Source organism: Cyprinodon tularosa, unplaced genomic scaffold (genome assembly GCF_016077235.1).
Source record: "Cyprinodon tularosa strain WSP-4 unplaced genomic scaffold, ASM1607723v1 ctg309, whole genome shotgun sequence".
Lineage (NCBI taxonomy): Eukaryota > Metazoa > Chordata > Actinopteri > Cyprinodontiformes > Cyprinodontidae > Cyprinodon > Cyprinodon tularosa.
In genome coordinates this window covers 37,955-324,298 of record NW_024039018.1, presented here as the reverse complement: position 1 = coordinate 324,298, position 286,344 = coordinate 37,955, and the positions used below count along the sequence as shown (strand labels likewise).

Genomic DNA, 286,344 nt, shown 5'->3' with positions numbered 1-286,344 from the left:
TTTGATTACATCATGAAGTCCTTGCGAAGGTCCAAAAACGTGTTTCAGTCGACCAGGCATCGACCTGTTTGCCATACAGCCAGTCTAGCCCTGAGGCCTGAACTACTGGGTTAATGAGGTAACTTCAGGTTTAATCCTGACTTTCTGGTACCACAAAGCTGGATTCATTCTTAGAGAAGCTACTTATCATTGTCACTTTATCTGAACAGTTAACCTGCGTTCAGGACAGATCTAAATGCTTAAAAACTCTCCACCCAGCAGCCAATCAGCTGTTGGGAAACCAAGATGCGCCATTCGATTGAATTCAGAGACGAGTGTGGAAACAGTGAGAATGACCAGATCCTGGAACCATGTGTTGGCCCTGTGATCCACAGGAGTGCAGCCCTCAGTCTGTATCTCAGACTGGATGGCCATGAGATAAATTACACAACCAGCAGCTTCATCTCCACCGTCACAGACGATGAGCTGCTCCAGGAAAATGCAGTCTGTGGAGCTGTCAGTGATGTGTCCAGAGCTCTGATGCAGATGATTCATCATCTCTCCTGGTAACTAAATCAAACCAAATAAAAGGAGGATTTCATGGCAATGCAGGTGAGTCAATAACAAGCTGGATGAGTTAGAGAGTAAATAATCAGCTTGGAGGAACCTCTGATCGTGCCTCTGGTTAAAGAGGACCATATGGATCAGTAATGACCTAGAGTAGATCAAAGCAAACATTATGAATTTCGAGATGAAATGACAGTAAATTGAAAAATAAAGCGGAGCTTTATGAGGTTGGCAGCTCCCTGCAGCCAAACGCTGTCAGTCAAAGGCAGTGACCCATTTCCTCGTAACAATGGCTGAGAGCTCTCTGGAGGAAACAGTGCAACTCCAAGCAGCTTCAGCATCTTAGATATTCCTTTGAACACTGTGTTTCAGTTTTAAGGGCTCACAATGGCCCTCCCAGAGGTTCAGTCTGTTTGTCGCTGTCTGCGGATGTGAGAGCACCTGTATGTACAGGTACGTCGAAAACAGAACAGTATCTCGCAGAGTGGGGTACTCGTACTCGTAGGACTACACAAAGGAACATAGAGGGTACAAAAAACCTCAAACAAAAAAATGTATTTTAACCAGCTTTACTGATTACACATAATAGGCTGAGGCACCTTCACACATTATGAGTGTTAGTAATATGGTGAAACCCTGACGGTTGCGGCTGTCTACAGTTCCCGACAACATACTACAATATGCCGCAGCAGAGCTTTAGGCAGAGTGTCCAGGGCATTGAGCGTCCATACGGCTGAGCAGCCAGAACTACAAGTGTAAGCATACGAGCATCCAGAGCATAAGGAGCCAGAACCCAGAGCATCCAGAATGCCGAGCGTCCAGGAGACCAAGGGTCCAGAGAGCCGAGTGTTTAGTTCATATTTAATGCAGTTTGATGACATTTATGAAAAATCTTTCAGAATCAAATGTTGCCTTTATAAAAAAAACAGTTCCTGAATTGGTTCTGTGTTTTTTTTTCAGTGCTAAACGTGAAACGGTCGTCCTTTTTTAGGGTTGAGTGGTTTTAGGTCCAGCCTGATGCTTCAGGCTTTAATTTCACATGAAAATATTCTGGTTTAAAAAAAAAAAAAAAAACGGGTGGAAGCAGATTTTAAAATTCTAATAAAACACTTAGCTGAATTAAATAATGCCAACAAAATGTTTGAAGCTTATTCTCATCCTCATGAATCCTTATTCTAATTTTCTTGTGTTATTTTTCCTCTCTATGCTGCTAATCTGTTAATGTGAAGGAAGACTGACCTGTCAGCATTTCTCTGTTTTAGCTGCACTGCAAAAACAATCCAGAAATAAGTAAAAAATGGCTTAAATTAAGTATATTTAGCCTTAATTTGAGCAGGTAAATAAGATGATTTGCCAATGGAATGAGTATTTTCACTCTTAAAATAAGATAGTTAGATAATATTTACTTGAAATAAGACGATAAAATAGTTTTTTCTTATTTTAAAAGGAAATTGTCTTGTTCCATTGGCAAAGTGTCTTACTTACCTCCTCAAAATAAGGAAAAACGCACTTATTTTAAGAAAAAATAACTTATTGAGATTTCTATTTTTTGCAGTGTGCTTGTTTCTTAACCCTTCATCCTTTCCTCCAATCAGATGTCCCCCTATAACATTTGGACTTTCATATATTGTTTCTGAAAACGCCCCCAACTGGCTGTGTGTTAAAACTACAGATGAAAGTGTAAATCGAGCTCAAATCAGATCATTCTGCAAAGATATGGAATAAATTCACCACAACTTCCAGTAAAATAAAGAGTTTATTAACTAAACAGATTCAGCTACAAGTCAAACAGATTTCAGTTCAAAACTCTTGATTAAAAACTAGTTTAACTAAACTACTATGAACAAAGAGTGAAAACAAGGTTGGAAACCATAATGAGACGATGATGCAATTATTTCACAGATTATTATGATTTTATGTTTAAGAACCAAAGTTTATCCTGAAGTATTTGATTTGATGTGATCAAATTCACTCATTTAGAGCAATTTAATGTTTTCAAACCGATTCAATGAAAATGAAGTAAATTATTTGGATGTTTTATTCAGTGATTTATTTGATCAGGAATCAATAACCTTTAGTTGATGGATTTTAAATAAAATCTTTATTTTTGTTATTAATTCAGATTAAATGGAGATTTCAAAGGGAGGTTTGTCCTCCTTCTCCTAGCAGATCTTTAAGTCTGACATACGGTTCGATGTTTCCTCCTTTAACAGTTTCTGTTGAAATCTGGAACTAATTTCTAATATGGTTTCATCTATTTCCTACAGATCTGTACCCAGAAACCCTTTAAAAAAAAAGACTCCAGCTTAAAGTTCGTCTTTCTTCTTCTTGTCCTTCTTGAGGACCCGTCCATCTGGTTGTTTCCTCCAGCTCAGCTTCAGGTCTCCTCTCACGCCATCGTCCTGCAGCTTCTGCTTCAGCTGAAACACAGATATTTCCTGAGCATTAATCTCTCTTCACACAAACGGGGTTCTGATCCAATAAATGAAGATGTTCTACCTTCCTGAGCAGCTCGTCCAGAACAGCAGGCTGATTCTGAGCCGCAGATGAGGAGAAGAGGAGCTTCAGTTTCACTATCTGCTTAGAGGACGGAACTGGGAGAAGGAAAGATCTCCGTTAGTCTGGAATCATGCTTCATTCCAGCAGCAGAAAGCTCCTTTATAGCAAACATCTAACGGCACGGCTCCACCAGCGGTCAGACCGTCATGCTATAAATGTTCTCTTTGTCAGACCATATTGTCCCAAAAGTTAGAACATTTCTTTAAAAAAAAATCCTGTCTTAAAATCTGTGTTTTTTCCATTATCTTCTGCAGGCCAGTTAGTTATCTGTTAGCCTGAACACCTAAATTCGGCCAATCATATATCAACGGTCATCTGTCAATCAAATTTTTCCGGTCATAGCATCTTGATTCATATGTCACAGTTAATATACGCAACGGTTGAAATAAGAAACCAGAATCCTTTCCTTTCCCATTGAGTTGCGTCCCAGTGTTCACGGGGATGGACGTCTGTGTCTTCAGCAGGCGTAGAGCTAACAGAACTGGCAGCGTTGCGAGGCAAGGGCTCAAACATGTACGGCTGGAAGCCTTCTACACCGCGTCCTCTTCCACAACATCTTCATCCCTGCTTTCCTCCTCTAAATAAAAATGGATGACGGAGGAGACTCATCCACGACCTCCGACACTAAACTCTCCTCCTCTTGCATGTTTCCTCTGTCCATAGCGTTCCTTGACAGTGTCGTTTCTAAGTCACCAGTTTAGTGCTACTTGGTCCCAATGGAATTTCCCATTGGGAACCTGCTAGCACTAAGTTGCTAACTGGTTAGCATGATGCTTCCAACAAGCGGCCACAAACAAAAAGCTTGTGAACCTTCCGCCATAATAATCCCACCCCCTTGATAATCGACCAATCACATTCAATTTATTCACTCGTGTAAAGTTGGGGACCACTCGGGAGAATTCGGAAATGTAACGCTTCCCTACGACTTTAATGATGGCAAAAGAAGAAAAATGTTTTCTGCAGCTAAACCACCAATAAAGATAAAGAACAAAACTAAAACCGCCTTTAGAGGATGGATATTAAAGTTCCTGCAGTAAACACCTCTGCAGACTCTGAGCTTTTCTACCAGATAATCTGCAGGATGAATGAAGGAAGGTTGATCACTGCCTAAGCCTCCCTCAGCTTTGCACCAACAACCTCACTGATCATTGTTTTAATACAGACTACAGCTTTGCTTTGTCGTCTTTATAACATGACATTTCTCTCAGTGGGAGTTAAGCTTGAAACTGTTGAACTTTTTCTCCAGTTGGTCAAACAAGCGTTTTTTTGTTTCATGTTGGAGTGATTGATCAGTGTTTATGTCTTATTTCAAAGTATGACTGAAACATGAACTGATCTGCAGCTGCTAACGCTGCAGGATTCCTCACCAGCAGAACAGATGAAGGCTTTCTTCTCAGCACAGCTCCATTTCTCCCACTTCCCACCATTTCCAAAGTTGGCAGCAGCACATTCATTCTTCCTGCTATCAGGGTTAAAGATGTTCCAGAACCTGAAGGAGGACTTCCTTCCCTCCACCCACTTCCAGGGGTCTCGGTACAGACCCATCCAGACTGGCCGTGTGATCAAGTTCTTGATCCTCTGGTTTTCAGAGGTGTCTCTTATGTTGGCCAGGTCTGTGTAGCGCTCCCTGCAGTAGCTCTGGGCTTCGCTCCAGGTCCTTTCTTGGTTGTTGTACTGAAACTTGCGAGTCTCTGAAAAAAATAATCACCATTAAGATGATTTTCAGACGATAAGATATTAAATGGTCTCACTTTAAATGAGAATCAGAGAAGTTGAAGTGAAAAGCAGAAGGAAAACAATCCTCACCCTTTTCTTCAACGCAGAGCGTCCCTAAGGTCAGAGAGCAGGGGACGTCATAATAGGACCCATCAATGTCAATGGCAGCACAGCTCTCTCTTCCAAACTCATTGTTCGGTTCTGCAGTGTACCAGTTCCAGAACTGCTTCTCCTCCTGCTGATCCCCATCCGAGATGGACCACGTCCAGTTCATATCTGCATACAATCCGATCCAGACCTCCTGGAAGCAGAACTTGGTCAGAGGCTGCAGGAAACCCGACATTTTGATACCTCCTCTGAATTTTCTGCTGTTTTTTTATTGACAGTGTCGCCAATCTACCTCCACAGAACTTCTGTATAGCTTCCTGTGATCACCCAGTGCCACATTCAAAGCCCAGTCAGATCACAGTAAGGTGGACTTACAGAGCTGTTAGCCAGAGAGGCTCCCAGGTCAGCCAGCATCCTCACATCCTCCATGTTCTCCAAGGTTGCCAGGTCAGTGTGATGGTCTCTGCAGTAGCTCTGAGCTCCAGCCCAGTTCTTCAGCTCATCAACAATGATATATTGACGGGTAGGAGGGGTTTGAGTTGCCACAAGCCACTGCAGTGAAGAACATGCATTGGAGTTACTTTGGTTAAAACTGCTCAGCATGTTTAATACTGTCGTGGCTGACTTTCAGGCTAAGCAGAGCTCTTCTGGATCAGGTGTGTTAAACCACAAAAATATCTAAAACCAGGTCCAGACGGGTTCCCTACTGAGTTCTATAAAAAGTTCTGGAACATTCTGGCCCCAACGTTCCACAGAATGCTGCAGGAAACTTAAGATAATGGCAAATTTCCAGTTAATATGAATTCTGCCACCATTAGTCTCCTGCTTAAGCTAGGCAAAGATCCTATTTTTCGGACCAGCTATCGTCCCATATCCTTAATTAATGTGGATATTAAAATAATCTGTAAAGCTTTAGCAAAACGATTAGATAAAGTCACTCCTCTCACAATCCACCCAGATCAAACTGGTTTTATTAAAGGAAGGCAGTCAGCTGCTAACACACGCAGACTGCTGAATTTAATAGATTATTCCTACAGTAAAAATATAAAATCCTATATATCGTCTTTAGATGCAGAAAAAGCATTCGATAGAGTAAACTGGAAATTTTTATTTGCTATTCTACATAAATTTGGTTTTGGCAATTCCTTTATAAATTGGTTAAAAGTATTATACAGCTTCCCAACAGCCTGTGTCAGGACAAATAATCAAACATCTTCCAGCTTTTGTCTCCAGAGGGGCACCAGGCAGGGATGCCCGCTCTCCCCCTCACTTTTTGCTATTTTCATTGAGCCTGTAGCTGCTACAATCAGACAAACTAATGTGGTTCAAGGTATAAAAGGCATGAAAATAGAGCATAAGATTAGTCTTTACGCAGATGATGTATTACTTTATCTCCAGCACTCAAACACTTGCCTCTCTCAAGTAGATTACTAGAATCTTTCTAAAAAGTCTCAGAATACTCTATAAATTGGTCTAAATCTGTAATACTGTTACCTACTGTTACCCACTCTTTACTCTACTGTTACCCACTCTTTACTCCATCCAGACAGTGTCTTGCCCACGACCAAAATCTAATAAATTAGCAAAGATTCCCAAAGGAGTAAATCATGATAATCTAATTAAAATCAAAATAACTCCAATTGGGGAAAAAGTTAAAACAATCAAATGCGGTCTGTTTAACATAAGATCGCTTTCCTCTAAAAGTCTACTAGTTAATGACTTGATTTGTGATAATCACATTGACTTGTTTTGCCTTACAGAAACCTGGCTGCAGCAAGAGGATTATGTGAGCATAAATGAGGCAACTCCTTCAAGCTATTTAAATTTTCACATCCCCAGAAGTTCTGGGCGAGGAGGAGGAGTAGCAACAATCTTCCAGTCTGACTTACTGATTACTCCCAAAACAATTAATACCTACAACTCTTTTGAACATTTAACCCTTAATTTCCCTGATCCAAATTTCAAGGCAAGAAAACCTCTTCTTTTTGTAACTTTGTATCGTCCACCAGGTCCTTACTCTGAATTTTTAGATGAGTTTTCAGAGTTCCTTTCTGATTTGGTATTAAATACTGACAGGGTCATCATAGTGGGAGATTTTAACATCCATGCTGACATTGAAGGCGATAGCTTAAGAGCAGCCTTTAATGCTATCTTAGACACTATTGGCTTTGTTCAAAATGTGAATAGTCCCACGCATTCTCATCTTCATACTTTGGATCTTGTGCTGACATACGGCATAGAATGTGAAGAAATAACAGTATTTCCTCACAACCCTGTCCTCTCTGACCACTTTCTAATAACCTTCAGGATTACTTTAACAGAGTTCTCCTCCCCCAAAAGAAGGTTCAATTTTAGTAGATCTTTATCAGATAGTGCAGTTATAAATTTTAAAGAATCTGCTTCACTTTCTCTCTGCTCTGTGTCACTGAGCAGTGCTGCAGAGTGCAAAAGCTTAGCTTATTCCCCTTCACAGGTTGATGATTTTGTTGATGGGGTTGCTAGTTCTCTGCGTATTGCCTTAGACAACGCAGCTCCTTTGAAAATGAAAACCGTTAAAAATAGAAAGCTTGCTCCTTGGTTTAATGCAGAGCTGCGTACTTTGAAGCAAAATGCTAGGAAACTGGAGAGAAAATATCGCTCCACAGGCCTGCGAGAGTCCTTCCTAGTCTGGAAAAATGGTTTACTGCTGTATAAGAGGACTCTTTGTAAAGCAAGAGCAGCATACTTCTCCTCATTAATAGAGGAGAATAAGAATAATCCTAGATTTCTTTTTAATACAGTTGCCAAACTCACCCAGAGCCATAGCTCTGTTGAACCGTCCATTCCACCTGCTCTTAGCAGCAATGATTTTATGGGATTCTTTATAAATAAGATTGATCTTATTAAAAATAAGATCATAAGCACTCCTCTATCCGCGATTGTACCTGAGGTAGTCATGGAATCTGAACCGGGTTTAGACTGCTTTGATCCAGTTGAACTCTCTGAATTAGCAAAATTATTGTCTTCATCTAAGCCTTCAACTTGTATGTTAGATCCAGTTCCAACCAGGTTATTTAAGGAGGTATTCCCTTTGATCTCCTCCTCCATTTTAGATGTGATTAATCTATCTCTGTTACAGGGATATGTACCTAAAGCTTTTAAGATTGCTGTAATTAAACCTCTGCTTAAGAAACCGTCTCTTGACCCAGATGACTTGGTCAATTATAGACCTATATCCAATCTTCCTTTCTTATCCAAAATTCTTGAGAAAGTAGTTGCCAAACAAGTTTGCGATCACTTCCACCATAATGAACTTTTTGAAGAGTTTCAGTCTGGCTTTAGAGCTCATCATAGCACTGAAACAGCTCTGGTGAAAGTCACTAATGATATTCTCATGGTCTCAGATAATGGACTTGTATCTGTGCTCGTCCTGTTGGATCTCAGTGACGCATTTGATACAGTTGACCATAATATTCTTTTAGAATGACTTGAATATTTTGTTGGAATTAAAGGAACAGCACTAGACTGGTTTAAATCTTATCTATCTGATCGAATTCAGTTTGTTCATGTTAATGATAGATCTTCAACACGCTCAAAGGTTACCTGTGGAGTACCACAGGGATCAGTGCTAGGACCAATTCTCTTTACTTTATACATGCTCCCAATTGGTAGAATTATTAGACAGCATGGGATTAATTTCCACTGTTATGCTGATGATACCCAGCTATATCTGTCTATAAATCCAGATGAAGCTAACCCATTACATAGATTACAGGCATGTCTTGAAGACATAAAAACCTGGATGACTCTTAACTTTCTGCTTCTGAATGCAGACAAAACAGAAGTTATAGTCTTTGGACCAGAGTCTCTGAAAAAGAAGCTGATTAGCCAGTCACTTCATTTGGATGGGATTAAACTGATTTCAGATAATAAAGTAAAAAATCTTGGTGTTATTTTTGATCAGGACCTGTCATTTAAATCCCATATCAAAGAGGTTTCTAGAATTTCCTTCTTTCATCTGAGGAACATTGCAAAAATTAAAAATATCCTGTCCAGGGGTGATGCTGAGAAACTAGTCCATGCATTTGTTACTTCAAGGCTGGACTATTGTAATTCTTTACTATCAGGAAGTCCACAAACTGTAGTTAAAAGCCTTCAGCTGATCCAAAATGCTGCAGCCAGAGTTCTAATGAAAATGAAAAAGAGAGATCATATCTCTCCTATCCTGGCTTCTCTTCATTGGCTTCCTGTTAAATCAAGAATAGAATTTAAAATCCTCCTTCTCACATATAAAGCCTTAAATGGCCAAGCTCCATCTTATATCAGAGATCTGATTGTTCCTTATGTTCCTAACAGAGCACTTCGCTCTCAATCTGCAGGTTTACTAGTGGTTCCTAGAATTTCTAAAAGTAGAATGGGAGGCAGATCTTTTAGTTATCAGGCTCCTCTCCTGTGGAACCAACTACCAGTTTTAGTCCGTGAGGCAGACACCCTGTCTACTTTTAAGGCTAGGCTTAAAACTTTCATTTTTGATAAAGCTTATAGTTAGGGTGGCTCAGGTTATCCTGAGCTATCTCTATAGTTATGCTGCTATAGGCTTAGACTTTTGGAGGACATAGGGACCCCCATTTCATCATTCTGCTTCATTCTCTCTCTGTTCTCCTATTCTGCAGAATCTGTTAGTTCAATCTCTAACCTTCTGCTCTCTCTGCTTTTCCTCAGAGTAGCTTTGCCTCGTCTGTTCCTGTTTGGCTGTGACGTCATCCTGGAAAAAAAAACATCAGCTGTGCTGCTTCTATCAACACCCTTGTTAATAGATGTTGGAGATCGGCCTGTTTTCCAGTGTGGTCCTGTTTCTCTGACCGTGACTGAGTGGATGTGCTCTCTTCGTCCTCTGGCATGGGAGCTGCCTTGGAGCTCGTCTGCCTGGCTGTGTGTTTCCTGGACGGGGCCGCCTTTTACAGCTGCTTTTTGTATCTCTGCTTCTGTCTCCTTGAACCCCAGTCGGCCTCGGCAGATGGCCGCTCACACTGAGCCTGGTTCTGCTGGAGGTTTCTTCCTGTTAAAAGGGAGTTTTTCCTCTCCACTGTCGCTACAAGCATGCTTAGTGTGGGGGATTGTATTTGAGTCAATGAGTCAATGCAATCAACTGGTTTTCCTTAGATAGAAAACTTTGTATCAATTTGACTGTATGATCTGGTTGAACTGTAAAGTGCCTTGAGACGACATGTGTTGTGAATTTGGCGCTATATAAATAAACTGAATTGAATTGAATTAATACTATTAATTGCTCTCTACAGAATCCCTCAGGTCTACAATTGAGGGAGTTCAGGTTCAGAGATTCTCGGTACAGGTATGTAAGGATCTATCGCTGTGCCTGGGTTGTTAAATCCCACTTTCCCCTCCAGTTTGCTTGCTGGGTGACTTTGAGGGAAGCTCTATGGAAAAAAAATCAGTTTGCATGGCCTTCACTGCATTATGTATCGCAAAGAAAACTATCCTCATGAATTGGAAAAGTAAGGAAAAACTCAGCATCAATCAGTACAGAGATCTGTTGTTGGATCATATTAATCTTGAGACAACATCTGCATCCCCATCAGACCGATCTCTCTGGGCTCCCTTGATCGGCTCCATCACTTAGTGTAGTGGGGGGCTGTGGGGCGTGTCCTATGGGGCGTGGGGGCTGGTTCGGGGGTCCTTGAGTCCTGGGGGGCTTGGGGGGGCGCTCGGAGCGGGGTGCCTGGCAGGTCTAGCCCTGGGGTCTGTTGCCCCCATCGGGGCGGGGCCTGGGGCGCCTCGGGGGGGTCCTGCGGCGGCCACGTGTGGTGCTCTTGGGGGGTTTCGTGGTGGCGGACGTGGGCTACTGGCCTGGTAGCTGTGCTGCTGCTGGGTGGGGCTGGGTGCAAGGCATCAGTTCTTTTGTGGTGCTGGCCAGGGTGCTTCGGTTCTGCAGGGTGTCGGGGCATGCCTCGTCTTTTGGTGCCGGGTTTCGGTGGTTGGCCATGGCGCTTGGTGTGGTTGCGTCGTCCAGGGGGGGTGCATGGGTGGTCGTGCCTGCGGCCGGGGTTCATGTGTGTCTGTTGTGGGCTGGTTGCGGGCGTCGTGGGACCCCTCTGGGATGCCCACCGGGTCGGGGGGTGTGGCTTCGCTTTGTTGGTAAGGATGTCGGTGGTGCGCGGTGCGGTGCATCGTGCGCGGGGCCGTTTGGGAGTGGAGGGTTGCTCGGTGTTTGGCGGCGGGGGGGGCAGGCGGCCGTCCTCCTCTCGGCGGCCCATGGGCGGTGCGGGGCCGGAGCGGGGTGGGTCGTGCTGCTTTCGCGCCGGGCGTGGCGGAAGCGGCGGGGTCACGTCTGCTGCTTTCTTTTTGCTGCTTCTGCTGGCTTGGGGTCCCCCACCCCAATTTTATTTTGCATTTTAGACACTTCCATCTACATCATTTTCACAACACACATCTATGTAGGGTATTTTCTGGGGGGTGGGGGTCAAGGCCACCGGGGGGGGGGCTTATTTTATGGGCCTCACCACGGTCTGCCTCCTCGAACCCCTCTCGTATCTAGACATTGAGGGTTCAGGGTTGTCGAATGGGGTGGTGCGCTGGCACCGCCTATCTCCTGGAGGGGGGGTGGATTTTGCCGGACACCCCCTCTTGGTACTCCCAGTTTTAATTACATCTGAGAGCAACATGCAACAACACCACATTTGAGCAGGCGCAGGGAGGATCGGGGTCTTCTCATACCCCTGTTCTCCGGCTGCCACCCGGAGTCTGGGGCCTGGAGGAAGAGTGAGCCACCTGGTTGGTGGTTTTGGCTGGGGCCGGCTGCGGGGCCTAGGTGGCCTGCCGGTGGCGGGGCTGTCGCCTCTTCTCTCCCCAAAGAAGGTTGGAAGGAGGGGCATGAAGTGCCTGGTTGAAGTATTTTTTCTTTTTTTTATTTGTTTGGGGGGGGGCGGTTCTGGTTGGATGGGCTGCGCGGGATGGGTGGGCCCCGGTCCCAGGGGGGGCTCTTGCTGGGGGTGGTCCGGTCCATTTGCGGGGTGGGGGGCCGGGCTTGAAGCAGGAAGGAGATGGGTTGGTGTGGCGGTGTTGCCGCTCCCCTCCCCCCATGTGGATTTTAGGTTCACTTATTGGGTCATCCGATAATCCCAGGACCAACCACTGGTCTCTCGCCTCTGGTGTGTGGGGGTCGGGGTGGCTCCGGCGGGGGTTGTGTGGATGGGCTGGCTGCACTGATTAGGTTTTCGGGTGGGTTTTTCTACTCGGAGGCATGGTGGAGCTGCTTTGTTCCCCCTGAGCGCGGCGGGTGTGGCTGCGGGGCGGGTGGGGGTTGTAGTGGCTCCAACCGGCGCACGTCAGGGGGCTGGGGCGGCGGAGCTGCTTCGGCCACGCGTTGGAGGCTGGTGCGGGCGGCAGGCGCACTCGATTGTGCTGCTCTAGCTTCGTCCGGTGGGGGAGCGGCGTGGTTCGCTTCGCTCTGGCTTTGCGCTGCCCGCGGGCTGCTGGGGGGGGTGGTTGCACCGGGGCTGCAGTCTGCTCTTCTTGCGGTCAGGCGCCGGGCGGCTTTTCTGCTCTTGGGTCGTCCCTGCGGCTCCCTGTGCGCCGGCACAGGGAGCCGCACTCCTTGGCCACTCCTTGGTGCCTTCGCTCTAGGGGTCCCTATGGGCGCCTGGGGCTTTGGGTCTCCTGGCGCTGGACTCAGTGCTCTGGGGGGTGTGCCCTTTCAGCTCTCCACAACCACTATTGAGCATTTTTTCTATGGATAAACTTTACATGCACAAGTTCACTCTCACAAACAATTACAGGTGCTAGGCTTCAGGTACTTAGAGATTCACTTCCAAACAGAAACCCCACATTCATATCTTCAGGTAACACAGAGTACATGTCAGACTTAATAATATTACTTTAGCAATAGCTTCAAGATGTTGCTTTATTGTATCTCTCGTACCATGTCTTTCGGTTGTGCTGTTCTTTTTTCATCTCGTTACAGGTGATGAAGTAGACTGAAAATGTTTTGTCATTATCTCCTTTCTATCTCTACTTTCTTTCTATCTCTTCTTTCTTTCTTTCTTTATTTCATCTTTTCTCTCTTTTTTTTCTTTTTTCCTTTTCTTCTTCTGTTTTTCTGTTCTATTTACATTGCAGTGTCCATATAAACTGTAAAACTCCCTGCATAATTATAATAAAGCAATTTAAATGCATGAAACAAGTTTGGCAGTATGGCAATTGCCATACTGCTACACTTGTGAAACCAAAATCTGTTGGGGTCTTTTTGGCATCAAGACAGTTATTCTTATTGCCACATTGCCAGACAAGACACTGTAAAAAAAAAAAAAATAAAAAATTTAAACCTGATTGACACTCTAGAATGGATTTAAGAAACCAAGTTAATAATATAAATGTATGTAACCTGAACAACTATGGTAAAACAGAGCGTTTTCTTTACTTTCCACCAAAGGAAATCTTTCCCTTAAAAACTAAACGTGTGTGTCTGCTTCTTGTGAATGGGGGTCAGACTGCCTTGCTGTTAGGGACTTTTAGGGACAACCACCCTTCCAAAGAGGGTTCTGCTCATGAACTTTTGACCTCAGATCTAAACCTCTCACAGCAGGAACAGCCTGTGCTGTCATAGCACTCAGTTTTTAGCTCTAAAACAGGCATCTGAGAGGAAAGGAGAAGATTCAGAATTGTGAGTGAGTGGGAGGGCCACTGTGGAGGGTTGAATTATGATTAATAGTTTATTTTCGTAGCGAGAGTGTAGTGATCTGTTTTATTGATGCTGAGGTTACAGGGACTGAGGAAGAGGAGTGATCCAGAAGAAGAAGAGTACCAGCTATAGTTGGCATGACACCTTCAGGTTACCAGACTGGTAATGCCAACAGTCTGAGGCCTTCCTCGTGAGTTCAGCTCCTTCAGCAGCTCTGCTGATAATTCGCAGATGAGGAAAACCTAAATAAACTTGACCAGTTTAGTGGATACGGAATAAAGAAGTTGAAGAAGCCTCAAAGATTGAAATAACTGTATGGTCCAAAATGAAGATGCAGGACACCGAAGTATGTTCCTTAGGACCACATTTTCTCTTTTTTTTCTTTTTACAGTGTCCTGTCTGGCAATGTGGCAATAAGAATAATTGTCTTGATGCCAAAAAGAGCCCAACAGATTTTACTTTCACGCCATAGTGTTCCGCTTGATTTATGCATATAAATAGCTTTATTATAATTATGCAGGGAGTTTTACAGATTATATGGACACTGCAATGTAGGTAGAACAGGAAAGGAAAAACATATGGACCACATAGGACCACATTCTCAATCAACCAAGAGTTGCATCCCACGACTGAAGCACCTGGAGTCATCAGTCTAAGCACAGTAATGGAAGGTGCATGCTGATGAGTAGAGAGCTTTAAGGGAACTAAAGCAGGGCTGATGACAAACTCAATCTTAAAGGTCCAGAGAGACCTGGGAACTACCTTTATGAGCAAACCTCTAGGAACTATGCTCTTGGTTAAACTTCTAGAAACTATCCTCCTGGGCACACATCAAGGAATTACCTTCCTGGGCAAAATTCTAAGAACTACATTGATGGGCAAACTCATATGAACAGTCCTCCTGGGCAAACTTCTAGGAACTATCCTCTTGCGTAAACTTCTGGGAACTACCTTTCTGGGAAAATTTCTGGGAACTACCTTCATGGGCAACATTCTAGGAACTACCCTCCTGGGCCAACCTCTAGGAACTACCCTCCTAGGCAAACCTATGGTAACTACCTTCCTGAGCAAACTTTTAGGAACCACCCTCCTGGGTAAACCTCTAGAAACTACCTTCCTGCAAACTTCTATGAACTATCCTCCTGGGCACACTTCTTAGAGTCAGCCTTCAAGGAAATGTTTTTGGGAAGAAAGCCAAAACATTGACGAGCAGAGTGAAGGAGAGAAGGAGTTGTTTTGGGTTCCTTTTCTTCAGAGTGGAGGTGCATGAAAAGCAGAAATGCATTAACATTTGCAGAAAAAGACAAAATTTGACCAAAATGACACTTTTCCAATATGTTCAATGTCCCAAATGTTTCATCAGCTTTTGAAGGTCAGCATCTATGTGCAGCTAAAATCTTATCAATCAGATAAATAAAGCAGGCGATAGGATGTTATGCTGCTGATGGTCTGGCTTTATTTGTTGCTTTACTTGCTGTATTTTATGTGTAAATGTGTTCTTTGTTGTTATGGATCAGCTTTTATCGAGTAAAAGTGTTTATTTGGTCTTCAGGTGGTTTTTATTCTTTGTACTTAGTGTATAATGCCAAAGACATAAAGAGTCTGTCTGGTAGAGGGTCTACAGGTGAATTCAAATCAAGTCCAGAGTGCAGCATGGCACCCCCATGCTGGTAACATCTTGGGGCTCATAGAGAGCAAATGCCTTTATTAGTATTAAGGATATACAAACATCTACAAGCCAGTATTGGGTTGAAGTATCCTAAATGAATCTATAAACCCTTTTTATTTCCAGGACTTTACTAAGATAATCTGAACTGGGAAGGTGAATCTGATCAGCTGTTCCTTTCTGCAGCTATATCTATATAGATAGAGTCGCAGCTTGGATGTTGTTATTTAACCGTGATCCTGCAGGATGAGTTATTGAAAGTAGTGATAAACTGCAGAGTAAAGTTCTAAACATGTTGCATGACCAGAGAAACGTTTTTATCTCCCAGAGCTGCATTAACAAAACAACATCTTTCCTTTATTTCTCAGTCTTTGTTCACTATTTGGGCAGATTAGGAGGTACTAATAACTACCCAATCAGGCACTGAGGGACCTCTGGGGAATCCGTGAAGTTTGAAATGTCCAGATCTGGTCTTTGTTTTACCCACTGGAAGTAAATGTGGTTAGACCTAAATGCCTGACTTTGACTGACCTTTGTAGCAGACGAATGGCCGTAGTTCATCACAGCCCAACTCCTCCCACTGGCCAGAATTTCCCAGGTTTGCTATCGCACACAGCTTATCAGCTGCGCTGGGTTCCCCGGAGCCCCAGTGACGAAATGAGGACTGGCTTCCATCGACCCAGATCCAGAGGAATTTGTGGAGACCAATCCATGTTTTCTGTCCTGCTGGTATCAACTTCTTAACCTTCTGGTTCTCCTCTATGTTCCTCACATAGGCCAGGCCAGTGTAATGTTCACTACAGTAGCTCTGAGCCTCGGTCCAGTTCATCTCAAGACTGATGTAGACAAACTTCACATCCGTACCTGAAACAAGGACTTTGTTCATTAAATATAGTCTTACAATTTAGATTAAAGCAATGATCTATAAAACTGATTAATTTGGCTTGTTGGGACAAAAGAGAGTAAAAGCAGAATTTATCTTTAAAACTCTCACCTTCGATATCTGAGCAGACCGAGCTTAGCTCTTGAAAACAAGGTTCATCATTCCAGGATCCATCGCTATATATTTGCACACAGTTTTCTTTTCCTCCTAGATTATTGGGCTCATTATTTGCCCAATTTGTGAACTCATTTTGATCCCTCTGCTGCGTGTCAGATGCAGAATCAGACCACTTCCAGCTGTTGACATCATTGTACAGCCCAATCCAGGCTATCTGCAAAGAGTGTTTAAAGCTCTGGATAATCCTGGCTCATCTGTCATACGCTCCCCTGTTTTAATTAAATAGTTTTAATAACCTGTGGTTTAATGTGAACATACCGAATTTTTACCCAGAGATGCCACCAAGTTGTTCAGTGTTTTCACGTCCTCCATGCTCTCCAACACTGCCAGGTTCGAGTAATTCCCTTTGCAGTAACTCTGAGCTTCAGTCCAGTTCTTCAGCTCTTCAACAAAGAAGTATTTACGCACAGGATTTGAGGCGCTGCTGCAGAGCACTGCAGAGACAAACACCAGAGAACAGCAGACGTCTGGTTTTTCTGGGCACCATTAGCTTTTTATTTAAAAGTGCTGCAACAAGAAGCATGGGCTAATCCTCTCTGCCAACTGTCCAGCCTGATGCTGTCATCTACTCTGCTTCAGGTCTGCCCCTGCATGAACTGTTGGACTCATCTCCAGGACCTGCCTGCCCCTTGTCTGCAACATCCTCACCTTAACTGTGTCAGGTTGGATTACTGAGTTCTGCATGCTACAACATATAAATGGATTTAACAGTAAGCCAATAATGAGAGGCTGATACAGGAGAAATGTGATCTCTGTTTTTTATTTTCACCAGAAGCTGAAGCCTTTTGTCTGAACATGTTGGATAACGACTGGCATGGTTTAGCTTTTCTCATGGGCTTAGATTTGCATAGGGACCCTAGGGACATGTCCCTACCAAAATTTTGGACCGAACTATTTGTCCCTACCAATAATTGGATGTGAACAACATGATTATAATTTACAGCGTTGTTGCAGCAGTGGCTTCTTTTCCAGCTCCTCTGCCTGGTAGCTGCAGTTTCCTGCTCTTTTCTGTATCTCTCCCATAGCAGCACATGGAACTGTACTGTGCTGTTTAACTCTCTGATTGTTCTGCCTTAAGTTCCTACTTCTCACTTTCTGATTGTTTTCTAGCCTGTATGTGTGTGCGTGCTTGGAGCAAGAAAAAAAAATGACGCTAGAATAGGCAGTTATCAAACTTAACATTAGGCTAGGAAACTAGTCTCAATTGAAAAACTAAATATAATCTATGGCGAAAGCTTCTGATAACAGTTCTGTATAGAAGCAGGACAGAGCTTGGATTTTTGGAACTTGAGAAATGAAAGTAACCAAAGTTAGGATTTCTTTTCTCAGACTAAATATTCTGAGTCGGACAGGAGTTCAGAAAACTGCCGTTAAAATTAACAAAGACTGTAAACTATCATCTGATTCCCTTTCACCAATATTTCTTTGCTATTACTGTATTCATTTTTGACAGCAGTTCAGGCATAAATTACAGGTTTTATTTATTTTGTACATCATAACAACAAGAAGAGCAAGGGAGAAGGATGCTAAAGATCTGCTCATTTTTGTTTTCCACATTAAAATAGTTTTATTTAATTGATTCTACTTCTAGAAATAGGATAAAGACAAACAGAGGAACTCTATTTACAGTGATTCTATTGTTCTAGATTTCCACTCGGTCCATAAGTAAATTAATACAAACATTAATGTCTGGTAAATAATGCTTGAATCTGGCTGTTTATTTTGGATATCATTACATTACAGATAAGATAGTGTTAAATTGTCTTTTATTATTGTTAAAAGTGATTTTATATTTGAATAAACTTAGGCTCATTCTTAGTGTTGTGTTTGTAGATGATGCCACTAAAAAAGAAAATAGACATAAGGAGCTATTTAAAGACAGTAGCAATATAGGATGATGATAAAAGGTTGTTACATTTAATCCTTTACTACTTAAACCTCACTAGAAACACTATATGATTGTAGGAAACAGATATAATGCTGCAGGGCAGCCTCAGGGTGAAGCAGCTGCCCTTCACTGCTGCATGATGGAAGAAATGTGTTTGGAAAGTTACTATAAAATTAGGGCTGCAACTAATGATTATTCTGCTAATTGATTAATGTGTCGATTCTTTTTTCAATGAATCGATTAGTAATCAGATCAGCCAAAGGTTCCTTAAAGATTGTTTTTTTACCAAATGAAACCAGGTGAAAGAGAAACGTTTCCTCTTCAGGAGATCTGGATGGAGAATATTAAAAGACAAAAACTTTCTTTTTTTTAACTTAAATGCAAAATGTTTACATATTTTTTACAATCTTGGTATAATTCCTGCTCTAAGTGGGTCGCTCTGTCGGCTAAAGGCACATTTTAGTGGCTCTATACTCCAGTTAATGATTAATCAATTACTAAATTAGTTGATGATAATTTAAATTATTGATTAATATGATTAATTGTTTCAGCCATAGATAAAATACTTGAAATGGGCGACACAGAGTAACTACAGCCCAGATGTACAACTTGTATAGTGAAGTTAATATTTTAAATGCTCAGTGTCAGTTCCTCTTATAGTTCCAGTGCTCATGTAAATACAATACATTTATTTGCCGTCCCTTTAATGTATTATTTTGCATGATACAGAGAGAGCATATTAGATAAAGAATAAGAGTTATACTTCTGGTTACCTCTGCACAATTCTATATCTTCAAAAGAAAACACAAGATAAATCCACATATAACAGACATATTTAGACTAAATTTGGTTAAATATTTACCTTCTGTCTTAGTCACTGCTAAGTTAAAATGCAAACCTTTGGAAAAAAGTCCTAATTCCACATTGATCAGAGCCAGTGATGCTTTAAATATTGATAAACAGCATCTAGTGAGTGCAGAGCTGATAACATTTATATTAATGTAGCAGAAATGTTGCTGTTTTCTTTAAACTAAATGTTTCCTGATGCTCACATTAAGCATAAAATAGAGCATGCATGTTTTTGCAAATGACCAATGAAACTGAAGACCAATAGTGTCCCTACCAAAGCTGGAATCAAACCTACACCCTTGGCTTTTCTTCATCTCTTTTTGAGGATGAAGATATAACAGAATTAAGAACTTACTCTGCAAATCAAATAAGATTAAATAAATGTAAATAAAACCACAGGAGAAAGGTTCCTGTTTCACCAACAGGGTCTTTGTGGATTCTAATGGATGGAGAATCTAACCTCACTGGGAACAAAAAAGGTTTTACCTCCTGCTGTTCCTCTGGAGAATGACTGTTCTAATAGCACATTTAGCTCATGTTAGTTAGAAGCAGCTAAATGCTACTGATCCATCTTAATATGGTGATTAAATAATTAACAGTTCGATAACCTCCATCCACACCTTCGTCTTTAGCATACGGTAGCAGCAGCATCAATGCTAACAGGTTTGCATCATGCATCATGTCAGTCACAGACTTGCTAAAGGACTTTATTGGTTATCGTATCATAATCGCCAGCATCTTACCGCCATCCTAACCAATCAGTATATCATCATGTTGTCCCCCCAGGTTATCCTGACCGTCTCTCTGAGGCCCTTTCAGCTTCCTGGTCTGAACCTAAAACCAAACTTCATTTGTTTCCCAGACTGAACTGAGCGGCAGAAAATCAACACAGTACAGAAGAGATGGAGTAAAACATGAATGCCTTCTATTCTTTGGAGTAATTGCAGTGTCCTCCGTTAATGGGCTAAATAAGACTAATGATCAGCACCGTGACTCATTACTAACTATGAACCAAGGACAGACAGCACTAAATGGAGATGGAACAGCCTGATTTATCAGATTCAGTTCAGTCACGTTCTGAGGCAGCTTTACAAGCAGATCACCACAAAACATCAAACTGGTTCCTACCGCTGTAACAAATGAAGGCCTTCCTTTCCCCACAGTTCCAGTCCTCCCATTGGCCAGATCTCCCAAAGTTAGCCGCTGCACATTCCTTCTCCCCGTAGCTATTTGGTTTATTGTTTTCTTTGTTCCAATTCCTAAACGTTGAGTTGTTGGCATCCGCCCACTTCCAGGTGTCTCTGTACAGGCCGATCCAGACTCTGTCTTTTGGAATGGTGTTGTTAACCTTCTGGTTCTCATCCAGGTTCCTGATGCTGGCCAGGTCTGTGTGATGCTCTCTGCAGTAGCTCAGAGCCTCCGTCCAGTTCATGTAGGTTTTGATGTGAACAAAGGAAACATTTGATCCTGAAAAACATTTGATTGGATTCAAGTAAAAACAAGAAGTTATTATCACGGTTGCTGACATGCAAACATCTAGCTCTGCTGTCCCTGATCGATGGGATGGGAGGCACACATTTTGAGCTGGTTAAGGTAGCCTGAACATTTTTACGACTTTTGATTTAAACATGTCAATCTAGCAGGAGCATTAAACAGGAACAATTGGAACCAGAGCATGTATGGATACCCAAGCTGCCTATTATTAATAATGGGCTACCAACAGTTACAGTCAGTAGGTCTGACCTTCCATGGCAGGAAAGTGTTGAGAGAAGGAAGTAGGAGCCAGATAGAGGTGGAGTAAAGAACAGCCTACATTCTAAATAAAAGTCCATGACATGTTTGACTCTTTCTCGCCCGGTGATCGGCAGAGTGAGTCTGTTGTTTTCATCAACGATAACAAAATAATTTCATTGATACTCTTTTTTTCATGACGATAATGAAAACATGGATCTTTGATGACTAAAACATGATGAGTCGTGGGTGTGAGTTTTCGTTGACAGGAAGAGACTGAATAAAAATGTTAGTGGGTTGTCTGTTAGACAATTAAAATGCATCCTCATGCTGTAATCTGCTAAGCAGTATCAGCTGTGCTGCTGCACCCTGTTTGGTCACACTGTCCACCTGCCACCCAGCAGCAGGAGGGTGAAAGCAATCCAAATGATCCGATACTGCACGCTGAACTCTGACTAACTCATCTTCCAGCTGTGCTTGGGCCGAAATTCGTCTTTGCGTGGCTTAACTCAGAGTTTGCGCTTCACGCTCCACTCTGATGGTTTGCTCTCAGTAGTATGTCTCTTCCTGCTCTCACTACTTCATAATTTATATGTGGCTGATCTTCCTCTGCCAAGTCTTAAAAAAGTCCTTTTATATAACCATAGGGATAAATGATAGTTAGATAAAAGGATGAACATGTTTAATATGCTGGAAAAAAGACAAGGTTTCATGATGGAGTTGTATTCCAGAGGTAAGTAGAGCTGTTTTTTTCTGCATTCGGGGTGCATTGCTCTTTGAGCGCTATTGCGGCAGTTTGTGACAGTAAGCTTGTTTTTCCACCCCCGTGGAATCGCGGGTTTTGAGCAGTGTGCAGGACTTCAGAGCAGCACGTTGCGTCTGCGTTTCTTCAGTTCACTTCTGTGACGTTTCATTGTTAGATGCCACGGTTGATTTGGACGAGAGAGACTGCAAAGGTGCCTGATGATCAATGAGGACATCCTGAAATTTCCTTCACATTCTGCAGGCAAACACACGCACAACATAAATATAAGAGCTCCAAGTTAATATTTTATTTTGATGGCCAGCTACCATTTATTTTTTCTTTTGAAGGGACAACTGAGAAAAAATTTTTTTGTTATACTTGTTGTTGTTTTTTTATGGGACACATGGACAGTGATTAAATTTAAAAAAAAAATTTCTTTTTTTTTCCCCTCCTGTCAGGATTTTATCAAGAGCTCGGACCCACGTGCAGAGAAACCAATACAGAGAGACCAGGGGAAAAAGTTTAACAGGTTTATTGAGAAGTTTTTAGAGATTCCAATGTTCCTCTGAACACTGCTCAACCGGAACTGAAAGGTGAGGGGAAGACACTGCGGTTAGTTCAGGTTCAGTGGGAAAATTGATTCTCGAACTTGAAGAGGAGGAAAGGTAAGCAGACCCACGTTTCCAGAGAAATGGTTGACTCTTTGACTCCAGTAGGTGTGGGATGTGTTCCAATGTTTGTCTCATTCGGTGGAGGGCGGACAGGGTTTACCCACAATGCGGTTGTTTGTAGGTGAATGGAGAAACTGACTGCCACTCAGACTTCCTGCTGTACTTGAACGGACTGAGGTGCAGATGAATCCCTTGCTCAGTGTGTAACTCAAATGATCCCTTGGAGGAAAGTGGATCCAAACCTCCAGTTTGTATCCCCAGCTCAGTTTGAGGCTCAGTTGATCCTTCCAGGGAGAGAAGGTCCGAATCGTACAGTTTGCAGGAAGATTCCTGCCGAGAGGCAAATACAAAAAGCAAGATTAAAACTTGACAAAAACTCAGTTGACTCAGCAAACTCAGCTTGGCTATAGTACCCAAAACTGGCAAACACACTGGCGTAGAGGTAGTGGCAGTCAGCAGCTTAAGAGCACTCTGTTAATGAGGTAACCCCTTGCAGGTGTGTGAGGAGTTGAATCAGGACCAGGTGCTGCCTGGTGGAGGAAGGAAGACAAACACACAAAAACACAAACCACACAGACTGGAGTCCTAACACCTTCATTGTTATTGTGAACCAAGCATACAGGTGATTTTCTCCTGCATTATTTCATGAAAAATTTGAAGTCTGTTTAGGTCGTTTGTTTTAAAATATCATATATTTGTATAAGGATCCTTTAATATATATATATATTGTTTTTTTGTTTTTTGTTTTTTTTTTCATCTGTTCCAAGTTTTCTGCTCTGGTGATGGCTAACCAACCAGACATCGTGTTGATCGACAAAAAGCAGAAGAAGGCAGTAGTAATAGATGTGGCAATCCCAAGCGTAAGCAACATCAAGAAGAAAGAACACGAGAAGCTTGAGAAATACCAAGGGCTGAAAGAGAAGCTAGAAAAGGTATGGAAAGTAAGAGCAGCAGTGGTGCCAGTGGTTATTGGAGCACTGGGGGCTGTGACCCCCAAACTGGGAGAGTGGCTACAGCAGATTCCAGGTAAAACATCTGAGGTCTCTGTCCAGAAGAGCGCAGTCCTAGGAACAGAACCCTCAAACTCCCAGGCCTCTGGTAGAGGACCCGAGCTTGAGGATGACACATACCACCCCACGAGGGGTGAGAAAACAGTTTTATTTATATATATATATATATATATATATATATATATATATATATATATATATATATATATATATATATATATATATATATATATATATATTCTTTTTTTTTTAGAATGGTAAGAGATACTCAGGTGTGGTTCATTTATGTCCCAGAAGTGTATTGATAAATTCTGGTTGGTAGTAAACTCAGGTTATGTGGTTACAACAATAACAGTAAAAAAAAAAATGGTGCCCGAAAAGGGACCAGAAGTGCATCCACCTCACCCTAATTTTTTTTCTTTCTTTTTTTTTTCTCTCTTTGTATATTCATTTGAGAATTTACCATTTCAGGGTTAACAATGGAGTTTAGTGACATGTGTGGATTTGACCCAAAGTTCTCTATGATAATAAGGGATGCCCCAGATAAATTGGGATTAGAGGAAGTAAAAGGGGCTTTTGCAACATTAGATGACGTTGTTAGAGTGCAACCTATTGATGGTCTTCCCCATACCATCCTGTGCCAGTTTAATGAGTATATAACTCCAAATTAATTGGACAATGAACATGTAGTTCCTGATTCACGTTTGGAGATTATCCAGATTGATGAGTTTTCTCCATCTGAGCCACTTAGAGATAGCCTAGTGCCCCTTGCCCAAGCTATTGGTGACATGACAGTCAATTTCAAAGAGTAGATGGATGAGCTAGTCATCCATGTGCCAGTAAACAGACTCCTACTGACTCTCTCCCTATCAACCCTCTGCCAGCAGATGTCCAGAAAGTCATAGTAGAGCATATGGTTAAGCATGACTTGCCCGTACATCTTCCTCCTACACGAGAGCTACGTCTTTTCTCTGGAAACGTCCCCAAGCCTCCCTTTGAGGTGGACTATGGTGTTTGGTGGCTCGGGATTAAGCAGGTACTAAATGACTCCAGTATTCCAGAGTTACAGCAGGGGCGCACATTGCTTTAAAGTTTATTGGCTCCAGCTTTAACATTGGCTCTCTTTATTGGAGCCAGTAGCCACCCAGTGCCTACTTACGAGAATTAGACAAGGTTTATGGCAATGTAACAGGAGGGGAAGAGTTGTATATTAAATTCTTAGAAACCCATCAGAACAGTGGACAGAGAGCATCCGATTATCTGCACCGGCTACATATGCTGCTACAGGAAGTTGTTGAAAGCAATGGAGTTACCAAACACGATGCTGATGCCCAGCTATTAAAACAGTTTCTAAGAGGCTGCTGGGATGACCTATTAACATTACAACTAAAAGAATCCCTGACTGGCACTCTCAAAAGAACACTGACATTCTTAGAACTGCTTTTCAAAATAAGAACTTATGAGAAAGAAAGCCAGCTAAAGGAAATACAGAGAAAACAACACATGGGGGGATAGCTCCACCAAAGTCCTTACTAAGGCACATCTAACTGCTGCTGAGCCCGAACCTCTTTGCACCAATGTGTCACACAATATTCGGGAGCAACTTGAGGAGAGGATCGGGCAACTTGAAGCTGTACTACATATGAATACTTCAGCCTAAAATGACCCAAGACTCAGAAGTGAAAGAGCAAGGCAGAGGTTTCCCAAAAGAGCTAAAATAAACAGCCCAGCTCCCTCAGTCTCAACTTCTCCTGATAATCTCAAAAAAGCTGGACAATTTTGGTATAGCTGTAGTGAAAACTCACATATGTTACCTCAACGCACTAATCCAACTAATGCTGTGCTAGTACAAAAGAAACTTTGTGAAAGGCATCAGAATAGACAGAATCAGCATCTAGTAGGCTCAGCACAAATAAATCCCCAACCACACCTGCCTTTAAACATGAAGGGAACAAGCACGAGCTTGCTGTCAAACAAGTTTCTCTGTTTTGAGTCATTCTATGCATCCCCTAAATGTGACAGTCACTATTGACATTCCAAAAGGACTAGTGGGAGAGCTTTGTAACAGTGGAACCTGGCTAGATGGCATCCATTGCAACTGCATTATTGACACGGGTTCACAAGTGACAATCATATCTCAGTCATTTTACTCTCAGTACCTTACTCACAGGGAGTTATTTTCCATTAAAGGGGCACTGGATATTGAAGGTGCAGCTGGACAAAGGGTCCCTTATGTGGGATACGTGGAAGTTGATGCTCAGCTTCCTAAGGATGTGTGTGGCACAGATAGACATTTTCATATTCTGGCTTTAGTGACCCCAGGTCAGTCATACAATACCATGAATTACCTTTTAGTTGGCACCAACATCTTACTCCCAATGAGACAAGATTGCATAAAACAGGGTGTTCCAAATTCCTTGAAGTTTTGCCCATTCAGGCAAAATGGCAAATAGCACATGCAGAGTGTCCTAAACGGTTTGATTCTGAAACAAAAGAAGCTAGGGTTATGTGTGTAACTCAGCAGCAAAGTACCAGTATGCCTGAAAAGAGGCAGGTTTTACACACTGAAAGTCATATGTCACTCTAAACCTGGTTGTGGTGATATCCAAGCTCTTGTGAGTGGTGCAGAGGAGATTCCCACACCAGGAAGCCTGATTATTTATGATCAGATTGTTGATGTATATCCTGGATCCCACAGCAGACTTAAGCTTGCCATCAAAAATGATTCCAGACATGACATCATCCTGTATCCAAAGGCAGTCATTCCTGAGTGTTCTGCCATTGACTGGCATCCATCTTGATTTTAATGAAAGCCCCATATCAGCACATTTAAAGGAGCACATAGAGGCTAGAATAAATAAAGAGGTCCACAGTGCATTTTCAAGACATGATTTGGACGTGGGAGGTGTGACAGGGGTTACTCATTATAAAGAACTAGAGCCACATGTACCATTCAAAGAGCGGACATGTTTCACCTGCAGATTTCAATGATTTGAAAAGGCATCTTCAAGATCTCTTGGCTGCAGGCATCATAGAGGAATCACACAGTCCCTTTGCCTCTCCAATTGTTCTTGTCCGAAAGAAAAATGGAGAGTTGCGGATGGTGGTAGATTACCCCAGACTGAACAATTTGACAAAAAAAGATGCCTACCCACTGCCAAGTATAGAGGAAACATTCACCCTGCTGTCTGGCTCAAAATGGTTTACTGTGCTGGACCTCAAAAGTGGTTATTACCAGCTGGAGGTTGAACCAACTGATCGGCCAAAGACAGCATTTACAAGACCCTTTTGGCATGTGGCAACTCAGGAGGATGCCACAGGGTCTAACCAACTCTCCAGTAACCTTTCAGTGAACCATAGAGAGGGTAAAGGAGGGCATTAATCTCTAGGAAGTCATTGCTTTCCTGGATGACCTCATAATATTCTCCAGCTCACTGGAGAAACATGAGGAAAGACTTATGACAGTCCTTAACACTGGAAATCCCAGAGATACAAGAATTTTTGCCAGCCTCCAGTCCCCCCAACAGTACTTCACAACTCATAAATCCCATTTCAGATGTAAATGCCCCATTGGCACTGTTAGAGTTATTGAATGACAATTATAAAATAAATATGTGTGCATATGAAACATTGAAGAAATAAGATGCTACATTCTGTCCTGTGATTCAATCAGGAGGTTTATTTTAGACTTGCCTTCAGCCAGAAGGCATTTACAGGGTCATAAACTTTTATGACCTGCCTCTCAGCCAGTTGGTCATTCTAGGATCATAAAACCCACCCATCTGTTTCTGCTCTGTTAATAAAAGACTCTGCTGTTTTGTTGGAGGTCAGAATGGTGCTGGGATGTGAGCAGCAGCCTTTCTCATTCCTGCAGGAAAAGCTCTGTTTAAAAAATCCTTTTGTGCTTCAGATTCATTTTTGTCCTATATGAAATATGAACTCACAATATTTGAATCTAACATTGTTGGTGCCGAAACCCGGGAGTCAAGATCCAATTGTCCAGGACCATGCAGGACCAAGGCCAAGAAACTGTCGACAGCCATCCGACCTTCGCCGGACGGGGCCAATAGGTTGGTCCAGCCCTGCCCTGGACATCCTGGTGACGACTCTTGCTGAGGACTGAATCTGCGCAGCCAAAGGGTAGGCCTAAAGCTTTTGATCAAAAGTTGGTCTGGGACCATGTGAAAGCTATAACTGGTTGTAGTCGCAAGAATATTTGACAAACAGGGTTTTGTTGTGATAGATCTGGGATCGGTATTCTGTGCGTATGGGTCTGGGACCCTCTGTGTTCTTTTAAGATAAGAACACAGCTAAGTAAGGTTTGCAGCTGCCGCAGCAGCGTATCCGGTGCGTGCGAGGGCCTGGAGTTGGAGACTCCAAAGTGTACACGTAACGATAGGTGTTTTTTGCCTATGTTGGTTAAAATAAAAAATATATATATTAGGCCTTAGAATAGGTGTGTTTGACTGTGTGAGAGTGTGTGAGGAAACAATCGAACAGTTGGGTTCTGTTGTTTCATACCAAAATAGCAGGAATTATTACAGTATAACTCTTGTGGATGCAGAGGCAAGAATTTCTCACCTGAAAAGGTAGAAGCAGAAATTACCACAACAGTGTTTGGGTGCTGTCCTGCTGAATAAACATCCAGTGCGTAGAATACCCTAAGTGTGTGTACTGGACTAACCTCTTTAAAATGGGTAAAGGTCAAAGTAAAATTAGAGATAATTTAGAATCTACGATTTGAAGTTTGTAGAAGTGCAGGATCCAACCAAAAATAAACACTTGAATATATGGTTAAAATAAAAAAAATAATATGGGTTTGAGGGACGCCTCTATTCCAAAATAATAAATAATAGACCTTAAGAATAAAATAACTAAAGAGTGCAAGGGAGATTAAATAATTAAAAGGGATGAAAAGTTTGTGTCAGATTGATCCAAGTAATTTAAAATACTTGTAGGAGTGGAAGTAAAAGTATGAAATAGATGGTGTGTGGAAGTAGCAAAAATAGATAAATAAATAAATAAATAGATAGATAAATAAATAGATAAGCTCCAAATGGCGAGGTGTAGGTATGATACATGCACAAAGTAGATACGATGAAAACATAAATAAATAGATCTAATGTTGTGTTCGTCCTTCTTTAAATGTTATGTGTTTCCTTCTTTAAGGTTATGTTTGTGGGTTTTTTTAAGTTGTTTGTGCGTCCAAAAGCTAATGAAACACAGTTTAGAGGGAGACAGCTTGAATTTTTAGCAGCGTGGAAGCATGTCTATGGATCGATGACTGCAGCGTTGATCTAGCAGACACCCTTCCTAATGCGCCTGCATGGTCTCCAAAACTATTAGATTCGGAACCGGAAAATTAAAAGAAAAAAAATAATAATAATAACCCACCGGAAAATTATTTTAGTCATGCAAGCTACCAACAGGGAATAAAAAAAATTAGAGGGATTAAATAAGTGGACTGTGCAAGCTAAAACATAGAAACAGCTATGAAGCATAGTTTGGACCATAATTGGGCTCAAGGGAGGGGCCGGTGTTCACAGGGGAAAAACAAGGGGTCATGTAGAAAGCACAATAGGTGCTACAATTGTGATAAGGAAGGCCACTTTGCTCGAGAATGTCCAGACCCCCGCAGAGTGACCCTCCCCGTCACCAATGTTATGACCAGCACTGACGCCAGGAGTCATGTGCACCAGCAAAAATTGCAGTTAATTGTGGACCAAGTGGAAGTCCTGGACCTACAGCAAATTTTCCTTTCTTTTTTTAAACACATCAGAAAAACCATACTGGCATTTAAACATTTAAGGGGTAAAAGTAAAATTCCTGTGTGACACCGGGCCCAATATATCTATTCTGAGGGATACAATACCTCAGGTTAAACCGGGACTAAAATGGATCACAGTAGTCTCTGCTGATGGAAGAATGGAAGCTCAGCGCATTTCTGAAAAACAATTGGTCACTGATGAAGAGGGATTCAGGGTGGAAGCTGATTTTGTGTTAAGCCCAGACTGTCCAGTTAATCTATTAGGCAGAGATTTGTTAAGGAAATTGCAATTAGTGCTAGAGCCTACAGACAGAGAAGTATTAGTAAAAAGATGTACATGCTGCAGGGGGAAGTTACTCTAGAGATGCAGCTGACACACATGTGATACATTCAGGCTCATCTCCGAAAACATTTTACCACCTGGATCTAACCACCCGATGCAGCTGACACACATGTGATACATTCAGGTTCATCCCCGAAAACATTTTACTTCCTGGATCTAACCACCCAAGGGAAAAGATGAACCATAGGAGGGGTTATAAAATTTTTATGTGGATGTGTCAGTTTCCAGACAGAAATTAGTTGTTTTTACAATTGTAGATGAGTTAAAAAAAAAAAAAACCTTTACAGTGCTGCCTTAAAATCATCATATTCTGTGTAAACTGCAGAGACTGTTGCACTAACAAAACATGGGAAATTTCAAAAGGCATCAAGGATGCAGGGGCGGTTCTAGAACTTCAAAGGGGGCTTTCAGCCCAGACCAGTAAAAGCAGACCAGGAAGGAAGAGTCCACAGGGGAAGTTCCTCATCTTAGTGTGAATAGGTGTTTGAGCAAATGGGGGAGCCATTAAAATAGTAGATGTGTATGAAGCATGGGGGATATTAAATGCATTAAAGGAAAAACATGAATAGTTCTAACAATTATTAGACAAGCAGTTAGACTTATATGCAATTCAGGAGCCTGTAAGATTTGCATTAAAGATAATGTAGGACTAAAACCGTCTAAAATGCTAATTTTTGTAAAATCAGCAAATGGTCAAACATCCCAGGAGTGGATGTCAAAAGATTAGGAAAAAGATTGCAAGGTTGCATGTTTCTGTAGTAATATCACCAACTCACCACATTAATTTGTTAGGATGGGAATTGATGGGAAAATTTAAGCAAACACAGAACTATGGAAACAGCCTTATAAAATTCTGTTCAATGCAGAAGCTTGGGTCCAAGATTTAGTCCAAGACATATGGATCATACTACAACTGTTTCTTTCAGAAAATATGCTAAACTCAATTTTTTCAGAGTTTTTCATTGTTATTATAAGCAGGCCAGGTGTGCAATCTCTGCAACAGGAACCACAGCACTGAGCGTTGTGTGCACTGCACAAAGTATACCTGTCACAAATGCAGGAACTGCTAAATGGCACATGTGTAGCTTCATATGTAGTGCTTTTCCTTGGGTGAAACAAATGTTGAACTGAAATTCTCTGGGACTTCTGGTGTTAAACGCATTGCATATTTTGGTCTCAAACTGTCATCCTGCAAATGCTAGTTTTTTTAGACCTCAGTGAAATACCTTGGCCATGTGATATCAGCCCAGGGTATTCAAACAGACCCCAACAAAGTTGCAGCTGTCAGAGAAGGGCCTTGGCCTTAAACAGCCAAAGAACTAAGGTTATTTCTAGGTTTCACTGGTTATTACCGGCGCTTTGTCAGGGATTATGTTAAAATTGTCAAACCTTTAAATGATTTGTTAAAAGTTGACTTAGCCCCCAGGCACAAAGGCCATAAACACTGGCTATGGACACTGTCACACCCACTTGGAACAGAATGGACACCCACTTGCCAAGCAGCATTTGAGCTCATCATTGAAAAGTTGACCTCACCTCCAACTGGCAGCTACCATACTTGCTCCACATGGATGCCAGCACAACAGGTATAGGTGAAGCTCTATCAGGTTCAAAATGGGCAAACCTGAGTTGTAGCTTATGCCAGTCGTGGCTTTTCTAAAAGTGAGAAAAACTACCCTGTGGATTAGTTAGAATCTCTGGCCCTAAAACAGGCGGTTACTGAAAAACTTATTGACTTCTTGTATGGGGCTTGTTTCACTGTGTTGACAGATAATAACCCGTTGACATATATGTTGACAAGTGCAAAGCTGGATGCCACAAGCCACAGGTGGCTTGCTGCTATGTCATTGTACAATTTTGACATTCATTACAAATGTGGTCAGCAGAATGTTGATGCTGATGGGCTCTCCAGGAGATCAGGAGCAATTTTAAGATGATGAAGAGTTTCAAGAGATAGACAGAGGAATCGCTAGTATGATGGATCGTGCCAGTCTGTCAACTGAGAATATCCAGTTTATGGATCGGGAGACAGTTCAAACTCTTTGCATGCATCACAACATCTACCGACAATGTGATACCAGCAGTTGAGATGCTTCTATGTGTTGAAAGTTTTTTTTTCTGATGATTTAGAAGACCAAGTTCCAGGGCTAGGTCACTCAGCTTTGCCAGAAATGTCTATGGAGGATTGGCATAGGCTTCAGAGGGAAGACGCCACATTTTGAGTTATTCCAATATTAGAAGCTGAGCTAGATGCAGAAACAGTGGATAAAAGATCTAAGGAACCAGAGATAGTTCTCCTTTTAAGGTAGAGGACAAAATTACTTTTGGTGGATGATTTACTGTTTTGTAAAGTTCTCAACCAGAGGGGTGAGGCTTTTAATTAGCTGGTCATTCCAAGTAGACACGGACAAAGGGCTTTCAAAGGTGTTCAAAATCATGTAGGTCATAATGGCATAGAAAAAACACTGGAGCTAACCAGAGCGAGCTTTTACTGGCCAGAGATGTCAAAATATATTGAAAGTAAATGCAAAAGTTGTGAAAGATGTGTGAGGCCTAAGTCTAGTGTCCAAAAAGCATCCAAGCTGGTTAACATCAAGGTTGCGGGTCCCTTAGAATTAGTTTGCATTGACTGTTTGACATTAGAACCTGACTCAAGAGACACTGTTGAGTCAACACAAAGTATGCACAGGCCTACACAACCAGAGATGAGGCAGAGAAGATTGCTGCCACAGTGTTTTGGGAGAATGTCATTAGCCATTATGGGTTCGCTTGCAGATTGCATAGTGATCAGGGAGCCTGTTTTGAGTTGTTCTGAACAACTTAAAATATAACACCAACACATTTAACATTGCTTCAACATGTTAGTTGATTACTACAATCATGCTAAATATGTTTAACAGCGACAACATACTTGAAAATGGGGAGGAATAAAGACAATGAAAAGAGATGTTTCCTCAGCAAGAACTTTTACTCTAATGAGGAAAAGACTGCAGCATCTCCAGGCATGTTGGCGGAGAAAGACGGTGTCATGTCTAGTTCAAGATCACCTCGTAATGTCATGGTTTTGGTTATATTGTGCTTTACTTTACTCTATGTTTCCTAGTTTATTGGTTTAATTCCTTTTGTTGTATTTTCTAGATTTGTTAGTTATCATGTTTTTCTGTTGTCCTCTGTAGCCCTGTGTGTGTGTTTGTTCCTTTCCCCTTGGCACCTTCGTTGTCTCCTCTCACACCTGTTCCTTGTCCGCTCGTTAGCCCTCCCTTTGTCTCTGTCAGCTATATATGCTCTCCCTCTGCTCTCACTCTTTGTTGGTTCCTCTGTTGTTGCTGGTCCTGTCGTCGCCGTTGTCCTCTCACCTCGTCTCTCCCTGGCTCCTTGTGCGTGTTTCCCTTGATGTCTCCATGGTTCTGGTCTGTTACATTTTAGTTGGATTTTTGGACTGCCTTTGTTAACCAATTTATTCATTAAATCTACAAGTATTCACCTCAGCCTCTCTGCCTCTGCATTTGGGTCCTCCAAACCTCCAGCAAGACGTGACAGAAGGAACCAACCAAAACATGGACCCAGCAGAGGCAAACCCAATAAGAAACTTCGTTTCTCTTCTAATATCCACATTGGACAGCCTACCTCTCATCAGCCCACCTTGGAAGCGGCTGAGTGCAGCAAGGCAGGTGAAGGAGAAATTGGAGACGTTTCCTGAATTCCATACCTTTTTCCTTCAAACTGGTTATATTGCTGTAGCTGAGTGGAACATACAAGATGCTTTCGCTCAGCTACTCAATAGACCCCCCACCACCCAAACCGTCACTCCGTGACAGTCCCATGCAGTCAATCATCTCTGACCCTGTTCCCCCACCTTCACCAGCTGCTACCCCCCCCCCCATCTGCTTCCTCCAGGAACCGCCGGGGGGAAAAAGGCCACTCCCTCTCTGGCGGGTCAGCCTGACGCCTCCTCTCCCTCTCCGGCGGGTCAGCCTGACGCCTCCTCTCCCTCTCCAGCGGGTCAGCCTGACGCCTGCTCTCCCTCTCCGGCGGGTCAGCCTGACACCTCCACTCCCATGGGTCAGCCAGCTGCCAGACTTAGCTGCCCTCATAACCAGGTCAGTTTCTCCCTGAATCTCAGTCATCACCTCCATGACCAACAGCTAGCCCGATCTTTTAAGAGACTCAGACCGGCTTCCATAATTACTCCCCCCACAGTCAGAGCTCCCCATATTGAGGAGTCTCAATTATGGACCTTCTTTTATGGGGAGAGGGAGGATCTTTCCCTTTCCTGCCACCTCCATCAGCTCCTGAACCCATTAATGGTCCAGTTTCCCTAGCTCCAGAACCCATTAGCATTCCAGTTTCCCTAGCTCCAGAACCCATTTGCGGTCCAGTTTCCCTAGCTTCTGAGCCCATTAGCGGTCTAGTTTCCCTAGCTCCTGAGCCCATTAGCATTCCAGTTTCCCTAGCTCCAGAACCCATTTGCGGTCCAGTTTCCCTAGCTTCTGAGCCCATTAGCGGTCTAGTTTCCCTAGCTCCAGAACCCATTAGCATTCCAGTTTCCCTAGCTCCAGAACCCATTTGCGGTCCAGTTTCCCTAGCTTCTGAGCCCATTAGCGGTCTAGTTTCACTAGCTCCTGAGCCCATTAGCGGTCCAGTTTCCACTGTGCCTGAGCCCATTAGCGGGGCAGTTTCCCCTGTGCCTGAGCCCATTAGTGGGGCAGTTTCCCCTGTGCCTGAGCCCATTAGTGGGGCAGTTTCCCCTGTGCCTGAGCCAGCTCTGTGCCGTCCAGAGACCCCTGAGCCCGCTCTGTGCCGTCCAGTGACCCCTAAGCACTCCCATGAAGAGGCCTCACAGTTAAAGCCTATCAGGAGTCAGCCTCCAAGAGCCCTCTGCGGGCACTCCAAGAGCCCTCTGCGGGCGCTCCAGGCACCCTCGGAGGCTGTACCTGAGTCGCAGTCGGCGGCCCCCTCGGAGGCTGTACCTGAGCCGCATTCGGCTGCCCCCTCGGAGGCTGTCATTGAGCCACAGTCAGCTGCGTCGGAGACGGCGTCCCCCAAGGCGACGGCTGCAGCTTCATCAGAGACGGCAACGCTGCCGGCCTCCGCCGGCCTCCGCCAGAGGTCCACATTCAGCAGCATAGGTGGCGCCCTCATCCGCCGCTATGTCAGAGACGCCGTCCTCCAAGGGTCCTCCTTCATCACTGCCGTCCTCCAAGCCTCCCCCTTAGTCACCGGCCTCCTCCTGAGGCCCTCCTTCGTCAAAGACGGCGGCGCAGCCGGCCTCCTCCTGAGGCCCTCCTTCGTCCCTGGCTCCGCGGCTGGTCCCCAGAGATTCTTCTTCGTTGCCAGCTCCGCGGCCGGTCCCCAGAGACTCTCCTGCCTCGCCTCCGGCCCCGCGGCCGCCCTCCAGAGACTCTCCTGCCTCGCCTCCGGCCCCGCGACCGCCCTCCAGAGACTCTGCCTCGCCTCCGCCCACCCTGGGTGGGTTGTTTTTTGTTTCTGGACATTTTAGGGCATCTGGGATTCGCCCTTAAGTGGGGGTTACTTTCATGGTTTTGGTTATATTGTGCTTTACTTTACTCTATGTTTCCTAGTTTATTGGTTTAATTCCTTTGGTTGTATATTCTAGATTTGTTAGTTCTCATGTTTTTCTGTTGTCCTCTGTAGCCCTGTGTGTGTGTTTGTTCCTTTCCCCTTGGCTCCCTCATTGTCTCCTCTCACATCTGTTCCTTGTCCGCTCGTTAGCCCTCCCTTTGTCTCTGTCAGCTATATATGCTCTCCCTCTGCTCTCACTCTTTGTTGGTTCCTCTATTGTTGCTGGTCCTGTCGTCGCCGTTGTCCTCTCACCTCGTCTCTCCCTGGCTCCTTGTGCGTGTTTCCCCTGATGTTTCCGTGGTTCTGGTCTGTTACATTTTAGTTGGATTTTTGGACTGCCTTTGTTAACCAATTTATTCATTAAATCTACAAGTATTCACCTCAGCCTCTTTGCCTCTGCATTTGGGTCCTCCGAACCTCCTCCAACACATGACACGTAAATTCTAAATTCACACATCTTAACCACAAATTACACAATCAGAAAGAAAATAAGTCAGTTTTATGAATTTCTCCACTTAATATATTACCTTTTTTTTATAACAATGAATTTACCAGCATCAATTCTCTTATGGTGTAATTGTTAATATCTACCATTTTAACTTATCACATGTGCAGGTAAGTCAGACTCAGGTGTTGGAGACAACTGATGAAGTGAGTGATGCTGATGATTTATCTTTTGTCGAGGACAATGCAAATGCGAAGTCTATTTCTGAAAAAAAAAAATGGTAGCTAGCCAGCAAAAAAAACAAACAAACTTATAGCTCTTATATTTATGATGTGCGTGTGTTTGCCTGCAGAATGGTCATGAAATTTCATTGATCATCAGGCACCTATGCAGTCTCTCTCACCCGAATGCAAAAAAAAAAAAAACAGCACTACTTATCTCACGGTTACAGAGTCAGTTAAAAGGATTAGATCTTATATGTCCTGGTTATCCTGCTTTGCGGCTTTCCCAGATATTTCTGCAGATTGATGTTAAAAAAAACGATACGATTAATTGACTTTTTGCCTGAAGCTGCTTTTATCAGAGGCAGCCATCAGTGGCTGCTCAGGTTTGTCCACCTATAGTAGGGTTTCAACATAATATTTTCTGAGACCGCAAAGGATGATCAGACCTTCATGTGACCAAAGATGAAGGAAAACCAGGAATTATTCTGCAGATAATGAAGGAAAATCCACCAAAGCAAACAGCAAACATTATTTCTAGCTCTGGAATCATCCAGCACTCACCGCTGACTTGAATGCAGATGGTACTTTGGTTATTGGAGCAGGATTTATCAGCCCAGGATCCATCAAAGTACATCGCTCCACAGTACTCTTGACCTCCATAGTTGTCAGGTTCTCCAGCTGCCCAGCTCCTGAACTCGCTCTCCTGATGCTGGTAGAAGTCTGAGTCAGACACGGACCACCGCCAGGTGCTCACATCATGGTGCAACCCAATCCAGGCTTCCTGAAACCTCTATCAATGTTATGGCAACATGATGGAGATTTGATTAAAGTATTTATTACAGAGAGTTTATATTTGCTCTTTATCTCCACAGCCAAAGCAGGACTCTCGCCTTGGAGATAAAGAAACAAAGTTCTGGACATCTCTGCAAACTAAAAACTAACAATAAACAGCGGAACATTCAATAAGAAAAGGTTTGGGGACTTTTTGTTCCATCATGGCTCCACAGAGACATGGTCGACCTTCAGGAGTTTATCTTCTCTCTCATTATTACCATCAGGGAGAAATGCAGATACCTACAATGTTTTTCCCATAGATGCTGCCATGTCATTCAGAGTCCTCATGTCCTCCATGTCCTCTATGGTTGCCAGGTCTCTGTACTTCTGTCTGCAGTAACTCCGAGCTTCAGTCCAGTTCTTCAGCTCATCGATGATCATGTATTTATGGTCAGAGGGCTGGCAGTTTGCACTCAGGCCTGCAGTGAATAACGTACATACTGAAAATAAATAAACCAATGATTAAAAGCTGATAACTAGAAGCATAACTTACTGAAGGCAACAATGATGAGCAGAAGAACCTTCTCCATCTTTGCTGCTGCCTCAGTGTGCAGATCTGCTGCTGTTTCATACATTGATTAAGGCTGATGCCATGGAAATGACATGGAAATCATTTGTTGGGTTTATAACTTGTGTTTGGTTTTATAACTTGAGAGTAGAGAGTTGCCGTTGTTGATATAGGGTTTACAGTTCCAGTGTACATTTTCAGGAACTATTTCATAGATAATAAATGTCTGGTCCATGGAAAGTTTTCTTGGTAATGTACACGCTATACCAGTTTAATAACCAATACTGGGTTAGTACCAGGAATTACCACATGTGATCAGCCACAGCTTCTCCAGCATGATGGGGACACATCTGTAGAGTTTAGGGCTGTGCCATATGCCATGATCATGCTTTTAGGACATTAGAAACCATTGTCCATATTTCATCTTGACATGAAGACCAGAGAAGGAAATACAGTTTTGGACATCTGTAAGATCTCTGCAAACCCACCTTTTTCAACCAAGGCCTCCACAGGCAAGTTACATGGCAACCCACAGAGGTGTGACTTCCAAACCCCCTCTATGTAAGGACAGTAAAAACCACAGAACACTCTTGCCATGCTCTTTTCCCATGGGGCTGCCTGGGGTGCAGGTCCACTGGTTTTCCACCACAGTGGAGACCCAGGCCAAAGGGGACTCAGATATCCAGAATCATCTAGGATAAGTCATCCTGGTGACCTTTCAGAACCAAACTGATGCAAAACAGACTTTTTGCAACACATAGTTTCAGAACGTATAGAGCCAGACTGGATGAGAAGGACCCATGCTGTGAGCCTGAGACAAAGACAAAACCCTGGTTGTTGTTGGCCTGAGTGCTGAGCTGCTGCTGGATGAAAACTCAAGCCTTCCAAATGGACATGGACAAAAATGTTTGCAGGTCTGGCACAATTAGGGACAGAACAAAAAATATGTCTTTTGATGATGTTGATAATTTCGTGTGTTTACTGATGAGTAAAGACAAGCTAACAGGATGGATTGCATGCTAGACGAATCTACACTAATATGTCTTGAGCTGTTGTTGAAGTTTGGACAAGCTTTATTTCACCAAGGGTCCTTAACATCCCTGTGTAGAGCTTCTAATTGGTGCTGACTGGAAGTGGAGGTAGCTGGCCAGACTGACGTCAGATCCATCTAAGAAGCACCAATCTTCCTCAACTGGAGGCCTAAGATCGATGATCAACCCCAGCTGGTAGTAGCTCAGCTCAGACTGGACCAGCTCGGAGGAGCTCAGCTCGTTCTTTCTCCCTCTCCTCTCCAACCATTTCTGTTTTTTGTTAAATAAATCCCACTTTAAATTATCCCGATGCGTAGCTTCCCTTTAATTTGTTATGTTCCAAGAGCCAGGTCATAACAACACTGATATAACATTAGTGTTTACGCGTTCCTCAGATGCTCATTACATTTCCATTACCAAGTATGACCAAGAGTCATTTAGTGGAATCCTGATGTCTATTAGCTGCTAGCTAATTCGAAGATGGTAAAGAATCATTTGACTAAAGGTTATTGGTTCTTTATTAAGCAAATCATTCAATAAAACATTATGTGGCCAAATAATGTTTTATTCACCTCATGGATTTGCGTTGTGTGTCATGATGGGTTTAAGGTTCCTAACCCACATGCAGAAACACTCAACAGGCAGAGAAAAAGTTCAAAGGTTTATTTAAAAGAAGCACAAAATTATATCATGAACTGGTCCTTGGTAGGTAGACTGGTCACGCAGGGGTTCACCACTGAGGGGGGACAGAGAGGTTAGTAAAGATCCAAGTATTGCTGGTCTTTCTGGGGTACAAGGGAGTACCTGTTCTGAAGTTGAGCGGAGCAGTGGGGGGGGAACCTTGAGGGTCCAGAGGCTAGTCAGCTGGCTGAGGGCTGAGGCTTACTGAGTGCAGGCAGATGGATTCCAGACAGAAATCCTTCTCAGTTTCTCTGAGAGCGGGCAGGCAGATTTCAGGCAGAGGTAACCTTCCAGGGTTTCACTGAGAACAGACAGGCGGGCTCAGAAAGAGTCTTCTCTCCAGGCTTTCGGATTATCAGGCAGGAGAATCTGTGAGACAGAAAAAGACTGGATCAGGCAGGTTCACAAATTCAGGGGTTCAGAAAAGCAGGCTGGCTCAGGCTTTGCTAAACATTACTGGCAAACACTCTGGCACTGGAGTGTCCGTCTCCGCCTCCTTAAGAAGGAGCCTCCGGATGAGCAGATTGAAGACAGGTGTTGCAGTCAGCTGCGTGTCCCGAGCCCGTGACATCATCAATTACCCCTCACCCCCCCACCATGGACTGTTCTCCCTGCTGCCCTCTGGGAAGAGGCTTCACAGCATTCAATGCAGGTCCAGCAGGTTCCATAACCATTTCTTCCCCACTGCCATTAGAGTGCTGATTGTTGTATAAAATTGGTTATTTTATTAATAATAAAATAAAATGTTAGAACTGTAAATATACAGTAATATATTTATTACTATTTTTATGTATTTATTAATGTTTTTAAGGCTTTACTTTAGAAAATTAAATTGTCTAGAGCTGTTTTAAATGAAATTTCTGTAATTTTGTCACAAGTGTATACAAAATGACAAAAATAAGTCTGTCTAAGAACACCTTAAAGACTCTGGCAACACAAACACCTCAGCAGCACTGGAATATCCTCCTCGTCCACCTTAAACACCCTAGACAGAGCATCAGGTTTAACATTCTTGGTCCCGGGCCTTTAAGACAGAGAACAGTTAAAGCCACCAAAAAAAGGGCTCACTTCGCCTGTCTGAGTTTTTTCACAGATTTCTGGTAATCCTAGTTCTTGTGGTCTGCCTAAACCGGAATAAAGGAGTAATGGAACCCTTCGACCAGTGTCTTCATTTCTGTAGAGCCAGAGTAACTGCCAGCAACTCTTTATCCCTGACATAATATTTCCGTTTAGCAGATGAAAGCCTCTCTGAGATAAAGGCACAGGGATGAATCTTCCTATCCCCCGCCTCCTGACTGAACCGCTCCAACCCCTGTACTGGAAGCATCCACCTCCACAATAAACTGTCACTTGGGATTGGGAGGTTCAGAGGTGAACAAGGACTTCAGCTTTTGAAAAGCCCGATTAGCTTGATCAGTCCAACAGAACCTAAGTTTGAAGGAAGTGACCTGACTGTAGTTCCTGATGAATCTTCATTAAAAGTTAGCGAACCCCAGGAACCTCTGTAGTTGCTTCCTGTCTCCCACAAAACCCAGAAACATGGTGTCGGCATGAAATCCTATTTCTCTGGCTTCACAAACAGCTGCTTCTGCAGCAGACGTAGCAGAACAGCTTTGATGGGGCTCCAAGTCCTGAGATTAGATAATAATTTTCTCAAGGTAAAGAAAAACAAAATGTCCAACCATGTCCCAGAGCACCTCATTAACAGGATTTTGAAAAACAGCAGGTTCATTGGTTTGCCCAAAAGGCATCTCCAGATACTTGTAATGACCGGTGGGGGGTGTTGAAAAGGGTCTTCCAATTGTCAACCTCACCGATGTGCATCAAGTGGTATGCATTATTGAGATCCAGCTTAGAAAAAGTTGTAGCCCCTGAATCTGATAAAAAGCTGAGTTAATCAAAAGGATGGAGTAGCGATTCTTTATTGTAATATCATTCAAACCCCTGAAATCAATACAAGGCCTGAGGAGTCCGTCCAGGAGAAGAAGATTGGAGAGATTTAGTTTTCCATTGTAAGAGACTCTGGGGCAGATATAGAATATAATCTACCCCTAGGGGGCGTGGTACCTGGCAGTAAATCAACCCTGCAATCATAAGGCCTATGTGGAGATAGAGCTGTGGCTTTACTCTTATTTAAAACCTCTCAGAGAACATGATACTCCTCAGGAAGCTTAAAAAGATCAGGATAATGGTCACCATCCTCACTCTTAGCTGACGCCTCTGACATGGCTAAGCCTAGGCAGGAACCAAGACAGGAAGCCCAACCTAAAACCTCCACCTTCCGCCAATCAATATGTGGGTTGTGTTTGGTTAGCCAGGTTAAACCCTAAATGACAGGAGCCTGAGGTGGTTCAATGAATAAGAAGGATATAACTTCAACATGGTTACCACCCAGTGGCGCAAAAACCGGGTATGCAACACATGCAACGCATAGGGGCGCTGCACTCGAGGGGGCGTCAAAAAAACCCTCTAGAAAATACATTTTTCTAGTTGTAATTTTCTGTATTTAACAGCATAAACCGATCAATAACAGAAAGACAGCACTGATTATGCACCCCTCTGATGCGCCCCCACTGATTATGCGCCCCTTTCGCCTCTCCTCCTGTCGCTCTCCCTTCCCACACAGGTGGCCTGCGCACGCGCCCCTAAGAGGCGCACTCAGGCGTGTTTTTCTTTTTTTTTTTTTATCTTCAATAGAATAGAATAGAATAGAATAGAATAGAATAGAATAGATTTACTTTATTTATCCCAAGCTGGGAAATTGTAGTGTAGCAGCAGCTTTACACATAGTGACAGTCACAACACAATAAGATAAAGAAAAAGTAAAAAATCACATAACATCCACACGTATTTACATTATAAAAGTACAGTGAACAGTCCTAAGGTGCAGTGAACAAATTATAAATAATGTATTAAAAACATGAAGTGCAGTACAGTACAGTGCTGGTTACTATATGCTGAAACAAGAGGTTATTTTTTATTGTACACTGTGATGGCATATGGCAGGAAAGATTTCCTGTATCTGTCCCTTCGACAGCGGAGCTGGAGCAGCCTGTGAGAAAAGGTGCTCCGCTGTCTGACCACTGTGTGGTGGAGAGGGTGCTGATCATTGTCAATGATGGATAAGAGTTTATTCAGCGTTCTCCTCTCCACCACAGTCTCAAAAGACTCCAGCCTGAGTCCAAGTACAGAACCAGCCATTCTGATGATTTGATCAAGTCTTTTGGTATCGCTGGCTCTAATACTGCTGCCCCAACACACAGCAGCAAAGAAAATGGTGCTGGCAACAACAGACCGGTAAAAGATCTCCAACATCCTGCTGCACACATTGAAGGATCTCAGCTTCCTCAAGAAATAGAGTCTGCTCATCCCCTTCTTGTACACAGCCTCAGAGTTAGACCTCCAGTCCAGTCTATTGTCAATTATCACTCCAAAGTATCTATAGTCCTCCACCTCCTCCACCACCTCCCTCCCAATCCGTAGTGGCTGTGAAGACCTCTTCTCTCTCCTGAAGTCAATCACCATCTCTCTGGTCTTGTTGACATTCAGCCTCAGGTGGTTCTGTTCGGACCACTCCACAAAGCTGTCCACCAGTGTCCTGTACTCCCCCTCCTCTCCCTCTCTTATACACCCTACAAGAGCTGAGTCATCAGAAAACTTCTGCAGATGACATGACTCAGAGTTGTACTGAAAGTCAATGGTGTACACGGTGAAGAGGAAGGGAGAGAGCACAGTTCCCTGTGGAGCTCCAGTATCACTGACCACCACATCAGACAGGACACTGCCCAGACGGACAAACTGTGGCCTGCCTGTCAAGTAGTCAGTAATCCAGGAGATCCTTGTGTCGTCGACACCCATCACCCGCAGCTTCTCACCCAGCAGCAGAGGCTGAATGGTGTTGAAAGCACTGGAGAAATCAAAGAAAGTGATCCTCACAGTGCCTCCTCCACCATCCAGATGCAACTGGGCTCGTTGCAGCAAGTAAATGACAGCATCGTCGACTCCTAAGTGGGACCGGTAGGCAAACTGCAAAGGGTCCAGAAACGTCCTCACCTGTGGCCTCAGCTGGGCTAAAACCAGTCTCTCCAGGACCTTCATCACATGCGATATGAGAGCGACCAGTCTGTAGTCTGCTGGGTCGGATGGCCTCGGCTTCTTGGGGACAGGAACCAAGCATGACGTCTTCCACAGCAACGGGACTTTCTCCTGACTCAGGCTGAGGTTGTAGAGATATCCTAATACAGGAGACAGCTGGCTGGCGCAGGTCTTCAGTATCCTGGGTGTGATGCAATCAGGGCCTGCAGCCTTGCGCTGATGTAGTCTTTCCAGCTGCCTCTTAACCTGGCCTGTAGTCACAAGGGGGTTGGTGCAGATGTCCTCAGTGGAGGAGGAGGAGGAGGAGAGGGGGGTGGTGGAGAGGTGCTGTACAGGAGAAGGCTGGGGGGAGGGTTGAGCCATTTGAGACAGTGTGAGTGTGTGGGGGGCTGGAGGTGTCTGAGGGGTGGCAGGAGGTGAGCTAAACCTGTTAAAAAACTGGTTGACCTGGTTCGCTCTGTCCAGGCTCCCATATGTCTGCCTGTCCTTCCCCTTCATCCCCGTGATGTGCTTCATTCCAGCCCACACGTCCCTCACACTGTTTTGCTGGAGTTTGGCCTCCAGCTTCCTCCTATAATTGTCCTTGCACATCCTCAGCATATCCCTGAGTTCGTGCTGCACTCTCCTCAGCTCCTCTCTGTCTCCAGACCTGAAAGCCTTCTTCTTCTTGTTCAGAAGTTCCTTCAGGTCACTGGTAATCCAGGGCTTGTTGTTAGGGAAGCACTGGACGGTCCTGGCTGGCATGGTGGTGTCCTCGCAGAATCTGATGTAATCCGTAACGCAGTTGGTCATCCCATCGATGTCCTCCCCATATGGCTCACATAACACGTCCCAGTCTGTGTACTCAAAGCAGTCCTGCAGTGCCTCAGCAGCCTCTGGTGTCCACTTCCTCACCACCCTGGTGTGCACCGGCTGCCTTTTCACAAGTGGGACATACTTCGGGGTCATCAAGACCAGGTTGTGGTCTGACCTGCCAAGGGGAGGGAGGGCTGCGGCGTCATATGCGTCCATGGCATTGGTGTATAATAAATCCAGTGTTTTATTGTCTCTGGTGGGGTAGTCAACATACTGGTGAAAGTTATTGAGAGTATTGTTCAGTGAGGCATGATTGAAATCCCCAGTAATACCCATAAACGCATCTGGATGATCAGTCTGCAGTTAAGCAGCGGCGGAGCTGATGACGACACAGGCCACCGCTGCATCAGCTGATGGGGGGATGTAGACAGCAATAACGATGGTAGACGTAAACTCCCTCGGCAAATGATACGGGCGCATTCCCACAGCCAGCGGTTCAATGTCCGGGGTACAGATACGTTCCTTCACTATGACATGTCCAGGGTTGCACCACCTCTCACTCACATAAAGTACAAGCCTGCCGCCCTTCTTCTTCCCACTTTTAGAACAGTCTCTGTCTCCACGTACCAAACTGTAACCGGCGACCTCCACACTGCTGTCCGGGATGTTGGAGTGTAGCCAAGTCTCACTAAAGCAAAATAAGCTACACTCGCGGTATTCCCGTTGAGTCCTCACCAGTGCTGAGAGGTCGTCTGCCTTGTTCGCCAAAGACCTCACATTTCCCACTATCATCGCTGGGACCGCTGGCCTATGTCTCCTCCTCCTCTCCCTCCGCTTGGTTCCAGCTCTGCAACCCCGGCGTCTCCTCCGTAACTCCTCCGGGACCACAGGTCTGTCTCCGGGCAGCAGCGTGGGCCTACACAGAGCAATCAGCTGATTACGCGTGTAAACAATGCCCCCGCTACTGCCGGCAACGCTCTCAGTTACAAAAAGTAAAAAAAGTAACAAAAGAACGCGGAGAAAAATCGCAAAACGTAATCCAGCCATTGTCCCAACGTTTATGTACGGACTTGCAATAAATAAGAAAAACAAGAAAAACAAGAAAAGTTAAAAACGCACGTTCTGCGGGAGCTGCGGCTACAGGCTGCCACCCGAGGCGACGCCAGTGCACAACTGTGCACAACTATCGTAGTGCACACTTAACAGCAAGATGAAGCGCCAGAAAAAAAAAAAAAAAATCTATCCGGGGTGCAAAACAGAAAAAGAAAAAGGGAGAAGGATAAAGTTGTTGGCGGGATGAAAAAAAGCCTTTCAATGTGGTTGAAAGACGTAGGTAAGTTATGTCAGTGTATCGACAACAGGACAGGAGGGCTGTAAATATTCAGTTTAGATAAAGCTAGTCTGATACGGAGTCGCCCCATATTTGGCTGTTAAATGTTGCGTCCCCTATTGAAGCGATAAGGAACGCGATTTGTTCCATATTTCTAGGAATATCTGATATATACGCCTGTAACACACACATATCCACACACTAAGTGTAAGAATGACTGAAATAAAACTAGTGAAATATTAACACAGGAAAGCTAAAATGTCGTGGCCAGTGCCCAGCTATGGTCCAACACTTAGCCCTCTAGGCTGCAATTTATTCACTCATATGTATATTTTATTATTTATTTTTTTAATTAAAGATGAGTTGTACAAGTTTATGTGTGTATCAGACACATTAATCCAGTGTCATTATAGCCCTTAGACTCGGTGACCCATGTTACCAACCTTTTTGGCAGGGGGACACTGGAGTTTAAATGTTTTATTCAGTATCACTAAAGTGGTGTTGTGATGTATCTGATAAGTCAGATCAGATGCAGTGTCCAGCCAGTAGCTGTTATCCAACAAGAAGATCATTCAAATTTAAATATAAATTTTTATTGTAGTTTGACTGCTTTATTTTTTAACCCTACTTAACATAAAATTTATTTAATTCAGCTGTGAGGATGGAGAGAAAGAAGAGAAGATGACAGAGGAAGAATCAGGACAGACGGGAAAGCAACATGTTGGTCTAAAATTAGGTGGAAGTGAGGGAACAGCTACTTAATCAATTCAATTCAATTCAGTTTATTTATATAGCGCCAAATTCACAACACATGTCATCTCAAGGCACTTTACAGTTCAACCAGATCATACAGTCAAACTGATACAAAGTTCTCTATCTAAGGAAAACCAGTTGATTGCATCGACTCATTGACTCAAATACAATCCCTCACACTAAGCATGCTTGTAGCGACAGTGGAGAGGAAAAACTCCCTTTTAACAGGAAGAAACCTCCAGCAGAACCAGGCTCAGTGTGAGCGGCCATCTGCCGAGGCCGACTGTAGTTCAAGGAGACGGAAGCAGAGATACAAAAAGCAGCTGTAAAAGGCGGCCCCGTCCAGGAAACACACAGCCAGGCAGACGAGCTCCGAGCCAACTCCCATGTCACAGGACAAAGAGAGCACATCCACCCAGTCACAGGACCACACTGGAAAACAGGCCGATCTCCAACATCTATAAACAAGGGTGTTGATGGAAGCAGCACAGCTGATGTTTCTTTCCAGGATGACGTCACATCCAAACAGGAACAGACGAGGCAAAGCTACTCTGAGGAAAAGCAGAGAGAGCAGAAGGTTAGAGATTGAACTAACAGATTCTGCAGAGTGGGAGAATAGAGATAGAATGAAGCAGAATGATGAAAAAGGGTCCCCTATGTCCTCCAGCAGTCTAAGCCTATAGCAGCATAACTATAGAGATAGCTCAGGATAACCTGAGCCACTCTAACTATAAGCTTTATCAAAAAGGAAAGTTTTAAGCCTAGCCTTAAAAGTAGACAGGGTGTCTGCCTCACGGACTAAAACTGGTAGTTGGTTCCACAGGAGAGGAGCCTGTGAACTAAAAGATCTGCCTCCCATTCTACTTTTAGAAATTCTAGGAACCACTAGTAAACCTGCAGATTGAGAGCGAAGTGCTCTGTTAGGAACATAAGGAACAATCAGATCTCTGATATTAGATGGAGCTTGGCCATTTAAGGCTTTATATGTGAGAAGGAGGATTTTAAATTCTATTCTTGATTTAACAGGAAGCCAATGAAGAGAAGCCAGGATAGGAGAGATATGATCTCTCTTTTTCATTTTCATCAGAACTCTGGCTGCAGCATTTTGGATCAGCTGAAGGCTTTTAACTACAGTTTGTGGACTTCCTGATAATAAAGAATTACAATAGTCCAGACTTGAAGTAACAAATGCATGGACTAGTTTCTCAGCATCACCCCTGGACAGGAGATTTCAAATTTTTGCAATGTTCCTCAGATGAAAGAAGGAAACTCTAGAAACCTCTTTGATATGGGATTTAAATGACAGGTCCTGATAAAATAACACCAAGGTTTTTTACTTTATTATCTGAAATCAGTTTAATCCCATCCAAATGAAGTGACTGGCTAATCAGCTTCTTTTTCAGAGACTCTGGTCCAAAGACTATAACTTCTGTTTTGTCTGCATTCAGAAGGAGAAAGTTAAGAGTCATCCAGGTTTTTATGTCTTCAGACATGCCTGTAATCTATGTAATGGGTTAGCTTCATCTGGATTATAGACAGATAAGGCTGGGTATCATCAGCATGACAGTGAAAATTAATCCCATGCTGTCTAATAACTCTACCAATTGGGAGCATGTATAAAGTAAAGAGAATTGGTCCTAGCACTGATCCCTGTGGTACTCCACAGGTAACCTTTGAGCATGTTGAAGATCTATCATTAACATGAACAAACTGAATTCAATCAGATAGATAAGATTTAAACCAGTCTAGTGCTGTTCCTTTAATTCCAACAAAATATTCAAGTCTTTCTAAAAGAATATTATGGTCAACTGTATCAAATGCAGCACTGAGATCCAACAGGACGAGCACAGATACAAGTCCATTATCTGAGGCCATGAGAATATCATTAGTGACTTTCACCAGAGCTGTTTCAGTGCTATGATGAGCTCTGAAGCCAGAGTGAAACTCTTCAAAAAGTTCATTATGGTGTAAGTGATCGCAAACTTGTTTGGCAACTACTTTCTCAAGAATTTTGGATAAGAAAGGAAGATTGGATATAGGTCTATAATTAACCAAGTCATCTAGGTCAAGAGACGGTTTCTTAAGCAGAGATTTAATTACAGCAATCTTAAAAGCTTTAGGTACATATCCCTGTAACAGAGATAGATTAATCACATCTAAAATGGAGGAGGAGATCAAAGGGAATACCTCCTTAAATAACCTGGTTGGAACTGGATCTAACATCCAAATTGAAGGCTTAGATGAAGACAATAGTTTTGCTAATTCAGAAAGTTCAACTGGATCAAAGCAGTCTAAACCCGGTTCAGATTCCATGACTACCTCAGATACAATCGCGGATAGAGGAGTGCTTATGATCTTATTTTTAATAAGATCAATCTTATTTATAAAGAATCCCATAAAATCATTGCTGCTATGAGCTGGTGGAATGGACGGTTCAACAGAGCTATGGCTCTGGGTGAGTTTGGCAACTGTATTAAAAATAAATCTAGGATTATTCTTTTTCTCCTCTATTAATGAGGAGAAGTATGCTGCTCTTGCTTTACAAAGGGTCCTCTTATACAGCAGTGAACCATTTTTCCAGACTAAGAAGGATTCCCACAGGCCTGTGGAACGATATTTTCTCTCCAGTTTCCTAGCATTTTGCTTCAAAGTGCGCAGCTCTGCATTAAACCAAGGAGCAAGCTTTCTATTTTTAACGGTTTTCATTTTCAAAGGAGCTGCGTTGTCTAAGGCAGTACGCAGAGAACTAGCAACCCCATCAACAAAATCATCAACCTGTGAAGGGGAATAAGCTAAGCTTTTGCACTCTGCAGCACTGCTCAGCGACACATAGGAGAGAGAAAGTGAAACAGATTCTTTAAAATTTATAACTGCACTATCTGATAAAGATCTACTAAAATGTAACCTTCTTTTGGGGGAGGAGAACTCTGTTAAAGTAATCCTGAAGTTTATTAGAAAGTGGTCAGAGAGGACAGGGCTGTGGAAACAGGAAATACTGTTATTTCTTCACATTCTATGCCGTATGTCAGCACAAGATCCAAAGTATGAAGATGAGAATGTGTGGGACTATTCACATTTTAAACAAAGCCAATAGTGTCTAAGATAGCCTTAAAGGCTGCTCTTAAGCTATCGCCTTCAATGTCAACATGGATGTTAAAATCTCCCACTATGATGACCCTGTCAGTATTTAATACCAAATCAGAAAGGAACTCTGAAAACTCATCTAAAAATTCAGAGTAAGGACCTGGTGGACGATACAAAGTTACAAAAAGAAGAGGTTTTCTTGCCTTGAATTTTGGATCAGGGAAATTAAGGGTTAAATGTTCAAAAGAGTTGTAGGTATTAACTGTTTTGGGAGTAATCAGTAAGTCAGCCTGGAAGACTGTTGCTACTCCTCCTCCTCGCCCAGAACTTCTGGGTATGTGAAAATTTAAATAGCTTGAAGGAGTTGCCTCATTTATGCTCACATAAATCCCAATCAATAATGTTTAAACATTATTTTTACAAACTGTATTAAGATCTGTAATTTTTACAACTAATTTATAATGTTTTTGACCATATGACTTAGTGGATAACGCCACAGACAAGGGGTGAAGGAGACAGACATGAGGTCGGTGATAGAAGAGACAAGTGAGGACATCAGGTGGGAATAAATACATTAGGGAGGCAGCAAAAACATATATACCATAATGGTTTGAATTCCTGATGACCATCTCTCATTGTGTTCTTTTGGTTACTGTACGGGGGGAGATCATGTGTTTTCGCATCCACCTCAAAAATATGTAGTTGCGCCCCTGTTACCACCCACCACAAGCTCAACCGGTTCTGTAATGAGACATGAATGGTTAAGTCAATGGCCATCCAAGGCTAGTACCTTGTGAGAGTCCAGTGAGGGAAGACATCTTATGCCGAGTCATCTGGCCAGATCCCCAATCATAAACTATCAGCTCCAGAGTCCACAAAACCTTTTTACTCCTTTTATCCTCTCAGAGTCCAGCAATGAACACATCTATGAGAGCTTCCTTATTCCAGGAGCTTTTGGCAGCAAGCAGGTTGAAGTTGATAATGTAATCCAACACAGATCGATCTCCCTGTCTTAAACCCAGGAGTCTCAAAGCTTCTCTGCTGGGGAGAACTGGGCTGAAAACTCGGATTAATTCTTTAGAGAAACTTTCATACGAACTACACAGAACAGAATTACTCTGCCACTCCGACTTTCCTCACAACTTAGCTTTGCCTGCTAGTAGCGAGATTACGTAGGCCACTTAGCATGGTGAGAAGAAAACAGGGAGGGCTGTAACTCAAAGTAGAACTCACAATGGCTCGATGGCAGGAAAACAGGCAGCATATAAATAGCAGCTGGAAACAGGTGGATCAGATGAACGGTGATGAGCAACTGGGCAGAGCAGACAGGTGAATGGCATGAGCAATTAAGCCAGCAATCAGCGCCAAGATCATGACACCCAGAGCCATCCTCAGCATTATGGCCTCTGTTGTCGGGCCCAACAGCGACCGGGCCTCTTTGGGGTTTGACCTCTAGGGGGTTGGGCTCCTGGTGCTCTCGTCTGCCCTTCTCCGGTGGGTGCAGCCATCTCTATGTCTGCCTATTTGGGCATCACCCTGTAGGGGTGTAGGGATTTTTAAGAAGATGGCGGCGCCCCTGGCGGCAGCGGCTGGCATACAGCTCCGACCAACTTGCGGACATTTTCATAAAAATATACCGCCAAACCCGCTGCAAACTGCTTATCAATCCAGCAGATCATCACTTGACCGCCAGCGCCTGCTGGAGTTACGGTCATGCAGTGTATTTGGACTTGTAACCACCACTACGCTCGATTGTTTACATGACTCCGGAGTGCTCCGGGATCAAGCCCCGGAGGCCTGCGATGCAGCGGACTCGTCGAGCAGCTCACGCTGGAGGAGAGCCAGGCAGAAGCGGTGCAGCCGGCCGAGGAAACACGGCTGTCGCGGAGGTTTAGCAGCCAAGCTAAAGACTAACCCCTACAGACCATCGCTTCCATCCATCCTGCTCTCCAACGTACGTTCGTATGACGTATGAGTACGCCATGACTGTTTCAGCCTACATCAACCACTGCATCGAGGACGTCAGCACAACAAAGACCATCACCACCCGAGCCAACCAACGGCCCTGGATGACTGAGGAGGTCCGCCACGTGCTAAAAGCACGGAACTCAGCCTTCAAGTCTGATGACAAGGAGGCACTGAGGACAGTTCAGGGTGGCTAGAGCCACCCTGAACCGTGCCATCAGGTTACCAAAGCGGAACCATAACCAGAAAATCCAGCATCTGTTCCACGACGCCAACAACACCAGGAGCATGTGGCAAGGCATACGGGCGATCACGGACTACAACACGCCCCCTGCCCCGGTGGATGAAGTTGATGCTGACTTCCTAAATGGACTAAATAACTTCTTTGGGAGGTTTGAGGCACCAAATCGCACTCCAGCAGTGAAGGCTGTCCCACATCAGGAAGAGGAGGTGCTCTGCCTTGACACAGCCGACGTGTGGAAGACTCTGAGGAGGGTCAACCCGCGGAAGGCCCCAGGTCCCGACAACATACCTGGGCGGGTGCTCAAGGAGTGTGCAGGTCAGCTGGCTGGTGTCCTCACGGACATTTTTAACACCTCGCTGGAGCAAGCCACAGTGCCAGCATGCTTCAAGTCTGCCTCCATCATTCCAGTGCCAAAGAAACCTCAAGTCACCTGCTACAACGACTACCGGCCCGTCGCACTGACTCCCATCATGATGAAGTGCTTTGAAAGGCTGGTAAAGGAACACATCGTCTCCAGTCTCCCCCCAACACTCGACCCGTTCCAGTTTGCCTACCGGCGAAACCGCTCCACTGAGGACGCCATCTCCTCTGCTCTTCACCTGAGCCTGGCACACCTGGAGGAGAACACCCACGTGTGGATGCTGTTCCTGGACTTCAGTTCAGCGTTTAACACCATCGTCCCACAGCACCTGGTGGAAAAGCTGGATCATCTGGGCTTCAACACACCCCTTCGAAACTGGCTGCTGGACTTCCTCACCAACAGACCTCAGTTGGTCCGGGTCGGTCAGAACACCTCTGACGTCATCACCCTCAGCACGGGCTCCCCTCAGGGCTGCGTCCTGAGCCCCCTGCTGTTCACCCTGATGACATACGACTGCGTCCCCAGGTTCACCACCAATCACATCGTGAAGTTTGCGGACGACACAACGGTGGTAGGCCTCATCAGGGACGACAACGACCGGGACTACAGAGAGGAGGTGGAGCAGCTGGTGGGCTGGTGCAGTGAAAACAGTCTGATCCTGAACGTGGAAAAGACGAAGGAGATCATCGTCGACTTCAGGAAGAACCGCCCCCACCATGCTCCACTGCTCATCAACAGCTCAGCTGTAGAGGTGGTCAGCAGCACAAAGTTCCTGGGGGTGCACATCACGGACAACCTCACCTGGACTGTAAACACTTCATCTCTAGTGAAGAGGGCACAGAAGCGTTTGTACTTCCTGCGGAGGATGAGGAGGGCCCGCCTGCCCCCGCCCATCCTCACAACCTTCTACAGAAGCACCATAGAGAGCATTCTGACCAGCTGTCTCTCACTGTGGTGTGGAGGCTGCAGAGCTTCCGACTGAAAGAACGTGAGGAGGGTGGTGAGGACTGCAGAAGGAATCATTGGGGCTCCTCTTCCCTCCATTAAGGACATTTCATCACAGAGCTGTGTGTCCCGAGCCCGTAATATCTTCAAAGACCCCTCACACCCCCACCATGGACTGCTGTCCCTGCTGCCCTCTGGGAAGAGGTTCCGCAGCATCCGCTGCAGATCCACCAGGTTCTGCAACAGCTTCTTCCCCACTGCCATCAGACTGTTGAACTTTTGATCCACAAACTGAACTCTGCACCTATTGCACATCTTTATCCTCTGCACTGTTTACACTTTGACCACTGCTGCACTTTTTGTATAACTCGTGCTATTTGAAATATCAATGCAATGTTCATAAGCTGTATGTAACGCAATTTCGTTCTTTATGCACTCTGTGCATACAAAATGACAAATAAAAAAGTCTAAGTCTAAGGGTGAGTCTGAGGCTGTCCACACCTGCTATTGGGCATACTTTCCTTCTGAAGAAGCTTTGTGAATCCATTATACACCTGTTTGGTTCCAGGTGTTCACAGATTCGTACTAAGCTGCAGCTACAGATATATTATTACTGCTATATTATTTGCTGTTCTGTTTCTATCGTCTCATCCTGGTGTGGAAGCACACTTCTAGTAGTTACTGTGTCTATTTTTGCTGTTTTGTTTTATTCTCTTCCTATTTATGAACTCTTTCCAGTCTCTCTCCCATTAATTCTTTGTTTGTTTGTTTGTTTGTTTGTTTGTTTCTTTCTTTCTTTCTTTCTTTCTAAGTGGAACCTTATGGCAATAGTCCTACTGGTGTGCTTGTGAAAGTGAAATTGTTTGGCTAGTAAAAAAAGTAAAAAAAAATCTAACTTTGCATATTATTCAGGCCTTTAATGCTAATGATTTACCACATGCAAATATTAAGAGAGGAACAAACCTTATGTTGCTTGACTTAGCAACATCACATCTACAGCAATGCTTCCTACATCTAAAGATTTATTTAGCGATGACTGCAACTCTCACCAGTAAAACTGGTTTCTGTTAAATAATGATATGAAAGGTTACTTAGCAAGAGCTGCTTCAGTAGGGCTGTTCAGACTGGCCTTAAGGTCAGAGCATTGTCATGGAGAGTTAGCTCACCTAAAAACAGGAAGCCACCTGTAGAGAAGTGGAAGCTGCTGTTCTCTGGAACAGGGCAATAATTAAACCAAAACATCATATATTTCATTAACCAATGCTGAAACACATCAAACTCCTCCCTACAGAGGGAAATAGCTGCTGTGGAATAATTAACTCCAGTAACCATGGCAACACTTCAGAACCAGACTGCTGTTCTGACTGAATGATGACTTTTATTGGCCAATTAGCATCCAGCAGCATGACCTGCCCTGTTCCATAGACCCCCTCCTGCTGTATTCAGACCAGGCGTGTTCTAAACATCAAAGCAACCGGTTTACATGCAAATTCTATGGGCAATGGCATTGAGAGGCTCAGCAGTGCGTCTGAGCGTTCTGGCATCAGAGTGTTGGAGCCTCTGACCATGCGAGGGTTTGACGCTGGAGTTCAGTAAACTGAGCTTCAACCAATCAGCATCGAGCGTCAAGCAGATGCCGGAGCATCAACCAATTAGAAAAGCTGATCTAGGAGGTTTTTGGGGGAGAAAGACACTACCTACAAACTGCCATTACTTCTGCAGACATTCTGCAGATGGAAAATAAAGAAATATCAAGATGCTAAAACCTGCAAATGAAAAATATTGGATTGTATATTGTGGTTCTTATAGTTTTTACCATAAACCTTAAAAACTCTTTCTATTCACTTCCAGCCGCTACGAACGCCTGGAAGTGGAAATGTCTGGAGCTCCCAACAAGAACTGCAGATTTTAGTGGGATTATAATCCGTATGAACTCCAGAACATCAAGCGTCTAGAGCCCCGAGCATCCAGAACACTCAGCGTCCAGGGAGCTGTGCATCCAGAGGACTGAGCATCCAGAACGCTGAGCGTCCAGAGCGCCGAGCATTCAGAATGCTGAGCATCCAGAGCGCCAAGCATTCAGAACGCTGAGCATCCAGAGCACCGAGCATTCAGAACGCTGAGCTTTCAGAGCGCAGAGCATCCAGAACACTGAGCGTGCAGAGCGCCGAGCATTTAGTACGCTGAGCGTCCAGAGCGCTGAGCATTCAGAATGCTGAGCATCCAGAGCGCCAAGCATTCAGAACGCTGAGCATCCAGAGCACCGAGCATTCAGAACGCTGAGCGTCCAGAGTGCAGAGCATCCAGAACACTGAGCGTGCAGAGCGCCGAGCATTTAGTACGCTGAGCGTCCAGAGCGCTGAGCATCCAGAGCGCTGTGCATCCAGAGCACCGAGGATCCAGAACGCTGAGCGTCCAGAGCACCGAGCATTCAGAACGCTGAGCATCCAGAGCACCGAGCATTCAGAACGCTGAGCGTCCAGAGTGCAGAGCATCCAGAACACTGAGCGTGCAGAGCGCCGAGCATTTAGTACGCTGAGCGTCCAGAACGCTGAGCATCCAGAGCGCTGTGCATCCAGAGCACCGAGGATCCAGAACGCTGAGCGTCCAGAGCACCGAGCATTCAGAACGCTGAGCATCCAGAGCACCGAGCATTCAGAACGCTGAGCATCCAGAGCGCAGAGCATCCAGAACGCTGAGCATCCAGAGCACTGTGCATCCAGAGCACCGAGGATCCAGAACGCTGAGCATCCAGAGCACCGAGCATTCAGAACGCTGAGCATCCAGAGCACCGAGCATCCAGAACGCTGAGCATCCAGAGCGCAGAGCATCCAGAACACTGAGCGTCCAGAGCACTGAGCATTTAGTACGCTGAGCATCCTTAAAGCTGAGCGTCCAGAGCGCCGAGCATTCATAACGCTGAGCGTCCAGAGTGCCGAGCATTCATAATGCTGAGCGTCCAGAGCACCGAGCATCCATAACGCTGAGCATCCAGAGTGCAGAGCATCCAGAACACTGAGCGTGCAGAGCGCCGAGCATTTAGTACGCTGAGCATCCAGAACGCTGAGCATCCAGAGCGCTGTGCATCCAGAGCACCGAGGATCCAGAACGCTGAGCGTCCAGAGCACCGAGCATTCAGAACGCTGAGCATCCAGAGCACCGAGCATTCAGAACGCTGAGCATCCAGAGCGCAGAGCATCCAGAACGCTGAGCATCCAGAGCACTGTGCATCCAGAGCACCGAGGATCCAGAACGCTGAGCATCCAGAGCACCGAGCATTCAGAACGCTGAGCATCCAGAGCACCGAGCATCCAGAACGCTGAGCATCCAGAGCGCAGAGCATCCAGAACACTGAGCGTCCAGAGCACTGAGCATTTAGTACGCTGAGCATCCTTAAAGCTGAGCGTCCAGAGCGCCGAGCATTCATAACGCTGAGCGTCCAGAGTGCCGAGCATTCATAATGCTGAGCGTCCAGAGCACCGAGCATCCATAACGCTGAGCATCCAGAGTGCCGAGCATCCACAACGCTGAGCATCCAGAGCGCCGAGCATTCGTAACACTGAGCGTCCAGAGCGCTGAGCATCCAGAACGCTAAGCATCCGGAATGCTGAGCATCCTTAACGCTGAGCGTCCAGAGCGCCGAGAATCCACAACGCTGAGTGTCCAGAGCGCCGAGCATTCGTAACACTGAGCGTCCAGAGCGCTGAGCATCCAGAACGCTAAGCATCCGGAATGCTGAGCATCCTTAACGCTGAGCGTCCAGAGCGCCGAGAATCCACAACGCTGAGTGTCCAGAGCGCCGAGCATTCGTAACACTGAGCGTCCAGAGCGCTGAGCATCCAGAACGCTAAGCATCCGGAATGCTGAGCATCCTTAACGCTGAGCGTCCAGAGCGCCGAGCATCCACAACGCTGAGTGTCCAGAGCGCCGAGCATTCGTAACACTGAGCGTCCAGAGCGCTGAGCATCCAGAACGCTAAGCATCCGGAATGCTGAGCATCCTTAAACGCTGAGCGTCCAGAGCGCCGAGTATTCATAACGCTGAGTGTCCAGGGCACCGAGCATCCACAACATTGAGCTCCAAGAGCACCGAGCATCCAGAACACTAAGTGTCCAGAGCACCGAGCATCCAGAACACTAAGTGTCCAGAGCACCGAGCATCCAGAACACTGAGCATCCAGAGCACTGAGCGTCCAGAGCGCTGAGCGTCCAGAACGCTGAGCGTCCAGAGTGCCGAGCATCCAGAACACTGAGCATCCAGAACACTGAGCGTCCAGAGCACTGAGCGTCCAGAGCGCTGAGCGTCCAGAACGCTGAGCGTCCAGAGTGCCGAGCATCCAGAACACTGAGCATCCAGAACACTGAGCATCCGGAGCACTGAGCATCCAGAACACTGAGCATCAAGAGCACTGAGCATCCAGAGCGCCAAGAATCCACAACGCCGAGCATCTAGAGCGCCAAGCATCCAGAACGCTGAGCGTCCAGAGTGCCGAGCATCCAGAACACTGAGCATCCAGAACACTGAGCATCCGGAGCACTGAGCATCCAGAACACTGAGCATCCGGAGCACTGAGCATCCAGAACACTGAGCATCAAGAGCACTGAGCATCCAGAGCGCCAAGAATCCACAACGCCGAGCATCTAGAGCGCCAAGCATCCAGAACGCTGAGCGTCCAGAGCACCGAGCATCCAGAACGCTGAGCTTCAAGGAACCTAGAGCGTCCAGAACGCTGAGCGTGCAGAGCACCGAGCATCCAGAACGCTGAGCATCCAGAGCACCGAGCATCAAGAACGCTGAGCGTGCAGAGCACCGAGCATCCAGAACGCTGAGCATCCAGAGCACCGAGCATCCAGAACGCTGAGCGTCCAGAGTACAGAGCATCCAGGAAGTATGTATTTTGTTCTGGGGCTCTTCTTTCTCTCTCCAACCTTTGCAGGGATTTAGAGGCTGGCAGACAGCCTCCTGTTGCTGCAGAGCGGAGGGGGAATAAACAGTTGATTAATGCTCAGCATACTCATGAAATCAGACACATTTTAGTGCATATTTAATGCAGTTTAATGACGACATTTATGAAGTTTGACGATAAATATGTGACGATTAATTCACAGCGGTGGTTTAGCCCAGAGTTTTTCAATCCTGGTCCTCAAGGCCCCCTGCCCTGCATGTTTTAGATGTTTCCCAGCTTTCACACACCTGTTATCAATTGATAGCAGATTATCAGGCTTTGCTGAACTGCAATCATCTGAATCAGGTGTGCTGAACCTCAGAAACATCCAAAACATGCAGAGCAGGGTGCCTTGAGGACCTGGGTTGAAAAACACTGGTTTAGCCTACCTGGTGTTCAATGAGAACCACTGCTATAACAGAGGACCTGATGATAACTTAAACAGTTAAAAACTGTGGAGGATAACAAGTGCCAAAATTAAATAAATGAATACAGCATTAAATAAGTAATTAAATGTGTCAATAATTAATTAAATGTGGAATTAAATAAATAAATGTATCATTCATTCATTAAAACAACGTCACTAATATAAAGTAACACAATTAAATAAATAAATACAGCGAAATATCCTCCATAAAAAACAACTACTTCAGTGAATTCTAAAACTACAGCCCAATGATTGCTGTGGCTGCCTGCCTTTTGATTGTCATTGATCAATTAAAGGGACAATGTGTTTGCTCTGCCTCCATCTAGTGGTGAACTAACTGAATTACAATCAGACTGGTGCATGTGAGACACCGCTCTTTCTGAATTGTGGCTGGTATAAAAATGTTGTTTTTTTTCAACGGTCAAAAATAATCTTGGAAATAATTAAATGTTGGAGTTTTGTCTGCTTTTATTGGTTACATGGAACTGTTACTAGTGTCACCAGTGGGTGGAATCCAGAATGTTCTCCATCATGGAGAACCAGGAACTGATCCATGAAGTTCTCCCAGTTCTGCTCTCATCCATAGATATCCATAATAAAGGCCATAAGCGTCGTTAGACCTATTTAAGGGTGGCTTCAGTCATCCTTTCTTTGGCATTAGCCACCCTATAATTATTTTGCGATTTTAAAAAAAATATTTTTTTTTTTCTGAATTTATTTTTTCCTCATATTTTCCCAAAACAAATGCAGTAAAGCACCGAATAAAAGCCATAAAGAAGACAAGTTAATCTGAACAATCATAGGCGTAACTTCCTTAAGGACTGGTGTGGACATGTCCCCACCAATCTTGACCGGTAGGGGGACATGTCCCCACCAATATTTTGTACACGTATTTTTCTTTCGGTGCTGTGTATATCTGATTAAAACCCCATTCATGCCGCTCCTCAGAAAGAAAATAAAAAAAGTTCTCCCCGCTGCTCACCGTCCACAAACCCCGACAAAAAACTCAGAAAAAAGAATCTGTTGCCTCTCGCTTTCTCCCCATAACACCTGTCGCTTCAGGGACAGAAGTGGACTCAATCAGACTTGCAGGTGAGAGGGACTTGTGGGAATATTAAGACCTAATTTTAGTCAGGAGAGACTTAAAGTAGTAAAAGAATAGAGAATAGTGTAAAAATAAGTTAATACCGTATTTAAAATATAACTGAACCGTTGGAAAAAAACTCAAACCACTCTTTTCCGGCCCTGTTATGTCAGCTACACTAGAGTCCTGCAACGGGTCGGGTACCCGCGAAAAATACATTAAAAAAAAAATAAACGGGTCGGGCGGATATTTTTTTAGTCCGGGCGGGTAGGTGGTGATTTTTTTTTATGCGTGTGTGTTGTTATGGACATCAGAAATGTTATATTAATCAGGCACTGGGTGCAGCGCAGCGTACAATAGCCTATGATGGGTTAACGGGTCGGGTTGCGGGTTAAATATCAACGGGTCGGATCGGGTTCGGATTTGAATTGAAGATATCCGCGGGTGACGGGTCGGGTTTGGTAGTCATCCTAACGGGTTCGGGCAGGTGCGGGTTGGTAAAACTCGACCCATGCAGGTCTCTAAGCTACACTACATTCAGTATCGTTGCCATAGAAACAGACAACAGCGCCAATATATCAGAATTATACTAAAACACACGCAAATAATTTCCCACATAAAAAACAGGACTTTCAGTCCATTACAGTTTTCCGTTTTTAGAGGGTTGTTTATTATGCGTTTATTAAGTGATGGCTGTGGTATATTAGCTTTCACTGCTATAAGCTTTCGCAGCAGTGATTGATTAATTTAAACACCTGCTCTACTGATGGTCTATCGGAGTTGGTGTTTAGGTTGAACACAAAGAACACCTTTTATTTGAAGCTTCTTGTAGCTACTGTTTTAATCCCGGCTTTACTTAAAACTTTTTCCTGACCTTGATAGTGTTGCCATTCAGTAGCAAGGGATAAGGTTAAAGAAAATGGATGGTTGAACATAGTCCGCTCTCCCAGATTCTATCAAATCAGTATTGATACCCTCAGGGGCGGATTTAGGAAATTTGGGGCCCTAGGCAAAGACAGGCAGGGGGCCCCCTGAGAAGAAAACCCATAAAACAGACCCATTCTACAGATAGAGAAATGTTAATAGAATAGACATCCATTATTTGTTCTAGGTTTTGTCCCTCTCTTCTTGTCCCTTTTTCCTCTCTATTTATCAGTGTTCTGATGGCATTTTAGCCAAAGGATTTTTATCAAAAACATAATTAATGTGCACAAATAAGGATTAGTTGTATTAACCATACATGGAAACAGAGTTTTATGGGGCCCCCAGGAACTTGGGGCCCTAGGCAACTGCCTAGTATTGCCTAATGGTAAATCCCCCCCTGGATACCCTGCTGGTGGATGTTCTTGACAGAAAGACGGAGTTGCTTAATCATATTCTGCTTAAGGCCCCATAAGATCTTGTCCGAGTCCTGGTTTAAAAGTAAATAAGTTTTAAAAAGTGACCCAAAATTGACTGTCTGTTTAGATTTATGTGATATTTTTTGCACAAAATATATAAGTGAATATTGTAACAGTTATGTTTTCAACTGTAAGCATTAAATTGATAAATGTTATTCGCATTTTTTTGGCTTTATCCTTTCCAAAAAAAAAAAAGGCGTCGCGCAGGTAGCTCCCTTTCCTTATGAGCCGTCCCCACCAACTTTCAACACAAAGTTACATCCTGCGCGAGCTGTGCATGCAATATCTTCTAGGGGCTGAGCCACCCTTGTCTCTTAAACCTAGAGACGCCCCTGATAAAGGCCTTTATTATGGATATCTATGCTCTCATCCACCACTGCCCTTCAGCTGCTGCGGCTCCTTTAAGCCGCGGCAGCATGCCACGGCGCATGCGCGGGCGAACGGGATTCTACTGCTGCATTCAAATATCCTGACTTAGCTCGTAAATTATAATACTCTCATTATTTATTGCGTTGATGGTTAGTTATTGAAGAAAAAAAAACCGACAATTAAAATAACTTTTCTGTTTGTTTGTTTTTTAGTTTTGATTTCTGTAACGTGTCGCTCTTCAGCCAAGCATCGCTGACATCAAACATTTTAAAAGTGTTTCTCATTTTGATTACGTAGTTCTACCTACACAGTAGGTACGTTTGGATGAAACACGTCACTGTGAGTCTATGGAGCTGAAGCAGCTCAACCATCCAATCAGCTCCGAGGAGCCCGCTCCACATGTAGTGAAGAACCGGATCCTGCTGGGTCAACGATAAACCCCGAACCTCCGACTGACCCAGAACGCAGCGCGGCTCCTCCACCCTGCTGGCTGGCTGACCCGGCCCACTCAGCCGCTGCCTGCCTGCGGAATGCTCCGTTTCTCCGGTGTGTTCGCCTCCAGCCCGAGCCCCGCGGTGCCGCGGTGGGAACCAGGGCCGATATGAGCGGCACCGATCGGGCCGCGGTCCGCTACGCCGCGGTGCTGGTTCTGTGCGTCCTGAGCTTCAGCAACTCTCTGCGGGGGGAGCTGGTGCACGACGACGTGTGGGCGATAGTGAACAACCCGGACGTCCGAGCGGGATCCAGCCTGCGGAGCATCTTCAGCAACGACTTCTGGGGGAAAAGGATGGCGGACAACAGCAGCCACAAGTCCTACCGGCCCTTGACCATCCTCACCTTCAAGTAAGAACTCCCCATCCTCACCCCCTGACCATCCTCACCTTCAAGTAAGAACTCCCCATCCTCACCCCCTGACCATCCTCACCTTCAAGTAAGAACTCCCCATCCTCACCCCCTGACCATCCTCACCTTCAAGTAAGAACTCCCCATCCTCACCCCCTGACCATCCTCACCTTCAAGTAAGAACTCTCCATCCTCACCCCCTTGACCATCCTCACCTTCAAGTAAGAACTCCCCATCCTCACCCCCTGACCATCCTCACCTTCAAGTAAGAACTCCCCATCCTCACCCCCTGACCATCCTCACCTTCAAGTAAGAACTCCCCATCCTCACCCCCTGACCATCCTCACCTTCAAGTAAGAACTCCCCATCCTCACCCCCTGACCATCCTCACCTTCAAGTAAGAACTCCCCATCCTCACCCCCTGACCATCCTCACCTTCAAGTAAGAACTCCCCATCCTCACCCCCTGACCATCCTCACCTTCAAGTAAGAACTCCCCATCCTCACCCCCTGACCATCCTCACCTTCAAGTAAGAACTCCCCCATCCTCACCCCCTGACCATCCTCACCTTCAAGTAAGACCTCCCCCATCCTCACCCCCTGACCATCCTCACCTTCAAGTAAGACCTCCCCCATCCTCACCCCCTGACCATCCTCACCTTCAAGTAAGACCTCCCCATCCTCACCCCTGACCATCCTCACCTTCAAGTAAGACCTCACCCATCCTCACCCCCTGACCATCCTCACCTTCAAGTTAGAACTCCCCATCCTCACCCCTGACCATCCTCACCTTCAAGTAAGACCTCACCCATCCTCACCCCTGACCATCCTCACCTTCAAGTAAGACCTCCCCCATCCTCACCCCCTGACCATCCTCACCTTCAAGTAAGACCTCCCTCATCCTCACCCCTGACCATCCTCACCTTCAAGTGAGACCTCACCCATCCTCACCCCTGACCATCCTCACCTTCAAGTAAGACCTCACCCATCCTCACCCCTGACCATCCTCACCTTCAAGTAAGACCTCCCTCATCCTCACCCCCTGACCATCCTCACCTTCAAGTGAGACCTCCCTCATCCTCACCCCCTGACCATCCTCACCTTCAAGTGAGACCTCCCTCATCCTCACCCCCTGACCATCCTCACCTTCAAGTAAGAACTCCCCCATCCTCACCCCCTGACCATCCTCACCTTCAAGTAAGACCTCCCCCATCCTCACCCCCTGACCATCCTCACCTTCAAGTAAGACCTCCCCCATCCTCACCCCCCTGACCATCCTCACCTTCAAGTAAGACCTCCCCATCCTCACCCCTGACCATCCTCACCTTCAAGTGAGAACTCCCCATCCTCACCCCCTGACCATCCTCACCTTCAAGTAAGAACTCCCCCATCCTCACCCCCTGACCATCCTCACCTTCAAGTAAGACCTCCCCCATCCTCACCCCCTGACCATCCTCACCTTCAAGTAAGAACTCCCCATCCTCACCCCCTGACCATCCTCACCTTCAAGTAAGAACTCCCCATCCTCACCCCTGACCATCCTCACCTTCAAGTAAGACCTCACCCATCCTCACCCCTGACCATCCTCACCTTCAAGTAAGACCTCCCTCATCCTCACCCCCTGACCATCCTCACCTTCAAGTGAGACCTCCCTCATCCTCACCCCCTGACCATCCTCACCTTCAAGTAAGACCTCCCCCATCCTCACCCCTAACCATCCTCACCTTCAAGTAAGACCTCCCCCATCCTCACCCCCTGACCATCCTCACCTTCAAGTAAGACCTCCCCCATCCTCACCCCCTGACCATCCTCACCTTCAAGTAAGACCTCCCCCATCCTCACCCCCTGACCATCCTCACCTTCAAGTTAGAACTCCCCCATCCTCACCCCCTGACCATCCTCACCTTCAAGTAAGACCTCCCTCATCCTCACCCCCTGACTATCCTCACCTTCAAGTAAGACCTCCCCCATCCTCACCCCCTGACCATCCTCACCTTCAAGTTAGAACTCCCCATCCTCACCCCTGACCATCCTCACCTTCAAGTAAGACCTCACCCATCCTCACCCCTGACAATCCTCACCTTCAAGTAAGACCTCACCCATCCTCACCCCTGACCATCCTCACCTTCAAGTAAGACCTCCCTCATCCTCACCCCCTAAACCTTACTCACCTTCAAGTAAGACCTCCCCGATCCTCACCCCCCTGACCATCCTCACCTTCAAGTAAGACCTCCCCTATCCTCACCCCTGACCATCCTCACCTTCAAGTAAGACCTCCCCCATCCTCAACCCTGACCATCCTCACCTTCAAGTAAGACCTCCCCTATCCTCACCCCTGACCATCCTCACCTTCAAGTAAGACCTCACCCATCCTCAGCCCTGACCATCCTCACCTTCAAGTAAGACCTCCCCCATCCTCACCCCCCTGACCATCCTCACCTTTAAGTAAGAACTCCCCCATCCTCACCCCCACCTTCAAGTAAGACCTCCCCCATCCTCACCCCCTGACCACCCTCACCTTTAAGTAAGAACTCCCCCATCCTCACCCCCACCTTCAAGTAAGACCTCCCCCATCCTCACCCCCTGACCATCCTCACCTTTAAGTAAGAACTCCCCCATCCTCATCCCCACCTTCAAGTAAGACCTCCCCCATCCTCACCCCCTGACCATCCTCACCTTCAAGTAAGACCTCCCTCATCCTCACCCCTGACCATCCTCACCTTCAAGTGAGACCTCACCCATCCTCACCCCTGACCATCCTCACCTTCAAGTAAGACCTCACCCATCCTCACCCCTGACCATCCTCACCTTCAAGTAAGACCTCCCTCATCCTCACCCCCTGACCATCCTCACCTTCAAGTGAGACCTCCCTCATCCTCACCCCCTGACCATCCTCACCTTCAAGTGAGACCTCCCTCATCCTCACCCCCTGACCATCCTCACCTTCAAGTAAGAACTCCCCCATCCTCACCCCCTGACCATCCTCACCTTCAAGTAAGACCTCCCCCATCCTCACCCCCTGACCATCCTCACCTTCAAGTAAGACCTCCCCCATCCTCACCCCCTGACCATCCTCACCTTCAAGTAAGACCTCCCCATCCTCACCCCTGACCATCCTCACCTTCAAGTGAGAACTCCCCATCCTCACCCCCTGACCATCCTCACCTTCAAGTAAGAACTCCCCCATCTTCACCCCCTGACCATCCTCACCTTCAAGTAAGACCTCCCCCATCCTCACCCCCTGACCATCCTCACCTTCAAGTAAGAACTCCCCATCCTCACCCCCTGACCATCCTCACCTTCAAGTAAGAACTCCCCATCCTCACCCCTGACCATCCTCACCTTCAAGTAAGACCTCACCCATCCTCACCCCTGACCATCCTCACCTTCAAGTAAGACCTCCCTCATCCTCACCCCCTGACCATCCTCACCTTCAAGTAAGACCTCCCCCATCCTCACCCCTAACCATCCTCACCTTCAAGTAAGACCTCCCCCATCCTCACCCCCTGACCATCCTCACCTTCAAGTAAGACCTCCCCCATCCTCACCCCCTGACCATCCTCACCTTCAAGTAAGACCTCCCCCATCCTCACCCCCTGACCATCCTCACCTTCAAGTTAGAACTCCCCCATCCTCACCCCCTGACCATCCTCACCTTCAAGTAAGACCTCCCTCATCCTCACCCCCTGACTATCCTCACCTTCAAGTAAGACCTCCCCCATCCTCACCCCCTGACCATCCTCACCTTCAAGTTAGAACTCCCCATCCTCACCCCTGACCATCCTCACCTTCAAGTAAGACCTCACCCATCCTCACCCCTGACAATCCTCACCTTCAAGTAAGACCTCACCCATCCTCACCCCTGACCATCCTCACCTTCAAGTAAGACCTCCCTCATCCTCACCCCCTAAACCTTACTCACCTTCAAGTAAGACCTCCCCGATCCTCACCCCCTGACCATCCTCACCTTCAAGTAAGACCTCCCCTATCCTCACCCCTGACCATCCTCACCTTCAAGTAAGACCTCCCCCATCCTCAACCCTGACCATCCTCACCTTCAAGTAAGACCTCCCCTATCCTCACCCCTGACCATCCTCACCTTCAAGTAAGACCTCACCCATCCTCAGCCCTGACCATCCTCACCTTCAAGTAAGACCTCCCCCATCCTCACCCCCCTGACCATCCTCACCTTTAAGTAAGAACTCCCCCATCCTCACCCCCACCTTCAAGTAAGACCTCCCCCATCCTCACCCCCTGACCACCCTCACCTTTAAGTAAGAACTCCCCCATCCTCACCCCCACCTTCAAGTAAGACCTCCCCCATCCTCACCCCCTGACCATCCTCACCTTTAAGTAAGAACTCCCCCATCCTCATCCCCACCTTCAAGTAAGACCTCCCCCATCCTCACCCCCACCTTCAAGTAAGACCTCCCCCATCCTCATCCCCACCTTCAAGTAAGACCTCCCCCATCCTCATCCCCACCTTCAAGTAAGACCTCCCCCATCCTCATCCCCACCTTCAAGTAAGACCTCCCCCATCCTCACCCCCTGACCATCCTCACCTTTAAGTAAGAACTCCCCCATCCTCACCCCCACCTTCAAGTAAGACCTCCCCCATCCTCACCCCCTGACCACCCTCACCTTTAAGTAAGAACTCCCCCCTCCTCACCCCCACCTTCAAGTAAGACCTCCCCCATCCTCACCCCCTGACCATCCTCACCTTTAAGTAAGAACTCCCCCATCCTCACCCCCACCTTCAAGTAAGACCTCCCCCATCCTCACCCCCTGACCACCCTCACCTTTAAGTAAGAACTCCCCCCTCCTCACCCCCACCTTCAAGTAAGACCTCCCCCATCCTCACCCCCTGACCATCCTCACCTTTAAGTAAGAACTCCCCCATCCTCACCCCCTGACCATCCTCACCTTTAAGTAAGAACTCCCCCATCCTCACCCCCTGACCATCCTCACCTTTAAGTAAGAACTCCCCCATCCTCACCCCCACCTTCAAGTAAGACCTCCCCCATCCTCACCCCCTGACCATCCTCACCTTCAAGTAAGACCTCCCCCATCCTCACCCCCTGACCATCCTCACCTTTAAGTAAGAACTCCCCCATCCTCACCCCCACCTTCAAGTAAGACCTCCCCCATCCTCACCCCCTGACCACCCTCACCTTTAAGTAAGAACTCCCCCCTCCTCACCCCCACCTTCAAGTAAGACCTCCCCCATCCTCACCCCCTGACCATCCTCACCTTTAAGTAAGAACTCCCCCATCCTCACCCCCTGACCATCCTCACCTTTAAGTAAGAACTCCCCCATCCTCACCCCCTGACCATCCTCACCTTTAAGTAAGAACTCCCCCATCCTCACCCCCTGACCATCCTCACCTTTAAGTAAGAACTCCCCCATCCTCACCCCCACCTTCAAGTAAGACCTCCCCCATCCTCACCCCCTGACCATCCTCACCTTCAAGTAAGACCTCCCCCATCCTCACCCCCTGACCATCCTCACCTTCAAGTAAGACCTCACCCATCCTCACCCCCTGACCATCCTCACCTTCAAATAAGTTCTCACCCCCATCCTGGGATGAAATGTCTTTAATGGAGGGAAGAGGAGCCCCCATGATCCTCTCTGCTGTTTTTACTACTCTCTTCACCTTCTTCCAGTCTGAGGCGCTGCAGCCTCCACACCACACAGTGAGACAGCTGGTCAGAACGCTCTCTATGGTGCTTCATAGAAGGTGGGGAGGATGGGGGGGGGCAGGTGGGCTCTCCTCATCCTCCGCAGGAAGTCTAAGCGCTTCTGGGCCCACCTCTACAGCTGAGCTGTAGATGAGCAGTGGAGCGTGGTTAGGCCGGTTCTTCCTGAGGTCCAAGATGATCTCCTTCATCTTCCCTTCTGATGGAGGTGGAGCTCTGCGGTTCCGATGATGGCAGAGGTTTATGGTTCTGGCATCAACTTTAATGACCAATATTTTTCCAGCTATTGTTTTGGTCTGAGTTCTTGGACCTTGTTTAGCGTTTAGCAGGGCATTGTCACGGTGATTTCATTAAATAAGGCCACCAGATGAGAGAGGCAGCTGGTTTTTTTCAGCTTGGAGGAAAAACATTTAAAACGCATTTAGAGAGAACCAGTCCTACCATGATGGTGATGATGATGATACTTAGTGACTGAATAAACTGGAATTAGTCAGAATTGATCATTTTGGGAAATGTTTGATCATCTAAAGAAATCAGTCTGATTTTAGCTGACCCGCTGCCCCCTATTACTGCCCCCACCGCGGCCCCCACTGCTCGATGACCACAGGCTCTACAGCTGCCTTCACCTTCCAGTCCCTCTCTGGTTCCTCCCTGAGGCCTTGGTTTTCTGTTTCCATCATCTGACTCATTGATCCTCTGCTGCTGATCAGTGATCTTTATCCGCTTTAGTCTGTTTGTTTCAGGAAGTCCTACAGGATCTCAGGTCTGTCATTCTCCACCACCTTGGGAGGGGGCTCCCATCCTGACCTGGGAGTCTCCAGTTTATGTTCTGTATCCCTTCGACAATGATGTCCATGTATTCCCTTCCTGCCAGTATCTTCCCCCTGCGGGGAGATGCTGGATTGCCTCTGTGTAGCCTGACCTGGGATCTCCTATGGTAGATCTGGGCTGCAGTGCTGTCAGGAGGGGGGTATCCAGGCCCACAGTGGAGCCCCGGGAATCAAAGCTATGCAGTCACAGAGTCGCTGTGTTCTTTCCACCGCTTAATATTAACAGTATTAACATCTGGATCCTTAGAACAATGAGGCAGGTGATGATAATCTACAGCTGTGTGAGCAGCAGAGAAAGGGACCCCCTGCTGTTGAACAGCTGATGGTCCAGAAAGGAGGTGAGCAGGACCTCATCCAGCAGCTGCTTCTTTCATCATTTCTGCTTTTCTCTCCATCAGGTTGAACATCCTGCTGGGCGGCATGACGCCGCTGTATTTCCACATCATCAACGTTTGTCTGCACTGCGCCGCTACCTGCCTGCTCATGCACACATGTGAACGTTATGTGTTTGAAAAGCCTCGTCTGGCCTTCATCACGGCGCTCCTCTTCGCGGTGCATCCTGTCCACACCGAGGCGGTGAGTGACCCTGACCCAGAACCTTAACCTGACCCACATCCTGATCCTGACCCAGATCAGGGACGGACCCTGGGTCTGCCCCCAGGCATAGGCGGATCTACTGGGGTGGCATAGGGTGGCAAATGCCACCCTAAATGACAGCCTTGCCACCCCAGCTGCCACCCCAGTTGGCGGTAGGGGTGGCGAGGCTTATAAATTATGGATCATTTGAGAATTACGGCCGCTAATTTCCAATGTCGGACTGCAGTGAATGCAGCACGAGATGACGCGAGAGCGACTGAGACTGATTGTTTTGAAAACCGAGCGGGGCAAAGCGAGGGAGCCAGGGGTGTTGGGGAGAGGAGACACAGGATGAAACAGGTAAAAACTGATTAACTATCTATCGAGAAATGAAATCATAATGAAAGCACAATGTTGCTAGCATAGCTGCAATGTTGATTTTGAGATGATAAAAATCAGGTTGCAGAACGTTATTTCTCTATCTATGATGTTAGTTAGGCCTGATGTCTCAGCCTCATAAAGACATATTTGCGGTCAACTATGACAGAAAAGAGACGATCAAGTTTGGTTTTACTCAAATCAAAACACACAAAGACATTGGATCTAAATAAATTAGTGAAGCATTTTGCTGAGCAACATGGAAATCACTGCATTCAGCTGTTATAGTCATGTTAACTTAATGTTATGCTCTCTGGTGAGCCTTTACAGAGCCGTTACATTTTGTTTTGGCACCTGAGAAAATCTGATATTTCCTTTAATAAAACCAAAAGTGTTAAAAGTTAAAAATGTGATACTGGTGTAAATCCTGCTTAATATGAAGCAGTGTTGTTGTTTCTTTTTTTGTAAATATAATATGAAACTATCCAGAAATGACCCGTATGAACCTACTCACAAGCAAAATGTATTTTTATGTTGCTTCTTTTCAGATTTGTGGAGATTTTGATGTAACAAACAGAACCCGCCTTTTTGTTGATTTGTTGATACAGCAGTATGGAGGACCAACTCTGCCATATTTAAAAATAAATACAGAAATAAATAAATGCTCAATAAATAAATAAGCATAGAATTAATTGCCACCAAAAATACAAACAACAAATAAATGTAAGTAGAAATTAAATTATACAGCTAGTCATAAAGGTATATAACTCTTTAATTGGCTTCTTTATTTCTTTGCCTTTTTAATATTTACCTTATTTATTTTTTGTCATTTATTATCTTCAACTTCATTTTTTAATTACTTATATTTTTAAGTATTTATTTATGTGCATGTTATCATATTTTTGTCTGTTTTATTCTTCCTTTGTATTTTTTTTACCCTAGTTATTTCTTCGCCGCTATTTCTTTCTGCCCCCCCTTTTAACATTTCTGCCTGCCATTATAATATAATTTCTAATTACATTTATTTGTGGATTGTATTTTTGGTGGCAATTAATTGTATGCTTATTTATTTATTGAGCATTTATTTATTTCTGTTTTTATTTTTAAATATGGCAGAGTTGGTCCTCCATATACAGCTCTATCTACAGCATATTTACATGCATGAAATGTCCCTTTCATGTTGCCTTAACTGCTGTATGTCCAGTTACTGAGGAACAAATGGGGTAAATCTGTGTTCAGAGTAAACATTACATAGATGTCCAGTACCTTGTTCGGGTGCCTTGACCCATTTATTTAGTTCTGCTGACTTTAGTCCAGCTCAGTCCATAGATCTCTGATGGGAAACTTTTTCTTTCTATAGTTTCTTCTTGTGCAAATGCTGCAAAGCTGCCTCTCTGACAGTCAATCTCACACATCTGCGACTCAGAACCTGTGTCTTACCTTAATACCTTTCCTGTCATAAGGCCCCTCTAGAAGTAGTGTTATCATTCTTCTATCTCCTATTAAGTGAGATCTCATTGTACGATGTATTATTAATATGAACTGTTTCACATGAAACACTAGTACTGTACATACTATTCTCACCAAACCGTGATAACTGTGATTAAATTCAGTGTAAACAAATGCCATATGTTGCCACCCCTAAAAAATTCCTGCCCCCCTCTTGCCACCCCATAAATATTTTTCTAGATCCGCCCCTGCCCCCAGGGACAGTTATTATCTGAATACATTTAATAATCCTTCCACCCTCAGTGCTCAAACATTGCAGGTTTAATTAAGATGTATGAATAATCTGGTGATTGATGAAGCATCTATACTTTCTATTACCTGTTCTTTCAGTAAATGGCCTCTTTTACAGCGTTTATTCACTTTAATGATTAGATTATTAATCAGACAGGATTTTACTGCTTATTTCCTGTTATGAAGCATTTTGAAGTGTTTAAGGGAAGTTTAAAGGTGAAATTAAAGCCTTATTTAACAGTTTAAACATTCACCTCTAAACATGATTCCATGTCAGCATCCATCAACCGAAGCAGGCCAGAGGCTCCTTAGCCTTCATTTCAGAGACGGACAGACGGACGGACGGACTAAACTTTTAATATCAAAGAAAGCCATTCCCACTAGGCAGCGCTAAGGTCAACCTAGTAATGGAAGAGGAGGCCAGAAGGCTTCAATGTGATTCCTGGGTGTTGAACTGATGGCGATGATGATGATGATGATCAGCTGATGAAAAGCAGAAAAAAAGTTTCCTTTTTCATAATTTACTGAAAAAATAAATAAAATCGCAGGATTGTTGAGTTTCAGACGTTCTGCAGCCCAGCAGTCACTCATTGACTCAGTGAAGGAGGCTCCTGTCTGAGAGCTACAGAGGCTGCATTCATCAATACCCGCCTCGTTCTTCCTGCGGAGCCTGGCGGCCATCTGTGCGACATGTTGCTGATAGTAGAACAGGAGAGAGAGCAGAGCATCTGGACCTGACTCTGGGCGGGCCTGGGTGGATGTCTGTCCTCTAAAAGGGTGTACCTTTACACTTCCTCCCTAGGAACAATGGCTGGATCCAGTTGCAGAGAAGCTGGATGGCAGATTACTTCTAAATGATCTCACTGGGCTAAAAATAAAGAGCAAACCAAGGAGGAGAGCTGTTCTCCTCCTCTAACACCAAAGGGAGCCAGAACCTGCAGAGTTGGACCACTTCTCAAACCTACCAGCAGTACGTCTGATCCGCTCTAATCCAGCAAAAACCGGTGAAGATCCGCTGGAGGGGGCAATGGAGATATTAGAATGAGTGGGTCTGTTCGCTAATGCTGATTTATAGCTTATAATCCAGTAATCTGTGCCAATCCCAGCTAAAGTCATATCTGTCCAATTCAATACAGACAAGCTAACAACAAACCGAGCCCTGCCATAAAATGAATCATTTTAAATGCTCAACGGCTTGTACTCATAGAACTAGACCCAGCAACCTTACCTTCAGTCAGTCATTCACCCACTGATGGTGGTGAGCTGCATCTTAGCCACACCTGGGGCTCGCTGCCAGAAGCCAGGCTGCCGTACACAGGCGCCACTCTCTGGCCACCATCGGGAGCCACTGACACAGCGACAATGAGGGCAAGCTCTTGCATCCACCGTCATCCCAGTGAGACTCCCCTTTGATCTCAAAGAAACGGGTTTTAGTAAACATAGCAGATTCAGAAACAGAAGAGATCGAGGAAAACCTTCTTTGTTGAGGAGAAAGTAGAGTTAATGGCAGCAATGCCGATTATTAGCTCCACCCAGGAGAGAAACACAGCAAAGCAAATCAATTACAAGACAACTAGTCCTCATAAAAGCTTAGCCAATAGCTATGTCTAGGAGAGAGGCAGAGTTAAGCACTGAAAGGCAGGACCAGGATGATCATCCATGAGGTCAATCCCCTCTGGCAGGAATCATCACAGCTTAGAGGAAATAGGAGCAAATAATATAAAACTGGAGAAAAGAAGTAGAATGTAGCAGAGTCGGAAAAAGTGGTCCCTATATCCTCCAGCAGCCTAAGCCTATAGCAGCATTAACATAGAAAAAAAACAGAGTATAACTGAGCTTTATCATGAATAGAAGTGTCAAAAGTAGAGAGAGCAGAGATTAGAACAGGGATAGTTCTCAAAGGCCTTAATCCTCATTTTGGCCTTCCTCGGATCAAGTACAATCTATTAACCCTATTTCCTGTCTGCATACTTTAAAATAAAAGCCACCTACGGCTATAAAAAGTAGACAGGGTGTCTGCCTCACGGACTAAAACTGGTAGTTGGGAGGGAAGAGAGGAGAGGAGAGATATGATCTCTCTTTTTCATTTTCATCAGAACTCTGGCTGCAGCATTTTGGATCAGCTGAAGGCTTTTAACTACAGTTTGTGGACTTCCTGATAGTAAATTATTACAATAGTCCAGCCTTGAAGTAACAAATGCATGGACTAGTTTCTCAGCATTTTTCTGTTCTTTTTTATTTAATCTGAAGTTCATTAGATGTAAATTAACCCAGATTCACAAAAGAAACATTCAGCTTGTTCGTTTTATTGTAGATCTAGTCACCCTAGATTCTCTGCAACTCAGTTTGGAGAGTGCAAGTATTCATATCATTAATGCGGTTATTTTATAATGTCTTCAGTGTGTTCCTGTGTCTTCTCAGCTGCTCTCCTCCATGTTGGTTGGGTTTTCTGTCAGAGAGGCTTAGTGAACTTGTTTGATGGCGAGCTGGCTGGTGGTCAGTTGGTTAAAGGTGATCCTCTCTGATCGTTCCTCTCTGCTGGGATTAGACGTGGATTTAGCTTCAGGAAGTGGTTTCTGTTGTTTTATCATGGCTGGACCAGCACTCTGGGAACTGGTACGTACTGGTTTGATGGCTGGGCCTGTTGGCCCGGTTCCTGCTGCAGTGAGCCGACCTCTCTGGGATGAAATGTTCAACATCTGGAGGTTGACTGGATTCTGGGTCTCTGGTTTTCCTGTGAGTGATTGGAAGAGCTGTTTGACCTCCCGATCTGTGTGATTTGGTTCTGCAGCAGGCGGACGGTCGTTCACCTAGGGATCCATTAAGGGGATGAGTGGCCTAGTCCAATCCATGCTCAGTTTCAGCTTTCCTTCACTCAGACCGTGGTGGTAATGGAGCAGAGGGTCTGTAGCAGGGTCGTCGGTGCTTCAGTGAAGCTGAAACCTTTCCTGTGTGTTGCAGGTGTCTGGCATTGTGGGTCGGGCGGACGTCTTGGCCTGCCTGCTGTTCCTGCTGACCTTCCACTTCTATATAAGGTAAGGCGTCCAGCCGGAAGCTGCAGAGACGTTCCCTCTCACGGTCCGTGTTGTTCTCAGTCCTGCTTTCCACACGTCTGAGCCAACCTTTCCTTCCTGCTGCGTTTCCGAGAAAAGCCGTCATTGGTCAGGAAGAGCGGAGGTTTTTGGTCAGAAACTCCTCCTTATTCCAGGTGTGGACATCTTCCTGTTGATCTGTTGGCCATCTGTTGTTTTATTGATTATTTTTAAACTGGTTGTGAAGCAAACAATTGTCAACGGATCAAATAAAACGAACAGATTAACACCTTCCCCATGACACAGGGCAAGTCCCTATCAGGTGTGTTGGGGTTTGATAACAAACATCTGTTTTCACTTCTGCGTCTTCTTTGTGTTTTAATGGCAGCTGAGATCCATGAGGGTCATTACAGTCCAGAAAGTGATGCACTTTTTAAATCTTTATGTTAACAGCAGCATGAAATGCGTCCGCTCGTTGGAAAACAAATTGGATCATCTCTGACTGGAAATCTCTTCAAAAAAGGAGATATGTAACAACTGCGCCATCATTCTGACAGGGTCTTGGCTGCGTCCAGCAGTACAGGGCAGTGTTGTTGGCCTGGGGGGGCTGATGCTGTACCACGCCGATAGAAACAAAGATCTCTGTGTGAATAGAGGCTCCTCTGAGACTATTTCCAGACAATCTTTAGCATCTGGAGGGGAAGCACTGCCCTCTGCAGGTGAAAATGAGGAGATCTCTAGATGCTTCCCTGCCAAATGCTGAAACATCCCCAGCCGGCTCCTCCCGGCCCCCTACGGCTTTCACACCTTCTCCAGCTCCAGGCTACACGCAACATTTCCCCCCACATTCATAAAACTGTAAAATTGTGGACATTTTTGGGGACAGCTTTAGCCAGGGACAGGTGGTCCAAAATGGGGACTGTCCCCTGAACTCAGGGACGTCTGTTCACCCTAGGTTAGGGTCAGGACAAAGAAAGGGTTGAAACTGGCTAAAACTGTGTTTAAGTTATTGTGAATCGGCACAAACAGAGAGAATAGATGGGTCAAGTAGAACAAGAGGCCATGTTAAGATGTTTAACCTGTTTTTTCATTGTTTTCTCTGGTGTCCAGGAGTGTTGACCAGTGCGTCTCCGAGGACTCGTTCCCCTCCACTGTGTCTCCAGGGTCTCTTCTCCTCAGCCTGTTCCTGGGAACCTGTGCAATGCTGGTGAAGGAAACGGGGATCACAGTGTTTGGAGTGTGTCTGCTCTACGATGCACTGGTGCTCTGCCACAAGCCTCTCACACGGTGAGCGTCTCAACCTTCCTTTGGCTGTTGGTTTTGATAATGTATGTTTTGGTCATAATGAGTCACTGGGAGTGACACAGTGCTGTTTCCAGATGTTTAACATTCTAACTCAGCTTGGCTTTTCCAAACTTAACTAAGTCTCAGAAATACCTAGAGGAAATTGAGAGTTTGGGGATCCCAGTCCAGTCCAGGAGGTGGCCCTCCTCTGTTGATTCCTGCGCCTGTGTAGCTGTTGTTTGATCTCGCCAAAGTACAGGTCTATAGACTCTTTACCAAACGGTGTAAACTACGTTGTCTGTCTTGTTTCTGGGTGTCTTGCCCGACACGTGGCAGGGGCCGCCTTTTACAGTTTCTTTTTCTATGTCTGCTTCTGTCTCCTTGAACCCTAGTTGGCCTCAGCAGATGGCCGCTCACACTGAGCCTGGTTCTGCTGGAGGTTTCTTCCTGTTCAAAGGGAGTTTTTCCTCTCCACTGTCGCTACAAGCATGCTTAGTGTGAGGGATTGCTGAAGAGTCAATGAGTCGATGCAATCAGCTGGTTTTCTTTAGATAGAAAACTTTAAATCAATCTGACTGGATAATCTGGTTGAACTGGAAAGTGACCTCAGATGACATAAGTTGTGAATTGGCACTATAGAAATAAACTGAATAGAATTGAAATTGCCTTTGGGGTGAAGCCGTTTTTGTCTCAGGATGTTGCCCCATTTGATCTGTTTGCCTGACCTGTCTTATGACTTCTACCTGATGTCTGCCTGCTTGTGAACCGATCGAAACAGTTTCCCGACCACTGAGTCTGCCTGCCCTCGAAACCTGGAACGGTGCCCTGACCTAATCTTGGATTCTCCCTCTGCGCCTTACTGGATCTTTAACCTTCTGGCTCTGACAGCTGACCTTGTCACTGGCATTGGCTATGGCTTCGCTCTCTGGATTATCCTGTCTACATCCTAGGGCTGTGCGGTAATTCAATAACGATATATATCGATCGATAGACGTGTGGCACAATAGAAAAAAAGAGAGTCGATAAAAGTTCGATAAAGAAACGCAGTTTTCCTTCCTTCTCATTGTAGCCTAGCATGTAGGTTTATGCTAGTCACTACTTCCTCCCAACCAATCACAATCGCGGACCCAGGCACGCCGTCACCAAGCGCCGCCCTCTCAAACCACAACACAGAGCACATGAAGGTGCAGCAAGGAGAGGCGGAGGAAATTGTTCTAAAGAAGGGTTTTTGTAGTTCGCCAGTTTGGCAGGATTTCGGTCATGGCAAGTCGGACAAAAAACAAACCACAGTCATCTGGAAAATTTGTAGGGAACCAGTGAAAAAAACCAAGTCTGATAACACAACCAACTTTTCTTTTTAATCATCTCAGCCGCTCACAGCCGCAGGAGAAGAGTTTTTTAGGCCCCGGCGCGACTCTGCATCGTCCTCCGAGGAATCTTCGTTAATTTCGGAAAAATATTTAGATTTATATATATATATATATATTTATATATATATATATATATATATATATATATATATATATATTAGGGATGCACGATATTGGGATTTTGGCCGATATCCGATATGCCGATATTTTAAAACTCATGTAGCCGATAACCGATATCGATACTGATGTTAAAGCTGGACAAAAATAAGTAGTCATTGAAAATTTCTGACACAAAATAATATACTCAAATATATTGATTTTTAAAAACGCGGTATCGATCTATTTTACCTTCAAAATCTCATGAAATTTCATCGTTCTGTTACAAACTCTTGATATTTTGCAAATTCTTGTGAGATTTTGTTAATAAAATAGATCGATACCGCGTCAATATATCAACATATAAAAATATGGCAACATTTCGTGAATTTTCGGGGGATTTTGTAGCATAACGTTGACATATAGCAATATTTCATTAGTAAAAGAGATTGATATGGTGTTTTTAAATGGCAATATATCAGCATATGAAGATATTGGGATATTTTAATGTATCAATATTTTTTCCCTCGTCTTTAGAAGTTTTTAAGTCTGTAAAAAAGAAGTTTTTGAGGAAGAAGAAGAAGTAGTATTTTTTTATTTATTTTTTTTAGACTTTAGAAACTCAGAAGCTGATCAAATATTGGGTTAAATATCGGTGGGGTGGCCGATATCCGATATTCAGTTTTAAGGCCGATACCGATAGGGGGCCGATTATATCGTGCATCCCTAATATATATATATATATATATATATATATATATATATATACATACAGTTCTGGGCAGTTTCCCACGTAGTTCTAACAGTTGAGAGAAAAATGCTGAGGGTCCAGCAACTTCAAAGTAATAACTCAGGTTAAAGCAGGAACCTAAACTGAACCATAACGAGGTGCCAGCAGCTCCTCTAGAAGAATAGGGGTTAGAAAAAATACCCCATAGAAATGCTAGGCTAAAGGGTGAGTTGATTTGGGTTTTTGTTCTTGTTGAGTGGAGTTTCCATGGTAGCCTAGTCCTACAATCTTTTAATTACCACAAGCTGGTGGTGTACTATTCCCACCCAAATAGGGTATTCTATTTATTTATTTGTTATATTTATTTTGGTCACTTTTCTGGTCACTTTAGTTTATTCTTTGTCAGTATTTAATAACATAACTCAGGTCTCTTAAGTTATTTTTCTTTAAAACAATTCTGTTATGGTTAAAAAAGTTGGTTAAATAAAGATTTAATTGGAAGTCTGTGTTTGTGTTCTTTACTAAAATTAAATCATTTAGCAATATCATAAAAAGTCCAGGCAGAGCTGCACATAAAATATGGTTTCAAATCTTTTCCATTATTATCAATATCGATCAATATGCATTTTTTTTTATCGATAAGCTTTTTTTCTATATCGCCCAACCCTACTACATCCGTGTACTTGGTTCTGCTTCCCTGCCTATCATCCTTCCACTGCGCCGCGTTGGCAGCCAGCCAGCCAGAACCTTCATCTACCTCTGGGCTTGGACTGAACTATAAGACCAGAGGTTCCTGCCTTAGATGTCGATGTCGATCCTGATGTCAATAAATGTTCTGATAAATCTGTTAGTCCACCTTTAATACTGGATCACTGAAATGTTCTTTCTGGGCTGAAGGCTATGCAAGTTATCAGAGAAGTCGTGTTTATGAGGAGAATCTGCTCACTGCCGTATTTCAGCGCAGGATCCAGAATCTGTTTAAAGTGAACCAATCCCTTAGTTAGCATTGAAGCTATCAGCTTTATCAGCATGGGTGTTAAAATCCCCCCTGAAGCCAGAATAAGGCTGAAGTTTCCCTTCCACAGAGCCACACAGAAAAACATGATTTGATTGAGCTGTGGGTTTTAACAGCATCATGTTCTGTGTCAGATGAAGGACAACCACAAATTAACAAGATCCTCATTTACTTTACAGATCCTCATTTACTGATTTTTAGCGGACACTTGTTTTACGTTAATTCTTTATATGTTTTGAACTGTGTAAATAAAGTGTTGTTGAAAGTCAAAATCCCCCACTATGATATCAGTATTCAACACCAAATCAGAGAGGAACTCATCTAAAAGGACCTGGTGGACGATACGGAGTTACAAAAAGAAGAGGTTTGTTGCTTTGCAGTTAGGAACAGAGAAACTAAGGGTTAAAGGTTGAGAGGGAGTTTTCCCACGAGGGATCCTGGATCCCAGCTCAGATAGAAACAGGACCTCCGGAAGCAGTCTGGGTCCCATGGCGGGCCCCGAGGCTGGGAAGTTCAGTCTCACTGTTAGCTTGAATTTGAACCAAAGCGTAGCGTCCAGACGTCCAGCTGACTGTCTCTGTTTGCTCCTCAGGGGCCTCAGGGGCTTCAGACTCAGGGACCTCCCTCTCCTCTGCAAAGCCTTGATAAAACGAGTGGGCCTCATCTCTGCCTATGTGAGTATGTTTTCTACACGCCTGGATGACAGCATGTTGTTTCTTCTGATCTCTGATCATCTGAATTCCTTCACATGCAGGGCTTGATGTTAACCATCACCCGAGGCAAGTAGTTTTTTGTGTCGGGAGAGTACAAATGTCATTGCATTTGCCCGCCGGGAAAGTGCAATGATCGCAAAAACAAATTATCACTCAAAATTACTTTAAAATGACTCAGAAGCGTTGCCGGCGCCATTTTTGTTGTTTTGTACACATTCTCGCGTGATTTGAAAAAGCCGGGTGATTTTCCGCCAGATGGCGTGATTTTTGTCCACCTAGCCATAATTTTGATGTACTTAGCAAAACGACAAACAAGCTAGAAAGCGCTATCATATGGCAGTCTTCTGTACAGTGATGCAGGTCATACATTAAAAAATGTTCATTAAATTTTTTTCTCTTAGACATTGGAGAGGTTAATTTTAATGTTATAGAGCTAAACATGTTAAACTGGTGACCTGTTATGTTATTATTATTGTCTTGTTGCTGCATTTATTTTGTCAGGGAAAACTAATCCTGAGTCAGTTAAAAGTCAGGGAATTCTGAAATGATGTCAGACTGTGGAAACCCTGTATAAAATAACTATGTATAATGATTCTCTAGAAAAGTCACATTATATTAATAGTATTATCTTGTATAAACATACCGTGACTCTAAAATAAAAGTTATTCATTTGTGACATTGACTTCTGTCTTGTGATTTATCTTAAGTTTTTAACCTGTCAAGTTTTTTTTAGATTTTTAACATTACAATTTATATTTTTCCAAGCACACAACAGTTTAAAGCAAAGTTTAGTTAGAAAAGAATGTGCAGGAAGGATTGAAAAGCATGTTAACAAGGTAATGTAGGCTTGAGTTCATTATCTGACGCATGCAGATACACACCAGGAACCTGGAAACAAACATGTTTCATTGATATATATACAAAAATGAATATTAGGAACTATATTTATCAAACATTATACTGGGCAAGTAAAAATTGTTTCTGGGCAAATTAAACATCTTAGTACATAAAACCTGGAAACATCTACAGTAACGGCTGAGCTCACAGAGCTATCAGACTTGGTACAGCCATGCTAACCGTTGGAACATGACCTGGAGGCGAAGCTACAGCCAAAGTTAGAATGACTTCAGTCTGAAGGAGGAAGAAGGAAATGGAATGAAAAGAGGAAGATCTGGTCTTTCCAGAAATATTTCAGGGTGAAAATGAGCGAAGCTAAAGTGGAATAGAAACAGCTTTCCAAAGCATGATCCAACTTGCTAATCCACACCGACCTCACAGAAATAGAAAAGTCTGGAAATAAACGCCTGCATGTCATCAAACTGTTCGCTGTGGAACATTTCTGAGCTTCATGCATCTTTAGTTTCCTCTCCTGAACTTCTGATCAGGATGCTTATCTTCAGCCTTGATCCCGTCTAACTCCAGGTTCTCCTCTAGGTGGTGATCATCATGTCCGTCAGGCTCTGGCTCATGGGGGGGTCCATGCCTCTATTCTCAGAACAGGACAACCCCGCCTCCTTTTCTCCTCACCTGCTCACCAGGTTAGCCACACTCTTTCCAGCTGATTCACAGTGAATCCATTAATACTTGTTGGCATCTGGTGTTGTATTACATATGTTGAAATATAGTGATTCATTGTCTGTAGGGGCATCAGGTGAAAAAACAGCAACCGTTCATAAACTTATGTCCACTGGGGGGGTATTAGGCTAATTCTCTCTATCAAAGCTTTACCATCATGGGTTAGAAAAATGCTTTATAACGTTTTCCCTGCCATGGCAATAAGGAATTATAAACAATTAGTCATGAAAACCTTTTTTCATTCAGACATAGAAACATTTTTCTCTACAGAATCACAGAAATGAGCAAATAAAAACAAAATAGAGACAGTTTTTAGGAAAAATATGGATGGATGGATGGATGGATGGATGGATGGATGGATGGATGGATGGATGGATGGATGGATGGATGGATGGATGGATGGATGGATGGATGGATGGTGGGATGGATGGATGGATAAGGGATGGATGGAGAATGGATGGATGGATGGATGGATGGATGGATCGTGGGATGGATGGATGGATAAGGGATGGATGGATGGATGGATGGATGGATGGATGGATGGATGGATGGATGGATGGATGGATGGTGGGATGGATTATGGATAATGGATGGATGGTGGGATGGATGATGGATGGATGGATGGATGGATGTATGGTGGGATGGATGATGGATAATGGATGGATGGTGGGATGGATGGATGATGGATGGACGGATGGATGGATGGATGGATGGATGGTGGGATGGATTATGGATAATGGATGGATGGTGGGATGGATGATGGATGGATAGATGGATGGATGGATGGATGGATGGATAATGGATGGATGGTGGGATGGATGGATGATGGATGGACGGATGGTGGGATGGATGGATGATGGATAATGGATGGATGATGGGATGGATGATGGATGGATGGTGGGATGGATGATGGATGGATGGTGGGATGGATGATGGATGGATGGTGGGATGGATATTGGATGAATGGATGGATGGATGGATGGATGGATGGATGGATGGATGGATGGATGATGGATAATGGATGGATGGTGGGATGGATGGATGGATGATGGATGGATGGTGGGATGGATGGATGATGGATAATGGATGGATGGTGGGATGGATGATGGATGGATGGTGGGATGGATATTGAATGAATGGATGGATGGATGGTGGGATGGATGGATGGATGATGGATGGATGGTGGGATGGATGGATGATGGATAATGGATGGATGGTGGGATGGATGGATGATGGATGGATGGATGGATGGATGGATGCATGGTGAGATGGATGATGGATGGACGGATGGTGGGATGGATTATGGATGATGGTGGGATGGATGATGGATGGATGGATGGATGGATGGATGGATGGATGGATGGATGGATGATGGATGATGGATGGATGGTGGGATGGATGGATGGATGGTGGGATGGATGATGGATGGATGGATGATGGATGGATGATGGATGGATGGATGATGGATGGATGGATGGATGGATGGATGGATGGTGGGATGGATGATGGATGGATGGATGATGGATGATGGATGGATGGATGGATGGATGATGGATGGATGGATGGATGGATGGATGGATGGTGGGATGGATGGATGGATGGATGGATGATGGATGGATGATGGATGGATGGATGGATGGATGATGGATGGATGGATGGATGGATGATGGATGGATGATGGATGATGGATGGATGGATGGTGGGATGGATGGATGGATGGTGGGATGGATGATGGATGATGGATGGATGATGGATGGATGGATGGATGGATGATGGATGGATGATGGATGGATGGATGGATGGATGGATGGTGGGATGGATGATGGATGGATGGTGGGATGGATGGTGGGATGGATGATGGATGATGGATGGATGATGGATGGATGGATGGATGGATGGATGGTGGGATGGATGGTGGGATGGATGATGGATAATGGATGGATGGTGGGATGGATGGATGGTGGGATGGATGATGTATGATGGATGGATGGTGGGATGGATGGTGGGATGGATGATGGATAATGGATGGATGGATGGATGGTGGGATGGATGATGTATGATGGATGGATGGTGGGATGGATGGTGGGATGGATGATGGATAATGGATGGATGGTGGGATGGATGGATGGATGGATGTTTTGCCATCTAATAGTGAAACAGAAAATAAAGTCCTCCAGTGTTTCTGTTTTCCCTCCCAATCGTTGCTCTTTCTCTTCTTCAGGTTTCTCACATACTCCTTCCTGCTGTCCTTCAATGCCTGGCTGCTGCTGGCCCCCATTGTGTTGTGCTACGACTGGCAGGTGGGCAGCATCCCCCTCGTGGAATCTGTAATGGATGTGCGAAACATGGCCACCATGCTGCTGGCTGTGGTGATGGTTGCTCTCTGCTGGCGCTGCCTCCAGTCACTGCAGGTAAGAGGCAGAGGGTAGGCAGATGGAGCTATAGCTAACCTTCCTCCAGAGGGTAGGCCGATGGAGCTATAGCTAACGTTCCTCCAGAGGGTAGGCCATCGGCGTCGCCAGACCCCATTTACTGGGGCACGTGCCCCAGTATAAATGAGCTGTGCCCCAGTATAAATCTCATGAATATTTGCAACATTATTACATTTTTTTAATGCATCAATTTAGATAATTCCAACGGAAGGAGACGTATATTTCTACTCAAATGCGCAGCAAGTGTGCTGTTAACTCCAAATTGAGGATGTATTAGCGCCCCCACGACAGTGCATGTCACTGCATGAACTGCAGGTAAACTAACACGCTGCTCTCAACTGAGTTGGATGGGACACCGTGCGGCCGCGACGCATTTTTAGTTCTGGTAACGTTTCTTACCTGTCAATTTTATTATTTTCCCAGTGAAACCACATGATTTATAGGCTACTAACTGAAAATTACTGCATTGGTTTGTAGATGGATATCAGGAAATTCCTCACATGAAGCAGAGACAGGGAAGCAGTAAAACAAGATGAGAGAGAGGGAGGTAAGGTCCCGTAATGAATTAGTGATTTAAGCTAAGCAGTTACATTAGGGACGTTATAAGCAATATGATAGATATTTACATAATTATAAATTTACGTTTTTTTAATGTTTGCTGTAGAGAATGAGAATGAAGGTGCTGGAGTAGGAAAGGGAGGAGGAGGCGAGACTGAAAGGCAAGAGACAGGAGAGAGACAGGAGAGACAGGACCATGAAGGTGAGGAGGGAGCAACAACCAGCTTCCACAAACAAGAAGGGGACATTAGTGACTTAGGGGGAAAGCATGATGGTCCTAAACAAGTGACGTTGTCCCACCATCCCCAGCACAAATTTGGAGTAAAAAAACGTTCATTTAATTCAAAATGGTTTGAGCTTTTCGTGGTTAAAAATAAAGCCTTGTCATCAAGGATATGCAGTGTGTTTTCAACTTGCTTGATAACATCATGTTCCCCACACTAACGCAGGTCATCCAGATCTCCCTCACAATCCCAGTCTACAGCTGGAGTTGTGAAAGGTCATTCAGTGTGTTGAGAAGGATCCACTTGGCCGAGGTGCACAATGGGACAAGACAGGCTCCATCATCTTGCTATTTTATCAGTTGAAAAGGAAGAACTTTCTAAGCTGAGTCACAAGTGATTGACCACTTTGCAAAAATGATAAATAGGAGGTACACTTTAATGCTCAAAAAATAAAAGGAAAACTTAGCTCAGGATGAGTTAAAATTTCCCCCGAACTAAAACTCTGTAACCTAGGAATTAATGATTACTTCAGAATGTGTATAAGAAAACTTTTTATTTGTCAAAGTTGTTGATGTCTTATTTTTTATAGCTGCAATGTTGAAAATGTTCATGTTTGTTAAAACAAATATGCTCTTATACTCATTAATATCTCAACTGGTAATTTTGGTAGGAATGTATCAGGGTTGGGCAGTGTGCTTGTCTGTATTGATGTATGGAAGGAGGGGCATATGCACTAGGGGGCCAGTGCCCCAGTAAAGCTTTGTGCCTAGCAACGCCCCTGGGGTAGGCCGATGGAGCTATGGCTAACCTTCCTCCGGAGGGTAGGCCGATGGAGCTATGGCTAACCTTCCTCCGGAGGGTAGGCCGATGGAGCTATAGCTAACCTTCCTCCGGAGGGTAGGCAGATGGAGCTATAGCTAACCTTCCTCCAGTGGGTAGGCCGATGGAGCTATAGCTAACCTTCCTCCAGTGGGTAGGCCGATGGAGCTATAGCTAACCTTCCTCCAGAGGGTAGGCCGATGGAGCTATAGCTAACCTTCCTCCGGAGGGTAGGCCGATGGAGCTATAGCTAACCTTCCTCCGGAGGGTAGGCCGATGGAGCTATAGCTAACCTTCCTCCAGTGGGTAGGCCGATGGAGCTATAGCTAACCTTCCTCCAGAGGGTAGGCCGATGGAGCTATAGCTAACCTTCCTCCGGAGGGTAGGCCGATGGAGCTATAGCTAACCTTCCTCCGGAGGGTAGGCAGATGGAGCTATAGCTAACCTTCCTCCAGAGGGTAGGCAGATGGAGCTATAGCTAACCTTCCTCCAGAGGGTAGGCAGATGGAGCTATAGCTAACCTTCCTCCGGAGGGTAGGCCGATGGAGCTATGGCTAACCTTCCTCCGGAGGGTAGGCCGATGGAGCTATGGCTAACCTTCCTCCGGAGGGTAGGCCGATGGAGCTATGGCTAACCTTCCTCCAGAGGGTAGGCCGATGGAGCTATGGCTAACCTTCCTCCGGAGGGTAGGCCGATGGAGCTATAGCTAACCTTCCTCCGGAGGGTAGGCCGATGGAGCTATAGCTAACCTTCCTCCAGTGGGTAGGCCGATGGAGCTATAGCTAACCTTCCTCCAGAGGGTAGGCCGATGGAGCTATAGCTAACCTTCCTCCGGAGGGTAGGCCGATGGAGCTATAGCTAACCTTCCTCCGGAGGGTAGGCCGATGGAGCTATAGCTAACCTTCCTCCGGAGGGTAGGCCGATGGAGCTATAGCTAACCTTCCTCCGGAGGGTAGGCCGATGGAGCTATAGCTAACCTTCCTCCGGAGGGTAGGCCGATGGAGCTATAGCTAACCTTCCTCCAGAGGGTAGGCCGATGGAGCTATAGCTAACCTTCCTCCAGAGGGTAGGCCGATGGAGCTATAGCTAACCTTCCTCCAGAGGGTAGGCAGATGGAGCTATAGCTAACCTTCCTCCAGAGGGTAGGCAGATGGAGCTATGGCTAACCTTCCTCCGGAGGGTAGGCCGATGGAGCTATGGCTAACCTTCCTCCGGAGGGTAGGCCGATGGAGCTATGGCTAACCTTCCTCCGGAGGGTAGGCCGATGGAGCTATGGCTAACCTTCCTCCGGAGGGTAGGCCGATGGAGCTATAGCTAACCTTCCTCCGGAGGGTAGGCCGATGGAGCTATAGCTAACCTTCCTCCGGAGGGTAGGCCGATGGAGCTATAGCTAACCTTCCTCCGGAGGGTAGGCCGATGGAGCTATAGCTAACCTTCCTCCGGAGGGTAGGCCGATGGAGCTATAGCTAACCTTCCTCCGGAGGGTAGGCCGATGGAGCTATAGCTAACCTTCCTCCGGAGGGTAGGCCGATGGAGCTATAGCTAACCTTCCTCCGGAGGGTAGGCCGATGGAGCTATAGCTAACCTTCCTCCGGAGGGTAGGCCGATGGAGCTATAGCTAACCTTCCTCCGGAGGGTAGGCCGATGGAGCTATAGCTAACCTTCCTCCGGAGGGTAGGCCGATGGAGCTATAGCTAACCTTCCTCCGGAGGGTAGGCCGATGGAGCTATAGCTAACCTTCCTCCGGAGGGTAGGCCGATGGAGCTATAGCTAACCTTCCTCCAGTGGGTAGGCCGATGGAGCTATAGCTAACCTTCCTCCGGAGGGTAGGCCGATGGAGCTATAGCTAACCTTCCTCCGGAGGGTAGGCCGATGGAGCTATAGCTAACCTTCCTCCGGAGGGTAGGCCGATGGAGCTATAGCTAACCTTCCTCCAGAGGGTAGGCCGATGGAGCTATAGCTAACCTTCCTCCAGAGGGTAGGCCGATGGAGCTATAGCTAACCTTCTTCCAGAGGGTAGGCCGATGGAGCTATAGCTAACCTTCTTCCAGAGGGTAGGCCGATGGAGCTATAGCTAACCTTCCTCCAAAGGGTAGGCCGATGGAGCTATAGCTAACCTTCCTCCAGAGGGTAGGCCGATGGAGCTATAGCTAACCTTCCTCCAAAGGGTAGGCCGATGGAGCTATAGCTAACCTTCCTCCAGAGGGTAGGCCGATGGAGCTATAGCTAACCTTCCTCCAAAGGGTAGGCCGATGGAGCTATAGCTAACCTTCCTCCAGAGGGTAGGCCGATGGAGCTATAGCTAACCTTCCTCCAAAGAGTAGGCAGATGGAGCTATAGCTAATCTTCTTCTAGAGGGTAGGCCGATGGAGCTATAGCTAACCTTCCTCCGGAGGGTAGGCCGATGGAGCTATAGCTAACCTTCCTCCAGAGGGTAGGCCGATGGAGCTATAGCTAACCTTCTTCCAGAGGGTAGGCCGATGGAGCTATAGCTAACCTTCCTCCAAAGGGTAGGCCAATGGAGCTATAGCTAACCTTCTTCCAGAGGGTAGGCCGATGGAGCTATAGCTAACCTTCCTCCAGAGGCTAGGCCGATGGAGCTATAGCTAACCTTCCTCCAAAGGGTAAGCTGATGGAGCTAAACCACCATATCTTCTCCCTGAAGAAATCCTCATTAGAACAGCTGCATTCACATTGACTTTAAGACCAATCCGTGATGGAACCAAACATGGTCATTTATTGGAGCCCAGGAACAATCGTAATTAAACATAACAAAAATCATTTTTTTTCTGACAGGTTGTGTTTTCCTTTTAGTTGTTCAAAAAACGCTAAGGTTCCTGTCTCAAAGCAGGCCTCCAAGGTATTTCCAGCCTTCCAGTATCTTGGTTCAGTTAGTGGAACAAGTGATTGAAAAAGTTATTGCCAGAGAATAGAAGTAACATTTGTGAGGGAAAGTTGTTTCATTGTCCTCCAGCAGCCTAAGCCTATAGCAGCATCAGTATAGAGGAAACACCACCTGGGTTCAGATCTGAGAGGGCACCCCTAAAGGGTTAGTCCCCCAGCAGGATTATGGGCTTCTCAAGGTACAGTCCAGCACTGCTAAGAAGGGATGCAAAGGAGCCTAGATGAATGGATGGTTGGTCGTCTGTTCCTCACCCTCAGCAAAAACAGAAATGTGTTAAACCTGTGAAACTGTGGTTTGCTGTGAGAAAAATACTTTGATTACAGTGGCCTGTTACTGCAGTAGTCTCTCATTCAGCGCACCAACCAGATTAGATTAGAAATATCAGATTCCTTCACTAAAACTATCCTTTGGCTTTGTTGTTGATCTCCTACAGGGGCAGGAGAACAGGGAGGTGTTGGTGGGAATGTTGTTCCTGGTCTTCCCCTTCATTCCAGCCAGTAATCTTTTCTTTAGAGTGGGATTTGTTGTGGCTGAGAGAGTTCTCTACATGCCCAGGTGAGTCTGTGAAATCTACAGCCTGGCCTGAGGCCACTGCTTATTGACCAGAGACAAAGGAACGTTAGGCCCATGGTCCAAAGGGAACATTGCAGCTGTATATATTATTTTTAACTATTTTCTGGTTGTAGATTTGCACCTTTTATAAAACTTTTACAATGCGAGATCCCAGTTTTTGTCTCAGACTGTGCCGGAATCTGTTTAACTCTGAAATAATCCTCTTTAATTAACCTCCCTAATTGAATGTGTCTCATCTCTTCTCTCCTTCCAAGTATGGGTTACTGTATTCTGGTGGCTCATGGTCTGGGCCGGCTCTGGTCCACCATAGGACGTTGGGGGACCACGCTTCTCAGTGTCTGCATGCTGCTGCTGATCCTGCTCTTCTCCTTGAAAACTGTCCAACAGAATAACGTCTGGCTCTCCAGGGAGGCCCTCTTTCGGTGAGAGTCTGCGTCTCCATCTTAGCTGCAATCACACCAAAGTGCTTTAGTTGTGCTAGCAATGCATACAGCCATACATCGTAGACCCTTTACTAAACATATGACAAACTGTATGCCCGATTTTCCCCTGCAAACTTTGATCAAATGTCAAAATTTAACAACCAGCAGCTGCTGGAGTGTCTGAATCGACTCGCCACATCGACCAATCAGAGAGAAGCTGACCTGGGAGCTGTCAGTGAGACAGACACAGCGCTGCTGATGCGAAGCGCTATTATCTAATCCGTTTCAATTATTGAATCTGTTTCGTTGTTTCCTCTGTCTGGTTTGTTAGCTGTCTCAGTATGTTCCTGTTAGCATCACCGCTTCTTCTACAGATGATAGATTTAAGGATGTAAAGTGCAACAGTAGAGGAGGAGAAGGCTGTCTGCAGCTAGACTAAGGACCTTTGGAAGTGGGACCAGGTGAGAGAAGGAAGACATAGGACAGGTTTAAGAGGCCCACAGCTCTGCAGTGAGCAGAGATCAGGGTTTCTGGGTCATGAAACTGGCCGGCTGGACACTGAAGTGGAAGCAGGCGACAGAGGCTCTGTGAGAGACACCAGTAGTAGGCCAAATGAGCCACCAGGCTGCAGGATCACATCTCAGACTCCATGTTACTTTCTAAGGATTTCTAACGCAACCAAAAAGTCAGGCGAAAGCAAAGGAGATGGATTATCAGTGCTGAGTGAAAACGGGTGGTGTCATCCAGGTCATGCGTCTTTGAATGTTTTGCTCTGCAACACGGACACTGTTAGCAGCCACCCATGCGCCATGTTTTCATCAGTAGGGTTGGCCGATGTTCCATATGATGTCAAACATGTCGTGTCTGTAGTGTTTATTCTCCTGGCAAATAAATGAGCTTTTTGAAGGCATTTAAAAGTGATGAGAACACAGCAAAGTTTGCATTTGTCAGGCCTGGTAAAAATGGCAAAAGATGTTTTTGCTCTGAGGAAGCCTGGTATCTGCGGCAAAGTATTTTGTTTCCCATATGATGAACTATTCTCTCTATATGTGAGAAATGTTCATGGCCACCCAGCAACGACCGGGGCTTTGATTAATTGATGGTGTCTAAAGTCATGGAAATAGGTAGTTTTGGTTGGTGCTCAAAGGGTGGAGTTTTACCTCAAAGATCGGCGTCTGTCAGAAAATGAAACCGATATAGTTTCTATGTAGAACATTCCCTCAGGCAGGATACCTTCTCTGATTGGTCCATGTCTTGCCCAAAACAAAATGGAATGGTCAGACTTTCATAGCCCCGCCTTCTGAGAACAGGAAGTCCATCAACATTGAACTAAGTTGTGTTTTGGCCTTAAGATGTGATGGTTTAGCACATGTTTTGCACTAATTTTCTAATTTCTAATCTGATCTGTACCAAAATCAATAGATCAATCCTAATCCAAGCGCAGACACCAGGAAAGATCTCAGTGTTCAGATGAGGTCCCAGATGCACCATCATCTCACTCCCATTGCCTTAAAACAGGAAGTGTCATGTCTTACTGCTCCAGGTCTGACCCTTACTCTCTCACTGCGGCCGGTTCAGTCCAATGGCGTAACGACACAACAATAAACCCGTAAGCAACATTATCCGGCTGGGCCCCATATGAAGTACAACATGTGATAAAGGTTTGGATACGGCGACAGTTCCATAAATCGGCCAAGAAGAGACAATTATGCAATTCTCAGTAGTATATGATCACACATCATACCTGGAAAAATAGTGACTATGCACCTTGAATGGAACCATTGGTGACAGCACACCACCCCATGTTACAGACATCCCAGGTTCCAAAAACTAATTTCAGGGAGATGATTATCGAACCACTGTCTGCTTTGCTATTGGTGTTCTGTTCAAACGGCTCACCATCATGTTGAAATCTGCCATGTGTTGCGGTATAAATGCCGTCCGGTGTGGTCAATCAGTTCAGTATCAGGTGGGCGTAAAAATGTTTTTTCACACCATTACTTCTGTAAAGAGACGTCCTAGTCTACAATTGCGTAGGGGACACACCAGGTGTCAGTGGTCGTGGACAGTCATGTTTAGCTTCTGGACCTAAGAGGTCGTGGGCCCGTAAGCAACTGCTGTCTGTGCTTACCGATATTTACGCCATTGGTTCATTCCTTCAAATCCTTTTGTTTTGTCTTTTCAGCTCTGGTATCAAAACGCTGCCCCACAATGCCAAAGTCCATTACAACTATGCCAACTTCCTGAAGGACAGTGCTCGGTACCAAGAGGCCATTCATCACTACAACAATGCTCTCAGGTGGGACTTCTTCTGTCAAGTTAGAAACCGAATGATTTTAAATATGAATTGTTTTTCCTAATGTAAAAAATACGGTTGTAGGGTTTGCAGCGCCCGTAGCTGTGGTCGTGCAGTTTGTAGTGGTTATATGGTTTGCGGGCACCTGTAACTGTGGTTGTGCGGTTAACTGGTCAAACTTCATGAGTTGTTTTCCGCAATTTCGGTCATAAAAACAAAACAAGCCGGCCTCCTGTCTGCGGCACTGTCTGCGGTCAGTTACAATTTGGGAGAGGTGCAGCGGGGCGTGTGTGGAGGGGGCGGGGACGTCTGGAGCCGAGGTATTGCATTGCACACATTGCACTGATTTTGCGCAGTATTTTTTGATGCAAGGCCTTTCAGAATCTATAACGCAGGGGTATTATTATTTTTCAGTGAATGAGGTTTTAATAGGAATAGGTGGAGGACAACTTTTCTACTTCTGTTATTTGCTGTTGTTTCTCAAATAAAAATGCATAATGATATTACAGCTTTCATTGATTCATTTCAAATTTGAAACTTTGTTTAGCCTGTAAGGTAAAACATTTTTTTAAATGAACCACATAATCGAATTGTATTATGGTGTATTCTTGAGTATAGAAAATAATCGAATCGTTGGGTCAGGAAATCGATACTGAATCAAATCGCCATGATGGGTGTGATTTACACCCCTAGTATGTAATGAAAAGCATGGACATGATGAATAAAACAGGCCATACTCAGAGCCTAGGGTACCCTAGCTAACTTCAAAGCATATGCCGACAAAGGTAGGATAACCTTAACCTTTGACTCTGTGCTCATACCTCTTAATAAAAGTTGCAGCATGTCAGCCTTTAAAAGTGTGATGCATTATTTATTATTATCTGGTTTATTTACGTTTTAGTTATTTAGAGCAAACAGAGAAAGATCATCACAGCTTCTGGGTCCTAATTATTGAAATGGTTGATGCTTTTATGACCAGAGGCAGATTTCCTCTCATTAGGTCAGTCTGTTAGTCGTGTAGAAGATTCAGCAGTATTGAACTATATTACATACAGCAGTGTTCTCCTTGTTGACAGATTTACTGGTGTATTTTCCTATAACATTAAGCTATCATCTCCTGGGATCACAGGTTATACCCCCGTCACGCCAGTGCCTTGAACAATCTGGGAACACTGACCTCCAGCGCAGATGAGGCGGAGCGTTTCTACAGGAAAGCGCTGGACATCAACCCTCAGCATAACCGCGCTCTCTTCAACCTGGGGAACCTTCTCAAGTAAGATCCAACTTCAGTGTCCAGTAGGCACAGTTTACTGAGGCAGCGTGTTTGCAGCATGTCTGTAGCATGTCTGCAGTGTTTCTGCAGCGTGTCCCCAGCATTTCTGCAGCGTGTCTCCGGTGTGTCTCCGGCATGTCTGCAGCATTTCTGCAGTGTGTCCCCAGCATTTCTGCAGCGTGTTTGCAGCATGTCTGCAGAATAACAGCGGTGTGTCCCCGGCGTGTCTGCAGCATTTCTGCAGCTTGTCTGCAGTGTTTCTGCAGTGTGTCCCCAGCATTTCTGCAGTGTGTCCCCAGCATTTCTGCATTGTGTCCCCAGCATTTCTGCAGCGTGTCTACAGCATTTCTGCAGCGTGTTTGCAGCATGTCTGCAGCATTACAGCGGTGTGTCCCCGGCATTTCTGCAGTGTGTCTCCAGCATTTCTGCAGGGTGTCCCCAGCATTTCTGCAGCGCGTCCCCAGCATTTCTGCAGTGTGTCTCCAGCATTTCTGCACTGTGTCTCCAGCATTTCTGCACTGTGTCTCGAGCATTTCTGCACTGTGTCTCGAGCATTTCTGCAGGGTGTCTCGAGCATTTCTGCAGCGCGTCCCCAGCATTTCTGCAGTGTGTCTCCAGCATTTCTGCAGGGTGTCCCCAGCATTTCTGCAGCGTGTTTGCAGCATGTCTGCAGCATTACAGCGCTGTGTCCCCAGCGTGTCTGCAGCATTTCTGTAGCTTGTCTGCAGTGTTTCTGCAGCGCGTCCCCAGCATTTCTACAACATGTCTGCAGCATTTCTGCAGCGTGTTTGCAGCATGTCTGCAGCATTTCAGCAGTGTGTCTCCGGTGTGTCTCCGACATTTCTGCAGCATTTCAACAGTTTGTCACCAGTGTGTCTGCAGCGTTTAAGCAGTGTGTCACCGGCGTGTCTGCAGCGTGTCTGCAGCATTTCTGCAGCATTTCTGCAGCGTGTCTGCAGCATTTCAGCAGTGTGTCTGCGACATGTCTGCAGCATGTCTGCAGCATTTCTGCAGCGTGTTTGCAGCATGTCTGCAGCATTTCAGCAGTGTGTCTGCGACATGTCTGCAGCATTTCTGCAGCGTGTTTGCAGCATGTCTGCAGCATTTCAGCAGTGTGTCTGCGGCGTGTCTGCAGCATGTCTGCAGCATTTCTGCAGCATGTTTGCAGCATGTCAGCAGCATTTCAGCAGTGTGTCTCCGGTGTGTCTCCGACATTTCTGCAGCATTTCAACAGTTTGTCACCAGTGTGTCTGCAGCGTTTAAGCAGTGTGTCACCGGCGTGTCTGCAGCGTGTCTGCAGCATTTCAGCAGTGTCTCTGCGACATGTCTGCAGTATGTGTGCAGCATTTCAGCAGTGTGTCTGCGGCGTGTCTGCAGCATGTCTGCAGCATTTCTGCAGCGTGTCTGCAGCATTTCAGCAGTGTGTCTGCGACATGTCTGCAGTATGTCTGCAGCATTTCAGCAGTGTGTCTGCGACATGTCTGCAGCATGTCTGCAGCATTTCTGCAGCGTGTTTGCAGCATGTCTGCAGCATTTCAGCAGTGTGTCTGCGGCGTGTCTGCAGCATGTCTGCAGCATTTCTGCAGCATGTTTGCAGCATGTCAGCAGCATTTCAGCAGTGTGTCTCCGGTGTGTCTCCGACATTTCTGAAGCATTTCAACAGTTTGTCACCAGTGTGTCTGCAGCGTTTAAGCAGTGTGTCACCGGCGTGTCTGCAGCGTGTCTGCAGCATTTCTGCAGCGTGTCTGCAGCATTTCAGCAGTGTGTCTGCGACATGTCTGCAGTATGTGTGCAGCATTTCAGCAGTGTGTCTGCGGCGTGTCTACAGCATGTCTGCAGCATTTCTGCAGCGTGTCTGCAGCATTTCAGCAGTGTGTCTGCGACATGTCTGCAGTATGTCTGCAGCATTTCAGCAGTGTGTCTGCGACATGTCTGCAGCATGTCTGCAGCATTTCTGCAGCGTGTTTGCAGCATGTCTGCAGCATTTCAGCAGTGTATCTGCGGCGTGTCTGCAGCATGTCTGCAGCATTTCAGCAGTGTGTCTGCGACATGTCTGCAGCGTGTCTGCAGCATTTCAGCAGTGTGTCACTGGCGTGTCTGCAGCGTGTCTGTTGCATGTCTGCAGCATTTCAGCAGCGTGTCTGCAGCATTTCAGCAGTGTGTCTGTGGCGTGTCTGCAGTGCCTCATTGATAACCAGTCAAAACAGAAATGCTTGTTTTGATTTGGAGCTGTCTAAGTGCTGAAACCATGAACCAGAGGAAGGTGAAAGCAGTGGAGCAGATCAGAACCATGACGACCCTCAGCCAGCCTGGATCAGTCTGTTTGGCGTCCAGCGATGCGGCCCCTCTGACCTCCCATTTGTACAGGAAGCTGATGTCGTCCAATGATTGAGGATCAGCAAAGATCTGCATGAATGTCTGACTGTTAGAAAAAAACTCTGAACCTGGAGCTTTCTGAAAGGACTCCCATCCCCTAAACTTTGCCTTCCGTGTCATTGCAGTAGCTTCTAATGATGATGTTTTCTTAAAGGTCCCAAGGAAATGAGGAAGAGGCAGAAGCTCTGCTGAAAGACTCTATCCGCTACGGTCCACATTTCGCTGATGCTTACTCCAGTTTGGCGTCTCTCTATGCTGAACAGGTAAAGGAAGCTGCGGCTGGCTCCTCCCTCCTTGTTTCCCAGTTTTCCTAGAAGCTGTCAGGTTGCTGATCTGCTGCTGGGAACCTGCTCACTGTTCCTCCACTTTTCCCTCCAGAGACGGTTTGCTGAGGCCAACCAGATGTATTTGGAGGGAATAGAGAGCTGCCCCGAAAGCTCCGACCTCCATAACAACTATGGCGTCTTCCTGGTGGACACGGGTGAGTTCAACTGTTGGTCTGTCTGCACTGATGGAGCGCTGCTCCTCCAGTGATAATAGGTCAGAGACTCCTGAGTTTTATTGGAAGCACTGAGGTAGGAAAGCATCAAATCGTCTACTTTTAGATAACTAGCCTGTCACATCAACCAATAAGAGCAAATCCGTCTCTGTCGGCTCCTCTGCAGCGCAGCATGGAGGAGTAAAGCCTCCTTAGTGTGTCCAAATGCAGGCTGTGGGCCAAAGTTGGCCTTTAACTGGTTTATCAGAGCCGCTAACATTTAAGTCAGAGTGAAGGGCAGAAGATTATCATGGTTTAAGGAAACACTTTCACAGACAAAGAATATAAAGTTCTGCATTCATCTTTCTCTTATAGTAACCTCAAACATCCAGGAAGCTTTAGTCAAAGTTAAGCTTTAGATCAAGCTAATCAGTTCATAACTCAGAGGCTTAATTGGATCATAACATTCCAAACCTAATTTAGTCTGGAGAATTCAAAGTATTTGGTTGTTCTAGAAGTTATTTTAGACGTAATTAGTCTCATGAAGTCATTCCTGCTGAGAGCAGGTGGGATGGACGGTTCAACAGAGCTATGGCTCTGAGCCAACACTCTTCTAGCTTAACAACTCTTCTAAGCTTAGCTTAGCTATTTATACAGCAGTAGACCGCTGTTCCAGATCAGGTCGGGTTCTCCTAGATATGCAGAGTGGAATAATCTAGGGCTTGAACAATTAATCTGATTAATCATTTATTAAAATAATCATCAACTTATTTAGTGATCAATTAATCGTTAACTGGAGTATAGTGACTGTAAAACCTGACAGAGCGACCCACTTAGAGCAGGAATTATACCAAGATTGTAAAAAATATATAAAATTTTTTCATTTAAGATAAAAAGAATGTTTTCGTCTCTCAGTCTGCTCTATAATCCAGAATTCTTTAAGAGGAAAAGTTTGAGTTTCACCTGGTTTCTTTTCATAAAAAATCTTCTTTAAGGAACCTTTTATAATCTTTAACCTTTAATAATAATCAGATTATTAATCAATTAATTGAAAAAATCAACAGTTTAATCAATTTTCTAATTGATAGTTGCAGTTCTAGTATGATCCATCCAACGGACTCAGGACAGATTGAGCCTGGGACCTACCTGCCCCCCCCCACCAGTGAGCCCTGGGATCCTCTTCCTTTCTGTCATCAGACTATGTAAATTCACTACTCTGTTGCTGCTACCACTAGCTTGCTTGACGTTGCCATGACAACGTAACTTCCATAAACTTGTGTTGATTAGGGCTTAAAATAATTAAATGAAAATCCAAATACATGCAATAGTAAAATAAAAAAAGTCCAAATCATTTTGCAAAATATTGATAAGAAATGTATAAATTGCATTTTAAATAATTTTTTATCTCCCTCTTGCCACAAGGGGGTTGTGCAGCACCCCCCACTTCCCGTGGCTGTGGTTAGGTTGGGTTAGCGCCCTCTGCTGGAAGCCAGCGTCTGCTAAAGAGGCTCTCTGAGGCAGAGTATGGCTGTTTCTCACCATGTTTACTTGTCATTCTCGTGTGCTCATGAAACGTCATCCGCCTCAGCCCTAGTACTGTTCCAATTCCAAGTTCCAGTTCCTCTCCCTCTCTTACCCAGCATGCATCAGAACAGACTTGTCCGTTCTCCAGACTGACAGCTGTCCCAGCATGCACTGCAGCAGCAGCAGCTTCCAGGTTAGCGCTCACAGAGCTCAGAGTATTAAGTTAGAAGTTCTCTTCTTTGTTGGCGTTGTTCAATAAAAGTACGTTTTAAGATCATTTGAGGCGAGAACATTATACTTTAGGCTTCACTATATGGAACATTTACTGATTTAGTGCAGAATTTAAAAAAGTTCTGATGCTGAGAGGGCCGTGGCAATCAGAGGAATTCTAAAGCTAACCGCTGCGACGGCTGTTGCGGACGGGCTAACGTCAGCCTATCTGCAGCAGCCACCTCTAATGGTAGTTCGTCTGCAGTCTCTCTGTGTGTGTGAAGTATCGCTGGCTCTGATGGAGGTTTGATCATTATTAATTAATTTATCTGACTGTGTTCATTAATATTCACACACTAAATGAAAATAGTCCATCCATCCATCTTCTTCCTTTTATCTGGGGTCGGGTCGCGGGGGTAGCAAGTTCAGTAGGGAACCCCAGACGTCCCTCTCCTCAGCCACTTGGACCAGGTCCTCTGGGGGAATCCCAAGGCGCTCCCAGGCCAGCCGAGAAACACAGTACCTGCAGCGTGTCCTGGGTCTCCCCCTGGACCCCCTCCAGGTGGGACGTGCCTGGAACACCTCACCAGGGAGACGTCCAGGAGGCATCCTAATCACATGCCCAATCTACCTCTACTGGTTCCTCTCGATGTGGAGGAGCAGCGGCTCTACTCTGAGTCCTCCCCGGTTGACTGAGCTCCTCCCCTTATCTCTAAGGGAGAGCCCAGACAAACTACGGAGAAAACTCATTTCAGCCGCTTGTATCCGGGATCTTGTTCTTTCGGTCTTGACCCAAAGCTCATGACCATAGGTGAGGGTACGAACGTACGACCGGTAAATCAAGAGCTATGGTTTTTGGCTCAGCTCTGTCTTCACCACAACAGACCGGTACAGCGCATGTTTCCTTCCGCCTGTCGATCTCCCGCTCCATCTTCCCCTTATTCATTAACAAGACCCCAAGATACTCAAACTCCTCCACTAGGGGCAGTACATCCTCCCCAACCTGGAGAAGGCACTCTACCCTTTTCCGGCTCAAGACCATGGCCTCGGATTTGGGGGCACTGAACCTCATGCCGGCCGCTTCACACTTGGCTGCGAACCGCTCCAGTGAGAGCTGTAGATCACGCCCTGATTAAGCCAACAGAACCACATCATCTTAAAATAACAGAGATGCAATCCTAAGGCCACCAATACAGATCCCCTCAACACCTTGGCTGCGCCTACAAATTCTGTCCATAAAAGTTATGAACAGAATCGGTGAAAAAGGGCAACCTTGGCGGAGTCCAACCCTCACCAGAAATGAGCCTGACTTACTGCCGGCAATGCGGACCAGGCTCTGACACCGGTCATACAGAGACCTAACAGCCTCTATTACAGGGCCCGGTACTCCATACTCCCGGAGTTCCCCCCACAGGACTCCCCGGTTGAATGCCTTCTCCGGATCCACAAAACACATGTAGACTGGTTGGGCAAACTCTCAAGCACCCTCCAGAATCCTGCTGAGGGTGTCGAGCTGATCCAGTGTTCCACGGCCAGGACGAAAACCACACTGCTCCTCCTGAAACCCAGATTCGATTATCCGATAGACCCTCCTTTCCAGAACCCCGGAATAGACCTTACAAAGGTGGCTTAAGAGTGTGATTCCTCTGTAGTTGGAACACATCCTCAGTTCCCCTTTTTTAAATAGAGGGAACACCACCCCAGTCTGCCAATCCAAGGGAACTGCCCCTGATGTCCACGCAATGTTGCAGACCACGTTAACCAACACAGCCCCACAACATCCAGAGGCTTAAGGAACTCAGGGTGAAACACATCCACCCCTGGAGCCTTGCTACCGAGGAGCTTTTTAACCCCTTCAGTGACATCAGCAACAGACATGGGAGGACCCAAGCCAGAGCCCCCAGGCTCTGCCTCCTCAATGGAAGACGTGTTGGTGGGATTAAGAAGGTCTTCGAAGTACTCCGCCCACTGACATACGACGTCCCCAGTCAAGGTCAGCAGCACACCACCCCTACTATAAATAGTGTTGGTACTGCTCTGCTTCCCCCTCCTGAGATGCTGGATTGTGGACCAGAATTGCTCTGAAGCCGTACAGAAGTCTTTCTCCATGGGCTCTCCAAACTCTTCCCACGCCCGAGTTTTTGCCTCAGCGACTAGCAAAGCCACCTGCCGCTTTGACTGCCGGTACATATCAGCTGCTTCTAGAGTCCCACAGGTCAATAAAGCCTGACTAGCCGCCTCAACAATAGAGGCACGGAACATAGTCCACTCAGATTAGATTAGATTAGATTACCTTTATTGATCTCACAGCGGAGAAATTCACTCGTCACATATTGGCAAAAAGAAGGTGCAAACAGGGAGGAAAAAGGTGCATTAAGAATAAACAATATATATATACAGTATATCCAGGTATATAAGGATTGAGGTGCATGTGTACCTGTATCGCACACAATGAAAAACAAAATAAAAATAAGAAATAAAAAAATAAGAAATAAAAATATGTACAATCCGGATGGCTTATAGACAGGTGGATTTACTTTTACGTTAAAGTGTAGAATGTTGCACAGTCAATAAATAAAAAACTATAATATAGCTGCACAGTGGTTTTTACAGGAGTTATTGTGGTTATAGTGCATTATTATAGAGCCTGGTGGCAGCAGGAATGAATGAGCTGTTGTAGCGCTCCTTCTTACAGACAGGGTGTCTAAGTCTTTGACTAAAGGAGCTGCTCAGCTCCTCTACAGTCTGGTGCATGGGGTGAGAGGTGTTGTCCATGATGGATGTGAGTTTGGACAGCATCCTCCTTTCAGCCACTTCCTCCACCGATTCCAGAGGGCAGCCCAGGACAGACTCAATGTCCCCCACCTCCCTCGGAACTTGTTCAAAGCTCTGCCGGAGATGGGAGTTAAAGCTCCTTCTCATGGTGGACTCTGCCAGACGTTCCCAGCAAACCCTCACAATACGTTTGGGCCTACCAGGTCTGACCGGCATCCTCCCCCACCATCAGAGCCAACTCACCACCAGGTAGTGGTCGGTGGAGAGCTCCGCCCCTCTCTTCACCCGAGTGTCCAAGACATGTAGCTGCAGATCAGATGAAACAACAACAAAGTCGATGATTGAACTACAGCCTAGGGTGTCCTGGTGCCAAGAGCACATATGGACACCCTTATGCTTGAACATGGTGTTCGTTATGGACAACCCACGACAAGTACAGAAGTCCAACAACAGAACACCACTCGAGTTTAGGTCAGGTGGGCCATTCCTTCCAACCACGCCTCGCCAGGTCTCACTGTCATTGACCACGTGAGCATTGAAGTCCCCCAGAAGAACAAGGGAGTCCCCAGGAGGGGCACTCTCCAGTACCCTCTCTAAAGGATGGGTAATCTGAACTGCGTATTGGCGCATAAGTGCAAACAACAGTCAGAACCCGTCCCCAAAAAAGTCATAATTTATTATTATCTTGAGACTATTAATACCAGGAGGTGAAATGCAGCTCCAGACTAGCTTTGAATGCGATGATGTCATCAGTACTTTTCTGTTCCAGTTGACCCAGGTTTATTCTGCGTGCTCCCGTTCTCCCCGAGTCCAGACTTTGCTGGGTTCTACTCAAAATGGACTTGGAGAGACCACAAGTCCGTACTCACGTTCTAGTGAATTGAGAAACAGCCTATAGATGAACTCCAGGTGAGGAGAGGGCCCACTAACTTCACACCTCATTTCAATTCAATTCTATTCAGTTTATTTCTATAGCTCCAATTCACATCACGGCCACTCAAGGATTGATTCAAAGTTTTCTATCTAAGGAAAACCAGCTGATTGCATCGACTCATTGACTCTTCAGCAATCCCTCACACTAAGCATGCTTGTAGCGACAGTGGAGAGGAAAAACTCATCTGATTCGAGGATAATGATGCAGGTTCCTGCTGGCTCTCTGCGAGCTGAGGCTGAACATCAGAGTTCTCCAACTGATTATAAAGCAGAATTAATGGTCGGAACTCTGTCTCTCCTCCATCTTTCCCCTTGGATCCACCCCCTCCCCTCTCTGAACTCTTTTCCTCCAGGTGAAGGCCAGCTAGCTGCCGCTCACTATCGGGAAGCCATACGGCTGAAGCCCACGCATTACGTTGCTATGGTGAACCTGGGCCGCCTGCTACGATCAACCAATGAGAATGCAGAAGCTGAGGTTTGGTACAAGAGGTGATGAAATTATGATTCAATTTGGGCTCATCTGCTCTGAAGGGGGCTGGGCTATCACACCGCTAGCATTAGCTCTCAGTGACACGTGGGATTTTCTGACTCATTCTGAAATTGTCCTGTTATCCAATCAAATCGCAGCAAAGCGTGCAGAGAAAGGATTTAGAAAGCAGAGGCTCCACCTCTAAAGGAAAACCGGACCGCACCTAAAAACCCTGAGGCAGAGCTGGACCGCACCTGGTGCTGATCCGGTTTGCTTTGGATTACAGGAAATGTCTCTCTATTTGGCTCCTGTTGGTTCTGTTTATCTCCCGGTGGTTCTGTTTGGCTCCTGTTGGTTCCGGTTATCTCTCGGGGGTTCCATTTGGTTCCTGGTGGCTCCATTTTGCTCCTGTCAGTTCAGTTTGGCTCCTGTCGGTTCTGTATGGCTCCAGGTGGTTCCGTTTGGTTCCTGGTGGTTCTGTTTGGTTCCTGTGGTTCTGTTTGGCATCTTGTGGTTCCGTTTGGCTCCTGGTGGTTCCGTATGGTTCTGTTTGGTTCCTGGTGGTTCTGTTTGGCTCCAGGTGGCTCAGTTTGGTTTCTATGGTTCCGTTTGTCTCCAGGTGGTTCTGTTTTTTTTTTTCCAGGTGGCTCAGTTTGGTTTCTATGGTTCCGTTTGGTTCTTGGTGGTTCCGTTTGGCTCCTGCTGGCTCAGTTTGGCTCAAGATGGCTCCGTTTAGCTCCTGTCGGATCCGATTGGCTATTGTCGGTTCAGTTTGGCTTCAGGTGGCTCTGTTTGGCTCCAGGTGGCTCGGTTTAGCTCCAGGTGGTTCCGTTTGGCTCCTGTCGGTTCTTTTTGGCTCCAGGCGGCTCTAGGTTGTTTCGTTTGGCTTGAGGTGGTTCCATTTGGTTCCTGTGGTTCCGTTTGGCTCCTGTCGGTTCCGTATGGCTCCAGGTGGTTCCGGGTGGCTCCGTTTGGTTCCTGTGGATCTTGGTGGTTCTTTTGGCATCTCGTGGTTCCGTCGGGTTCTTGATGGTTCCGTTTGGTTCCTGGTGGTTCCGTTTGGCTCCTGGTGGTTCATTTTGGCTCCTGGTGGTTCCGTTTGGTTTCTGGTAGCTCCGTTTGGTTCCTGGTGGTTCCGGTCTGCTCCAGGTGGTTCTGTTCTGCCCCAGGCGGTTCCGTTTTGCTTCAGCTGGCTCCAGGTGGCTTCGTTTAGCTTCAGGTGGCTCCGTTTGGCTCCAGGTGGTTCTGTTTGGCTCCTGGTGGCTCTGTTTGGTTCCTGTGGTTCCGTGTGGCTCCAGGTGGTTCCGTTTGGCTCCTGTCGGTTCCGATTGGCTCTAGGTGGTTCCGTTTGGCTCCTGGTGGCTCCGTTTGGTTCCTGTGTTTCCTGGTGGTTCTTTTGGCATCTCGTGGTTCCGTTTGGTTCTTGATGGTTCCGTTTGGTTCCTGGTGGTTCCGTTTGGCTCCTGGTGGTTCCGTTTAGCTCCAGGTGGTTTCGTTTGGCTCCTGTCGGTTCCGTTTGGCTCCAGGTGGTTCTAGGTTGTTTCGTTTGGCTTGAGGTGGCTCCGTTTGACTTGAGGTGGCTCCATTTGGTTCCTGTGGCTCTGTTTGGCTCCAGGTGGTTTTGTTTGGCTCCTGTCGGTTCCGTTTGGCTCCAGGTGGTTCTAGGTTGTTTCGTTTGGCTTGAGGTGGCTCCGTTTGGCTTGAGGTGGCTCCATTTGGTTCCTGTGGCTCAGTTTGGCTCCAGGTGGTTCCGTTTGACTCCGGGTGGCTCCGTTTGGTTCCTGTGGATCCTGGTGGTTCTTTTGGCATCTTGTGGTTCCGTTTGGTTCTTGATGGTTCCGTTTGGTTCCTGGTGGTTCCGTTTGGCTCCTGATGGTTCCTTTTGGCTCCTGGTGGTTCCGTTTGGTTCCAGGTGGCTCCGTTTAGCTCCAGGTGGTTTCGTTTGGCTCCTGTCGGTTCCGTTTGGCTCCAGGTGGTTCTAGGTTGTTTCGTTTGGCTTGAGGTGGCTCCGTTTGGCTTGAGGTGGCTACATTGGTTCCTGTGGCTCAGTTTGGCTCCAGGTGGTTCCGTTTGGCTCCTGTGGTTCTGTTTGGCTCCTGTCGGTTCCAATTGGCTCCAGGTGGTTCCGTTTGACTCCGGGTGGCTCCGTTTGGTTCCTGTGGATCCTGGTGGTTCTTTTGGCATCTTGTGGTTCCGTTTGGTTCTTGATGGTTCCATTTGGTTCCTGGTGGTTCCGTTTGGCTTGTGGTGGTTCCTGGTAGACCTCTGACACTGCAATGTTGGCGCTGGACATGTTCTGCCTACAGGGCCTGTTTCCAGGTAGAAGGAGTTAAAGCTCCAACTGTGACCTCTGACCTTTGCAGAGCTCTGCAGGTGAGCAGGAAGGTGGATATCCTGACTCCTCTAGGAGCGCTCTACTACAACACGGGTCGTTATGAGGAGGCGCTGCAGGTGTACAGAGAGGCTGCTGCCCTGCAGCCGGACAGCGCCGACATCTGGCTGGCCTTGGTACTGACACACACTCACACACACCTCATCTGCTCTGCTCACCTCCCAGTGGCTCACAGCTCCTGTTTCTGCCCCAGGCTCAGGTCCTGGTCATGGCTGGGCAGAGTGAGGAGGCGGAGAAGATGACCCTGGACATCATCTCCAGAGACGCCGCCTGCATGGAATGTTACCGCCTGCTGTCCGCCGTCTACAGCAAGCAAGGAAACTTCTCCCAGGTGGGTCCATTACCATGGCAACAGATCAGCTTATGTTAGATGCTGCCGCTGGGTCCTCCTTCCAGCCGCTGGGTCCTTCTTCCAGATTTTGGTTCCTCCTTCCAGATGCTGGTTCCTCCTTCCAGATGCTGGTTCCTCCTTCTAGATGCTGGTTCCTCCTTCCAGCCGCTGATTCCTCCTTCCAGTTGCTGGTTCCTCCTTCTAGATGCTGGTTCCTCCTTCCAGCCGCTGATTCCTCCTTCCAGATGCTGGTTCCTCCTTCCAGATGCTGGGTCCTCCTTCCAGCCGCTGGGTCCTTCTTCCAGATTTTGGTTCCTCCTTCCAGATGCTGGTTCCTCCTTCTAGATGCTGGTTCCTCCTTCTAGATGCTGGGTCCTCCTTCCAGCTGCTGGTTCCTCCTTCCAGCCGCTGATTCCTCCTTCCAGATGCTGGTTCCTCCTTCCAGATGCTGGTTCCTCCTTCCAGATGCTGGTTCCTCCTTCCAGATGCTGGTTCCTCCTTCCAGATGCTGGTTCCTCCTTCCAGATGCTGATTCTCCTTCCAGCCCCTGGGTCCTCCTTCCAGCCGCTGGGTCCTCCTTCCAGATGCTGATTCTCCTTCCAGATGCTGATTCTCCTTCCAGCCCCTGGGTCCTCCTTCCAGATGCTGGTTCCTCCTTCCAGATGTAAATCCAGGCTCGCTGGATTTCCAGGGAGATTACCAGTAAATCCAGGAGGTGCTAACTGGACCTCTGCAGGTCTTCATGGTGCCAGGTGTCTATGTGACTCCTTCTCTGTGTTCTTCAGGCTCTGGAGGCTCTGGACCGGGCCCTGCAGCAGAACCCCAGTGATCCCACAGTGAAGGCAGAGCTGCATTTTTCTAAAGGAAACCAGCTGAGGGAGATGAACCAGCTGGATGAAGCCTTTGAGGTAAATTTCCTTCAGGGTTTATAGCTTCTTATGGTGGGTATCCATCCAGGGTTAGCTTAGCTTCAACCACTGATGAGTATGAAACGCAGCTGTCCCAGTGACCCTGCAGCAATCCAGGGGTCAGAATGCTTCTCTGGTTCTGGTCAACAACGCTGCAGCTGATCCTCCTTACTGAGCTCCCAGCTCCACCAGCTTCTCCTGCAGGAGAACTGAAGCTGATCTTCAGTGGAGCTTCCTGCTCCTGGAGCTCAGGCTCCGTCTGATCTAGGAGGCCATGCTGACTGAGGGCTGCTGAAGCTCATCTCTATCAGATTAGTGACGTTGGTGGACAGCATGATGATGATGATGATGATGATGTGATGATGGGGAGGATGATGGTGACAGTGAAGATGATGATGGTGATGATGATGATGGTGATGTGATGATGGTGATGTGATGATGGTGAAGATGATGATGGTGACAGTGAAGATGATGGTGATGATGATGGTGACGGTGAAGATGATGATGATGATGATGGTGACGGTGAAGATGATGATGGTGATGATGGTGATGTGATGATGGTGATGTGATGATGGTGATGGTGACGGTGAAGATGATGATGATGGTGATGATGATGGTGACGGTGAAGATCATGATGGTGATGATGATGATGCTGATGTGATGATGGTGATGTGCTGATGGGGAGGATGATGGTGATGGTGAAGATGATGATGATGATGGTGATGTGATGATGGTGAAGATGATGATGGGGAGGATGATGGTGATGGTGAAGATGATGGTGATGATGATGATGGTGATGTGATGATGGGGAGGATGATGGTGATGGTGAAGATGATGATGATGATGGTGATGTGATGATGGTGAAGATGTGATGGTGAAGATGATGATGATGATGATGGTGGTGATGTGATGATGGTGAAGATGATGATGGTGACAGTGAAGATGATGATGATGATGATGGTGACGGTGAAGATGATGATGGTGATGTGATGATGGTGAAGATGATGATGGGGAGGATGATGGTGATGGTGAAGATGATGATGATGGTGATGATGATGGTGACGGTGAAGATGATGATGATGGTGATGATGATGGTGACGGTGAAGATGATGATGGTGATGTGATGATGGTGATGATGATGGTGACGGTGAAGATGATGATGGTGATGATGGTGATGTGATGATGGTGATGTGATGATGATGATGGTGACGGTGAAGATGATGATGATGGTGATGATGATGGTGACGGTGAAGATGATGATGGTGATGATGATGATGCTGATGTGATGATGGTGATGTGCTGATGGGGAGGATGATGGTGATGGTGAAGATGATGATGATGATGATGGTGATGTGATGATGGGGAGGATGATGGTGATGGTGAAGATGATGATGATGATGGTGATGTGATGATGGTGAAGATGTGATGGTGAAGATGATGATGATGATGATGGTGGTGATGTGATGATGGTGAAGATGATGATGGTGACAGTGAAGATGATGATGATGATGATGGTGACGGTGAAGATGATGATGGTGATGTGATGATGGTGAAGATGATGATGGGGAGGATGATGGTGATGGTGAAGATGATGATGATGGTGATGATGATGGTGACGGTGAAGATGATGATGATGGTGATGATGATGGTGACGGTGAAGATGATGATGGTGATGTGATGATGGTGATGATGATGGTGACGGTGAAGATGATGATGGTGATGATGGTGATGTGATGATGGTGATGTGATGATGATGATGGTGACGGTGAAGATGATGATGATGGTGATGATGATGGTGACGGTGAAGATGATGATGGTGATGATGATGATGCTGATGTGATGATGGTGATGTGCTGATGGGGAGGATGATGGTGATGGTGAAGATGATGATGATGATGATGGTGATGTGATGATGGTGATGTGATGATGGTGAAGATGATGATGGGGAGGATGATGGTGATGGTGAAGATGATGGTGATGATGATGATGGTAATGTGATGATGGGGAGGATGATGGTGATGGTGAAGATGATGATGATGATGATGATGGTGGTGATGTGATGATGGTGAAGATGATGATGGTGACAGTGAAGATGATGATGATGGTGATGATGGTGACGGTGAAGATGATGATGGTGATGTGATGATGGTGAAGATGATGATGGGGAGGATGATGGTGATGGTGAAGATGATGATGATGGTGGTGATGTGATGATGGTGAAGATGATGATGGTGACAGTGAAGATGATGGTGATGATGATGGTGACAGTGAAGATGATGATGATGGTGATGATGGTGACGGTGAAGATGATGATGGTGATGTGATGATGGTGAAGATGATGATGGGGAGGATGATGGTGATGGTGAAGATGATGATGATGGTGGTGATGTGATGATGGTGAAGATGATGATGGTGACAGTGAAGATGATGGTGATGGTGATGGTGAAGATGATGATGGTGATGTGATGATGGTGAAGATGATGATGGGGAGGATGATGGTGATGGTGAAGATGATGATGATGGTGGTGATGTGATGATGGTGAAGATGATGATGGTGACAGTGAAGATGATGGGGATGATGATGGTGACGGTGAAGATGATGATGATGATGGTGACGGTGAAGATGATGATGATGGTGATGATGATGGTGACGGTGAAGATGATGATGGTGATGTGATGATGGTGATGTGATGATGGTGATGTGATGATGGGGAGGGTGATGGTGAAGATGATGATGATGGTGATGTGATGATGGTGAAGATGTGATGGTGAAGATGATGATGATGGTGGTGATGTGATGATGGTGAAGATGATGATGGTGACAGTGAAGATGATGATGATGGTGACGGTGAAGATGATGATGGTGATGTGATGATGGTGAAGATGATGATGGGGAGGATGATGGTGACAGTGAAGATGATGATGATGGTGATGATGATGGTGATGATGATGGTGACGGTGAAGATGGTGATGATGGTGAAGATGATGATGATGATGGTGACGGTAAAGATGATGATGGTGATGATGAAGATGAGGAAGATGATGATGGTGATGATGATGATGGTGAAGATGGTGATGATGATGATGTCACTGTTTGTGTGTTTGCTGCCAGAGTTACAGGTTGGTTGTGGAGCTGAAAGCAGACCAGTCTCAGGCCTGGATGAACATGGGGGGGATTCAGCACATCAAGGTAACTTCAGCTCCAACTCATCTTATTCTTTATTATTGTTGCTATAGAAACGCTGAGATCAGCTGCATGTTTTCAGGGACAGATGCTGCTCTGTCCTTAGCTAAGGCTTATAACTCTGCAGAACGCTGCTGTTTAGTCTATGGTGTTAATAATGTGGAATCCTGAGTGGATTTTTCCTTTAAAGTTCTCATCCTTCATGTTTTCATGCAGGGAAACTATGCAGCTGCCAGGATGTATTATCAACGAGCTCTGCGTCTGAATCCCGGCTCCGGACTTCTGAAGGAAAACCTGGCAAAGCTGGACCGGCTGGAGAAGAGGCTGACAGGGGGAGCGTAGCCTGCAGCCATCTGCCCAGAGGTCAGAGGACGTTTGAAGCAGGAAAGATGGCGAGCAGAGGAGCTCTGGAAGCTCTGGAGCTGCATCAGCTATGGCCTCTGCTTTCAAAAAGACGCTGAAGCTCCTGTGGAGTCAGAAGGACCTACTGAAACGGTTGATGCAGTCAGTGAAGCTCGGAGCAGGAAGGCAGCAGCTGTGCGGCTGCGGTTTCTCCTCTTCCTCACCGCTGATGACGCTAAGGAGCGTCTCCTCTTCAGTGCAGTGATGGTAGAGTTGGAAGATGACGGTTCGTCCAGCTGCTGTTCACGCTGAAGGCTCTCCTGCATGGAAGCCAGGATCTGCTGTGGAGCCCTGGGACCTTCAGGTGGATGATGTGGAGAAATGGATCCTTTGGAAACAAACAAGCTTCCAGCCTCAGGTCCCAGATCATCTGCAGCTTTCATGATCAAAGGGATCAGATGAGTTTCCTGTTTCGAACCTCTGGATGCTTCCTGCTGTCGCCGATTTGAGCTGTGATTGAAAATGTTGTGATTATGAAGGAAATGACCGAAGCAGCGACTTTGCTGCTCCACCAAAATAAAGTCTATCTTTTATTAAATGATGTGTCTTCCTCTGCAGCGACTCCTTCCAAAGCACAGCGGACAGTTTTCCTCCTGATTGGAGACTTTTTTCATCCCACATATTAGCAGGTTCCTCACTACTGATGCAGCTAACGGCTACAGCTAATGCAGTCAGAACACAGAGGTTACTCTCAACACAAAGAGCAAGTGAACAGATTTCTGAACTCTAACCTGGAGACATTTCCAGCTCAGAAATAAAAGTAAACAAATTTCATCAAAATTAAAATAGGAAACGGGGACGGCGATGCTTTCATCTATTTTTAAATATTTAATAATAAACAACAAATATCAGGCGTTAAATCCAGGAATGTTTCTCTCCTTTTTCCTCAGATTAATAAAATGAATCATTCAATGGTGTTTATTAGTGCCATCTGGTCATTCTGTCTTCTTCCCTCCATCTGCTTTTCTTTCTAGCTGACTCCTGCCTGCTCTCCGTTTTACTCTAAGTAGATTTTTCTTCCTTCTCTTTAACTGATCTTTCCATCAGTGTTTCTGTTTTCCTCCGCTCTCATTCTATCTGCTTTCTATCAGTCTTCTAACCTTCTTCCTCTCCTCTTCTATCAATCTAACACTGATCTTAAACAGACATAAAACAATCAGAATCCCTTCCAAACACACACAGAATCTCATCATACATATTTTGATTATTATGATGATGGTTTATTCATTATTCATATTATCAGTCAGAATCAATCGATCTGATTAAGGGTTCAGGTATTCAGCTCTTTTGGCTTCTTTTCACTGATGCTTCTGTGAAACGTGGAAGTAGTGCCACCTTTACTGGAGTTGACCTTTTCATGAATGCTCTGACCTCTGCTCAGAGCGCTGATTGAGAAGAACAGGAAGTAAAGACATGAAGTTCGCTCAGACGAGGGGCTCAGGGAGGAAAGAGCAGGGCTGAGTGAGTGAGGATGAAATAAAAATCAACCAATCTGCTGCTTCTCCTGATTAAATATATTTTATCGACTAAGTGACCAGTGATGACATGTTTAGCCGCATGTTGCCATTCAACCGCTGGTTCAATTTAATTCAGTTTATTTCTATTGCACCAATTCACAGCATAAGTCATCTCAAGGCACTTTACAGTTAAACCAGATCATACAGTCAAATTGATTTAAAGTTTTCTATCTAAGAGAAACCAGTTGATTGCATCGACTCATTGACTCTTCAGCAATCCCTCACACTAAGCATGCTTGTAGCGACAGTGGAGAGGAAAAACTCCCTTTTAACAGGAAGAAACCTCCAGCAGAACCAGGCTCAGTGTGAGCGGCCATCTGCTGAGACCGACTGGGGTTCAAGGAGATAGAAAAAGACATAGAAAAAGGAGCATAGATACAAAAGGCAACTGTCAACCAGCTCCACAGGCGGCCCCGTCCAGGAAACACACAGCCAGGCAGACGAGCTCCGAGCCAGCTCCCATGTCAGAGGATGAAGAGAGCACATCCAGCCAGTCACGGTCAGAGAAACAGGACTACACTGGAAAACAGGCCTATCTCCAACATCTAGAAACAAAGGTGTTGATGGCAGCAGCACAGCTGATATTTCTCTCCAGGATGGAGTCACAGCCAAACAGGAACAGACCAGATGAAACTACTATGAGAAAAAGCAGAGAGAGCAGAACGTTAGCGATTGAACTAACAGATTCTGTAGAGTGGGAGAATAAAGACAGAATGAAGCAGAAGGATGAAATAGGGGTCCCTATGTCCTCCAGCAGTCTAAGCCTATAGCAGCATAACTATAGAGATAGCTCAGGATAACCTGAGCCACTCTAACTATAAGCTTTATCAAAAAGGAAAGTTTTAAGCCTAGCCTTAAAAGTAGACAGGGTGTCTGCCTCACAGACTAAAACTGGTAGCTGGTTCCACAGGAGAGGAGCCTGATAACTAAAAGATCTGCCTCCCATTCTACTTTTAGAAAATCTAGGAACCACTAGTAAACCTGCAGATTGAGAGCGAAGTGCTCTGTTAGGAACATAAGGAACAATCAGTTCTATTTCATCCCTACTGACCGCCAGAGGCGGTGCTTCAAGCACTGAATGATCATTCTTGCGCATACGGAGGTCGAGTATTAATGACAACAAAGTCAGCTGTGACCTGCCGGGGACCCACGTGACTCTATATAGTCACGTGGCACCCGGCAATCAATCCCTTTTGTTCTTCTCGCGCGCAGCTGTGTTGAGTACCGGAGTGTGGTCGTGTGAAGCTGGTTGCTTCTGTGTATACCACTAGTTTCCTGGCTGCTTGTTGCTGGTAGCCCCGTGACCGGGTTTGGTCGGAGCTGCGGGTAAGTCTCGCCCTCCAGGGGCTGCACAAGCTGCTTTCACCTTACCAGATCTGCGGTGACTGGTAAGTTTTCGTTCTTTTCTCAGCAGTAGTTTACTGTTCGCTTTGATTTGCCACGTTAATTTTGTGGCTCTTTTGACTCACGGTAGCGTTTCTGCTCGCGCTGAGTTGTTTTCAGTTTGTTTGCCTAAGCCCACCAGTAGCGTTTCTGCTCGCGTTGGGTTCTTCTATAGTTTGTTTATCTACACTCACCAGTGGCGTTTCTGCTCGCGCTGAGTTGTTTTCAGTTTGTTTGCCTAAGCCCACCAGTAGCGTTTCTGCCCGCGTTGGGTTCTTCTATAGTTTGTTTATCTACACTCACCAGTGGCGTTTCTGCTCGCGCTGAGTTGTTTTCAGTTTGTTTGCCTAAGCCCACCAGTAGCGTTTCTGCTCGCGTTGGGTTCTTCTATAGTTTGTTTGCCTAAACTCACCAGTGGCGTCTCTGCTCGTGCTGAGTTCATCTTTAGTTAATAATCGATTTGCTAGTGGCGTTTCTGCTCACGCTGAGTTTGGAATCTCTGCGGGGGTTTTCCTACAACGAGTCGCCAGTAGCGTTTCCTGCTCGTGTTGACTTGTCCTTGGTAGCAGGCTGATCACGCCTTTCAGCAGTATGATGCTGGATAATTTATGTTGCTCGACCTGTCTGGCTCCACTTCAGCCGGATGACGGGCATGACTTGTGTCCCTCCTGCCTCGGTGTGGAACATCTCCGGGAGGCGCTGTCAGATGACGCTTGCCCCAACTGTCGCGTCATGCCCCGGTCGGTCAGACTGGATCGGTTGGCTGCACTGGAGCAGCCTACCGACTGGGCGAGCGCTTCGCCGCGTGCTCGTTTGCCGATGGAGAAAGCGGTGTGCAAACGATCTACTGTGGCTGCACCTTCGGTACCGACGAAGCGTGCTAGACGGACCGATGCAGGGAGGTTGTCCACCAGAGTGGATCATCTCACTACTGAGCTGGCCCAAATGAAAGCCCTCCTCCAGTCCTTTCAGACTGCTGGTGATCGCGGCACGGCTCTCCCTACCGAGCAGGATGAAACGTCAGTCAATGACGACGATGCTGTTTCTGTGGCGGCCTCTGGCACCCATTTCTGTGAGGACCTTCCGGAGCTGGGCTCCGGGGCCTCTGGGTCGGACTCCATTGCCTCCCAGGAGGATACGGGGGAGTCTGTGACATCCGCTATTCGAACGGCTCTTGCCCGTTTACAGATTAGTGTTCCTCAGGCCCAGCCTGCGGCTTCCAGCGCCTTCTTTAGGCACAGTAGGTCAGAGACTGCCTTTGTGGTTCCTCCCTCGGCGGAGTATGTGCGGGAACTGCATGCTTGCTGGTCAGACACCAAGGCGTTTTCACGTCTGACGACGGATGGCAGGGTCCTGGCAGCTATGCAGGAGGCACCCAAGGTTGGCTTGGGGCAGATGCCAGCGGTGGAACCGGGCATTGCCTCTCTTATAATCCCGCCTGATGAGGCCTTGCGGCCCAATGCCCGTTGTCCGCGTCCTCAGTGCCGTATTACCGACGACCTTCTCTGTAAGGCCTATGACTCTGGGGCCCGCATGGGCCGGATTGGGAACTCTCTCTCCCATCTTATGCTGGCCCTGTCTTCCTCCTTGGAATCTGTTCCGCTGGATCATGCCACGCAAGGCCTGGTTGATGCATCTCTGCAGGCCTTTGCTCTTATGACGAGGGAACTTGGACGCACACTCTCCACACTGGTTCATGCTCGCCGCCAGGTCTGGTTGGCGCAGTCACCACTAACTGAGCCTTGTAGGAGGACCCTCCGGGCCCTGCCTGTGGTCCCGGGGGAGCTTTTTGGTTCAGCGGCACTGGACGCCTTGGACCGTACGGCTCAGGCCTCTAGAACGAGGCAACAGCTGGCAGGGCTTCACAGACGTGATCGCCAGCCAGTAAGCACCTGGGCAGCTGCGGGTCCTTCACGGAGGTCCTTAGTGCCTTCTCCTTCTCCCACTGAGCCCCAGGGTCTGTTACCAGGTCAGAGATCGGTCCGGGGACCTGCTCTAGATCGGAGGAACAGAGCTCGAGACCAGGCTGGGACGAGGTCCTTTCATCCCTTTCGAGCCGCGCAGTCTGGCCGGCGTCCTCCCGGGCCTTCGAAGGGCCGGGGGACCCGCAGATGATGCCTTAGGGCCGGCGGTCGGTTATTTTTCCCCGGGACAGCTCAGCTTCTGGGCTGCCCACACCCCGGACTTGTGGGTGTTGTCCACCCTGTCCCGGGGGGTACCGTCTTCAATTCCGCCGCCGGCCACCTATCCCTGGCCGGGTCAGGATGACTGTGATCCACGACCCGGTGAAGGCACAGGCACTGAACCAAGAAATCTGCACCTTGGTGGCCAAGGGTGCTATAGTGCCTGTGGTCCCCCTGCTGGATCCAGGGGGCTTTTATTCCACGTATTTTCTGGTTCCGAAGAAGACCGGGGGCCTGCGTCCAGTCTTGGACCTCAGAGGCCTGAATGTGTACTTGAAGGCCATGCCCTTTCATATGCTGACCACCAAGGAAGTGTTGCAGGCGATTTCCCCGGGCGATTGGTTCACTTCCATAGATCTCAGGGATGCTTATTTTCACGTTCCGATCGCTCCGCCCCATTGGCGGTTTCTTCGTTTTGCTTTTCAAGGGAGGCATTTCCAGTTCAGGGTCCTCCCGTTCGGACTTTCACTGTCCCCCAGGGTGTTCACCCGATGTGTTGCAGCGGCCCTCTCTCCTCTGCAGGCACAGGGATTGAGGATCCTCCCATATCTGGACGACTGGCTCATTTGTGCCGCGACGTGGGACCAGGCGGTTCGAGATACTCGGTTAGTGCTCCATCATGTGGGATGCTTGGGCTTGCAGGTGAACATGGAGAAAAGCAGTCTGACCCCCTCACAGGAGACTGTCTTCCTGGGCATTGCCATGGATTCCATCTCAATGACTGCTTGCCCGTCACCCCAGCGGGTGGACAGTATATTGAGCGTGCTCCCGGAATTCAGGCGCGGCATGGCGCTGCCTCTTGTGCGGTATCTTCGACTCTTGGGCATGCTTACAGCTGCGTCCGCCGTAGTGCCCTTGGGGCTGCTGTCATTGCGGCCCCTCCAGATGTGGTTGAACAGCTTGAATCTGGATCCCACACGGAACACTCATCGTCTCCGAAGACTTCGGGTGGGGCCTCAGTGTCTTCAGTCTCTGTCCCAATGGAGGGTGAGGTTGTTTATGACCACAGGGGTCCCGCTCGGTTCCCTCCCGTGTCGTCGGGAAGTTGTGTTTACAGATGCATCCTCCACGGGCTGGGGTGCAACCTGGCGGGGTCAAATGGCACAGGGGACATGGTCCCAGCGGCAGGGCAGGGAACACATCAATGTCCTGGAGTTACAGGCTGTGCTTCTGGCTCTTCAGAGCTTTCTTCCAGGCTTGCGGGGGAAGCACGTGCTGGTGAGGTCAGACAACACCACAGTGGTCTTTCACATCAACCACCAGGGGGGCACGAGGTCAAGGAAACTGTTGTGCTTGACTCAACGGCTTCTGACCTGGGCAGCTCCACGCATAGCCAGCCTCAGAGCAGCCTACATCCCAGGGCCGGAGAACGTGCCAGCAGATTTTCTATCCCGTCAGAAGCCGCTTCCAGGGGAGTGGAAGCTTCACCAAGAGGTGGTGGAGTGCATCTGGAAGGTCTTTGGCAGGGCGGACGTGGACCTCTTTGCCTCAAGGGACGCATTTCACTGTCCCCTTTGGTTCTCGTTGGACAACAGCAGCCCTCTGGGCCACGATGCTCTGGCACACGACTGGCCCAGGACCCTCCTTTATGCCTTTCCGCCATTCAGCCTACTTTTTCAGACTCTCCTCAGGGTACGTCAGGAGGGGCACAGGGTCCTGCTGGTGGCCCCCTACTGGCCAGCGAGGACTTGGTTTCCTCTACTGTGCGAGCTCAGCTCCGGCTCGCCAATGCGTCTCCCCTCCAGGAGAGACCTTCTTTCCCAGATGGGGGGTCAGATCTTGCACCCCGAACCGGACCGGCTCCAGCTCTGGATTTGGCCCCTGCAAGGCCGGGGTCCACCTTCTCAAGATACACTGGGTCCATAGGGCATACAATGGCTAATGCATGGGCGCCGTCCACGCGAGCTGTCTATGCTAACAAGTGGACGGTCTTTGCGACCTGGTGCCGTGATAGAGGGCAGGACCCGGTGCAGTGCTCAGTTTCTGACATACTGACCTTCCTGCAGGCATTGCTGGATCAAGGACGGTCCCCATCTACCTTAAAGGTGTATGTGGCTGCCATTTCCTGTTGGCATGTTGGGCTGAATGGTTGTTCTGTGGGCCGAGACAAGGATGTTGTACTGTTTTTAAGAGGTGCTCGGCGTTTGCACCCACCCAACCGCCCTGTGGCACCGGCGTGGGACCTTTCTCTTGTGCTTGAGGCTCTTCGGTCCCTCCCATTTGAGCCCCTGGCGTCGGCGGACCTCAAATGGCTCTCACTGAAGACTGCGTTCCTTTTAGCTATGGTTTCCGCAAAACGTGTAGGGGAGTTACAGGCTCTCTCGATAGCCGAACCCTGCTGCCGGTGGAATCCTGATGGCTCAGGCGTTACACTGTGGGCTGATGTAGCATTTATTCCTAAGGTATCACTGCCAGCAGGCAGCACCCAGCCTCTCCATCTTGCCCGGTTTGACTCCGGAAGTCCCTCTGAACCACTGTGTCCTGTCCGTGCCCTTGAGACATACATCAATGCCACGGCATCCTTCCGAAAGACAAATAGCCTTTTTGTTTGCTACGCTGGCTCACGGAAAGGTCAGGCACTTTCTAAGCAGCGACTTGCACACTGGGTTGTGGATTTGATCTCCAAGGCTTATGCCTTGCAGGACCGGCCACTGCCGGCGGGAGTGAAATGCCACTCTACAAGGGGCATGTCGACATCGTTTGCTGCTATGACTGGGGTGCCATTGGATGTTATATGTCGTGCGGCCTCCTGGAAGTCACCTAGTACCTTTACTCGGTTCTACAGGGTGAATGTGGCTGCGCCCCATCCGCTTCAGGGAATCCTCGAGCAGCATGCCTCTACATCACATTAAGTGGGTGGTGTAGTCGTTGTTCCTTGAATGTTGCTGATTCCTCGTGACCTTGTTGATATGAGTCATCCAGTGCTTGAAGCACCGCCTCTGGCGGTCAGTAGGGATGAAATAGAACGAAAGTTACTACCGTAACTACGGTTCTATGAATCCCGGATGACCGCCAGAGTGCTTGGTCCCTCGGAATCTCTGCTTTCGCGAGAAGATTGAGGGATTGATTGCCGGGTGCCACGTGACTATATAGAGTCACGTGGGTCCCCGGCAGGTCACAGCTGACTTTGTTGTCATTAATACTCGACCTGCGCATGCGCAAGAATGATCATTCAGTGCTTGAAGCACCGCCTCTGGCGGTCATCCGGGATTCATAGAACCGTAGTTACGGTAGTAACTTTCGATCTCTGATATCAGATGGAGCTTGGCCATTTAAGGCTTTATATGTGAGAAGGAGGATTTTAAATTCTATTCCGGATTTAACAGGAAGCCAATGAAGAGAAGCCAGGATAGGAGAGATATGATCTCTCTTTTTCATTTTCATCAGAACTCTGGCTGCAGCATTTTGGATCAGCTGAAGGCTTTTAACTACAGTTTGTGGACTTCCTGATAGTAAAGAATTACAATAGTCCAGCCTTGAAGTAACAAATGCATGGACTAGTTTCTCAGCATCACCCCTGGACAGGATATTTCTAATTTTTGCAATGTTCCTCAGATGAAAGAAGGAAATTCTAGAAACCTCTTTGATATGGGATTTAAATGACAGGTCCTGATCAAAAATAACACCAAGATTTTTTACTTTATTATCTGAAATCAGTTTAATCCCATCCAAATGAAGTGACTGACTAATCAGCTTCTTTTTCAGAGACTCTGGTCCAAAGACTATAACTTCTGTTTTGTCTGCATTCAGAAGGAGAAAGTTAAGAGTCATCCAGGTTTTTATGTCTTCAGACATGCCTGTAATCTATGTAATGGGTTAGCTTCATCTGGATTATAGACAGATATAGCTGGGTATCATCAGCATAACAGTGGAAATTAATCCCATGCTCTCTAATAATTCTACCAATTGGGAGCATGTATATAGTACAGATAATTGGTCCAAGCACTGATGCCTGTGGTACTCCACAGGTAACCTTAGAGCATGAGGAAGATTTATCATTAATGTGAACAAACTAAAATGGATCGGAAAGATATGATTTAAACCAGTCTATTGCTGTACCTTTAATTCCAACAAAATATTCAAGTCTTTCTAAAAGAATATTATGATCAACTGGATCAAATGCAGCACTGAGATCCAACAGGACGAGCACAGATACAAGTCCATTATCTGAGGCCATGAGAATATCATTAGTGACTTTCACCAGAGCTGTTTCAGTGCTATTATGAGCTCTAAAGCCAGACTGAAACTCTTAAAAAAAAAATTTATTATGGTGGGAGCGATCACACACTTGTTTGGCAACTACTTTCTCAAGAATTTTAGATCAGAAAGGAAGATTGGATATAGGTCTATAATTGACCAAGTCATCTGGGTCAAGAGACAGTTTCTTAAGCAGAGGTTTAATTCCAGCAACCTTAAAAGCTTTAGGTACATATCCCTGTAACAGAAATAGATTAATCACATCTAAAATGGAGGAGGAGATCAAAGGGAATACCTCCTTAAATAACCTGGTTGGAACTGGATCTAACATCCAAGTTGAAGGCTTAGATGAAGACAATAGTTTTGCAAACTCTGAAAGCTCAACTGGATCAAAGCAGTCTAAACCGAGTTCAGATTCCACAACTACCTCAGATACTGCCCCACCCTCCGGAGACAAACCAATCGCACATAGAGGAATGCTTATCTTATTTTTAATAAGATCAATCTTATTTATAAAGAATCCCATAAAATCATTACTTCTAACAGCAGGTGAAATGGAAGGTTCAACTAAGCTATGGCTCTGGGTGAGTTTGGCAACTGTATTAAAAAGAAATCTAGGATTATTCTTATTTTCCTGTATTAATAAGGAGAAATATGCTGCTCTTGCTTTACAAAGGGTCCTCTTATACAGCAGTAAACTATTTTTCCAGACTAGGAAGGACTCCCGCAGGCCTGTGGAGCGATATTTTCTCTCCAGTTTTCTAGCATTTTGCTTCAAAGTGCGCAGCTCTGCATTAAACCAAGGAGCAAGCTTTCTATTTTTAACAGTTTTCATTTTCAAAGGAGCTGCGTTGTCTAAGGCAGTACGCAGAGAACTAGCAACCCCATCAACAAAATCATCAACCTGTGAAGGGGAATAAACTAAGCTTTTGCACTCTGCAGCACTGCTCAGCGACACAGAGGAGAGAGAAAGTGAAGCAGATTCTTTACAATTTATAACTGCACAATCTGATAATGATCTACTAAAACTTTACCTTTTGGGGGAGGAGAACTCTGTTAAAGTAATCCTGAAGGTTATTAGAAAGTGGTCAGAGAGGACCTGCGATGGACTGGCGACCTGTCCAGGGTGTACCCCGCCTCTCGCCCATTGACTGCTGGAGATAGGCACCAGCACCCCTCGCGACCCCACTTGGGAGAGGCGTGTAAAGAAAATGGATGGATGGATGGATGGATGGTCAGAGAGGACAGGGTTGTGAGAAAATACTGTTATTTCTTCACATTCTATGCCGTATGTCAGCACAAGATCCAATGTATGAAGATGAGAATGAGTGGGACTATTCACATTTTGAACAAAGCCAATAGTGTCTAAGATAGCCTTAAAGGCTGTTCTTAAGCTATCGCCTTCAGTGTCAGCATGGTTGTTAAAATCTCCCACTATGACGACCCTGTCAGTATTTAATACCAAATCAGAAAGGAACTCTGAAAACTCATCTAAAAATTCAGAGTAAGGACCTGGTGGACGATACAAAGTTACAAAAAGAAGTTTTCTTGCTTTGAAATTTGGATCAGAGATATTAAGGATTAAATGTTCAAAAGAGTTTTAAGTATTAACTGCCTTAGGAGTAATCAGTAATTCAGACTGAAAGATTGTTGCTACTCCTCCTCCTCGCCAAGAACTTCTGGGGATGTGAAAATTTAAATAGCTTGAAGGAGTTGCCTCATTTATGCTCACATAATCCTGTCTGCTAGCTAATGACTTGATTTGTGATAATTACATTGAATTAAATTACCTTACAGACACCTGGCTGCAGCAGAGGATTATCTGAGCATAAATGAGGCAACTCCTTCAAGCTATTTAAATTTTCACATCCTCAGAAGCTCTGGTTTATAAAGAGCTTTGGTTTATAAAGGGCTCTTGTATATAAAAGGCTCTGGTATATAAAGGGCTCTGGTTTATAACTGCTCTGGTTTATAAAGGGCTCTGGTTTATCACGAGCTCTGGTTTATAAAGGGCTTTGGTTTATAAAGAGCTCTGGTTTATAAAGGGCTCTGGTTTATAACAAGCTTTGGTTTATAAAGAGCTCTGCTTTATAAAGGGCTCTGGTTTATAAAGGGCTCTGGTTTATAAAGGGCTTTGGTTTAAAAGGAGCTCTGCTTTATAAAGGGCTTTGGTTTATAACGGGCTTTTGCTTATAACGGGCTCTGGTTTATAAAGTGCTCTGTTTTATAAAGGGCTTTGCTTTATAAAGGGCTCTGGTTTATAACGAGCTCTGGTTTATAAAGGGCTCTGGTTTATAACGAGCTCTGATTTATAACGAGCTCTGGTTTATAAAGGGCTCTGGTTTATAATGAGCTCTGGTTTATAAAGAGCTCTGGTTTATTAAGGGCTTTGGTTTATAAAGAGCTCTGGTTTTTAAAGGGCTCTGATGTATAAAGGGCTCTGGTTTATAAAGGGCTCTGGTTTATAAAGGGCTTTGGTTTATATAGAGCTCTTGTTTATAAAGGGCGCTGGTTAATAACGAGCTCTGGTTTATAAAGGGCTCTGGTTTATAAAGGGCTCTGGTTAATAAAGAGCTCTGGTTTATAAAGGGCTTTTGTTTATAATAAGCTCTGGTTTATAAAAAGGCTGTGGTTTATAAAGGGCTTTGGTTTATAACGGACTTTTGTTTATAACGGGCTCTTGTTTATAAAGGGCTCTGGTTTTTAAAGGGCTTTGGTTTATAAAGGGCTCTGGTTTATAAAGGGCTTTGGTTTATAAAGAGCTTTTGTTTATGAAGGGCTCTGATTTATGAATTGCTCTGGTTTATAAAGGGCTCTGGTTTATAAAGGGCTCTGGTTTATAAAGGCTTTTGGTTTATAAAGAGCTCTGCTTTATAAAAGGCTTTGGTATATAAAGAGCTCTGGTTTATAAAGGGCTTTGGTATATAAAGAGCTCTGGTTTATAAAGAGCTCTGGTTTATAATGAGCTCTGGTTTATAAAGGGCTCTGGTTTATAACGAGCTCTGGTTTATAAAGGGCTCTGGTTTATAACGAGCTCTGGTTTATAAAGAGCTCTGGTTTATTAAGGGTTTTGGTTTATAAAGAGCTCTGGTTTTTAAAGGGCTCTAATGTATAAAGGGCTCTGGTTTATAAAGGGCTCTGGTTTATAAAGGGCTTTGGTTTATATAGAGCTCTGGTTTATAAAGGGCGCTGGTTAATAACGAGCTCTGGTTTATAAAGGGCTCTGGTTTATAAAGGGCTCTGGTTAATAAAGAGCTCTGGTTTATAAAGGGCTTTGGTTTATAATAAGCTCTGGTTTATAAAAAGGCTGTGGTTTATAAAGGGCTTTGGTTTATAACGGACTTTTGTTTATAACGGGCTCTTGTTTATAAAGGGCTCTGGTTTTTAAAGGGCTTTGGTTTATAAAGGGCTCTGGTTTATAAAGGGCTTTGGTTTATAAAGAGCTTTGGTTTATGAAGGGCTCTGGTTTATGAATTGCTCTGGTTTATAAAGGGCTTTGGTATATAAAGAGCTCTGGTTTATAAAGAGCTCTTGTTTATAACAACCCCTGGTTTATAACAAACTCTGGTTTATAAAGGGCTCTGGTTAATAATGAGTTCTGGTGTATTACGAGCTGTGGTTCATAAAGGGCTCTGGTTTTAAAAAAAATCTTTTTTATAACGAGCTCTGGTTTATAACGAGCTCTGGTTTAAACAGGGCTCTGATTTATAAAGGGCTCTGATTTATAACGGGCTTTGGTTTATAAAGGGCTCTGGTTTATTAAGGGCTTTGGTTTATAAAGGGCTCTGGTTTATAAACGGCTCTGGTTTATAATGAGCTCTGGTTTATGAAGGGCTTTGGTTTATAAAGAGCTCTGGTTTATAAAGGGCTCTGGTTTATAAAGGGCTTTGGTTTATAAAGGTCTTTGGTTTACAAAGGGCTCTGGTTTATAACAAGCTCTGGTTTATTACAAGCTCTGTTTTAAAAAGGGCTCTGGTTTATAATAAGCTCTGTTTTATAACGAGCTCTGGTTTATAAACAGCTCTGGTTTATAGCGAGCTCTGGTTTATAACGAGCCCTGGTTTATAAAGGTTTCTGGTTTATAAAGGGATCTGGCATATAACAAGCTCTGGGTTATAACGGTTATAACGGGCTTTTGTTTATAAAGAGCGCTGGTTTATAAAGGGCTTTGGTTTATAAAGAGCGGTGGTTTATAAAGGGCTGTGGTTTACTAAGGGCTCTGGTTTATAAAGGCTTTTGGTTTATAAAGGGCCCTGGTTTATAAACAGCGCTGGTTTATAAAGAGCTCTGGTTTATGAAGGGCTTTGGTTTATAAAGAGCTCTGGTTTATAAGGGGCTCTGGTTTATAAAGAGCTCTGGTTTATAAGGGGCTCTGGTTTATAAAAGGCTTTGGTTTATAAAGAGCTCTGGTTTATAAAGTCAACATCCAAACAGACCGATATACATTTTTTCTGTATTATTTGAATCAATCGTTTTAAAACCTGAAACCAAACGATGAAAATAGAAGAAACAGCTGTTGTTCCCAACGAGCTTCCTTACATAGAGGAGAAACTGAGCCCAGTCTTTACCAGCTCACATTAAATATAATAATAATAATAATAATGGAATAGATTGATCATTATTTTTATTTAGTTTGGGCGCTTAAAGCGTCTCATCCTGCAGGATGTTCCAGCTGCCTTGCTTTATTAAACAGAATTGAACTGCTCTGGCCTTTGATTTTATGCCAGTTTTATATTTCCCTATTCAATCAGTTTTACCATAAAGATGAATATATTTAAGAGCTGATTGGGATGAAAATGTTTAATAGAACTGCGGTGTCCTTTAAGAAAAGTCCATCAATGTTCTTATTCAGCGGATCAAAGAGCTCCAGGTGGATAAATCAATAATCCCACAGGAAGGAGACTGTGTGGCCCAGATTATTTAGCAGTCTAGGCTTCCAGAACAATGAAGCTCACAGGTTTCTAACAGCCCTGCTGTCCAACAAGCACCTGTAGGTGCACCTGTTCACCGCGCAGCGCCATCCTCCATGGGACTTTCATCAATTAAACCATGAAGCCAAAACATCATCAGGAGCCAATCAGCACGTTCTGCTGCCTGCAGCTCTTAGATTTCTACTTTTCAATTTTTCCAATTCAAGTTATGAAACCAAATTTGTAACAATCTCCTTTTCTTCCTATGTATGATAGGATATGGTGTCCAAAGGTTCAACAGAAAGAGTATAAATTTAAAACACCAAAGCCTGCATTTAAAAAAGAAAATCAATTATGATCCATTCTTTATTCATGAAAAATACTGATGGAGAAGATTTTAGGATTTTTCTTTCTACCTATCTGTGTTTTTATTCATGAGTTCATGCTGATAACTAAAAGGTTGTCGCATTTGTCTTATTTCACTCAAATAAATGGAAGTAGCTCCCCATCACTGCCAATGATAGCCTCAATCGTCCAATGATAGCCTCAGTTGTCCAATGATATGCTCAATCGTCCAAGGATAGCCTCAATCGTCCAATGATAGCCTCAATCGTTCAATGATAGCCTCAATCATCCAATGATAGCCTTGATCATCCATTCAGCTTTTCTGTGCTGTAGCGACTATCAACTCCACATCTTCATAACGTGCTGACATTACAAAGAAAGCACTATAATCTGTATTTATTGGATAGAAACCAAAAAAGAGGAGCAATGTGAAATTCAGGGCAGTGATCTCTGACATGTTATGGTATGGTTAGTGTGGGTAGGACCATGATCACATTTAACCTGCAGGAACCCGGTTCATCTGGGAAATCAGTAAGATGGTGCATCTTATGGGACACCTGTCATGATCTGGCCTGTTTGCTCTCCCTTAATTAGTAATTCCTCTCACCTGCCCTCTTCCTTCCCTCCCTCAATTATAATTTATTCCCCTCACCTGTTTCCTCTGGTTTATATTCAGTTCAGCCTGAGCATTCAGGGCCAGATCATTGCTTGTCTTTCTGTCAGTCTTTCTGTTCAGTTTTATTTTATGGTTCGTGTCCTGGATCCTAGCTGCCAGTGGAAAGAGGGTTTTAGTGTTTTTCTCGTCTCCTGATCGTCCACTGTTCCTCCCCCACGGAGTCCTCTGGGTTTTTGGCTCATTATGGGGGGAGGATCAGTTTTTATCCAGTAAGCCTGGCTCCAGGGAGGAGACCAGTTTAAAGTCCTGCTTCAAGTTCCGGTTCCTACGTCCTGTCTCGGCTACCCTCTTCCACTGAGCCTGCCTGTCTGCACCTGATCCTGTCTGCTCCTGTGCGTGACCACCTGGTCATCCTTCTGGTCCCAGTCAGACTCTGAACCCTCCTGGAAGTCTGGATCCTGCCACCTGTTTCTGTTCCTGTCTGTTCTGGATCCCTCACCAGGATCGGCTTCCAGCATGACCTCTGGGACTGCAGCACTTGGGGACACTCGTGGTCTGGACTGTTAAACCAGGTAAGTGACCAACCCAGCTAATCATATATCAGTTTATCGTGGTCACTTACCTGTGTTTCCTCCATAGAGTGTCTGAGATTGGGCGGTGCCCCCCCCACCCCACCCACCCACCCCCGCCTGCAGTGTCCGCGAGCCACAACTCCGCTTTTTCTTTTGTTTTATTTAATAAACATTTGAAGTTTTTTACCGACTGTCTCTCCTGAATACTGGGTCCATCTGTCCTCGTTTCTTGACAACACCATGTAATAATCACACCATTTCGGTCAATATAAATCGTTTTTAGATGCTTTTGTTAGCATTTAAATAAAAAAACGTTTCTTAGAAATAAACTAAATTAATTATAATTATCCTCTCAGATTACTTCATACCAGCGGTGGGCTTAAAGGCCAGATAAAATAGTTTACCAATATTATTGAGTTAACCCTTTAAAATGAGGCTAAAGTGGGTTTAAAGCAGGATTAGGATGTGATCTATAGCCCCTTTATGTCGGGATCAATTCAGACCACCAACATAAAGCTCACAGCAAAATAACTTCAGAGTTAGCCTTTGGTATGCGTGATCCCGCTTTAAGAAGCGCCCCATACGACCGAATAACAAGAGAGAGAAAAAAACATGCAGATACTTTGGCTTTAAAATGATATTTAATGATTAAGATATGCCATATTGTATTAAATATTATTGTGTATGACATATATAGTATATCATGAGATCATTATTAGGCTTCTCCCAACAACAAATTAAAATTAAATAAGCTTGTATAATAATCAGTCACTGTTGATAAACCACCTGTTTGTTTTTTTTTTCCTTTTTATTGATAGTTAACTGTTTATATATTTAAAGGAAAAAAAATTCTCGATTTATGAAAAAAAAATAAAAAATCTCCCTCTCTTTCTTCCCATTAACAGGGAAATCATTTAAGCCTCACCGTCTCCAACACACAAGTAGGAAAGAAAGAGGTTGAGGTTTGAAATCACCTTTATTTCACTCAACAGTCAGAACAAACAGGAAAATAAGGCATACAGGTATCCTACCTAGTCTAAAGAGGAGAATAAGAATAATCCTAGATTACTTTTTAATCCAGTTACCAAACTCACCCAGAGCCAGTTGAACCATCCATCCCACCTGCTCTTAGCAGTAATGATTTCATGGGATTCTTTATAAATTGTCATGATGGGCTTTAAGGATCTAACCCAAATGCAGAGAAACACTCAGAGAACCAAGGATAAAACTTAACTAGTTTATTTGAAGGCTTACAAAAACAGAGAGTGAGATTATACTGCTGGGAAAACTCAGTTGGACCTCAGCGGACTGGTGAACCGGAACCGGAAACTCTGAAGGGGAGACCACAATGATCAGTTCAGTGCCTGTAAGAAATATGACTGAGACTTGAGATTTGTGGGAATGGGACTCACATTTGGGGGGTTCTTGGTTATCCCTTGGATCCAGTTTGTGGGGTTTAATCCAGAGATGAAAGAACTCGTTGGAGGGCAGAACAGGCAGACTGGCGTTGGATCCAGAGGAGTAATGGAGCGGAATGTCACCGGGTTTTCCTGAAGTTGACTTGAACGGATCTGGTGGAAGTTTCCCCTTTCTCAGTGTGACTGAAATAATTCCTTCCAGAAGGGGGGGTAGAAGGTCCAGGCTTATCCAGTGGATCAGAAAGGCTTCCCACTGGAGAACAGAAGTGCAAAGACAAAAACTAGATAACACTTAGAGAAACAAAGGTTAGGTTAGACTCTGCTAATCTCAGCTTGGCTAGAGTACCCAAAACTGGCAAGCACTCTGGCGTTGAGGTAGTGACAGCCCACTGCTCAAATCCTCCTCCAGTAATGATCCAACTAGCCGCAGGTGTGCAGGGAGGCCCAACCAGGACAGGGCACCACCTGGTGCTGGAGGGAGAAGAAACACACAAACAACCCACACAAACTAGATTCCTAATAATATCCAATCTTCCGTGCGATCACTTCCACCATAATAAACTTTTTGAAGAGTTTCAGTCTGGCTTTAGAGCTCATTATAGCACTGAAACAGCTCTGGTGAAAGTCACTAATGATATTCTCATGGCCTCAGATAATGGACTTGTATCTGTGCTCGTCCTGTTGGATCTCAGTGCTGCATTTGCTCCAGTTGACCATAATATTCTTTTAGAAAGACTTAAATATTTTGTTGAAATTAAAGGAACAGTACTAGACTGGTTTAAATCTGATCTATCTGATCGATTTCAGTTTGTTCACGTTAATGACAGATCTTCCTAATGCTCAAAGGTTACCTGTGGAGTACCACAGGGATCAGTGCTAGGACCGATTCTCTTTACTTTATAAATGCTCCCAATTGGTAGAATTATTAGACAGCATGGGATTCATTTCCACTGTTATGCTGATGATACCCAGCTATATCTGTCTATAATCCAGATGAAGCTAACCCATTACATAGATTACAGGCATGTCTTGAAGACATAAAAACCTGGATGACTCTTAACTTTCTCCTTCTGAATGCAGAAAAAACAGAAGTTATAGTCTTTGGACCAGAGTCTCTGAAAAAGAAACTGATTAGTCTGTCGTTTCATTTTGGTGGGATTAAACTGATTTTAGATAATAAAGTAAAAAAATCTTGGTGTTGTTTTTGATCAGGACCTGTCATTTAAATCCCAGATCAAAGAGGTTTCTAGAATTTCCTTCTTTCATCTGAGGAACATTGCAAAAATGAGAAATCTCCTGTCCAGGGGTGATGCTGAGAAACTAGTCCATGCATTTGTTACTTCAAGGCTGGACTATTGTAATTCTTTACTATCAGGAAGTCCACAAACTGTAGTTAAAAGCCTTCAGCTGATCCAAAATGCTGCAGCCAGAGTTCTGATGAAAATGAAAAAGAGAGATCATATCTCTCCTATCCTGGCTTCTCTTCATTGGCTTCCTGTTAAATCCAGAATAGAATTTAAAATCCTCCTTCTCACATATAAAGCCTTAAATGGCCAAGCTCCTTCTGATATCAGAGATCTGATTGTTCCTTATGTTCCTAACAGAGCACTTCGCTCTCAATCTGCAGGTTTACTAGTGGTTCCTAGAATTTCTAAAAGTAGAATGGGAGACAGATCTTTTAGTTATCAGGCTCCTCTCCTGTGGAACCAACTACCAGTTTTAGTCCGTGAGGCAGACACCCTGTCTACTTTTAAGGCTAGGCTTAAAACTTTCCTTTTTGATAAAGCTTATAGTTAGAGTGGCTCAGGTTATCCTGAGCTATCCCTATAGTTATGCTGCTATAGGCTTAGACTGCTGGAGGACATAGGGACCCCTTTTTCATCATTCTGCTTCATTCTATCTATTCTCCCACTCTGCAGAATCTATTAGTTCAATCTCTAACGTTCTGCTCTCTCTGCTTTTTCTCATAGTAGCTTCATCTGGTCTGTTCCTGTTTGGCTGTGACTCCATCCTGGAGAGAAATATCAGCTGTGCTGCTGCCATCAACACCTTTGTTTCTAGATGTTGGAGATCAGTCTGTTTTCCAGTGTAGTCCTGTTTCTCTGACTGTGACTAACTGGATGTGCTCTCTTCATCCTCTGACATGGGAGCTGGCTCGGAGCTCGTCTGCCTGGCTGTGTGTTTCCTGGACGGGGCCGCCTGTGGAGCTGGTTGACAGTTGCCTTTTGTATCTATGCTTCTTTTTCTATGTCTGCTTCTGTCTCCTTGAACCCCAGTCGGTCTCAGCAGATTCTGCTGGAGGTTTCTTCCTGTTAAAATTGAGTTTTTCCTCTACACCATCGCTACAAGCATGCTTAGTGTGAGGGATTGCTGGGGAGTCAATGCAATCAGCTTGTTTTCCTTAGATAGAAAACATGGAATAAATGTGACTGGATGATCTGGTGAACTTGAAAGTGCCTTGAGATGACATGATGTGAATTGGTGCTATAGAAATAAACTGAATTGAAACTGAATTAAGTAAATTTATAAACAATTTCATTACACATCTACACACACATTAAAACTTGTACATATCAGAACAAGAGTCATTCAAGGAAATGGTTTAACCCCCACGCATATGGTACTGCATCCATTTTATTATTAAACATCTTATATATTTATGGAATAGATTAATATCATCTTATAATCAGCTTATCAGGAAACAGACATAGGTTTAATGAAAGAGCTTCTTTAACATCCTGCTGATTGTTATGATGGAGCTCTTCTTCTTCTACCTCTTCTTTCCATGATTATTTCCACCTGCAGAGAGTAGGGGATCATTGATTATTGATCAGCAGAGCCAGTTTTCCTCCCATAATGCTTTGCACTGCTTCAGGCCCTTTAGCACCAACCACTCTGAGCTTAACATCTTCAGCGAGCAGTGAGAGCTGCTGTCAATTGACTGCCCCGCCCCACCCTCCCCCCAAGCCCCACCACTGCTACAAACCAGTCTGTTCTCTACATCCAAACTGTTCTCTACATCCAGTCTGTTCTCTACATCCAAACTGTTCTCTACATCCAGTCTGTTCTCTGCATCCAAACTGTTCTCTACATCCAGTCTGTTCTCTGCATCCAAACTGTTCTCTACATCCAGTCTGTTCTCTGCATCCAAACTGTTCTCTACATCCAGTCTGTTCTCTGCATCCAAACTGTTCTCTACATCCAAACTGTTCTCTATACCCAGACTGTTCTTTACATCCAGTCTGTTCTCTGCATCCAGTCTGTTCTCTGCATCCAAACTGTTCTCTACATCCAGTCTGTTCTCTGCATCCAAACTGTTCTCTACATCCAGTCTGTTCTCTGCATCCAAACTGTTCTCTACATCCAAACTGTTCTCTACATCCAGTCTGTTCTCTACATCCAAACTGTTCTCTATACCCAGACTGTTCTTTACATCCAGTCTGTTCTCTGCATCCAGTCTGTTCTCTGCATCCAAACTGTTCTCTACATCCAGTCTGTTCTCTGCATCCAAACTGTTCTCTACATCCAGTCTGTTCTCTGCATCCAAACTGTTCTCTACATCCAGTCTGTTCTCTACATCCAAACTGTTCTCTATACCCAGACTGTTCTTTACATCCAGTCTGTTCTCTACATCCAGTCTGTTCTCTGCATCCAAACTGTTCTCTACATCCAGTCTGTTCTCTGCATCCAAACTGTTCTCTACATCCAAACTGTTCTCTATACCCAGACTGTTCTTTACATCCAGTCTGTTCTCTGCATCCAGTCTGTTCTCTGCATCCAAACTGTTCTCTACATCCAGTCTGTTCTCTGCATCCAAACTGTTCTCTACATCCAGTCTGTTCTCTGCATCCAAACTGTTCTCTACATCCAAACTGTTCTCTACATCCAGTCTGTTCTCTACATCCAAACTGTTCTCTATACCCAGACTGTTCTTTACATCCAGTCTGTTCTCTGCATCCAGTCTGTTCTCTGCATCCAAACTGTTCTCTACATCCAGTCTGTTCTCTGCATCCAAACTGTTCTCTACATCCAGTCTGTTCTCTGCATCCAAACTGTTCTCTACATCCAGTCTGTTCTCTACATCCAAACTGTTCTCTATACCCAGACTGTTCTTTACATCCAGTCTGTTCTCTGCATCCAGTCTGTTCTCTATACCCAGACTGTTCTCCACATCCAAACTGTTCCCTACATCCAGACTGTTCTCTGCTTGGTTTGGATGTGGGTCACAGATAGATTGATTGATCTAGCTACATTACATCTAAATTATTCTATGGAGTTTAATTTTAGTTTAAAACATGGCAAGAAGACCACCCTCCATCTTGGTGAAGCTAATCTTAAGCAGCAGCATCTACTCACTCCAGGAGCTCCAGGTTGGAGTCTGGACTCTGCAGCAAAGCCAGCAGCTGCTGAACATCTGCATCCTTTAGGTTGTTTCCTCTGAGGTCCAACTCCTTCAGATGGGAGGGGTTACACTTGAGAGCGGAGACCAGAGAAGCACAGCTGCTGGGAGACAAACTGCAGCCTTCCAGCCTGAATGGAGGAGCAGAGGAGGGCAACATCTAAACAAAATACAATCTGATAATCTCCTGCAGCTGATCATAGCATAAATAATAATATCCAAATGATTACACATATCAGAATAGAAATAAAAATAAAAGCAAGAAAAAGCATCTTCAACTCACAGGATTAACTCATTTTATTTAAAAAACATGGATTAGATTCACAGATGATGAGAGGAGAAAGTTTGTCTAAGAAAGTTTTCCAGCTCCACATTTTTCTGGTTGTAAAACCTTCTGATTAAACCAAAGTTCATTGTTTGGTCAGCTTGTTTCTAAAGAGATAAACCAGGTTGCTGGAATTAAACCTTTGCTTAAGAAACTGTCTCTTGACCCAGATGACTTGGTTAATTATAGACCTATATTCAATCTTCCTTTCTGATCTAAAATTCTTGAGAAAGTAGTTGTCAAAAAAGTGTGCGATCACTTAAACCATAATTAACTTTTTGAACAGTTTCAGTCTGGCTTTAGAGCTCATCATAGCACTGAAACAGCTCTGGTGAAAGTCACTAATGATATTCTCATGGCCTCAGATAATGGACTTGTATCTGTGCTCGTCCTGTTGGATCTCAGTGCTGCATTTGATCCAGTTGATCATAATATTCTTTCAGAAAGACTTGAATATTATGTTGGAATTAAAGGAACAGCACTAGACTGGTTTAAATCTGATCTATCTGATCGATTTCAGTTTGTTTACGTTAATGACTAATCTTCCTCATGCTCAAAGGTTACCTGTGGAGTACCACAGGGATCAGTGATATGACCAATTCTCTTTACTATATATATATATATATATATATATATATATACACTATATTGCCAAAAGTATTTGCTCACCTGCCTTGACTCACATATGAGCTTAAGTGACATCCCGTTCCTAATCCATAGGGTTCAATATGACGTCGGTCCACCCTTTGCAGCTAGAACAGCTTCAACTCTTCTGGGAAGGCTGTCCACAAGGTTTAGGAGTGTGTTTATGGGAATTTTTGACCATTCTTCCAGAAGCGCATTTGTGAGGTCGCACACTGATGTTGGACGAGAAGGCCTGGCTCTCAGTCTCCGCTCTAATTCATCCCAAAGGTGTTCTATCGGGTTGAGGTCAGGACTCTGTGCAGGCCAGTCAAGTTCATCCACACCAGACTCTGTCATCCATGTCTTTATGGACCTTGCTTTGTGCACTGGTGCACAGTCATGTTGGAAGAGGAAGGGGCCAGCTCCAAACTGTTCCCACAAAGTTGGGAGCATGGAATTGTCCAAAATGTCTTGGTATGCTGAAGCATTCAGAGTTCCTTTCACTGGAACTAAGGGGCCAAGCCCAGCTCCTGAAAAACAACCTCACACCATAATCCCCCCTCCACCAAACTTTACACTTGGCACAATGCAGTCAGACAAGTACCGTTCTCCTGGCAACCGCCAAACCCAGACCCGTCCATCAGATTGCCAGATGGAGAAGCGCGATTCGTCACTCCAGAGAACGCGTCTCCACTGCTCTAGAGTCCAGTGGCGGCGTGCTTTACACCACCGCATCCGACGCTTTGCATTGCACTTGGTGATGTATGGCTTGGATGCAGCTGCTCGACCATGGAAACCCATTCCATGAAGCTCTCTGCGCACTGTTCTTGAGCTAATCTGAAGGCCACATGAAGTTTGGAGGTCTGTAGTGATTGACTCTGCAGAAAGTTGGCGACCTCTTCGCACTATGCGCGTCAGCATCCGCTGACCCCGCTCCGTCAGTTTACGTGGCCTACCACTTCGTGGCTGAGTTGCTGTCGTTCCCAAACACTTCCATTTTCTTATAATACAGCTGACAGTTGACTGTGGAATATTTAGGAGCGAGGAAATTTCACGACTGGATTTGTTGCACAGGTGGCATCCTATCACAGTTCCACGCTGGAATTCACTGAGCTCCTGAGAGCGACCCATTCTTTCACAAATGTTTGTAAAAACAGTCTGCATGCCTAGGTGCTTGAATTTATACACCTGTGGCCATGGAAGTGATTGGAACACCTGATTCCAATAATTTGGATGGGTGAGCAAATACTTTTGGCAATATAGTGTATATATATATATATATATATATATATGCTTCCAATCAGTAGAGTTATTATACACCATGGGATTCATTTCCACTGTTATTCATTTGAATGTGTTTTACTGGAGGCATCCATGTTTGTCAAAGAACACTACTGCCACCTACTGGTTAGTGACGTCACGGTGCGGTATCGGCTGTTGATCAAGTCCCAGTGCTGTATCTGGTGTTTGTCACAACGCACTATTATCCAAGTCATCTTGAAAACATTCTTCTTCCAAATGTTGGCTACATATTACGGGTTTTTTCTCTGGCCAGAAGTTCGATGGCAAATCCTCCCTCTTCAAGATGGCGATCCAACGACCAACCCGTCCGTGGAGGATCAGGAATCAGAAAGGTGAAATAACTTTTTTTTTCACTTTTACCCGATGTATTCCAGCATCCAGCTGCCATGCACGTGGGCATTGTCAGTTTAACTATAGCTCTGGTGAATTTCAATGGTGAAGTCCTCTGGAAATCTTCAATAATTGTTGTTGATTGCAGATGTGTCTAGTAGTTCCCATTGATTTTGCTTGTAAAGCGGGGAGAATGGCGCTAGGCTTACCGCACCGTGACGCCACTGCCGGGAGATGGCAGGAGGGAGGGGTTACTATATTTGGGCAAAAGTGGCAGCTCCCAGACCCACAATGAAAATTAAAATTATTGTTTTTATATTTTGGCTGACTAATACTAAATTTGTTAAATCACCACAAACTTATTAGTTTTAGGTATAGATAATGATCCATTGATTATTCCTCGCTGACCGGACTTTTCCTTACAGTTAAATCAAATGATGTCTCTAGATGTTTGTATACAGCAGACTGCACATATTCCTGCATTTGGCTTCAAACAAGCTGCCAGATCCTAAAAAGGCTTCAAAAAAAAATTTTCTGTCTAATTTCCTGGGATTCTGGTTGGACGTGAATATAGAGTCAGCTGAACAGGACCATCACCTCAGTGTGTTTATTCTGCAGAGTGGACTCTTCAGGAAGCCACAGATCTCCTTCACTCCAGCATCCTTCAGATGGTTGCTGCTGAGGTCCAGCTGGCTCAGATGGGAGGGGTTGGACTTTAGCGCTGAGACCAGAGTGGAGCAGCTGATCTCTGACAAACTGCAGTTCTCCAATCTACAGAGGGAGACATTCTGGTGAGGAGCAAAGGAAATGAAGTGCAGTTGAATCTGAAAAAGTTTTAAAAAAGACAGTAATAATAATTTAACTTTATTGATCTCATATTTAACCCATCCCCTTGGGGAGCAGTGGGCTGCCAATGTGCAGCGCCCGGGGAGCAGTGTTGGGTTAAGGGTCTTGCTCACAGACCCAGAGTGGCAGTCTGTGGGAGTGGGGCTTGAACTCAGAACCTCTGGGATCACTGCGCAATGCGCTAACCACTAGGCCACCACTCCCCGATGCTAACTAATCTATCTAAATAAAAAAAAAACGTTGTAATTATAAATATTTATAATTGTTTTTTTCCATTTAGAGCAGTGGTTTTGATGGCAGGATGTAAATGTAGATCACAACATATTTCAGTAAATGATCGGTATAAAGACCAATGCTAGTATACCTTAGGATTTGTAATTTACTGTTTGAATTCTCCAGTCCGAGACATAGATGTTTCAGTCCAGAGCCGCTCAGGTTGTTCCAGCTCAGATCCAGGTCAATCAAATGGGAGGGTTTGGATCTCAGAGCTGAGGCTACAACCTGGAGGTGGTTCCCTGAAAGTCCACATCGGTGGAATCTGGGATTAAAGACAAAAAACAACAAAAAGCAATACACCTGTGTACGGTACGACACAAATTCAACTAATGATGAGCACAGTCTGAGATCTGGATTTAATTCATGACATTTGAACCAAACGGTGACCCTCCTCAGCCTGTGCGGCAGTCCGCCTACATGTGGGCAGAGGAAGCTGGTCTGGAGCTGTGTAAATGTTAATGTCCACGAGTTCTCTGTCCAGCAGAACCAGAACTAGGCTTAGTGTTCTGCCGGGGCCGACCGGTGTTCAACACTGAGCCTAGTTCTAGTTCTGCTGGAGGGCTCTTCCTGGTAAAGCGAGTTTTTGTCGACTGTCACTGCATGCATGCTCAGGGGGAGGGATTGCAGCATGTCAAAGACTCAAAGCTATAAAGTTGTAGATCAGTTATTTCCAATCCTAGGGCCCGGCCCGGTACCGTTCCATGTCAAAATGTTGTTTTATTGTAAAAAAAAATCACCGTATTCCCTCTGTTTCATCCGTCTGTGAATCTCCCTTGACGTATGTCTGCCATGACGCTGTCAGTCACATGATTGGTCGCTGATTGGTCGCTGTAAACTCCACCGTTTCAGATAAACTAAGGGCTCAGTGCTCCACTGATTATCATGAGCAGTTATTTTCATGCAAATAGTTTTCTTGTGTTAAAGACCTGTTTAGTGTTACTATGGTAACCAGAGAGTAGTACAGTGAGAAAGGTTGGGGGCCATTGACAGATTTGTAAGTGAGTCATGGATGGGGGATATAATGGGAATGTCTGAAATAAATTAATTCTTGCATCATTTAATTATCCATCCATTCATTCATTACTCCATCCATTCATCAGTCCACTCATTTATACAATAATTCTTCCATTAATCTTACCAGTCTTTCTGTTAAAAAAACTCCAATTCAGACTCTGCACCACACTGATAAAACCAAACCAAAATACTGCATATCTGCCCCATATATATTAATGCTGTGAACTTCCAGATCAATGCATTTTTTTGCAGCATGTTTTTTCTCCCACACTGTTTACATTTGATCATTGCTGCACTTTATGGTTGGAAATGTTAATTTACTGTCTGATAGCTGTACTAATTGAAATTTTGTTTTGTACAAACTGTACATATACAAAATGACAATTAAAGTTTTTTAAGTCATTTATACAATAATTTATCCATCCTTTGGTTCGTCTGTTCCTTCATTCATCCACTCATTAATAAATTAATCCATTCATTCATCCATTCCTTCATCCATCCATCCATTCATCCATCCATCCATTCATGAATTCATTTATCAATTCATTCATTCATGCATTAATTAATTCATTCAATATTTAATCCATTCATCCTTTAATCTATCTATACATTCATTCATCCATGCATTTATACATTTATTAATCCATTGATTAATTAATTAATTAATTCATTCATCCACCAGCCATTCATCCATCCATCCATCAATCAATTCATTTATTCATCCATTCATCCATCTATTTGTTGACTCATTCATCCATTCTTTCATCTATTTGTTGATTCATGCATTCATCAATCCATTCCTTCATTTGTCCACCAATTTATTCATCCATTCACTCATTAATTTATTCCTTCATCCATTCATTCAGTCATCCATTCATGAAACCATCAATTCATTCACCCATTCCTCAATTAATTAATCCATTCATTTCTTTGTTAATTCATTCATCCATCTATCAATTCATTAATTCAACCATCCATTCATTTATAAATTAATTCAATCATTGATTGTTCCATTTGGTGAGTCATTCGTCTATCTATTAATTTATTCTCTCATCAATTCACTCATTTATCCACCATTTATTCTTCTATTCATCTAGTCAACCCTTCATCAATCCATACATTCATCAATTCAACATCCATTCATTCATCCACTAATTCATTAATTAATCCACCCATCCACCCAGTCATCCATCCATCAATTCATGCATTCATTCATCCTTTCAATCCATCAATTAATTCTTTCATCCATTAATTCATTATCCATTCATTCATCCATGCAATCATTTATTAATCCAGTCATTCATCCATCCATTTATCTGTCATTTATCCATCCATGTATTCATTTATTCAAAATGCATGAATTCATCCATCATTCAGTCAATCATTCATCAATCTAGGCATTCATCCATTTAACCCCCCATTCATTTATCCATTCATTTACTCATTTATCCAACTAACCATTGATTCATTTATTCATCCATCCATTATTCATTCAACCATCCATTCATTGATGCATTCATACATTAATTGATTTATCAAATAATTTCTTTTTTCATTAATTCATCCACTCATTAATCATTTCATCCATTTATTTATTCATCAATACATTCATTCTTTCATCCATTAACTAATTCATATATTCATTGATTCATTTCTTCATCCATTCATCTACCCATTCATCCATCCATTCATTTACTCATTCATTCATTCATCCATCCATACATTAATTTATCTATCAATGCATCCATCCATTCATTCATCCATTTATTCATCCATTCCTTCATTCATCCATCCATCCATCCATCCATTTATTATTTTGTCCATCCATCCAATCATCAATCCATCCATTAATTCATTCATCCATATTTCTTTATTCACTCATTCATTAATTTTCATCCCTCAGTTCATCCATTCATTCACACATACAATTAGTCATTCATCCATCCTCCATCCATTATTCATCCATTTAATAATTCATCTATCCATTTATTTATTCATCCATCAATTCTTTCAACCATCCATCCATCCATTTATTTCTTTATTTATTCATCAATACATTACTTTATTTGTGTTTTCATTCATTATTTAGTCCATTCATCCATTCATTTATCCAAATATTCATCCATTCATTCATTCATTCATCTACCAATTCATCCATCCATTAGTTCATTTATCCATTAATTTCTTCATTCAATCATTGATCTACCATTCATTTATTTATCCATTAATTTCTTTTTCATTCATCCATTCACCCACTCATTCATCTATTCATTTTTTATTTATTAATTTATTCTTTCATTCACCTATTGATCCATCATTCATTCTTTCATCTATCAACTCTTCCATTCATTTACCCATTTATCCAGCAATCCATTCATTCATCATCCATCTATCCCTCATCCATCCACCTATTCATCCATCCACCCATCCATCCTCCATCCATCCATCCATTCATTCATCCATCAATCAATCCATCCATCATCCACTTATCCATCCATCCATGCATTCTTTCATCATTTTTCCTCCATCCATTAATTTATTCATCCATTAATTTCTTTATTCATTAATTTATCCACCCATTCATTTATTCATCCATCAATTTCTTTTTTTCATTCATCCATTCACCCATTCATTCATCAATCCATTCATTCATCCATCATCAATCCATTCATTCATTTATTCAACCATCCATCCTTCCTTTCATGCATGCATTAATAAATCCATCATTCTTTCCTCCATCCATCCATTCATTCATACATTCATTTCTTTCTTTTTATACAGTGTCCTCTCTGGCAATGGGGCAATAAGAATAATTGTCTTGATGCCAAAAAAGAGCCCAACAAATTTTGCTTTCACAAGTGGAGCAGTACGGCTATCGCCATAGTGTTCCGCTTGATTTATGCATATAGATAGAAATATATTTATTTCTTTATTAATTCATTCATCCACCCATCAATCTATCCATGCATATATTAATTTATCCATCCATCCATTCATCCATCCATTAATTTGTTCATCTGTCAATTCCTCAGTTCACTCATCCATTCATTCATTCATCCATCCATCCATAATCATTCCATCTTACCGGGCCTTCCTGCAGTTCCTTACAGCTGGAATCAGTCGGTGTCGTCCCTCCATCGGTGTTCTGTATTTCATCAGATCCAGTTCATCCAGAACCTCCTCTGACATCTGCAGCATGTAGGCCAGAGCTGAGCACTGGATCTCAGACAGATTCTTTCTCGGTCTGCTTCCTGACTTGAGGAACTCCTGGATCTCCTCATAGACGGAGAGCTCCTTCATCTCCATCAGACAGTGGAAGATGTTGATGCTTCTGTCCGGAGAGGTTTGCTCCGTGTTCATTTCTTTCAGGTTTTTGATGACCTTGTTGGTCATCTCTGTCTGGTTATCCATCTCCTCCAGCAGACCTGCTAGGAGTCTCTGGTTGGAATCCACAGAGAGGCCATGAAGGAAGCGGACAAACAGGTCCAGGTGGCCGGTTTCACTTCTTAGGGATTTTTCCATGACACTATGCAGAAACTGATCAAAAGAAGAGAAGCTATGATTTGTTTTTCTGGAGTCGTTTTTTCGCAGAAAGTTCCCCACCACCTCTGTATTCCTACTGGTGAAGCAGTGGAGCATGTAGACTGCAGCCAGAAACTCCTGGACGCTCAGGTGAACAAAGCAGTAGACTGGTTTCTGGAAGATCATGCTCTCTTTCTTGAAGATCTCTGTACAAACTCCTGAGAACACTGAGGCCTCTATGACATCCAGACCACACTGCTCCAGCTCTTCTTGGTAGAACATGATGTTTCCTTTCTCCAGATGTTCCAAGGCCAGCCTCCCCAGCTTCAGGAGAACTTCCCTGTTAGCCTCCATCAGCTCATTTGGACTCATCTCATGTCCTTCATGGTACTTGTTCTTCTTCCTGCTGGTCTGGACCAGCAGGAAGTGTGAGTACATGTCAGTCATGGTCTTGGGCAGCTCTCCTCTCTGCTCTGTGGTCAACAGGTTCTCCAGAACCATAGCAGTGATCCAGCAGAACACTGGGATCCCACACATGATGTGGAGGCTCCTGGAGGTCTGGATGTGGGAGATGATCCTCCTGGCCTTCTCCTCTTCATCACTGAACCTCCTCCTGAAGTACTGCTCCTTCTGGGTGTCAGTGAAGCCTCGTACTTCTGTTACCCTTGAAACACAGGAAGGAGGGATCTGATTGGCTGCTGCAGGTCGGGAAGTTATCCAGACGAGAGCCGAGGGAAGCAGGTTCCCCTTGATGAGGTTCACCAGCAAAACGTTGACTGATGACTTCTGTCTGACGTCAGAAACAATCAGACTGTTGTTGAAGTCCAGAGAAAGTCTGCTTTCATCCAGGCCGTCAAAGATGAAGAGAAGCTTCCAGACAGCCAGCTTCTCTGCTGGGAGCTTCTGGAGGGTTGGATGGAAAACATGAAGCAGCGTGAGAAGACTGTGCTGCTGATCTCTGATCAGGTTCAGCTCCCTGAAGGAAAGCAGAACCACCACACTGACATCCTGGTTCTCTAGGCCCTCTGCCCAGTCCAGAGTGAACTTCTGCACTGAGAAGGTTTTCCCACCACCAGCGACGCCATAGGTCAGAACCACTCTGATTGGTCCATGTTGCTCAGGTGACACTTTAAAGATATCCTGGCATCTGATTGGATCATCGTGGAGGTTGTAGATCTTGTTGGTTTCTTCTAGCTGCCTCACCTCATCTCTGGTGTTTACTGATTCTTTCTGTCCTTCTGTGATGTAAAGATCAGTGTAGATCTTGTTGAGGAGGGTTCTACTTCCTGTTTCATCACTTCCTTCAGTCACCCTCTCACATATCCTCCTCAGGCTCCTCCTGTGTTCAACTAAAACCTTTTCCACCTCAACATCTGCTAAGAAACAGAGAAGAAACCAAAACAACAGGCTAAATTATTCAGTTGAAAGTTTAGCAGAGATGTTATCTTTAGCTGTTGGGAGTTTCCGGTATGCAGGTAAAGATTCCCAGTCATCCAGGTCATAGTCATTCAAAAAAGGTTAAAAAAAAGTAAAAAAAATAAATAAATAAACAATCTACTGGACTATGTTTTCCAAGTTTAATGATGTTTTGTTTCTCATCCAGGAAGCTTTTTCAATTTAAAATGTCTAGACTTGTGTGAATGAAACTCATAAACCTACCACAGTGATAGAGTTGATTTCCTTCCACTGTCATCTCAACCCCCATCGTCATGCAGGGGACCAAGAAATGTTGCCTGATCCGCCAGGCCAACAATGACCCTAACGACTCAATTTTCAGAGGCATAGACCAGTACTGGGTATTGCAGAATAACAAAGACGTCAATGACTCCCCATTCCTAAGGGATGGAGCTGTTCTTCTGGTTAAATTTGCATATAACAAGGTTTTGTTATGCTACTCTATTCAATTCCATTTATTTCTATAGCGCCGATTCACATCATGTCATCTCAGGTCACTTTCCAGTTCACCTGATCATCCGGTCAGATTGATTCGAAGTTTTCTATGCTCACAACCATTACAATCAGTTAAGAAATGTTTAAACATAGACACTTAAATATGGGGAGGATTTTCCTGACCCGCCCTCTCCACTTTAAAAAAAAATGCACATGCACAACCCTGTACCTACTCCCAAGATGCTTATTAAATGGATGCGAGAGCATGCACAAGCCCATTTCTCCTCATTTTACTAATTGTGAAACAGATTTCTCCAAATAGCATGCCAAACTTCACCTGTCGAGTTTAAACTTTGCAACCGAGGATCCAGTGGGAAGCCTGACCTGTACTTTCATGGTACGCCATCGCGTGAAAGAAACTCCTAAAAACACTCTGGTCTGGTTTTGTCATGGTCCTGGCCCTGGTGGCTTGATTGCTTATTCCACCCACCTGTTTAACTCTGCCTGTTTTCTCATCATTGCTTATCTGATCCACCTGGTTGCAGCTCCTACAGGTGCTGGTCATAAAATTAGAATATCATGAAAAAGTAGATTGATTTCAGTAATTCCATTTAAAAAGTGAAACTTGTATATTATATTCATACATTACATACAAACTCATATATTTCAGATGTTTATTTTGTTTAATTTTGATGATTACAAATGACAACAAATGAAAATCTCAAATTCATCATATCAGAAAATTAGAATATTACTGAAGACCAATAAAAACAAAGGATTTATAGAAATGTTGGCCAACTGAAAAGTATGAACATGAAAAGTATGAGCATGTACAGCACTCAGTATTTAGTTGGGCCTCCTTTGGCCTGTATTACTGCAGCAATGCGGCGTGGCATGGAGTCGATCAGTCTGTGGCACTGCTCAGGTGTTATGATAGCCCAGGTTGCTCTAATAGTGGCTTTTAGCTCTTCTGAATTGTTGGGTCTGGTGTATTGCATCTTCTTCTTCACAATACCCCATAGATTTTCTATGGGGTTAAGGTCAGGAGAGTTTGCTGGCCAATTAAGAACAGGGATACCATGGTCCTTCAACCAGGTACTGGTAGCTTTGGCACTGTGTGCAGGTGCCAAGTCCTGTTGGAAAATGAAATCTGCATCTCCAAAAAGTTGGTCAGCTGCAGGAAGCATGAAGTGCTCTAAAACTTCCTGGTATGTGGCTGCGTTGACCCTGGACCTCAGAAAACACAATGGACCAACACCAGCAGATGACATGGCACCCCAAACCATCACTGACTGTGGAAACTTTACACTGGACTTCAAGCAACGTGGATGAAGTGCCTCTCTTCTTTTCCTCCAGACTCTGGGACCTTGATTTCCAAAGGAAATGCAAAATTTACTTTCATCAGAGAACATGACTTTGGACCACTCACCAGCAGTCCAGTCCTGTTTCTCTTTAGCCCAGGCAAGACGCTTCTGACGCTGTCTGTGGTTCAAGAGTGGCTTGACACAAGGAATGCGACAGCAGAAACCCATGTCTTTCATACGTCTGTGTGTGGTGGTTCTTGAAGCACTCACTCCAGCTGCAGTCCACTCTTTGTGAATCTCCCCCACATTTTTGAATGGGTTTTGTTTCACAATCCTCTCCAGGGTGCGGTTATCTCTCTTGCTTGTACACTTTTTTCGACCACATCTTTTCCTTCCCTTCGCCTCTCTATTAATGTGCTTGGACACTGAGCTCTGTGAACAGCCAGCCTCTTTAGCGATGACCTTTTGTGTCTTGCCCTCCTTGTGCAAGGTGTCGATGGTCGTCTTTTGGACAACTTTCAAGTCAGCAGTCTTCCCCATGATTGTGTAGCCTATAGAACTAGACTGAAAGACCATTTAAAGGCTTTTGCAGGTGGTTTGAGTTAATTAGCTGATTAGAGTGTGGCACCAGGGGCCATCAATTTTGAACCTTTTCACAATATTCTAATTTTCTGATATGATGAATTTGAGATTTTCATTTGTTGTCATTTGTAATCATCAAAATTAAACAAAATAAACATCTGAAATATATGAGTTTGTATGTAATGTATGAATATAATATACAAGTTTCACTTTTTAAATGGAATTACTGAAATCAATCTACTTTTTCATGATATTCTAATTTTATGACCAGCACCTGTATATATACTGTTTGTTTTCAAGCTAGCAGTGCCAGATTATTCTAGCTGTTTGGTGAGAGTAACTCTAGCGTTTGACTATTATTCTTATTATTCTGTTTGTGACCTGTTTCAGTCTTGTGGATTCCGAGATTTGCCCCTGTCTGCTCTATCAGTCTGACCAGTTCTGGACTGTTTTTTGGATGCAACTGGCTTACCGAACCTGGACTGTTTTCCTGACCCCGGCTTGGATTCCCTCATCGGTACCTCATCGGCTCTCTGATCATCTGGTAAAAGAACTTTGTTCTGGTATGACTTTGGCTTTGATCTCCCTGTCGTCGCTTGGCATCAGCTCCGCTCACCTCATGGAACTCCGGGGGCCGCGCCCGCCGCAAGCGGAGGATAATCACCTTCACGGATTCCTCTCAACCCTCTGAGATCGGACTGAACTCTAAAACAGGTCAGTGACTATAGCTCTTAGCTGTCACCAGCCATTCATTCTTCACCAACCTGAGTGTCTGTTTCCACAGAGGATCCGTGTTATCCGCTCCAGCTGACGCGCCGTCGCACGCTGTCATTTAATAAAAGAATGTTGGAAATCTTCCAGCTCTGTCTGTTGAATTTCAAGATTTCGAGCCCCTGACAGGTTTCTCTATTCTGAGGCCTTTCTCATCTTCTCATCCACTTCGTAGACACTTTTTCTCTTCCGACCCTCGGCCATTCAAAGAACCGCGGTGAAAAAGATGAGCTACAATGACTGAAACCGTAGCTCACCACAGATATAAGCCTGAAAGTGTGCATGCGCAGAAACATACCAACCAGTGTAACAAAAATAATTTCCTCTGGGATTATTAAAGTATTTCGGATTCTGAACCACAATGATTGACAATTAAGAGAACCACTTCTTTTGATGATCCACCCAGAAGAAGAGCATCCTCCACTATACCTTTAATAGGAATAACTTTTTAGGAAACATATTTTCTATTGATATCCAATGAAAGTTATGGTTACATTCAGATACATGCAGACCATTTTTGGTGAATGTATTATTTAATTTTGTAAAGAAAGGTTTATACTTATATGCATTATTTGTATTGTATTATGCAGTAGTGTCAAAAGTACACATCTGTTACTGAAGTAGAAGTATAGATACTGCAGCTTAAAAACACTCTGGTAAAAGTTGAAGTATCAACTTGACCTCTTTACTCAAGTAAAAGTGAAAAAGTATGTGCGACAAAAACTACTTAAAGTATAAAGTAACCTTTAAAAAACTATATGAATTGAAAGCTCAATTTTTCAACTATTTCTATAATTTCTTTGAGATAGGGCCAAGGATGAGGGAGGTCTTGTTGGTCTCCGTCTCCCGATACGCTCTCGCATGTGTCCGACCTTTCAGACATTTCAATATCTTTTCCTGAATCCCACATTGTAGCATGGCATAGACAATTCATGTTTGCAGTTTGAAGAACACCTGCTTGCTTCTGATGATTTCCTTTAGCTAACCAATGAGTGTTTGCGTTATATGACTCATCCAATCACACTAGTTTTCACTAGATGTGGATGGAGCCAATGATCTGCATTGGATGGCGCACATGACGTTAAATAAATATTTATAAACATTAAACCAAAGCCAAGAGTAACGAGTAACGTTTGTTTTAAACATGTAAGGAATAGAAAGTACAGATACACTGCAAAAACCATCTAGAAATAAGTACAAAATTTCTTAAAATAAGTGCATTTACCCTTAATTTTAGTAGGTAAATAAGGCGATTTGCCAATGGAATGAGTATTTCTACTCCTAAAATAAGACAATTAGATAATATTCACTTGAAATAAGACAAAGCAATTGTTTTTTTCTTATTTTAAGTGTAAATTGTCTTGTTCCATTGGCAAGGTGTCTCACTTATCTCCTCAATTCAAGACAAAATTCACTCAATTTAAGCAAAAATAACTCATACAGATTTCCATTTTTTGCAGTGTACTTGTGTGAAAATGTAATGATTAGAAGTCAGAAGTAGGAAGGAAAATAAGTAATGGAGTGAAGTATAGATACCTAAAAAGTGTACTTAAGTACAGTAATGCTACAATATGTGGGATATTCTTATATTAAACTACTGAAACTATCTTAGAAAGTTTCTCATAATTTTCTTTTAATTTTCAGATTACTGACATTAAGTTTTGATCTTTTTTTCCAACAATTTAATTTGAAAACTTAAAAAAAAACTTTTATTAAATTGCATGCAGTTCAAAATATACTAGTGTTTTATTTGCTGCTCATTAAGCCTGTAAGTTGACTTATAATGATTGCTGCGGTACTTATTGAGCCCTGTGGAAGTAAAATAAATAAATAAAAAAACCACACTGCCATTTTGTTAAAATGCTAAGAAGTGTATTTGGTTAGAAATAAAAGATTGAACCTTGTGAAGTTACTTTCTTTTGTTTGACTTACTTTATTCATTTGATGCAATCAGTTTCCTAGATTCTGTAAAGTAAACTCTACTGTTCATCTCAGTTGGACCAACATGATGCAGCTAAGTTAAGAACAGGTTAATTTACTTGCTATTGAAACTACTTCATTGAATTAAGTTAAATTCATTTCATAAAATGAAGTTTATACAACCAGGCTTTAAGTACACTGCACTAGTACATGTTAATTAAACAAAATGAAAGACTAATAATTATAAATACTTTACTTTTTTAAGGCAATTGGTTTTCTAGATTTTTTTTAAAGTAAACTCAACTTGTCAGATTAGTGTAGAAAGGTACTCAAGAGGAGTAAGGCTAAAATTACACAAAATGTATTTCTAATCAAAGTAAGTACGGGTTTAAATGCTTATATGAATGCAAGTTTGTTTGTTACTCAGGACTAAATTGCTTCTACATTAAATTACATATGACAAAACAAAATCTTATTTGTTTTTTTATTTTTTTTATTACATAACTTGAAGGTTTTTTTTTTTTTTTCAGGAATGTCTTACCTTGCACTAAGCAGCCCTGACTGGCAGACTGCAGCTCAGATGTTCTGGAGCCTTCACCACAGTGGAGACAGGAAGGTGGTCCAGCTGAAGCAGGAACATCAATCCTCTTCGATCTGTGAAAACATTTCCTCATCAGCACTGGTCTGGAACTGAACACCAGGGAATGTTAATCACGTCAAATCAAACTTCTGCCTGCTGCTGTGTGCCTGCTCCAGCTACCATGATATAATGATGATGATATTTATTATTTATCTATAAAGGCCCAGAACCAATAGAAGATAATCAGTTATTTCCATGCAGTATGTTTCCTCTGGGAAACTCGTGGCATTATCTTCTTGACTGGCCTTCATTGACTACTGCTTCCTTCTTATAACAGAGAAACCACATTTCTGCACACTTTTACTTTTAATGTTACAACTAAATGCTTGAATTTTCTACTGAGAAGCAAACAAGTCTGAGACAAAATTTATAAATTAATAGAAAATGTGTGATAGCCTAGTTGCATTAAATCACACCAATAGAATGGAACGTCTTAAAAAATTTATTTCGTGGTGATTGTAGACAGAAAACAAGTAGTGTACTTATAGAAAATAAACGGTGGTTGTTGTTTACAGAAAGTTAAAAGCAGCTCAATTTGGCTAACTTTATATAGACAACTAAACCAGATCATTCAGTCAGATTGATTCAAAGTTTTCTATATAAGGAAAACCAGCTGATTGCATTGACTCATTGACTCATTGACTCTTCAGCAATCCCTCACACCAAGCATACGGTAATTAGACACCCTAACACTGCAGATGCTCCCACCGCACTACATAGACGCTGCGTTATATTATTAATCGTTGTCCTGTCTTACTTCACTTCATTGCAAATGTGTATGGTGTTGCCCACGATGCCGTTGCACAGATATTCCCCAGTGGCGTGCCCATCATAGCCGCCCAGGATGTACACACTCTTATTAGAATGTCACATAACCATGGAGGGTGCTGCCCCCTCAGATTCATAAGCCAGCACAATGGCATCTGCACCAGCCTGTGCCAGGAAAGGGCTTTCTTCCTGTTCTGCCCACTGTGGCACATGAACAGCTGCTCTGACCAATGAATTTACAGCTGCACTGCCCAGACCTGGCACAGAGTGGTCACCAACGTCTGTGTCCTAGGTAGGACCGGGGCGGGCAGTACCTTCGCACGGAGGCAGGTGGTTGTAACGGCCCGTACTCCAAGCTCACTGAACCTCTTGATTGTGATTACTGCCAGTAAAATGGCAGTTATCATAAAAACTTAATTCAGTGGAACAGCACACATCGGCTCAAAAGGCGGCCTACTCAGGACCCTCAACAAATGTGGTAAGACCTTGCTGTTGTTGGCCTCTGAAAATATTTTTGGACATTGAGAACCAATGTCCATGTTTCATCTTAATGTTTTCACTGGAGTAGAGGATGCAGTTTTGCTCATAAAACAGCCGTGAGACCCAGTTCTCTGCTCTGCAACCCCCTCTCAGCCCAGCTAACTCCACAGGACCCCTCCCACAGAGGTGTGCCTTGGCCCCCATGGAGCTGAGAAAACCCCTGCAGAAAAGATTTCAGTCTCTTTCTGTGAAGCTGCCCAGAGGTTCACATTGGAAGAGGAAACCACCATGGAGACCCAGGCCCAAAGGCCCAGATCTCCAGAATGACCGAAGACATAATGGATGACATTTCAGAACCAAACTGCTGCAAAACAGACTTTTTGCAACACATTTCTCTGAGTTTCAGTTTCAGACTGGAGGGGAAATTCTCCTGAAGAAGCCGTTCCCTCTGGTATGACCCCCCCACCCCCTTGCTGTGAGGCTGCAGTGAAAAGCTCCTAAGTGCTGGAGGGAACTCAAACCTTCTAAAACAGATAGATTCCAGTTAATATGTCTTTGGATGATTTTGATAATTTCATGTGTTTACTGATGAGTAAAGACAAAGCTAACAGGACGGATTGCATGCTACGCTATGCTACAGTAATATGTTTTGAGCTTTTGTTGAAACTTGGACAAGCTTTATTTCACTAATGGTTTAAACACTGATATAACATTAGTGTTTGTGTGTTTTCTCATATCCTCATTAAATTTCCATTAAAAAATTATAACCCAAACTCATTAAATTAACTGTATATTTGCTTCTAGCTATTAATTATTAATTAATTAAGCAAATCCATGAGGTGAATAAAACATTATTCGGCCAAATAATGTTTTATTCACCTCATAGATTTGCATTACAAATTGGTTTGAAAACATTCCAATCACTCTAAATTTGTGAAAAGATCATTTGATCTCATCCCAAATTCTTCCAAATAAACTTTGGTTTTAAAACACAAAATCCATCCTAAACTGTGCTAATATTAGATCATCTCATTGATTATGGTTTCCAACCTTGTTTTCCTTCCTCTTTGTACATATTACTTTAGTTTAGTTGAGTTTCATTAGTTTTAGTTAAGAGTTTTTAACTGAAATATGAAATATAATTTGGAGCTGAATGATTTTTGTTAGTAAACTCTTTTTGAATGTAAATTTATTCAATTTCTGTGCAGAATTATCTGTTTGACCATGATTTCAGCTCGAGTCACTCTTTCATTTGTTGTTCTAACAAGCCGCAGCTAGTAGGGCGTGTGTTCATAAACATATATGATAGTCCCAATAATATCTGATTATATAAGATATTTACCACCCCTACCGGGGGGCAATAAACATCTAAAAGTATTGCAACAATGGATGATGAATGAATAGATGATAAATGAATGGATGATGGATGAATGGATGATAAATTAATGTATGACGGATGAATGGATGATAAATTAATGGATGATGGATGAATGGATGACAGTTGTGTCTCAGTAGATCTGCATTAGGTCACTATAGAAAGTGGACCTAGAATTAGAGTAGACATTGTTGCTACCTACTCTGTGTCTGAGGGTCCAGGTTCCCGGTTGAAGGATAGAGGATCATCTTTAGACTGGCTGCTCTTCATAGAGGGACAGCTGGGTCCTGGCAACTTTGCTCTCTGACCCCTGAAAGATAAACATGTTGTTGGTTAGATCATAACCGGGAAATTATAAAACAATCCAAGAGGCCCTGAAATCACTGTTAGAACCAGAAAAGAACAAGGTTTAAGGCTGATGCATTGGGGGACTGCAGCTAAGCTACCTGAGTTCAGCTAAGCATTCCTTCGCTGGAAGCGGAAAACATTCAGGTTCTTGCTTGGCCAGCATACATGGCAGACATCTACTACTGATTCAGAGGACTGCAGTTCAGTAAAAGTCTGTTAATCGACACTGATGGAGACCAGGTATGTTTAAAGAAGCAAAGAATGAGCAGGGGGGCCTCCAGGACTGACTTTGGACCCCAAGGTGAGCTTATAGCCTGAGCTTTTGCAAGGCAGCTTTATTTTTCATTTCAGTATCAAAACTTTTCATGGTCAATAAAAGTGTAAAGTAGATGAGTGGCAAGAAGGTAATTGCACCCACATAAAACAATTACAATGGTATGATCCATTAGAGCCCTGAGTTGCTGCCTGTGCGCCTGATATTATAGTAAAAGGTTCTTCAGCTAAACATCTGAGATCTCATTCACCTCCACTGTCTGCTCAAAAGTTAAAGCTACGTTCAGACTTCACGCTGCTGACGCAGCTGGTTTACATGCAAAGTCCATGGTTAACATCACGTTTGTATCAAGGCGCAGCAAAAGGTCACGTCATGAGCTTCTGAGCATCTGAGGCGGGATCCACTTCACAAGCAGCAGCTGCTGGAGTTGGAAAAATCGACGCACCTCATCAACCAATCAGAGAAGCTGATCTGGGAGCTGGCAGGGAGTCAGACACAGCACTGCTGATGCAGAGCGCTATGATCACTCCTCTGAAACAGTTTATTAACGCCTAAATTAACTGAAAATGTAGAAACCTGCCAGCTAAATATGTTTGCTTTTATTAACCTGGGAAACCCCCCAAGAGGCGAGCGGGCCTGAGGCAGCTGCTGCTGGGGATTCCCAGTGACAGCGCACCGCCAGTATGTGGGGGTCTGAGCGGCTCCCACAGAGAAATAATCTTTGAAGGCGGGATGGTAATCTGGATGAACTGACTGCACAGACCATGTTTTCAGGAGGACTTTCTCACTTCAACATAGATTAAAACTCCTTTTTACCCACTGATCACAGCAAATATAGCAAATCTGCTCTCTGGCAGTGCACTCTCACAACAACTACAGGTGCTTGGCTCCAGGTACTTAGAGATTCACTTCCATACAGAAAGTCCATATTCTGATTTTTAGGTAACACAGAGTACATGTCAGATTAAATAATACTACTTATACTTCAGTGATAGTATCTAGGTGTTACTTTTTTGTATGTCTCATACCATGTCTGTTGGTTGTTCTGTTCTTTTTACATCTCTTTGTAGGTGATGAAGCAGACTGAAAATGTATTATCATTATCTCCCTTTTATCTCGTCATTCTTTTATCTTTTCTCCTTTTTTTATGTTTTTTCCTTTCCTGTTCTACTTACATTGCAGTGTCCATATAATCTGTAAAACTCCCTGCATAATTATAATAAAGCTATTTCTATGCATGAAACAAGCGGAATACTATGGTGATGGCCGTACTGCTCCACTTGTGAAAGTAAAATCTGTTGGGTTCCTTTTGGCATCAAGACAATTATTCTTATGGCCACATGGCCAGACAGGACACTGTAAAAAAAAAAAAAAAAAAAAAAAAAGGAGCCTCTTTGATGGCGTTCAGTGTGAATGCAGCATGTCTGTCAGATAGGCTGTCTGCAATGATTGTAAATGTCCAGCAGTTGTCAGTATTCAGTCACACAGTATCGATACAGTTTGCCCATATGTGGAAACACCTCATGAACATGTTATTGCCCTGTATCTTGCAGCAAGTGAAAAGTGCTCCTGGGGAGAGTCAGGTAGCGAGCCAAAATGGCAGCTAGCGTTTGCAGCTTTCCTACAACCTAATACATCTCCTATCTTTACAGATATATTTGTAATGTCTTCAACCTCGACAACAAGATGCAAAACTGAAGGGCATCTGGTACTTACTCCTAAAAAAGTCATCATCTACCAAGTAAGGTAAAATGAAGCTAGCTATCGAATAGCAAGGAGCATCTATTGGGAAATCCATCAATGACTTGAAGTCTACTATTGATTTTCTTTCCGCTGACATACAAGATATTAAAAACACACTGGACACCACGGTCAGCCGAGTCAGCAAAGCTGAGGAAAAGATTCAAGCATTGGAAAACAAAGTGATGGAGCTAGCACGTGAGAAGAAGCGGTGGAATCTGCGGCTCCGCGGCATGCCTGAAGAGGGAGTGGAGGATGTTAGGCTCAAGGTGGTGGAGGTATGTCAGAATATAATCCCAAACTACAAGAAGAAGCTTCTGGAGGTGATTGATTCAGTATATTGGCTAGGAAGAATACATCCAAACAAACCACACAATCAAGATATCATCATCCAATTCTCTATGAAGCATTTCCGCAACATGATCTGGAAAACGGCAAAGAACTCTGGCTACTTGAAGCAAAGAAATCTCCTGTTCAAAGAAGATCTTTCTGTGGAAGACCGCGAGAAACAGACAATAATCCAACAAGCCCGAAAGGATAAGCAGATCACTTTGTAGGAGGACGAGGTTTTGTCGGAAATTGAATGACAGTTTGGTCAGATCCCGCTCAACTTGTTATAGAGGAAAAGTTCTATGTTCCCAGTTAAGTTTGATTAAAACTCAAACACTTGTCTAGTTTGTTTTTTTCTTACAATGTTAAAGTTATTCTCAGTTAATGCATGATGACTGAGGAATATCACTAAAAGAAAAGCTTTATTTCTGTTTGCACAAAATTATGGTGCTGATTTTTTGCTTCAAGAGACTCATTCCATGGTCAGTGACTATAAACTTTGGAAAGCTCAGGGGGGAGAGAATTTGTGGATGGCCCATGGAACTCATTAACTTTGAAACACAAAGTTAACGGCAGCATAATCTCCACCGAAGCTGAGCCAAATGGACACTATATTCTCACTCTTATCAAATGTGATAAATTTATCTTTCTCATTGGCAACATTTATGGGTATAATGGCACCAAGGAAAATGTCTAGGCTATTCGAAACTTTGAACTCCAATATGGATGCTTATATTAAAAAATGATAAACGATATGAAAATAATTTTAGGAGGAGATTTCAACATCACTGTTAATGATGATGTTGACCGATGGCCTAGCAAGCATAGAATAAATCCTCAGATTGTTGACTTTATGAGTGAGCAAGGTTTAATAGATATTTGGAGGGTAAATAATCCAACTTAAAAAACTTTACATGGAAAAATAAAGCTGGCTCGCAACACTCCAGAATCAATTTTTGGCTAATTTCTGACTACTTACAACATTCCAAATGCAAAACTGAGATTATTCAAGCTCCTCTTACTGATCATAAAGGCATTTTGTTAGAGATTTTGTATTTCCCCTGATAGAACTACTAAAAGGAACCCTGCACATTGGAAGATGAATAACTCCCTTCTTAACAACAAATTTGTTTGTTTAAAAATCAAAAATAAAATTACAGAACTCTTAAAACAAGCACAATTTGAAAAAAAAACTATGGATGTTACTGGGAGCTTTTAAAATATGAATTAAAAAAGATCTTAAGTAAAGCTGGGGCAAAAAATGGCATAAAGGAGGAAACCCATTTCATGTCTTCTACTCTTCCTGAAAATGTATCCGAACAACAGACAGTCAAGTTACAAAGCCTTCAGATTAAACTTGATCAAATTTACATTAATAAAGCAAAAGGAGCATTTGTACGTTCACGGGCCAAATGTTTAGAAGAGGGAGAACACAACTCTAGCTATTTCTTCAAACTTGAAAAGCAAAGACGAATAAAAAATGGTATCACCTAGCGGCACAGTTACTGATGACCCCAAAATGATTGCCAATTTATGTGAAACCTTTTATAAATCTTTATATGAGTCTAGACATTCTCCTGAGGAACATGACGTTTTCTTTAACTCCTTAAGTGGCACAGAAACAATTGGTGATTAAAACCAAATTCTATGTGATTCTCCGATAACACCTGGTGAAATTAAAGAAGCTCTTAATAGTCTTAAACCTAATAAAACCCCTGGAACAGATGGGCTTACATCAGAATTTTACAACATGTTCTCAGAAGAACTCACTCCATTTTTGCATTCTGTATTTATTCAAAGTATTACTAATGAACGCTCCCCCCATCACTATCTCAAAGTTTAATTACTCTAATCCCAAAACCTCAAAAGGATCCTTTGATTTTGGATAATTGGTGTCCTATTTCTTTACTTAACAGTTATTAGAAAAATATTAGCCAGCTGCTTGGCAAAAAACATTAAAACAGTCCTTAGTGATATTATAGAGGAATCTCAGAATGGCTTTATTGCTGGAAGGCATATTATTGATAATATGAGATTGGTCCTTGATGTCTTAGACTATCCAGGAATGGTTTCAGCTAACAAGTTTATTTTATTCTTAGATTTTCAAAAGGCATTTGACTTCATAGAACATGAGTTCAACTTCAGATTATTTGGCTTTGGAGAAAATTTTCAACAATCAATCCGCACTCTTTATGCTCATGGAAATAGCTCAATAAAATGACCCCATGGAACTACCAGAAGATTCAATATAGAACGTGGGATTCGTCAGGAATGCCCTGTATCACACTTTTTGTTCCTTCTCCCTATGTAAATTCTAGCTACTTTTATTAAAAATAGTGATCTCAAAGGCATCCAAGTTGCAGGGAAAGTTTCAAACTGATGTTGCACTTAAACTTTTAAACACATTTACTGTAGCCTCTGGTCTCAAACTTAACTAAATGTGAACTTCTCCCAATCAATATTTGTAGTGAATTATCTCTGTCCTGTGAAATCTGAAGTTAAATATCTTGGGGTAAATATAGTTAAAGAGCAAACAACAAGAATTAACAAAAACTTTGATCCAATTAAACCCTCCTGCCTTCAAAGGTTTAACATGTGGCTACAGAGAGACCCGACTATCTCTGGTCGAGTCCAAAACTGAAGGTCTTTCTGGCCAAAACTGAAGGTCTTTCTGGCCAAAACTGAAGGTCTTTCTCGACTTGTCTATGCCAGTTCAGCACTTAATGTCCCAAACAGCCTTTGCACTAAAATTGATCGAATAATCTTTGATTTTATTTGAAAAAATAATGCCTTTTCTAATTGAGAAAATTGTTATGATCAATAAACTAAGTTTAGGTGGTTTCAACGTTCTGGACTTTAATACCCTACATTCTACATTCAAAGTTAGGTGGATTCAAAGATATTTGAAAACTCACGTTGGATTCCTACACAAGACTTTAAATCCTTGAGTGGCCAGGACTTTTTATTAAGATGTAATTACAAAATAGAAAAGCTCCCTGTTAAATTATCCAGCTTCCATAAACAACTACTGTTATCCTGGATATGAGTTTATAAACATAACTTTTCCCCTCATAACTGTTGTATTTGGAACAACCAAAATATATGTTTCAAGCATAAATTTTTGTTTCTTAAGAACTGGGTGGATAAAAATATTATATTTTTAAAACAATTGTTTAATGAGAATAGTCAACTGTTTAAATAATAGTCAACTGTTAAATTGTGGTGAATTTCTTTATAAATATAATTTCCCTGTGACACCTAAAGAATAACCGGTTGTTTTCGGCGCTATTCCAGCAGGTTTGACATTTCTCATATCAGCCTCAGGTAGCGCCTACGTCCAATATCCACCATTTCCAGAGTTATTTATTGGTAGTTCAGATCCGTTCCTAAACATTTAAACTGGAAATAAACAAATTAGAGAAATCATCCAGAGGAATACTATCAGCAATCCTGCAGCAATCTTCTTCTGGAATCATCTTTATTCAGATATTGATTGGGAACATACATGGTTGTTGCCAAGAAATGTTTTTCTTTCAAATAAACAGATTTCACCCTGTTAGTTCAAAAATGAATAAATATTTTCCAAATATTGATCCTCGCTGCTCCTTTTATCACGTCGAACAAGAAACATGAACCCGCCTTTTTTTGGAATGTTCTTTCAGTAAAATGTTTTGATTTAATATTTTCTTTAGTCGGGGATTAAATATACTTATTTGTTTAAATGTTAAACATGTTTCCTTTGGTATTTCCAATAACATTATGTCCGGGAAAGAATATCTTTTAAACTTTTTTATTCTGTTGGCGAAGTTCCACATACATGCCTGCAAATTTGCTAAAAACAAACCCAACCTCACTGTTTTTAAGATGTTTTTTGGACTCTTTAAAAATGTGCACCAACTCTAAAGCTGTGAAACTTACAACCCTAAGTGAAGCAATTCATCTGTAAACTATTTTTTCTCTTGAAATCCTTTGGATTTGTCATCCCGCACCTCGAGTATATGATTGTTTGCAATTTTATCCTCTATACTTGTAAATAAAGTTTATAAAATGAAAAAAGCTCCTGGATCTTCTCCCTGAAGAGGAATGCATGATCTGTGATTGGTTGCTGAAGGATAGGTGCACCCCATGTGGGGTTATGCACTGGCTGTGTTGGGATCTGGAGATTCTCCACCTTCTCCAGCAGAGTGCGCTGTGGATCTCCTGGGCTGGAGCCCTTCAGCACAGCTGATATTCATCAGCCCATCAGGAGACCTGCCTATATAATCAGCAGCCAGACCTTCCTTCAACGCCGCAGTGTTGACCAAGTTTGGTTAGCGAACCTGAGCCTTTGAACTACTAGAATCTTTGTCTCTAAGGAGAAACCCTATTCTAACCTGCCTCTGTCTTCTTGCTCATAGGAAACCTGTCTCTCGTCTGAAGCTCTGGATGAGCTTAACCTGTTACCTGCCTGCCTGCCCTAGAGAGCCAAACCTGAAAATCTCACTCTGGAATCCACCTGCTGCTCTTAAGGAAAGAGCTAATTCCCCAAACCAAGGTCTGTCACTAGAAAGTTAGAAGCTAGACGCTGCTGCTGCTGAGCACTCTGCTGAACCAACAATCTCTGGACCCAACCGGTTCCCTCTCTCAGAAAAGAAAGCCTGGACCTCTTCAAGGTATTTTCAGAAACATCTGAAAACTCAACAACTCATCTGTTAACCTGGCTAATCAAACTATCCGTCTCTGCAGACGCCTGAGAATCCTGCCCTGACCAGTTTCCAGAATCCAGTTCATGTTATCTCTGTGTAAAGCTTTAATAAACTCTGTTGAACTTTTTATCAATCTCCAAGTGGTGTTCTGCATGTGGGTTTGATTTCTAAACCAACCATGACAGAACACTGCGGCCAAACACAAAGCCCAGCAGATCACCTCCGGACAGTGGCATGGGAAGGGGGGTGCTGCGGGGGCTGCAGCCTCCCTCGTCATAGCATCAGCCCCCCATGGTGGGGGGCTGTGGAGTAACATAATATTGTACTTAAAAACATGAAATTATTTATCTATTTATTTTTTAAAAGACTGTGTTTGATATGGGATTAAAATGATGGGCTGTGTATAAGATATAAACTAATGATTCATTATTTTAATATTTAATAAAAAAAAACTAGGCTCCTCCCCCCGGAAGCTTCCGCCACCTCACATTCGTTTAGGCATGGCTAGCAATAGGCAGCATAAGCGTTATTTATGTTCCTATTCATCTTAGTCCTGTGGCTGAAGAAGTCTACGCTAGAATAAGGCTACATATCACTAAATATTATGTCTGTATTAAGCTATTTAGTGATAAAATATGAAATTAGTTAATTTTTTTTTTTTTGTGAGTGTTTTTTGTTTCAGATATGAAATCATTCCCCATATCCATAGTTGAATGGACTTTCAAGACGTTCAATGCTCAGTTTAGGCTATATTTAGGCCATGTTTTATTCCAGTATTCCTGATCCTGTTGATTGGGAGATGTTTTTTATTTTGAATGATTAAAAGAGAAGAAATAAAGTTTAAAACTTCATGCTTTGTTCCGATGCATTTTAAATGCCAGTTTTTGGCGACAAATGTAGGCTAAAAATATTATGTTAAAAACGTCAGCCACAGCCCTCAACATAATGACGTCACATGTTTTCCAACCCAGCCATCAGCCCCCCTCGCTTGAAACAGCTTCCAGCGCGCCTGCCTCCGGAGGAGGCTTGAGGAGCAAGACACTCAAATCCTTGGACAAGCGCACACCCTCCGTGAGTTACACAACAAACTTGAATATCAGAACCAAGTCTTGCAGAATTACGCTGGCTACATGGGAAATGCTAATGCTACGCCTGCAGTCCGTTCTGTTCCGGAACCACTTCCGCCTCTAAGGTCACTGTCCGTGACGTCATTTCCTGAGTTCCGTCCAAGTCTTCCTGAAAGATTTTCAGGTAACCAAAAGGAGTGTAAAGGATTTTTGTTTCAATGTCGTTTGCTTTTTGAACACTCTCCTGGCAGTTTTCCAAATGATAGGAAAAAGATTTCCTTCATTCTCTCTCAGCTTACTGGTCGAGCCCTTGAATGGGCGGAGGCAAGGTTCTCTTCTGAGTCCAGTTTTTCATGTACTTTTTCTGAATTCATATCTGAGTTTTCTCAAGTTTTCAACCATGACTCAGATAAAACTATTGATTCCCGAGCCCTGCTGAATTTAAAACAGGGAGATTCGACAGTAGCTGAGTTCTCCATTGACTTCCGGGTTAAAGCCGCAGCCTCAGGTTAGAACGAGTGCGCACTTAAGAGTGCTTACTTTAAGGCTCTCAATGACAACATTAAAGATGAACTCGCCACAATAGACGAACCTGCTAGTTTGGAGGATTTAATCCGTTTGACCATCAGGTTGGATAACAGACTTCGGACTAGAAATCACTCAAGGCAGAGAAACCTGAATTTTCCTGTTTCAACTCCTGCATTTAATTATGCTTCTGTTTTTTCTGGTTCCCCAGAACCCAGTACCAAGCCAAGGTCTAAGAATCAGACTCTTCCAGCGCCTGTCCAAGTCTCTCATTTCTCTTCTTCAGAAGGAGCGGAGGCCGAACCCATGCAAATTGGACACACCAGGCTATCCCCTGAAGAGAGGCAACGGAGATTTAAAGCTAAACTGTCTGTATTGTGGTGAGACTGGCCATTTTATTGCTTCATGCCCGGCTAAATCAAAAGCCAGGGCCCGTCAGAGGATGTGAGGAGTCTGACGGGCCACCTAAGATCTGAGAAATCTCCTCATTTGTTGTTGCCTGCTACTCTGTTCTTTTCTAACCAGAATCTCAGCTTATCAGCATTCATTGACTCTGGCTGTGAAAGAAACCTTATTGATTCAGACCTGGTCCAGCAGTTAAAAATTTAGACTGTTCCTTTAACTAAACCTCTCAGAGTTTGTGCTATCGATGGAAAGAAGCTTCATCAAGTCACTCATCAGACACAACCCTTAGAACTGCTTATCTCTGGAAACCACCGGGAGATGATAACGTTTTTTGTTTTTCCTTCAGCTTGCTCTCCCCTGGTGCTTGGATTCGAGTGGTTGGAACGTCATAACCCCCATATCAACTCGGCTGAACGCCACATTGAATCCTGGTCCACCTCCTGTCACGAATCCTGTCTTTGTTCTGCAGCTCCTACTATTCAGTCCCCTAGAGGTAGGGGAGAGATGGACTCTGCTGACCTTACTTCTGTTCCTCCCGAGTATCATGATCTGGCACCAGTCTTCAGTAAGGTCAGTGCAACGTCTCTTCCACCTCACAGACCATATGACTGCGCCATAGACTTACTACCAGGAGCCCCTCTTCCCAGCAGTAGATTGTATAACATTTCCAAACCAGAGCGTGAAACCATGGAAAAAATACATCAATGAATCTCTAGCTGCTGGAATAATTCGCCCATCTTCATCTCCTCTCGGTGCTGGTTTTTTCTTTGTGGGTAAAAAGGATTGTTCCCTGCGCCCCTGTATAGACTACAGAGGTTTGAATCAGATTACAGTCAAAAATAAATACCCCCTACCATTACTGGCATCAGCTTTTGAACCTGTACAGGGTGCTACAGTGTTCACCAAGCTCGATCTAAGAAACGCCTACCACCTCCTTAAAATAAGAGAAGGGGATGAATGGAAAACAGCCTTTAAGACCCCCTTAGGGCAATTTGAGTACCTGGTCATGCCTTTTGGCCTCACGAACGCTCCTGCCTGTTTCCAAGCTCTTGTCAATGACGTCCTCAGAGATTTTTTGAATGTTTTTGTTTTTGTCTACATCAATGATATTTTGATCTACTCCAAGAACCTCTCAGACCACAAGAAACATGTTCGTTTAGTCCTTCAGAGACTTCTGGAAAATAAACTTTTTGTGAAAGCTGAAAAATGTGAATTTCATCAACATTCTGTCACTTTCCTAGGGTTTGTGCTCGAGGGCGGGTGGGTAAAGCCATCAGAAGACAAGATAAAGGCATTTCTGGATTGGCCTACACCTGAAAACCGCAAGCAACTTCAGAGATTTCTTGGTTTTGCAAACTTCTATAGGAGGTTCATAAGAAACTATAGCCAGACAGCTCTACCCCTCACAGCTCTTACCTCTGTCAAAAGAACATTCCAATGGACCCCTGAGGCCGAAAATGCCTTCAATAAATTAAAGAAACTCTTTTCCAGTGCCCCCATCTTGGTTCAGCCTGATCCTACGAAACAGTTCATCTTTGAGGTGGATGCATCTGATTCCGGTGTAGGAGCTGTTCTATCTCAGCAGTCAGATTTTGACCAGAAAACTCACCCATGTGCTTTCTATTCATGCAGACTCTCTCCAGCCGAACAAAATTATGACGTTGGAGACCGAGAACTTCTTGCCATTAAGCTCGCCCTGGAGGAATAGAGACACTGGCTCGAGGGGGCTGAGCATCCAGTTCTGGTTGGGACAGACCACAAGAACCTGGCTTATATCAAATCGGCAAAAAGATTTAACCCACGGCATTCACGGTGGTCTTTGTTCTTCTCACGCTTCAATCTCATCATTTCCTATAGACCTGGTTCCAAGAACGTCAAGCCCGACTCTCTCTCTCGTCTGTATTCCACCGATCAACCTGAGACACCCGAACCTGTTCTCCCTGCCTCATGTACCGTTGGAGCCGTTTCCTGGGAGATCACTGATCTGATCAACTCTGCCCTGGCTTCTGAACCTGACCCAGGTAATGGTCCTCCAAATAAAATGTATGTCCCATCTTCCGTCAGATCCCGCCTCATCCAGTGGATGCACGCAGCTAAATTCTCGGCCCATCCTGGAGTGAGCAGAACCATCGCCCTCATAAACAGGCGATTTTGGTGGCCGTCTCTGCATAAAGACGTCAAAGAGTACGTTCTGGCTTGTCCCATCTACGCTAGAAACAAGACCTCCCACCAACCACCTTCTGGTCTGCTGCATCCTCTACCTGTTCCAACCCGTCCTTAGTCTCATATTGCTGTCGATTTTGTCACTGGTCTCCCGATTTCCAGAGGTATGACTACAATACTAACCATTGTCGATCGATTTTCCAAGGCCTGTCATCTTATTCCTCTCAGAAAGCTCCCCACAGCATTCCAGACGGCTCAGCTCCTCGTGAAGCATGTTTTTGGCCTCCATGGTATTCCTCAAGAAATCCTCTCAGATCGTGGTCCCCAGTTCATCTCACAGGTCTGGAAAGCTTTCTGTTCTGCATTAAATTGCATATCCTCTCTCACCTCTGGTTATCATCCTCAATCTAATGTGCAGACGGAGAGGATGAACCAGCTACTCGAGTCCACTCTCCGCTGCCTGACTTCGAACAATCCCACTGACTGGAGTCAGTTCCTGACGTGGATTGAGTATGCTCATAACTCCCTTAAATCTGCTTCTACTGGTTTATCCCCCTTTCAAGTTTCCATAGGGTATCAGCCTCCACTCTTCCCCACAGACGAGAGAGAGATAACGGTCAGATCAGTCCATCATCACATCCGCCGCTGCCAACGTATTTGGAGGGATACCATCACCACCCTCACCCGCTCGTCAGCCTCAACCAAAAAGTTTACTGACTCCAAGAGACGTCCTGCCCCTGACTACACTCCAGGCCAAGAGGTTTGGTTGTCGACCCGAGACATTCCCCTGAAGGCTATGTCCAGGAAACTTTCACCCAGGTTCATCGGTCCATACAAAATCGATCGCATAATTAACCCCTCTGCTGTCCGCTTGCACCTGCCACCTTCTCTGCGCATCCACCCGACATTCCATGTTTCCCAGATAAAGCCTGTAGTCACTAGTTCTTTGTGTCCGCCTTCCGACACCCCTCCACCCGCCCTGAACATCGATGGTCATCCGGCTTACACGGTTCGCCGGATCATGGACTCCCGTCGGCGAGGTCGCGGTTGGCAGTACCTCTTCGACTGGGAGGGCTACGGTCCGGAGGACCGCACCTGGGTTCCTGGCTCGTTTATCCTCGATCCGTCCTTGATCGAGGATTACAAGAAGTCCCTTCCGTCCACATCCTCGGGACCGCCAAGAGGCGGTAGTTGAGAGGGGGGTACTGTTGGGATCTGAAGATTCTCCACCTTCTCCAGCAGAGTGCGCTGTGGATCTCCTGGGCTGGAGCCCTTCAGCACAGCTGATATTCATCAGCCCATCAGGAGACCTGCCTATATAATCAGCAGCCAGACCTTCCTTCAACGCCGCAGTGTTGACCAAGTTTGGTTAGCGAACCTGAGCCTTTGAACTACTAGAATCTTTGTCTCTAAGAGAAAACCAATTCTAACCTGCCTCTGTCTTCTCGCTCATAGGAAACCTGTCTCTCGTCTGAAGCTCTGGATGAGCTTAACCTGTTACCTGCCTGCCTGCCCTAAAGAGCCAAACCTGAAGATCTCACTCTGGAATCCACCTGCTGCTCTCTGGGAAAGAGCTAATCCCCCAAACCAAGGTCTGTCACTAGAAAGTTAGAAGCTAGACGCTGCTGCTGCTGAGCACTCTGCTGAACCAACAGTCTCTGGACCCAACCGGTTCCCTCTCTCAGAAAAGAAAGCCTGGACCTCTTCAAGGTATTTTCAGAAACATCTGAAAACTCAACAACTAATCTGTTAACCTGGCTAATCAAACTATCCGTCTCTGCAGACGCCTGAGAATCCTGCCCGGACCAGTTTCCAGAATCCAGTTCATGTTATCTCTGTGCAAACCTTTAATAAACTCTGTTGAACTTTTTATCAATCTCCAAGTGGTGTTCTGCATGTGGGTTTGATTTCTAAACCAACCATGACAGGCTGATGCCTTTAAGTGCTTTAGGACACCAGAGTTTATTTGATGTAATAAAATAGAAGTTTTTATCCGTTATTTTAATTGTTTTCCATTTGGACAACCTGAAGGTTTTGGCACTTTTACGGGTTTCATGCGTAATTTGAGCTTTAAATATAATCATTTCTTAAAATTTCACATACATTCTTTTGTTTTGTATTCAGATTTCAAAGTTTTTTTTTAAATAGTTTAGAAATTGATTTCTCTATTTCAGAACCAAAAATAGTGCCTATCAGTAGATATGGAATATTTTCCATTGATCAACTTGAAGCTCGAGGATGTAATAATTACTGAGAGTATTATTCATAATTATGTTAATTATTAATTTAAAATTCTGTAAATTAATCATTTATAGTTATGTAAATTATTCCTAATTCTGTAAATTACTATTCAGAATTCTGTCAATGATTCATACTTATGTAAATTATTAATTCCTAATTTTGTAAATGATTAATTCCTAATTCTGTGCACAGGTGGGATCTTGCTGCCACTTCCTGGTTGAAGCTTCTCCTCTCATGGATCCACCTCAGACTCTGTGGCCGTAGAACCAGTTTGCTTACATTGAGTCTGAGAATCCAGGTTTAATCCCAAAGGATAGAGGATCATTTTTAGATTGGTCGCTCTTCACAGACGGACAGCTGGATCCTGGAGACGCCATCCGCTCTTCCATGTCAGCCTCCATCCTCCAGAAGAATCCAGAAACCTTCTATTCCTGCTGTGTTTTCCAGGAAGCAGGAATCTGCACTGTCCTGCAAAGCAGGAAGGAAATGAGTTTTCTCTCCAGCTTTGGCATCATCATTGTTCAGTAACACCAGCCTCCCCAGATTATGCTGAGTTATGAGGGATTAAGAGCAATAATAGGTCAGGGTTTCTAGTCAGGGTTCAGGTCAGGGTTTCTAGTCAGGTTTCAGGTAAGGGTTCAGGTCAGGGTTTCTAGTCAGGGTTCAGGTCAGGTTTCATGTCAGGTTTCTAGTCAGGGTTCAGGTCAGGGTTTCTAGTCAGGTTTCAGGTAAGGGTTCAGGTCAGGTTTCATGTCAGGTTTCAGGTAAGGGTTCAGGTCAGGGTTTCTAGTCAGGTTTCAGGTCAGGTTTCATGTCAGGTTTCTAGTCAGGGTTCAGGTCAAGTTTCAGGTCAGGGTTTCTAGTCAGGTTTCAGGTCAGGGTTTCTAGTCAGGTTTCAGGTAAGGGTTCAGGTCAGGGTTTCTAGTCAGGGTTCAGGTCAGGGTTTCTAGTCAGGTTTCAGGTAAGGGTTCAGGTCAGGTTTCATGTCAGGTTTCTAGTCAGGGTTCAGGTCAGGGTTTCTAGTCAGGTTTCAGGTAAGGGTTCAGGTCAGGTTTCATGTCAGGTTTCTAGTCAGGGTTCAGGTCAGGGTTTCTAGTCAGGTTTCAGGTAAGGGTTCAGGTCAGGTTTCATGTCAGGTTTCTAGTCAGGGTTCAGGTCAAGTTTCAGGTCAGGGTTTCTAGTCAGGTTTCAGGTCAGGGTTTCTAGTCAGGTTTCAGGTAAGGGTTCAGGTCAGGGTTTCATGTCAGGTTTCTAGTCAGGGTTCAGGTCAGGGTTTCTAGTCAGGGTTCAGGTCAAGTTTCAGGTCAGGGTTTCTAGTCAGGTTTCAGGTCAGGGTTTCTAGTCAGGTTTCAGGTAAGGGTTCAGGTCAGGGTTTCTAGTCAGGGTTCAGGTCAGGGTTTCTAGTCAGGTTTCAGGTAAGGGTTCAGGTCAGGTTTCATGTCAGGTTTCTAGTCAGGGTTCAGGTCAGGGTTTCTAGTCAGGTTTCAGGTAAGGGTTCAGGTCAGGTTTCATGTCAGGTTTCTAGTCAGGGTTCAGGTCAAGTTTCAGGTCAGGGTTTCTAGTCAGGTTTCAGGTCAGGGTTTCTAGTCAGGTTTCAGGTAAGGGTTCAGGTCAGGGTTTCATGTCAGGTTTCTAGTCAGGGTTCAGGTCAGGGTTTCTAGTCAGGGTTCAGGTCAAGTTTCAGGTCAGGGTTTCTAGTCAGGATTCAGGTCAGGGTTTCTAGTCAGGGTACAGGTCAGGGTTTCTAGTCAGGATTCAGGTCAGGGTTTCTAGTCAGGGTACAGGTCAGGGTTTCTAGTCAGGATTCAGGTCAGGGTTTCTAGTCAGGGTACAGGTCAGGGTTTCTAGTCAGGGTTTCTAGTCAGGGTTCAGGTCAAGTTTCAGGTCAGGGTTTCTAGTCAGGGTTCAGGTGAGGTTTCAGGTAAGGGTTTCTAGTCAGGGTTCAGGTCAGGGTTTCTAGTCAGGGTTCAAGTCAGGGTTCAGGTCAGGGTTTCTAGTCAGGGTTTCTAGTCAGGGTTCAGGTCAAGTTTCAGGTCAGGGTTTCTAGTCAGGGTTCAGGTGAGGTTTCAGGTAAGGGTTTCTAGTCAGGGTTCAGGTCAGGGTTTCTAGTCAGGGTTCAAGTCAGGGTTCAGGTCAGGGTTTCTAGTCAGGGTTCAGGTCAGGGTTTCTAGTCAGGGTTCAAGTCAGGGTTCAGGTCAGGGTTTCTAGTCAGGGTTCAGGTCAGGGTTTCTAGTCAGGGTTCAAGTCAGGGTTCAGGTCAGGGTTTCTAGTCAGGGTTCAGGTCAGGTTTCAGGTAAGGGTTTCTAGTCAGGGTTCAGGTCAGGGTTTCTAGTCAGGGTTCAGGTCAGGGTTTCTAGTCAGGGTACAGGTCAGGGTTTCTAGTCAGGGTTCAGGTCAGGCTTCATGTCAGGTTTCTAGTCAGGGTTCAGGTCAGGGTCCAGTCAGGCCTCAGTAGAATAGTATCTTTAGACAGGATATCCCATTCCATAGAAAGCCTTTGACAGCTGTTTTTAGCTCACAGACCTCACTACCCCCCCACACACACCACCACCACTGCCCCCCCCCCCCACACACACACACACACACACACACATACAGACCCCATCCGCCCACCTACACCCATTGTTGTAGAAAACAAGTTAGTAAATTTAACTCACAGTTTGTTCTGCTTGTAGACAGGAAGTCAGATGGTCACTCAGAATCAGGCCCCCTTAGAAAAAAGATCCTCTGACTCCAGACAGACGTTGCCTTCACTCTCGCCTTCAACAGCTCTGCTCTATAGATGAACTCTGAACTTGAAATTCATGTTAAGCCTCTGTTATCACCTGTACAGAGCTTAATTTCCCCTGAGCCACATGGAAACGGCCTCCCACAGAGCAAAGTCCACCAGAGACATTCTCAGAGGTGTGTCAAGTAGATTGAGGTACGAAGCCTTGCTACCTCCATACCATGTGACCACTTCAGGGAGCGGTTCAGATCACACAGAACTTCGACAGGCATTTAAAAAGCCTCAGTATTCAGTCAAGATGTGGGAGTTTGTAGGGGAGCTGGATAGATTCTAAGAATAGATTGGCTGTAAAAACAACCAATCTGGTTGGTTAAAACTATTTTTGGTTAGATCAAACAATATAATAATCAGAATTTTAACAAGCAACTGGTTTCAGTTGAATTATTATTGTTTTCAGGTGTTTCTTTCTGAAGCTGAGATAGTATTGTAATTGGTGTCTGCTGTCCTCGACGCGGCCGACCGATAAAAAAAAAAGCTTCAAAAGTAAAAGGCTTATCTAGATCTTGATTTGAAACTATTGCTTTGTTAGTGACTCCTGGATTTTCTTTACAACTCTTTATATCTTCAGATAAATTTTCTGAACTTTGTACTTTAACGTTTTAGCTAATAGCTCTGCTTTTTCTTTATTACTAACAGCTATTTTCCCATTAAATTCTAGAACAGGAACCCTGACCTAACCCACCATTTATCTTCTTAATAACTCTCCATACCTCTGATAAATTTGTCATCCAATAGAATTAAAATCCTGCCTCCAACATGCCTTCTTAGCTGCTCTTTAATTAATTCAATGAATGCCTCAAAGGTATGGCAACTCCTCAGCAACCTAAAAGCTTTATTTCTTCCTCTTATAGCAGCACTATATTCTTCATTCCACATTGGAACAGACTTTTATTCCCCTGTTTGAGAAAGTGCAGTTTCAGCTGCATAACAGATACAATCTCAGAGTTACTCCACATCACAATAAATAAGTTTCATCTATTTTTTTTTTAACTGACTATTAACTAAATATTGAAATAATTCCCAATGAGCCCTTCTTAGTCTCCACCTGGGAATCAGTACTTCCTCTTCTTTAACTACTTCAGAACAAACTGATATTATAAGCAATAGTCTAGGTGTAAAATAAAAAAAGAAGCGGGATGGTGTATTTTTTATTTTTATTTTTTTAGAAGCTCCCATAGCCTAATTAATATATTCTATTACCCTAAAGCACTATGCATGGTCTGGTTGTTCCATGTCAGCTACACCAGTCATTGAACTTGATGTCATTCACACTCTGCTTTGTGTTTAAAAGATATAAATATATAAAATATAAAGGCGGATGTCTGGGGGACAGTGATTCGCCTACATGTTCTGAATGCTGGCGTACCATCAATAATAAATTATGAACAGTTTAGTTTGTGCCTTCAAGTCGTTGCCCATAGGAAGACGTTACTTGGATATAACCTAACGGAATTTCTTCAGAAATGACACAAAACTCATATGGGTGAGTAGAACATGATGTAATAACGTAAAATCAAAGGCCCAATGTAAAAAAAACGGCGTTTCCCTTTAAAAAGGGGGATACCCCCCCCCCCCCCCCCCCCCTTAACCTGGAAAATGATCACTAGGAGAATCCATCATCACTTCCTATGATGTAATCCCAGTTATTCTGTTTGACTCCAGTGCAGGACCAGAAACCTCATAAAACCAACAGGAAAGAATCTGAGTGAATAGCTTTTATAATATCAGAATTCAATATAAAAATAGGAAAAGGAATTTCAGATGGATTATCAGGATAAACAGGAGAAATGTTTGCAATAATATTAGCTTTACAATGGGTAGAAGATATAAAACCATTAAAATTGGACTTTGTAATCAGATTCAAGCTCTGCATTATTAAGTTTAAAATAATCAATCAGATAGTAGGATGAACATTCTATTAGAAATATTTCATACATTATTCACAATAAAAATATGGGTTTGATTGTTGTATTTGTGTGGCTTCCAGCACAGATTGGAGTAGAAGGAATAGCGGGCAGATAAAATGACAATGAGAATAATTCATAATCCTTTAGTTTTACAGTTAAAACAAGTAAATCAGAGAGAAAGAGTTTTATTAAAGAAAAACTGATGGAAAAATGGAAAAAAAGGTGGGATGAAGAAAAAACAGGAAGATGGTTTATAAAATTTAGAAGATGGTAAGAAAAAGAAGATATGGAAGCAGAAAAGAAAGGAGAAGAGAGTAATAACAAGGTTATGATTTGGGCAAACTGGACTTAATTAAAGACTAAGAAATTCAGAAGAAAACTACTGGAATGCCATCAATATGAAAGAGAGAGAACATATATGTGAAGAGAGTTTAAATGTATTAAACAAAATATTAGTTTAGTAGATATTTTGAGGAAGAATTTGGGGAGTAAACATTTACAATAATTTTTCATAGAATTTGATTATAGAGAGGGCGAAGAATGTGTTTGTGAATTGTAGATTTTGTGTGTGTGTGTGTATATATATGTATTTATATATATACGTATATATACTTTTATTTATTTATTTATTTTTGTTCCTTTTGTTTTGTTTTTTTGTTCCTTTTGTTTTGTTAGTCCATCACCACCCACTCCACACCAGTAAGTGGCGGTAATGCTACTAAACGTTTGTTGCCAGCCGCCAATAAATCCAACCAGAAGAAGAAGAAATAGTAGAAGAAGAAGCGTGCTACGTCACACCCGGAAGTGTCAACATGGAGGATCGTAGAGAAGCTTGTTCCACGGAGTCTATCCTGAAGGATGGTGAGTAAAACAGACTTTAGACAAACAAGCTGAATTAAATTCAAACTCGATTGGATCATGTTTATTCAGAGAAGCTAAAGGAGCGTTTATGCTCTAAAGGCCGCTGGATGGAAGAAGGGGATTTAAGAAAAAACAACACATCCTATTTATTTAATCTGGAAAAACAAAAAGAAAATTCATGAATGACTAATTGATAATATTGTATAAGTATTGATAACCAAGATGAAGTTAATGAGGAAATAAGAAACTTTTATTTTAAAAAAAACTTTATACATCCAAATCTTTAAATATTTTTGAAAAAGTTGGGAAATGTAGGAAAATAATTGATGGGAATTTTAAGCAATTTATGGATGAAAACCTCATTATTTAAGAGCTCGATTTAGCAACTGAGAAAATGTCAAAAGGAAAAGATGGTTTAACAGCAGAGTTTTATACCAATTTTTTAATAATGTCAGACTACTGCTTTATAATCCCTGCTGGAATATATTTAATCTGTCCCCTATATTTGTCCCCTACTATGAAAAGAGGGATTATAACCCTAATTCCAAAGCCCAATAAAGTGAAATTGTTATTAGATAATTGGAGGCCAATAACACTGCTAGATCCCATCTACTCTGATAGATTAAATATGGGATTAACACAACTAGTGGATGAGTGTCAATCCACCTTAGTGAAAGTTAGAATAACCACACTAGACTAATTATTGACCTGTAAGATTATAGACACTTTATTCCTACAAACAGCTAAATATTGATCTTAGACTTTTCAAAGCCTTTGACTCACTTGAACTTTTTGCTAGAAATTTCACACTTTCTGGGTTTTGGAAGCAAGTTTCGTGGCACAGTTAAGATGCTCCACCCTCACATCAGTAGCGTGGTCTCTCTAAACCCGGGATTAACGCCTGGATTAGAGATTTTCAGGCAGAATCAGACAGGGTTGTCGTTTCATTTCAGCGACACAACTGTTAGCTTATTAAAAACTCCAATAACAGACGAGGTCTCACAATTTTCAATAGAGAATCTACAATAAGCCAATTTGCAGATGATACCTGCATCTTTTTAAAAGATAAATCAATGATAGATAAAGCCCTCAGTAGCGTCTGGTTTATCTATGATATCAACAAAATGCAAACTACTTCCTATTCATACCAGTCCTGATGCCTCCATTGCTTCAATTAAAGTTGTAACTGAAGTTAAATACGTAGGGCTGACGATATGAAAAAACTTCATTAGAAGAGAAGATAGAAATATTTCAAATCGTATTTTGGATCTGAAAAAAGCCTTTCATCACTAGTTAACAGGAGACCTTACTGTACTGATCTATATCTGCCGCTCTTTGTTTATTTCCTCTAAAAACAGGAGTAAAGCAAAGACAATAATATTATAATAAAATGCTTTACATCCAAAAGATCTCAGTGGGTGACAGAATATGATAATCAATCATCAATAATCAATGGTTGGCCCCTTCTGAATGAACTGGACCTTACATGCTGAACCTGAACTCCATGTAGGATTACATCAATAAATTAGGAGGTTTAGATTTTATTCTAAAACGGGATTTTGAGGTAAACAGGATTTCAGTTAAGCTGTTAAAATCCAGCAGCAGATTCTGCATTATTGGAAAATGATTTTCAGCCACAGCTTCTCTCCTCAACTCTATGGAACCATGAACCGTAAATCTATCTTCAAAAGATTTATTACAGATTTATGGGATTATAACAGCGATATTTAAAATTGTTCAGATTTTTTTAAAAATCTGATGTAAATTGTTCTCTCAGAGAATATAACAAACTGTAAATCTGTTCCACTGCCGTTAAGGTTATATAATATTTACGCACCAATATTGCCCAGTTGGTTGATTTCCCATCTGTTTGATAAAAACGTAATAATTAATTTATTAGCAGTTTCTTGAAGGCAGAAAATGTCAGGATTATGATAGATCTATTCCTGTTAGTTCAGATCGAGCTGATAAAGCTTTCTCAAAATTAATTAATGGACTATTCTACCTAAAGTCAAAGAAGCACATTTTAAAGTTATAAACATCATTTATCCTGTGGCAGAATAAATTTTTTTAGTTTTTGTGGTGGATCGATGTTTCTTTTGTAATAATAATAATAGTGAAACTCTCTGTTTTCACTGTGTCCTCCGACACGTCGCTTCTGAAACGCATAAAAGGTTGTTTTTGTTAGAAAATGAATGATTTGCCCTAAATGATGTCATTTTTTCCTATGGACCTCCCTCCCCAACCTGTTTCTGATCCTGTTAATATCCTCCTGCTGTTGGTTAAATATCTCTCTGCTAAATGGAGAAATGCTAAACCTTCATTTCATTGGATTATTAATGACTTTAAAAAATGTTTTTCTTCTCCTAAAAAGATTTTAAAAAAAGACAAATATGCCAAAAACTGAGTCTTAATTCTCCACCATCTGCTATTCTAACTGCATCCATCTTTGTTGCTGGTTCTAATGGACCTGTTGGTTCTGATGGGTTCTGCCTCTGCTGTTCTGCAGGCTGCTTCGTGGACTTCCTGGACGCAGGCTTCGATGTGAAGACGTACACGGCCCAGGCCATCCAGCAGGCGGTGATCGCAGAGCAGCTGGCGGAGCTGGCCCAGGGCATCAGCCAGCTGGACAAGGAGCTGCACAGCCAGGTCCTCCTCCTCCTCCTGCTCCTCCTCCTCCTCTTCTCTCCTCCATCACTGACGCTCCTTGGCTTCCTCCTCTCTGCAGGTGGTGGCTCGACATGAAGAACTTCTGGCCCAGGCGACAGGGATCGAGTCTCTGGAAGGTGAGAGAGGAGGAGAGAAGAAGGAAGGAGAGAGGAGGAGAGAAGAAGGAAGGAGAGAGGAGGAGAGAAGAAGGAAGGAGAGAGGAGGAGAGAAGAAGGAAGGAGAGAGGAGGAGAGAAGAAGGAAGGAGGAGAGAAGAGGGAAGGAGAGAGGAGGAGAGAGGAGGAGAGAAGAAGAGGAGAGAGGAGGAGAGAGAAGAGGAGAGAGGAGGAGAGAGGAGGAGAGAGGAGGAGAGAGGAGGAGAGAGAGAGGAGAGAGGAGGGAAGGAGAGAGGAGGAGAGAGGAGGAGAGAAGAAGGAAGGAGAGAGGAGGGAAGGAGAGAGGAGAAGAGGGAGGAAGGGAGGAGAGAGAGGAGAAGAAGAGGAAGGAGAAGGAGGAAGGAGAGGGAAGAAGGAGAAGAGGGAAGGAAGAGAGGAGGAGGAAGAGGAAGGGAGGAAGGAAGGAGGAAGAGGAAGGAGGAAGAGAAGAGGAGAGAAGGAGAAGGAAGGAAGAGAAAAGAAGGAGAGAGAAGGAAAAGGAGAGAGAGGGAAAAAAAAGAAGGGGAAGAGAAGAAGGAGAGGAGGGAAAGAAGGAAGGGAGAGAGGCGTAAGAGACAGGAGGGGAAAAGGAAGGAATGGGGAGAGAAGATCGAAGTAAGGAGGTAGGATGAGAGAGGAAGGAGCGAGGGAAGGTAGGAGAGATTTGAGGTATGGGGAGGGTAAGGAGAGGAGGGAAGGAGAGAGGAGGAGAGAAGAAGGAAGGAGAGAGGGAGAGAGAGGAAGAGGAGAGAAGAGGGAAGAGAGAGGGAGAGAGAAGAAGGAAGGAAGGCGGGTGAGAGGGACAGAGTAGACCTGTACTTGGGGATAGCTCGTGTGTAGCTAAGTTCTTCGGCGCCGCCCAAATGCCGTCTTCCTGCCGTACGTCTAGCGCTCCTGTGCTGCTCGGCTGCCCCGTGCGTCGCCCTTCTTGTCTTCCGTGGCCTCGCTTTGTGCTGCCGCCTTCTCTCGTCTTGCTTCATCTTCCGCTCTGCGTTCGCTCGCCTTCTCTATCTGGTCTTCGCTCCTTCTTTCGCTCCATCCTGTCCTCTTCTGCCTCTCATTCGCTTTCGTCCCTCGTCTGGCTCAGCTTCGGTCTTCGTCTTCTCTGCTTCATCTCTCCCCCTCCTTCTCATCTGCAGTTACTCGCTTCGTGTCCTTCTCTCTTCTCTGTCCTCGTCTTGCTCTTCCCTTACTTCTTGCTGCCTCCTTCTCCGCTTCGTCTCACTCTTGACTGCTCGTCCTTCTCTCTCTGCTTCTCTCACTCCCGGCATTCTTCCCGGTCCTTCTTGCTTCTGCTCTCCTTGTCTCTCTGCTTCCTCCTGTCTTCTCTTCTCGTGCTCTCGTCTCTTCGCTCCTGCCTTCCGGCTACTTCTTCGTGCTCACCTCGCATCTACCCTGTCCGCTCCGCTGCCTCGGTCTCCTCGCTTCGCTTCGATCTCTTTGTAGCTCTGCTTCGGTCTCACTCCTTCTCGTCTCTACTTCGGCTCCCACTTCTGTCTCGTCTTTCCCTGCTGGCTCGTCTTCTCCATGCCTTGGTCGTCTTCCTGTTCTCTGCTCTTCTGCTCCTCCGTTCCTTATGTCTCTCTTTCGCTCTCTCTCCCTTCTGTCTCCTTCTATCTCTCCTCCTTCGCTCGCCCTCCTCTTCTCTCTTCTTCCTTCTTCGATCTGTTCCTTGCTCCTCGCGCCTTCCTGCTTCTGTCCCGCCGTTCCGTCTCTCAGGGCCTGCACTTCATTCGTGATGTCGTCACTCTCTTCCACATCAACCTCTCTCTTCCGTCGTCTTCTCTCTTTTCCCTCTTGACTTTCCATGATTCAGGATCCTGCTCAGACTAAGCAACAAGCTCAATTAAAGGGATCTCAGGAACCTGGCCACCGAGACACATCGATTCCTGCTCCGACAGAACATTGTCCACGAGATGAGCACCAGACCAGACCCCTAATTGTACAACCTCTAATCGTAGAAGAATCTCCTAAATCCAGTCTGTACCGGAACCTAGAGGAAACCCCAGAATGTTCCAGGGTCAGGGAGTGGTATGTATTGGCCCAGCCATGGCTCGTAGTCCCTGAACCAGAACTCTGCTCTTTGTGCGACATCCAAAGAAGGCGGCTGTCCTCCTTTTGCCTTTTCATCTCTGATCTGATGATCAATGAGGTCTCCTTTAGCTTTGTAGTTTTCCTGGTGTGCCAGCAGAGGGAGCCAGCGCGCTCTGACACAGCTCTGTTCTCTTCCTTTCAGGGGTTCTTCAGATGATGCAGACCAGGATCTCTGCCCTGCAGGCTGCTGTGGACAGGTGAGTGTCCAGCCTGAAGGGTCCGGCTGCTGATCCATCAGAGTCCGGTGGACCCTGCAGGTCTGATGGTCTCAGGCATCGGATCAGAGTCTGAACCCTCTCTGTTCTGGAGCTGGAAGCTCTTGGACCAAAGCAGCATGTTCTCACTCCATCCAGTAATGGATTGAATGTGTTGGACCTTCTGTTGGAGGGTTCTGGTCCTGGCATGGACCTGGAGCGCTCTTTAACTTCACAGCTGCTCCATTCATACCAACTCAGACCTAAAGCCTCCTTCACAAAGTAAAGGAGATGAACCTGTCCCTCTGGTTTGACCCACTCTTTGATGCCTCGATGCAGGTTTCTGGATGTTAGCTTCTCCTTTTAGATGTGTTTCCTGGTGGAGACGTTCCAGTCGGATGTTCGGATGTAACCCAGACTTTTCTTTGCAGGATCAGGACGAAGATCGTGGATCCTTACAACAAGATCGTGGCCAGGATCACTCAGCTGGCACGCCTGCAGGTAACATCCAGCTTCTCCTTCCTGCTGATGGTTCTCCTGGCTTTAAGGCGGGGTTAAAATGATCAGCTTGGACATGTCAGACTGTAACTGTGACCTTCGGCCATGAGCTCTAATGCTCTCAGGATGAACGATCAAATGTTAGCCTATATGGAGAAAGGGAGAAATATGGATGGATGGGCGGACGGACGACCCAAACACACAGGATTTCAGAATTAAACATCCCCAGTTATTAATTTCATAAACTCACCAGATCTGAATGCCCTGTTAAAAAACTTCACACCCATGAGTAGAGGTAATGCAGCCTGACGATATTTACACAGCATCAGATACCTAAACCCCATGTTAAGCAGGGAGAACGCCATCTGACTGGGTTTATAGGCCCATCAGATAGCGTTCCCCCCTGATGTCATTTAGGTTGAGTTGCAATAAATGCAAAACTCTCTGCAGGTTCTTGTCTTTGTCGTCCTCTCTATTCAGCTGGCTTTGGAAACACACGGCGAGAAGGTGGGGGCTGGGGGGTGAGGGTTACGGGGGCGAGAAACGCAAAAGTAATGCAATAGTTACTTTTACAAGTAACAAGTTACTTTTATTGTGGAGTAACTCAGTTACTTTTTGGGAGTAGTAACAGTAGCTAATAACTTTTTCAAAGTATCGTGCCCAGCACTGGTGGAGAGGATGATGACCTTTCTTGGTTAATCAGACGTTAAAGTCCTGGACTAGATTATTACACAGAGTTTATTCAAAATGATGTTTCCATGAACACAGATTTTACACAGTGAATGAGCAGCTTACAGCAGAGAAATGAACATTTCTGTTCAGACTAACTCGGTTCCTGTCTTTCCTTGGATGGAAAGCCCTCTGCTGTGCTGGATGTGGTTTCTGACCAGGCTGATGCTGTCAGAACTCTTCCCTTGATTGTGCAGCCAAGAGGAATCCTGCTGAAATATTAATGAGGCAGCGCTTGTTAAAAGGGGGGAGTGATTCAGAGGGCTGTGTCTGGGGCCGCCACGGCCGTCCCCCTGTGATGGACCGGTCCATCAGCCTCAGGCCCATACAGGAGAAGAACCAGCAGCCTCCAGCTGCTTAGAGTCGACCTGACATGGATCTGTCTGCAGTAGTTTGGGTCGGTCAGCCCGTCGCTCCAGGATTCTGTGAGAAGAACCGCTCAGAACCGTCCTCGGTTACATTATGGAGGGTGGATGAAGAAGAGGCTGGGACCGACATCAGCTGGTATCATCAAGCACACTTAGTCGTTTGGAACCAGAGGGTCCAAGAGGCCTGAAGAAAGACAGGATCAAACATGAAGGCCAATCAATGCCTGGAGGTCACTTATTGAAGTTTGGTTTGGCCTTCATGTTGGGTTAGGGTTAGATGAGTAATCATTGTCCTGAACCCAAGCAGGCCTCTGCTGTATCTCCTTCCTGTCTATTCACTTCAATAAGGATCAGTGTTCTGTTTGTGAGGTCCAGTCCAAATAAATAGGTGCTGTCAGCTTTTCCAAATCCATCTGCTAAGAAATGATAAGTATATAGCGTCTGATCACTGTCCAAACTGATTTCTGAGAATATCCTTTAATATTCTGTTTATCATTGAAACTGTGTCCTCGTTACCCCACCCCCCTTCGGCTGGCCATAGTTGGTTTATTTTATCCTCTTGGTTTCTCTGGTCCCAGACTTTGGTGACGATAGCAGATGAGCTACAGTAGATATATGGTATCCAGAAGTGAACACTGTATCATCAGCATAGCTCTGAATAGAATAGAAACGCTTGTTTTGTTCCACAGTGGGGGGGTTTGGACATTACTGTGGCAAAAACGGGAAGATATAAGTACAAGTTTAGACAAAGTACAGGCTTGTACTTTGTCAGGGGGGAACGCTATCTGATGGGCTTCAACAACCCGTCAGATAGCGTTTCCCCTGCTTAAAGGGGAACGCCGTTATTTTTTTTTTTTACATAGGTCCGTTGATTTTACGTTACTGCATCATGTTCTACTCACACATATGAGTTTTGTGTCATTTTGAGCCATTCTGAAGATATTCTGTTAGGTTATATCCAAGTAACGTCTTCCTATGGGCAACGACTTAAAGGCGGCGGCTACCATTCATTCATCCTGTCCGCTGAACTGCTGCTAGTTTTCCTCACATGCCTGGAAGATGTCTAGTGCTGCTACCACAGATGATCTCGCTCTCCAAATGGAATTGAACGATTCAGATTATCTAGAATGAATAGAAGGGTTAGAACGTAGCTGCCTGGTGTAATGTACATTGTTTAAATAAGGTTTTTTTTTATATTCAGACACATTGGAGAGATTAAAAGCTATGAGGAGTGGTCCAGCACTGACCCGGTTCTGGTGTGTTTGTTTCCAGGTGGCCTGTGACCTGCTGCGGAGGATCATACGCATCCTGTACCTGAGCAAGAGGCTGCAGGGCCAGCTGCAGGGAGGCAGCAGGGAGATCACCAAGGCTGCTCAGAGCATCAATGAACTGGGTAAGGCTCCATTTCCCCTCTCTGGGCCCGGTTCAGTCCAAACTAGAACCTGACCTTCATGATGTTGGACAGATTTGGATCCTGTATAGGCTAAACTTAGTAAAACCTGCTCTAGGCCTGGTTCAGGCTCTAATCACACCCAGGGTGTGGTTCTTCTCTGGGCCCTAACCGGGCCATAAACAGACCCGGATGTTTAATGTCTGGACAGAAAACCCACCATGGGCCGTGCTGCTAGACGAAGGTCCAGGTTCTGTGGTGATCCAGCTGTACCTGCTGAATCATTATGGACCTGGATCAGAACCAAAGCTCAGACCCAGCAGCTTCAGTCTGAGGTCAGCTGAGGATCAGGTCTGGTTTGCTTCCTATCTGGAGTGGCTGTCATGCTGGCAGCTGGAACTGGTTCCCAGCTCCTCCACCATGACAGCCTGCTGCCGCTGCAGCTCTGCTCTGCAGACCTTTGATTTCATCGATGTTGTAGAATATCTAATCAAGCAGTTGTTCAGCTGAACGGTACCAGAACCTCTTGGTTTAGTGCTCTCTGGGTCAGCAACTCTGGGTTGTTCTGTATTAACCTGCTAGAAGATTCCTTCCAAGATCTAAAGAATGCTGGAAGGTTCTTGTTTCCTAACAAAGGGGTATAGGCAGACGGGGCTGTTTGTGACACGTCGCTCTGACCAGTCAGGCTGCATGGAGCCGAGCAGCAGCTTATAGATGCTCTGTCTGGTTTGTTTTGGTTAGCAGACATTTGCTCACTTCTCCAAACACACAAACTGACGGTTGGTCGGGGTGTTAAAGCTTCTCCATATATTTGGTTAGTGCTTCTGACCGGTAGCACTAACCACCCATCGCCCGGTTTACAGTGAAAAATTTTCATGGTAAATGACCTGTACTCATGTAGCGCTTTTACAAGTCAGGAGGCTTGACCAAAGCACTTTACACTACATTCATTCACCCATTCACTCAAACATGGTGGGCTGCATTGTAGCCACAGCTGGCGCCACCGGGCCCTCTGACCACCATCAGTAGACAATGCAGTGAAGTCTTACCTAAAGACCCTGAAAGCCGGAGCCAGTACTCGAACTGACAACCCTCCGATTGTAGGGCAAATTCCTTCATAGTTTTAATCTAATTTCCCTCTGGGATTATTAAAGTATGTCTGATTCTGATTCATCCAATGCCAACGGCGCTTTCGCCCCCTGGTAAGATGCTACAAGTTAACCTCCTCCAGGCCAGTAGGTGCCACTGGTACCCACCTGCTGTCGGTACCAGTGGTTTCACAGCTGGTTTCCAGGGTTGTGACTGAAGTCTGCCTTGAACTCTGACCCCTCTATAGAGCTCTATAGTGGTTATGCCATTTCATATCAGTACCCAAACTTTTTATATGACTGTATATCCCATCATGCTTTGTGAGGAGAGCTCTTGGACATTTTTCGGGGGCGAGAACAGAGATTGGGGAAGGCACTGTGCGAGGAGGCGGAATCGCATGACCAACGGGGAGCAAAAAGTGGTGATCATCTGTTCCGGAAGGTCAGTTCGCTGAGTTCACTCTAAAGTGATGGGTCTGGGCTGGGAGGTCAGGGGTCAGGGCAGATGTTCGGACACAGCCCATTTCTGAACATTTAACCTACCTGTTCAGAAGGAACGCACCGTCTGTGCCTGAACTTTTCTAGTGCTGACCATGTTCTAAAGCCTGGCCTTTTCTAGTGCCTGACCCTGTTCTTAAGCCTGACCCTGTTCTAAAGTCTGACCTTTTTTAGTGCCTGACCCTGTTCTAAAGCTTGGCCTTTTCTAGTGCCTGACCCTGTTCTAAAGCTTGGCCTTTTCTAGTGCCTGACCCTGTTCTAAAGCTTGGCCTTTTCTAGTGCCTGACCCTGTTCTAAAGTCTGACCTTTTCTAGTGCCTGACCCTGTTCTAAAGCCTGACCCTGTTGTAAAGCCTGACCCTGTTTTAAAGCCTGACCCTGTTTTAAAGCCTGACCCTGTTGTAAAGCCTGACCCTGTTGTAAAGCCTGACCTTTTCTTGTGCCTGACCCTGTTCTAAAGCTTGGCCTTTTCTAGTGCCTGACCCTGTTTTAAAGCCTGACCCTGTTGTAAAGCCTGACCCTGTTGTAAAGCCTGACCTTTTCTTGTGCCTGACCCTGTTCTAAAGCTTGGCCTTTTCTAGTGCCTGACCCTGTTTTAAAGCCTGACCCTGTTGTAAAGCCTGACCCTGTTGTAAAGCCTGACCCTGTTGTAAAGCCTGACCTTTTCTTGTGCCTGACCCTGTTCTAAAGCTTGGCCTTTTCTAGTGCCTGACCCTGTTTTAAAGCCTGACTCTGTTGTAAAGCCTGACCCTGTTGTAAAGCCTGACCTTTTCTAGTGCTTGACCCTGTTCTAAAGCTTGGCCTTTTCTAGTGCCTGACCCTGTTTTAAAGCCTGACTCTGTTGTAAAGCCTGACCCTGTTGTAAAGCCTTACCTTTTCTAGTGCCTGACCCTGTTTTAAAGCCTGACTCTGTTGTAAAGCCTGACCTTTTCTAGTGCTTGACCCTGTTCTAAAGCTTGGCCTTTTCTAGTGCCTGACCCTGTTTTAAAGCCTGACCCTGTTGTAAAGCCTGACCTTTTCTTGTGCCTGACCCTGTTCTAAAGCTTGGCCTTTTCTAGTGCCTGACCCTGTTTTAAAGCCTGACTCTGTTGTAAAGCCTTACCTTTTCTAGTGCCTGACCCTGTTCTAAAGCCTGACCTTTTCAAGTGCCTGACCCTGTTCTAAAGCTTGGCGTTTTCTAGTGCCTGACCCTGTTTTAAAGCCTGATCCTGTTGTAAAGCCTGACCTTTTCTTGTGCCTGACCCTGTTCTAAAGCCTGACCCTGTTCTAAAGCCTGACCTTTTCTTGTGCCTGACCCTGTTCTAAAGCCTGACCCTGTTCTAAAGCCTGACCTTTTCTTGTGCCTGACCCTGTTCTAAAGCCTGACCCTGTTCTAAAGTCTGACCTTTTCTTGTGCCTGACCCTGTTCTAAAGCCTGACCCTGTTCTAAAGCCTGACCTTTTCTTGTGCCTGACCCTGTTGTAAAGCCTGACCCTGTTGTAAAGCCTGACCCTGTTCTAAAGCCTGACCTTTTCTTGTGCCTGACCCTGTTCTAAAGCCTGACCCTGTTCTAAAGCCTGACCTTTTCTTGTGCCTGACCCTGTTCTAAAGCCTGACCCTGTTCTAAAGCCTGACCCTGTTCTAAAGCCTGACCTTTTCTAGTGCCTGACCCTGTTTTAAAGCCTGACCCTGTTGTAAAGCCTGACCTTTTCTTGTGCCTGACCCTGTTCTAAAGCCTGATCCTGTTGTAAAGCCTGACCCTGTTCTAAAGCTTGGCCTTTTCTAGTGCCTGACCTGTTTTAAAGCCTGACCCTGTTGTAAAGCCTGACCTTTTCTAGTGCCTGACCCTGTTCTAAAGCCTGACCTTTTCTAGTGCCTGACCCTGTTCTAAAGCCTGACCCTGTTCTAAAGCCTGACCTTTTCTAGTGCCTGACCCTGTTCTAAAGTCTGACCTTTTCTAGTGCCTGACCCTGTTCTAAAGCCTGACCCTGTTCTAAAGCCTGACCTTTTCTAGTGCCTGACCCTGTTTTAAAGCCTGACCCTGTTGTAAAGCCTGACCCTGTTGTAAAGCCTGACCCTGTTCTAAAGCCTGACCTTTTCTAGTGCCTGACCCTGTTTTAAAGCCTGACCCTGTTGTAAAGCCTGACCCTGTTCTAAAGCCTGACCTTTTCTAGTGCCTGACCCTGTTTTAAAGCCTGACCCTGTTGTAAAGCCTGACCCTGTTCTAAAGCCTGACCTTTTCTAGTGCCTGACCCTGTTTTAAAGCCTGACCCTGTTGTAAAGCCTGACCTTTTCTTGTGCCTGACCCTGTTCTAAAGCCTGATCCTGTTCTAAAGCCTGACCCTGTTCTAAAGCTTGGCCTTTTCTAGTGCCTGACCTGTTTTAAAGCCTGACCCTGTTGTAAAGCCTGACCCTGTTGTAAAGCCTGACCCTGTTCTAAAGCCTGACCTTTTCTAGTGCCTGACCCTGTTTTAAAGCCTGACCCTGTTCTAAAGCCTGACCTTTTCTAGTGCCTGACCCTGTTTTAAAGCCTGACCCTGTTGTAAAGCCTGACCTTTTCTTGTGCCTGACCCTGTTCTAAAGCCTGATCCTGTTCTAAAGCCTGACCCTGTTCTAAAGCTTGGCCTTTTCTAGTGCCTGACCTGTTTTAAAGCCTGACCCTGTTGTAAAGCCTGACCCTGTTGTAAAGCCTGACCCTGTTCTAAAGCCTGACCTTTTCTAGTGCCTGACCCTGTTTTAAAGCCTGATCCTGTTCTAAAGCCTGACCCTGTTCTAAAGCTTGGCCTTTTCTAGTGCCTGACCTGTTTTAAAGCCTGACCCTGTTGTAAAGCCTGACCTTTTCTAGTGCCTGACCCTGTTCTAAAGCCTGACCTTTTCTAGTGCCTGACCCTGTTCTAAAGCCTGACCTTTTCTTGTGCCTGACCCTGTTCTAAAGCTTGGCCTTTTCTAGTGCCTGATCCTGTTGTAAAGCCTGACCCTGTTGTAAAGCTTGGCCTTTTCTAGTGCCTGACCCTGTTGTAAAGCCTGACCCTGTTGTAAAGCCTGGCCTTTTCTAGTGCCTGACCCTGTTTTAAAGCCTGACCATGTTCTAAAGCCTGGCCTTTTCTAGTGCCTGACCCTGTTGTAAAGCCTGACCTTTTCTAGTGCCTGACCCTGTTCTAAAGCTTGGCCTTTTCTAGTGCCTGACCCTGTTTTAAAGCCTGACCCTGTTGTAAAGTCTGACCTTTTCTAGTGCCTGACCCTGTTCTAGTGCCTGACCCTGTTCTAAAGCCTGACCCTGTTCTAAAGCTTGGCCTTTTCTAGTGCCTGACCCTGTTCTAAAGCCTGACCTTGTTCTAAAGCCTGACCTTTTGTAGTGCCTGACCATGTTCTAAAGCCTGACCTTTTCTAGTGCCTGACCCTGTTCTAAAGCCGAACCTTGTTCTAAAGCCGGACCTTGTTCTAAAGCCTGACCTTTTCTAGTGCCTGACCCTGTTGTAAAGCCTGACCCTGTTGTAAAGCCTGACCTTTTCTAGTGCCTGACCCTGTTCTAAAGCTTGGCCTTTTCTAGTGCCTGACCCTGTTTTAAAGCCTGACCTTTTCTAGTGCCTGACCCTGTTCTAAAGCCTGACCATGTTCTAAAGCCTGACCATGTTCTAAAGCCTGACCATGTTCTAAAGCCTTACCATGTTCTAAAGCCTGACCATGTTCTAAAGCCTGACCATGTTCTAAAGCCTGACCCTGTTCTAAAGCCTGGCCATATCCTAATTTGTTGCTTCTGGGATTATTGGTGTAAATGAGAGAAATGTAACCCAGAGATCACAGCTAGGATCTGGAAAGGCCTGTGCTCCGTCTCATGACTCGTATTGGAGTAGAAGTTTTTTCATGTCATTGTTGGCATGGTAACTAGAAGTAGATATTTATAGATTAGAAATCAAAATGTATGAAACATTTATTTATATACTGGAAATATTTAAATGTTGGACTACTCTGCTCCACCCTGGATCCCGGATTCATTAAAAAAGTTGTTTTGATGTACAGGTTTTAGATGTGACCTTTAAGAACATCAGGATTTAAACTCAGAACCAGCAGGCTGCCTGTTGAACCTGGGCTGGTTGATTAAAACCGGGTCTCAGACCTCCAAGCAGAAAATGAAACTTCCTGTGTGGCTTTTGGGGTTACGAACGAAACAGTACGTTTTAAAAGCAGCCTTAAAGCTTAGTACGGGGCCATAGGGAACCAGCAGGCCCGCCCCAGCTCCTAGTGGAGTCTACAGAGGCTGGAATAACCGCTTTGATACAAGAACTGCTCCATCTGTTACCTGAAATGAAAGGATGAAAAGAATGCAGATGTTTGTCAGAAAGTTTTAATGCAGGTTCTGCTGATGCTTCATTGGTTAGTCACTCAGTCAGGTGGAAAACACTGTGCCAGAGCCGGTGTAATCGGACTCTTTGTCTCCTAACGAAGGGAACATCCTGATCCGCTGCCTGCTGCAGGATGTCCAATGCACCGTCCCTCACTCTGCTTCCTGTGAGCACAGACACTTCTGTCTGGCCTCAGTGTCCTCGAAGGTGACCTTCTTGTTCCTTCGCGGGTCAATCCAGGAGTTGTGAATCACCACATTGTTTGGGGTCGGTTCTGCCTCCACCACTGACACCACCCTCTTCTTCATCTTACTTTTGAGGACTTTTTGAAACTTTTGACGGGTGAAGGCGTAGAGGAGAGGGTGAAAGATGGTGGTCCCGTACGCCATCACCAGGAAACCCAGCCGAAGGCGTACAGTCAGGTCACTGGGGCCGGCGCTGAGGATGATTGTGTTAAGAACGGTTATCGGAGTCCAGCAGAGGAGGAAGGTGGAGATGATCAGAAGAGACATCCTAAAAACCCGTTTCTGCCTCTCTCTCCTCTCGCGGTGCCGCTTCACCGCTCGCCTTAGCGCTATGATCACTGAAACCGATGCCCGCATGCCTAGCGGGGCACTTCCACCGCCCTTACCCGCCGTGCTGCTCTGGGACGCCTCTGTGGACTCTGCTTGTGCAGCGGTGCTCAGGGAGATGGTGTTTTTGCTTCTAGGCTTCTTTTTGGGCAGGTTGTGTTGAAAGCGTGTCCCAATGCGGATGTTTAACGCCTGGAGGATCTTGTAATAAGTCACCAGCATCACCACGGCAGTGAAAAAGAAGATGGGGATCTGTGCCAGCAGGTGGTAGTACAAACCCAGCTCCGAGTAAGACCCACTCTCGTCCAGGACCGTCGCCGAGTCCGTCTGGTTCACCAGATGGGAACCGGGTCCGACGAAGAAGCTCACCTCCATGAACGGAACCAGAAAACTGAAAAGGGACAGACCCCAGATGGATCCCAGCAGAGCCACAGCCCGGCCCATCGTCAGCACGCGGTTCGCTGGCCGCACTGAGATGTCGTAACGGTCCACGGTTATGGCCAGCACATTCGCAGCGGTAGCCACACTGGCGAAGGACACGCAGGCCTCATGGAAGCAGCTGATCAAGGCCGTTCCTGCCTCCTGAGGGAGGAGTATCACCACGGACGTCAGAGGGATGCAGCCCACACACACCTGGAACAGGAGAGAAGATCACGTTACGTCCAGAAACAGACGGCAGACATCGTAACCTCATCTTTACTCTCTGAGAGAACCGCCATAAGGACCAGAAATCAGATCTGCCGCTGGTCACGTGTTCCTGGACAACCAGTATAGAAAAATACAGTGGCTGTCTGTGGAGCGGTTCTGATTGGTCTACTAGCTTCTCCTCATCTGCTGCCTTTCAGCCGCCTGATATGACGCAGATGATAACCGCCAACATGTTGGGATCTAGTCCCTTGTAAAGTGGCCAACAATCTCTGCCTGAGGACTAAAAGGAAGATGGTGGATGAGGAGGAAAGATGGTGATGTTGTATTGATGGGGGATGTCTAATCTTCAACCATCCTGTGGGTCAATGGAGGGGGAACTCACCAACACATCCACCACATGCAGGTTCATGGTGATGACATTGGAAACGGAGCTGATGAGGTTCTGTTTCATGCAGTAGAGGACCAGAACCATGAGGTTGGAGCTCAGGCCCAACACGATCTCCAGAACCAGGAAGCTTGTCAAGGAAACCTTACAATAGAAATCAGAGTGGAGATTCTGTCTTTTATTGTGAAAGGACACACATTCCCCTCCCGCCATCATTCATCATCATTCAGTTAGCTTAGCTGTCTCATGCTAACACATGGTTTTAGTGGACAGAAGGAGTACCTGGAAGCCGATGGGATAGACGTCCTCAGAGGAGGTCAGGTCGAGTTCGTAGAGGTCAGGGGAGTCCTGCACAGTCATGTTGCTCATCGTAGCGCCGGAGCTCAGCTCTGCAGCCGTGTGCATTGTGCTGCTAGGAAGAAGAGACCTGGAGAGAGGAGCACAGACGGACCTGGATCAGAAGAGGAGGCCAGATGTTTCACCATCTCTCGCTATTCTTCCATAACTAATGGATCACAGCCAGCACCGACACAGAACACGGTCCAAACCCGCCTGAGGAAGGTCCTCCATCCTCCTCTACCAGCAGAGCGGTCTGTGTTTGGTTGAGGCGCATTGGGGAGAGTATGCTAGCAGAATAAGGACCTGGTTCTTCTGCTGTGTTAGCAGCTGATGGAGAGGGACAGCAGAGGAAAGGTCAGAGGTCGAGGCTCCCATCCTAAGTGAACTCCAGCTCTAAACTACGGGACCTGAAAAAACATCCATCCAATAATATCCTGGTACGTCTTCATCCTGGACTGACTGACAGAGGAGGCAGCCGCCTCAGCAGAGCCGCCGCCTGCAGCCCTCCTGCTCCATCATCCAATCACTAATCATCTAGACCCTCAGATACTTTAACTCCTCCCCTTTAGGAAGGACACTGGACTCTACAGTTGAATATCATCCATTCTCTGGAGATTCAGCTTTAAATGTTTTTTCTGACTTCAGTCTGAGGAGGGAGCTACAGGTAAAGGTGAAGCTCCTCCAAGCTCTAAGCTCATCACCATAGAGATGAAGCATCAACGCCCCCTAAGCCCCGCCCCTTTACCATAAGCATCACTCTCAGTTGTGGAAGGCGCCTTGATTGAAGGTGGTCGGGGGGTATAAACGTGATTGGGATGGCCTCGTCCCTCCAACATAAAGGACAGCAGTGGTTGCTATGGCAACACAGTGGCGCGTCATGTGCGTGGCTGTAGCTCTGTCCCACATTTGCCATTTTCTTAATAAATAAATCTATCCAGTCAAATTAAATTGTTTCATAGAGGACCTTCCCTTCGTGGATTAATGACGTCTTTTTTCTTTTCCTTACTCGGGATTTTGGATGCAGGAAATCAGTGGAACTTGCATTTAATGCACGTTTCCTCCGCCTCTATTTCACTGTTACACCTGCTGCCACTTAGCCTGCAACTGATGCAGACTTGCTATTTAAGGGCTGAACGGCTCACTGGCCCTACCCACTAAGGGGTTTGGGACGGCCCTTAATGCTCCATGGGATCGGAGGCCGGTTTGGGATTCAGCCTCAGCTTCATGGCTCCACTGTGGAAGGAAGACCTCAGAGGGACTGGAGGTCGTGTGAAACCCTTCTCCATGTGAATGCAGCTCCATCATCAGACACATCTAGGAACATATTTCTACCTTCCTCCTGATCAGCAACTGCTGAGTCAGTAAACTGGGCACTGCAGCAGCAGCCTGTGTTCCTTTGGGGTTTGGACTATAGAAACGTAAACCTAGATGTGACATCAGGCATTGACTCACCGCTCCCTCCCATCAGCGTCCTCTGTGGCTCGGCCGTCAGAGGGATCCTCCTGGAGGATGTCTCCTCATGCCCTAGGGCAGGACCTGCAGGTGGCCTCCCATCCTGTCTCCTGGATCTGCAGGGACGTCCGTCCTTCAGCTGAACATCTGTAGAAGCCCTCTGGTTCTGTATGTCTAGATATGCTTCCTTTTCTAATCGAAGAGAGAAGCCAGGAGCAGCACCCAGCCAGCGCTCATGGAGGGCATGTGCTGTGCAGCATCAGCTCAGAGATCAATGGTGTCTTTCATCAACAGTCTCGTCTTTGTCCTTTTGTGTCTGAGCTGTTGTCATCGATGCTGGTTCCTCAGCGGTCCCTCTCTCCACCAATCACGGCTCTCCAGGTGTGATTTTCACACTTTCACACCTTTCTGTCTGCAGGATGCAGGTGTTAAATTCCAGAGAGTTTGAAGGAGAAAAGCGGTGACAGGCAGGGAAGATGAGCTGGTGTTTCCAGTCTCCGTTCAGGTCCCTTCAGCCCAACGAGTCTCCTTCACTTCTGGACATGCAGAGTCTCCGTGCTGCTCTCTACATGGTGGAAGGAGAGAAGTGTGTCACTTCCCTCCGTCATCTCTCCCTGGGACGGTGCTCTGCTCCCATTCAAAGCCTGCGGAGACAAAGGCAGAAATATTTGGGTCACCTTGAAATAGATGCTTATCCTGTGGTCTGGCTGTTGCATCACATGTTCAGGCCGATTCCAGCTCCGCCGCCGTCCACCGACACTTCAGTGCTGCTTAGATGCTATCTGTGAGCGCTCACAGGGCTGTCAGCGTGTGAGGAGAGTCCGTTTAATCGCTTTTAGTTCCCTGCTCAGACTCTTTGATGCTTCCCATCATATGTTGTTCAGTAAATCAGCAGTGAAAGGGGTCTGCTGCGTTAACCCAGCCCAGCAACGGCTGCTGGAAACAACAAGCTGATTTAGAAAACACTAAAGTTTCCCTTCAATCTATGCTGCTTCTGTTTCTAAATAAGTTGAGAAGAAGTGAATGAACATTGTAGACATGAGAGGGTCGCCCTTCAGTGAGACGGAGCTCCATAGCGAAGCAAAGCATTGCTGCTGGCAAAGCGCTGTGATAAATGCAGAATAACTGCTGTTAGAGACGTCCATTTGCTGCCAGGGGATGGTGATGATGGCTTGGTAATCAGTCGGCTTTGCTCACATCTGTAGACAATGACAGGGTTTTTTTTTTTTTATTCAACTAACTTAATAGTTAGTTGAATAAAAACTAACTAACTTTATTATTCAACTTTTTTATTGACTTGTATCCCTTCCCCACTGGGGGAAAAACCAGTTTAAAATCGGAAACAATCAGCTTTTAGTGGCAGTGGGACCAGCTAACTGACGCGTGTCTATGCGGGTCAAACGACTCGGACAGCGACCTGGGTTAAAATTGCCTCAGCAAATCATAAACATGGAGCAGCTTTGTTGAGAGGGATTCAGAAAGATAATAGATAATAGAGAGAAACAATAAAGCAAACTGACTACGCCATGGCTTCCTTCAATGTTGCTCTCCATTGTTTACTTTCCTGATTTCTGTCGCACTCCTGACATCATCAAAGCTAACCCAGTGTGATGATGTCACCAGACAGCAGCTGTTGGGGGGCAGCTTTCTTAGCCAGCGGGAAGGGAGCCAGATTCTGATTGTTAGTCGGTCGGCCATGTTTGAAAAACATCCATTAACCTGCTATCTTCGGTGGGAAAGAAGCTTTGGTGAGAAATGTAATGTTTAGGGTAAGGATCTGATTGGATGGATCAAAACCATCAACTCTCCATGTTATAAAGTTAGCGTAGCGCCATCAGCCTTCCAGTTGGTTAGCAGCAGGATGCGCATGGAGTCACTTCTGGGACAGGAATCACTCTACGCTGATGATGTTCTGATATTTCTGTCCATCCTGTCAGCCAGCAGTTCATAACTTATAGATTTACCTGGTTTAGAGTGATGCAATTAAACTCCGGTGTCCGACTAGGAAGTCAGGGAGCTAGGACTGGACCTGGACTGACCCAAACTGGAAGCATGTCGGACTCGTTCAGCGCTAAATAAGAAATCTGCCAGTAGCCAAGCTGGAGGACCTGCTGGTCTGACTGGTTTCTGACAGCTGCTGCCTCAGCCTGACTGGTTTCCCTCCTGATCCTGTGGGGGATCTTCCGTGCAGCCTATCGGCATGCCGAGTTAAAGGCACAGTCTGTAGATGATTCCTCTCATGCGGTGGTGTTGTGATGGAGGCACGCGTTAGCTTACCTACCGGAGGTGTTCTGGTCTACCCAGGGGATCACGCTGCTGGCGGCTAACCCCGCCTGCAGCTCAGCTCTCCATCAGCCAGTTCTTTGCTGCTCTGCTGAATCCTGTCGGAGGGAAGAATGAAACCTCTTCCTCTCTCTGTCTCTCTGTCATGCTTCCTGCCTCCAGTAGCCCTCCCTACTCATCTACTGCTCCCTCCTCCTCCTCCTCCGTCGCTGCCTCTCTCTCCTCTACTCCTTCGTTTCTACTGACTGACTCAGATTTAGCCTCCTGCTCATTTCATCTCTTCATCCTTTTTGACTCTTTCCATATTTATTTCACAGCTTAGGCAGAAACGGTCTCCATGGTGATATAATGACAACATGCATCCTGTCAGGACTTTGGCCCCTCCTCCTGTTTGCATAGCACCTGATCTGGCTATGCAGACTGGTCCTTATTGCCTGCCGAGTGTATCTGGAGTGAAGCCTGTCAGCGGACTAATTAGGGCTACTTGGCATTGGCATGGCAACAGTGGCCCTAGCAGACTTCAGCTCAGAGCCCTCATGGTTCATTTTCTGGTGCTCCTCCTGCTCTCCTTCATGTGCTTCTTTACGTCTCAGAGAAAAATCCCACATGTGGTTGTTTTAGGGAGCTTGTCTGAATCAACCTCCACTTTAAGTGAAAATCTTCCCTGGTGTTTGCAAACACAAACAACATGAGAGCCCATCAGGCAGCTCCGTGTCAAAATGTTTTATCCACCCTTCTGAGAACGGTCCAGCCTCTGATATACACTATATTGCCAAAAGTATTTGCTCACCTGCCTTGACTCACATATGAGCTTAAGTGACATCCCGTTCCTAATCCATAGGGTTCAATATGACGTCGGTCCACCCTTTGCAGCTAGAACAGCTTCAACTCTTCTGGGAAGGCTGTCCACAAGGTTTAGGAGTGTGTTTATGGGAATTTTTGACCATTCTTCCAGAAGCGCATTTGTGAGGTCGCACACTGATGTTGGACGAGAAGGCCTGGCTCTCAGTCTCCGCTCTAATTCATCCCAAAGGTGTTCTATCGGGTTGAGGTCAGGACTCTGTGCAGGCCAGTCAAGTTCATCCACACCAGACTCTGTCATCCATGTCTTTATGGACCTTGCTTTGTGCACTGGTGCACAGTCATGTTGGAAGAGGAAGGGGCCAGCTCCAAACTGTTCCCACAAAGTTGGGAGCATGGAATTGTCCAAAATGTCTTGGTATGCTGAAGCATTCAGAGTTCCTTTCACTGGAACTAAGGGGCCAAGCCCAGCTCCTGAAAAACAACCTCACACCATAATCCCCCCTCCACCAAACTTTACACTTGGCACAATGCAGTCAGACAAGTACCGTTCTCCTGGCAACCGCCAAACCCAGACCCGTCCATCAGATTGCCAGATGGAGAAGCGCGATTCGTCACTCCAGAGAACGCGTCTCCACTGCTCTAGAGTCCAGTGGCGGCGTGCTTTACACCACCGCATCCGACGCTTTGCATTGCACTTGGTGATGTATGGCTTGGATGCAGCTGCTCGACCATGGAAACCCATTCCATGAAGCTCTCTGCGCACTGTTCTTGAGCTAATCTGAAGGCCACATGAAGTTTGGAGGTCTGTAGTGATTGACTCTGCAGAAAGTTGGCGACCTCTTCGCACTATGCGCGTCAGCATCCGCTGACCCCGCTCCGTCAGTTTACGTGGCCTACCACTTCGTGGCTGAGTTGCTGTCATTCCCAAACACTTCCATTTTCTTATAATACAGCTGACAGTTGACTGTGGAATATTTAGGAGCGAGGAAATTTCACGACTGGATTTGTTGCACAGGTGGCATCCTATCACAGTTCCACGCTGGAATTCACTGAGCTCCTGAGAGCGACCCATTCTTTCACAAATGTTTGTAAAAACAGTCTGCATGCCTAGGTGCTTGAATTTATACACCTGTGGCCATGAAAGTGATTGGAACACCTGATTCCAATAATTTGGATGGGTGAGCAAATACTTTTGGCAATATAGTGTATGTGGTTAGGAATCCTCTCTGGCCCTCATGGTGAAACCAACCAGGGTCCTTCAGCTGGTTGGTGAGCTTGGATGTCCGCAGAAATGAAACCTTATAGATTCAGACTTTTTATCAGTCCCTGAGAGCCGTCATTAATAAATGTTTTACGTTTGGGGCAAAACCAAACATCAGGCCTTAATAACCAAAGACTTATTTTATAGCTCCTTTTCAAACATTTATAAACTCCAGAAATCCAAACAAACCGCCTATAAAAAGATAAACAGTGACTAAAATGAAAACTACTTCTGCTAATTAAAGCTGAGCTTTAACTTTTTCTAAATCCTGGAAATTGTTCCTCTAGTTGGCCTGTGGCGTTCCTCAGAGGCACGTTCTGGGGCATCAGTATTTTCCACCACTCTGTGAACGATTCCCAGATTTATTTCACTGTTTACCCATCAGACATTTCAGTCATCAGGGGTTTAGACGTCTGAAAGGAGCTTCAGCAGTGAGAAGTGAGAGCCTGTTGGTCTGAGGTTGGAAATGCTGAAGGCAAAGTTGCCTCCTAGTGGATAAAATGCATATTATTAGAGTAAAGGTGAACCAGACTGAGGCTCAATGTGATCATGATCTGATCAGAGACCTGTTAGATTATCTAGACACGTCCAAATGTGTGAAAAAGGAGCTCAGATCCAAACCCACCATCCTCATCATCATTTTCAATTCTTAATCGTAGTTAATGGCAGTAAAAAAAGAATAAAGGGTTCAGTTCAATAAAAACAGCTTGGAGGAATAAAAAGGTGAAGCTGACTTTCTAATAGAGGCATCACAGTGATTTTTAATGATGCTGCCACCTGTGGCCAAAACACAAAACTGCAGCTCTCTGCTGCTGCTGCTCGTCCTCATAGCTCGCTCTCTTTCTCAACCATGTTTTTATCTTTACTCTTTTCACCCTGGAGGAGTGAAAGTTTAGCCGAAAGCTTCTGAGTGTCCAGATCATCCATCTTGAATATAATGCTTCAATTGTTTGATAGGCCGGCGTGTTTGTCCTGACCTCTGCTGAACAGCGCAGCAACTTCTGACCCGATATGGTTCAGGGAAACCGGCTGATAGATGAACTACTGAGGCGTCAGTACTAAATGTGTTTTAGTCATAAATATTCAAATAAAAAGGCTATTATAAGATATTTACCAATTAAAATGTAGATAATGTCCCTTTAAAGCAGTACCATGGAACATTTAACCTGCAGCTTCAGCGCCCCCTACAGGCGACTGGCAGTACTGAACTGTGTCTAAATGACCCCTCAGATTGATAGCCGTTTCTGAATATGTGTACTTGTGCGTCCTTGTGTCCTCGTGAAACGTCATCATCCTCAGCCCTAGTACTGTTCCAATTCACAAGAACAGCAGACCGAGAACAGATAAAGTCCCCAGATGTTGTTCTTTACCCAGCATGCATCAGAGCAGACTTGTCCGTTCTTGAGATTGACAGCTGTCCCAGCATGCACTGCGGCAGCAGCAGCTTTCAATTGAGCGCTACATTGAAAATTAAAAGTTCTCTTTTCTGTTGCTGTTGTTCAATAAAAGTAAGTTTTAAGATCATTTGAGGTGAGAATATTATACTTTAAAGCATCACTATATGGCCCATTTACTGATTTAATGCAGAATCTAAAAGACCTCCGAGGCTAAATGCAGCCAGGTCTAGCCTCAGCCCATCTGCAGCGGCCAGGGCTAACGTTAGCCCCTCTGCAGCGGCCAGGGCTAACGTTAGCCCCTCTGCAGCGGCCAGGGCTAACGTTAGCCCGTCGGCAGCAGCCCTCTCTCGGTATAGCCATGTGTGAAAGACATCTTTTTGTTTTATTTGGCAAATTGTTTGTTTGGTTTGTGCTTATCTGACCATGTTCATTATTATTTCCCCAATAAATAATAACAGTAATAATTTGTTATTATATAGAGACTATTAATAACAGGAGGTGAAATGCAGCTCTAGACGAGCATGTGGGGACGTCACGAGCACACTTCTGTTCCAATTGACCCATATTTATGCTGTGTGCTCCCGTTCTCACCGAAACCAGACTTTCCTATGTTTTTCTCAAGGACATACTTGGCGAGAACACGATTCCGTTCTCTCGTTCTTGTGAACTGAGAAGTGGCCCTGGTTCTGGTATTGGAGCTGTTTTGACCAGCAGGTCTAGAATCCTGGAGTTCCTGGAAGCATACACCCTCCATCAGAGAACCAGCTGAGGGTCAGAGCTAATGAGAAGGGACGCGCTGAGACGATATCAGACCCCTCCCCCAACCATGGATCAAAACCAGCATCTTTAGTCTGATGGTCACATAGAACCAGACTAAGATTCCCTGGACTGGACTTAATCCTATAGTCCAACACTACTACCCAGCAGTGACACTAAACCTGCTTCTGTTTTTTTTTTAGATTGCAGATTATTTTGGTTCGCCTCTTAATGCTGAGAAACGTCTACCTTCCTCCTGGAAATGGGACCCTCAGAGGGCTTCAGCTTTTATACTCTGTGCTGCTTATTCCCGTTGTACCCAATATTCTGGCCGGCTCTAGGGGGGCAGCATAGAGCACAGACCCGCATGCATTATCAACATTTCCAAATGTTTGCCATGCTGCCCCATAATGGCGGAGTTCTTAGAGGTGTTCACCATATGGTGGTCGTTCTGAGATATTCTTGGACCAAATCAGCAGGAGCTTTTGTTCGCCGTGTTTCAGGAGAAACCTGAATGCTTTTCACCTCATGGATAAACAAGACTTCCAAAGAGCTTCAGATATAAATGAACGTTTAAAGAAAACGTTTAAACCGGCCTGGTTTAAAGCCCGTCCATCCATCCTTTTTCTTCCTCTTTATCCGGGGCTGGGTCTCTGAGGCAGCGGTCGAAGCAGAGATGCCCAGACTTCCCGATCCACACACACTTCCTTCAGGGGACCCCCAGAGACATAGTCCCTCCAGCGTGTCCTGGGCCTTCCACCAGACCTTCTCCCAATGGGACATGCCTGGACCACCACCCGAGGGAGGCGAGCAGGAGGCATCAGGAACGGATGCCTGAGCCTCCTCAGCTGGCTCCTTTCAATATGGAGGTGCAGCGACTCTACTCCAAGCTCCTCCCGGGTAACTGAGCTCCTCACCCGATCTGGAAGGGTGCGCCCAGCCACCCTGCAAAGGAAACTCATTTCGGCCGCTTGTATTCGCGATCTTGTCCTTTAGGTCATTACCCAGAGCTCATGACCATAGGTGAGGGTTGGAGCATAAGATCGATCGGTAAATCGAGGACTTTGCCCCCCGACTCAGCTCTACAACAATCCATCTATCAATCTCTCACTCCATCCGTCTTCTGGCTGGAGGGGCATGGTTTAAAACCCACTGCTTCAAATGTTAGCCAACATCTACAGCTCCTTTAGTTAAACTGTCTTCCACTCAAATAACCACTGAACATCCAGCTGTTCTCAGGCGTGTGCGTCCAGACTGAGGGGTAACTGATACCGGGAAGGCAGCCTGAGACTCCTGGATGAGGAGCAGAAGAGAATAGCTGCTGGGAGGAGCAGAAGGCTGATTGACAGGAACAGGAACCAATCATGGCAGAGATTGACTCTGAAGCCTGGGAACTAAAGTTTCAGTTTTTTTCTTTAAAAGCAACATCTGAATTTTATCTGCTCACTTTTATAAACATTTATTTAGTATTACTCTCTGTGACCATTGAGGGTTTTTCTTTCAGTAACTGAGGGGAGCTGGAATTAACACATCTATCCACTCATGTAAAGATTGAATTTAGTTAATTTACAGAGCTACAAATCAACCAATGAGGTTGAAATCCTGACAGATCTGGTATTATATATTTCTATAGCTCTGGGTTTAGTTCATCCTCTGGTAGGTTCCTTCATTCCTCAGCAGCTGTAGGTTTGGCTGATGTTCCTACAGACTGAAGGTTCTGGTGCTGGACGGGTCTGCCCTGTTTTCCTCTTGGAGTCACATGGCCTTCAGCAGAGGGAAGGTTATCTAAATATTTAAAGTGTAATCATTGCTGCCGCTCTGCTTTGACCCCTCAGCATGTCTCAAACATATCAGCTGTGAGATTAGTGCATTACTCCCTCATTAAAAATAGCTCCAGTCAAAGTGGGTCCCACTAGGAAGGGTAGGAAAAATCTGCCCACTCTCTCGCCATGGTTCCACACCATGATGGGCCTCCTGGTAAAACGCCAGCAGGCTGTGGCTTAGTTAGTTAGTCAGTTAGGAGGTCATCATCCTGATGTTTAAAGCCCCTCATCCTCTGATCCATGATCTTCCAGGTTCTTCTCTCCTCCTGGTAAACTTCTAGAAACATCATATCAGCATCATCAGTTTCTCTGGGAGGTTTACAGGATGATCCATTCCAACATGTCCTCTCCCACTGGGTTATTTGCCTCTGAGGTGGTGGGTAGTGGAGGCGGTGGGTAGTCGTCCTCTGAGGCGGTGGGTAGTGGAGGCGGTGGGTATTCGTCTTCTGAGGCGGTGGATAGTCGTCTTCTGAGGCGGTGGGTAGTGGAGGCGGTGGGTATTCGTCTTCTGAGGCGGTGGATTGTCGTCCTCTGAGGCGGTGGATAGTCGTCCTCTGAGGCGGTGGATAGTCGTCTTCTGAGGCGGTGGATAGTCGTCCTCTGAGGCGGTGGATAGTCGTCCTTTGAGGCGGTGGGTAGTGGAGGCGGTGGGAATTCGTCTTCTGAGGCGGTGGATAGTCGTCCTTTGAGGCGGTGGGTAGTGGAGGCGGTGGGTATTCGTCTTCTGAGGCGGTGGATAGTCGTCCTCTGAGGCGGTGGATAGTCGTCCTCTGAGGCGGTGGATAGTCATCCTTTGAGGCGGTGGGTAGTGGAGGCGGTGGGTATTCGTCTTCTGAGGCGGTGGATAGTCATCCTCTGAGGCGGTGGATAGTCGTCCTCTGAGGCGGTGGGTACTCCTCCTCTGAGGCTGTGGGTATTCGTCCTTTGAGGCGGTGGGTACTTGTCCTCTGAGGCGGCGGGTACTCGTCCTCTGAGGCGGCGGGTACTTGTCCTCTGAGGCGGCGGGTTCCTCGTCCTCTGAGGCGGCGGGTATTTATCCCCTGAGGCGGTGGGTAGTCGTCCTCTGAGGTGGCGGGTATTTATCCCTTGAGGCGGTGGGTAGTCGTCCTCTGAGGTGGCGGGTATTTATCCCCTGAGGCGTTGGGTAGTCTTCCTCTGAGGTGGCGGGTATTTATCCTCTGAGGTGGCGGGTATTTATCCTCTGAGGCGGCGGATATTCGTCCTCTGAGGTGGCGGGTATTTATCCCCTGAGGCGTTGGGTAGTCGTCCTCTGAGGTGGCGGGTATTTATCCCCTGAGGAGTTGGGTAGTCGTCCTCTGAGGCGGTGGGTAGTGGAGGCGGCGGGTAGTAGTCCTCTGAGGCGGCGGGTATTTATCCTCTGAGGTGGCGGGTATTTATCCCCTGAGGCGTTGGGTAGTCGTCCTCTGAGGCGGTGGGTAGTGGAGGCGGCGGGTAGTCGTCCTCTGAGGCGTTGGGTAGTTGTCCTCTGAGGCGGTGGGTAGTGGAGGCGGCGGGTAGTCGTCCTCTGAGGCGTTGGGTAGTTGTCCTCTGAGGCGGTGGGTAGTGGAGGCGGCGGGTAGTCGTCCTCTGAGGCGTTGGGTAGTTGTCCTCTGAGGCGGTGGGTAGTGGAGGCGGCGGGTAGTCGTCCTCTGAGGCGTTGGGTAGTGGAGGCGGCGGGTAGTCGTCCTCTGAGGCGTTGGGTAGTTGTCCTCTGAGGCGGTGGGTAGTGGAGGCGGCGGGTAGTCGTCCTCTGAGGCGTTGGGTAGTCGTCCTCTGAGGCGTTGGGTAGTGGAGGCGGCGGGTAGTCGTCCTCTGAGGCGTTGGGTAGTGGAGGCGGCGGGTAGTCGTCCTCTGAGGCGTTGGGTAGTTGTCCTCTGAGGCGGTGGGTAGTGGAGGCGGCGGGTAGTCGTCCTCTGAGGCGGTGGATGGAGAAACGATGCACGGCTAAAGGCAGCAGAGATGTTTAACAGGCCGTCAGAAGTGCTATGTGCTTCTTTCAAAGTGTTGTTGACTAATCTGTGGAGCTGACTTGTCCTGCTGTCATCTTTTCTGCCAGTACCATGGAATATGATAATTTGAGCCGAAAGGAGACGAGTTGATGAAGCAGCAGACAGTCTGAGAAGTTGAAAAACATTTTTCTACATTTCCTCCAGGATGAACGCTGTCATTGTGGAGCCTGTCTCTGTTTAAGCACGGTATTTACCAAGCATCACCTTAACATGGTGGAGGTTCCAGCACCCTGATGATACCGGAACCTATACTGTTGGGGTTTAAATGCCCCGGGTAGGGCAACAGGCTCTATGTGACGGGGAAGTCAGAGATCATCACCATTATTAACCTAAAGCTTCCTCACTGACCCTAGTCTCTATGATAGTCACAAAGTCAGACAGTGACTGATTGACTCTCTAGGTAAAGAATTGAGTTTCTGAAAACTTCCAAAACTGATGTTTATTTTTGGTAATTTCAGATCTTTCAGTGAGATTGAGGTGATTCCTGCCGTTACTTTGGGTTCAGCAGCATCACCCCCAAACTGTACCTCCACAGCTGAGCTGGTGTTTTGTATCCTGATTCTGAACCGGTGGTTTGAGATCCGTTTGTTTCTGTTCCAGATTACCTGTCCCAAGGTGTGGATCTGAGCGGCATCGAGGTGATCGAGAACGACCTGCTGCTGATCAGCAGAGCCAGGCTGGAGGTGGAGAACCAGGCCAAGAGGCTACTGGAGCAGGGCATGGAGATCCAGGTACCCCTCAGGGTTAGCCTTAGGCTGAACATCCGAAGGCTGTGAGGAACATACGATGAAAAAGGAATGACTTCTTCCTGTTTACTCTGTGGGCCGATGAATATTAATGAGGGTGAACTCCCACATGTTCATGAAGAAGCTGAGCTAATCCCACAGCGTCTCCCACCCAGCTGCTGTCTCTGCTCCCTGGGTGGGAGCGGGACTCCTTCAGCTGCATTCATCTCATAGTCTGGGCTTAGAAAGTCTTTATAGGATGAAAATGAGCTGATCGTTTGGAATTAACATTCAATTAAAGCAGTTTATTTTTCTCTAATTGACGAAATTAAACATTACAATAGATCAACAAGCAAAGCTGTTGGTCAGTAATGATTAGACAAACTGAACCTTTTTAAAACCTTTAAACTCACTGACTCATGGTTTCTCCATTGACTCCATTCATTCATTCAGTTAAACCAGACCCTGAACTCCATGCACACATCCACCTTAAACATAACACCCAACCCAAAAGACAATCTGTCGTCATGGGGACCAACAGCAGCAGCTGCAGAGCACATTTAGTGATAGACTGTCCCACCCTTGATGCACAGAGGAGCACTGTCACAGATCCTTCTTCCCAGCTGCTAATCTTTGCTGCTGTTCTTTATATCTGCTTCCTGCTGCTGGTTTGTACGGAAGAGGATTAGGGCCACTGAAAAAAAAAAGTTAACTGATTTTTACATTTTATTTCAGTTTAACATGGGAAAAAAGTCTGAATTCTGAGATTAAAGTCAGAATTCTGACTTTTTTCTCAGAATTCTGACAATAAGAAAAGTCTGAATTCTGAGATTAAAGTCAGAATTCTGACTTTTTTCTCAGAATTCCAACTTTAATCTCAGAATTCTGACTTTTTTCTCAGAATTCTAACTTTAATCTCAGAATTCTGACTTTTTTCTCAGAATTCTAACTTTAATGTCAGAATTCTGACTTTTTTCCCATACTATACTGAAATAAAATTAAAAAAATCTGTTAACTTTTTTTTTTTTTTCAGTGGCCCTAATCCTCTTCTGTAGGTTTGATTGTCGGCTATGTTTGTCCATGAATCCTGATTAATAGAATAGGCTGCAGCCATGTCTAATAAAACCTGCAGGACTTAAATGTTCTGCTTCAAACTTAAGATGAGAAAAGTCGTCATATTTAAAATAAACTTCTTTAATCAGTCGTCTAATCTGGATGCTGTTGAACTGGCCTCCAGTTTATTTCTCACCAGGACTTCTGATCCAGGTACCTTATTAAACAGGTTTATAGAGCGATTCATTATTTATGCCACGGAAACTGAAAGAAGGTCCCACAGACGGTAGACCAAAGGTTTAGAATAGAAAATAGTAGAAAATCCTTTTATTTTCCCACAACGGGGAAATTCTGGTGTAACAGCAGCAAAAAGATTATAGAAAAGACAAAAGATGGAAATCTGCACCGCCTCAATTAAATTAACAGCTTCTGCAATAGATGGCACCCTCCCTCCCCTCTCAGTTTCCCCCTTGGCGGTGGTGTGGATCAAAGGCTACCTGACAAACAGAGCAGAGTGTGAGAGACTGAAGGGTCTGATCAGGCAACCAGGGGACCATACTGCCACCATTCCTTTCTACCTGTACAGGACAGACTCCTGACTCCTGCACAAACACCTGGAGGATTCCCTCATGGGAGGGTTAAACATGTGACACATTATGTCCACCCTGGGTGGAGGCGGGATAAGACCTGGATGGATGCAGCAGGTTTGTCCTGCAGTAGAAGATGCAGCCTTTCCTTCATGGCTCGTCTGTTTCATTAAACGATGGCACAATTATTTCCTGAATGTAAACAAATGAGATAAAAATAGCAGGCTATGTGCTCCAACCATTTATTGATTAAAAGCCATCTAATGTACCATCACCCGGCTGTTGCTTAGCAACACCATGCTGATGGCAACGGTTTCCAGATATTGTTACTTAGTCAAGATTTAGCACCAACTCCCACAGAAAGTAAATAGTTGTTTAATGAGTCTCTCTTCATCAGAGCGCTTCCATTCATCTTCACTTCTTCCAGCAGATCGGCTCTTAGTTAGTTTCTCTTTTAGTAAAGCGCCTCCGTTTGAAGTCGTAGGGAAGTCAGATTTACATGTCAAATCATTCTGGCTTAAACATGTATAAAAATGTACCCTTTGAAAAATAAAATTTCAATAAAAATCTATCTAAATCTAACCTGTCTTAAAATCTGTGGAGGTTTTTTTTCCGTTATCTTCTGCAGGCCAATTAGTTCTATGTCAGCCTGAACACCTAAATTCAGCCAATCATATATAAACGGTCATCTGTCAATCTAATTTTTTCGGTCATAGTATCTTGATTCTTATGTCGCAGCTAATATACGCAACGGTTGAAATCAGAAATGAGAATAATTTCCTTTCCCATTGAGTTCCGTCCCAGTGTTCACAGGGATGGACGTCTGTTTCTTCGGTAAGGCTAACAGAACAACAGCTAACAGTCGCCTCCATACGACATTAAAGAACTAATGTCCCCTTAGGTGTTGCCTCTGTAGAACCAGTAAGAAGTCAGACCAGTCCCTCTCTGTCACACCCAGATGATTGATATCAGCAGGTCTTTATGAAACTCAGAGGATCTGAGTGGATTCATGACCCCATCTATTTAGTTATCCAGACCAACCATTTTTTAAGAAAATTATTATTAGCCGAGTTTCCCTGCTGACTGCCTCCAGGATACGACCTGGACGCATAGAAGAAGACTTAAATAGAACCTCTCTGGTGACAGGAAGTAGTGTGACATGAACTCTTTCTGTGTTCTGTCTTTGCTCAGAACCCGACCCAGGTGGGAACAGCGCTGCAGGTGTTCTACAACCTGGGCAGTCTGACCCAGACCATCGGCTCTGTGGTGGGGGGGTACCGAACCGCCATCAAGGACAACGTCACCAAAGCCCTTGACATCAAGGGTCTGACCCAGCCGGCTAACCCCAGAGGTGAGAGCAAACCAGCAGAACCAGGACCCAAACCCTACCAGGAAAGTCCTGATCCAGGAAGTGTTCTGGGTCGACCCGGTTCACAGGAACCAGAGAATCTCCCATCTGTCACTGTTCTCCTGCTCTGACCTTAGCGGGCCGTCAGGGTTTCCGGCCTCGGTGTTTGAATCGATAGCAGGAAAAGTTCTGGTTCTGGTAGAATAAAGCTAACAGGAGAACATCCTGCTCACCTGTGGAAACCGGATCAACGCCTGACCCGGTTCTACTGCGCTGGTCATCAGGTGTTTACAGTGGTTTACAGTATAGGAAGGTTCAAGGTTGTTCATCAGTTGTTTACAGGAAGGTTCCAATAGGTTTCCAGGTAATTATATGGTGTTTCCAGATGTTTTCAGGTTTTTCCAGGTGTTTTCAGGTTTTTCCAGGTGTTTTCGTTTTTTTTTTGGATGATTCCAGGGGTTTTAAGGTTTTTCCTGCTTGTCCTCCCTCCAGGAGCTCCTGGCAGAGCTGTGATGCCCACACCAGGGAACACGGCAGCCTTCCGCGCCGCTCTGTGGACCAACCTGGAGAAATTGATGGACCAGATCTGTGCCGCTTGCAGACAGGTACCCACACCTGGATCATCGTCCACCTGAGCAGTTCTGTCTGCTCCGTTCAGGAGTAATATGTGCCTCACACCCTCCAGGTCCAGCACCTGCAGAAGGTCCTGATGAAGAAGAGAGACCCGGTCAGTCACGTGTGCTTCGTGGAGGAGATCAGCAAGGTGGGTGGGCTTCATTAGTCCTTCAATGAGGTCATTGGTCCTTCAATAACGTCATCAGTCCTTCAATTAGTTCATCGGTCCTTCAATGAGGTCATCAGTCCTTCAATGAGGTCATCAGTCCTTCAATGAAGTAATCGGTCCTTCAATTAGGTTATTGGTCCTTCAATGAGGTAATTCATGAGGTCATCGGTCCTTCAATGAGGTCATCAGTCCTTCAATGAGGTCATCAGTCCTTCAATGAAGTAATCGGTCCTTCAATTAGGTTATTGGTCCTTCAATGAGGTAATTCATGAGGTCATCGGTCCTTCAATGAGGTCATCGGGCCTTTAATGAGGTTATTAGTCCTTCAATGAGGTCATCAGTCCTCCAATAAGGTCATTAGTAATTCAATGAGGTAATCAGTCCTTCAATGAGGTCATCAGTCCTGGATGCTGATGGATGCTGATGCATCACAAACATTCATTGGTCCAGAAAGCCAGATGGAGTAACGTCCTCAGCTGGACGTGGACTGCAGGAACCACAGCAGCCATCATCATCATCATCATCGCCTCCTCTTTCACAGATCCTGGGAGCAGGAACCAGAGTGGGAGACTGTTGCCATGGTGACAAAGCTCTCACCAATTAGCCGTAGCCAGAGGTGTGATCTGAGCTGTAATGACATGTCTAAATGCAAAGCTGCGCCGCCTCCCAGCTGCACCCTCACCCCCCCCTGCAGAAGGACTGTTCTGCAGGAAACAAGCAGATCCAGGTTGTGTGACCACTTCCTCCCTGGTTCTGTAGGGTAGAGCCATCAGGGTGGAGGGAAACCACTGAGACTTCCCCTCCACCCAGTGGTTCTCCTGCAGCTGCACTGGTCCAGTAATGATACTGGCAGATGAACTGGTTTTAGTCCAGTTGGATTGAGTGGAAGCATCAATGATGAGAGAGGATGGATTCCTCCTCACTCCTCTGAGCTGATGAAGATCTTAGAGGAGCTCCTCCTAACATGTTTGATCTGTTTGTGATGGCAGGACGGTCAGCCTGATATCCTCTACTCCTTCTGGACGGACGTGACCCGAACCCTGAGTGAGGAGTTCCACCGAGCCACCGAAGGTACGACTGCTCTCTTCTCTGTCAGGTCATCAGCGCTAATGGAGCCGTTAGCAACGTCTCTACATGAAACTGTTTCAGCTAGCTGTGTTTGTAACCATGGCAACACATTCATCCAGTCCCCCTGGCTAATGCTACGTTCACATCTAAAGCAGCAGAAACGCGCGTGCTGCTTCAGTTTTGATGCTTTTACAAGTTTAGTTTTGATGTGCGGCTGAAGCATCTTTGCTGATCTGGCTGCACGGTGCTAAAGTGTATCTGATGCACGTTTGCCAGAGCTACTCTATCCTTTCTTTGCATGCAGCTATATTTGCTGTGATCAGTGGAAATAAAGTAGTTTTCATTTGTTTTTCCAGTGAGAAAATCCACCTGAGAACTTCATCAGTGCAGTCAGTTCATCCAGATTACCATCCTGCCTTCAAATATTATTTCTCAGACCCCCACATACAAGCAGTGCGCTATCAGAAGGAATCCCATTCAACAGCAGCCTATGGTCCGGTCGCCTCCTCGCGGTTTGCTGCTGCGGCTGGAAGGAGGTTTTCATGTTCGTAATCCAAACTGCAGGCACCAGGATAATAAAAGCGAACATATTCTGCCGGCAGGTTTCTACATCTTAGTTTAATTTAGTCGTTAATAAACTGTTTCAGAGGAGTGATCATAGCGCTCTGCATCAGCATTGCTGTATCTGACTCCCTGCCAGCTCCCAGATCAGCTTCTCTGATTGGTTGATATGGTTCGTGCACCAGCTTAAGTTCAATGTTTCCAACTTGAGCAGCAGCTGAATTTGCGTCTCTCTGCTAATCTCCATGTGTCCATCCTTCACCCTTCCTGGGTGTAGGAAGGCTGTAGGAAGGCTGTAGGAAGGCTGTAGGAAGGCTGTAGGATGGGTGTAGGATGGGTGAAGGATGGGTGAAGGATGGGTGAAGGATGGGTGAAGGATGGGTGTAGGGTTCAGCATTTTTATGACCAGGATAAATCCTTCATCTTTCCAACAGCAGCGTTTTTCTCTCTCACTCTTCATCCCATGGAGGCTGATGAGGGAACAACGTGAGAACAGGAGAGGCGGTTTGGCTGCCTGCTCTCTTTGTTTCTGACAATCTTTTAAAACAGAAAGAATGAAGAAATGTTTGCAATTCAGTGTTTCCCATTAATGAACGAGCCGCCACAGCCTCGTTTGGGCCCCCCACAGTCTGATATAGACACAGAGAGATAAAACAACAACATAAAGATCTGTCAGTTTATCAGACCGTTCCACAGCTGTACTTTCATACCGCCCGTAACCCAGCGCCATAGAGAGACAAATTGTTTACGGCCGTAACCAAGCGACAGGAAGAATGTGCGCCATACTCATAGATGGTCAGTGGCAGTTCTACTCGCCGGGTGAGACCCTCTCCAAACGGCAGTTATATTTTTTTCGAAGCGCCCATCCCATCCTTCTTTATAAAAATGCCACCCCGGCTGCCCGGTTCGCCCGTGCGGTGTTGCCAATTCAGCTATATTTAGCCACCTTTCAGACCCCTCCAGCGACTCTTTTTCAAAAAAGTGACTAGCGACAAAATCTAGCAACTTTTCTGGTGTCACTGGCGGCTTTAAGAGACTCTTACGCAGGAGTCCCTCTCAGCGCTGCAGTCAGAGCTACAGCAGGTCAGAGATGGCAAAAGTACTCACTTTCCTTACTTGAGTAAAAGTACAGATACGCGTGTTAAAAAATACTCTGGTAAAAGTGGAAGTACTGATTAAACTTCTTTACTAAAGTAAAAGTAGCAAAGTACAGGCTTGTAAATTTACTTAAAGTATAAAAGTAAAAGTAGAAACCACTTTTTTCCTGCCGTTGCCTACATTTTAAATGGATTTCTGCCAATAGGACTAGATCTCCGTTGTGTTCATTTTCAATCATCTCGTCGTCCATGCTACTATGCTAACGCCACCGCCACCAAGCTGCAATGATTTGCCACCAATGAATACCGCCGAATCTGTCGATTCATCTTGTAGTGGTGCGTCAAATGCAACGTAGATTCCCATCCAATTAGATTGGATTTGGTATTGATGACGTGAAAAATAATAACGGTAACTCCATTGAAATGATTCAAAACTAAAGTAACAAGCCAATTTTTTAAAATGTAAGGAGTAGAAAGTACAGATATTTGTGTAAAAATGTAAGGAGTAGAAGTAAAAAGTTGCCATAAAATAAGTAGTAAAGTAAAGTAAAAATATCAGAAAAATCTACTTGAGTACAGTAACAAAGTATTTGTACTTCGTTACTTCCCGTCTCTGCAGCAGGTTTAGCCTGAATGTAAGCTGAATGCTGGCGTACCATAAAGAATAAATTATAAACAGTTCAGTTTGTTCCTTCAAGTCGTTGCCCATAGGAAGACGTTACTGGATATAACCTAACCGAATATTTTCAGAACGGCTCCAAATGACACAAAACTCATATGAGTGAGAAGAACATGATGGAATAATGTAAAATCAAGAGGCCATTGTTAAAAAAACAAACAAAGTTCCTCTTTAAGTGGGATACACCACGTTTAAAAATGTGCACAGATGAAAACCTCCCGAGGGTCAGAGACTCTCACCAGTTTCCTAAAATCTTGTGGGAAACACTTTAAACATAGAAACACATCGTGGCTCTAAGCTGTTTCTCTGCAGTGACGCTGATATTAGATGTTCTAATTGTTCTGGTTCAGTCAGGGAGAATATGCTGGGTGGAAATGTATTTATATTTATGGCATCTGAAGCAACTTCTCTGATCTAAGATTCTAATTTCTATCAGAATCTGTCATCATGTCTCCTTGTTATTTAAAACATAAACATTATGATCTCTGCTCACGTAGAGAGAAAGCCTTATGGTGGAAACAGCTTTCCTTTACCAATCAATCAATCAATCAATGAAATATCAGTCTAGATTAAATATTAACATTAAGTTTGGCTGAATGATGTGATAATTGATCGCTCTGTTCTCCTCCAGCCTCCTCCTTCCTCAAGCAGACCTTTGAAGGAGAGTTCCCCAAACTGCTGCGACTCTACAACGAGCTGTGGCGCCGCCTGCAGCAGTACAGCAGCAGCCTGCAGGGGGCGCTGGCGAGTGGAGGAGGGGCGGACATGACTCTGGACCTCAGCTCTGGGGAAACGGAGAGCCAGGACCTGTTCACTGGAGGGAAACAGGACTACAAGTGAGTTCAACTTAGTTCTGAGGGTTCTGACCGGGTCCGATCGGTGGTGGCCTGTCCCAGTCTGAGTTCTGAGGGTTCTGACCGGGTCCGATCGGTGGTGGCCTGTCCCAGTCTGAGTTCTGAGGATTCTGACCGGGTCCGATCGGCGGTGGCCTGTCCCAGTCTGAGTTCTGAGGGTTCTGACCGGGTCCGATCGGCGGTGGCCTGTCCCAGTCTGAGTTCTGAGGGTTCTGACCGGGTCCGATCGGCGGTGGCCTGTCCCAGTCTGAGTTCTGAGGGTTCTGACCGGGTCCGATCTGTGGTGGCCTGTCCCAGTCTGAGTTCTGAGGATTCTGACCGGGTCCGATCGGCGGTGGCCTGTCCCAGTCTGAGTTCTGAGGGTTCTGACCGGGTCCGATCTGTGGTGGCCTGTCCCAGTCTGAGTTCTGAGGGTTCTGACCAGGTCTGATCTGTGGTGGCCTGTCCCAGTCTGAGTTCTGAGGGTTCTGACCGGGTCCGATCGGCGGTGGCCTGTCCCAGTCTGAGTTCTGAGGGTTCTGACCAGGTCTGATCTGCGGTGGCCTGTCCCAGTCTGAGTTCTGAGGGTTCTGACCGGGTCCGATCGGCGGTGGCCTGTCCCAGTCTGAGTTCTGAGGGTTCTGACCGGGTCCGATCGGCGGTGGCCTGTCCCAGTCTGAGTTCTGAGGGTTCTGACCGGGTCCGATCGGCGGTGGCCTGTCCCAGTCTGAGTTCTGAGGGTTCTGACCGGGTCCGATCGGCGGTGGCCTGTCCCAGTCTGAGTTCTGAGGGTTCTGACCGGGTCCGATCGGCGGTGGCCTGTCCCAGTCTGAGTTCTGAGGGTTCTGACCGGGTCCGATCGGCGGTGGCCTGTCCCAGTCTGAGTTCTGAGGGTTCTGACCGGGTCCGATCGGCGGTGGCCTGTCCCAGTCTGAGTTCTGAGGGTTCTGACCGGGTCCGATCGGCGGTGGCCTGTCCCAGTCTGAGTTCTGAGGGTTCTGACCGGGTCCGATCGGCGGTGGCCTGTCCCAGTCTGAGTTCTGAGGGTTCTGACCCGGTCTGACACCGGGGGCCTTCCTTTATCAGTGACGTTTTCAGTTTCTGCGTCTGTAGATCTGGAAGGTCCGACCCGTGTTCTGACAGAAAGACGCATTCGCTCCTTGCCCCGGCAACCAGCAGCATTTCCTCTATCTGGACCTTTGATCTGGTGTTCTATGTTCTGTTTGGTTCTGTCCGGGTTCAGTCCAGAGAAGGCCCTGAAGGACTCCCTGCAGCCCTACGAAGCCGCCTACCTCTCCAAGTCCCTGTCCCGCCTCTTCGACCCCATCAACCTGGTGTTCCCCATGGGGGGGCGCAACCCGCCCTCCGCCGACGAGCTGGACAGCATCATCAGAACCATCAGCAGGTGGGAGGAGCAGCAGGGCATTATGGGATGGAGGAGGAGCGTCTCTGATCATTGGCTGTGTTTGTTGGCAGCGAGCTGAACGTGGCGTCGGTGGATCAGAACCTCTCTCTGGCCGTGGCCCGGAACGCCGCCAAGACCGTGCAGCTCTTCTGCGTCAAGTCAGAGCAGCTGGTAGGTACCGAACCCCCCTGGACCAAGCAGGTCAGAACCCGCAGGTCTGGTTCCTCTGAGCGGGACGCATGTCGGACCAGAACCTTCAGCTCTTTCCTTCCCTTCCTCAGCTCTGCACCCAGGGAGACGCCAGTCAGGTGATCGGACCGCTGACGGACGGCCAGAGGAGGAACATCGCCGTGGTCAACTCGCTGTACCGCCTGCAGCAGGCCGTTACCAAGGTAACAGCTGTGGCAGGGACGTGTTGTTGCATCAGACCGGTCTGAGCTCAGGGGTCTAACTGCTCTGTCTGGTTCGCAGATGTGCTCTGGTTCTGGTTCTGGTTCTGGTTCTGGTTCTGGTTCTGGTCTGGGAGGAGGAGCTCCACCAGCTGCCGTTGAAGCGCTCACTTCTTCTCTGGAGGTCTGAAGTTCTGCCTGCTGCTGGAGGTTCTACTGGTTTTCTTCCAGAACCGTTCCCATGGTAACAGCTGTGTGTTCTGACCCAGGCGGTCCAGGCCCTGATGAACGGCGCCGTCCAGCCGCTGCTGCAGTCCGTCAGCGACTCCATCGAGGCCATCATCATCACGCTGCACCAGGAGGACTTCTCAGGGTGAGCGACCCAGTCCGGTCCGGTTCTAGTTCCCTCCTCGCTAAAACTAAGCAGAACCATCAGGTGACCTGATGGTCGCTCTGTGGGATCGGGTCAGAACCAGGTGTGTGTGTTCCAGGCCCGTGTCCGGGTCGGAGCGGCCCGCCGTGCCGTGCTCGCTCTACATGAAGGAGCTGCAGGGCTTCATCTCCAGGATCATGGCCGACTACTTCTCCCACTTCCAGTGTTCGGACTTCGTCTACGACAGAACCGAGCCCGTGGCCCAGAGGGCCGTGCTGCTCTTCCTACGCCACGCCAGCCTGCTGCGGCCGCTGGGGGAGGGGGGCAAGATGAGGCTGGCCGCAGACTTCGCCCAGGTAAGGAGTGGGGGGCCGGGTTCTGGAGGGCCGGGTTCTGGAGGTCCGGTTCCCCATTAACCCGTGTGTGTGTCAGATGGAGATGGCGGTGGCGCCGCTGTGCAGGAGGGTGTCGGACCTGGGGAAGCCGTACCGGATGCTGCGCTCCTTCAGGTTGGTGCGCTGATCTCCTCAGGACCTCTGGAGGTCCATAAGGTTCTGGGATGGGTCGGGTCCAGGTGGTTCTGGACGGTTCCTGGTCTCAGGTCTGGTTCCTGTCTTCTTCAGGCCTCTGCTGTTCCAGACCAGTGAGCTGATCGCCAGCAGTCCAGCTGTGGGAGACCTGATCCCCTACAGCACCGTGCTGCACTTCCTGTTCTCCAGAGCCCCCCCAGAGCTGCGCTCCCCCCACCAGGTCTGAACACCTCCCCCCACCCTGAGTCAGCAGACGGCCTCCTCACCTGTCCTCACCTGTCCTCCTCACCTGTCCTCACCTGTCCTCTCCTTCTGCCTCCAGAGAGCAGAGTGGTCCATCGCACGGTACTCCCAGTGGCTGGATGATCACCCCTCAGAGAAGGACAGGCTGGCTCTCATCAGGTGGGCAGTCCTCTCTCCTCTGTCCTCTCTCCTCTCCTCTGTCCTCTCCTCTCTCCTCTCTCCTCTCCTCTGTCCTCTCCTCTGTCCTCTCTGTGACCAGAGGGCGCCCTTTAGTGGTGAATGGTGGTGGTGTTCCTCCAGAGGACGTGGATCATCTCTAAAACTGTCTGTTCATCCAAACCAGGAACAATAAAGAGTTTTCAGATAGATTGTTCCTGATGGATCTCAGCTGAGCATCCTGAAGGTGTTTAAAGAGTCTGAGGCAGAGGAAGAAGGAGGAGCAGTCATGGCAGCTAGATCCCCACTTTAACAGCTGGAGTTAAAATCTACTCATCTGGATCTGATCTATCAGATGACTGAAAGGAACAGAGGATGTTTCCTAATCCTCCATCCAGCAGTGAATTATTGTGGAACCAGTAGAGGGTGGGTCTACTGTCAGTCTCTGAACCAGAGCTGTGCTCTACAATGAACCAGCCACGGAAGCAAACGTAGAAAAGGGAAATAGATGCACTGATCTATATTTGCACTCTGTTTGAAAAGCTAACGGTAACCTAGCTTCAAAAGAGCTCTGTCTGGGAAGGAGACAGTTAATCAGACGAGCTCAGAGCCAGCTCCCATGTCAGAGGATGAAGAGAGCACATCCAGTTAGTCACAGTCAGAGAAACAGGACTAAACTGGAAAACAGGCTGATCTCCAACATCTATAAACAAGGCTGTTGATGGCAGCAGCACAGCTGATATTTCTCTCCAGGATGGAGTCACAGCCAAACAGGAACAGACCAGATGAAGCTACTATGAGAAAAAGCAGAGAGAGCAGAACGTTAGAGATTGAACTAACAGATTCTGCAGAGTGGAAGAATAGAGATAGAATGAAGCAGAATGATGAAAAAGGGGTCCCTATGTCCTCCAGCAGTCTAAGCCTATAGCAGCAGAACTATAGAGATAGCTCAGGATAACTGAGCCACTCTAACTAGAAGCTTTATCAAAAAGGAACGTTTTAAGCCTAGCCTTAAAAGTAGACAGGGTGTCTGCCTCACGGACTAAAACTGGTAGTTGGTTCCACAGGAGAGGAGCCTGATAACTAAAAGATCTGCCTCCCATTCTACTTTTAGAAATTCTAGGAACCACTAGTTAACCTGCAGATTGAGAGCGAAGTGCTCTGTTAGGAACATAAGGAACAATCAGATCTCTGATATCAGATGGAGCTTGGCCATTTAAGGCTTTATATGTGAGAAGGAGGATTTTAAATTCTATTCTTTGTCTTTTTTACTTTATTATCTGAAATCAGTTTAATCCCATCCAAATGAAGTGACTGACTAATCAGCTTCTTTTTCAGAGACTCTGGTCCAAAGACTATAACTTCTGTTTTGTCTGCATTCAGAAGCAGAAAGTTAAGAGTCATCCAGGTTTTTATGTCTTCAGACATGCCTGTAATCTATGTAATGGGTTAGCTTCATCTGGATTTATAGACAGATATAGCTGGGTATCATCAGCATAACAGTGGAAATTAATCCCATGCTGTCTAATAATTCTACCAATTGGAAGCATGTATAAAGTAAAGAGAATTGGTCCTAGCACTGATCCCTGTGGTACTCCACAGGTAACCTTTGAGCATGAGGAAGATCTATCATTAACTTGAACAAACTGAATTCGATCAGATAGATAAGATTTAAACCAGTCTAGTGCTGTTCCTTTAATTCCAACAAAATATTCAAGTCTTTCTAAAATAATATTATGATCAACTGTATCAAATGCAGCACTAAGATCCAACAGGACGAGCACAGATACAAGTCCATTATCTGAGACCATGAGAATATCATTAGTGACTTTCACCAGAGCTGTTTCAGTGCTATGATGAGCTCTAAAGCCAGACTGAAACTCTTCAAAAAGTTCATAATGGTGCAAGTGATCACAAACTTGTTTGGCAACTACTTTCTCAAGAATTTTAGATAAGAAAGGAAGATTGGATATAGGTCTATAATTGACCAAGTCATCTGGGTCAAGAGACGGTTTCTTAAGCAGAGGTTTAATTACAGCAACCTGAAAAGCTTTAGGTACATATCCCTGTAACAGAGATAGATTAATCACATCTAAAATGGAGGAGGAGATCAAAGGGAATACCTCCTTAAATAACCTGCTTGGAACTGGATCTAACATCCAAGTTGAAGGCTTAGATGAAGACACTAATTTTGCTAATTCAGAAAGTTCAACTGGATCAAATAAATCTACCTCAGATGCTGCCTCACATTCCAGAGATAAACCAATCATAGTTAGGAGTGTTAATGATCTAATTTGTAATACAATCAATCTTATTTATAAAGAATCCCATAAAATCATTGCTGCTAAGAGCAGGTGGAATGGACGGTTCAACAGAGCTATGGCTCTGGGTGAGTTTGGCAACTGGATTAACCCTTTAAAGCCTTAACCATGAAATAATTGATGGAACATTCTAATTTTGAATGTCATTGAACTTTCTGAAAAAAATGTATAAGTTAAATTAGACAATTTGATACATTAGGCAGTTCTGTATAACCTTTTATGTCTTCTGTTCACTACACGTCTGAATGTTTTATTCTGTGCTTCAAGAGCAAAACCATCTCACTGATGCAGAAGTCTAAAAACTCATGTATCAAATATGATACACTTGGCTTTAAAGGATTAAAAAGAAATCTAGGATTATTCTTATTCTCCTCTATTAATGAGGAGAAGTATGCTGCTCTTGCTTTACAAAGGGTCCTCTTCTACAGCAGTAAACTATTTTTCCAGACTAGGAAGGACTCCTGCAGGCCTGTGGAGCGATATTTTCTCTCCAGTTTCTGAGCATTTTGCTGTGTTAGACCAAGGAGCCAGCTTTCTATTTTTAGAGTTCAAAGGTCAGGGGGATCAGAACCTCAGCTGTCAGCTTCTGGTCTCAGACCTCCTCACTGGACTGACCGTTGCCATGGTTTCTGCCTCCCACAGGGGGGCGCTGGAGGCCTACGTCCAGGTGGTCCGAGCCCGGCAGGGGAAGGAGTTCGCCCCCATGTATCCCATCATGCTGCAGCTGCTGCAGAGGGCCACCAGCGGGGCTCAGGGGCCCAAACCCTGAAAGACCCGGCTTTCAGAACCAGAACCATTTGGTTCTGATGTAGAAACTGGTTCAACTCACGATCATTAATAAAATGAAGGGAATAAAGAAACAAAAGGTTTGCTGGACTTTTCTTTATTAGAACCCCCCCCCCCCCAGAACAGAACCAATCAGACGGGCCACTTCCACTGGTTGGGTGGAGCCTCCTCCACCAGCGGCTCCCACGGCTTCCAGTCCGCCATCTTCCTGGACAGAGCCAGCTCACACTCAGCCTGAAAGACAGGAGGACAGACAATCAGAACCACTGGTCCATCAGAACCACGGGTCCATCAGAACCACGGGTCCAATAGAACCAAGGCTTTGTCCTAAGAGCAGCCTTACAGGTGCTGGTCATAAAATTAGAATATCATGAAAAAGTAGATTGATTTCAGTAATTCCATTTAAAAAGTGAAACTTGTATATTATATTCATACATTACATACAAACTCATATATTTCAGATGTTTATTTTGTTTAATTTTGATGATTACAAATGACAACAAATGAAAATCTCAAATTCATCATATCAGAAAATTAGAATATTGTGAAAAGGTTCAAAATTGATGGCCCCTGGTGCCACACTCTAATCAGCTAATTAACTCAAACCACCTGCAAAAGCCTTTAAATGGTCTTTCAGTCTAGTTCTATAGGCTACACAATCATGGGGAAGACTGCTGACTTGACAGTTGTCCAAAAGACGACCATCGACACCTTGCACAAGGAGGGCAAGACACAAAAGGTCATCGCTAAAGAGGCTGGCTGTTCACAGAGCTCAGTGTCCAAGCACATTAATAGAGAGGCGAAGGGAAGGAAAAGATGTGGTCGAAAAAAGTGTACAAGCAAGAGAGATAACCGCACCCTGGAGAGGATTGTGAAACAAAACCCCTTCAAAAATGTGGGGGAGATTCACAAAGAGTGGACTGCAGCTGGAGTGAGTGCTTCAAGAACCACCACACACAGACGTATGAAAGACATGGGTTTCTGCTGTCGCATTCCTTGTGTCAAGCCACTCTTGAACCACAGACAGCGTCAGAAGCGTCTTGCCTGGGCTAAAGAGAAACAGGACTGGACTGCTGGTGAGTGGTCCAAAGTCATGTTCTCTGATGAAAGTAAATTTTGCATTTCCTTTGGAAATCAAGGTCCCAGAGTCTGGAGGAAAAGAAGAGAGGCACTTCATCCACGTTGCTTGAAGTCCAGTGTAAAGTTTCCACAGTCAGTGATGGTTTGGGGTGCCATGTCATCTGCTGGTGTTGGTCCATTGTGTTTTCTGAGGTCCAGGGTCAACGCAGCCACATACCAGGAAGTTTTAGAGCACTTCATGCTTCCTGCAGCTGACCAACTTTTTGGAGATGCAGATTTCATTTTCCAACAGGACTTGGCACCTGCACACAGTGCCAAAGCTACCAGTACCTGGTTGAAGGGCCATGGTATCCCTGTTCTTAATTGGCCAGCAAACTCTCCTGACCTTAACCCCATAGAAAATCTATGGGGTATTGTGAAGAAGAAGATGCAATACACCAGACCCAACAATTCAGAAGAGCTAAAAGCCACTATTAGAGCAACCTGGGCTATCATAACACCTGAGCAGTGCCACAGACTGATCGACTCCATGCCACGCCGCATTGCTGCAGTAATACAGGCCAAAGGAGGCCCAACTAAATACTGAGTGCTGTACATGCTCATACTTTTCATGTTCATACTTTTCAGTTGGCCAACATTTCTATAAATCCTTTGTTTTTATTGGTCTTCAGTAATATTCTAATTTTCTGATATGATGAATTTGAGATTTTCATTTGTTGTCATTTGTAATCATCAAAATTAAACAAAATAAACATCTGAAATATATGAGTTTGTATGTAATGTATGAATATAATATACAAGTTTCACTTTTTAAATGGAATTACTGAAATCAATCTACTTTTTCATGATATTCTAATTTTATGACCAGCACCTGTAGTTCTGACCCAAACGTTGAACCAGAGTTTCTCCTGTAGATGTTCAGCTGATCCAATAGAACCTGATCTGAGCTCCATTCATGGAGAACCTGAATTTTAGAAAGTGAAAAAAAAACAAATTATATCAGTAAGAATGAAGTTTTATATATCTAGAAATGTTTCCATATTTTAAGTGGCCGTTCTGACATTTATCAGCTTGACTCAAAATATTTTCATGAAATGCCGACCAGTAATATTAGAACTACAGAGATCTCAAATTAAATTCTAGACATCCAGAATGTTTATTCTAGATGTGAAGAATGTCAAGAAAATATATATTTTTTTCAGATATCAGGAATACAAATCAGTAAAACTACTAAATATCAAACTGCTTGCCATAGGCTGCTGTTAATGTGATAATATTACGGGTTTATTTTTTTGAATGGTAATAGATCAATGTATCTATTTAGGTGAAATCTGTCAGCATGTGAGGATAAAGAATAAAAACATTCTATAGAATCTGTTCATCATCTCATGGGTTCCTCCTCATGTTGATTCAGTCTCTTTTACACAGTAAATAATTAGTGTCTGTTTGTTGCTGCGCTTCAGATGTTATCATCCCAATAAATGGTCGTTATTAGCGGCTATCAGTCCCTTAGAATGGCTTCAGATTGGGCCAGTGGGCTCAGCAGGCTGTTATCATTAAAGGAATCCTAATCCTAAAGTAATTAATTTTGTCCCTTGTGGAATTAATCTATTTATGTGTAAACTGAAAATAATCTCAGTATTTCTTCATGTACTGTAAATAAATCTAAATAAAAATAACATTTTTATTTAGATTTGGTTTGTTTCATAAATTTTATTTATGAAACAAACCAAAAACCAGTAATCTCCTCTCCTGTCACTGACTTGTAGAATCCTCTCCCTATAAATATTTCATTCTCTGTGAATTAATTCCCGTCATTCTTTAATAAGATCCTCATCAGACGGACATGAAGTGTTTGTTTTTTAATCTAATGTGTCTAACAGACCTAGTGGATTTTTTCTTTTTTTATGGACGAAACTAGGACAAACATCAGACTAAATCAGTAAATGAAGCAGCGTGGAAACCTGCTGCTGACCAGGTTAGCTCTGGGAGGATGTTACCATGGCAACAGAAACAGAGGATGAGCAAACTCTCTTTGGGAAAACTTAATTTCAGGTTTTATACCTGAAATTCAGTTTTTCAGTGAATTTTGGTGAAACGGATTCTGGACCTCAGAGTTCTGGTCATGTTGGGCCTTCATCCCTGAAGATGAGGAGCACCGTTAGCTTGGTTCCGTATCTAAGCAACAACGTGACGAAGCGTAAAGCTTTTTGAACAGAATCACGGTTCTGATCCAATAAATGTTAGATTAAGTCCGGTCCTGTTCCGAGCCTCCAGAACGGTTCTGATGGAGTCCACTAAGGCCCTGTGCTCTGTATCAGGCCCGTTTAATCTGGATGTCAACCAGAACCGCTCCAGGTTCTGCTGGGTCCGTTTCCCACCTGGAAGATGACCTCTTCGATCTGCCCCCCGTTGATCTTCTTCTCCAGCTTCTCCACGTCTGGTTCCTGGAAACAGAGACAGTCAGTGAGCGGTGCCGCCCTCCCATCTGGACCCGCCGGTTCTGTTCATACGGACCGTTTTCACGTGGTCAAAGCGCTGTGTCACCAGCTGCTCCGTGTACTTCCTGTAGGCGGCGTCCTGCGGCATGCTCTGCAGCGACGCCAGGATCTTGGAGTAGAGGATCCTCAGACGCTGCGGGACACAGGAGAACATTCAGCCAGAACTTCTAGAGACAAGGAGAACTCTGCGGGTTTTGCTCACCTCATGAGGGTTCTGCGACACGGCCAGACCCACCAGGCCCGTGGTCTGGAAGAGAAGAGAGGCTGTGAGCGGGTCGGACCAGAACCTCTGGACAATCCAAACTCCTACAGCATGAAACACCTCATGGGTTCAGAACCGGGTCTGGACCTCTGGAGCAGGATGTCTTCTTTGAAAGGATTCAGTCCGACCAGAACCAGCAGGAACTGGACCTGAGGAGAAAGGCAGGTTCTGGACCTCAGGTGAGATCCTCCAGGTCCAGAACCTCCTTCTCCAGGTTCCAGATGTTTCCAGATGTGGAGCTGCTGGTATGAAGCAGAGGAACATCTGGAACCTGCAGGCAGAGAGCCTGGAGGAGGGTTGGAAAACACTGACCTAGACTTAGATCCTCTAGATGTTAAACTGGGTCTATAAAGGAGCTGCAGGTTTTCCTTCCAACCAAACCTTCATCTCCTCCAGGCTGAACATCTGGAGGAGATGAAGGATTGTTTGGAAAGGAGACCTTCATCCTGCTCCTCCCTGGATTGACCTCCCTGCTCCTCCTGCTCCGCGGCAGTAAACCCAATAGAAGCTTATTGGTTTAGCTTAGCTGTTAGCTTAGCTCCGCTCGGCAGTCAGTCAACCTTCTCCTTCTGCTGCCTCCATCAGGAACATGACTTTTTTTCCCCTTTATAACTTTATTTGAACAGTAACAATAACAAAAATAAAACAATAACATAAAAAAATCACAACATATAGTCAATCATACATTCTAACACTTTTCTTAATATTTATTTCAGTCGCAATGTAAACAGATGTTTACACAATACGTTTATACATTACACTTCCGAAAGAGAAAAAAAATCAAAATCCAAAGATATCTATAATTACATATGTCGAATATAACAGAATTATAATGAAATATAAAAAATAAAAAGCCATGTAATCATTATTCTTTCATTTGTATCGAGGGAGATACAAATTAAAGGGGATAAATTAGAAAGGTGATATGATAAACTTTTTGCTTAGATTTAGAAGATGGATCTCCTGTTTAAATACAGACCATAACGGCTTAGCTTTTCCAAATCTACATTTATGTATATAAAACTTTAAAGTGATAATAATGCTATTAATAAGATATTCAAAGAGATCAGATTCTCTTTTATTTTCAGATAAAAAGCCATATGAGACAGTTTGTGATGAGAAGGGAGCCATGTTTATGTAACTCATAGTCAGTAGAGTGAAAAGATTCCCACAATTTTTTGATAGGTTGACAGAGAAAGAAAAGATGTTCTGTTGTTTCGGTTTCGTTACATATATAACAGTTACATTCAATTTTAAATCGGAACATGACCTCCACCTACCTTCTTCAGTAATCCGGCCATCTTTCTCCGTCCAGACGACCGATCGCCTTTTCCGGCAACTTCAGATGACGTCAGAGGACGCAAGCGTGCCTGCCCACAGAGATGACGTTTTTATCCTGTTCCTTTTTCTTTTTTTTTTTTTTTTATTATTATTGGCAATTCCCTGTAACATTACAGAATTAATCAAACTTCAAGAATAGATATACAACAGTTGGTGAAAGTATAACTTTAAGAAAGACGAGACACAGAAGGTTTTAAAAATAATTAAATAAAAAAAAAAAAAAAAAATATATAAAATAGCTAGGGGTTTACATTGAGTTTACGGTAATTTACAAAATTGTATAATTTTGTAATAATTATAATTTTATACCATTTTCATAAATTTAAGTGATTTAAAATACAAACAAACGTTGAAGTTTATTCGATTGTTGTTGATTATTTTTTCTATGAATCGATTAATAATCAGATCAGCCAAAGGTTCCTTAAAGATTTTTTTACGAAATGAAACCAGGTGAAACAGAAACGTTTCCTCTTCAGGAATTCTGGATGGAGAATATTAAAAGATAAAAACTTTTTTTATCCTAAATGCAAAATGTTTACATATTTTTTACAATCTTGGTATAATTCCTGCTCTAAGTGGGTCGCTCTGTCGGCTAAAGGCACATTTTAGTGGCTCTATACTCCAGTTAATGGTTAATCAATTACTAAATTAGTTGACGATAATTTAAATAATTGATTGATATAATTAATTGTTTCATCCATAGATAAAATACATGAAATGGGCGACACAGAGTAACTACAGCCCAGATGTACAACTTGTATAGTGAAGTTAATATTTTATATTGTCGGTGTCAATTCAATCAATTCAATTCAGTTTATTTATATAGCGCCAAATTCACAACACATGTCATCTCAAGGCACTTTACAGTTCAACCAGATCATACAGTCAAATCGATACAAAGTTTTCTATCTAAGGAAAACCAGTTGATTGCATCGACTCATTGACTCAAATACAATCCCCCACACTAAGCATGCTTGTAGCGACAGTGGAGAGGAAAAACTCCCTTTTAACAGGAAGAAACCTCCAGCAGAACCAGGCTCAGTGTGAGCGGCCATCTGCCGAGGCCGACTGGGGTTCAAGGAGACAGAAGCAGAGATACAAAAAGCAGCTGTAAAAGGCGGCCCCGTCCAGGAAACACACAGCCAGGCAGACGAGCTCCAAGGCAGCTCCCATGCCAGAGGACGAAGAGAGCACATCCACTCAGTCACGGTCAGAGAAACAGGACCACACTGGAAAACAGGCCGATCTCCAACATCTACAAACAAAGGTGTTGATAGAAGCAGCACAGCTGATGTTTCTTTCCAGGATGACGTCACAGCCAAACAGGAACAGACGAGGCAAAGCTACTCTGAGGAAAAGCAGAGAGAGCAGAAGGTTAGAGATTGAACTAACAGATTCTGCAGAATAGGAGAACAGAGAGAGAATGAAGCAGAATGATGAAATGGGGGTCCCTATGTCCTCCAAAAGTCTAAGCCTATAGCAGCATAACTATAGAGATAGCTCAGGATAACCTGAGCCACCCTAACTATAAGCTTTATCAAAAAGGAAAGTTTTAAGCCTAGCCTTAAAAGTAGACAGGGTGTCTGCCTCACGGACTAAAACTGGTAGTTGGTTCCACAGGAGAGGAGCCTGATAACTAAAAGATCTGCCTCCCATTCTACTTTTAGACATTCTAGGAACCACTAGTGAACCTGCAGATTGAGAGCGAAGTGCTCTGTTAGGAACATAAGGAACAATCAGATCTCTGATATAAGATGGAGCTTGGCCATTTAAGGCTTTATATGTGAGAAGGAGGATTTTAAATTCTATTCTTGATTTAACAGGAAGCCAATGAAGAGAAGCCAGGATAGGAGAGATATGATCTCTCTTTTTCATTTTCATTAGAACTCTGGCTGCAGCATTTTGGATCAGCTGAAGGCTTTTAACTACAGTTTGTGGACTTCCTGATAGTAAAGAATTACAATAGTCCAGCCTTGAAGTAACAAATGCATGGACTAGTTTCTCAGCATCACCCCTGGACAGGAGATTTCTATTTTTTGCAATGTTCCTCAGATGAAAGAAGGAAATTCTAGAAACCTCTTTGATCTGGGATTTAAATGACAGGTCCTGATCAAAAACAACACCAAGATTTTTTACTTTATTATCTGAGATCAGTTTAATCCCATCCAAATGAAGTGACTGGCTAATCAGTTTCTTTTTCAGAGACTCTGGTCCAAAGACTATAACTTCTGTTTTGTCTGCATTCAGAAGCAGAAAGTTAAGAGTCATCCAGGTTTTTATGTCTTCAGACATGCCTGTAATCTATGTAATGGGTTAGCTTCATCTGGATTATAGACAGATATAGCTGAGTATCATCAGCATAACAGTGGAAATTAATCCCATGCTGTCTAATAATTCTACAGATTGGGAGCATGTATAAAGTAAAGAGAATTGGTCCTAGCACTGATCCCTGTGGTACTCCACAGGTAACCTTTGAGCGTGTTGAAGATCTATCATTAACATGAACAAACTGAATTTGATCAGATAGATAAGATTTAAACCAGTCTAGTGCTGTTCCTTTAATTTCAACAAAATATTCAAGTCTTTCTAAAAGAATATTATGGTCAACTGTATCAAATGCAGCACTGAGATCCAACAGGACGAGCACAGATACAAGTCCATTATCTGAGGCCATGAGAATATCATTAGTGACTTTCACCAGAGCTGTTTCAGTGCTATGATGAGCTCTAAAGCCAGACTGAAACTCTTCAAAAAGTTCATTATGGTGGAAGTGATTGCAAACTTGTTTGGCAACTACTTTCTCAAGAATTTTGGATAAGAAAGGAAGATTGGATATAGGTCTATAATTAACCAAGTCATCTGGGTCAAGAGACGGTTTCTTAAGCAGAGGTTTAATTACAGCAACCTTAAAAGCTTTAGGTACATATCCCTGTAACAGAGATATATTAATCACATCTAAAATGGAGGAGGAGATCAAAGGGAATACCTCCTTAAATAACCTGGTTGGAACTGGATCTAACATACAAGTTGAAGGCTTAGATGAAGACAATAGTTTTGCTAATTCAGAAAGTTCAACTGGATCAAAGCAGTCTAAACCCGGTTCAGATTCCATGACTACCTCAGGTACAATCGCGGATAGAGGAGTGCTTATGATCTTATTTTTAATAAGATCAATCTTATTTATAAAGAATCCCATAAAATCATTGCTGCTAAGAGCAGGTGGAATGGACGGTTCAACAGAGCTATGGCTCTGGGTGAGTTTGGCAACTGTATTAAAAAGAAATCTAGGATTATTCTTATTCTCCTCTATTAATGAGGAGAAGTATGCTGCTCTTGCTTTACAAAGGGTCCTCTTATACAGCAGTAAACCATTTTTCCAGACTAGGAAGGACTCTCGCAGGCCTGTGGAGCGATATTTTCTCTCCAGTTTCCTAGCATTTTGCTTCAAAGTACGCAGCTCTGCATTAAACCAAGGAGCAAGCTTTCTATTTTTAACGGTTTTCATTTTCAAAGGAGCTGCGTTGTCTAAGGCAATACGCAGAGAACTGTCAGTTCCTCTTATAGTTCCACTGCACATGTAAATACAAATATTTGTATTTATTCGGTTATAAATTTTGCATGATACAGAGAGAGCATATTAGATTAAAAAAATAAGAGTGGGGTTTACCTCTGGTTACCTCTGCACAATTCTACATCTTCAATAGAAAACAGAGGATAAATCCACATATAACAGACATATTTAGACTATATTTGGTTAAATATTTACCTTCTGTCTTAGTCGCTGGTTACTTTAAATGCAAACCTGGAAAGAAGTGCTATTTCCACATTGATCAGAGCCAGTGTTGCTTTAAATATTGATAAACAGCATCTGGTGAGTGTAGAGCTGATAAGATTTATATTAATGTAGCAGAAATGCTGCTGTTCTCTTTAAACAAAGTGTTTCCTGATGCTCACATTAAGCATAAAATAGAGCATCAATATTTTTGCAAAGGCCATCCTGCATTCATCCACCTGCTGCCAAGACGTCTGAATCTTTTGTTTTTCTCTAAATAACAGGTTGATCAGAGAGCGGCCATATCAGCAACACATTTATAAATTTGATTAAAGTTTGATTAAAAGAATAATGAAGTCAACAACCAAACATTAGAGATCATTTACTGATATATTTTTGTATAACAAATGTTCATTTGCTGCCTCTGTTCTTTTACTGAACTGTAGAAAACAGAACAACCGACACCAGAAAACTGACATGTAGCCGTCCTCCTACATGCCTGATGGACCCTGTTCCTACGGTAACTGCAGCATCACACATGATCAATGCCTCACTGACATCAGGCATGTTTCCTAACTCACCCTCCATCCCACCGACTCAGGTGGAAAACTATGGGCCCGTCTCTCTAACACCATAGAAAGGACAGTCTTTAAGCAGGTCCTCTCACTCCTTGATAGAAACCAGTCTGGGTTTAAAAAGGCCGCTCCACTGAAAAAGCTGATATATGTGGCAGAAGCCATAAAAGAGGGAAGTTCTCATCCTGCTTATCAGCTGCAGTCGACCAGGACATCCTTCTGTCTAAAGTATCCTGGCTTGGTCTCACCACAGGGGTTCCTCAAGGTTCAGTACTGGGACCTCCATCATACGTCCACTGCCTCAGAGATACTGTATTTTATTAAACTTGAGAAAATCCGTCTTATTTTAAGAGGCTCTTCGGTGAGATTTCTGGGTTTGTGGAGCTCCTTGTTAAAAGTCCTTATTCATTTACTGAATATCTCAGACTGATGAGGTGAAACGTATGTAGCTGTTATTATTCGTATCTTTTTTTTCTTGTCTGGAGTTAAGTGTGTCTGATATATCAACAGCAGTGTCTCCTGACACCTGAGGACTGTTTGGACTGTGGAAAAAGATGAACATAGTTTTAATACTGTGGTTCTTTTTACTTTATCTTCTGATATATCTGTCTCTATCCACTTTCTCATTATGTTCGCCTGACTTGATCCTTTTTTTTTTTTTTATTTGTTATTAATATTCTGTGTGGGAGTAATTATGTGGGTATTCTGCAGAGATGGCAAAAGTACTCACTTTCCGTACTTGAGTAACAGTACAGATACTTGTGTTAAAAAATACTCTGGTAAAAGTGGAAGTACTGATTAAACTTCTTTACTCAAGTAAAAGTAGCAAAGTACAGGCTTGTAAATTTACTTAAAGTATAAAAGTAAAAGTAGAAACCACTTTTTTCCTGCCGTTGCCTACATTTTAAATGGATGTCTGCCAATAGGACTAGATCTCCGTTGTGTTCATTTTCAATCATCTCGTCGTCCATGCTACTATGCTAACGCCACCGCCACCAAGCTGCAATGATTTGCAGCGAATGAATACCGCCGAATCTGTCGATTCATCTTGTAGTGGTGCGTCAAATGCAACGTAGATTCCCATCCAATTAGATTGAATTTGGTATTGGTGACGTGAAAAATAATAACGGTAACTCCATTGAAATGATTCAAAACTAAAGTAACGAGACAATTTTTTTAAAATGTAAGGAGTAGAAAGTACAGATATTTGTGTAAAAATGTAAGGAGTAGATGTAAAAAGTCGCCATAAAAATAAGTAGTAAAGTAAAAATATCAGAAAAATCTACTTGAGTACAGTAACGAAGTATTTGTACTTAGTTACTTCCCATGTCTAGTATTCTGGGGTTTGTTCTAACCTAATTATGTTTATATGTTAAAGTAACATTGTTAAGTATATAACTATTGCAGTGTCTTTACATTGTACCACATGTTAAAGCATAAACAAACATTGGGGAAAAAGGTTCCATACTGGGACCTCTCCTCTTTGCCTGATCCAGCAGCTCGCTGGGCCAGATCATTCCATCACACGGCTTCATATATCGCTGTTATGCTGATGACACCCAGCGCTACCTGTTTCCACCTGATGACCACACAGTCTCAGCACGCATCCCAGACTATAACACATGTCAAAATAGATGGAAGCCCATCGCCTCCAACTGAATCTCTGAAACTAAACAGCTTGTTTTTGCAGCCAAACCAATCAGACACCATGATGTCCAAGTCCAGACTGGATCCCAGTCTCTGACTCGGCAGCAAGAACCTCATCATGCTTGATGACCAGCTGACCTTAAAGATCTCAATCTTGTTGCTTTACACTAGTAAAGATTAGAAGGATCCGGCCATAGCTAACCCAACATGCTACCCAGCTCCTGGTGCAGTCTATCTCCCACCTTCACCCCCGTAGACTGCTCTGCCAGCCTGTACAGTCAATCCGTTTCAATTGATCCAGAACGTGGCGGCGTGGCTGGTCTTCAATCAGCCCAAAAAGTCTCACCTCACCCCTGTGTCCATTGAGCTTCATTGTTTAGCCCCGGTTGCCCACATCAAGTCCCTGATGCTAGCCTAGAGTGCTAAAGGGTACGATTCCCGGCTACCTGAACCCTCTTCTGTCACAACTCGGTCACTCTGGTCAGCAATGGACCGTCGTCTAGCAGCGCCTACACCACGCTGAAGACAATCCAGACGGTCTCCATGGATTGTTCCAAGATGGTGGAATGGCCTACAGCGTCTTTCTATCATCAGGAAATTCCTAAAGGCCAACCTCTTCAAAGACTATCTATCTATGCCCCACAGATCTATTCTCTACTCTCCGTTCTTCTTTCCATCTAGAGAACTTACTGATGGTAACGCATAAATGCATAAACAAACCAGAAGTTTGGATGTAGAATGAAATAGATCTCTATATAGGTCTATAGAGGCAGACTTTTATCGGTTTACAGACTATTTTAGTGGTTTTTGCAGTGAGCTGCATGTTAAATGTTTACTAATCCGATCCAACCAGCGTTAGATCGTTAGAGGCGTTAGCCTCCGTAACACCATGCCAACTGCAGCGTTAGCCTCCGTTGCAGCATTAGCCTCCATTGCAGCATGCCATTACAGCACGCCAACTGCAGCGTTAGCCTCCGTTGCAGCACACCAACTGCAGCGTAAGCCTCTGTTGCAGCATTAGCCTCCATTGCAGCATGCCATTACAGCACGCCAACTGCAGCGTTAGCCTCCGTTGCAGCACGCCAACTACAGCGTTAGCCTCCGTTGCAGCACGCCAACTGCAGCGTTAGCCTCCGTTGCAGCACGCCAACTGCAGCATTAGCCTCCGTTGCAGCACACCAACTGCAGCGTAAGCCTCTGTTGCAGCATTAGCCTCCATTGCAGCATGCCATTACAGCACGCCAACTGCAGCGTTAGCCTCCGTTGCAGCACGCCAACTACAGCGTTAGCCTCCGTTGCAGCACGCCAACTGCAGCGTTAGCCTCCGTTGCAGCATGCTAACTGCAGCGTTAGCCTCCTGGTCGGGTCCAATCAGAACACGCTCTGGGTGAGGCAGCAGGTTCCTGAAGCCGCAGCATGCGAGGGAACCAGCGACCGCGGTCCGTGTCAGAACGGCAGGATGCCATTAATGACCAACAACAGCTCATTTTCAGACTTTTATTAAAACTTCATCTAGAAAAAGTAGAAAAATATATTACATTCTTTATTTACAGAGATTCTGACTACGATCCTCAGTTCTACAGCAAAGCAGCGCGTTCCTACAACCTGAGCCTAACGACAACTAAAGGGACGCCGCCACCCAGAGGGGGACGGAGTGAGGGACGCCGTCATCCTGGGAGGGGGGGGCGGAGGGAAGCCGTCACCAAGGCCTCCTGGGGAGGGACCAAGAAGAACCTTCATCTGGAGACCCGCAGGAGGCCAGAAGTCTTCATCAGAAAAACATCCTGAGGAGAGAAGAGAGGATGATGGTGAGGACGATGATGAACAGAACAGAGGATGAAGATGAGGCTCCGCCCCCTCCCACCTGTAGATGTTGGGGGCCAGTAGGACAGCCGTGTCTGTGGGCAGCTTGGACAGATGGACCACCTTGGTCTTCAGCTGCAGTCTGTCGCCTTCATTCACCCAAACGTCTGGAAGTCTGAGGAACACAGAGACACTTCAGCCAGAGGAGACCAGGGGGGGACTGGGGTCAGAGGTCACCGGGGTCAGGACTTACATGTCTTCAGGCGTCCAGTGCAGCAGCACCTTCACTTTGCCAGAGTCCTCTCTTCTCTTGGCGATCACCTGGAAGCAGAGACAGCAGAGGTCAGATGCTGCTCTCTGAGGGGGGGTGGGGGTGGCGGTGTGGGGGGTCCCACCGTGCTGTGGAAAACCACGCTGTGTCCGTTCCCCTGGCTCTCAATGTGGGTGGCCAGGTTCAGGCAGATGGCGCGGTGGCGGATGGCCTCCATGGTCTGAGCATCGAAGAAGTCATGAGGTCGAGCTGGAGGAGGAGAATGGGGGGGGTGTTAGCTCCTTCTCCTAGAGATGACCTTTAACCCCACGGTTCCACTGAACACGGATTCTGTCTCAGCAGCAGCTAATGATCGGATGTCTCAGCGTAAAACGCCATCTAAGGCGTTTTACGCTGAAACTCCAGCGACTTCCTGCTCTGATCCAGATGGACTAGAAGCGTGAAAAATAGATCCGCTGTGGACTTCAGAGAGGCGTTCAGCGGGGCGGGCTACCGGGAAGCGCCGCGGCGTCTGGAACGCTCTGACTGACTACAGCGAGCGCCATCCACTGCGCCGTTTACCCGTTCAGTGGGACTGTGGGGTAACAGGAAACGGAAATGATGGGCAGTCGGGGGGGGTAGTCGTACGCAGTGAGCGGCGGTATTTGCTCCTCATCTTCCTCCTCTTCATCCCAGCCTTGGACGGAGACTCCTCCTTCACTCTGCCCTGACCGGACGCCTTGGAGGAACCCTGGGAGCTGAAGTGGGTGGGAACATGGCGCGCTAGCCCCCCCTGGGATGCAAACGTGGCGTTGCAGCCCCCGACCACACACTGCAAGAAGCAGATAGAGAGGATGAGGGAGGCGCGGCAGGGGAGGAGCAGGAGGAGCAGAGGGAGGAGCAGGAGGAGCAGAGGGAGGAGCAGCTTACCTTGAAGGGCTTGTCCCCACTGTGGGACAGCATGTGTCTCTGCAGCCAGCTGTGGCTGGTGGACGGCGTGTTGTAGACCTTACAGCTCTTCCACAGACACACGAACACCTGGAGCACAGACACAGCCATCAGAACCACCACCAACATCTGGACTGCTGCACACTGCCTGTCAGCAGCTGAGGCCAACAGTCACTACAGAAAGGACACGCAAGGTCGGTAACCATGGAAACCATCACTGGCAGCTCAGAACCAAGGACCGGTCAGCTGGTCCAGGAGGTTAGATGAAGAATCAGAACCAGAAACCAGCAGGAAACACCAAACAGAACCGACCAGAACTAAAGCTTTATGGAGGACCGAGGGCAGAACCAAAGCTTTAAGGAGGACCGAGGGCAGAACCACAGCTTTAAGGTGGACCAAGGTCTTAAAAGGAACTAAAGCTTTAAGGAGGACCGAGGGCAGAACCAAAGCTTTAAGGAGGACCGAGGGCAGAACCACAGCTTTAAGGTGGACCAAGGTCTTAAAAGGAACTAAAGCTTTAAGGAGGACCGAGGGCAGAACCAAAGCTTTAAGGTGGACCGAGGGCTTAAAAGGAACTAAAGCTTTAAGGAGGACCGGGTGCAGAACCAGAGCTAAAGCTTTAAGGAGGACAGAAGGCAGAACCAGAACTAAAGCTTTAAGGTGGACAGAGGGCAGAACCAGAACCAAAGCTTTAAGGTGGACAGAACCAGAACTAAAGCTTTAAGGAGGACAGAACCAGAACTAAAGCTTTAAGGAGGACAGAACCAGAACTAAAGCTTTAAGGAGGACAGAACCAAAACTAAAGCTTTAAGGAGGAAAGAGGGCAGAACCAGAACTAAAGCTTTAAGGAGGACAGAACCAGAACTAAAGCTTTTAGTGGGACCGGGTGCAGAACCAGAGCTAAAGCTTTAAGGTGGAAAGAGGGCAGAACCAAAACTAAAGCTTTAAGGAGGACCGAGGGCAGAACCACAGCTTTAAGGTGGACCAAGGTCTTAAAAGGAACTAAAGCTTTAAGGAGGACCGAGGGCAGAACCAAAGCTTTAAGGTGGACCGAGGGCTTAAAAGGAACTAAAGCTTTAAGGAGGACCGGGTGCAGAACCAGAGCTAAAGCTTTAAGGAGGACAGAGGGCAGAACCAGAACTAAAGCTTTAAGGTGGACAGAGGGCAGAACCAGAACCAAAGCTTTAAGGAGGACAGAAGGCAGAACCAGAACTAAAGCTTTAAGGTGGACAGAGGGCAGAACCAGAACCAAAGCTTTAAGGAGGAAAGAGGGCAGAAGCAGAACTAAAGCTTTAAGGTGGACAGAGGGCAGAACCAGAGCTAAAGCTTTTAGGAGGACAGAAGGCAGAACCAGAACCAAAGCTTTAAGGTGGACCTAGGGCAGAACCAGAACTAAAGCTTTAAGGAGGACAGAAGGCAGAACCAGAACCAAAGCTTTAAGGTGGACCTAGGGCAGAACCAGAACTAAAGCTTTAAGGAGGACCGGGTGCAGAACCAGAGCTAAAGCTTTAAGGAGGACAGAAGGCAGAACCAGAACTAAAGCTTTAAGGTGGACAGAGGGCAGAACCAGAACTAAAGCTTTAAGGAGGAAAGAGGGCAGAAGCAGAACTAAAGCTTTAAGGTGGACAGAGGGCAGAACCAGAGCTAAAGCTTTAAGGAGGACAGAAGGCAGAACCAGAACTAAAGCTTTAAGGTGGACAGAGGGCAGAACCAGAACTAAAGCTTTAAGGAGGAAAGAGGGCAGAAGCAGAACTAAAGCTTTAAGGTGGACAGAGGGCAGAACCAGAGCTAAAGCTTTTAGGAGGACAGAAGGCAGAACCAGAACCAAAGCTTTAAGGTGGACCTAGGGCAGAACCAGAACTAAAGCTTTAAGGAGGACAGAAGGCAGAACCAGAACCAAAGCTTTAAGGTGGACCTAGGGCAGAACCAGAACTAAAGCTTTAAGGAGGACCGGGTGCAGAACCAGAGCTAAAGCTTTAAGGAGGACAGAAGGCAGAACCAGAACTAAAGCTTTAAGGTGGACAGAGGGCAGAACCAGAACTAAAGCTTTAAGGAGGAAAGAGGGCAGAAGCAGAACTAAAGCTTTAAGGTGGACAGAGGGCAGAACCAGAGCTAAAGCTTTAAGGTGGACAGAGGGCAGAACCAGAACTAAAGCTTTAAGGAGGAAAGAGGGCAGAAGCAGAACTAAAGCTTTAAGGTGGACAGAGGGCAGAAGCAGAACTAAAGCTTTAAGGTGGACAGAGGGCAGAACCAGAGCTAAAGCTTTAAGGTGGATAGAGGGCAGAACCAGAGCTAAAGCTTTAAGGTGGACAGAGGGCAGAAGCAGAACTAAAGCTTTAAGGCGGACAGAGGGCAGAACCAGAACTAAAGCTTTAAAGTGGACAGAGGGCAGAACCAGAACTAAAGCTTTAAGGAGGACTGAGGGCAGAACCAGAACTAAAGCTTTAAGGTGGACAGAGGGCAGAACCAGAACTAAAGCTTTAAGGTGGACAGAGGGCAGAACCAGAACCAAAGCTATAAGGAGGGCCGAGGGCAGAACCAGAACTAAAGCTTTAAGGTGGACAGAGGGCAGAACCAGAACTAAAGCTTTAAGGTGGACAGAGGGCAGAACCAGAAATAAAGCTTTAAGGAGGAAAGAGGGCAGAACCAGAACTAAAGCTTTAAGGAGGACAGAGGGCAGGACCAGAACTAAAGCTTTAAGGTGGACAGAGGGCAGAACCAGAACTAAAGCTTTAAGGAGGAAAGAGGGCAGAACCAGGACTAAAGCTTTAAGGAGGAAAGAGGGCAGAACCAGAACTAAAGCTTTAAGGTGGACAGAGGGCAGAACCAGAACTAAAGCTTTAAGGAGGACAGAAGGCAGAACCAGAACTAAAGCTTTAAGGAGGACAGAAGGCAGTACCAGAACTAAAGCTTTAAGGAGGACAGAAGGCAGGACCAGAACTAAAGCTTTAAGGTGGACAGAGGGCAGAACCAGAACTAAAGCTTTAAGGTGGACAGAGGGCAGAACCAGAACTAAAGCTTTAAGGTGGACAGAGGGCAGAACCAGAACTAAAGCTTTAAGGTGGACCGGGGGCAGAACCAGAACTAAAGCTTTAGTGAGGACTGAGGGCAGAACCAGAACCAAAGCTATAAGGTGGACCTTGGGCAGAACCAAAGCTTTAAGGAGGACCGAGGGCAGAAGCAGAACTAAAGCTTTAAGGTGGACAGAGGGCAGAACCAGAACTAAAGCTTTAAGGTGGACAGAGGGCAGAACCAGAACTAAAGCTTTAAGGTGGACAGAGGGCAGAACCAGAACTAAAGCTTTAAGGAGGACAGAGGGCAGAAGCAGAACTAAAGCTTTAAGGAGGAAAGAGGGCAGAAGCAGAACTAAAGCTTTAAGGTGGACAGAGGGCAGAACCAGAGCTAAAGCTTTAAGGTGGACAGAGGGCAGAACCAGAACTAAAGCTTTAAGGAGGAAAGAGGGCAGAACCAGAACTAAAGCTTTAAGGTGGACAGAGGGCAGAACCAGGACTAAAGCTTTAAGGAGGAAAGAGGGCAGAACCAGAACTAAAGCTTTAAGGTGGACAGAGGGCAGAACCAGAACTAAAGCTTTAAGGAGGACAGAAGGCAGAACCAGAACTAAAGCTTTAAGGAGGACAGAAGGCAGTACCAGAACTAAAGCTTTAAGGAGGACAGAAGGCAGGACCAGAACTAAAGCTTTAAGGTGGACAGAGGGCAGAACCAGAACTAAAGCTTTAAGGTGGACAGAGGGCAGAACCAGAACTAAAGCTTTAAGGTGGACAGAGGGCAGAACCAGAACTAAAGCTTTAAGGTGGACAGAGGGCAGAACCAGAACTAAAGCTTTAAGGTGGACCGGGGGCAGAACCAGAACTAAAGCTTTAGTGAGGACTGAGGGCAGAACCAGAACCAAAGCTATAAGGTGGACCTTGGGCAGAACCAAAGCTTTAAGGAGGACCGAGGGCAGAATCAGAACTAAAGCTTTAAGGTGGACAGAGGGCAGAACCAGAACTAAAGCTTTAAGGTGGACAGAGGGCAGAACCAGAAATAAAGCTTTAAGGTGGACAGAGGGCAGAACCAGAACTAAAGCTTTAAGGAGGAAAGAGGGCAGAAGCAGAACTAAAGCTTTAAGGTGGACAGAGGGCAGAAGCAGAACTAAAGCTTTAAGGTGGCCAGAGGGCAGAACCAGAACCAAAGCTTTTAGGAGGACAGAAGGCAGAACCAGAACCAAAGCTTTAAGGTGGACCTAGGGCAGAACCAGAACTAAATCTTTAAGGAGGACAGAAGGCAGAACCAGAACCAAAGCTTTAAGGTGGACCTAGGGCAGAACCAGAACTAAAGCTTTAAGGAGGACCGGGTGCAGAACCAGAGCTAAAGCTTTAAGGAGGACAGAAGGCAGAACCAGAACTAAAGCTTTAAGGTGGACAGAGGGCAGAACCAGAACTAAAGCTTTAAGGAGGAAAGAGGGCAGAAGCAGAACTAAAGCTTTAAGGTGGACAGAGGGCAGAACCAGAACTAAAGCTTTAAGGAGGAAAGAGGGCAGAAGCAGAACTAAAGCTTTAAGGTGGACAGAGGGCAGAAGCAGAACTAAAGCTTTAAGGTGGACAGAGGGCAGAACCAGAACTAAAGCTTTAAGGTGGACAGAGGGCAGAACCAGAGCTAAAGCTTTAAGGTGGACAGAGGGCAGAACCAGAACTAAAGCTTTAAGGAGGAAAGAGGGCAGAAGCAGAACTAAAGCTTTAAGGTGGACAGAGGGCAGAACCAGAGCTAAAGCTTTAAGGTGGACAGAGGGCAGAACCAGAGCTAAAGCTTTAAGGTGGAAAGAGGGTAGAACCAGAACTAAAGCTTTAAGGTGGCCAGAGGGCAGAACCAGAACTAAAGCTTTAAGGTGGCCAGAGGGCAGAACCAGAACTAAAGCTTTTAGGAGGACAGAAGGCAGAACCAGAACTAAAGCTTTAAGGTGGACAGAGGGCAGAACCAGAACTAAAGCTTTAAGGAGGAAAGAGGGCAGAAGCAGAACTAAAGCTTTAAGGTGGACAGAGGGCAGAACCAGAACTAAAGCTTTAAGGTGGCCAGAGGGCAGAACCAGAACTAAAGCTTTAAGGAGGAAAGAGGGCAGAAGCAGAACTAAAGCTTTTAGGAGGACAGAAGGCAGAACCAGAACTAAAGCTTTAAGGAGGAAAGAGGGCAGAACCAGAACTAAAGCTTTAAGGAGGACAGAGGGCAGGACCAGAACTAAAGCTTTAAGGTGGACAGAGGGCAGAATCAGAACTAAAGCTTTAAGGAGGAAAGAGGGCAGAACCAGAACTAAAGCTTTAAGGTGGACAGAGGGCAGAACCAGGACTAAAGCTTTAAGGAGGAAAGAGGGCAGAACCAGAACTAAAGCTTTAAGGTGGACAGAGGGCAGAACCAGAACTAAAGCTTTAAGGAGGACAGAAGGCAGAACCAGAACTAAAGCTTTAAGGAGGACAGAAGGCAGAACCAGAACTAAAGCTTTAAGGTGGACAGAGGGCAGAACCAGAACTAAAGCTTTAAGGTGGACAGAGGGCAGAACCAGAACTAAAGCTTTAAGGTGGACCGGGGGCAGAACCAGAACTAAAGCTTTAGTGAGGACTGAGGGCAGAACCAGAACCAAAGCTATAAGGTGGACCTTGGGCAGAACAAAAGCTTTAAGGAGGACCGAGGGCAGAATCAGAACTAAAGCTTTAAGGTGGACAGAGGGCAGAACCAGAACTAAAGCTTTAAGGTGGACAGAGGGCAGAACCAGAACTAAAGCTTTAAGGTGGACAGAGGGCAGAACCAGAACTAAAGCTTTAAGGAGGACAGAGGGCAGAAGCAGAACTAAAGCTTTAAGGAGGAAAGAGGGCAGAAGCAGAACTAAAGCTTTAAGGTGGACCGAGGGCAGAAGCAGAACCAAAGCTTTAAGGAGGAAAGAGGGCAGAAGCAGAACTAAAGCTTTAAGGTGGCCAGAGGGCAGAAGCAGAACTAAAGCTTTAAGGAGGAAAGAGGGCAGAAGCAGAACTAAAGCTTTAAGGTGGACCGAGGGCAGAAGCAGAACCAAAGCTTTAAGGAGGAAAGAGGGTAGAACCAGAACTAAAGCTTTTAGGAGGACAGAAGGCAGAACCAGAACCAAAGCTTTAAGGTGGACCTAGGGCAGAACCAGAACTAAAGCTTTAAGGAGGACAGAAGGCAGAACCAGAACCAAAGCTTTAAGGTGGACCTAGGGCAGAACCAGAACTAAAGCTTTAAGGAGGACCGGGTGCAGAACCAGAGCTAAAGCTTTAAGGAGGACAGAAGGCAGAACCAGAACTAAAGCTTTAAGGTGGACAGAGGGCAGAACCAGAACTAAAGCTTTAAGGAGGAAAGAGGGCAGAAGCAGAACTAAAGCTTTAAGGTGGACAGAGGGCAGAACCAGAGCTAAAGCTTTAAGGTGGACAGAGGGCAGAAGCAGAACTAAAGCTTTAAGGTGGACAGAGGGCAGAACCAGAACTAAAGCTTTAAGGTGGACAGAGGGCAGAACCAGAGCTAAAGCTTTAAGGTGGACAGAGGGCAGAACCAGAACTAAAGCTTTAAGGAGGAAAGAGGGCAGAAGCAGAACTAAAGCTTTAAGGTGGACAGAGGGCAGAAGCAGAACTAAAGCTTTAAGGTGGACAGAGGGCAGAACCAGAGCTAAAGCTTTAAGGTGGACAGAGGGCAGAAGCAGAACTAAAGCTTTAAGGAGGACTGAGGGCAGAACCAGAACTAAAGCTTTAAGGTGGACAGAGGGCAGAACCAGAACTAAAGCTTTAAGGTGGACAGAGGGCAGAACCAGAACTAAAGCTTTAAGGAGGACTGAGGGCAGAACCAGAACTAAAGCTTTAAGGTGGACAGAGGGCAGAACCAGAACTAAAGCTTTAAGGTGGACAGAGGGCAGAACCAGAACCAAAGCTATAAGGAGGACCGAGGGCAGAACCAGAACTAAAGCTTTAGGGAGGACCGAGGGCAGAACCAGAACTAAAGCTTTAAGGTGGACAGAGGGCAGAACCAGAACTAAAGCTTTAAGGTGGACAGAGGGCAGAACCAGAACTAAAGCTTTAGTGAGGACTGAGGGCAGAACCAGAACTAAAGCTTTAAGGAGGACCGAGGGCAGAACCAGAACTAAAGCTTTAAGGTGGACCGGGGGCAGAACCAGAACTAAAGCTTTAGTGAGGACTGAGGGCAGAACCAGAACTAAAGCTTTAAGGTGGACAGAGGGCAGAACCAGAACTAAAGCTTTAAGGTGGACAGAGGGCAGAACCAGAACTAAAGCTTTAAGGTGGACAGAGGGCAGAACCAGAACTAAAGCTTTAAGGTGGACAGAGGGCAGAACCAGAACCAAAGCTATAAGGAGGACCGAGGGCAGAACCAGAACTAAAGCTTTAAGGAGGACCGAGGGCAGAACCAGAACTAAAGCTTTAAGGTGGACCGGGGGCAGAACCAGAACTAAAGCTTTAGTGAGGACTGAGGGCAGAACCAGAACTAAAGCTTTGAGGAGGACCGAGGGCAGAACCAGAACCAAAGCTATAAGGAGGACCGAGGGCAGAACCAAAGCTTTAAGGAGGACCGAGGGCAGAACCAGAACCAAAGCTATAAGGAGGACCGAGGGCAGAACCAGAACCAAAGCTATAAGGAGGACCGAGGGCAGAACCAGAACTAAAGCTTTAAGGTGGACAGAGGGCAGAACCAGAACTAAAGCTTTGAGGAGGACCGAGGGCAGAACCAGAACCAAAGCTATAAGGAGGACCGAGGGCAGAACCAGAACTAAAGCTAACTCTTCTACTACTGAACATCTACTTCCACGAGTTGAAACAGAGGAGGTGCTGCGGATGCAGAGCAGGAGAACATAGAGGAGCAGGAAATATAAACCATCTCTTCCATCAGTCATCATGGGCAATATGAGATCTTTAGGAAACCAGTTAGAAGAACTCCCAGTCCCAGCAAGGACCCAGTCAGAATATCAGCAATGCAGCATTTTGTGTTTAACTGAAACCTGGCTGCAGGATCATATATCTGACTGCAGCGTCTCTTTGCTGTCTGAGCAAACCAGCAGAGATTTAAAGGAGACTGGAAAACTATGAGGTGGTTAGCAGCATTAGTGAACAACAGATGATGTCATCCAGGACAGACGATGTCATCCAGGACCTATTAAGGTGAAGATTCATCTCTGCAGCCCAGATATTGAACTGATGGCTGTTGGTTTTCATCCATATTATTTACCCAGAGAGTTCAGCAGTGTTTTGTTGGTAACCGCTTATATTCCACCTTCTGCTGTTGCCATCACTGCATGTGAAGTCATCAGCTCTTTTGCTAAGCTACAGACACAGCAGCCAAATGCATTTGTGATAATAACTGCTGATTTGAATCACGTCTCACTCTCTGCTACGCTGCCAACGTTCCAACAGCTGCTGAACCAGAGAAAACAAACCTTTGGACTAATTTTATGTAAATGGCAGAGACTACATCTCTGAAGGTAGACCTCCTGCCTTTTTCCAGAACAAAGACTCGCCGTGGAGTGGATGATGTCATCATCCACAAACCCACTGTCATTTAGACCAGGCAGGCAGCACTGTGAGGATCCTGGTCTTAGATTCTGCAGATTCAGCCTGACTGACTTTGAGAGAAACTCCATCAGACTCGGGTGGAGGCATCAACAACCACCTGGATCAAAGACTACCTGACAGACTGAAGGCCCAGCTGTCTGATCCTCTTCAGCAGACTGTTAAACACCAACGGAGAGTCTTCAGTCAGAGGCTGATCCAGATCCACTGCAGACAGACCTCTACAGGAGATCCTTCCTGCCTCTACAGCAACTGGATCAAACTTCTACAGAACCTCACCCCCCTTAGCTCAGGTCCAGCTATTAGCGCAGCAGAGAGAAAAAGCAGAACCCGTCCAGCAGGTTCTGGTTCTGATCCAGACTGACCCCTCCTCTCTGTCCGTCCACATGCGTGGCCCGGATGTGCTCGGCCAGGTCCGGGCTGCAGGAGAACAGCAGCTGGCAGTCGTCCCAGCAGCAGGTGTAGCTCAGAGCCTTGCTGGCGCCGCCCGGCCCGGTTCCGCCCGGCCCGGTGACCGTGGCAGGGGTGGAGCGGCCGCTGGAGGCGGTGCTGTCGGCGTCCATCTGGATGGAGCAGATGCTGGAACACAGAGCAGAAGGACAGAGCTTCAGAACCAAACAGAACCAGGAGGAACAGATTTGCTATCTGGGTTTCCATGGATACGGGTCAGAACCACTGTAGCCAACATGGATGGTAAGGTTCTACTGGGAGCGGTCCACAGGTTGCCTCACGGAACCAAGCTTCCCTTTCAGAACCGGCTGCTTCTGGGTGTAATGGATGCAGATCATTTAGAACCAGCAGATCGGATCATGTCAGCAGGTTAAACGACTCATTCAAACCCAGAACACGCCGCAGATACGGGCTGCTGCTCCATCGGACCGCCGTACCGCGTCGGATCGGCAGACATGTTCTGATATAAATTAGGGGTGTGCAAAATAATCGTGATGATGATGCATCGTGATTCTAATTTTCGTGATCTACTGCATCGATTCTTGATGCCAAGAATCGATTATTAATTTAAAAAAATGATTAAATAAAATTGCATGAATGGTTGGCGAACATCAGCCAAAAACAAGTGCAATACAACTTCCAGTCCAGTAGATGTCGGTGCAAATGTGTTGACGCACGCTGCCTTGTGTCACAAGCATTTCCGGCCGTGGGATACTGTGCCGAGTCATTCAAAAACAAAAAACATGGAGGAGAAAATATTGCACTGCATCGCAATAATTCAAGTATTGTGATGCATCGTGATAGAATCGCATCGTGACTTCTTTGGCAATACCCACCCCTAATATAAATGCGCTCAGGTGAGCAGCAGCGTAACGAGCAGTAAAATAAGATCAGCTCTGATTCCACTGATTCTATTTTCCATGTAGAAACAGTCGGACCCGACAGAGCAGACGCCAAAACACCTGAAACCATATTAGTCAATATTTATATAAAATAAGTTAAAAACATGCAGGAATTTAAATTTGGTTTGTTTTCATGTACAGCGTTCCAATTTTTCCACTGATTTAAATGTCTTTAAATCCACATTATCATGAATTCAACAGACTGTAGTAAACAGATAGATGGAGGCAGAAGATGTCTTTCAGGCATCAATGCTCACATTCAGCGACACACAGGAGCTCTTTAAGCTGGACACCGTTTCATTCACAACACCTGTCCCATCAACCAGGAATCAGAAATACTTTAATAATCCCAGGGAGGGATTACTTTAGTTACATTACTCCATCTGTAATAGAGTGACTATAGGACCAGTTTGATTTCATACAATATATATAATTAAGGGGTCCCTGCTGCTGTCCAAGCTTCCATCCATCATGGACGCCACCTTCCACCCTCTGCAGCAGACTGGAGAGGAGCTGAGCTGCTCCTTTAGTCAAAGACTTTTACAGCCTGTTTGGAAAAAGGAGCGCTGCTGCAGGTCATTCTTCCCTGCTGCAACCAGACTCTACAATGAGACGCTACAACCGCAATAACTGCTGCAGTGGAGAATAATTACTATTTAATAACCTGTGAAATAACCTGTTTCTCTATATCTGACACCCTGAGCAATTACTATATATATAAATATCCATCTATATAAACACCCTGGGCAATAACCTACTATAGAAACAGATAAAAATCTGTTCTATATGAACCCCCTGTATATACTGTATATATCCCATCATGCACCTCTTCATTCCTTTGGCTCTTTCTTCTTCTGACTATTTGAGCTGATGGTTCATTGATGATTTCTCCACTGTGAGATCAATCAACCATCCAACCAATCAGACGGCGTTCTGACAGACTGCGATCCAAACGGGTCTCCACCTCTGGACTGGATCAGAACCAGAACTCTGCTGTTGCCCAAAAGCAGTGAGAAGGTCCAGAACATCTACTGGTTCTGGTTCACTTGGTTCTCTAAGGTCCAAACCAGCAAGACCACACTGGTACCGAGTCTGACCAGACCTATGGAGGTTCTGGAGCATAACCTCCTCAGACCAGAACTTCTGGATCACGAGTTCCTGGAACAGAACCGCTCCTTCAGAGGTTCTGGTGCTGGTACCAGAGGTCCGACCAGTAGAAGAACTCACAGAACCACAGGCCATCTGGGTCCGGTTCTGTTTGGGAAGAAGAAACAGCAGAACCTGACTGGGAGCTGATGGTGTCTGAATGGACCAGACTGGTTCTGATCCACCAACCAGAACCAGAACCTGGATCCACAAGGAGCCGAACCTCCCGCGGGTACAGTCTGGGTTTAAAGGTTCGGCCACGTGGTAAACATCCACCTGTGATCAACCCACGTGCCTCACCCGCTACCAGGGAAACCCTGACGTCACTTCCTGCCAGCTGGGTTCTACAGACCAGATGCTGAAGGTTCTGTTCATCAGGAATCAGAACCAGAACGGACCCCTCCCTCCGGTACCGACCTTTCCTCAGAGTTCATCCGGGTCAGAGGCTTCCCCTCCCTGCGGCCCGCCGGCCTGCTTCCTCCGCGGGGCTCCGGCCCGTCCTCCGCCCCCCCTGGTTCCGCTCCAGGAACCCGGCAGCCCTCCGGGGTAGACCCGGCTCTGTTCGGACCCGGTTCGGGTTCGCATCCAGCCTCCGCCTGGTTCCGGTTCGGCTCCCCGGAGCCCGGCGGCTGAAGGTTCTGTTGGTCCGGTTCCGGTTCGATGGATCCATCCTGGGTCCCTGGGGGCCTCAGCAGAGCCATTGTGAGCAGAACTTTGGCTCCTGCTGCTTCCAGCTTCAAACATAAAGCCGAGCAGGGGGGCGTGACGTCACATCCGCTAGGCCAGAGCTGGTCTATTTATAGAGATTCTCACTCAGTTCTTTACATCCCATAACGGTCCAAACTGGGACATGTGCCGGTCCAACAGAACCGGGACCACGGCAGCTTCTGCTGCTTCAGCTCTGAGCTCAGAGATAGAACCGGAACCACCAAAAACCCGAACCGAACCAGTTTGGACCGACTGCTGAAAGTTCTGCTTCTCCTCCGAACCCAGGGCGGAGTGAGGCATCTTTTCACAGATCTTTGTTCTGTTCTCTCCGCTCCACGTGTTCTAACAAACAGAACCAAACAGAACCAGTAACCATGGCTACAGAGAGGAACAGAACCGGAAGCAGAAGGTCGGTACGTTAGGGGATGATCAAAGGATCCTGTGGAGAAAAACAGAACTTTTGATTTATTGCAGCAAAACCGATTCAGAGAATCAATATTAACAGACCGGACCCTCTACCGCACCCTGGCGGCGACCAGCCGGAAATGCAGCCCAGAAGGTCCCGAGGAGCAGATGGACCAGAAGGTCCAGTGGTCCAATAGATCCAGAGGCAGTGTTTTCTAGTGGACTGCAGGGGGCAGTGCAACATGCCAGTCTTTGCAATGACTGATTTCAGCATCTTTTAAATGCATTTCTACATTTCTGATTACGGTTGGAAGCCTTATAAGCTGGAATTTAGAGCCTGGTGAAACATTAAAGCCTCCTGCTGTGTCTGTGAACACCTGACAATAAATCCGGTTTCACTAGAACTTTATTAAAGGACAGATTATTTTTATGCCCTGAGAGTTTATTTTTCATTCATGTAATGACAATAAAACATTTATTTTAATGCGGCTGCTTCAGGCTGCTCATGAGAATGATCTAGATTTATAGATGTCTTTCAATAATCTGAATATAATAATCTGATATATTTTAATAGTTTAATCCAGGCTGCTGGAGGCCATTTTTATTTTATAGTGTAGAAAAGTTTTTATAGTGACTGTAATGAAGCTACTGAGCTCCATGATGGTGGATCATCTGATGGATGGAGAGGCTCTGCCTTCATTTCTGTTTATAAAATCACGGCTGCAGCTTTATCAGACTCAATGTTCCAGATTAAAAAACTAATCCACTGTTTCTGCCTCCAGTTCATTCATTCATTCGTGATCATGAAGATGTAAGCTGTCGTAGCTGTCCTCCAAAAGTGCCTGAGCAGCCAGGCGATTGGGTAACTGTACGCAGAAAGCGTAGTCGTGGATCTCTGCCCACTGGTCACCACCAACCCGTTCACGTTTCTAACCGGTTTTCCCCACTCAGTGACACACCCACTGAGAAGCCCACTCTGGTGATTGGCAGCTCCATAGTCAGAAACGTGGCATTAGAGACACCAGGGACCATAGTCAAATGTTTGCCAGGGGCCAGAACGGGCGACATCAAATCCTACCTGAAACTACTGGCTAAGGATAAGGTTAAATACAGTAAGATTGTTATTCACGCTGGTGGTAATGACACCCGGTTACGCCGATCGGAGGTCACTAAAATTAGTGTTGCTTCGGTGTGTAAGTTTGCCAAAAAAATGTCGGACTCCGTAATTTTCTCTGGTCCCCTCCCTGATCTGACCAGTGATGACATGTTTAGCCGCATGTCGTCATTCAATCGCTGGTTGTCTAGGTGGTGCCCTGAAAACAACGTGGGCTACATTAATAATTGGCAATCCTTTTGGGGAAAGCCTGGTCTGATTCGGAGAGACGGCATCCATCCCACTTTGATTGGTGCAGCTCTTCTTTCTAGGAATCTGGCCACATTTATTAGTCCTCCAAAACCCTGACCACCCAGGGTGCAGACCAGGAAGCAGAGTTGTAGTTTAACACACATCTCTGCAGCTTCTCTACTGTTACCCACTCTTTACTCCATCCAGACAGTGTCTTGCCCACGACCAAAATCTAATAAATTAGCAAAGATTCCCAAAGGAGTAAATCATGATAATCTAATTAAAATCAAAATAACTCCAATTGGGGAAAAAGTTAAAACAATTAAATGCGGTCTGTTTAACATAAGATCGCTTTCCTCTAAAAGTCTACTAGTTAATGACTTGATTTGTGATAATCACATTGACTTGTTTTGCCTTACAGAAACCTGGCTGCAGCAAGAGGATTATGTGAGCATAAATGAGGCAACTCCTTCAAGCTATTTAAATTTTCACATACCCAGAAGTTCTGGGCGAGGAGGAGGAGTAGCAACAATCTTCCAGTCTGACTTACTGATTACTCCCAAAACAATTAATTCCTACAACTCTTTTGAACATTTAACCCTTAATTTCCCTGATCCAAATTTCAAGGCAAGAAAACCTCTTCTTTTTGTAACTTTGTATCGTCCACCAGGTCCTTACTCTGAATTTTTAGATGAGTTTTCAGAGTTCCTTTCTGATTTGGTATTAAACACTGACAGGGTCATCATAGTGGGAGATTTTAACATCCATGCTGACATTGAAGGTGATAGCTTAAGAGCAGCCTTTAATGCTATCTTAGACACTATTGGCTTTGTTCAAAATGTGAATAGTCCCACACATTCTCATCTTCATACTTTGGATCTTGTGCTGACATACGGCATAGAATGTGAAGAAATAACAGTATTTCCTCACAACCCTGTCCTCTCTGACCACTTTCTAATAACCTTCAGGATTACTTTAACAGAGTTCTCCTCCCCCAAAAGAAGGTTCAATTTTAGTAGATCTTTATCAGATAGTGCAGTTATAAATTTTAAAGAATCTGCTTCACTTTCTCTCTGCTCTGTGTCACTGAGCAGTGCTGCAGAGTGCAAAAGCTTAGCTTATTCCCCTTCACAGGTTGATGATTTTGTTGAGGGGGTTGCTAGTTCTCTGCGTATTGCCTTAGACAACGCAGCTCCTTTGAAAATGAAAACCGTTAAAAATAGAAAGCTTGCTCCTTGGTTTAATGCAGAGCTGCGTACTTTGAAGCAAAATGCTAGGAAACTGGAGAGAAAATATCGCTCCACAGGCCTGCGAGAGTCCTTCCTAGTCTGGAAAAATGGTTTACTGCTGTATAAGAGGACCCTTTGTAAAGCAAGAGCAGCATACTTCTCCTCATTAATAGAGGAGAATAAGAATAATCCTAGATTTCTTTTTAATACAGTTGCCAAACTCACCCAGAGCCATAGCTCTGTTGAACCGTCCATTCCACCTGCTCTTAGCAGCAATGATTTTATGGGATTCTTTATAAATAAGATTGATCTTATTAAAAATAAGATCATAAGCACTCCTCTATCCGCGATTGTACCTGAGGTAGTCATGGAATCTGAACCGGGTTTAGACTGCTTTGATCCAGTTGAACTCTCTGAATTAGCAAAATTATTGTCTTCATCTAAGCCTTCAACTTGTATGTTAGATCCAGTTCCAACCAGGTTATTTAAGGAGGTATTCCCTTTGATCTCCTCCTCCATTTTAGATGTGATTAATCTATCTCTGTTACAGGGATATGTACCTAAAGCTTTTAAGATTGCTGTAATTAAACCTCTGCTTAAGAAACCGTCTCTTGACCCAGATGACTTGGTCAATTATAGACCTATATCCAATCTTCCTTTCTTATCCAAAATTCTTGAGAAAGTAGTTGCCAAACAAGTTTGCGATCACTTCCACCATAATGAACTTTTTGAAGAGTTTCAGTCTGGCTTTAGAGCTCATCATAGCACTGAAACAGCTCTGGTGAAAGTCACTAATGATATTCTCATGGCCTCAGATAATGGACTTGTATCTGTGCTCGTCCTGTTGGATCTTAGTGCTGCATTTGATACAGTTGACCATAATATTCTTTTAGAAAGACTTGAATATTTTGTTGGAATTAAAGGAACAGCACTAGACTGGTTTAAATCTTATCTATCTGATCGAATTCAGTTTGTTCATGTTAATGATAGATCTTCAACATGCTCAAAGGTTACCTGTGGAGTACCACAGGGATCAGTGCTAGGACCAATTCTCTTTACTTTATACATGCTCCCAATTGGTAGAATTATTAGACAGCATGGGATTAATTTCCACTGTTATGCTGATGATACCCAGCTATATCTGTCTATAAATCCAGATGAAGCTAACCCATTACATAGATTACAGGCATGTCTTGAAGACATAAAAACCTGGATGACTCTTAATTTTCTGCTTCTGAATGCAGACAAAACAGAAGTTATAGTCTTTGGACCAGAGTCTCTGAAAAAGAAACTGATTAGCCAGTCACTTCATTTGGATGGGATTAAACTGATTTCAGATAATAAAGTAAAAAATCTTGGTGTTATTTTTGATCAGGACCTGTCATTTAAATCCCATATCAAAGAGGTTTCTAGAATTTCCTTCTTTCATCTGTGGAACATTGCAAAAATTAGAAATATCCTGTCCAGGGGTGATGCTGAGAAACTAGTCCATGCATTTGTTACTTCAAGGCTGGACTATTGTAATTCTTTACTATCAGGAAGTCCACAAACTGTAGTTAAAAGCCTTCAGCTGATCCAAAATGCTGCAGCCAGAGTTCTAATGAAAATGAAAAAGAGAGATCATATCTCTCCTATCCTGGCTTCTCTTCTTTGGCTTCCTGTTAAATCAAGAATAGAATTTAAAATCAAATCCTCCTTCTCACATATAAAGCCTTAAATGGCCAAGCTCCATCTTATATCAGAGATCTGATTGTTCCTTATGTTCCTAACAGAGCACTTCGCTCTCAATCTGCAGGTTTACTAGTGGTTCCTAGAATTTCTAAAAGTAGAATGGGAGGCAGATCTTTTAGTTATCAGGCTCCTCTCCTGTGGAACCAACTACCAGTTTTAGTCCGTGAGGCAGACACCCTGTCTACTTTTAAGGCTAGGCTTAAAACTTTCATTTTTGATAAAGCTTATAGTTAGGGTGGCTCAGGTTATCCTGAGCTATCTCTATAGTTATGCTGCTATAGGCTTAGACTGCTGGAGGACATAGGGACCCTTTTTCATCATTCTGCTTCATTCTCTCTCTGTTCTCCTATTCTGCAGAATCTGTTAGTTCAATCTCTAACCTTCTGCTCTCTCTGCTTTTCCTCAGAGTAGCTTTGCCTTGTCTGTTCCTGTTTGGCTGTGACGTCATCCTGGAAAAAAACATCAGCTGTGCTGCTTCCATCAACACCCTTGTTAATAGATGTTGGAGATCGGCCTGTTTTCCAGTGTGGTCCTGTTTCTCTGACCGTGACTGAGTGGATGTGCTCTCTTCGTCCTCTGGCATGGGAGCTGCCTTGGAGCTCGTCTGCCTGGCTGTGTGTTTCCTGGACGGGGCCGCCTTTTACAGCTGCTTTTTGTATCTCTGCTTCTGTCTCCTTGAACCCCAGTCGGCCTCGGCAGATGGCCGCTCACACTGAGCCTGGTTCTGCTGGAGGTTTCTTCCTGTTAAAAGGGAGTTTTTCCTCTCCACTGTCGCTACAAGCATGCTTAGTGTGGGGGATTGTATTTGAGTCAATGAGTCAATGCAATCAACTGGTTTTCCTTAGATAGAAAACTTTGTATCAATTTGACTGTATGATCTGGTTGAACTGTAAAGTGCCTTGAGATGACATGTGTTGTGAATTTGGCGCTATATAAATAAACTGAATTGAATTGAATGTAAATGTGTCCAAGTGTCCCGGTTAGATCAACTACTGCAGAAAACATCAGTTCTGATAATGGCAGCTCTTATTAGGGATTAATTCAATTCAATTCAATTCAGTTTATTTATATAGCGCCAAATTCACAACACATGTCATCTCAAGGCACTTTACAGTTCAACCAGATCATACAGTCAAATTCACTCACACATCAATAAAATAATCCCAACACTGTTAACCCTCTGAGGTCTGGTTTAGCTTTACTGACCCACTAAAGGCTCATTAAATGCTGGATTCATTCCTCTTGAAAAATAAAAATGAAACAAACCCAAATAATAAAAACATCAGACCTGAAAGAGCTGTGGTGCGTAGCGCGGATGGTTGCCCTACTATCACACTGGAGCACAATTAGTGACTGGAAATGAGGAGATTCTCTGCAATACAGACAGAAACTTTTATAAATGTTCAGAGGCTTTAATTTTGAAATTCAACATCAGATCAGAAAGAGGCATTTTTCCTCTCTACCAGGTGACAAAAGCCAAAATGAAATCAGTTCAGTTATTCATCATCCATCCATTCATTCATTGATCCATTTATTAACATCCATCCATCATTCATCCATGAAGAGGCGGAACTTGTAGGAACGTCAACATTTATTTCACACATTATAAAACTGATGGGTTCTGATCTTTTTGCATATTCTCTCTAATCATGTTAACATCTGATAATATCGGCTCTCATATTCAGATCTTAGATCTTTTCTTTTCTCCTTTCAGTGGATTGTTTACAGTTTAAACATGTCGTCCTCCTTATTGCTTGGTGTGTGTGCTATCGGCTACCCGTCACAGCTATTCACAGCCGTCTGACAGCAAAGCAAAGACAGAGGAAACCAGACGAAGCAGAACGTTGGGATCACTGCATGCTCTCCAACAGATGATCCAAATAAATATTACAAAACACCGTTAGTCCTCTGAAAAGGGAATAGAAAGAGCAGCAGCATGAAGTGGCACCATTCTGAAGGAAAACTGGCTTCATATTGGATTTACATATATATATACTGTAAATTTCTATATATATCATCTGCATATATGACAGTAAATGATAACCTGTTCTGAAGGCGGAGAAAACATGAAGCCTTCAGATTCAAACTACACAGAAATCTGATCTTCAGCTTCGGCGGTCACTTGGGCGTGAATTAAAGCACTGCATGGATATGAGACCTGTCAGCGGGCGCCGCTTCTCCATACGGGACCAGGATGATCATGTTAGCATGGCGGCGCAGCGCTTAGCTAGGCATCAGCAGCCGGCCTGGAGCCTTCCTGTTTACCATCACAGCTGCAAGGTTCCTAACTTGGAAGAGCTGGGGGGGGGGGGGGGGGGGGGGGGCATTTAGTTTGAGTGGAGGCGTCTTGGTTTGAGCCATGGAGGTTAGAAGGGGGGATTTTATGGATTCTTTAAAATAAGATTGATCTATTAAAAATAAGATCATAAGTCACTCCTCTATCCGCGATTGTACCTGAGGTAGTCATGGAATCTGAACCGGGTTTAGACTGCTTTGATCCAGTTGAACTCTCTGAATTAGCAAAATTATTGTCTTCATCTAAGCCTTCAACTTGTATGTTAGATCCAGTTCCAATCAGGTTATTTAAGGAGGTATTCCCTTTGATCTCCTCCTCCATTTTAGATGTGATTAATCTATCTCTGTTACAGGGATATGTACCTAAAGCTTTTAAGATTGCTGTAATTAAACCTCTGCTTAAGAAACCGTCTCTTGACCCAGATGACTTGGTCAATTATAGACCTATATCCAATCTTCCTTTCTTATCCAAAATTCTTGAGAAAGTAGTTGCCAAACAAGTTTGCGATCACTTCCACCATAATGAACTTTTTGAAGAGTTTCAGTCTGGCTTTAGAGCATATCATAGCACTGAAACAGCTCTGGTGAAAGTCACTAATGATATTCTCATGGCCTCAGATAATGGACTTGTATCTGTGCTCGTCCTGTTGGATCTTAGTGCTGCATTTGATACAGTTGACCATAATATTCTTTTAGAAAGACTTGAATATTTTGTTGGAATTAAAGGAACAGCACTAGACTGGTTTAAATCTTATCTATCTGATCGAATTCAGTTTGTTCATGTTAATGATAGATCTTCAACACGCTCAAAGGTTACCTGTGGAGTACCACAAGGATCAGTGCTAGGACCAATTCTCTTTACTTTATACATGCTCCCAATTGGTAGAATTATTAGACAGCATGGGATTAATTTCCACTGTTATGCTGATGATACCCAGCTATATCTGTCTATAAATCCAGATGAAGCTAACCCATTACATAGATTACAGGCATGTCTTGAAGACATAAAAACCTGGATGACTCTTAATTTTCTGCTTCTGAATGCAGACAAAACAGAAGTTATAGTCTTTGGACCAGAGTCTCTGAAAAAGAAACTGATTAGCCAGTCACTTCATTTGGATGGGATTAAACTGATTTCAGATAATAAAGTAAAAAATCTTGGTGTTATTTTTGATCAGGACCTGTCATTTAAATCCCATATCAAAGAGGTTTCTAGAATTTCCTTCTTTCATCTGAGGAACATTGCAAAAATTAGAAATATCCTGTCCAGGGGTGATGCTGAGAAACTAGTCCATGCATTTGTTACTTCAAGGCTGGACTATTGTAATTCTTTACTATCAGGAAGTCCACAAACTGTAGTTAAAAGCCTTCAGCTGATCCAAAATGCTGCAGCCAGAGTTCTAATGAAAATGAAAAAGAGAGATCATATCTCTCCTATCCTGGCTTCTCTTCATTGGCTTCCTGTTAAATCAAGAATAGAATTTAAAATCCTCCTTCTCACATATAAAGCCTTAAATGGCCAAGCTCCATCTTATATCAGAGATCTGATTGTTCCTTATGTTCCTAACAGAGCACTTCGCTCTCAATCTGCAGGTTTACTAGTGGTTCCTAGAATTTCTAAAAGCAGAATGGGAGGCAGATCTTTTAGTTATCAGGCTCCTCTCCTGTGGAACCAACTACCAGTTTTAGTCCGTGAGGCAGACACCCTGTCTACTTTTAAGGCTAGGCTTAAAACTTTCATTTTTGATAAAGCTTATAGTTAGGGTGGCTCAGGTTATCCTGAGCTATCTCTATAGTTATGCTGCTATAGGCTTAGACTTTTGGAGGACATAGGGACCCCCCATTTCATCATTCTGCTTCATTCTCTCTCTGTTCTCCTATTCTGCAGAATCTGTTAGTTCAATCTCTAACCTTCTGCTCTCTCTGCTTTTCCTCAGAGTAGCTTTGCCTCGTCTGTTCCTGTTTGGCTGTGACGTCATCCTGGAAAAAAACATCAGCTGTGCTGCTTCTATCAACACCCTTGTTAATAGATGTTGGAGATCGGCCTGTTTTCCAGTGTGGTCCTGTTTCTCTGACCGTGACTGAGTGGATGTGCTCTCTTCGTCCTCTGGCATGGGAGCTGCCTTGGAGCTCGTCTGCCTGGCTGTGTGTTTCCTGGACGGGGCCGCCTTTTACAGCTGCTTTTTGTATCTCTGCTTCTGTCTCCTTGAACCCCAGTCGGCCTCGGCAGATGGCCGCTCACACTGAGCCTGGTTCTGCTGGAGGTTTCTTCCTGTTAAAAGGGAGTTTTTCCTCTCCACTGTCGCTACAAGCATGCTTAGTGTGGGGGATTGTATTTGAGTCAATGAGTCAATGCAATCAACTGGTTTTCCTTAGATAGAAAACTTTGTATCAATTTGACTGTATGATCTGGTTGAACTGTAAAGTGCCTTGAGATGACATGTGTTGTGAATTTGGCGCTATATAAATAAACTGAATTGAATTGAATTGAAGTTCTAAAGTTGGAGCGACATTAATGCTAGGCTGATTAATGACTCCATGGATCTCTGTCTTCTCTATGTTTTCATTCAAACTGCAGATCTCTTCTGTTTGTTGCTTTGTATCGTCCATCAGGTCGTTAGGGTCAATATTTACATCTGTCTGTTTACTGTTAAATAGTGACAGAATCCACCCATCCACAAAGTTCAGAGGTCGCATGACAAACCCTGTGTATTCTTAGGAGCCATTTTTTGCCTTCTGTCGACAAAGGTAAAAATCTCAGATTGTGAGCAAAGAGACGAGGACATCAGAAGGACTGGCACTCAAACTGCATCGACTAAAAAAAGAATTTACAAAAAAACATCCATTAAGAATATTTCATGTTAATGTTCTGTGAAAGCTAACGCTGAGCTCAGCAGATCTATGGGGACCAGGTGAGCCATGGGGGGGGGGGGGGGTTGTCCAGACTGAGGCTCTCAGGCAGGTGGTTGAACAGAGATGATCCCTGATCTATTGACGGTTCCTTTCCCAGACAGAGACACCTTTGCAGCTAATTTAATTCACCGTTTTTCACAGTGGAGAAAAAAGCTAATTTTAAAGAAATATGGGAAAAATTGATAACATATACATTGGCCTAGGAAACTGTCTGTGTTTAGTTTCGTGACAAGCTGTCGCTGTCTAAGGTTTGGGTGATCATTTTGTTTTGGTTTAGCATTTCATGGCAAATGGGCCTCTAGGGGTGCTTGTCACGCTCATCCATGCAGACACTGAAACTCAGAGCCTTTAACGCCAAAAATCCACGGATCTACTCCAAAATCCACGGATCTACTCCAAAAATCCACGGATCTACTCCAAAAATCCACAATCTACTCCAAAAATCCACGGATCTACTCCAAAAATCCACGGATCTACTCCAAAATCCACGATCTACTCCAAAAATCCACGGATCTACTTACTCTTCTCTTCATACTCTGGACCTTTTGCTGACATTTGGCATTGAATGAGAACAAACAGAAGAATTCTAACTAGAGAAGAGTTCATAACTGCAACAACAATCTAAAATTAAGTAAAACTTTCTTAAATCAAGTGTATTTACCCTTAATTTGAGCAGGTAAATAAGATGGTTTGCCAATGGGATGAGTATTTTTACACTTAAAATAAGTTAATTAGATAATATGCACTTGAAATAAGACAATGCACTTGATTTTTCTTATTTCAAATGTAAATTGTCTTGCTCCATTGGCAAAGTGTCTCATTTATCTCCTCAAATCAGGATAAAACGCACTTATTTTAAGAAAAAATTACTTATTTAGATTTACATTTTTTGCAGTGTATGACAGTAGGTCATTATCAGACTATGCTGTATTACCATTAAAATAATTTTTTTTTAAGTTTTGATTTCAGTCTGTTTACTACTGGTTCAATCCTCTCTGATTATTTTATTCAGCCAAAATTTATTTTTAACCCATAAACACAGCTAAACATTTCCTCTCTGGATCCCCCGTAGGACGTGGAGTGGACTGACTGCAGAACAAGGCTGAGCATTCAGAGTCCAAGTCTGTTTGAAACTGCTGTATTAGAGATCTCTGATTAGTCTGATGAATGGATCCTGTCTCACTGCAGCTCAATGTGGGTCATTTTTCAACATAGTCTGATGAAGCCCTAATCTGTCCCTGGATTAATTTTTTTCCTACCAGCTAACATGTTGTTGATGTTGCGTTTCGTGCCGTCTCCAGTCAGCTGTTTGTATGAATCCAGACTCGTCCCAATCAGCTCCTCCTGGCTCAGAGTTTGGCTCCCGTCTGATTCCTGCTCCTTAAAGTCAGGGCTTGGTGTCTGAAAGCTGTTTAGCAGAAGGAGAATTAATCAGAGATCAACATCAAGTCCCTAAATAAAAATAAAAAGAAAAGTTGAAGTATTTCTCTTTTCAGTTCTGTTCCTTTTCTTTCTATAGCTCCCATTACCAACAGATGATCTCGGGTCACTTTATGAATCCAGATCAATCAGATCATCCAGACAGATGAAATGTTTGAAGGTTTTCTCTCTAAGGAAAACACAGCAGCATCAGTTTGAGCCGTTTATCCAGTTGCTCCGTCTCCAACATTCTCCAGTTCACCAGGATAGTTGGAATCCAACTATCCTGGTGAACTTCTATCGCTGTGCAATAGAAAGCATCCTAAGCAGCTGTGTAACAGTGCGGTACGGAAGCTGTTCTGTTGCAGAGCGCAAGGCACTGCAGCGGGTGGTGAAAGCCGCCCAGCGCATCACTGGAACTTCACTAGCCACCATTGAGCACATCCAGGAGAAACGCTGCCTACGTACAAGCATCTTGCACTACCTTGACTGAATATTGATTTGCACTGCTGACTGTTTATTCCCAGTATCAACTGTTTACATTTACATCTGCAATAAAGTACTTTAACTGTAATATGCAATTACCTTCCACTGCACTTTAATTTAGATAGCTTAGACCTAAACTGCATTTCGTTGCCTTGTACCTGTACCTGTGTAATGACAATAAAGTTGAATCTAATCTAATCTAATCCTGAATGTTGGTACTGACGGCTGCATTCTGATGCCTCCATGATCCCGATAAAGGCTCAGTAAGATCTGCACTCAGTCCATTCAATAAATCATTTTTTTTCATAAGAAAAGCGAATCTGAAGGTTCCAGAAAAAGGCAGCACATGACATCATCCAAGATCAGCCCCAGATATCAGCCAGGTTAGTACTCAGAATGACCTGTAGGGGGATAGTTGAGACAGATCAATCAGGATCAGTACGCCTGACGGTAAGGGGTACTTTGTCACTTCCTGTTCTGGTTTTTACGGAGGCCATGAAGTGCAAACTGCAACTACAAATCTAAAAGCGCAATTACATTAAGGAAATCGCAACTACATAAAGCAAAGCGCAACTAGATTAAGAAAAACAATTACATTAACTTAACAGAAAAGGTAGGTACCAGTGGGAAACATGAGACATCGCTGATTGGACGACGGCGCCGTTTGACCCTTGAACCGGAAGTTGCGTCGTCTGAACAGTCCAGCTTCTTTTAAGTGTGTCTTCAGTGTACGCAAACTAACTGAAATTTCGTGATTAGTCTTGAGCATATCCAGTATCACCTCGTACGTATGTCCTGATTCAAAATATTCCTGGATAACGGCAGCTATGTTTGGGGCGCCGACAATATCCATGTTCTCAAAAGCTGCAGCAGGCAGAATGACTTCCGGTTCAAGGGTCAAACGGCACCGTCGTCCAATCAGCGATGTCTCATGTTTCTCACTGGTACCTACCTTTTCCGGTAGGTTAATGTAATTGTGTTTTCCTAAACGTAGTTGCGCTTTGCTTTATGTAATTGTGTTTTCCTAAATGTAATTGCGCTTTTAGATTTGTAGTTGCAGTTTGCACTTCAGGGCCACCGTAGGTTTTTTGTAGATCTATGTTCTGTGGTGCTGCTCAGCCTCTCATCCACTCCACCCACCTGATTTCAGTGATGCTGCTGGGAGAGCTGCTTAGATCTGGACCTTTGCTCTCATCATCCTCATAGGGGTGAAGGTTGACCATCTCAACACGCTTTGGCTCGGTACCGAGGTCCACGATGACCACCCTCTGGCTCCCACACATCTGAAACACATCATACGGTGAAAAAGACGACAGGGACTGCTGAACATTAAAGACCAGAGTTAGACTGCAGGGCATTAAAGACCAGGGTTAGACTGCAGAACATTAAAGACCAGACTTAGATTGCTGAACATCAAAGATCGGACTTAGACTGCTGAACATTAAAGACCAGACTTAGACTGCTGAACATTAAAGACCAGAGTTAGACTGCAGAGCATTAAAGACCAGACTTAGATTGCTGAACATTAAAGACCAGAGTTAGACTGCAGAGCATTAAAGACCAGGGTTAGACTGCAGAGCATTAAAGACCAGACTTAGATTGCTGAACATCAAAGATCAGACTTAGACTGCTGAACATTAAAGACCAGACTTAGACTGCTGAACATTAAAGACCAGACTTAGACTGCTGAACATTAAAGACCAGAGTTAGACTGCTGAACATCAAAGACCAGAGTTAGACTGCAGAGCATTAAAGACCAGGGTTAGCTGCAGAGCATTAAAGACCAGACCTTAGAGCTGCTGAACATTAAAGACCAGACTTAGGACTGCTGAACATTAAAGACCAGACTTAGACTCGCTGAACATCAAAGACCAGAGTTAGACTGCAGAGCATTAAAGACCAGACTTAGATTGCTGAACATCAAAGACCAGAGTTAGACTGCAGAGCATTAAAGACCAGGGTTAGACAGCAGAGCATTAAAGACCAGACTTAGATTGCTGAACATAAAGATCAGAGTTAGACTGAAGAGCTTTAAAGATCAGACTTAGACTGCTGAACATTAAAGACCAGACTTAGACTGCTGAACATTAAAGACCAGACTTAGACTGCTGAACATTAAAGACCAGAGTTAGACTGCTGAACATCAAAGACCAGAGTTAGACTGCAGAGCATTAAAGACCAGGGTTAGACTGCAGAGCATTAAAGACCAGACTTAGACTGCTGAACATTAAAGACCAGACTTAGACTGCTGAACATTAAAGACCAGACTTAGACTGCTGAACATCAAAGACCAGAGTTAGACTGCTGAACATCAAAGACCAGACTTAGACTGCTGAACATTAAAGACCAGAGTTAGACTGCTGAACATTAAAGACCAGAGTTAGACTGCTGAACATTAAAGACCAGGGTTAGACTGCAGAGCATTAAAGACCAGGGTTAGACTGCTGAACATTAAAGACCAGACTTAGATTGCTGAACATCAAAGACCAGAGTTAGACTGCAGAGCATTAAAGACCAGGGTTAGACTGCAGAGCATTAAAGACCAGGGTTAGACTGCTGAACATTAAAGACCAGACTTAGACTGCTGAACATTAAAGACCAGACTTAGACTGCTGAACATCAAAGACCAGAGTTAGACTGCTGAACATCAAAGACCAGGGTTAGACTGCAGAGCATTAAAGACCAGGGTTAGACTGCTGAACATTAAAGACCAGACTTAGACTGCTGAACATTAAAGACCAGACTTAGACTGTTGAACATTAAAGACCAGACTTAGACTGCTGAACATTAAAGACCAGACTTAGACTGCTGAACATCAAAGACCAGAGTTAGACTGCAGAGCATTAAAGACCAGGGTTAGACTGCTGAACATTAAAGACCAGACTTAGACTGCTGAACATTAAAGACCAGACTTAGACTGCTGAACATTAAAGACCAGAGTTAGACTGCTGAACATTAAAGACCAGACTTAGACTGCTGAACATTAAAGACCAGAGTTAGACTGCAGAGCATTAAAGACCAGGGTTAGACTGCAGAGCATTAAAGACCAGGGTTAGACTGCTGAACATTAAAGACCAGACTTAGACTGCTGAACATTAAAGACCAGAGTTAGACTGCTGAACATTAAAGACCAGACTTAGACTGCTGAACATTAAAGACCAGAGTTAGACTGCTGAACATTAAAGACCAGAGTTAGACTGCAGAGCATTAAAGACCAGGGTTAGACTGCAGAGCATTAAAGACCAGGGTTAGACTGCTGAACATTAAAGACCAGACTTAGACTGCTGAACATTAAAGACCAGACTTAGACTGCTGAACATTAAAGACCAGAGTTAGACTGCAGAGCATTAAAGACCAGGGTTAGACTGCAGAGCATTAAAGACCAGGGTTAGACTGCAGAGCATTAAAGACCAGGGTTAGACTGCTGAACATTAAAGACCAGACTTAGACTGCTGAACATTAAAGACCAGAGTTAGACTGCTGAACATTAAAGACCAGGGTTAGACTGCTGAACATTAAAGACCAGACTTAGACTGCTGAACATTAAAGACCAGGGTTAGACTGGGGGACAGGCTGCTTGAAGCGCTGCATGTCTGTTTAACAGTCGAGCACCGATGATGATCACACTTATGTGATGTGTTAGTTTATGTGTAAATTGGTGCTTTAACAAAAGTGAAAGGAAACTGAAAGTCTATTTTAGAGTTATAGCGCCCCCTGGAGAGACTGCCATCAAATTAACTCCACTTTTCGATGTTTCTCAGGTCTCAGATATTCTGTTTGATCTTTTATTCGGCCTTCAGAAACATTTAATCAATCCTCCTCTGATTTCTAACCTCTGATTGGACAAAGCAGCCTTTGTTTACCATTTGATTGGATGTGTCTGCTGGTTGCAAGTCCTCCGCTGGCTTCACCTCCTCCGCTGGCTTCACCTCCTCCGCTGGCTTCACCTCCCCCGCTGGCTGCACCTCCCCCGCTGGCTGCACCTCCCCCGCTGGCTGCACCTCCTCGGCCTTCTCCTGCTGAAGCTCCTCAGGTTTCTGCAGATTTAGACAAAGGTTCTGTTGGGATGGATCCACTCCCTCCTCCATCACCGTATCCAAGGTAACCCTGAGCTGAACTCTAACCCTCCCCTGATGATGAATGTTTAATGAAGGAGGAGGGGGTGGAGGGTTGGGTGGGGGTGGGGGTTAGGGGTGGGGGCTCTGACTGGGCTGGTTCCAGTCAGAACCAGAATGTCCACCACTTGCATCGCCCTCCAGACCAAACCCAGGACCTCCAACTGCCCCCTGCTGTTGGTGCGCAGCGTCACCTGCAGGTGGAGGCCGGTACTGTCTCTGTTGAAGGAGGACGAGCGAGACAGCGTTCCTCTCCTCTTCTCTCGGAGCGATGAAGCCTCCTGGTTCCTCCTCATCCTCTCCAGCTGCTCCTCCACACTCATCCTGGTTCTGATGAATTCTCGCTCTCCCGTCTGATCCGCTGTGCTCCTGGGCCGGTCCTGAGGAGGAGCAGACTCTGAGTTCTACCCTCTGCAACAACACCCTAAAACGACCTCAGAGACGTTCTCAGCTGGAGGAAAACTCACACTTCTGGACTCTGGTTTTCTGGTCTTCCTTAGGGTGACGTAGGAGGCGATGGTGGCAGACTCAGGAGTGCTGAGGGGGGATTTGGTCCTCGGAGCGACGATGCCCACAGGGTAGGGGGGCGCTGTGGAGAAAAGGTTCATTTGATCAGTGAGGCTGAGCTGCAAGGCAAAGGGAGAATCAACTGCTACGAAAGGCAGCGGAAAACAGGCCACATATCTAGAAACTCTGCAGAGAATAAATGGATGAGGTTTCCACGGTAACTCCTCTTCCTCCTCTTCCTCATCTCCAGTCACTTCAGAAGGAGGAAAACGAGGAGCTTCTAACAGTCTTAGAGCGTTTTATGGAGTAACCTCCGGCCAGCAGCTGATTAAAGCCAGCTGCTGGTCGGAGGCTGCCGGCGGTCAAACCTCCACCTGAGCTCCGCTGAAGGACGCCCGTCCCAGAGGGGCAGAGAGGCAGCTGTAGCGCCCCCTACTGGTGCTGCAGCATCAGGACATCACCTTCAGCCGACCATCAGGGTCAGAGAGTTTATTTTTAGTCGAATTGATTACTGCAACGGTGTTTTCACAGGTCTGCCTAAAAAGTGGATCAGACAGCTGCAGCTGATCCAGAACGCCGCTGCCCGTGTCCTCACTAAGACTAAGAAAGTAGAGCACATCACCCCAGTTCTAAAGTCCTTCCACTGGCTCCCTGTATCTCAGAGAATAGACTTTAAAATACTTCTGTTAGTCTATAAATCTCTGAATGGCTTAGCACCTAAATACATCACAGACTTGCTATCAGTTTATCAACCCTCCAGACCACTCAGGTCTTCTGGCTCCAGCCTGCTCTGCATACCTAGAACCAGAACTAAACATGGAGAAGCAGCATTTAGTTCCTATGCTCCACTTATCTGGAACAAACTTCCAGAAAACTGTAAAAGTGCGGAAAGCCTGAGTTCCTTTAAATCAAGACTAAAAACACATTTGTTTAGGATTGCCTTCGACTGTTCTAGTTAAACAATTCTTTAATCCAACTGTTTTTAATATTCTTTTTTTGTTTCTGCATTTTTTATTTTATTTTATTTGTTTTTTATTTTTTCCTACTTGCTTTGATTCTGTTTTATCTTCCTGTATTTTAATCATGTAAAGCACTTTGCATTGTCTTTGTACTGAATTGTGCTATACAGATAAATTTGCCTTGCCTATCATTGGTTTAGCGTAGCTGATAAACTAGCTGGTCTGTGGCTGTGGTATTTATGGAGCGGGCGGGTGTGGGTGGGCCTGGTCCAGTCGGAACCAGAATGGCCAACACTTGGATCGCCACCAAGCAAGTGGATGTGGAAGGATGAGGGAAGCGGACTCGGTGATAGCCTGCGTGAAGCTGAGCTGGGTGTTAGGCTGTGGTCACCATGGCGATCAGCCTTAGGAGGCAGGAGCACGGTGGGGGACGGGGGGGACGTGCCTCTAAACCACATGGAGAGACATCTTTGTGAAAGTGCTCCCTCACATGCTCTCTGCTCCACTACCTGGTTTCTGGAAGTCACAGGTTTTTACCTTAGATCCCACAATTACTGCTTCACCCCCCGTCAGTCACCAACCCCATCTAGTGCACCCTCTCTACCCCCCGCTGGGTCACACCGGTGAGGATCTCCCTATCCGGACGATGAAGCTGCTTCCCTGACAGGAAGTCTGACTAAGACCACCGAGCTGGAGTCCTTCCCCCTACACCTCATTTTAACGCCTTCTAGATGAGGGGATGATGTCAGAATATCAGCCCCCCACTGGTCTATGTTCACTCTGAGGTTGGCAGCAGCAGCTCTATAGGACATCAGATCATCCCTCTGCAATGACAACATTAACCTCCTAGAATAACAGCATCAGTTAATTTAGTTCTGGTTCTGTCCTCTAGCAGCCAGACTAGACCCCGGGCCCCATCTGAAGGTTCCTGGCAGATCAAAGACATTTCACATTCAACATCAGGATTAGATCTAAACACCCGTTTCACTGCTGAGAATCAAAGACTATGCATATACCTTTGGGGGCTGAGGTGTCTCTACGCTCCGCAGACGTCTCGGTCTTATCCTTGTCCTCGCTGTTGGCCTCGTCTCCTTCTTCATTCACAGTTGTCAGCTCAGGCTCGCTCTTATACAGCCGGTAGTCTGGAGCTTGCTGTTAGCAGGATGAAAGGATGCATGTTTACAATCAATACCCCAGAACTTCTTCATGCATAAGGGAGAGGATTCCCTTAACCCTTACCTCACCTAAATAAGCTGAATGGTATAATGATAGTGCATCGATCAGCACATCAAAAACCACCTTGGAAATAATATGCTGATGAAGTGGAGATGCAGAATGGAAATATCAGCTCAGATTAACATCCTCATCTATATATATTATATATATATATATATATATCTATATATATATATATATAGATATATATATTTGGTTGTTTTCAGACATCAACTAGTGTGCACCAGAATTCAGCTGAAGCCAAACTGAGACCACATTTCCATGCCCACTAGTTTGGTGGGCATTACAATTGTGACCAAAACGGAACCAAATTGCAGTTTTGAAAACACCCTAAAACTTGGAGCCTAAATGAGGCCTTTAATTCTTTGCCTAAAAACATCCACAGATCTACTAAGCCTTACTGTCATAGTCTGGACCTTATGGGCCATTGCTTTTAATACATGAAGAGTATTTTATTATAAAAGCCAGATCTTTTAGTTATCAGGCTTCTCTCCTGTGGAACCAACTACCAGGTTCAGTCTGTGAGGCAGACATCTTCCATGTCAGGTGATGGATTGATCAGAGCTCTGGGAGATGTTAAAAGTTTGGACTTTGTTTTAGAGCCTCAGCCTGGTTTAAACTGAACCAGAACTTCCATCCTGGCCTGTCTCCTGGGTTCCTTGGTCTGCATTAAAGTCGTAGGGAAGCGGCTGTTCCAACGGTTGCCTTTCTTAATTCTCCCGAGTGGTGCCCGACTTTACATGACTGAATAAAGTGAGTGTTATTGGTCGATTATCAAGGGGGCAGGATTGTTGTGGTTGAAGGTTCGCAAGCAAGTTTGTTTGTGGCCGGTTTGTCTGAAGCATCTTGCTAACCAGTTAGCAACTTAGTGCTAGTAGGTTCCCAATGGGAAATTCCATTGGGACCAAGTAGCACTAAATTGGTGACTTAGAAACGACGCTGTCAAGGAACGCTATGGACAGAGGAAACATGCAAGAGGAGGAGAGTTTAGTGTCGGAGGCCGTGGATGAGTCTCCTCCGTCATCCATTTTTTATTTAGAGGAGGAAAGCGGGGACGAAGATGTTGTGGAAGAGGACGCCAGGGCGGCAGAAGCTTGGTTTGGTGTAGAAGGCTTCCAGCCGTACATGTTTGAGCCCTTGCCTCGCAACGCTGCCAGTTCTGTTAGCTCTACGCCTGCCGAAGACACAGACATCCATCCCCGTGAACACTGGGACGGAACTCAATGGGAAAGGAAATGATTCTGGTTTCTGATTTCAACCATTGCGTATATTAGCTGCGACATATAAATCAAGTGCTATGACCGAAAAAATTTGATTGACAGATGACCATTGATTTCTGATTGGCCGAATTTAGGTGTTCAGGCTGACGTAGAACTAACTGGCCTGCAGAAGATAACTAAAAAAAACAACACAGATTTTAAGACAGGATTGTATTTTTTTATAGAAATTTTCTAACTTTTGGGACAAAAGCTGGGACAAAATCTGTCTGTTCTAGTTAGGTTAAGGAACCTGTCTGTTGTAGATCTAGGAATCACTTCTGTCTTTTCTAGATCTTAGGCTGAGTCTTAGAATGACCCGACCAGGTGAAGATGAAGACTCAGTAGCTGGTTGATGATGAGGATGAGGAGATGTTCAGGACTGGTGGGGTTGGAGACAAGCATGGAGAGGCTGAGCAGGTCTTACGCTATGCGCTCCGTTCCTGCAGCTGGCCTTTCGCTCTTCGGGCCGGTGGTTGTGGAGGGGTCGGCTGCCGGGTTGTGAGTGGTGGAGGGGGACGTGAGGGACGCGCTCTGACGAGTCATAGCACTGAGGGAGGGGGGGGCGAGCTGGCACCTTGTGGCCCTCTTTAAATGGCAGCAGTGGCACTGCCTGTTGACAGACAGCAGAGCTCAGATGGGGGGTGGGGGGGCTCTATGTTACCTTGGTGCCATAATCCAGAGATCTTTTCTAATTCTTGCCACAGCTAAGAAAAACCCAAAATAAAGGACCTAGCCCTTCATTACCAAACAATTCAGTCCAGTTCAATTCAAAAATACTTTACTAATCCCAGCGCTAGTTAAATGTTGCAGTGTTAATTTTTTAAACCAGTTGTAGATATTGATGCTGTAGACAGGACGAACCCTCTGTAGAACAGAGTCACCTTCTAGATCAGCTGTTTGAGCTTCTTTCAGCCATTAGCTCTGATGCTGTTACCCCCAGCAGATGATGGAGGAAGAGATCAGACTGATCTGCAGCACCCGAAGGACCTAATCAACAGTTATTACCACAAATGCATTTGGCGGCTGTGTCTGTAGCTTTGCAACAGAGCTGATGACATCACATGCAGTGGTGGCAACAGCAGAAGGTGGAATATAAACAGTTACCAACAGAACACTGCTGAACTCTGTGGATAAATAATATGGATGAAAAGCATCTGCCATCAGTTCAATATCTGGGCTGCAGAGATGAATCTTCACCCTAACATGTCCTGGATGACATCATCTATCCTGGATGACATCATCTGTTGTTCACCAATGCTGCTAACCACCTCCTTTGAGCTTTCCAGTCTCCTTTAAATCTCTGCTGGTTTGCTCAGACAGCCTGGCAGAGAGACGCTGGAGTCAGATATGATCCTGCAGCCAGGTTTCAGTTAAACACAAAATGCTGCATTGCTGATATTCTGACTGGGTCCTTGCTGGGACTGGGAGCTCTTCTAACTGGTTTCCTAAAGATCTCACATTGCCCATGATGACTGATGGAAGAGATGGTTTATATTTCCTGCTCCTCTATCTCCTCCTGCTCTGCATCCGCAGCACCTCCTCTTTTTCAACTCGTGGGAGTAGATGAGTAATTATTTCAGGGGGATTGCTGAAGAGTCAATGAGTTGATGCAATCAATTGGTTTTCCTTAGGTCAGAAACTTTGAATCAATCTGACTGGATGATCTGGTTAATCTGGATCTATAAAGTGACCTGAGATGACATGATGTGAATTGGCTAGAGATAAACTGAGCTGTATTGAACTTTAGAGATGTTGAGAAGCTTCTCCCAGGAGTAAAAAGGTTTGCCATGGTTACGCATTACAAGTATTCAAAAAGTAAAAAAATATCAGTAAAAAATCCTCCAGTTTCACAGCATTCAACACTAGAAGCAGAAAAACATGAGAAAAAAGAAACTCCACCAGCAGAGGAAGTAGAGTCAGAATATCAGAGTGAGGCTAGCAGGGCTAGTCTAACTTTCAGCAGCGCAATTCTAGAATAGATCAAACAAGTCTGTCTGGTTGACCCATGTTTCAATTGCAGTAGCAGCCATTCAAAAAGGCCCTTCCCAGTTGCCAGCCAAATCCCCTCCATGAACCCAACATATTTTTTTACTTTGACTCCACCCTTTCACTGAATTATAGGTTTGACCAGGAGGTGGCGCTTCTCTTTAGATCTTAATGTCTACAAATCATGACAGAAAGAATATTTTAGAACACAGATTGATGTTTAAAAAGGAATTGCAGGGGACCAGCCAAGAACCGACCAAAGACCAGCCAAGAACCGACCAAAGACCAGCCAAGAACCGACCAAAGACCAGCCAAGGATCAGACAAGGAAAGTGGGAACATTTTCAATGGCTGCTACTGTAATATTCTCATCTCTGAGGCTCTGATTTTTGGGTTTGCTTCACCTATGAGCCCAATGGCCCAAATGGATCATCATCATCATCATCATCATCATCAACTTTGAGGCTCCTGGATTAAGGGACACTGAGAACCATCAGGATCAGCAACTATAAGATCAGCTGAAGCTCCAACAGATATGATGGGATGGAGGTCAGGAAATGAGCTTCAGTCTCAGAGCAGATGTTAGTTAGCATAGTGGAGGATAGAGAGTCCAGCTTTACCTCGTTCTTCTGCTGACTGGAGAGAGGTCTGGATCCTGGAAACCCTGCTGAACAAACAAGGAGAGGACAATCATCTGGAGAGAAGCAGCTAAAGGCACTCTGCACTGCTCCCTGAGAAAAACATTCTCTGATGTGGTGGTGTCCTAAACTGGAGCGGTCCAGCCCCGCTGTCAGGAAACCCTGGAGTCCAGTTCTAGATGGGACCTGCTTCAATCTCACCTATCTCTGGTCTCTGCTGAGCTTTGGTTCTGGTCAGAGCCTCCATCACATCCTGGATCCTCCACAGCTCCTTCTGGATCTGGATGTGCTGCTGGCTTGGAGGTTCTGTCTGAGGGACACAGACAGAGAGACCGATGTGGGTAAAGATGGAGCTGCAGACCCTGGTTCTGGGTCGGTTCTGGATCGGTCTGCTACCTGCGGGCTGCCCAGAGCCTCCAGCTGCTCCAACAGGTTGGTCCTGGCCAGAGAGACGTCTGCCTCCAGCTGCTCATACTCCGTCCAGGACCGTTCTAGCTCCTGGGGAACAACACCAATCAGTCCGTCTGTACTGAGCAAGAGGTCCCTACAGACACAAGTCCTCCTTTGACCTCTATGGTGGACAGGACCACTCATTTAGCTTTGGATAGCTGCTGCAGTCAGCTGGGTTCCTCACATCAACTTTCTAAGCAGTCTGGGCTGCTCTTAGGTCTTAGGGTGACTGGATCTCCATTAACGAACCTGATGCTTGTTAGCAGCAAACATCAGGTTGGGTGGAGGACATGTTTGGGTGGAGGGCATGTTTGGGTGGAGGACATGTTTGGGTGGAGGGCATGTTTGGGTGGAGGACATGTTTGGGTGGAGGACATGTTTGGGTGGAGGGCATGTTTGGGTGGAGGGCATGTTTGGGTGGAGGGCATGTTTGGGTGGAGGGCATGTTTGGGTGGAGGGCATGTTTGGGTGGAGGACATGTTTGGGTGGAGGACATGTTTGGGTGGAGGGCATGTTTGGGTGGAGGACATGTTTGGGTGGAGGACATGTTTGGGTGGAGGGCATGTTTGGGTGGAGGGCATGTTTGGGTGGAGGACATGTTTGGGTGGAGGGCATGTTTGGGTGGAGGGCATGTTTGGGTGGAGGACATGTTTGGGTGGAGGGCATGTTTGGGTGGAGGACATGTTTGGGTGGAGGGCATGTTTGGGTGGAGGACATGTTTGGGTGGAGGTCATGTTTGGGTGGAGGACATGTTTGGGTGGAGGTCATGTTTGGGTGGAGGGCATGTTTGGGTGGAGGGCATGTTTGGGTGGAGGGCATGTTTGGGTGGAGGACATGTTTGGGTGGAGGGCATGTTTGAGTGGAGGTCATGTTTGGGTGGAGGGCATGTTTGAGTGGAGGTCATGTTTGGGTGGAGGGCATGTTTGAGTGGAGGTCATGTTTGGGTGGAGGGCATGTTTGGGTGGAGGACATGTTTGGGTGGAGGGCATGTTTGGGTGGAGGGCATGTTTGGGTGGAGGGCATGTTTGGGTGGAGGACATGTTTGGGTGGAGGGCATGTTTGAGTGGAGGGCATGTTTGAGTGGAGGGCATGTTTGGGTGGAGGGCATGTTTGGGTGGAGGACATGTTTGAGTGGAGGGCATGTTTGGGTGGAGGGCATGTTTGGGTGGAGGACATGTTTGGGTGGAGGTCATGTTTGGGTGGAGGACATGTTTGGGTGGAGGGCATGTTTGGGTGGAGGACATGTTTGGGTGGAGGACATGTTTGAGTGGAGGTCATGTTTGGGTGGAGGGCATGTTTGGGTGGAGGGCATGTTTGGGTGGAGGACATGTTTGGGTGGAGGACATGTTTGAGTGGAGGGCATGTTTGGGTGGAGGACATGTTTGGGTGGAGGGCATGTTTGGGTGGAGGACATGTTTGGGTGGAGGACATGTTTGGGTGGAGGACATGTTTGGGTGGAGGACATGTTTGGGTGGAGGGCATGTTTGGGTGGAGGGCATGTTTGGGTGGAGGGCATGTTTGAGTGGAGGTCATGTTTGGGTGGAGGGCATGTTTGGGTGGAGGGCATGTTTGGGTGGAGGGCATGTTTGGGTGGAGGACATGTTTGGGTGGAGGACATGTTTGGGTGGAGGGCATGTTTGGGTGGAGGACATGTTTGGGTGGAGGGCATGTTTGGGTGGAGGACATGTTTGGGTGGAGGGCATGTTTGGGTGGAGGACATGTTTGGGTGGAGGGCATGTTTGGGTGGAGGGCATGTTTGGGTGGAGGGCATGTTTGGGTGGAGGACATGTTTGGGTGGAGGACATGTTTGTGCTCATTTGACCCTTTGGAGGAAGAAGAAAGGGGATGATGTGCTAGCTAGGAGCAGTTTGAGTGATTTTAATTAGAGGACAGTGGAAAGAACCCCAGATTAGCAGGTGATTATCGAATGCAATGTTTGTGATAACTTAACCGCATTCTGCTTTCTTTAAATTAAAAAGGCCTGCAACGGGACGAGGGAGGGGCGTGAACAACATCTTGGGACTTTGTTTCTCCATATTTGGTTCTTGTGTCCTCATGAACCGTCATCAGCCTCAGCCCTAGTGTTGTTCCGATTCACAAGAACAGCAGAGCGAGAACGGCCAAGTACTGAGAAACAGTCTATGGCTGATGGGTCAGTGTGAGTGTGGGTGGGAAATTCCTACATTGTGGGGACCAATGCTGGTTTAGGCTCAGGTTCAGGTTTAGGACTAAGGTTTGAATCGAGTTCAGGCCCAGGTTCAGTGTTGGTATCATGGTCAGGCTTTAGAAGTGGGTCAGATATGAATGGAAGTCACTGGAGAGTCCCCAGAAGGATAGAGAAAGTGGCAGCTTACAGCGCTGACTCTGCTCAGCTCCCTGCAGGTGCCGAGCAGGCCGCTCTGCAGGACGTCCCTCTGCTGGACCAGGCTCTGCGCCGCCGCTGTGGTGGAGTTGCTCTGCTCTCCCAGCTCCTGGCTGGCCGACTGCAGCGCCGCTTCCAAAGTGTGCTGCAGACAAACATCAAGAACCTTCTTAGCACACCTGAGGGCGCTCCCCAGGCGGACGCTTTGAGGGCTCTGCTACCTTCTCCCTGTGCAGCTGCTGCAGCTTCTCCTCCTGCATCCTCAACACCTTGTCCTTCTCACACAGCCGGCTGAGCTTCGTCTGAGACACAAACACAGATCAGCCGTGCAACAGAGACGGGCTCTGTGTTTGCAGACAGAGAGGCTTCCCTACCTCCACATCAGCCTCGCCTGTGGACTGCAGCGGAGAGCGGTCTGGGAGATCATCTGGGTCCACCTGAAAGAGGAGGATATTCAGACTGGGTCTGCAGGGGCCACTAACGTCACATCAATCCCTACGGTCTGCAGGGGACCAACAGTTCACTGCAGCTTCAGCTGCTAATATGGCTGATTATCTGCTTAAAGGAGGAAGATAAACGGAAATCAGCCCCAACAACTAAAACCAAAGGAGATGAAACAGCAATCAGAGAAAACAGTGAATTTCTGCTGAATATCAGATGAACAGAAAGAAAGAAAAAGATGAGGAGGAGCAGTCATGGAGAAATGAACAGCAGCGTTCAGTGACCATGGATCCACGCTGAAAGGATGTTTCCATGGAAACAGGCCTCAGCAGGCCTCAGGCAGCCATGATATGAGATGACAGAGACGGGAGGCGTGCTCACCGCTGCATGGAGAAGCTAAACCAGAGGAGGAGCTGTTTTCCACCAACATGAACCCTGAGGTAACATCTGACTGAATGATACGTGTTTAACTTCCACTCAGCAGTGAAACCAGGCAGCGATGGAAGCGGCATCAGACGCGCTCTCCTGGACTGTCCCGATGCGGGAGCAGACGTCACATGGGAGCACGTCTGAAAGCAATCCGAACCTCCCAGACCTTTGATCAGGGAACGCATGGATCCAGGAAACATGCAGCCAAAGGTATTTTTACACAAACACGTCTAAACATTTCAGAGTGGGTCTAAAAGCAGAAAACCTGGTGAATGAGGACAGATGGAGGGTCTGTGAAGAATGGTCACCTTCCAGGAGCCACAGACATCTCACAGACAGGATGCTGTATGTGGGTGATGGATCTCTGACTCCATCCATGGGTGAAGTGCCAAGGTGGAGAGGGAGGTGTGGAAACACGACAACCGGGGAACCGCTGCAAAGTTTTGGCTGGAGTCGCTCCACTCTGAGTCAGGAGGAGAAAATGGAGAGCTGCTGGAGAGACGCAGGGTCAGGTCCAGGCAGAGCTTAAGTTTTTAGACTGAATCCGTCTATAGGATCAATCGTTTCTATGGGAACATCCTCCCAAACCTCCAGGTGGTTCTGTAGAGAGCTTTTCATGCAAAGCTTCATCCTCCAGCTCCACTGCCTCCATGTCCAACCATGAAGCCAGCAGCCGTGGAGCTACAGCCCCACCAGAAGGTTGAGACCCAGCCAAAACTCTGAGGGACGGCCTTCCTGCCCAACTTTCCAAATTCCTTACTTGCTGGTAGAGTTGCGGCCTCGGTGCCGAGTTCTCAATCATTGTGTGAATCATGAAGATAAGAGGCTCATTCTCCTTCGTCTAGCACCAGTGGCAGGAAGAAGAGGATACAGTGGAGTAAAAGCTCAGCTGGGAAGTCAAACTACAGATATAAGAGGCTGTTAAAGTGATAAAAAGATCAGACCAACAGAAACCTGCTTAGACTGTAAACCTTCAACCGTCTGAACAGCTGATCTAATTCATTCATTACGGCTACATTGGTTTCATTATAAATGCTTGAAAAGTTGGATATGAAACTGATCAGAGATGCATAAAAAACCCAATGATCCCCATAGAGACAGGAAAACAGCTCAGAGAAGAAATAATATAAACTACAGGAAATACTGATTTATAAAACTAGAGGAAATACTGATTTATAAACTAGAGGAAATACTGATTTATAAAACTAGAGGAAATACTGATTTATAAACTAGAGGAAATACTGATTTATAAAACTAAAGGAAATACAGATTTATAAACTAGAGGAAATACTGATTTATAAACTAGAGGAAATACTGATTTATAAACTAGAGGAAATACTGATTTATAAACTAGAGGGAGTACCGATTTATAAACTAGAGTAAATATAGCTTTATAAACTAGAGGAAACACTGATTAATAAACTAGAGGAAATACGGATTTATAAACTAGAGGGAATACGTATTTATAAACTAGAGGGAATAAGGATTTATAAACTAAAGGGAATACGGATTTATAAACTAGAGGAAATACGGATTTATAAACTAGAGGAAATACAGATTTATAAACTAGAGGGAATACGGATTTATAAACTAAAGGGAGTACGGATTTATAAACTAGAGGAAATATAGATTTATAAACTAGAGGAAATACAGATTTATAAACTAGAGGGAATACGGATTTATAAACTAGAGGGAGTACGGATTTATAAACTAGAGGAAATATAGATTTATAAACTAGAGGAAATACGGATTTATAAACTAGAAGGAATACGGATTTATAAACTAGAGGGAGTACGGATTTATAAACTAGAGGGAGTACGGATTTATAAACTAGAGGAAATATAGATTTATAAACTAGAGGAAATACGGATTTATAAACTAGAAGGAATACGGATTTATAAACTAGAGGGAATACGGATTTATAAACTAGAGGGAATACAGATTGATAAACTAGAGAAAATACAGATTTATAAACTAGAGGAAATATAGATTTATAAACTAGAGGAAATACAGATTTATAAACTAGAGGAAATATAGATTTATAAACTGGAGAAAATATAGATGTATAAACTAGAGGAAACACTGATTAATAAACTAGAGGAAATACGGATTTATAAACTAGAGGAAATATAGATTTATATTATGAACTAGAGGAAATATAGATTTTTAAATTAGAGGAAATACTGATTTATAAACTAGAGGGAATGTAGATTTATAAACTAGAGTAAATATAAATCTATATTTCCTCTAGTTTAAAAATCTATAAACTAGAGGAAATGGGGATTTAGAAAGCAAGGCACCAGGTCCACTGCAGAAGAATAAAACATCTGAACGTCACTTTAATGCTGCTGTAGCATTTGCATTTGGACATGCTGGGCGAACACTGGGAGGAAATGTTGTGGGCTGATGGGAGCTAATGGTAACAGGTCTAATGTCACTGAAGGCAGGAGATGTTTATCCCAGCAAACTGACCACGTCTGTAAGGAAACCAACATGGCGGCAGCCTGACTTCACTGGTAGACTCTGGAACTGAAACCCAGACATTCCTGATGAGGTGGTGTCTCTCAGTACGTCTGTGATTCCTGGCACAGAGCCTGGTCCTGTCTGCTTAGTCTGAATCTAGTCTCAGTCGGGTTTGAGGATGAATGTATAGAAAGCGGGTCTCAGACTGCGGTCCTGGATATCTTCTGGCCTGCAGTCTACTGATGCATTTTTGGTCCAGCAATCCTGAACCAACCTTACAGGACCTTTGAATGCTGATCCAGTCTTTGATCACGCTGCAGGGATGGTCCTAAAGATCTTCAGGACCTCTGCTCTAAACTTTAAAGGGTCCATTGAAGTTCAACCTCTTTTCCTGGAGCGTATTCAGGGCAGATCTTCAAGTGGGTCCAACATTGGATGGACCTGAGGCTGGTCATTGGACCCAGTCCATTGCCATACCTTGCTGTAGGATCAGAGTTCCCCTTTAAGCCCCCCCCCACCCTAATGAGAGCATGATGTCATCCCAGCCCAAAGCATGGGGCGGCCAGAAGCAGATTCCTCACCTGCTTCTCCAGGTAAATAAGGTTCCTCTGAAGGTGGTGGGAGAGAACATCAGTCTGTAGAACCAGCAGAGGACAGAGAGCAGAAAGACAGAAGGCAGCTGGATTTAGTTTAACCAGTGGATGAAGGAGAGAGCAGGAAGTGATTCATTCAGATGAAATAATCAGCATTTAGGGCATGAGGAGAGATATTTACTACAGGACGACATATTCGAGATATGATTTAAAACATCACTGACCGAATATTCAATCACTAAACCAAACTATCTATATATTCTAATAACACTAGAGGCTTTAGACTGAAACTACAGCCCATAGGCAAACAGTCAAAGAAAGATCTAACATCAGGACTACCATTAGGACCACCATTGGGAAAACCAGACACCATCAGGACCACCATCAGAACCACTAGACACCGTCAGGACCACCAGACACAATCAACGCCACCTGACACAATCAGAACACAATACACCGTCAGGACGACCTGACGCCAGCAGGACGACCTGACACCATCGGGACCACCAGGCACCATCAGGACCGCCAGACACCATCAGGACCACCATCAGTACCACCTGATGCCATCAGGACCACCTGATGCCATCAGGACCACCTGGCACCATCAAGATCACCTGACATCATCAGGACCACCAGGCACCATCAGGACAACCTGGCACCATCAAGATCAGCTGACATCATCAGGACCACCAGGCACCATCACGACCACCAGGCACACCAGGACCACCATCAGTACCACCTGACGCCATCGGGACCACCTGACGCCATCAAAACCACCAGACACCATTGGAACTACCTGACGCCATCAGGACTACCTGACGCCATCAAAACCACCAGACACCATTGGGACTACCTGACGCCATCAAAACCACCAGACACCATTGGGACTACCTGACGCCATCAGGACCACCTGACGCCATCAGGACCATCAGACGCCATCGGGACCACCAAGCACCATCGGGACCACCGGATACCATCGGGACCACCTGACACCATCAGGACCACCTGACACCATCAGGACCACCAGGCACCATCAAGACCACCAAGCACCATCGGGACCACCTGACGCCATCGGGACCACCTGACGCCATTGGGACTGCCTGACGCCATCACGACAACCAGACACCATTGGTACTACCTGACGGCATCAGGACCACCTGATGCCATCGGGACCACCTGACACCATCAGGACCACCTGACACCATCAGGACCACCTGACACCATCAGGACCACCAGGCACCATCAAGACCACCAGGCACCATCGGGACCACCTGACGCCATCAGGACCACCTGACGCAATCAAAACCACCAGACACCATTGGGACTACCTGACGCCATCAAAACCACCAGACACCATTGGGACTACCTGACGCCATCAGGACTACCTGACGCCATCAAAACCACCAGACACCATTGGGACTACCTGACGCCATCAGGACCACCTGACGCCATCAGGACCACCTGACGCCATCGGGACCACCTGACGCCATCGGGACCACCAAGCACCATCGGGACCACCGGATACCATCGGGACCACCTGACGCCATCGGGACCACCTGACGCCATCGGGACCACCAAGCACCATCGGGACCACCGGATACCATCGGGACCACCTGACACCATCAGGACCACCTGACACCATCAGGACCACCAGGCACCATCAAGACCACCAAGCACCATCGGGACCACCTGACGCCATCGGGACCACCTGACGCCATCGGGACCACCTGACGCCATCGGGACTGCCTGACGCCATCACGACAACCAGACACCATTGGTACTACCTGACGGCATCAGGACCACCTGATGCCATCGGGACCACCTGACACCATCAGGACCACCTGACACCATCAGGACCACCTGACACCATCAGGACCACCAGGCACCATCAAGACCACCAGGCACCATCGGGACCACCTGACGCCATCAGGACCACCTGACACCATCAGGACCACCAGGCACCATCAAGACCACCAAGCACCATCGGGACCACCTGACGCCATCAGGACCACCTGACGCCATCAGGACCACCTGACGCCATCGGGACCGCCTGACGCCATCGAGACTGCCTGACACCATCAGGACCACCAGATACCATCGGGACCACCAGGCACCATCAGACACATCAGGACCACCATCAGTACCACCTGACGCCATCAGGACCCACCTGACACCATCAGGACCCACCTGACACCATCAGGACCCACCTGACACCATCAGGACCCACCTGACACCATCAGGACCCACCTGACACCATCAGGACCCACCTGACACCATCAGGACCACCAGGCACCATCAGACACATCAGGACCACCATCAGTACCACCTGAGGCCATCAGGACTACCTGAGGCCATCAGGACCCACCTGACGCCATCAGGACCCACCTGACACCATCAGGACCACCAGGCACCATCAGACACATCAGGACCACCATCAGTACCACCTGAGGCCATCAGGACTACCTGAGGCCATCAGGACCCACCTGACGCCATCAGGACCCACCTGACACCATCAGGACCACCAGGCACCATCAGACACATCAGGACCACCATCAGTACCACCTGACACCATCAGGACCACCAGACTGGCTCCCCCTCCATATCGTCTTGGTGTTTATCCAGCTGGATTATTAGAAAGCGAAACAAGTGAAGCTGCGATGCGGAGGATGGGCCTCAGAGGAGACAGACACTGACCTTGGCGTTGGTTCCTTCTGCTCCCAGGGCCATCAGCTGAGCTACGGTGTGTTCCCGCAGGCTGTTGATCTCTGCCTGCTGCCGGCGGAGCTTGATGAGCAGCAGGGTCAGCTCCTCCGGCTGCACAGAGAAGGAACGAGGCTTCAGAGAAAACAATCTGACATTCTGACCTTGGAGTAAAAATGCCTCACAAAAAGAAAAAGGTCTAATGTTTAAGATGATCCAGCGGATAAAGCAAACTGAATCCAACCACCTGACAGAAACAGCTGCTTTCATGGACTGAGGAGCAGCTCTCAGTCTGTCCCTCCTATCTCCTCACAAAGCTGCACTTCTCCAAATCATTGCTGTACTTTTTCCTTCCAACAACTACCCATAAAAAGCTGCATGTCTGCTGAACAGCCTGTTTTAGGGTCGACCCTGGTCCTACAAGGCAGGGACATAAAATGGCTGCTGATCATCAGATTAGAAGAAGCTGTGGAGGAGGATCAGAGCTGGATTCATTCCTACGCTGTCTCAATGGAATCTCAATAGAAAGTTATTCCAGAGAGAAGCTGAAGGGAAAAGATCAGCATCATGAAAATCATCAAACCTCTCTTCTGATTTTTCTAATCCATGTTTTTTTCCTCCAGCCTAGAGTCATCATCAATAAACCAGAGAGAGCAGAGTCATAAGACATCTGGACAAAAAAAATCTGAACCCTATCGTTTGTTCCTAGTCTGGAGTTTGACCTTTGCCCTCTGATGAACCCTTGGATCTACTGCGATCAAACAGCTGCTGGACTCACCGTTTTCCCCTGCAGAGACTGTGGAGTGATGGTCTGAGGAGGGACGGCGGCGGCTATGGACCGTCGGTCAGATGGACATCCGTACTGTGTGAGGAAGAGGAGGATTAGCATTGAAGATGGAGCAAGATGCAACGGGATGCAGTAGAATGCAGCGGGATGCAGTAGAATGCAGCGGGATGCAGCAGGATTCAACAGGATGCAATAACTTAGAGCAGGATGCAGCAAGATGCAGAAAGTTACAGCAGGATGCAGCAGGATGCAATAAGTTAGAGCAGGATGCAGCCAGACGCAGCAAGTTGCAGCAAGATGCAGCAAGTTGCAGCAAGTTGCAGCAAGATGCAGCAAGTTGCAGCAAGATGCAGCAAGTTGCAGCACGTTGCAGCAAGATGCAGCAAGTTGCAGCAAGTTGCAGCAAGTTGCAGCACGTTGCAGCAAGATGCAGCAAGATGCAGCACGTTGCAGCAAGATGCAGCAAGTTGCAGCAAGTTATAGCAAGATGCAGCAAGTTGCAGCAAGTTGCAGCAAGATGCAGCAAGTTGCAGCACGTTGCAGCAAGATGCAGCAAGTTGCAGCACGTTGCAGCAAGATGCAGCAGGTTGCAGCAAGATGCAGCAAGATGCAGCAAGTTGCAGCAAGATGCAGCAAGTTGCAGCAAGTTGCAGCAAGTTGCAGCAAGTTGCAGCAAGTTGCAGTAAGATGCAGCAAGTTGCAGCAAGTTGCAGCAAGTTGCAGCACGTTGCAGCAAGATGCAGCAAGATGCAGCAAGTTGCAGCAAGTTGCAGCAAGTTGCAGCAAGATGCAGCAAGTTGCAGCACGTTGCAGCAAGATGCAGCAAGTTGCAGCAAGTTATAGCAAGATGCAGCAAGTTGCAGCAAGTTATAGCAAGATGCAGCAAGTTGCAGCACGTTGCAGCAAGATGCAGCAAGTTGCAGCAAGTTGCAGCAAGTTGCAGCAAGTTGCAGCAAGATGCAGCAAGATGCAGCAAGTTGCAGCAAGATGCAGCAAGATGCAGCAAGATGCAGCAAGATGCAGCAAGATGCAGCAAGTTGCAGCAGGATTCAGCAAGTTGCAGCAAGATGCAGCAAGTTGCAGCAAGATGCAGCAAGATGCAGCAAGATGCAGCAAGTTGCAGCAAGATGCAGCAAGATGCAGCAAGATGCAGCAAGATGCAGCAAGATGCAGCACGTTGCAGCAAGATGCAGCAAGTTGCAGCAAGTTATAGCAAGATGCAGCAAGTTGCAGCAAGTTGCAGCAAGATGCAGCAAGTTGCAGCACGTTGCAGCAAGATGCAGCAAGTTGCAGCACGTTGCAGCAAGATGCAGCACGTTGCAGCAAGATGCAGCAAGTTGCAGCAAGATGCAGCAAGATGCAGCAAGATGCAGCAAGTTGCAGCAAGATGCAGCAAGATGCAGCAAGATGCAGCAAGATGCAGCACGTTGCAGCAAGATGCAGCAAGTTGCAGCAAGATGCAGCAAGTTGCAGAAAGATGCAGCAAGATGCAGCAAGATGCAGCAAGTTGCAGCAAGATGCAGCAAGATGCAGCAAGATGCAGCAAGATGCAGCAAGATGCAGCACGTTGCAGCAAGATGCAGCAAGATGCAGCAAGATGCAGCACGTTGCAGCAAGATGCAGCAAGTTGCAGCAAGATGCAGCAAGATGCAGCAAGATGCAGCAAGATGCAGCACGTTGCAGCAAGATGCAGCAAGATGCAGCAAGTTGCAGCAAGATGCAGCAAGATGCAGCAAGTTGCAGCAAGATGCAGCAAGATGCAGCAAGTTGCAGCAGGATTCAGCAGGATACAATAAGTTAGAGCATGATGCAGCAGAATGCAGCGTGATGCAGCAGGATGCAGCAAGTTGCAGCAGGATACAGCAGCCAAAGGCCAAGCACCTTACCTTGCTGAATTGAGACCTCTGCCGACGCTCCAACGTGCCGTCGCCTCTGAGGACAGGCGAGGACACCTCAGACAGCGAGCTGTTGGGGTTGGCGGTGAGCTGCTGCTGAGGAGGGGAGAAGGTGCTGTAGAGCGCCAGGGATCCGTGAGACGGAGAGGTGGAGACGCAGCGTTCCACGGCGTGCTCAGAGAGGCTCCCCATGGTCTTGGTGCTGGGCAGGGTGCCGTAGCGACATGCTGGAAAGGAGCAAAAGTTGGATCAAACCACTGAGGGACGTCCACCCGTAACACAGGACTGATGGTGTCAAGATCAGGTGGGGTTTTTTTAGGAACTGATTACCTGAAGAAGCAACACAACATTCTGTCACCTGTTAGCAGGCGTCACCTAGAAGCTGCTCTGTTCCCTCACTTCTCTAACCGCGACTGACATCACCTCACCTGGAGCTTATCTGATATCCTGACCTCTACCTACAGGAGGCGCTGTTTGGATAGAGCTAACAGATCCTGATCCTGACTCTGAAAAGAAGGTAATGCTAGCATGGGGGGGGGTGGTTACCTGCTGGCTGGACCAAGCTCTGCCTGCAGAAGGCCTGCCTCTGCTGCCACTCGTACAGCTGCCACATGGTGTCGTCCCTCAGCGACCTCCTCTTCTCCGCTGTGCTGGCGCCGGGGCCCGGCCGGAGGGCCCGGTCATAAACAGAACCCGCCACGCTGCAGATGCTGTCGGGCCTGACTACGCTGTTGCGGGGCAGAGTGCGGTAACCTGCGGGGTAGCAGTGCACGGTCTGGGTCCTGTGGCTCGGCATGTTCCTGGGCAGAGTCTGGTACGACGTCACGCTGAAAGACACACAGACACTGAGCTGGGAGCGACAGTTGCTGATGGGGGCGGGGCTAGTTTGCCCATTGGACAGAGACTAAAATCTGAGCCCAGAGCTGAAACCTGAGCGGCTGTAAAGGAGGAAGCACCGTGAGGAGAAACCCTGAGAGTCCATCCCATCATTTCTGGAGCCCTTAAACCTGTTTTGTATGCTTTAATCCTCATCAGATGCTAGTAGTGATGAAGTCTTTTATGTTGGATTATTATTAACCAAAGATCTGTCAATCAAAGCTTCTAACTGGAGGGACGGTGTGAAATGTTGCAACTGAATGACAAAGCAGTGATTGATGAGAAGCTAATATGGTTAAACCTGAGGAAACAACCTATGTCTGACCAGTGGCATGCTGGGTAATGGGAGGACTGGGTCAGCTGATGATGCATGAACCCATGGTATAAAAACCTGCTAACGGGCTAATCCACTGATTAATGCATGACTGCCCAGCAGGAATCAGATGGAGGACTGTGTTCAGTGCGGCTTCATGCATATAGATGCACATTAAAGGGATAGTTCGGTATTTTTGACATGAATCTGTATGGCATCCCGCGGCGGAGGGAGACATGGCTGTTTTTGGGCTCGCTGTCTGAATGACGGCGCGCACTGATACGAACAGAGAGAAAATAGGACCAATTGATAACGACGTGTGACTTTTTCCACTACAATGTTTTTGGGATGCGAAAATATCACTCTTTTGGACACATAATGTTTTGGGAAGAGAAAAGTTTTATTTCGCTGTTCCTAAAAACCTGCAGGACTACTTTCGGCTTGACCAAAACTGGACGATAACTCTGCTCACAGGACGCTGCCAGGGGTAAGTCAGTGTGATTGCATGCCGCTGGTGATCGGGATGCCATACAGATTAATGTCAAAAATACCGAACTATCCCTTTAAGCTGCATCACTGTTTGAATCCAGCGGCTGTTTCCTCTAAAGATTCATCGGCCGATTACATCATAGCGTGATGCCGAGGTCTGTTCAGATTGGAAGACTCCTCGTTATGCAGCCAAAAAATGCAGCCTTATTTCTGCCTGATGATAAGGACGGGTCCGCTGTATCCTCCGTATCCCATGATTCATTGAGAGTCCAAGCAAGGCGGCTGCTCTGTGCTCAGAGGAAATAGAGAAATGGCGCCAAACAGTGGTGAATATTGGAAGTGTAGTTTAATATAATCTAAGTCTGTGAATAGTTCCGTCTGAAATGAATGAAAATAGTTGTTTTAATGGTTATTGAGTCAGATATGTGGCGGTAATGTTTGATTTATCTAAAAGGTTTTTATCTGTTACTGTGTAAATGGGATTGGCTGGAATTTAAGCTCAGATTCGGACTAAAAATCTGATATCTGAGACGACGGTACTGCTGCTGAAGCTCCTCAGAAATGGTATTAGCACCCAGAGCAGCAGTGAGAAGTTCAGCAGCCATTCTTTGCCTGCTTTGAACGTCAACTGTCACGGTTGCTAGGCGACAGAGCGTACGGGCGGTGAAAGCTGCGGAAGGATGGACCTGTTTGAATAAGGACCCGGTCCAGGTAGACCGGATCTTTGAAAACTCTGAAATCAAACACAGGCGGTATCTCTGGGCAGAGGAAGGGTCCCAGCATGCCGCTGGCTCTGACTCCGCCCATTTGGGCTGGTTGAATAAACCTCTGCATGCGAAGCTTTCATTAGACTGACTGTACCAGTTTGTTACTAGAATGGCCGTAAGTGGTTGATCAGTGTTGGATAAATCAAACTCAATAAAGAATCAGTTCTTTAAACCCAGCAGACGCTCAGTTTTCAGCAGCTGTGGGCTGTCGGTTGGAAACAGGTTCTCTAAAAGCCTCACCTTCGAGTGTCGTCCTCCAGCTCTCGGCTCCGCTGAGTCCGGACTCTGGCCTCCAGCTGCTGCATGCGGTCTGAGCCGGCCAGGCCGCCGTCCGGCTCCTGAACCGGAGCCGGGGCCTGCAGAGGAAGGCTGGCGGCGGTGCTGCTCTGACCACGGTCCCCCGGCGGTTCTGCAGGCCTGGACCCAGAGCTGACGGCCTGTGGAGGGTTCTGGGTGCTGAGGCCTGCCTGGTTGTGGCGTGATGCAGACACTGCGGCTGCGATGGCGGCAGCCTGAGCGGGCTGCAGCATAATGCTGCTGATTTTGGTCACAGACCTCTCTGAGCTGGGGTTCATCTGAAAGCCGTACCTTTCCCCGGCCCGAATCGTGGCGTACTTCTCTGCGTCTTTGACGGCAGCGTACCTGTTCCCCTCTCGCAGGGTGCTGTACTTCCTGACCTCCTTCAGGTTGCCGTACTTATCCACCATGTGGACGGTGCTCTGTTTGGTTCCCAGGTCCCTCCAGGTGCCGTACCGCTCCGTTTCCCTCAGTGAGAGCTGTCTCTTAACCTCCTTCTGAGGGACATAGCTGTGTCCATCGTCCTGGAGCTTGTGTCGATCTCCAACTTTCTGCAGAGCAGACCGTTCTCCATCTTTGGTGAGGAGGAACTTCTCTCCATCTTTGGAAGGAGCGTATTTCTCCTCTGTGGGGGTGACTGTATATCTGTTATTCACTTTCTGAACAGCGTAGTTCTCCACCTCTTTATGCAGCGAGTATTTCTCCCCATCCTTTCTCAGCAGGTATCGCTCTCCGTCTCTGTGGAGGACGTATCGCTCGCCGTCCTTCTGCAGCATGTAGCTAACTCCATCTTTCCTCAGGGAATACTTCTCTCCGTCTCTCTGTAGGGTGTAGTACTCGCGCTCCCTCTGCCGGTTTGGTTTCTCTGCGTCTTTCAAACGATCGGCCCGTGAAAGGGACTCCTGGCGCACGGGTTCCCTGTTCCGCTCATTGTTCTGGAGCTCCGGCTGAGTTCGGACCGCGTGATTCATCAGGTTGTTCCACTGCTGAGGCGGCTGCTGGTCCACGTTCAGCTTATCCAGTCTGTGTTCAGGAAGGAGAACAGGCTGTGAAATAAACTCACAGAGTAGTAACTCAGTCATGCATACATATATATATATATATATATACATATGTATATATGTATATATATATATATATATATATATATATATATATATATATATATATATATATATATATATATATATATACACAAACACTAACGTTCAAAATTTTGGGTTCACCCAAACAATTTTGTGTTTTCCTGAAAAGCCACACTTATTCACCACCATACATTGTGAAATGAATAGGAAATAGTCAAGACCTTGACAAGGTTAGAAATAATGATTTGTATTTGAAATAAAAAAAATTTTTTCATCAAACTTTGCTTTCGTCAAAGAAGTTTGATGAAATAAATTTTACGTATGGTGGTGAATAAGTTTGCAGCAATTACGGCATTGCAGACCTTTGACATTCTAGCTGTTAATTTGTACCAGCTGCCTTTTTCTGCTCTAAATAGTTCCTGCACTATTTGGAGGTGTGTTTAGGGTCGTTGTCCTGTTGTAGGATGAAATTGGCTCCAATCAAGCGCTGTCCACTGGGTATGGCATGGCGTTGCAAAATGTAGTTGATAGCCTTCCTTATTCAGAATCCCTTTTACCCTGTACAAATCTCCCATCTTACCAGCACCAAAGCAACCCCAGACCATCACATTACCTCCACCATGCTTAACAGATGGCGTCAGGCATTCTTCCAGGATATTTTCATTTGTTCTGCGTCTCACAAACGTTATTCTTTGTGATCCAAACACCTCAGACTTGGATTCATCCGACCACAACACTTTCTTCCAGTCCTCCTCTGTACAATGTCTGTGTTCTTTTGCCCATTTTAATCTTTTTCTTTTATTGGCTAGTCTCTGATATGGCTTTTTCTTTGCCACTCTGCCCTGAAGCCCAGAATCCTGCAGCCGCCTTTTCACTGTAGATGTTGACACTGGTGTTTTGCGGGTACTATTTAATGAAGATGCCAGTTGGGGACCTGTGAGGCATCTGTTTCTCAAACTAGAGACTCTAATGTACTTCTTCTTGCTCAGCTGTGCAACGCGGCCTCCCACTTATTTTTCTACTCTAGTTAGAGCCTGTTTGTGCTGTCCTCTGAAGGGAGTAGTACAAACCTAAGGAAATCTTCCATTTCTTAGCCATTTCTCGCATGGAATAGCCTTTATTTCTAAGAACAAGAATAGACTGTTAAGTTTCAGATGAAAGTTCTCTTTTTTTGGCCATTTTGAGCGTTTAATTGACCCCACAAATGTGATGCTCCAAAAGCTCAATCTGTTCAAATGAAGGTCACTTTTGTAGCTTCTGTAACGAGCTAAACTGTTTTCAGATGTGTGAACATGATTGCACAAGGGTTTTCTAATCATCAATTAGCCTTCTGAGCCAATGAGCAAACACATTGTACCATTAGAACACTGGATTGATAGTTGCTGGATGTGGGCCTCTATACACCTATGCAGATATTGCACCAAAAACCAGACATTTGCAGCTAGAATAGTCATTTACCACATTAGCAATTTATAGAGTGAATTTCTTTAAAGTTAAGACTAGTTTAAAATGATCTTGATTGAAAAGTACAGTGCTTTTCCTTTAAAAATAAGAACATTTCAATGTGACCCCAAACTTTTGAACGGTAGTGTATGTATATGAGGAATGTGGTCCAAATAAGTTTGATTATTTGTGTCTGGAGGAAAAACCTGCTGAGGAAGGAGGACAGCATGAAGTTCGGTACCAACCTTCTAACCGGTTCGCTGTGGACCAGAGCAGCATCTGTCATGACTTTCATCCAAGACTCCATCTCTTTAGCTGTGTCTGTGCAGAAGTAATAGGTCCTCATGTTGGGATGAGTGGCCTGAAGGGGGCGGAGGAAGGAAAGGGTGGGTGATTATTAGCAGAGAACCGAATAAAGGTCTGCAAAGTTCTCAGGGACCCTGACCATGAGCTGAGGTTTACAGTCAAAGATCAAACAGAAAGTAAAACTGATCAGAGGAACAGATGGAGGGAAACAGTAAAAGGTTAAATATCAAATAACAAAGCGTGTGTCTGAAAACCTTTGATCCTGGTCTCTGAGCTCCTCTAGGCGTCACTGAGGAGTGGCCATCAGGGAAACCCAACCCCCGCCTCCTCATCAGGACCAGACATCAGATCAGATCCAGTTGAACTTTCAGAGTTAGCAAAATTATTGTCTTCATCTAAGCCTTCAGCTTGTATGTTAGATCCAGTTCCAACCAGGTTATTTAAGGAGGTATTCCCTTTGATCTCCTCCTCCATTTTAGATGTGATTAATCTATCTCTGTTACAGGGATATGTACCTAAAGCTTTTAAGATTGCTGTAATTAAACCTCTGCTTAAGAAACTGTCTCTTGACCCAGATGACTTGGTCAATTATAGACCTATATCCAATCTTCCTTTCTTATCTAAAATTCTTGAGAAAGTAGTTGCCAAACGAGTTTTCGATCACTTCCACCATAATGAACTTTTTGAAGAGTTTCAGTCTGGCTTTAGAGCTCATCATAGCACTGAAACAGCTCTGGTGAAAGTCACTAATGATATTCTCATGGCCTCAGATAATGGACTTGTATCTGTGCTCGTCCTGTTGGATCTCAGTGCTGCATTTGATCCAGTTGACCATAATATTATTTTAGAAAGACTTGAATATTTTGTTGGAATTAAAGGAACAGCACTAGACTGGTTTAAATCTTATCTATCTGATCGAATTCAGTTTGTTCACGTTAATGACAGATCTTCCTCATGCTCAAAGGTTACCTGTGGAGTACCACAGGGATCAGTGCTAGGACCAATTCTCTTTACTTTATACATGCTCCCAATCGGTAGAGTTATTAGACAGCATGGGATTAATTTCCACTGTTATGCTGATGATACCCAGCTATATCTGTCTATAATCCAGATGAAGCTAACCCATTACATAGATTACAGGCATGTCTTGAAGACATAAAAACCTGGATGACTCTTAACTTTCTGCTTCTGAATGCAGACAAAACAGAAGTTATAGTCTTTGGACCAGAGTCTCTGAAAAAGAAGCTGATTAGTCAGTCACTTCATTTGGATGGGATTAAACTGATTTCAGATAATAAAGTAAAAAATCTTGGTGTTGTTTTTGATCAGGACCTGTCATTTAAATCCCAGATCAAAGAGGTTTCTAGAATTTCCTTCTTTCATCTGAGGAATATTGTAAAAATGAGAAATCTCCTGTCCAGGGGTGATGCTGAGAAACTAGTCCATGCATTTGTTACTTCAAGGCTGGACTATTGTAATTCTTTACTATCAGGAAGTCCACAAACTGTAGTTAAAAGCCTTCAGCTGATCCAAAATGCTGCAGCCAGAGTTCTGATGAAAATTAAAAAGAGAGATCATATCTCTCCTATCCTGGCTTCTCTTCATTGGCTTCCTGTTAAATCCAGAATAGAATCCATTTTTAAAAACCGAGGAACAACTACAATGGATTACGACAAAAGGTTAATCGGTCTCTTTGCCAACACCAGTAACAGAACCTGTTCCTCTTCGATGTCTAGCAACTCTAGATCCATATCCGTGACCGTGATGTCTTGCAGATGCACTATCGTTGTTTTGAAAAATAAACACTCCCGCCGGCACGGTCGTTCTTTTGACCATCTGCGAAGTTCTGGCGAGTTCTCCAATAGGCTCCCCCTTGCGCTTTCATGGGAAACTGCTGTGCGTCCCTAGAAATTCCAGACCGACGTTGCAGAAGCATACCAGCAAAACTGGTTCGCGACCAGACTTAAGCGACATTTGATGTGTGCGGTTGCAGAAGTATAATCTGCCATTAACACGGTAACTTTGGAGGAGCTGAAGAGTTCCACTGCTGACCGACTGCTGATGGGGCAAGAGCTGAGCTTTATGGTGGAGTGAAGGGAAGAGAAATCAGGCTCTAACAGTTCCTGCTAGAAGCCTCCTGAGGGAAGAACGTTCTTTGATGACATGCTACCATCAGCCTTAACACAGCTTTTCAATGTCAAAGGATGACGGTGCTAGCATAGTGTTGTGGGAATGCTATTCTCTAAGCTAGCCAGGAGAGCTAACACCAGGACAATACGGGGAGATTACCTTCTACCCTTGAAGCTTTAGCTATAACAGAATATTTAGATGAGAGCATTTTGATATGCCAGAAAGGCCTAGTCAAAGTCTAGACCTAAACTCAAATAAGAACCTATGTCAGGGATTAAAAGCGGAGTTCCACAGGGAACTGTGGTCTGCATGTGTTGAAGCTGAGGAGTTTAAGGCAGAAAACCCAACAAGCCTTCAGACTTTCATGACTGACTTTTTACTTTCTGCTGAATCAGTCAAAAAGAATCCAGACGAGATCCTCAGCCCAGCACCTAGAAGGGTTTACCTTGAAGGCATACTTCTTGCTGATGTGGTCGTCCACAGACAGCATGGAGATGTGAAAACTGGGCAGCAGGATACTTCCCAGGATGCTGTCCTCTTTCTCATCTACAGAAACAACAAAGCAAAATCTCAGACAAATATAGCAGGACATTTTTAGATAAAGTCACTCCATCTCTCCGCCGTCGGACATAAGGAATCAGCTGGAGATGAAAATGGGGCCGAGGCTCCACAGAAGGACTTCACCTGGGTGGCAAGGATGGCGCAGGGGATTCTGGGATCCCGTCTACCAAACCTGAACCAAATTTAGAACGAATGACACAAGAAAAGTAACACATTGCTGCACAGAGCAGCCGCTGTACCCAGAGCTGAACCACAGCAACGCCTCCTCCTGCTGCCATGTATGTGTATGTGAGGGGTTAGTGCTGTTAGCCATGTCTCAGTGAGCCCAATGAAGCTGCTCTCTCACTACAGTAGGTCCACAGATGTTGGTGGTAGATCATCAGGTTTCTGCAGCTGGAAGAGGCAGATGGTTCAGGACTTCCTCACCAAACCAAACTATAAGGATCAGAAGTGACTGCAGCATCCAATCGGATTCAACGGACCTTCTCATCATGAGGATAAGGGATAAATAATGCTGGTATGAAAATATTGAAGTTTTTAGACTTCGCTGCTCCTCCATCACTGATTGGATGAGATGGTTCATTTCTGGTTTTCCTCATTAGGTCAGTTTTGTTATGTAAACAACCTCCCCGCCCCCGCCCCCGGCGTTAGAATAAGTGAATCTGGTTCCATATTTGCAGGTTTATAAAAAGCATATCATAAAAAAATTCTTAGTAAAGTTTTTAAAATGATTTTCAAATGTAATTTTTTTTTATTTCAATATTTGTACTTTTTTTATATTTATTTTGTTTTCAAATTTCTCTTCTTTATGTGGAGTTTGAACAACTCTCTTCTTCTCAAACTGAATTTTCCAGGTCTGTTGGTGTGGGTGGAGCCACATTTCTATTGGTCCTCTGGGTGTCATCAGCGTTTCTATTGGTCAGAGCGAGCATATGGATTGGGTGGGAAGACAATGTGATCTGGCAAACTCAACCTGAAAATAAAAAAATCTATAAAAATAAAAGATATCAAAAAAGAAGCTTTACATTCAGCAGGGCCGTTTCAAGGAATTTAGGATCCCCAAGCAAAATTCACTTGAAGGGTAACGGCCCTGGAGGCTTATCCCATGACGGTGTCATTAAACTTTTCTGTGTCACTGAATTTAAATGTCTGCTCATCAATGTTCAATATCACCTGATCATAAGTATTCAAACCCTTTGCTGTGACTCATATTTAACTCTCATGCTGTCCGTTTCTTCTGATCCTCCTTCAGATGGTTCTGCTCCTTCATTGGAGTCCAGCTGTGTTTTATTAAACTGATTGGACCTGATTAGGAAAGGAACACAGCTGTCTATATGAGAGCTTCCAGCTCCAGACTATGAGGAAGAAGATTCTCTGGTCTGATGAGGCCAAGATTGAACTTTATGGAGTTAATTCTAAGCAGTATGTGTGGAGAAAACCAGGCACTGCTCATCACAAATCCCAGCAGTAAAACATGGTGGTGGCAGCATCATGCTATGGGGTGTAGGGACAGGACAACTGGGATATCCTGGAAGAAAAGCTCTTCCAAAGTCTCAGGACCTCAGACTGGGCCGAAGGTTCACCTTCCAACCAGACCATGACCCTAAACTCACAGCTAGAGGAACAACTCTGGGACCCTTCCTGAGCCCTGACCTAGCATCTCTGGAGAGACCTGAAAATGGCCGCCCACCAGCGCTCAGCAGCCACCCTGACAGACCTGGAGAGGAAGAACGGCAGAGGATCCATCATCATTCCCAGGAAGAGTCCTGGCTGAACGAGCTCAGAAGCTGCTGCTACTCAATACTGAGCAAAAGGTCTGAATACTTATGACCAGGTGATTCTTTTTTAATAAATATTTCTACATTTCTGTTGTTTTTTCTGTCAGGGTGGGTTGCTGAGTGAACATTAATGAAAAATAAAATGAACTTTATTGATTTTAGCAAATAGCTGCAATAAAACATAGTAAAAAATCTAAAGGGGTGTGAATACTTTCCATACCCACTGTACATATACCTGGGATCATAGCAGGTTATATGGTTTATTGAGGGATTACAGCAGCCATGTCCATAGTTGACCTTTAATCTGAGTGCTTTAAAGCCTGGACTGGTGAAATAATCGACAGAAAAATCTTTTTTTCTTTCTTTTTTAATTAGAACTGCCAATTAACTTTCTGACAAATGAAATAAAAACATACCTTTTGATTAAGTTAAACTAGAGCATTATTTGCATCAATTTTGATGCAGTAAGCATTTCTGTATAATCTTTTACATATTATCTGTTCGCTAAATGTGTCTGATTGTGAGAATTCGGGTTTTCAAGATCAAAAGCATCAGATGCAGAAGTCTTAAAAACTCATTTATCAGATGTGATACACTTGGCTTTAAAGGGTTAAATAAAGCATCTTGTAGTTGGTGTGTAGACGTCCATTCCAGGATCCTGTTCTTCAGGAAATGAGACGTTAAGCTTTCAGACCTAACTTTTTATTCACATTAACAGATTTAGGACTCTGAAATGTGCTGAAGCTTCAGTATAAATTCATTTAACTCTAACTTTACTGTTTTTTTTAGTGTTTCTATAATAGAATAATAATTTTAATGATTAATATCTATAAATAAAAAATCCTATGAAATCTCACTAGAATCATTTTTCTCGTATTTTATCAATTTTTCACGTCTCTCCTTCTGACTTCTCTGATGGTTTTCCATTTATTAGACTTTCTGGACGCTGTTTTGATTTACTTCATTAAACAAAATTTTCTTTGTCAATCAGCAATGGATGCTTTAAATGAAGCAGAAATATCTCCAAGCTGCTTCGGTTCGTCACATCTAAGAGCTGCAGGGAGCAGAACGTGGGGCTCAAAAACACCTGGTCCTCACTAATAATAGCAAGACATGAGAGTGTGTGTGTGTGTGTGTTCTCACCACGGTAGTAGAAAAGACACAGATCAGACAGAACGAACCACCTCTTCTTCCACAGCTTCATGCCGCTGCTGTCCTGTAGGGGTCAAAGGTCAGATGTTTTAGATACAGACATATCCTTCTTCACCCTCCTCTTCCTCCCTCAGTGTGGTTCTGCTCCACCCTGCTGTGGTGGAACTGGGCTCCTCCTATAGGAGAACCAGGCCAACAGGCAGAACCAAAGTGCCGTTTGGACCCTCCTGATACTGGGGGCCCACATTCAGCCATCAGTGTCCCCGAGTACAGGAATGAGCCATACCATCACTGCCATGGCAACCAAAGCTGAGAGGAGGGGAGCAACAGCATCATCTGGTCGGATGGATCAGATGATCCAAACCTGTATGAACCGGTCCGACCCAATCCAAACCAGTACACACCAGTTCAAATTGGTCCTAAATGGTCCAAATCAGTATGAATCTGTTCAAAGAGGTACAAACAGGTCCTAACCGGTCCAAACTGGTCTGAACCAGTACAAACCAGTATGAACCGGTCCAAATCAGCATAAATCATTCCAAACAAATCCAAAGCGTTCTGAATGATCCAAACCAGTACAAACCGGTCCAAAGCATTATAAACCAATCCAAATTGGTACAAAGCGGTAAAAATTGTTCCCAACCAATCCAAACCAGTACAAACTGGTCTGAACCGGTCCAGAGCAGTACAAACCACCAGTCCTTCCAGATCATTGTAGCCACAGCTTCATTCATTCCTCTTTGATCATCTGTGACGTTAGTGGAACGCCTCCCTGCTGGTTCCATCCAGGTGTTCTGAGGACCGACCCAGACTATTGGTCAGAACCTGAACAGAACCGGTCGGCTCAGTTGGACCAGTATTCAGGTTCCTGAAAACTCCATCTACACTTGGAGGTTAATTTGTAGTGTTAACGTCAGAAGAGTTACGGTCCATCAGGCTTCACTCTGACTCCCCTCCCTGAGTCTGGTCCGGTCCAGTCTAGTCCGGTCGGTTCTGTCTAAAGATTGGCACATTTTCTCACCAATGGCGTTTCTATTGAGCCCAACCTTCGGTCAGTTGGATCTTAATGAATGAGGCCATGAAGGTGCTGGTCTGGGCTCAGGATGTGGGCGGTACCAGAAGGACACGCCACAGATCGACTATGTTCAGAACCAGAACCAAACGGACTCTACCTGTTTATACAGCCAGCTCTTCTTCACCACCGGTGCATTCAGGTTCCTCTTGATGGAGTTCGACCTCTTCCCAAAGTTATGGATCTTCTTGGACGGCCTGGAAGGCTTCAGAAGGACAGATTGGATCATCTTTCACCGTTCAATCAGAAACATTGATCTGTAAGTTCAGAGTGAGGCCTGAGGACCCTCACCCTGGTGGAGGTGGAGATGGAGGTGGGGGCCTGGCTGTAATCGGAGCCACCGGTGTAGTTGGAAGCTTCACTCATGATGCTCATGGGACGCTCCTTCTGCTCAGCGCTGCCCTCCTGCTCAGCCGAGGCCTTCCTGGCTGGTCTGGAACAGACGGACAGAGAGGAGGGATTTCACAGGAGGTTCAGGAGTGGGTGGAGCAGCAGCGTCCAGGCTGAGTCTGTCACTACCCCACCCGTCCCGGAAGCACCATCCTTACCATCAGGTCAGATATCCACCCGGGTCGCCCACAATTTTGATTTGTAAAAAATACCTAAATTAGGTTTTTCCCTCCTTAAAAATATTAAGTGTCCTAAATTATAATGTGTTAAAGGTTAATAATGTATTACCTGAGAAAATAAATGCATTAAAATCCTTTCTGTTTTATCTGTACAGGAAATGGGATCCTACGCCACTTCCGGGTGCCAACTTTATCTGCTTTGGATTTAAACATAAATCTAGTCTTTTTGAGTTTTGTTTTCCTTTTGTATTAACATGATGATATATAGTGCATAATCTAAAGAAAGAAACAACTAAAATGCAGATAAACATGGTTTGATCCGATTTAGCCGGACCGCTCTGAGCATGTCCCATGATGACGTCAGAGAAGCAGTTTAACAGAGAAAATGGAAAAAGCATCAATTTTCATAGAAATAAACTGATAGAATAACAATAAATGATGGAAATAAGTAATTTTAGAACCATAAGTACATTATTTATGGAAACTGGGATGTATATATCTGGTTGGGCAAATGAGCTGATGGTATACACGGGTATACGGCGTATTACCACTTATTTTTTCATCAGAATTGCCCATACCCACATCTTTGATTACCTAATTACAAATGCCCTCAAGCATTAGCATTAGCCAACAGTTCAGAAAATGTTAGCAATGCTAACCCGTTAGCCTAACCTTGCCCGCTCTGATCCCCCCCACCCCAGCCCCCATATTCCCGTCAGACAGGGTGCTATCAGTGAAGAGGAAGGTGCCTCTTCATCCTTAAAGATGGCGGAACAACTTTGGATGATGACATCATCTACGCCTTTATTGTTTGACCTTGTTAACAATGTTAATGTCGACAGCACTGGGTTAGGAGAATATAGCACTGCTGATGTGTTACAAATTCATTTTTATGGCAAATAATATTATGTTACATGTTGTTTTATTGAATAATTTGAATGATGAATTCCACTTATCTTGTAATATAAGTGTGTGTGTGTATATATATATATATATATATATATATATATATATATATATAAATACACACACAAAATAGTCCTCATTTCAATTTATCAACTTTTTGTTTTTCTGATTGGTTTTGATGCGTTTTTATTTTTTGCAGTCTACATTCAACAACATTTCTGCTGTAAATCTTTAAACTCCTGAACACTTTAGAGTGGAGGTCTTCAACAGGGGGTCTGCAACCCCTAGGGGTTCCGCAGAGGTACTGCATGGGGGTCGCAAAAGTTTTTTTTATTATTTTTTTTTTAACCCCCCCCCCCTGCAATTTTTTCCAATACTTGAAATGTCTTTAAACATACATTACCATCTTTCAAGCTGGGCACCGTTTCATTCGCAACACCTGTCCCATCAACCAGGATTCAGAAATACTTTAATAATCCCAGGGAGGGATTACTTTAGTTACATTACTCCATCTGTAATAGAGTGACTATAGGACCAGTTTAATAGAACACTATTTCATACAATATATATAATTAGGGGGTCGTGCTCCATCTCTCCATCAGTTTGGGGTCCTTGACCTGGAAAAGGTTGCAGACTGCTGCTATTAGAGCCTCTTTCCATCCAACCCTCTGAGTTCCCAGTTAGAGATGTGAAGAGGAACGCAGAGAGGCTGTCTAACTGAGACTTCAACCTGCCTCTGGGTGTTTCTGCTGCACGCTGACTTACTGTTCATTGACCACAAAGATGCAGTTGTCTTGTGACGGGACGCCGGACACCGGGTGCTTGCAGGTCACCTTCCGTTCATTGTGGCTGAAGGAAAAGAGAAAACATGGAGGTTAGAAGGTGTCTGCATGAGGAAGCTGTGAGAGGAGCCAGAAGTGAGGACAGCTTCCTGCAGACGGTGCAGCAGAGCTCACCTGGAGCCGTGGGTGACCCTGAACTTCAGCATGATGTTTACAGAGCTGCAGCAGAGATCCTGCCCTAAAACAGGCGGCTCTCTTCCTGACCGTCCTCCGCCTGGAGGGAGGAGCAGCTTTACTCCTCCTGGTCAGAGGCTGCATCAGCAGATAACTGCTGACTCCTGTTTCTATAAACAGCAGGCTGCTCTGAGACATCCTCTGGATCCTCTTTGTTTTCTGCTATCTCATTTTTTTCCTGCCTTGAACGATGTCTGAACATTTTGAAATTTGGAATCCTGTCGGAGTTAAAGAAGAGGGAATCTGTTTCCCTTTGCTCCTCCTCTGATGAGCTCTGCTGTCTGATGAGAATGCAGATCAGTTCCTCTCCTCAGATCCACAAAAACTGGTCAAATAACCTGAAGAACAACCAATCCTGGCTCCCCGGCCCTGTGATGTCATCTGGAATCTGATTGGATGGTCTGCCTGAACCGAGACCTGAGCTATAGAAATAAACTAAACATCTACATTTGACCACTGCTGCGCTTTAATCAGTGGAAATGTTCTGAAACAGAGCAATTACAAAACAAAATTTAAGTTAACGACAATAAAAGTCGTCCAAGTGAACTGATTTGTCTCATTGATCGGTCTGATTGGAAAAATCCAAATTTGTTTTTAAAAACCGGTGAGAGAAAGAAAATGGCTTGAAGTGTCTGAATGGAGCAACTTTACTCTCCTGGACTGGAAAGGCTTCGTCTTTAGTTGATTAAACGTGTTGAGGAAGATTTAGAAACTACGGAAGAGGATTAGGGCCACTGAAAAAAAAAAAAAAAAAAAAAGGTAACTGATTTTATTTCAGTTTAACATGGGAAAAAAGACAGATTCTAACTTTAATCTCAGAATTCTGACTTTTTTTATTGTCAGAATTCAGTCAGAATTCCCATGTTAAACTGAAATAAAATTTAAAAATCTGTTAACTTTTTTTGTTTTTCAGTGACCCTAATCCTCTTCTGTAAGAAACGACCCGCCCTCTCCATTTGAGGGAACGCCTCTTAAACGAGTGCGATTAGTTTTAGAGAGGGACCCATAATGGGACTAATGGAAAAATAAATAATAGATTTAGTTTGATGTTTCCACTGATTTCTCTTCTAATTAGAGATGATTCGTTGGAAAATAATTGGAACCTAAACGAGTAAATCTGCCAAACTGACAGAAGTAATGGGTCATAAAGATCACGTTTGTTTTCCACAAAATAAATGATTCACAGACAGAATATAACACTAAACATTTCCAACATCACAGAAAATGTTTTCTTTAATAGCATTTTGCTGAATAATGTTTAGAAGAACAATGATGCGTTTCCTGCATGTATTTAGTCATAAAACAGCATTTAAAGCAGTTTTTATCACCAGCAGAGGCTGTGAAAACATCTCAGTATGAAAATATGACGTTAAATAAACTGACTGGAGCAAAGATTTACCTTTAAGCTATTATTATTAATATGGGAAACCTCAGAATGACTTGCTAAAATTATTGAATTCATACTTTAATTTAGGATAATTAGAACCTTCTTAAATGTCTGAATAAGTCCATCTGCCTGCAGGGAGGTCTGTGTTCTCTGCACCTTTTCACGCTTTCTGTCCAGCAGCTGAGTTAAACCATCTGCAACCAGAAGGCCGCTCAGAACGTGGATGATGTCATCATCAGAAGGCAACCACAGCGTTTTAAAGCAACATCAAACCATAATATGGGGAAAAACGCAGCAGAAGGG

General features: G+C 45.1%; 10 protein-coding genes across 17 annotated transcripts; 3 read left to right on the top strand and 7 right to left on the bottom strand.

The window, feature by feature from the left end:
* Positions 1 to 2,698: 2,698 nt before the first annotated feature.
* Positions 2,699 to 11,183, bottom strand: LOC119788014 (macrophage mannose receptor 1-like). The gene is made up of 6 exons (XM_038292123.1): positions 10,860 to 11,183; positions 5,305 to 5,481; positions 4,912 to 5,122; positions 4,473 to 4,796; positions 3,046 to 3,140; positions 2,699 to 2,966 (listed from the first exon to the last, which is right to left on the bottom strand). Exons 1-6 carry the CDS (start codon positions 11,181 to 11,183, stop codon positions 2,853 to 2,855), a joined length of 1,245 nt encoding a protein of 414 aa, XP_038148051.1. The 3' UTR covers positions 2,699 to 2,852.
* A 974-nt stretch (positions 11,184 to 12,157) lies between these two features.
* LOC119788013 (C-type mannose receptor 2-like) lies at positions 12,158 to 20,531 on the bottom strand. Its single transcript, XM_038292122.1, has 5 exons — positions 20,198 to 20,531; positions 16,591 to 16,766; positions 16,267 to 16,486; positions 15,804 to 16,136; positions 12,158 to 12,558 (listed from the first exon to the last, which is right to left on the bottom strand). The coding sequence occupies exons 1-5, from the start codon at positions 20,499 to 20,501 to the stop codon at positions 12,158 to 12,160; spliced, it is 1,434 nt and encodes a 477-aa protein (XP_038148050.1). The 5' UTR covers positions 20,502 to 20,531.
* A 40,240-nt stretch (positions 20,532 to 60,771) lies between these two features.
* Positions 60,772 to 107,758, top strand: tmtc1 (transmembrane O-mannosyltransferase targeting cadherins 1). Its single transcript, XM_038292155.1, has 19 exons — positions 60,772 to 61,282; positions 68,207 to 68,384; positions 73,464 to 73,537; positions 74,645 to 74,821; positions 78,622 to 78,703; positions 80,177 to 80,280; positions 82,539 to 82,728; positions 87,689 to 87,810; positions 88,083 to 88,250; positions 90,436 to 90,549; positions 91,676 to 91,819; positions 94,350 to 94,458; positions 94,574 to 94,676; positions 100,469 to 100,604; positions 102,948 to 103,092; positions 103,170 to 103,307; positions 104,093 to 104,215; positions 107,328 to 107,405; positions 107,616 to 107,758. The coding sequence occupies exons 1-19, from the start codon at positions 61,041 to 61,043 to the stop codon at positions 107,739 to 107,741; spliced, it is 2,553 nt and encodes an 850-aa protein (XP_038148083.1). The 5' UTR covers positions 60,772 to 61,040; the 3' UTR covers positions 107,742 to 107,758.
* Positions 100,615 to 102,935, top strand: LOC119788035. The gene is made up of 2 exons (XM_038292156.1): positions 100,615 to 101,803; positions 102,200 to 102,935. The coding sequence occupies exons 1-2, from the start codon at positions 101,526 to 101,528 to the stop codon at positions 102,564 to 102,566; spliced, it is 645 nt and encodes a 214-aa protein (XP_038148084.1). The 5' UTR covers positions 100,615 to 101,525; the 3' UTR covers positions 102,567 to 102,935.
* Positions 107,759 to 127,451: 19,693 nt separating the features above from the next.
* On the bottom strand, positions 127,452 to 163,789 carry LOC119788011 (NACHT, LRR and PYD domains-containing protein 12-like). Of its 3 annotated transcripts, none has more exons than XM_038292119.1 (9): positions 163,746 to 163,789; positions 161,368 to 161,556; positions 147,513 to 147,620; positions 144,589 to 144,701; positions 137,144 to 138,956; positions 133,133 to 133,306; positions 132,520 to 132,693; positions 129,299 to 129,472; positions 127,452 to 127,741 (listed from the first exon to the last, which is right to left on the bottom strand). In XM_038292119.1, the coding sequence occupies exons 2-9, from the start codon at positions 161,487 to 161,489 to the stop codon at positions 127,732 to 127,734; spliced, it is 2,688 nt and encodes an 895-aa protein (XP_038148047.1). In that variant the 5' UTR covers positions 161,490 to 161,556; positions 163,746 to 163,789; the 3' UTR covers positions 127,452 to 127,731. The 3 variants fall into 3 exon arrangements, with proteins under 3 accessions (XP_038148047.1, XP_038148049.1, XP_038148048.1); XM_038292121.1 differs by having other exon boundaries at positions 137,144 to 138,953; XM_038292120.1 differs by having other exon boundaries at positions 161,368 to 161,546; positions 163,746 to 163,770.
* Positions 163,790 to 166,505: 2,716 nt separating this feature from the next.
* On the top strand, positions 166,506 to 209,373 carry cog5 (component of oligomeric golgi complex 5). Its single transcript, XM_038292149.1, has 22 exons — positions 166,506 to 166,644; positions 169,154 to 169,293; positions 169,373 to 169,430; positions 171,684 to 171,738; positions 172,167 to 172,236; positions 174,603 to 174,723; positions 194,957 to 195,087; positions 197,913 to 198,072; positions 198,562 to 198,674; positions 198,755 to 198,832; positions 199,843 to 199,924; positions 202,890 to 203,094; positions 204,335 to 204,496; positions 204,568 to 204,667; positions 204,778 to 204,888; positions 204,968 to 205,069; positions 205,155 to 205,258; positions 205,377 to 205,614; positions 205,691 to 205,767; positions 205,882 to 206,008; positions 206,111 to 206,190; positions 209,151 to 209,373. The coding sequence occupies exons 1-22, from the start codon at positions 166,596 to 166,598 to the stop codon at positions 209,275 to 209,277; spliced, it is 2,490 nt and encodes an 829-aa protein (XP_038148077.1). The 5' UTR covers positions 166,506 to 166,595; the 3' UTR covers positions 209,278 to 209,373.
* Positions 180,571 to 186,923, bottom strand: LOC119788028 (G-protein coupled receptor 22-like). Its single transcript, XM_038292150.1, has 5 exons — positions 186,301 to 186,923; positions 184,024 to 184,667; positions 182,515 to 182,659; positions 182,230 to 182,376; positions 180,571 to 181,832 (listed from the first exon to the last, which is right to left on the bottom strand). The coding sequence occupies exons 3-5, from the start codon at positions 182,635 to 182,637 to the stop codon at positions 180,780 to 180,782; spliced, it is 1,323 nt and encodes a 440-aa protein (XP_038148078.1). The 5' UTR covers positions 182,638 to 182,659; positions 184,024 to 184,667; positions 186,301 to 186,923; the 3' UTR covers positions 180,571 to 180,779.
* On the bottom strand, positions 209,373 to 214,532 carry ndufa5 (NADH:ubiquinone oxidoreductase subunit A5). The gene is made up of 5 exons (XM_038292151.1): positions 214,418 to 214,532; positions 213,078 to 213,122; positions 212,892 to 213,008; positions 212,756 to 212,821; positions 209,373 to 209,528 (listed from the first exon to the last, which is right to left on the bottom strand). The coding sequence occupies exons 1-5, from the start codon at positions 214,436 to 214,438 to the stop codon at positions 209,427 to 209,429; spliced, it is 351 nt and encodes a 116-aa protein (XP_038148079.1). The 5' UTR covers positions 214,439 to 214,532; the 3' UTR covers positions 209,373 to 209,426.
* Positions 214,533 to 221,955: 7,423 nt separating this feature from the next.
* aebp2 (AE binding protein 2) lies at positions 221,956 to 235,321 on the bottom strand. The gene is made up of 8 exons (XM_038292157.1): positions 234,962 to 235,321; positions 232,412 to 232,625; positions 223,456 to 223,563; positions 223,174 to 223,357; positions 222,671 to 222,795; positions 222,529 to 222,596; positions 222,337 to 222,450; positions 221,956 to 222,256 (listed from the first exon to the last, which is right to left on the bottom strand). Exons 1-8 carry the CDS (start codon positions 235,243 to 235,245, stop codon positions 222,244 to 222,246), a joined length of 1,110 nt encoding a protein of 369 aa, XP_038148085.1. The 5' UTR covers positions 235,246 to 235,321; the 3' UTR covers positions 221,956 to 222,243.
* An 11,061-nt stretch (positions 235,322 to 246,382) lies between these two features.
* LOC119788025 (pleckstrin homology domain-containing family A member 5-like) lies at positions 246,383 to 284,641 on the bottom strand. 6 transcript variants are annotated; one of them, XM_038292143.1, is made up of 27 exons: positions 284,595 to 284,641; positions 284,404 to 284,487; positions 282,455 to 282,596; positions 282,264 to 282,368; positions 281,083 to 281,155; positions 278,046 to 278,146; positions 275,410 to 275,525; positions 272,580 to 273,659; positions 270,441 to 270,721; positions 269,886 to 270,121; positions 267,991 to 268,074; positions 267,207 to 267,326; positions 264,501 to 264,554; positions 262,217 to 262,297; positions 260,961 to 261,023; positions 260,808 to 260,888; positions 260,579 to 260,731; positions 258,171 to 258,272; positions 257,976 to 258,084; positions 257,757 to 257,803; positions 255,576 to 255,761; positions 253,673 to 253,808; positions 251,658 to 251,779; positions 251,385 to 251,570; positions 250,939 to 251,112; positions 248,216 to 248,358; positions 246,383 to 246,578 (listed from the first exon to the last, which is right to left on the bottom strand). In XM_038292143.1, the coding sequence occupies exons 1-27, from the start codon at positions 284,624 to 284,626 to the stop codon at positions 246,398 to 246,400; spliced, it is 4,272 nt and encodes a 1,423-aa protein (XP_038148071.1). In that variant the 5' UTR covers positions 284,627 to 284,641; the 3' UTR covers positions 246,383 to 246,397. The 6 variants fall into 6 exon arrangements, with proteins under 6 accessions (XP_038148071.1, XP_038148072.1, XP_038148075.1 ...); XM_038292144.1 differs by having other exon boundaries at positions 257,757 to 257,800; XM_038292147.1 differs by lacking the exon at positions 255,576 to 255,761.
* Positions 284,642 to 286,344: the final 1,703 nt, after the last annotated feature.

Coding starts and splice junctions, on each gene's coding strand:
- LOC119788014 (XM_038292123.1), bottom strand. CDS start 11,183: ATGGGCCGCCGAGAGGAGGACGGCCGCCTGCCCCCCCCGCCGCCAAAC. Junction 4,797..4,911: donor GCTCTGCGTTGAAGAAAAGG/GTGAGGATTGTT, acceptor TATTTTTTTCAG/AGACTCGCAAGTTTCAGTAC. Junction 2,967..3,045: donor TGGACGAGCTGCTCAGGAAG/GTAGAACATCTT, acceptor TCTGTGTTTCAG/CTGAAGCAGAAGCTGCAGGA.
- LOC119788013 (XM_038292122.1), bottom strand. CDS start 20,501: ATGAACTGGACGGAGGCTCTGAGCTACTGCAGAGAGCATCACACAGAC. Junction 16,487..16,590: donor CATCTCTGGGTAAAAATTCG/GTATGTTCACAT, acceptor CACTCTTTGCAG/ATAGCCTGGATTGGGCTGTA. Junction 12,559..15,803: donor GCCATTCGTCTGCTACAAAG/GTCAGTCAAAGT, acceptor AGGCGCCCATAG/GGACCCCTAGAGCGAAGGCA.
- tmtc1 (XM_038292155.1), top strand. CDS start 61,041: ATGAGCGGCACCGATCGGGCCGCGGTCCGCTACGCCGCGGTGCTGGTT. Junction 74,822..78,621: donor TGCCACAAGCCTCTCACACG/GTGAGCGTCTCA, acceptor TTTGCTCCTCAG/GGGCCTCAGGGGCTTCAGAC. Junction 94,459..94,573: donor CGTCTCTCTATGCTGAACAG/GTAAAGGAAGCT, acceptor TTTTCCCTCCAG/AGACGGTTTGCTGAGGCCAA.
- LOC119788035 (XM_038292156.1), top strand. CDS start 101,526: ATGGCTCCAGGTGGTTCCGGGTGGCTCCGTTTGGTTCCTGTGGATCTT. Junction 101,804..102,199: donor GTGGCTTCGTTTAGCTTCAG/GTGGCTCCGTTT, acceptor GTTTGGCTCCAG/GTGGTTTTGTTTGGCTCCTG.
- LOC119788011 (XM_038292119.1), bottom strand. CDS start 161,489: ATGGAGGCTGACATGGAAGAGCGGATGGCGTCTCCAGGATCCAGCTGT. Junction 138,957..144,588: donor TCAGGGCTGCTTAGTGCAAG/GTAAGACATTCC, acceptor TCTGTTTCTTAG/CAGATGTTGAGGTGGAAAAG. Junction 129,473..132,519: donor TGCAGAATAAACACACTGAG/GTGATGGTCCTG, acceptor TCCTCCATTCAG/GCTGGAAGGCTGCAGTTTGT.
- cog5 (XM_038292149.1), top strand. CDS start 166,596: ATGGAGGATCGTAGAGAAGCTTGTTCCACGGAGTCTATCCTGAAGGAT. Junction 174,724..194,956: donor TCAGAGCATCAATGAACTGG/GTAAGGCTCCAT, acceptor TTTCTGTTCCAG/ATTACCTGTCCCAAGGTGTG. Junction 198,833..199,842: donor TCGTGGAGGAGATCAGCAAG/GTGGGTGGGCTT, acceptor TTGTGATGGCAG/GACGGTCAGCCTGATATCCT.
- LOC119788028 (XM_038292150.1), bottom strand. CDS start 182,637: ATGCACACGGCTGCAGAGCTGAGCTCCGGCGCTACGATGAGCAACATG. Junction 182,377..182,514: donor TCTATCCCATCGGCTTCCAG/GTACTCCTTCTG, acceptor TTCTATTGTAAG/GTTTCCTTGACAAGCTTCCT. Junction 181,833..182,229: donor TGCATGTGGTGGATGTGTTG/GTGAGTTCCCCC, acceptor CTCCTGTTCCAG/GTGTGTGTGGGCTGCATCCC.
- ndufa5 (XM_038292151.1), bottom strand. CDS start 214,438: ATGGCCGGATTACTGAAGAAG. Junction 213,123..214,417: donor TGGCCGGATTACTGAAGAAG/GTAGGTGGAGGT, acceptor CTTCTCTTCCAG/ACCACGGGCCTGGTGGGTCT. Junction 212,822..212,891: donor GCTTTGACCACGTGAAAACG/GTCCGTATGAAC, acceptor CTCTGTTTCCAG/GAACCAGACGTGGAGAAGCT.
- aebp2 (XM_038292157.1), bottom strand. CDS start 235,245: ATGGCTCTGCTGAGGCCCCCAGGGACCCAGGATGGATCCATCGAACCG. Junction 222,796..223,173: donor CAAATACCGCCGCTCACTGC/GTACGACTACCC, acceptor CTCCTCCTCCAG/CTCGACCTCATGACTTCTTC. Junction 222,451..222,528: donor CACTGGACGCCTGAAGACAT/GTAAGTCCTGAC, acceptor TGTGTTCCTCAG/ACTTCCAGACGTTTGGGTGA.
- LOC119788025 (XM_038292143.1), bottom strand. CDS start 284,626: ATGCTGAAGTTCAGGGTCACCCACGGCTCCAG. Junction 281,156..282,263: donor AGAGCTGGCTGTATAAACAG/GTAGAGTCCGTT, acceptor TGACCCCTACAG/GACAGCAGCGGCATGAAGCT. Junction 267,327..267,990: donor AGTCTCTGCAGGGGAAAACG/GTGAGTCCAGCA, acceptor TTCTCTGTGCAG/CCGGAGGAGCTGACCCTGCT.